Here is a 286,979-nt window from a genome sequence, read left to right as displayed (position 1 = left end):
ATAGGAGTTGTAGAAACAGAAATAAGGACTTAGAAATGAAATAGAAATCTGCTTTTAAAAACAAAAGGCTTGCTTATTGTTCCTGAAAGCATTGGGTATTTACAGGAAAAACCCTCGAGAATAAAGTCTGGAGAATGTGATATTGCATGCTTAGGGATTCAATTAGTCTCTGACTATGATTCCCACATGTGGAAAATGACAAGAAATAACTGTCATGCTGTTGAGCTCTGTCTATTCTTTCCAAGTTGCACACATCTTTGAAAACTGCTCTGAATAAACTTAATGGTGTCTCTGGATAGAACAGATCAGGAAAATAAGTGTAGAAGAGACCCCGGCGAGTAGTCTGGGCCTTTCACTCTATCAGATGCTTATGTCACTTGCTCAAGTGCATGCTGTGCTTCCACCCTGAAACTGGTAACTTTAAATGCTTACCTGCTAGTCTGGTAATGAAAATTATCCTGCTAACTCTTAGAAGTCATGCTGGGGCTGTAACACCTTGAGGGTCTTTTTTTCCCCCTTTTGCTCTTTTTGTTCTTTTTAAATTCAGTGATGGTGAGGTTCAAAAAGGCAAGCATCTTGTATTGTTCTGGCTACTTTACAGCAATAGTGAGAGAAATAATACGAAGAGGGTTCTAGAAGATATTCTATATATGCAACATACATGTGTATGCCCCTACATATGCACAACCAGAAGTGCATCTCTGTATGTATGTGGGAAAAATGGCTTTTAATCTCAGGTTGTGGTTTATGTATCTGCTGGCTGCACCTGCACACTTTGAATCCTTAGCAGGAAAAAGAGCTTTTCCATTTAAACACCCACTAGCACACACACGTGCCTGGGATGGCATCCCCCAGTTCCTGCCTCACCTTCACGTCGTTGATGTTCATCCTCGTCCCCTCCTTCCCGACAAAGATGTCGTCGATGTCAACCAGAATGTACCTCTCCAAGGAGAGCGTGAGCTTCTTTCCCGACAGGAAGGAGATGGCGTCGAGGAAGATGAGCTTGTGGAGCCAGAAGGTCAGGTTGTTCCCAAAGAGGACTCTCTGGATGCCGTCATGCAGGCCCAGGTCCTGGATGACGGTCGCGTGGAGCGCAGCCCTGGGCAGCGTGGCCGGGGTGGGCCTGGCGGGCTGCAGCTGGCTCAGGAGCACGGGCTGGTAGGTGGAATGGTTGAACTGGAACACCGTCCAGTCCTCGCCGGGCAGGGGGCCCTGCTCCACCCTGGGCGCTTTGGTGATGCGCAGCAGGGGCGACCGAGGGTTCACCACGCAGTCTCTGAGGGCCACGTTGTTGTAGAGCTGCAGCGGCAGCCCTTTCAGTCTGGTGCTCGGGGAGCTGTTCTCGTTGGCTTTATGAAAACCAATTATGCTAACACTGTATTCCACACAGTATTTTTCCAGAAGCTCTCTATTCCACGAGTCCATGGACACGTACTTTAAAATATTCTCGTATATAACAATCGTGTACTTCCCTCTCCCGTTGTCTGTGAGAGGGGGAATGTCCCCCTTGGCTGGTGCGATGACCATGTGGTACTGAAACTTGCTGGACTCAAGGATGGCTATGATGTCTTGCCCCAGCTGGGAATACTGGCTTTCCACGAACAGGAGCACGGTGGGGTCGGTCCTGGAGGGATCAATTGGCTTAGGTGTCCTCAGCTCCACGGACCTGTAGGGCAGAAGTTTGAGGTCCTCGCACTCCGCTCGCCCAGTCGTTTCCACGAGGGCCATTTCCTGCTTGTAGCCAGTGTAGAGGAAATAGGCAGAGATGACAATACTGGCCAAGCAGAAGGTGGCCAGGAGAACGATCAGCGTTCGGAAGCTTCTGCGGAGCTTCCCGACGAGATTCATCTTTCACGGGGCTTCCAGCTCCTGCTGGACTTGCCGCTTTGCCGGGTGCTCTTCCTAAAGTGCCATGGGAACAAGGAGTTGTGAAGGTTCCCCTTCCAAGATATTCATGTGACCATTGCAGTGCATTTATGAAGCGTTCGGGGAGGCTGTAAGGCTGTCGGAGCGGGAAGTCAAAGGATCCGCAAAGACAAACTGAAAGAGGTTTTCTCAGAAAGCAGCAGCTGCCAATAATCAATGAAGAGGGCTCTTAACATTATCTGCAACAAGAAGTAAAAGAAGAGTAAGTAAAACAAAATCCATAAAGCAATTAAAAACACACATTAATAAGGCTGATTGATAGTGGTAATGTGAGTAGAGAGGGAAGTTTCTGAGTAGTTCAAGGAGCACTCAGTGTCACTTGCTTTCTTGGTGCATTAAGATAAGCTGCATTAAACAGCTCCCCTTGTGTTCTTAGGATACAGAAATGAACTCTGGACATAACTTGTTGAGGATGTGCATCTGCTTATCCGCTTTTCTTATCTAAAATGCATTGTTGCTATTGCAGATGGGAACAATGAAAGATTATAGGCACAAAATTAGGACAAAGTGAATCTTTGCTAAATCTGGGACCATGTTCTATGTCAAATTCAAATTTCATAAGGGATAAATTCTGTGTTGGATTGGAAAACTAATATGACCCAAGTGAAAGACATGACAGGAGTTTGAGGAGAGATTTGTAGGGCTTTCTCTCCAGTTTCCGTTCTGCACTTGGAGCAAGTTCAAGATTCTGTGGGGATTTTCCAAGTGAATGGGCAGGCTGCTACTACTGCAGGGTGCAGCTGTGCATGGCTCTGCCTCCACCAGGGATCAGTGGGAGGTGCTGTGTAGCAGAAGTACCTCAAAGGGGCTATTGTAGTTCTAGGTGGGCAAGTAGGTGGTGTGTGTGCTGGTCCATGACAACTCTGGCTGAAGCCCTCGGCCTCTGGGCTGCCCCTGTACGGATGAAGTACAAGGTGCTTAAACCTCATTGCTCTGAAGCCCTTGTGCAATTCCTGGCAGTTCTGCCTAAATTCATGAGAAATTACCATTTGTAACAGTAAACCCTATGATTCAGAGGCAGTTAAAGCTAGCTAAATAAATAGCCCGTGCTGCTCTATGGATTTAAGTAGGAATTAACATCCTTGTGAATTATTTATATTGTTTGTCTAGTGGAACAATGTGAGACAAAAAACAATGAATTATTTTGGAACTGCAGGGGAGAAATGCTTTTTCCATGCAGATACTTCCCAGTTGACAAGTTCTCCTCCATTAACTCAGATTACACTTTCTCGACTTGTGTTCTGAAAACTCTTCATTCATCTTAAGGTTTGCACCTAAAAGTGGAAAATGCTTGTGAGAAGCGTTTAGAAAGGAGGAGTTGTTTTCTGAGACCATTTGTGACTTTGGCAGGTTCAAGCTCTTATCTGATTTACCTTCCTCAGTTGGAATCTTGCAAGGAGATATTGGTACCCCTGGATTGTGGGCTATTCCAGCAGTGACCCTACTGTGTCACACAACTGGCCAAGAGGGGAGTGAGGCAGGGACAGAAATAAGAAACCTCTTCTGCATTTATTCCTTTCTTTTGTGTGAGAGAACAAATGTAAGAGAAATCACAGCTACCTTTAGGAAATTGAAATAATCCTGATAATCTTAAGAGTATTTGCCCTGCTTTGGTGCTTCCCTTGTTTTACAACTGTCTGCTTGCTGGGATTTCACTTCTTATTAAACCTACAATTAAGATTTCTTCAAAAGATAACACTGGATCAAGCAAAGCATCCTCTGCAAGATGGTGTTGGAGTTTGGGTGACATTGGGGACTCAGCTGGTGTCCGAGGGTGACGTTATGGTGTTTGTATCTCCAATCGTGTGTTCTGTGTATGTTTGATATTATGTTCTGTGCTTTCAGAACCGACTCTGAAAGTGAAGGTTTGTTTTGTCTTGTTATCAGTCGGTTCACCTCCCCCATGATCTGCTGTCTAGAAGAGGCTGGTGCTGGCTGGCTTGCTTTGCTTTTGCCTTTGCTTCCTAGTTAGTTTAGCCAAGCAGTCCAACTCTTTCCCTGGACTGTTTCTTTTCCTTTCCTCTTCCTGAATACCATCCAACCTGCTCCGGACTGGGACTGGGAAACACCGAGGAACACCCAGAGCCTGTTGTCTGTGATCTGCAGCAGCCATCCCCAGTGCCCAGAGCAATCCCCAGCGCCCAGACCCGGGCGACCACTCCCAGGAAAGACTTTCTGGATTTGCTCATCTCTTCAGAGTGGTGAAAGAGTTTTGTTGTCATCTGGTGGTGTTAATTTATTTCGGTGCTGGGGAGTGCTTTGTTTGTTAACTAAACACGTTCTTTTCCACTTCTCTCAGAGAAACTTTTTTTTCCCGAACCAGGTGGGTGGGGAGGGGCCGTGGGGGGTTTGTTTTCTGGGGGGGCTCCTCCCAGAGGGTTTTCCCCAAATTTGCCCTAAACTAGGACAGCCCGACTCGGAGGGTTTATCAGCTCAGACCTCTTGCTGTCCGTGGGAGGGGCAGCCTCCGGGTCTGGGTGATGTCCCCCCAAAAAGCCACCAAAGCCTGTCCGGGCAGCAGGCGGGTCGCTCGGGCCGCGTCCCCTCGGCTTGCTCCGGGCTTTAGAGGGCAATCGCTTCTCGCTTGTGCTCCCGAGGAGGCTTCGGAAATCCCCAGGGCGCCCCGAGCGTTAAAACTCCGGCTTTTAAAACGAAATAAAAGCCGGGAGTTCTGCTCTAAGAAATGCGCCGCCGGATCCCCCTGGATGCCGCGCCGATGTTTCAGCCTCCGCCTGCGGCACGAGGGAATGGCTTGTGAGGTGAGCTAAACTGGCACGGGTTTCCTGCAGTGCTTGGCTCTCTGCTGGAAGCTGTCTAAACAATAAACTTCACGAATTTTGCAGCTTGTGTTGCTAAACCTGGAGAAGCCCCTGACTTCATACTAATTGAAACAAAACTATGGTCTTCATCCCTATTTCCTTCCAATGACACCGGTAAAATCTCATTGAGATAAAATACTAATAATCAGATTACATGTTAGCTACTATGTGTTGTATGTAGATGTTATAATTAAGTGCAAGTATTCCCACTTATTGAGATGTATCATTACATAAAATTGATAAAGAGTTTAAACTTGCATAAGGAAACCTGGCATTGGAGCACACCTTTTTTTAGTCTGCGCTTTGTTTTTGAACGGCTCTGTTGAACCGATTATACTGTTTAGTAAAAAAAAAGAATGGTGTGAAGTAATTAAAGGTTATGAAAATAAATCAGCTAAATTAGCCATTAGTGGAACTTTCTCCAAGGCATAATTGGAAGTTAAGTGCCATTTGCACCCTTTGAAATTCTCTCCCTTAAAGTTCAACAGCTTTACCTTCACTCCAGAATTCAACTATCTTTGGAGAGTTCCTGTGCTAGATTAATTTGAAAAACATGAAAATGGGCCATATTTCATAATTAGTGTTACTAATGGAGTTTCATTTTGGTAACTGGTGTTTGAGGTCCTGTGGTCACCGATGAGCATTCCTCATACCTCCTCTTCAGGGAGGTGAAGCCCAAAGCTGGGCACATGTGGTCGAGGAACCAAGGCTGCGTTGATGCAGAGTTGGTCCTTCAGTGGATCTTGTCCATTCAGTTGATTTCCTCAATGTGGGGCCTTTGCCCAGCAAGAGCAGAACGCTGCAGTACAACTCTGCTGTGATACCACAGACATCTGCGGGGAGTCTAATTTTTCTTTAATTCAGGCAGCTGAAGAAAAATGGAGGTTTAAAAATTGCTGCCTCTTTGCTAAATAACACTTCCTGCTTGCCCGCGAAAATGCGTTTGATGGATGACTAGAGCTTGCTGATTTTGAAGATGATTGATTGGGAGATTAGGACTTGACTATTTAAAACTGATAGCACGACAGCGAAGAGAAACAGCCCCTTGTTAATGGCATGTGTTAACTGAGCAGCAGGAATTAAAGCTGACTCCTCCTGGGCCAGCTCCCACGGGAACAGCTTCCCCCAGGGCTTGGTGCCTGAGCCAGCAGCCTTGGTGTGTGGGCTGGAGGAGCTCCTCTTACCTCTGATCATGGGGAGGCAGAGAATCTCTGAGCCACTTGAGCTTGTGGGAAGTAGAAATATTGATATTAAGCCATCAGCTGTGTTGGCTCACCCTGAGGATGGAGCTAAGGGACTGGATATCTGCAGCAGGTTCAGAGCGTGTCAGTGCTGACAGTGCCCAGCAGAGGAGCAGGACCCTCGTTGTTCCACGGCAGCGTGGCCATTCCCAACCTCCTGTCTGCACCAGAGTGCACTGCAGGGAGCAATTCACCTGGAGGCAGGCCAGAACTTTCCCTTCCTTATTCCAGTATAAATCAGAAGTCAGAATGTCTTTATTGTCTATATATAAAACTTCCCTTTAGGCTAAAAAACGAATGTAAAGCCTTTCCTCTTTTCTTTCCTTTCTAAGCTTGTATGACTCCTGTCATTTACTAGCAGCCCAATGAATCATGATTGCTGCCTTGCTGCTCCTTGCATGGGACTCCTCATTCATTACAGAAACAAGCAACCTGATTTGAGTGATAAATGACTCCTGGTGACCATTTGCAAAATATTCAGGGCTTCTGTTCACTGCAGAAGGAAAAAAGAGCATTTTTCTTTTCTTTCTCTCAGAAAAGTTTCCGGGAGATTTTTTGGCTGAGCTCACAAAACTTAAATCCTCCTTGAAAGTAACTTTTCTTTTTTTTTTTTAATGTAATGAAGCTGCAAGGTGTTTTGTGTTTGTAAATGTGGCTTTGCTTTAGAGGGGTGTTGGTATCAGCTTCTCATAGCTCATCACAAGGTATTGAAAGCTCTTTTTACCTAGGATAAGACCAGCCTCTCAGCTGATAAACGCTGTTACAGACCTCCTGACTTGTATTTTATCATTTCTGAGCGGAGAGGCTGCTCAGTACTTTTACCTCTTTTATTTCTTTTCAATGCATAATCATGTGTACGTTAAACCCCCAATTTTTCAGTATTTTCAGCCATTTGATCAAGTCTGTATTGCACATGTAATTGTCTGTGATTTCAGAAAGCTAAATGATGCCAGAGGGTGAAGTCAATAATCAATTTATATAAAGCAAAGTGTTTGACATCAACTTGTGCACTTGATGAAAGCTGGTGTGATTTCAGTGTGAAACAATTGGAAGGGAGCTTATTTGAACCTTCTGACTTCTATTTCTCTTTGGCTTTAAACTTTTCCAGATGATTTCAGAGAGTGGTGAAAAGGCTCTCTGGTGGAGCAGTGGCTGGAGGGTGACTTGGAGATGAGTTTTGCCCATAGGGATCTTCTCGCACGTGTGCACACCTATGCACATGCACATCCTTTGGTTCCCCAGCCCAAATGTGACATTTCATGTGGCTTAGCTCCTTGCAGAAATGTGTTTTAAGACTTAGCCAGACCACCCTTCTCGTGAGTGTTGCCTGATGCTCGACCTCACTGCTTCCTTCTTCTGACCCATTAACTTCCAACAGTCCCACAGTCATTTGGACCACCCAGAAAACCCCATAAATATCCCATCTGGGATGTTTCAGTGAGGCTTCCTCCAAATGGCACAATTTATGGGTCTCTAACGCGTTGGTACTTCTGAACTTAAAGAATAGTTGCAATATTTCCTCAGAAATTTCTGACTTGTGCTTTCTCTGGAACGTCAGGAGTGGAAGCTCCTAGAAATCAGTAATTTAGGTGTAGTCTGAGGAGAGCCATGGAGAGAACCTATCTATGTATTTCTTGTTTCTTGACAGAGTGGCTCTAGTGATCATAACAACAGATAAGTGTTAGTGACCACGCTCACCCTCTGAGAAGCTCCAGATGTTGTGTGGTGGTACCGAAATGATCACAATACACATAGTATTTTGATGTCACAGGAAAAATATCTTAACTCTGAGGCCAGACTTAAAACAATTTAATGATGACTTTAAATGTGCCTTCTCAATGCAGTTTCTAATAAATGTGTCTCCCTAGCATGAATGATGGTATCAAGATCTACTACTTCTCACCAGTAACTCACCAAAATTTCAAAAAGCTAAACAGCATTAAAGGGTACAAGCCTGGCTTTCCCAAGGTCCCTCAGACAGCTGTGACTGAGCTGGAAGCAGCAGCCCCTTGCCCTTGCATAAGGCCCTTCAGCAGCTGTTTCCAACCCTCATGATGTGTGTAGGTGTGAGAACTCTGGGCTTGGTTTGGGGTCTCATGTGGTGGTAAAGACTCTCTTTTAACTTGTGCTTCTAAAGAAAAACTCTGCAGCTTCTTGTTGTTTGGTTTTAAGGCAGTTCATTGTTAGTTATCTAAAAGATTGTCTTCTCAGGCTGCAGCTGTTTGATCAGCAGCCTAAGCAGAGACACACACACACCCTGACATCCTCTCTGTCTGCTGTCTTCTTCTTTTTCCCTGCTCAGGGCTGTTGCTATCTTTTATATGATATATTACGTATTACGTGTTTACAGTTTTCTCCTAATACTTACTACCTATGTTATAAGGTGCTTTTCTACTCTAAACCAATCTATAAGTGCCAACATCACCAAGAACATGGAGGCAAGGAAGAAGAAGGAGGAAGAACAGGATCAGCCCACTTTCCTCCATCTTACAACTTCTGACCCCCATGTACAAAGTAAAAACCCCTCTGTACAGGTGCTAAAACCTCCCTGTATAATACTAAAAAACTTTCCCCTCTACTTTGTAACTACTTCTACTATATTATCTAACTTTTTGTGACTGTTTATTCTACCTTTAAAGTTAGTAACTCATTCTATGGCTCAAACTCAAAATTACAGCTGTTTTTAGTTGCTTGCTAGAGTCTAAAATGCTTCTAACTAAGGCCTAGAACCTCTAAAAATGTCTGAGAGATATTTTGAGTTTCAACATGTAGGAAAGCAAAAGGCTGAGAAGGTGGTGTTGAGAGATGATCTGAAGGTCAGCAGCTTACTGCCAAAGGCACGATGACAGAGCCAAAATGTCAGGGCAGGGAGCTGGGCTTGTGATGGCACACAGAGATGGGTGTGCCCTGCAGGACTGGGTCCTTGCTTTGCTTTCCTGGTGGGATTAATGGAAAGTGCAGGTGGAATCACCATGCTGTCAGTGCCCCAGCCCAGGGGAATGGAGGTGGGAATAAATGCAGGCTTTGCACGGTGTTCTGAGGCAGCCCACAAAACATCCCCTGACTTGATGCAACAAATCTCCTGCTCTCGCTTGGTTAATGGCTCTTCATCACTTTTCAATTCATAGTTTAATGCTCCAATGGAAGCCAATTTGAATTCATTTAAGTCTTCAAATAAAACTTCTGTGAGATGCTGTATCAGATGTTTTATTACGGTCCATCTATTCTGGTACTGTTTTCCACTTTCATAAGGCTGTCAATTAGTGATCCAGTTCCAACAGAATGATTTGTGCTGTGAACTCAGCTGAGACACAGCATTTGTGCAGTAGAAAGGCTGCCTAACTAGGACTCCTAAAAGTCAATCAATGCAGTAGCCAAACTCTGTGCGTGTTGTTTGATTGGTTAGACAAGCTAAGCCATTTTAAAAAAAATTGCCAAAATCCTTTTTTATAGTTCTATTACAAACCAAGTAACTGCAGATCATCTGTATTTATTTTGAAAATTTACCAAGGATTTCAGATCTGTGGGTGACTACTAAAACTTTACTTTTTGGAGGTTTCTTGCACAAAAAAACCCAAAAAACAAAACTAAAAATAAAATAAAATAATAAAAAAAAAATAATAATAAAAAAAAGATAATAAATCCCAGGCTCTGGAACAGCCTCTTAGAAGCTAAAATATTTGGTCTTTATGATTTTAGTGGTTGTTTCCCACACTTTCTGTTGTCCTATTGCTTTTCTGGGATCTAAAAATGTTTGCCACCATGTGAGATAATTAAAACGTGTCCACTCTTATACCAATGCCAATGTATTTCACTGAATAACATGTTTTGTGGTGTCTGTATCCTGTCACAGGGACTATTTGTGAGCAAGTCAGATGTGGTCACATCTGTGCTAGGAATTAAAAGGAGGCCACTAACTTATTTCAGAGGGACTACTGCTGTCACATAGTAGTGATCTATTGCTACTGCAGAGGAAGTATATTTAAACCCAGATAACAAAGACTTTGTACTTAAATCTTTCATGCAGCACGTTTGCCACACGAAATTTAAACAGAGCTTTATTCTGAGTTTGCTCAAGCCTGGCTCCAGCCAGCCAGACACAGTTTCCAAGCTCTGTATACATTAATTCTTATTATAACAGCTTCCCTTTATTTATTCTTTGAGTAATTTCTGCTGGAATCCCCTATCCCTATCTTTGTGCTCTCTGACTGAAGGGTGTTGTTGTTGCTGAGAGGATTTGGTAGAAAAAGAGGGACAAGCCACAGAGTTTGGTCCCAGCAGTCTCTGATCAGAGCAGGTGCAAGGGCTGGAGCATCATCCAAGCCACCAGTCCTGGTGACAACCTGGCAGGGCTTGGCAAACAGTGGCTTTCAAGCAAAATGAAGCACAGGGAGGAAATGAAGCCAGAATGACCCTCCACGTGTGCCTCCTCTTTTGTGTGTGTGCTTCTTGGACTTCCAAACAGCTTCTAAAAGGGAAAATTCAGTCCTTTCCACCTTGCTCATAAATACTTGCATTTATCACTGCTTTTATTGCATGGCAGTTGGGAAGCAGCAAGTGAAGTTTATAATATCTCTCTTGTCTCTTCCTAGTCTTGCTTCTAGGCAGTCCTCCAAGAAAATTTTGAGTCTTAGTATCAGTTTTTTACAGGCAAGATGAGTTTTTTGTAGGGACCACTTAAGGCTGCACATATGACTGTTGTCAGTAAAACTCATCTAGACAGAGAAATTTGGTCGTGTAACAAAAATACTACAATATTCAAGAGACTTTGCTTTTAATGTACTTAAGTGTTGCAGACAAGACAGAGGAAGTTTGATGCAAGATGATTAGCACAAATTCAAGTCTTACCTTGAAATGACTGGAGGGGTACTGTTTGCCTATCAAGAGGAAAAGTGCTTTGTGGTGAAAAGATAAGGTAGGGAGTAGAACCTTTGATTTCTGTCTCTGCCACTATTGTGTTTTGCCCTCTAGAGGCCACTGATTTTTTTTCAGTATTTCATTTTCCCTGTCTTTGTTGAAGGAGTCTTTTCTACCTTTACATAGGCATTAGCTGTAAAATGCTCTAAGATAATTCAGGTTTGGTTCAGATGTTTATTGCATGCATATTGCAAAGTGTGCTTTTGGGAAAGCCAATGCAAAATTAATACTTTCATGTGCAGGCAAATGTGTTTCCTGTGCTTGCTTCCTATTTCTTTTTTGTTGTACCCTGGTTAAATTCCTTTGTGTTTATTCCTGCCACTGCTTTATGGGGTTTCTCTGAGAGAAGCCACTTTGTCAGCCAAATGAAAGATCTCTTCAGAGATTTCTGGTGTGTCATCTGTGACCTATAGATACTGTTTTGCTCTTGATTCAAAATATAAACAAATGTTTATTTTTGAAAGATCCAGTCTTTGTTCTCTCTAGGTAAAGTTTAATTTGGAAATGCCACTAGTAGGATAGGGGTCCTGCTTGGGAATTCAAGGGATTTTTTTGTTGAGTCACGCTGAGCTCAGAGACTGGAACTAGAACTAATACCATTAGAGCTCTGTGATGGAGTAGAGAGGTTTTGATTAACCTCTTGCTTTCGTGAAAAATCTCTGTTTATTGAACTACTGAGGCATGAACTGCTTGTTGAAGGAGGAGAGTGTGGAATAATAAAAAAAAATCCAAATGGTTGTCAGTCTTTCTGGCCATACTGCCCCTGAATGAGGCTGGGATTGTCTTTATGTTCCTGTCCTCTCCTGGGGGCTGAGTGCATAACTCCACTTCGTTTTCAATAACAATCTCCAGGATGTATCATGGATAAGGAAATCCAGCTTGGCTTTCTGGGTTCTGGAAGGGACTGACAAAATTATGTCTCATAATTTGCCATAATATCTTGTGATCCACAAAGCTCAGTTTTAGGTAACATATACATAAAGACTTTATTTTGTGCCTAAACACAAAGCCCTTTTAGGAGGTCCTGCAGTTAAAACTCTGAGTGTGCAGAGTGATTGCCTGTGGCTGATGCAGGCTATGTGGAGTTTGCACCAAGGCTGATGGAGAGTTAGTCTGATGGGAGCCTGTCTGGTGTTTCAAGGCATGCATGGCTCACTTTGCTTGCTGTGTGGACACTGCAGAATTCTCTTTATCTTGAACTGTGATTTTTGAGGTACGAATAATGGTACCATGCCCTTCTGCAGGTGATGAATTCACCAGGATTCTGATGCACAGTTCCACTCTAAAGAGCAGGACTCTATGGGGGTGGAGTGGTGAAGCCATTTAAAATTGCACCCCAAATATGGTTTACAGAGTAGTAATGAATAAAATGTCCTATAGTTATACCAGCTATTTAGGGGGGTAGAGTGCAGGCAGTCTGGAAAAATTATCAAGGCAGAGGCCCCTGCTTTTTTTGGTTTAAATTAAAAAACCCTGAGATGCCATGAGGGCTTTAAAATCAAATGTGATCAATAAGTCTAATTTCTGCATCTTACCTAGAAGCCTAGAAGAGTGCACTTTCCTCTCATTTCCAAACATTTCTCTGTGAATCACTGACCACCTGCCCTCCCTTCTGGTGGTTTAGGAGGTGACCTATACCCCAGTGAGAGAGATTAAATTCAAGAATACCCTGAGGGTCTAGAACTTGAGCACTGGCCTCCTCCTCCTTGCACAATATGGTCCCAGGGAAAGGGACAAGATGTTGGCTAAAACAGCCCCTGGAAGTAGAACACAGAGGAGGTGGGTGCATATTTCATGACAGACTGCTTTAACTTTCCAAACAGCCACCTCTTTTACGGCCAGAAGCTACTATTAATTATTTATCAGAACACTTATTTATACACTAAAAGCTAAATGCAATCCTTTCAGTGGAGCCTGGCAGAATGTAGGCTGGAATAAGTAGCTGTGGATAGTCCTTCAGGAGGGGAGGTTCCGTGCAGAGCTTTGCTCAGTGGAGAGCCTGTCCACAAGATTCTCTCTGCTGTTTGTGCCTGGTGCTGATATTTACATGTGGAAGATGGAAACCCAGCCATCAGTAAGAGTCTGTAGCTGTGGGGGCATCAGCCTGATCTTCCTTGGCCACGTTTAGTAAGCCAAGGACAGTTCTTATGCCACCAGCATCCAAGGCAGAAGAGGGAATACCTTCCTGTCCAGGCTTCTCCTTCTGTGCTTGCTCTGGCTCTGTAAAACCCATCCCTGCAGCAGAGGAGGGAGGATGAATTTGCTCCCTTTTCCTCCACTTAGGGAGAGCAGTTGTGACCCCTTCTGTAGCCAGAGGGAAGGAAATGGGTTTAAATGTGTCTCTGTTCTTTTCAGAATTGAGGTCAAATGGCCATCCATGATGGCACTTCTGGTGCCAGTGTGTTCTCCTTATCAAATACTGACATGGCTTCTACACTGGTGTGCTGTTGCCATGTAATTCTGGTGGCATTGCTGTTTAGATAAAATATTATTATTTTTCTATGGCTAGTTTCAGTAGGAATTCCCTATTCCATTGTAATTATTCCTGAAGTAGTTTTAATAAATGTTTGGGATTGACATGCATGATTTTCATTTTCTTCCAGCACCTGAGCTTTTAATGGCTCAATTTTTCTAATTTGAATGTTGACACAGGTGGAGAATTGATTATGGATTTCCATCTGGCACGCTTCTGGGTGGCTTACCTTGGTGAGGGGCATTGCTTTAACATCTCAATAGGAGAGAGAGACTTGTTGCTGGGAGCTGTGCCTTCTTCAGCCTCAAAATGGGAGACAGGACTCTTTGACATCACACCCAATTTCCAGCAGAGATCCTCCTTCTCCCTAGGAGTCCAGCCCTTCCACCTGCTCTAATGGTCCTCAGCTGCATCCCAGGCCTGAGGACAAGGGAGCTGATAAACTGCCACCTGCCACTGCACTCCTTAACACTTGCAAATGGCTTCAAGCCAGGCTTCCCTCCCCTTGGAAAGTGTGGAGAGCCCTTGGTTCACCCAAGCTCAATGCCCTGCTCCTGAAATGACTCCCCAGGCTGGGCCAAGTGCAGCTTTCTGCACAATTCCAAGGTAACCTTTCCTTCAGCCACCCAGGCCCCAGCTTGCAGTGCCTTGCTGCTCTCAGCCCAGGGGTTGCCTTGTTCAGAAAAGCCAATTTTGTGGGTATGGAAAACAGTTTCTTCTGCACCTATGGAGCTACAGAAATAGGGTTGGGATTAGATATTCTTTCAAGTCCCTCCCAACCCAACCCATTCTTAGATTCTGTGGTGATGAAATCTTTGCAAGGCAAACACTTGATGGAAGCAAACAGCAGAGTGTTCATGCAGCTGAAGCTCAGCCAGCCCTATGGTCATAGAGGTAATCAAAGTAAACATTTGGAACAGAAATGATACTTTTTTTTTTTTTTTAGAAGTTCATTATATGCGTTCCTTTACTGCTTGTAGAGAAATGATGAATCTTTTTCTGGGGACATAGAGTTAAATGCAATTTTTGTTCATCTAACTGAAAACTCATAGTCAGAACTAATAGTAACTCATCAGCATTTTCTATGCTCTGTATTGCTGGGCGTTTGCGATATATAGCCACATTTTCCTTAAAGTATCTCATGATACTGCTGGGATAATTCCTGTACTGCAACCCTAAAAATCCCATCTTTACTGTTAGCATATTTTGATCCTGCTCATAGTGAATAAGGTAGTTGAACTATAGAGCAGCTCATGATTCCTGCACGGTGCTAAGTCTGATCATGGCCATTACAGAGAGTGATGCAGCAGATATCACAGCCTCCAAAACAGCCATAAAGTTTTAATAGGACTTCCAGCACTTGATAGTGTGAGTTAATAGGGTGTTCAGGCTGAACAGGATTCAGGCTGAACAGGATTTATATGTAGGGGTGTGTGTGTGCACAAGTGGTCAGTCACTGAAGCATCCTGCTCTCTGCTGAAATGTAACCCTTTGAATTTGATTTACTCTGATAAAAGGCAAGATTGAGGAGCATTTCCCCAGACTTGCAGAAGAGAATGGTGTCAACAAGACATCAAGATACCCCTGCTTTCAATTCTGAGGCTTTCAGACATTAGGCATCTATTATGAATCAAAAACAATGGGCATGTTCTGAGGAAATGGCACAAAACCTAACAGACAGACATGAACTTGTGCACAGAGCAGTGGCATGAGGAACATCTAACCCAAATGAGCAGATCACTGGATCTGATTGATAAGATTCAGGAGAGAACTCAAAGCCAAGAATTTTCTTAGTTAAATGAGACTTAGCAGCTCACAGCCCACCCCCAGCCCCTCCTTTAGAGCAGCATTTCCAAAAGCAAGGCAGGCAGTGCAGCGTGGTGGAGGGGAAAAGGCGCATGGGAAAAGTGCACAGACAGGATGGGGCAGGACAGGGAGCACCTGGAAACGTTGCCAGCTATGGAAACTTTATGAACAAGGAGATCCTGCTATCCTTCCACAGGCTGAACATTCATGGCAGGAGGACCATGATTCAAAGTGCTGAAGAAATGGGGTGAAAATGAGTTACTTCTCTTTTAATCTTGTTCTCTGAGAGCATTCAAAGCTGGGAGAGGTGGAGTAACCTGCTACAGGGGGTGGGCCAGGTTCTGCAGCATTTATTACATGGAGGGAAGGAGGGAGGCTTCAAGCCATGTGAATGAGAGTGGCAGGAGTTAGTTAAAAACGACCTGGTAAATTCCCTGGGGAAAAGAGAGCTCCATGAGTGTGGGGTTTTGTAGCTATGTGTGATTACAACAGTGCAGTGCTTGTGGGAAGAGATTTGTTCGCCTCTAAGCATTTTCCTGTGGGTGCTCATTCCCAGCATCAGTGACTTGGAGCCCCTGTGCCAGCTGTGGGATAAAACCCTGGACTGCTGCTGGTCTGGGCTCTGGAGCATCTCAAGAAGCCCACAGTGATTTCCTCAGTTTACCTCTCACTACCACTAAGAATCCTTGCTTCCACTCCATAAGCGATCATGGTGTTTAAAAAAGAAATGTTGCTGACAGATGTAGTTCGCTATCAAACTGCTGGAAGGGAGCAGATCTGCAGGGTTTGGCTTCTTCACAGTACAATTACTCTTGCTTTGGTGCATATTTAATGTGTCTCCATTGAAAGCTTCTACCATGTCCTTTTAGTACAATAGTTCTGCTGAACTTTGCTAGATGGTAGCAAATAAAAGCAAAGGATGTGGAGAAGACTAAAGAAGCAAAGTATCCTCTCTCCCCCCTCAGATAAGTTCCCTCGCTTTCCCTTCCGTGCTCTTTCGTGTATTTAGGCAGACAGCTGTTTCCCTCGGAAACAACATCCCTTTGCATCCAGGGACACTTGCACGCAAACGTGGCAAAGACTGTCTCAAACTTCCAAATAATCCTTGGAATGCCAGGCTCCAGGCAGCTTTTGGAAGCACTTACTGTGCTGAGGTTCCAGGCAGATCACTGGACACACTCGGGGTATTTGTACCTGCTCTGAGTATAGGCACTGTGCGCTTTTCTATGTTTGTATACCCAGAAGAAGAGGTTGAGAAGCTGAGCAATGTCTTACCTAGAGAAGAATTTCTCTTCCTGGCGTGCAGCAAAGAGACACCTGCTATTCAAAGCTCTTCACGGGCTCCAGGTAAACCAGGCAGAGTTTGCAGCTGTCAGCGGCATCCCAGGAAGGCTCCTCTGCTCACTGAATTCCGCCGGCACAGTCACATCCCATTTGTACCCAGCCTGTCCTTGCGGAGCGAGCAGCCAGCTGGGGCGATGCAAACCTCTGCTGAGCACGCCGTTCCAAGCGCAGCTTCCTTCTCGGAGCCGGGGAATGACGGCGGGGAGCCGCCAGGCTCCGGCGGAAAGGCTGCGGAGCTCCGGAACGCCCCAGGAGCCGCCGCTCGCCGTGTCAGGAGTCAGCCTCCGCCTCCCGCGGATCCCGGGGCGGCTCCGCGGGGCTGCGCTCGGCAGCGGCGCCGATTCCTGCCGCTGCTAATCGGCCCGCGGACTTGCGAGGGCTCGGAGCCGCTCTGATGTCATTCCGGCCGGGGGGGGGATGCTGAGGAGCCGCGGCGGAGGCTGGTTCGGGATGAGCCGCGCTCCTCTCCCGCCGCCCCGCTCGGTTCCGCGCTCCGCGGGGATTTGCATCATCTGTCACCGCGCGGCCGGAGCGCCTCCCCTCCCGCCGCCCGAAACGCGGGAGGGACGCGCCTCTTCAGCTCCCGCTCCTACACCTGGAGCCTGCGGCGGGAAGCCCAGCGGAAAGGAGAAGTTGGCAGAATCGTGTTTCTGGCAGGAGGATGCTTGTGCCCCCAGCGCTCCCCGTCACCCCTCACCGTCTTCAGATGATAAAAAAAGAGGCGTAACAAAATCCCAGCACTGGAAGATTTTTGGTTCCTACTCTTGTTAGGTCGCTGATGAGATCACCTGGTACAATGAAAGGTGGGTTTTAGCACATGACCAAAATCAAGCAGGGGTCACCCAGCAAGTTGGTTACAAATGATCTCCCTGGCACCAGCAAATATTCGGTGCTCGGAGGTGACAAGTATTTTCTTGCTGTATGTGACACAAGTTCCACCTATTTGTTGCATAATTTCTTGTTAAAATCCTTTATTTCATCCAGCTGGAGACGAAACCTACCTCCACAGCCAAGAAACATGATTGCTATGCGACTTCAAATCGTATTACAAAGGCAAAACTAAACACTTGCTATATTAAAAGAATTAGATTTTATTCCAATCTAATTTTCAATTTTTGCCAGCTTGACATCTTTCACTCCAAAACTGTTCTTTGTGCAGTACACCTTGGAATTGAAATTCAGCCAATTCCATGCAGCAAATGTGAGGAGAAAATAGTTTTGTTCAAGGAGACTGGAACAAACCCATTCTGAGATGATGAATGATGCTGTAAACTCAGATTTGAATCATAGGAGGGTCAGCTCAACCTTTTGTGTTTCCAAAGCAGTGTAAATAAATGGTGTTCCCTGCAGTTCCCCATTTACATCCTTCAGCTGGGACCTTCTATGTGAAGAGCTGTTTGCTCTCTGTGAATATCTGAGTTTCAAAGATGGTAGAGATTCCAAACTGGAGATTCCAAACTGGGGACTAATTGATTCCCTCTGGCTAAATGAGAAACGGAGGGAAAATTAAGATTCAAACTACTTCTGAGTAATTTCCTGCAATTTCTAATTACAAAGCACTTGCTGGGAGAGCTTTTAAAAACACCTTGCACTTATGGCCTGGCTCTGGATTTGGGATTTGTTTTCCAAAGACTGTTGGGAATGCTGGGCTTGGGGCTTCCCCTGCAGCTGGGTGGTGAGCAGGTGCCTCCTTGCATCCTCTGTGCAAATCCGAGCTTTGGTCAGGCTATAAACTAAAACAGCCAAATTGAGTTACAAGTTGGGAAGAGTCTCTTCCCAACACAAGGAAATCTTCTTGTACAGTTTGTCCAAAACATGCCAGAGCTTCCATTGCTGATCTGATGGTGTGAAAGGAAAAGTCCAGGCGTTTGTTGCTCTTGGTACTGCTGTGCTTGGCCCCTGGCTGCCCTTGGAGCACTGCAGAGGTGCTGTGAGCGGGAGGGTTTGGCTGAGGGACAGCTGTGCTGCTCCAGATGTGGCGGGAGCGGCGCTCTGGCCCCTGGAAGCCACAGCCATGGATGTTCCCGGGTGGGCAGCAGCCAAGTGGTTGCACCAATGTTGAGAGTGTGTTTTCATTCAGATGCTCAAGTCACTCTTCAAACTGAGATCCTTGGCTTGAGCCCTGCTGTGCTGGGTGAATTCAACAGGAAGGAGCAGGGCTGTGGAGTCATGCTGCCCCCGGAGCTGTTTGCTCTGCTGGTGGTTCATTTCAAGTGCAGGACCAGGAGAATGACTGTGCCAGGGTCTGCCCTCATGAGAAACACGTGGGAATTTGTTGGCAGAATTGCTCCAACTCTCTGTGCCAGAAAGAGCACAGCAACCCTTGGGAGACAAGAGTACAGTTGGAATTTTCACTTCCCTCCCCTTTGGGTAGTGGAGAGAATTGAACTCTTTCAGCTCGGTCACAAATGCACTTGAGTTACATAGAATGTCCTTCTGGTCATGACATAATTCTCAAGCTCTGCTTGAGGGGGAAAAGAGAGAAGAAAGAATACAGGACAGCAAGAAACAGAAATGAAGTGTGGATGGAGAGAAGCAAGAAAATAAGATAAATCCTAGTAATAAAATACTGTATTAATGAGGCAGCACACTTATGCTGAGATCCTTGCCTCAGGGTATAAGTTTTCCTGGCTCTTAACCTGCAGCACAGATTTTGCATTGGGTGCTGTACATTATTCTGTACCTGCTATCCTCATGTGGTTTATTTCCTGTCTGTACAGGCAGGCAACCACAACAGCTTATTCTGCTTATTTTGGTATCACAAAACCTAGAGATGGAACCTACCACAGCTTTGTCCAAAACTTGCTGAAAAATGTGACTGGTTTCTGAGCTGTTGAATGCTAGAACCATCATTTTTAAGATGATGGAGTCCACTATTAACCCAGCACTGCCAAGGCTACCACTAAATCATGTTCCTAAATATGGTGCAGAGCAAATCCTCTCAGAAATGAGTGTGTAAACACATGGTATCTCCCTGGTTCACTCTTCCAGACTGTCTGAAAACTTTCACAGGAATATGTGGATTGATGTTCTGTTGCTCCTATGGTGAGTTTCTGTGGTCTGGCTGCTCCCAGTCTCCCCACCTGTTATTCCAGTGCTCTGAGGACACTGGAATAGGTACTCCCAACTTCTCCTGTCAAAAACCCCCTCGCAGCACCAAGGCCACGCTTCAAAGCTGACTGCAGTACACAGAACCTTTTATTTCAGCTAAAGGCACATTCATGGCCTTTACTGAAAGAAAGATGGCTTTTGACACTGAAGCTCATTATGAGTTTGAGAGAACAAAAAAATTACTCTGCCTGGCAGAACCAGCTTTTTCTTGAGCTGTGGAGATTCCTTCTGAACCTGCCTGTAAGGAACAGCAGCGTGTCTTATTAGACACACAGAGCAGTTCCTCAGATGGTATAAATTGTCAAAACCTCCCTTAATTTCAGAGGAACTATGACAACTTATAAGAGTTATAGATTAGTTTTAATTCTCCAGCAGCAGTTTGAGGTTTGCAGAACTTAATTACACTCACATCAAAAGTGCAAGAAACATAAAGGCACAACAGATTGTTTCTTTGGGTTTCTTTGAGTATTCATATATTTCATTAAGAACAGTCTATTTTGTTGTCTTGATGTCTCAATAAATGGTCAGGGCTTTTCATCTGAATATTTTGGCTCTGGCTCAAAATGTGTTAGAGGTTTTACAGAATCAGAAATATAGGGATGAAATGTGGATACACTTGGAGCTGAGTTTCATGCATTAGACCTCAGTGAAGTCACTCATGTCTTCTACTGGCAGTGCCTGCCTTGTCCTGGGTTATTCTTGTTTCCCAGATGTCAGGGGAGAGCAGGCTGCTCGTGGTCCACTTAAGCCTGAAGTGCTGATTTGCAACAACATGGACAGCAAAAATGCTGCTCAGTCCTCAAGTAAAACTAAAAAATGTAAGACACAGCTGTATTCCCTGACTGCTGGCTTTCCCCAGCTATACAGTCTCTTTTCCAGCTTCTATTATCCCCTCTTTATGTCTGGACACACTTGTACAGATGATAAAGGCCAATCAGTGCATACCAGTTCTGTAATGACCTTTATCTTATGCTTTTATTCCTCTGTAAGATAACTTTGATATCCTGGTGTGGCTTTGTTCCTGTATGGCTTTGGATGTATCAGTTTCAGAGAATGTGCTGGTAGAAACCGATGTGGAAATATCTGTTAAACCAACTTACATTCATTTACATCTGGCATTAGAGCTGCTCCACATATCTCTAATTACATTGCTGTTTTATGTCTTAGATGCTTACTCAGCCATGAGAAGATAAACTGCAGTGTTTTAAGTATTCTTATTGAGATACCATCAAAGCAAAAAATGAATTTGTGCTTAATCCACAGCCTGATCTTTGTCACCACTTCCCACATGACATTGAGCCAAGGGTTGGTGAGAGAGATGGATGTCTTTGTGTATCCATGGATGTCTTTGTGTACCCATGCAGCCTTCTAGGCTCTGCCCCACAGTTTCCTGACAGAGTCCTTCCCAGGTTCTGCTTTGGCCTGAAGCAGCAGACAGCTCCTGGGAAGTACAAGGGGGCAGGACTGGGGCTTAGGGAGAGAAGAGCTTTTCCCAGGCCACACCTCAATGTAGCAGGAGAGACTAAAGCAGCGAGCAGGCTGGAGCTCTGCTCAGCCCCCTTGGGTTTGTTTGTGCTGTCACATGTGAGACTGTGTAAGGTCTGTGTCCCCTTTGCTCTGTTCTCATGATGGCTCTTCTTGTGACCTCCCTGCTGCTGAGCAAGTCAGTCTAGTTTTGTAAATCCTTGCAAAAACAAGACTAAGATCAGGTGCAGGTGCCGTTCACCTGACTGCCTCACCCAGAAAAGCTGCTGCTGCCCCACTGCAGTGCCAAGTGGCACAAAACCAGATCTAGGAACTTTGGCAGTGCCCCCATTTCCCCTTTCTGTGAAGGCACAAGGGATCATTTGCTGTGTGCTGTGTTTGAGGTTGTGCTTCAGCAGAGACCACCGCAGGGTTTCTCTGGTGCCCAGTGCTGCAGACAGGAGTGGGCTCAGCCCCTTGTGCACCTCTCCCAGCCCCAGCTGAGGCTGGGCCAGGGCTGCTCTGGGTGCTAACACATTTTGTACAGCCCTGCTCACAGCACCTGCAAGGGCTCCTGACAGGGCTGGGCAGGGCTCTGCTGTTCCCTGCAGGAGCTGCAGCAGAGCCATTCCAGCTCCTGCTGATCCCCAGGCGAGCCAGCCCCAAAGTGCTGCCTGATGATTTCCATGGGTTGGGACAATTCTCTCTGTGTGACAGCAGCATTCTGCTGCCCTGTCTGAGCTGTGGTGAGCAGGGGAAAGGGGGCTGCTGAGAGAGAGCAATGCAGGCCAGCTGCTGGCAAAGCAATTCTCATGAAGAGTACAGTCTGTAAATGAAGTGATAGCTTACAAATCTCAAACCCAAGCATTTTGTCTTTGATTATTAAAAACAAAGGGGCTTGAACTCTCAGTTTGATGTATTAAGCGATTATTTTGTAAAGAAATGTTGAGTTAGTCAAACTGGAATGATTCATAAGGTAGCTTAATTAGACCAGAGCTCCAGTGGGAGTCCCCTTTAACATGTCTACAGAGACTCTGTTCATACTCTAATGCACCTCTGAATTAAAGGTGAAACCAGGAATGGTAGTTTCAAAGGAAGAACTACAAAGAGCATTTTTTTACTCTTTTTGCTCTTCTGTCCTTGCCATCTAGGTATCAAGCTTCCATTGCATTCTAAGGATGACTTTTTTCTGGGTTAGCTCACACAAGCAGCATACATAATTTAAAAGGTAAAAAACCCCCAAAGTGAGAAATCCATTACTAATATGTTCCCAAACTGGTGTTCTGGCACTGCTGTAAGAAATGGATCCTGTTGTGCAGTGTTTTATTTCACCTCCTAGAAATTTTTAGAAAATTTTAAGTCATCCTATTATAATTTGTTTTCCTTTATCTGGTGTTATAGAAGGAGGCCTCATGCTAATGCTCCAGTAGGGTGGGAAATCCTGAAATGGGAATTGGAAGTATGCCCTAAGGTCTATTTTTAGACTGGTGTGACTAGGCTGTGCTTCAAAATAAAATTTAAAAAAACCCCACACAGACCTGGGAGGCTAAAGACTTGGAAATGCTCTAGTCTGACAAGGGAAATCAAGGTCATGATGTTACATTTACTTTGAAGTGGCCCTCTTTGGAGATGTGAAATCTTTCTGCAACATCTGCTAGAACAGAGTTAATAAGCTAAAGAAATGCTTGTGATGTCTCACTGCTATTGATTCCCTTTGCTTGAGGTAGGAATTGCTTATGGACTTTGATCACTAACCCTAAAATATCAGAATGATGGCAGAAGGAATGGTTGGGATTTTTGGTTTGAATTTTCACTACAGTTCAGTGTGAACAATGCCCAGTGATCATTGCTCTGCAACAATCTTTTGACTGAGGTTTCTTTTTAAACTATATTTTTCTCATGGAAAGGAAACAAAGGTGATGTAATTAAAATGAACAAAGAAAAATATGGATGGAATAATCCAGAGAGCACTCCAAGTGAATAACAACTTGATACTTAACCATTGTACTTCTTTGTCATGCTCATTCCTGCTTTACTTGTGACACTAATGTTCAGCAGGCTATGTTTGAATATATTTGTAATGATGTTTTGGAGATGCATCTTTGCTCTCTGAAGACTTTGGAGCAGTTTAGAAATAATATTCCAAATGTTGTTTGCCTATTCATACCAGTGATGTGGCTGCTGCCTTGTGTGCACTTGGGTTTAAGTTTTGTTTATTTTTTGCTTTTAAGTGTGACAGAAATGCTGACACACTTGGAGCAGGGCTTCTGTGAACTGAAATGATCACATAAAAGCTGAATACCAGTAATGGAGATCTCTGTTACAATTGGAAGGGTAGGCTTGAAAGAAATAAATGAAATGATGAGAGGATAGTGAGTTGATTTCTCCCGGTGGCATAAAGCTTTTATATTGAAGAGAAGAGTTTTAGGAAAGTCGATCCTGTGCAAAAACAATTGCTAGGACCAAGGAGCAGCAGCGTGTTTCTGTTGTAAATCTGTTTCACCCTGGGCTCCCATAGATGGCAATGTTGTACAGCTGATGGCTTCAAGCCCTGTGCTCGGGGTCTGCCAATTCCTCTGTGCTGATGTGCCTTAAGGAAAATTGCTCTTACAGTAAATTTGATGGTGCATTTCCCTTCAGTCAGGCTCTGACTAATACACGCAATAATGCACTCCAAACCACATAACAGAGCCTTGTTAGACGTGAAGGAAATTAATTTTGTAGATTACCTAATTGTAGGTTGTAGGGGGGAAAGTCTTTTTAGCTTACAGAGTTCTGTTCAGTAACCAGATCAGAGCAAGTGTGAGCCCTCCTTTAATACAGGGGTTTGAACAAACCTGTGAGAAAAAGGACCCAGGTTTGTGGTGTCTGTGCTGGACACAGGGGTTGTAGAGATAAGTCTGGGGTGCATGAAATCTTCTGCATTTCTGATTGTATCCTGTGTTTCTTTCCTGGGGGACACATGGACACAGTTATCATCACGCTTTCCTTTCCTTTTGTGCTTTTCTGTTTTTTTTTTTTTGTGTTGTCAGCACAAAGCTCTGACTTCCATCTATCTCAAACCCCTGGGTAGTTGGAGCACTGAAAGATCCTTGCCCATTTAAAACAAGTTCATATCCTAAATTTCTCTCCTATACTTTTTAACTGCCTGATATCTCTCCTACGTTATCCTGCCTAAGCTGTGGAAATACAGACATGGTTAACTTGTTTTTATTACATCTCTATTCCAGTAGTGGCACTAAGGACCAGCCCCACTGTAAATGCTGTGCTCAGCCCTGGAGCTCAGTCAGTGAGGCTGAAATCCATGGCACTCCTTGTTTCACTGATTGTTTCTCAACAGAAGTGACCCAGGGAGCCTCACAGCAGCTTCTTGCTGCTGGCATCTTGGAATTCTTCACAGAATAGGAAAGAAAAGCAACCAACAGGAACAGAAACCAGAGATACAAAAAGGAGCAGGGTTCTTTCCTGTGTCCAGGATGTGAATATGGGCTATCAAGTAGTTTGGTGTATGAGTGAGTTTGGGGTTTTTTTTTTACACTGTAAATTAAATTTTCCATCCAGGTCTTGTACTTGAAGCCAGGTCTCCTCCTGGGAGTCCAGATGCATCCCTGGGGGCTCTCCTGTTGCTGATGTGGCAGTCTGTGCTGGCAGCCAGGGCCTCCTCTCTGGAGCCATATGTCTCATTTTCTGCTCTCTGCCACTTCAGGAATCTGGAAAGAGTGGGGAAGAGCAGGTTGTGGCTGGCTGCACTAGCCAGGGTCCCAAAACAGGTAGATGCCATGAAAGAGAAGAATTACAGGAAACTCCCAGTTACTGGAGGGGTCTGTGCTCTGTAAGTGACAATTGGCAGCTCTTAACTCATGTGGGTATTTGGCAGAGTGGGTTTCTCTGCACTTCTGTGGAGTTTACACCTCATTAATTTGCACATTCAAGGGTTATTTAAAAGTGAGTTAATGACACCTGATTGCATTTGTAGCCATCAATCTGTATGATCCTGATTTAACATGGAGCACTCTGGAGTGTTTCTCCAAAACCATTTCTTGGATTTCAGTATTTGTATGTTCTGAACAGACATATTGTTTAACAATGGTTAAAAATGTAAACATTTCCAGCTTCTATAAGCACAGCAGGGAAAATAAACACTTCCCAACACACCCCTGTAATAGTAAAAACAAGAGTGCATACATTAGACCCAACAGAACAGTTAAAAAGGAGCTCTGATAAATTTATTTGAGGCTTTCTACAATGACATGAACACTTGACATCTTTAATAACACATTTTTCAATGATCAATAACTATCCAACACAGCTGTTTTTTGTGTTGCTGTTATTTTGCTGCTAATAAGTCATTGGCAATGACATTCCAATGCAGAATGCTTATGGAAAATGGAGATGAGTCAGCAGCACATATTGAAAGCTGATGTCAGTCATAAATAGGAGTGCTGATTATGGCAGTGGATCTGTCTCCCATCCAGCAGGAATGAGGTGTGGAGTAAGGACAGGAGTGTGTTCTTCAGAGCTCTGCTCTGCATAACTACGGCAAATTTGCATAACCTCGGGGGTTTGGATAATCCCCTGTAACCTGGGTGTAAGAATTTTGGGGTTGTTGTAAATCTCTGTAATTTGAGAGGCTTTGCACGCGTTGGTGAGGAGAATTACAATACCACTTCTAGAACTATTGAAATGCTGCCAACAGAATTATTGTTGGAAGCGGGAAACTTAACGTTTGGGTTAGAAAAGGAAAACTCCGTAGTCAAGTGTGTCCTAGAAGTTTAGTCATGGAAAAGACTGAGTAGAGTTATAATTATGTTTGGAGGTTTTATGTCTAAGTGGTAGCAGCTTGCTGCTTCTCAGTGGTGGGGCTCCCTTCAAGAACTTCTCACTTCGACTTTTTGTGGAAAACTGGGTGTGGAACAAGCGGGAGAGGAAATCAGTATTTGCGTGCAGGGTGTAAGAGCAGGGAATGATTTTCATCGTGCACAAGCCTGGAGGTGGCAGCTGGTTTGAGGGCATCCAGGAGCTCTGCATCCCTGCCACGGGAGAGCCTCGAGCGCTGGGGCGCTGCTGGCCCGGGGCTGTGGCTGCGTGAGCGCCCCCGGCCCCAGCTGGGCCCAGGGCAGAGCTCCATCCCCGCAGCCTCCCTGTCCCACAGCCAGGGCAGGGCAGAGCTCCATCCCCGCAGCCTCCCTGTCCCACAGCCGGACAGAGCAGCGATTCCATCCCCGCAGCCTCCCTGTCCCACAGCCCGGGCAGGGCAGCACCTCCCTGTCCCACAGCCGGGACAGAGCTCCATCCCTGCAGCCTCCCTGTCCCACAGCCGGACAGAGCAGAGCTCCATCCCCGCAGCCTCCCTGTCCCACAGCCGGACAGAGCAGCGATTCCATCCCTGCAGCCTCCCTGTCCCACAGCCCGGGCAGGGCAGCGATTCCATCCCTGCAGCCTCCCTGTCCCACAGCCCGGGCAGGGAAGAGCTCCATCCCTGCAGCCTCCCTGTCCCACAGCCCGGGCAGGGCAGAGCTCCATCCCTGCATCCTCCCTGTCCCACAGCCGGACAGAGCAGCGATTCCATCCCTGCAGCCTCCCTGTCCCACAGCCGGACAGAGCAGCGATTCCATCCCTGCAGCCTCCCTGTCCCACAGCCGGACAGAGCAGCGATTCCATCCCCGCATCCTCCCTGTCCCACAGCCCGGGCAGGGCAGAGCTCCATCCCCGCAGCCTCCCTGTCCCACAGCCCGGGCAGGGCAGAGCTCCATCCCTGCATCCTCCCTGTCCCACAGCTGGACAGAGCAGCGATTCCATCCCCGCAGCCTCCCTGTCCCACAGCCCGGGCAGGGCAGAGCTCCATCCCCGCAGCCTCCCTGTCCCACAGCCGGACAGAGCAGCGATTCCATCCCCGCAGCCTCCCTGTCCCACAGCCAGGACAGAGCAGCGATTCCATCCCTGCAGCCTCCCTGTCCCACAGCCCGGGCAGGGCAGCGATTCCATCCCCGCAGCCTCCGTGTCCCACAGCCCGGGCAGAGCTCCACCCCTGCAGCCTCCCTGTCCCACAGCCGGACAGAGCAGAGCTCCATCCCCGCAGCCTCCCTGTCCCACAGCCGGGCCCGGCAGCCCTGCAGGACTCCCAGCAGAGCCAGCGTGCGAGCAGCCGGCTCTGCTCAGCCTTCTCCTGCCCTTCCATCCCACCCCTCCTTTCCCAGGCACCGCCCCGGACTCACAGGGATCCGGCTCCCCGGAGCGTCTCCGCCGCCTCTGGCATCCCGCCTTAACGAGGGTCACACCCAGCTGCGGGATGTGCTCTGGCTGTTTGGAGCCAATTTTGGCTGCTAGAGGTTTAGAGTCCTCCTGTGTGTCGGTGAGGCTGACTGCCCAGGAGGGAGACCAGGTGAAAATGCACTGACCAAAGATCCCCTGTCATTAGCTGCAGCGTGGGGACAGTGAGATTGCAGTGGGGTAAAATAATTTCATTTCTGGATAAATCCCAGCTGGAGGGTGTGAGATCCCTCCCATGAGATCTTCTGTGTGCCTTGCAGTTAATGCATCAGCAGGAATAATCACCCTCATTAAAAAAAAAAAAAAAATAAGGGAGAAGGCAAAAGGCTTCAAGACTAACAAAGATGCAAAATGAGACTTTAAGTGTTCATTGATTATTACCCACTGCTTTTCTGGCTATGTGCCTGCATGGGCATGCAGATGTTACCAGCTGGAGATGCTATTTAAATCAGCATGTCACATCCACTTCTCCAGGAACCGAGATCTTTTCAAACAAAGATGCAAATCCAAGACCAGTCACAGTTTTAAACTCAGTTCAGGTGAACAGAAAAAGTAACCAAGGTGCCAAAATACAGAACTCTTGGTCCCTCAGCTGTGCTGACAGAGTTCATGTTATTGTGCAGACAGGGCACATATATAACCTGAAAACTGATTTTTAAAATCACAGCAGTGAATGTTTGGATTTATTTGATTTTCTTGTGCCCACTCTGGGAACCAATTCTGCTTCATACAAAAAAAAAACAAAACAAAAAAAAAACCAAAAAAAAAACAAAAAAAACCAAACCTTCTTTTGTTTCAAGGAAATGCTAATTCAATTTAAAGAGTAAATTAATTCCTCACCATTCACAGTGCAGTTTTCTGTTTGTCCATGACCAAAGAATATTCACAGAATCCAGGTTCATTTAATTGCAGTTCAGTAATGCCATGCAGCTCTCTGTCCTGATAGAATGAAGCAAAATCAGGTGAGATAGAAACAGGTGTTTCAAACCCAGCAAGAAGATATGAATATGAAAGCTCTGCTATTAGAAAGCTAAAAGCTCATTTTCCCAGTGTTTAAACTCACTTTGTGGTGGTTGCTATGCTACCATCTCTGCACCTACTTTATGGAGCTTTGAACTATAGCAAAAGAAGTCTTTGAAAATGACAGACCTGAACTAAACTGAAATCCAACGTGAGACCATCCTGTAAAGTTTCTACAGTGGATAAAACTTTATATTGAGCAATATTTAAGTTGGTTACTCTGAGGATTCAGGTAGCTTTTTGTTCTGAGCCTACTGGACTTTTTTTTGTTTTTCCAGCACTTTTTACTATGTTTTGTCTTTTACTAAGCTTATACTACCAGCATTAACACGGTTTGTTTCAGGATATGTGTAAGCTGCAACTACTGATACCAGCAATAGCTGTTACACTCTTTAATGTACATGGAAATGGATCAAACTCTCAGTTAAAAATATATTTGCACAATGGGAAAAAGTAGCCTGCATCCAGGTGATCCATCAGAAGATGCTAGGTGAGCACTCTGGTGTTCAGGGGGCAGAAAGGTAATACCAAGTAAATGGTCTGAAGATATTCAAAAGCTGTAATAAGCAAATGGGTGAGAGAAGAAACATGGCAAAGAGAGTTTTCCCTTTGGAAAACCAGGAAATGCAGTCAGCTGTGAGTGTAAAACGTTGTGATAGATTTCTTTCAAGATCCCATCTGCAAAGCCCTTTTAGGGAAAACGCAGGTACCATTGAGCCAGGAGGAAGGAGGGCCACGTGTGGGTGATGAACTCCACCTAAGGGAAATGGTGTGGATAACTTGGGTGCTGCAGCTGGAGAAGATCTAGAGGGAAAGGGGCTGAAGCTGCTGCTGAGCACTGGCAGGTCTCTGGTCCTGCTGCAGCACTGAGGAAGCAGGGCATGGCTGAACCTCAGGTGCTAATGCAGGCAAGCAAGGGGAGCCTGTTGTTTAAGGCAGCCAAATGCAGGAAACATGAGGCATTATTCTGCAGAGCCTAATGGCAAAGAGATGGATGGGATCACCTCATGGGACTTATTTCACCTCCAGAGTGATTGTTTCTATTGAGTGGAAATGGATAAAATTGCATACCAAGAGATCCATCTGACTGCTCTGAAAGCACCTTAGGAGAACCATTCCTGGAGGAGGAATATTAGTCATGCAGCAAATTCCTCTCTCTGCCTCTGCCTTGGCACACCTGTGTGTACACACATGCTTGCACTGGGGATTGAGAATTCCTCATTGTGGCTCCAAAAGGCTCCCATGTGGTTCCTCTGGCTGTTTGTCACATGGCTGTCACTTCTGTGCCTCCACACTGGAGCAGAAAGGGAGGGATGTGTTTGTCTCTAAATACCTTAACTGTAGTGCCTGTAAAAATGCTAAGGAGTTATTGGGCATTTGAAAGATGTAATGGATGGAAACCAGAATAAAGCAACTTCTCTTTATGCTTTGGGAGAAAAAGGCCTTCTTGAGGGAAGGTCAGTCTGACAAAAACTTAGAGAAAGTTCACCGTGACTGTAGAGGCGATGATGTGAGTAGTTGATAATGTACATGAGAAAACAGAGAGGTATAGAAAAGTAAATAGTAAGTAGTTTGTTGTAGTAAATAGCTTGTAGAAAATGGTAATGCACTAATGAGCAGCTGGAAGGAAGAGCTCAGCATTCCTTCCCCATCCCTGTGCAGTTTAGGATTCTGCTCCAGTGACAGCAGCAGCTGTTCATGGCCAGGGGAAGGGAGGCACAACAGGATGATCTAGGAGGCCTCTCTCAGCTTTAACATCCCCAGGATTCATTCAGCTCCCTCTTGGCACAGGAGTGAACTCACCCTACTCTGATTTATATATCCAAAGTTTTCATTTTAATACCCTTGCATGGAGGGGAGCAATATTGCAGCCTGATAGGAACTTTAAAAAGTTACTTGCCATGGGAAGAAGTGCATTTTTGCTGTTGTCATTGGGGATTGCTCATTTTCTGTCCACTGGCCACAGGTGCATTAAAGGCTCAGCAATGGTAACACCAGCAATAAATAATTATCCTAAGCTGCAATATGTGCTGTGCAAAGACTTTCAGCCGTCGTAAAGATTCCTTTCTCTCCTGTCAGATTTCTGTACTGTGGAATTACAAGGATTTATTTTACTGAAAAGAAAAAGCTGTTTGTTGATAGGATCACATATCAAAAATATGCAAAAATGTTCCCCTTGCATTGGCTGAGGCAGGGACTGCATTCTTCTTTTGCATCCTAATTTGGAGACCCAAAAAGTGTAGTGCTAATATCGAGTGTCTCAGCATTGTTTTCCCTCTGTTCAGCCACCCAGCACCAACATCTCATTCTTCCATTGATACAGTACAGGGAGAAGGGGGGGGGCTGTTCTGTAGGACCAGAGTGCACTCCCTGTGAGGCTGGTGTGCAGTCCTGGGTCCTTGCTCCTCTCTGGAACATCAGGGAGGAATAGAACTCAGCCTCTTTTCTCACCCATGTGCACAGAGAGCCCAGTGCAGCAGGGAGGGAGGTGGAGAACACGTAGTGCATCCCTCTGCCTTTTCCTGAACAGCTGGAAGTTCCTGCTCTCACTCAGATTTCAGCAATATAAATGGAGTGGACAATTTCCTGGCTCTCCTCTTTTTAAGATTGACGTATCTGGGGAAAACTGAGCTTTGGTCACCAGGGGAGGGATCTCACCAGGTGTTCTAAGTGATCACAGCTTTGCTGAGTACACTTCATGAAAAGGAGAGGTATGCTCTGAGGATTATGATCTCCCCTGCTTTCCTGGCTTTCCCCTAGGATGGCAAACAGCAATTATTTGTCCAGTGCAGACAGATGCATCCAAGATGTTCAATTTCCACCAACTGCTAGGCAGCAGGTGGGGATAATTTTTTTTTCTGTTTGTTTCTTGATTTCAGTCTTTATTTTTCCCAGAAGAACTTTGATTGTGTGTTGATTTCCTCAGTGATAAACAACATTTTGGGAGCTTTAGCTGTACAAAACAGACCAGAATCTATCCCACTTTGCAACTTCAGTGTGCTTCTTTTCCCCTTTAGAACTCAGGTAGTCAAGAAAGCACACAATACAGAGTTTGCAAGGTCCTTGCACGGTGACTTTTATATCTTAACTCTTCATCCACCCCTCTCTAGTTTTCAAACTCTCTACTGATGAATTGCTTTACTCCGTGTTCCTTTCAAGCCTATGCAGGTTGCTCAGACTTCTTCCCAAGCATTCTGTAGAAAAGCACAGGCAAATCCACCTCAGTCTTAATTTCTTGCATCACTGACTATATTTGGGACTATTTCTTAATTTTTGGCTTTTTCCCCTGCTTTTGACCCCAGGTTTTAGGGCTGCTGCATTTCAGGTGACCTGACTGCCTTCTGAACTCCTAGTCCCCATCTTTCAACCTCCTCCTCCTCTTCCAAGGCCCTTAGATGGATTCAGGTGGGGATGCCACGACACCTGTACATAATTCACCCCGAGGTTTCTCTGGAAACAGGACTCCTGTGTGTTTGGTGCTCCTGATGACAGCACCTTCCTGCCTCGGGCCATGCCCAAGTGATGAATTTAGCAGCAGGCTGCTGCCAGGGAGGGATGCTGCTGTGCTGAGCTGAGGAGGTCACTCACAAGCGAGCTCCTTCTCTGTCAGTCCTGCTCCTGTCAGCTGATGTTTAAGGTTTGAGAAATGTAAGAGCTGCTCAGGAGAAATGGTGAAATAACTGAACCCCAGTGAGGGATGAATAAGGCAGAGGCCAGGTCTGGATTGCAAGAGGAGAAGCAGAGACACTGTCAGCCTTTGCAGTGAGGTGCACATTCAAAGGCATGGCAGGTTCACTGAATTGCTTTTGTAATCTGTTAATTTTACAAGTTTTGAAAAGTCTCGTTTTCTGAATTAGTAAAGTTTCAAATGGAGTATCAACACTCCCATTCCATGGCTTTTCCTATGAATTTGGTTCTGAGTCCAGGCCAGGGGAGAGCAGAGCTCGGCACTGCCAGGCTCCCTCTGCAAGGGCACTCGGGCTGCAGGGGCAGCACATTTCCCTCTTGGAAATGCACCGTGCCCAGGAGCCCACTGAGCCTCCGGGGGCTGTGTCAGGGACAGGGCTGAGCTTGGACAGGGGCTGTATCCAAGCTCTGCAGCTGCTTCCTCTCTTAATCCCGAGATTTACAGTCCAAAGGCACAGGGAGCTGGGCACACAGAGGTAGGTGGGAATAACCAGCATGGGAGTTGTCCCAGGAGTGAGGAGCAGCCTGGCACAGCCCGTGGCTCCCCTCTTTGCAGAGGCACCGAGCCCCTGCTGCAGGGCTGCTCTGGCAGGGCTGGCTCAGGGCAGATGAGGGCATCCCCCTCCCTCCGGCTGTGCCAGGATGTCCCAGCCACACCTCCAGGGAGCTGAAGGGAGAAGTGACAGCTCATTCCTACGTGTTCCTTAGCTGTAGTCACTCTAAGTAGGTGTGACTTGCCTACATTTTAAGGACGACTTTCTTGTTTTCACTGACATGGTAGTTAAGTTCTGATAGTTTTCTTAAACATGACAGTTTTGCATAAAAGACAAAAGGGCCATCAAGGGAGTGTGTAAATCAAATGCAGGGGCTCAGAGCCTCGGTGCCTCTGCAAAGAGGGAAGCCACGGGGTGTGCCAGCCTGTTTGAAAAATCCAGCTGCCCTCTATCACTCTTGTTCTTCTGTGCCACAGGGTCTGTCCTGAGAGCAATGGCCAAATTAAGTGAGCTGCATCCCAGTAAAGGTAACCTGTGCCTGATTTAATCCATCCCAGATGTTGTCAGGACTCTTCATTTCATACCAAGTTCCCCTAGCCTAGCATCTTGCTTGCAAGTTTGAATTCAGATCTGAAATGGGCTGATGCTTCTTTCAAGACATTTCTGCTGCTCACTCCTCAAAGCCCTTGCCAGCCTGCCTGCAGCAGTAACACGTGTGACAAGGGTATGATTTTTTATTCTTAGGCCCTACTTCACTTATTCCACCTTGTGTGAAAAAAATCCCAGGCCAAGCCCAGAGAGTCAGGAAAATCTTTCTGCATCTCTGGGCTTTGTTCCTATTTTTCATTGTAATACCTTTCAGTCAATTAGAACAAAATTGCCAAATGAAGTAAAAATTTTGTCTTCATTATAATGACCTCAGCAAGGAACAGCAAACAAAGAAGGAAAAATCTCCAGCACTGTGGGAGCATCCTGCACAACCTTTTGATAAACACAGAGAGAATGTGAAGTGCTAATGATAGATTGGACACAGAAAACAGGTGCCAGCAGGGGATTTTTTACCTGTGTTATTCCAGCAGTGCTTTTGAAAATAATTATGTCTTTTATACTATTTCAATAGGTCCTCATGCCTACTGTATTACAATTGCACAATTCAAACTATGAAATCACTAATTAAAATGTATTCACAGCAAGGTTATTTATTGAAGTGAAATAGTTGGGGTGGACACAGAACACTCTTGAGACTAAATTAGCCTTTCACCTATCAATAAAGCACAATGAAGAGAGAGGGGGGAAAAAGAAAATAAAAACTAAGGCTCTCTATTCCAAATACTTCTGCTTTACTTGCATGTTTGAAGAGTGACGGGTGGGAGAAGTGTGGTTGATTGCCATCCAGCAAAATTATTTAATGATATTCCACTTTTCATGGTATTCACTATTTCCAGTAGCCAACAGGAGTCCTGTTTGTACTGGAATTCTCAAAATGGAGGAAAAGTAGATGGAAAAATGGTGGGAACAGGGTTTAAAAACAAATAAGCAGAGAAGCTGCTGCTGTCCCAGCCATGAGACAGAGCAGCTTCCAGTGCAGAAGGACAGATGAGTTGGGCGCCTTCCCTGTCTGAGCAAAAGGTGCTCACATGTGGAACACAGAGTGAGAGGAAAGTGCAGGGAGTGCGCTGCAGGTGAGGTGAGCCTGTCCTTGGAGCTGTGGGATGGGAATTCCTGTGCCAGCCCTGGTACATGTGACCCTTGGGCTTTGGCTGTAGAAGCCTGTCATGAAAATTGATGGAGAGAGCTCTTTGTCCCTCATCCTCCATCACCAAGTTCTTCTGTATTGGAGCTGTGTTAGTTCATCTTGTGGGATGATGAGCATTAGCCAAACCAGAGCCTTTAAAGCAACAATTGCAGAACAGTTAGAGCAATTAAATTTGGAATTGTGAATGCAAATCATGGCTCTGATTTTCTAAGGACTTGCATACAATCAAGAAGCAACCTATATTGAGAGCACCAAATGTTCTATCAAAATGTTCTGCATGTTGAATGTTGGTTGCTTATGAATAATGAAGCCAAGAAATTAAAAGTTTTATCCAACAAATAAGGCAGAATATTAAACATCTAACTTTAAACTGAGCTGCTTGGTATTTCCTGCAAGGAGCCTGGAAATACTAGAGGTGCTGTGTTTTCTCAGAGTGTGACTTAGCACAACTTACACATGGAGTAAAGCAGGGTTTGGTTTTTAGCTGGTTTCTGTGTTCTACAGGCTCTCCAAAGCCAGGTTTTATACAATATAACAGGGGAAAAAATCCTTGTAAAGACTGGAAAAGCTTTGTGTTTGGCATTCACCATGACAAACCTGATGTTTTAAGACAGTTGTGGTTTTGGCTCCTCAACTTGGAGCATTTTCCAAGTAACTGGTTTTCAAGGGATGCGCACTCAGCACTTGGGAAAGGCTTCCACAGCATCAATACTTGTGGGGCTCGAAGCCATCCCTTGCTGCAGACAGTGCCAATTCCTGTGACATGAGCTGGAGCACGTCACAGCAGTGGGAAATGCTGAGTGTCAGTAAGGAGGGCTGTACTTTCACTGGCAGGGTCTCTGTGTTGGCCTTGGCATTCCTGAGGAAGCTTGTTCCCGGGCCAGTTGGCTGCAGTGGGATGCAGAAAGGTCTGTTGCTCTGCTCAGCCTGTAGGTGTCCTTGCCCTAAAGGTAATTTACTCATCCATTTTCCCCAGAGAAACAGGGACTAAAGTAAAACTCCTCTGGTGTAGGAGGAGCTCCAGCTTTAATTCCAGCTGAGGACACAGCTTCAACTCAGCCAATGCTGTTATTTTGGCTGGACCAGTATTTTAAACAACTTGAGGCACAGAGAGCTGGGTGTGAGGGGCTCCTGACAGCTCACAAATTAGCAAATGTTAATCCAAACCTTCAGTGTTTTCATTTGAAACCTGTTACAGCAGCCTGTTCTTCTGCTCATGCATTTTCTGGTGGCAGTGCCTGTCATAATTAGCCTCTTCTGAATAGGTCCCTAAAAGTGCATAAAAATTGCCTTGGTCATATTCATAATCTGTTATAGGGAATCCACTCAATTTTAACCTTCCTTTTCTTCTTGTTCTAGCTAATAAATTTTTGATGGTCGCTATGAAATGGTTTTGGAGACTGCAAAGGCATTTCAGGTGCCAATAATGTTTTTAAAGCACCCCTTCCTGGCTTTGGTGAGCAAAAGCAAGGAGTCTCTCTACGCTGGCTATTATCCTTTGCTGGTAGGTGTTTTGCCAGGCTCTCATAACAAAATGTCACTTCCCACCTCCAGATCTCATGTGAAACAAAGACTGAGATGAAATCCCTTGGATTACAGGGGTGGCTAAAATACAGCACGTCCTGCTTTTGGACAGCTTGTTCAAAAAAGTGTTGACATCAAATAGGATCAGATGGGGTTGTGCTTTCTTCCCACCACATTTTTCTATTTCCATGAACCAAATGCTGATAACCACATAACCCAGCAGTCTCATCCCATGGTAGCAAATCAAATCAAATACCTGTGAATACAAATACCTGTATGCATGAACAAAGCTTCAGAGCAAGTGTTCAAAGATAATTGAAAGAATACTTGTTTTCATAATTTCTGAGCAGTGGCTGTCTTGTTTACAATGACTGAGATGTTTTGGCTACCTGCAATAATTTTTTACACCAGAAATTTTGGTCCTTGACCTTAACAAAAGGAAAATTGTAGTCAGTGTCCCACATCTGTTCAGCCTTCTCAAGGCAACTGTGCTTCTGCCCAGCCACAGTGTGCTGTTAGAAAACATCACCTGAAATGACAGCTGCAAAGCTGCTCCTGGAGAATTTGTATCCACACTTAGGGCTGCACACATCCATTTAGCAGGTAAATGGGCATTTCCATGGATGCTTTAATACCCTATTATTCTGCAAAACCAGACACCACAGCACTTTTATGGGGGAGGCTTGGAGTGGCTCCTTAATTATTTTGCTAGATTCTTACATAGAGTCCTGTAAACTTCAAGAAATATATATATTGTTCAATCATGTGGCAGTAATCCTGGTGTTCTGCTGACAGAAAAGGCTATTGGTATCCATCTGGGAATGTAATTTTCAGCTTATTTACTGGCACAGAGCAAACTCTCTTCTCTCCTTTTCATTTTCTCTCAGTGTCTTTGTTTCTTCTTTATGGCTATCAATTTGCTCTTTGGTGCTTGAACCCTTGTTCTTTGTCCATCCTTCTACCACTCTTGCTTTAATTATGTTCTTAATTAGCATTCTTAAATGTGCATTTATAGGTGTGCCACGGTAGGTGGGGAGGACTGAGGGAAAAACAGCGCTGAAAAGGCATAGTTCTTTTCCAAGGAAAGAAAAGAAAAAGTGAAACTTCAAATTTTCTCACTTTCCATTAGGTTTTACCATTGATTTCTGCATTAGCTCATTCACAGTGATCCTGAGTTTAAAGTTAAATTATGTTGTCCATTATAAGTAGGGAGCTTTAGACCTCAGTTCAGCAAAGCAAGTCTACTTAAATGTTTACAGCTAAGCATGTGCTAAGTTTTGCATTCAGCTGGGACTTTAATAGGCTTACAGAAGTTCCACCTTCATTTCCAGCCCATCATGGCTTTCTCTGCCCTGGATCAGAGTGTCTTGTCTTACAAAAACTGAAGGAATCAGCAAACAGAACAATGTGCAGCCATGTCTCACTTTTGGAGCTGGTTTTGGAGTCTGTACATAATGGTGGATAACAATTGTGGCTGTGTCAGATGAGTGAGAGAACTTGGTTCCAGAAGAAGAGTAAATGGCAGCTGCCATGAAATGGAGCAGAAGCAGTGACAGCCTCTGGTGAAATGCAAGAACAGACCCAGAAGGCTGCAGGGGCTGTGTGGTACATATTGGCTCCCTGATGTCCTCACAGCAGGGTCTGAACATAACTGGGTGCCTGTAGGAAAAGAAGAAATCTGATCCCACAGTGTTCTTCAAAAAAGAACACAAAGCCAAAGCAAGAACTATGGCTAAAATCTGGAGTTCACAAAAGTCAAATGCAAATACACTTTTAAGACTCCAAGTTAGAGATATCTATTTTATTTTCTCACTTGGAGTGTGGGAAAACTGTGCTCCAGGACAGCTTGGATGAATGGAGATGAGAGATTTTTGAAGGCTGCTCTTAGAATATAAGGTTTATTATGGATGGTGGCCCAACATTGGAGAATGATGAAGTAACTCCCACACTAGTTCCTATGTCTGATTATTTTTGCCAAGGGACACTTGATTGAAGCTGTTGATCTCTGTGCCAAATGAACGTGTTTTGCAGGGGTTAATGCAATTTTGTTTGAAGGTTCCTGTTGCCTGTAGATCCATAAACAAGGCTGTACTCCAAAGGAAGGCACAGAGCATTTGTCAGTGATGAGGTGAGGTTGTTTCAGTACAAACTGGGACTGTTTGCCAGAAGAAAGTGCCCTGCCCATATGAAAATACCCCTTGAAATAAGTGCTGTGATGTTTTTGCTGTAGTTGTAATAATGGAAGATGAGAAAAATGCAACCTGTGAGACCTTCTGAGTAAAATTAGAAATAAGAATCACTCTGAAGCATGTGATTAATAACTTGGAGAGAAAAAAAATCTGTGTTTCTGTTTGTGTTGAGTTCAGTCTCACCTAGAAGCTCACAAACCCAGAGTATCTTTCCCTAAATAGGCTGTAAGGCAGAGCAGAGACTGCACAGACATCAGGGAATTGAGCCCTCAGCTGAAATTTTTGTCCTAAGCTCTCCAGTCAATACAACAGGAAAATCCCAGAAAACCCTGCTGAAACTCACATATCCATGTCTAAATTTCACAGGACATGGAAAAGAGTACCAAGGGCTTAGTGGCAGTACCACTAAGGCATTCTAAACTTGTAAAATGAGGGAAAATGAATGCAGCTTAAAGGAATACCAAAAAAGCACAGTATGCACCAAATTCTGATTTGGATTGTGGGAATTTGCTCTGACACTACAAAAAAGCAGAAAGATAGGAGTAAAAGTGTCTGTGGTTTACTGGCTGTCCTGCCTAAATATAAACTTAAGTTAATTTTTAATTTGATATTTGGAACAGAAATATTCTGAGCATTTCACTAAGTAAACCCTACAGGAATCCAGGTGGTAGCTGGATTTCAATATGGATGTGATGAAAGATGGATAAATTTAGAAGTCCAGAGTAGGCTGGAATGTGATGTCTCCTATACAGAAACATATTTAATGTGGGTGTTGACAGAAACACTAATACAATTGATGCTGCTAACTTACCTTCCAGCAAAAGCAGAAAAATCACAAGAAACAAACCTGCTGCTTTGACTCAGTGGAAGGAATGACTCTTATTATTACCCAGATATTAAGGCTAAGAGGAAAAAATAACAGATGTGTCTTATTTTATCTGTCTGGTCTAAAGCTCTTATTTAAACAACAGAACCTTCCACATGGATGTTTGAGAAAGAAATCCTTGGGTATTTAAGCTCTGGCATAGCAACAAGGCACAGTGCAGACACCCTCTTGTCCAGCTGCAAGTGTCGAGTTCCATTCACTTTAGAATCCCAGATGAGCCTTAAACAAGGCTTAAACAAGCAAGGCTTAAAATCAGAGTTAGGCTGAGCTGGGAAGTGTCATCACCCAGCACTTGGCATCACAGTCAGTCTATAGCCAGTTCTCAGGCAACAGGTTCCACAGTTTAGAGATCTGCAGCATTTAAGGTTATTGACACAGCCAGAAGTCTCTGGCTGGCCAACATGGACTATTAATACTCAAAACCTTGTCCTTTGAAATCTGGAGCTTTCTAGAGCAGCACTGTCTTTGTTCATGGGGAGATTGGGCAACACACAGAAATTCTCTGGTGGTTTCTATTCCAGTCAAAGAAACAATTCACAATCACTAAAATTAGATCAGGGCCTGGACTCCAAAAGCTGAATGCAGCCAGGAGTGAGAAATAATAAATCAAATTCTGTAGTTCATGGATTCCTTGTGAGAGCAAATTTAAAGACAAAAGAACACAAAGAAAGATCTATTGCAAACCTGTGGACTTTTAACTTTTCAGAAGGATTTAGAGCTCATCTTTCCAGTCATGTACATGCTGACAGTGCTGTGTGGATGTAATGGAAGGTAGAGCTCATTTCAGGGGACAAAAATTGCAGTGTTTAGAGAAGGTCAGATATTCTTTTCTCCTCCCTCATAATCTTATTTTTCAGCTCTTGACCAGGAAAACAAAACACATCTTGTTGCAAATACCCAAATGCCTGTAAGTCCTGAGGAGTACTAAAACAACTCCACCACCCCTGAAATCTTTAACTCATTATGAACAGCATGCATCAAATTTCCAGGAAGTCTGATCTTTCCTAACATTTTAAGGGCACATTCAAGGTTTAACTGCAGGAACACAGACAGAAAATTCAGGAGTGTGGGCTTACCTTGCATTAGGCACTGCCTGTGTGAGACTTCTTGCTCAGGGGTAAATATGAGGTTGTAGAGATCATTTTGGAGAACCTTATTGCCTATGAGATTAAAATTCTGGTATGAAAGCAAAATCATAAAATATTTATAAGACTTCTGTTAAAAGCATAACTTAAACCAAGATATTTCCAAACAGCTGTAATTACTTAATGATGAGAATTCATGAGAAAAAGGTCATGGAATAGTTTCTGTTTACCCATGTAAGTCCCTTGGGAAGGTCACAGAACCACAGAATGGTTTGGGTTGGAAGGGACCATTGAAGAGCAGCTAGAGCAGCTCCCTGCACTGAGCAGGGACATTGCAGCTGGATCAGGTGCTCAGAACTCTGCCTGGCCTGGAATGTCTCCAGGCTGGGACATCTGCCCCTTGCCAGGAAGCCTCTCAGGCAGGCAGGGCAAGAGGAGAGCACATCTATTTGTTCCAACAATCAGTAGGTCCCAAGCTGATCTAAGTACAACTTGTAGCTGTTTTGTTGGGAACTTTTGCTTGAGCTTTGGCTGACATATGGTTCATTTACACAATTCTACTGGGAAAAAAACATTGGACTTGTTTGATTTTCTGCAGACATTTCAGGGACCCCTCACATGTACTTTATGTCCCTAAATGATTCCCTAAATGAAGTGAGGAGTGTATGGACATGGGACAAGTTTGAACAAAGCACAACATTTGTGTCTTTGCAAAATAGGGTGGTTATTTTCTGGATCAATCTGTGAGGTCATGCAGTGCTCAAAATAAACTCTCCTTACAGCATTATTAATTGTTATGTGGCTGATAAAAGATCCTAATCAACATCTTATCTTGGGTTTATAGAGGTGTTGTTACAAACAGGCAGCTTTAACCTTCATTGATTTCAAGGACTCTGTCATTATCATTGTTCCAGGGTGAGGTCTCTAATTACTGAGAATTCTGGTGCTTAACTTTATGTGATAGGTCTGAAACTTGTGGGTAGATGGTCTCACATCATTCTGAGGGCAAAATCCTTTCTAGAGAAAGCACCTTTGAAAGAAATATCTATAGGTCATAGCTAAAACCACAAGTTTCACATGGCAAAATATCATTTAAGCAAGGCTTGCCTGCTATTAGGCCACCAAGAAGTTTCTTCTGTGTGACTTTTCTGGCACTGTGCTAAGACAGCTCCACCAAAGGAGGTGATTGTTTTCACCCTTTTAGCCAAACCTCTAAACACAAGGCACAGTGCACTGACAGGAGTTCATTATTCACTGAGGAGTTTTCTTTGTGCCCTTGGCTGTTTGCTTTGAAGAAAGCACGTGGGCTTTGATTTCAAAATGCCATTTTTCTCTGTAAGAGCACTGCACCTGCTAATGAAAGCTTCTCACCTGGCCACAGAATGAATACTTGGGGTTCTGCAACTCACATCAAACTTATTTCATACCTCTTCTTTTGCAATATTTTGCTATGATGTTTTAAGTATACAAACTGAGTGGCTTCCCCAGTCTGGAAAGATTAGGCAGGGGCAGATATCCCCACCTACAGCTGGGCTCTCAGTGGGGAGATGGGTAGGAAATAAGCCTTCATCTTAGTGAAAACACACACACAAACTCTCATTTTTTTCATAACCAAGAAGATCTTCCAAACATCTCTTTATTCCAAGTTCTACTCTGGAGCACATGCACAGCCAGAAAAGCACTCTGTCCAGATGGGGTTTATTAATTTATGAATGAGGTCATTCCCCTCCACCAGTGCCATTCCACAGGCAGGTGTCAGGTTCTTGGCTCAGGCACTACTTGTTACTCCCAAGCAGATTTCCACCAGTGAGAAGTAAAGCCAGATGAACAAGCAGCAAGACTTTTTTGTGGCACCTGTAAAACTCCTTTTCCTCATTGCCCTCTGCCTGTCAGCAGCTGTGTTTGCAGCAGCTGGTCAGCCTCAGCCTAAAGAGCCTTGGGGGCCATTTAAGTCTCTGCTTTTCATTCTCACCATTCAGTAAGAGGGCTCAGTTGCAAAATTGGAGATGGCAAATCAGAAGTAAGTTTCTGTTTTGACCTTTCTCCAAATGTCAGCCCTTAAAAAGCTTCACTCACACCTGGCCCACTCTGAGGTACCCTGTAACCAGGAGGGTGTCACTGGTCTCTGTCCCAGCCCAGCACCCCCCGTGTGACACTGCACATACAGAATCTGCAGTGCCACGATGTAACAGGGGGCAAAGGGAAAGAGGAGCATATGAGAAAATGTGAAAGAAACAGTTTTGACCTATGAATTATGCACTCAGTTGTGCATCAAGTTAACATAAAAATAATGGGGTCTTACAGGAAAATGCTCTGACAGTGCATCAGGCTAAGCAATCTTCTTGCCTAGGAGAATATCTTCTTAAATGGACTTTGATTCTGGAAGTCAGATGTATTCATCTGATATAATTTTTAATTCCACCTTTACAAAGATGCTTTCATAGTATATTGCAGTGTAACTGGGCAGGTTTCTCAGAACTAGAGGAAATCCAACCTCTTGTATCACATATAAAAGGATCTCTGATTCCAGAAGCTGCACTTGAGTGTTTAGGAACTCCTGGAAGACATACCAACACTTTACCTGCTAAAAAAAAAATGTGTTAGCTGGAAAAAGTCCATAGTATGACAGGTATAGATATCATTGAACTGTCTAGATGTCAAATCCACTTTGAATTCCTTTAGTAAAGACAATAATGCTCCCTTTCTGACAAGAAAAATCCTTGGATACCAGTGGTTTTTATCCTTTCCCTCTTGTTCTTGCATCATAGAGAGAACAGAAACTATTCTTAGATGCCACAAAGTGTTGTGGTTCTGTTCCTTCCCAGCTATCAATTGTTTCCAGGATTTAAATTTTTTTTCTATTAGTAGCGTAGAGCACAGACTTTATGTTCAAGATCAGATGTTTTGCTCCAGAGAGAGAGGGGGCTGTTATTTCCTGACAGCTAGCAGAGTTACTGCTCTAGCTTGAGGGGCTCAGAAAGAGATTCACTCCTCTGTGTCCCATGACATTCCAGGTGTCTGCACAGGATCCTGCCATTCCTTGCAGAAAGAAGCCTACTGTGGAAGTGCAAGTGTTGGGTCCTAAACGCTCAAAAAGAACTTGTCTAGTGAATGAGGTAATGCTGAGTGTGCTGATAGCAATCCCCCACTGGTGTCTGACCCGTGCCCACCGAGAACAGGAATGCTGGCAATGCATTGCTGTGTGAGCTGTTCCTTCAGGCAGCTGCAGCGTGTCCCTGCAGAGGTGCAGCTGCTGTCACAGAAATGCAACAGCAGCCACGGGCAGGGCCCTTGGCTCCCTCAGCAGGGGAGAGGGGAGGGCTGTGCATGGCAGGGCCTGGAGCATGGCTGGCTTTGTGCTGGCCACTGCTCTGTGCAGAGAACCTCACACAGGGCTCAGCTGCAGCGTGCCTGGCGCTGGGCAGTGGCCCTGGATCAGCGCTGGGAGCCACGCGGGTGTCCCGGCTTTCAGACGGGCGAGGTGACATCTCGGAGCTGTGCCCGGGCTGTGTCCCAGGCGGTGACAGCGGAGCTGTGCCCGGGCCAGGTGCCAGGCATCACCTGTGCCAGGTGATGCAGCAGAGCCCAGGCTGCCCGGGGCTGCTGCTGGAGGAGTCCAGCATGGGTAGAAGCCCTGGAATCAGGCTGGCCAGTGCACATCCCCAGGGCTGGCAGAGGCACAGCAGAGCTGAGCTCACTCCTCAGCCAAGTGCCACCTTCCCTTGGCTGAGCCTGGAGCCCCTCTCCAGAGGGCTGAGGTGGCTTCACCAGCTCTTGGCAAAGCATCTGCCAAAGGAAGGGGACACGTCACAGAACTCTGCCTCTGCCCTCAGATCTGCCATAGCTCAGGAACTAAATCACTCGCGCACAGAAAATGTTCAATTATTTTCATTTTCTGCTTTAGGCTTTTGAAACCTTCCTTGTTCCCCACACTCTAAGCACAAGGGGCTAGGGTCAGTGGGGGAAAAATGACCCAATACCTGGCCCCAGCTAGTTTTACTTCAAAATTATGATGCACATAACTGGGACAGAGGGACTCCATGGGCAATGTAGTGTTTAGTGGTTCTGGCAGAATTGTCGATGGACTGCAGGGCAGTTGGGTCAGAGCTCTTTTTATGGACTCTGTGTTCTAATAAGGACCTGTAGATTTAGAAGTACATCCATCCTTTTAAATTAGGAGATGCATTACTTCTGAAAATGTGTTATTCTGCTTACACACGTACAGCAAGCAAGTCCTGGCTCTGCATTTCAAGTCTGACTGAAGTGGTTCCTGTGTAAGATAGTTTTAAGAGACACATGTCAGCCTGCACAGGACAGCTGTTCAAGTGCTTGGGGATGTTTGAGAGGAGAGGCAGTAACCAATGTATTGCTGATAAACACTTTGTCTCCCCATGTCATTTGTTCCCTGCTGGTACTCCAGCCATGCCTTTCATTTCCCATTGTGATTAGAACGAGGTGGGTGTTTAGCTCCAAAAAGGTAGGGTGCTAATGCTCAGCACTGTTTGTCAAAACGTGCATTTAATTCCTGTAATGTGCCAGCCAGGGAGTGATCAGAGCTTCAGTCCTGAACTGCGGGCTCTGATCTTGATTAGTGGCACTGACACACTGAGGCAGAGACATTTCTTCTTGTGTGATCTACATTTCATCTCCATTTGGCATAAAGGTAAAATCATTTTCCATACATAAAAGTGGTAAATCAGATAAGAATTGATTGCATTTGTTGGTTTAATGAAGTAAGATAGTGGATATCTGACTAATGCATTGGAAAGTATTTATATAATAGAGAGTTCTGCTACCATAAATCACTTTGTGGCAAATGCAACAATTTCTTACTGGAGGTCACCAGAGTTAGCAGCAAAATCAATTCCAATCAAATCACAGAGCTGCTGTGTGCATCAGGAGACTGCAAAGGAATTAATGCACTCATGTATTTGCTCACGGGGCACGCTTAAATGAAATATAAGCAGTTAGCATGAGGATGAAGATGTCTGGCATGACAGCCAGTTCCCATGCTCTCGTGCCAGGCAGTCCAGGTACCTGCTCCATAGGGACTGGAGGAGTTTTCATTTAGAAAATCAGACCACGTCCTTTTGGCTAGAGAACACATGGATGGTGTTTTTCCACTCCTGTAGCGACCAGGAGCCGGTTTTGGAAATGTGAGGAATTGCTCCCACAGTTAAATTCCTTCTTTGGGCAAAAGAAGTTCAGCCCTGAACTTTTCAGCATTTTTTCACCTTGTCCAATTAATACCCACAGAGCAAAATTGCTGCAGTGGGTGTTGTCAAAGCCATTTCTGCTTCCTTTACAGCTCAAGTTCAGAGACTGCTATCTCATAATTCTGGTTAATGAGCAAATTCTAAAATACAAGGATATTTTCCTTCTTTAGTGGAACCAAAACCTGGCACAAGGATCAGTTGCACGGAGGCGTGGAATGATTGCTCTTAAGCTTCCTTTCCTCAGTAAAAACAGGATCAGTTCTCTGAAACTGAAAAGTCAAACATAGTTGGGAGGCAAAAGCTGAAAAAGCCTGTTTCTCCTGAGACCCTTTTTCCATTTGGGAAAAATAAATGGACATTTGCTACTCTGCCCATCCACGAACAAGGATCATCAGGTGTGGGCAGCACACACACCTCGGTGTGCCTGTGCTGCTGGAGGCAGTCAGGGCTTGCAGCACCTGTGCTACCAGCCCTGAATTGCTGTTCCTGCACCAGCAATGCTGCAGAGCTGCTGAGCTGCAGCCCTGCCTGGCAGGAAGGTCTCTGAGCAGGGACTGCTCTGAAGGGCCCTGCTCAAAGGAGAAGCTGCAAACTCAGTGACAGGAGTGATTAGAACATCAAACAGATGAACACCAAGTCGGTTCCTGGCCATACAACTGCAGGATGTCTTTAATGAGCCAGTGATCCAAATTTAAAAGCCAAAACTCTAGTCACAGGGACTAAATGTAAGTATTTTCCTGGGTTCTGCAATTACATGAATGTAATTAAAGAATGGAGCAGTTATTGTGGGAATCAAATAAGGCAGGAACTCAATCCACTTTTTCCTTTCTCTTACGAGTCAGGCTTCAAGTGCTGCATGAGGGACACTGGGAGCCAGATCTGCTCTTTATTTACCCCTGTGCAGCTCCATTTGGCCTTAAGCCTGAAATGCCAGGAGCAGAACAGAACCTCTTTTCCCTGAGCTGTGGCCCCTTGAGCACAGTAACACCATACAGGGGGAAGAAGCTACACAAAATTGGATGAAGAAAGCCTTAAACCAATTCCTGAGAGCCATGGACCTGGGTGAATTAAACAAAATCACTCTGAACCTTCCTTGCAATCCACATCACAGGGGGTACAGGCTGCCATCTACTCATTCCATAATAAGCTGAGTCAGAGTGGATCAGGCTATTCTAAGGCATTCCCAAATTTCAGGTAGGTACCTGGTAAAAATGTAAATGCACTGTTTGTTTCAGAAGCTAAAACTTGCTTATATCATTATGTAGTATGAATTATAAATGCATATACTTTATACACTTCTAAGTATAGGCATTAAGTACAGAGCTATAGATTATAAATTATATAGAGGCACACAAATAATGTTTCAACACTAATGGGTGATTAAAGTGAAACAAATCTACATTTAACAACTACAGGGGGTGAACCTTCTCCTCCAATTACTGTTAACCCCTCAAGTCCTGCTTTGGGTGCAAATTTGGATTGCTCTGAAGGCTGGCAGAAAGCTGTGCTTAGAAAGAGGCTGTTAGAAATTGTTTAACACAGGGACAAGGCAGAGGCCTCCTGGGAGCTGACTGATGGAATGTTTCCTTGCACCTCTCAACAGCCAGGGCAGCACAGGCTGAGTCTGCCCGTGGTACCTGGTACCAACAAAAAGCTGATTGCACTGCTGCAATTAACTGCACTTGTGTGAAACATCCCTGACCTGCAGCCTCCTGGACGGTGTTTTGCTGGAAAAACTGGGCCTGATGTCTTCTGCTGTAACACATTAAGCTCAGTGTGACTGAACTGGGTTCTGCAGAGTGGGTAGGCAGCTTTTCCTGTGCTAAATTTACCTCTGACAGAGAGGGTACTCAGACTCAGCCAGTGTAACTCTCATATGATGCATTATTCACAGTAATGGATTTATTCTTAATCCCATCAACTTTATCACCAAAGAAATGGGATGGGCCTTGTGAGGGAAGCTGATCTTCAAGATGTTCGCAAAAACTCTGCTGGTAATTGCCATGAAAAGCATCCATGTTGGGTTTGGTAAAGCTTTCCTTCAAAACTGGGCCTAATTTTTCTAATCTTCACAAAACACATTTCTCTCAGGTTTATTTTGACCTACATAATCCTGTTTAGTTTTTCCACCACTGATTTCCTAGATGGAAGTTCTGGAAACTGGTAGAAGAAGTTTTGCTCTTCTTCAATGTGCAAAGCGCTGCAAAATACAGAGTACAAAATGTACCAGGTTTAGCACCGGTGCAAAAACCCTTCCACATTCCCCAGACTTTCTCTGCTATGAGCCCTTTTGCTGCATGGAGACCTTTCGGATTTTAGTGGGTTATCAATTCTTTTGCAATCAGCTGCCACTTGGCAGACTTGAATTAGAGATTGCTGACACTTCCAGGTTACATGGGTGAGGTCACAGGTACTGAGATTCAGATTACTGTTATTACTAATTGCCACATGGTAGAACAGCCTAGGAAATACGGTTTTAAACATCTAGCTGGGGTTTAATAAAGCAGTTTGGGGGCATTTCCTGCGATGTACAGTTGGGATCTCGCAGCCCCGTGGCAGCCGCGGTCGGTGCCGGGGACAGCTCCTGGCAAGCGCTGACCCAGCGCTGCGGGGCTGCGCGGCTCCTCACAGGCACGGCCCGTCAGGAGCAGCTCGGCACAGCCGCAGCGGGGCCCGGCCCCGAGCTCCATCTCCGCTCCGCCATCGCTCCCGCACGGCTCCTCCGCCCGGCCCGCGGCGCTGCCCTGCGGGAGCAGAGCCGGGCCGGCCGCGGGGCCGCGGCTGAGGGGAGCCCCGGCAGCGGCGCCCGAGGGCCCTGAGGGAGGGAAGCGGCGGCGTCAATTCCAATTCCTGACTTGTGAGAGCCCCGAGGGAACGGCTGGGCACGGGCGGCTCGGGGCACGCAGTGCTGAGCTGCCCCGGTGCGCTCCGCCGGGCCCCGGCCAGCCCCGGCCCCTCAGGCGGCGGGGCGGAGCCCTCGGGGCGGCGCCGCCGCGGGACGGGGCTCTCCGAGCGGGGCCGGGAGCGGAGGCAGCGAGACACGGACGGACGGCACGTTCTGCGGGGCTGGGGGCGGCTGTGTTGGAGCCGCCGGTGGGCGGTTCTGTCCTGTCGGTGCTGAGGGCAGGAGCTGCCGGGGAGGCCGTGCGGACTCGGTGCCGAGGGCTCGGAGCCGCTCCCCGGGCAGAGCCCGCGGTACCGCAGGGCTCGGTGCTGAGGGCTCGGAGCCGCTCCCCGGGCAGAGCCCGCGGTGCCTCAGGGCTCAGGGCTCGGCGCCGAGGGCTCGGAGCCGCTCCCCGGGCAGAGCCCCGCGGTACCGCAGGGCTCAGGGCTCGGTGCCGGGGGCTCGGAGCCGCTCCCCGGGCAGAGCCCGCGGTGCCGCAGGGCTCAGGGCTCGGTGCCGGGGGCTCGGAGCCGCTCCCCGGGCAGAGCCCGCGGTGCCTCAGGGCTCAGGGCTCGGTGCCGAGGGCTCGGAGCCGCTCCCCGGGCAGAGCCCCGCGGTACCGCAGGGCTCAGGGCTCGGTAGAGCCCGCGGTGCCGCAGGGCTCAGGGCTCGGCACTGAGGGCTCGGAGCCGCTCCCCGGGCAGAGCCCGCGGTGCCGCAGGGCTCAGGGCTCGGCAGAGCCCCGCGGTACCGCAGGGCTCAGGGCTCGGTGCTGAGGGCTCGGAGCCGCTCCCCGGGCAGAGCCCGCGGTACCGCAGGGCTCAGGGCTCGGTGCTGCCGCGGGCGGGGACAGCACCTCGGTGCTCCTGGGGCCTCTGGGCTGATATGGCTTCTCTCCCCTTCCTGGGGGCTAAAGGGAGCTTTTTGGCTTTGTACCGAAATTTGGGTTCCCTATTCCCACTTTAACACGTCTTAACAGCAAAATAGCTGTGTCAGAAATGTGGCTGTGTGCGTATGAGATGTAAAATGTATTGTGAGGATGCCATTAATTCACGTGTTTGAACAGCCCGGTTGTTCTCCTTCCAGTTCCCATTTAACACAGGCACTGGTGTGTCTTGCAGCCATGGGGCAACCTGACATCTCCTATTCCAAAATATCTGTGCTCCCTGAACTACATGTTATCTGTGCTCCCTGAACTGCATGTGTTATGTGTCACTGTATGTGTTAAGTATATTTGAAGACAGTGACAGAAAGCATTTTTTATGATTTATTTGAAGTTTGCAGTACTATGTAAATTCTGGTACATATGTCCAAGTTGGGTGTCTTCAGCTTCAATATTCAGCTTCAGCTTGGGCTGCTGTGAAGGCCAGAGATGAAATGCCTTCGAGTGCCAGCTGGCTGTTTCAGGTGAACCTAAGATAAAACCAGGCCCATGTCTTCACCCAGGCTGCCATTCCAGCTGTAAGGGCACAGGGATAATTAGGAATTCCTTTTTCCTGGCTTCTTTATTACCATTGTCTTGGTTCTTATCAGGTAAACTTGCACCGTTGTATTGACATCTTCTCTTAGAGAGCCTTTAGTTCCCAAAGTAAAAACTAAAATGTTTTTGAGAGAGGCTTACTATGTAAAATAAATAATGACATTTTAGCTGTATTGCTTTTGAGCTCATACCACACTTTTAGTAATTCTGAAGCAGCTTTGGGCTGTTAGTTTTTCAGTTGACTTCATGGTTACTCTGTGTAAAATCCATGTTTGTTTTTTTCAGCACAAATTTACCAAATTGCATGTATCTTATCTGAGTTACATTTTTGCCTAGTCCTTACTCAGAGGTACAGACCTATCTCTAATGGAAGCAAATAACTTTAAGGTCTTTGGGGGGTTCTGTGTTTTCTGCAACCTGGCAAACATCTGCTTAGAAATACCTCAATTTTAGTGTTGCCTCAAGTAGAAGGGATAAGGATTAGGTCCTGTGCTGTAACCACAAAAAAGGAGGAGAAAAGGAAATGGAAGGTGTAAGCACAGCCAAAACTTGGGTGTTGGCAGCAGAAGACACAGTGTTTTCTGGGGTGGCTGTGAAACCGTGTCTCTTTCTGAAACAAGCTGTTGATGCAGTAGTTAAAGCACAGGGTAACTGCAGGGGGCTGAGTCACTGGAGTGTGCAAGGGAGGGAAAGAAATGAATGCAGAAATTTACTGCAACCTTTGAAAGCCTTTAAAGCTTTTTGTACCAGAAATTTTATTTTATGCCAGCCAGCCTCTGTCTTGGGCCCTTGAAATATTTGGGCCCTGGGTTTTGTGGCGCCATTTCACATCCCATAAAGGCTTATGACTGGCTGTGTAAATGCATGCTGGGGACTTGGCAAGTCAGACTTGTAAAGCAGTTCAGAGGATGCTGGGGAGAGCAAGCCTGTAAGAGTTTGGCTGCTCGGGCTCCCAGGCTCCCAGATCTGAGGTCCCTGTGGAAGCAGCCTGGCTTCCCTGCTCAGATCTGGGACAAACCCCTCTGTGCTGAGTCTCAGATCTGTGCACAGCAGGGATGAGGCCTCAGTCTGACACAGCAAATGGAACTTTATCTAAAGAGAGCACATTTCTCACTTTTGGGTACAGTTTAGAGAGCCAGAGCACAAAGTAGTGACTGAACCCAGCCAGTCTTGGGTGATGACAAAATGCTCCAAATCCCTGCCTGGGAAAGCTGCTAGAAGAAACCTGTGTGTGCTTTTGACCCTTTCCCCTCTCTCTCCTGGTGAAAGGAGGTGGTCCAAGCAGAGAGCAGCAGAAATACTCCTGTGGGAACTGACAGTTCTGTGACCACACTCCCTGAACAGTGCCCATAACTGAGAAAGGCCTGGCATGTAATTCTGAGCATTTCCCATCCTAAACAAGGCTGAAGCTAAGGGCTTTTCTTAATTGCCAAAATGACAATGGTTTCTGTTGTGCAGGGACATCCACTTCAGAAACTCTTACACTGCTGTTTGTCAGTGCCTGGATGTAAAAAAGGAATGCGCACAAGGCCACGCAGAAGGACTGTCATGAGAGTTCCCTCCTGTGACAAGGAGTCCAAAAGCTACAGGAGCTGAAAGTTTAATGTCCATTTTAGTGTGGAAGACTGGCTTTCAGTTAACCCAGCAGTAGCACTTAATGGAAGGTCTAAAGGGGGAGAGTTTTCTTCATGACTTTGCTGCAAGTGTGTGAGGGCTCCTGTGCAGTTCTGTTGCTGTGGGGACTCCTGTGCAGCTCTGTTGCTGTTCCCAGTTTGCTGCTCCAAGGAACTGTGGCTGCCCCATCCCTGGATGTGTTTGAGGCCAGGCTGGATGGAGCTTGGAGCAGCCTGGGCTAGCAGAAGGTGTCCCTGCCCCTGGCAGAGGGGTGCACTAGGTGGTCTTTAGGGTCCCTTCCAACCCAAACCTTTCTGTGGTTTCTCTTTGCATGCCACAAAGGAGAAATCCAGCACATTTTTTGGTGGAATACCAAGTGTCAGTTTGTCTTTTTTGCTTGTGGCAAGGTTTTAATGAAATTCTTCAGGTACTTTTCATTTGGTTCTCTGAGAAAACATAATAAAAACCTGCAATCGTTCTCCTAATTTATGCAGAAAAGCCTTCTTTCACAAGGGCAGTGTCTGCTTCAGACAGTGGGTGTGGAAGAAGCAAAACCCAGTGCAGTGAGGGAACTTCTGCACAGGCTGAACAGCAATCCTACAGGAAAACAGTGTTGCTGGCCATTTGCTTTTTGACTTGGCTCTCAACTTCTTCACCTTCAGGGATCCTGAAGTTCCTCCATAAATGGGCAGAGAGACACTAAGGCTGTATGGAGTCACCCCGTTCCCAGTGCAGAACGATAAGGTGTGTCTGCTCCTGGACTTGGATACAGCGTGGGAGGGTGAGATGAGCAGGGCTGTGAGGGCGGGCAGGGGGAGAGAGAAGAAGGAAAGGACAGAAAATAGAAACAAACAGTGAGCACCCACTGCTCTGCAGCATTGCACGGGCTGCAGCCAGGGCTGAGTTTTTCCAGGACTCACCAAGTCACAGGTGTTGACCTGAAACACTGACACAGATCTGGGTGGGAGCTGTGTGCTGATGTGTTACCTGTGCATTGTAAGTGCAGCTCTGCTTGATTCTGTTGGTCATGCAGAAGTTTTTTCTGCAAGACCCTCCCTCATTTCCTGGGAGACTCAAGTGCAAGTAATGATTGATTAACCTCAAGGTGTTGTATGTTAAATGCATGGGAATTTTTAAAAGACACTTACTGCTTTGTGAAATCAGTGACAGTAGACTTAAAACTTCGAATCAAGCAAAAAAAAAAAATCACTTGGCTTTTCTGTACAGAGGTGGATGCTTATAGCCATAAAAATGAGCTGAATGTGCAGCTGGATGACCTTTAGCATGCACCATCAAACCCCAGTGCCTTGAGCATTGGTATGGAAATCTGATGACAGCTCAATAAAAAAAGCCATGTTTCAGCATGGGTGAAACAAAGTCTTCCAGGGTGGGGAGAAGGCAAAGAAGGTGAAGAGGAAAATAGAATGTTTCTTGAGAATGACAGGCTTGAAGATGACAGGCTGCTCTAGCAGGAACTCCCAGCTGCAGTCCTGGCCCAAGGCACTTGCCGAGCAAGGACTGTGACACTCCAACCCCTTTGGCTTTGCAGAAGTGTCACCAGCAACCCTGGGCAGTGTCAGTCAGCACTGCCAGGGGAGCAGTGAGTGCTGCAGCTGAAACCCTGCACTTCATCCTGCTCTGCAGGGCTGGCACACAAACATTGCCCTGAAAGAGCTCCTCCAGGCACAGGGCAGGGTGGGAACGGACACACTGCCTGGCAGCCCTAAAGGCTGGGGCCATTAAATAAAAACTTTTTTATTATTGTTTTTTTTTATTACCTATTTTGCTGTCTTTGCTGTGAGGTTTCTTCTGGTTTTCCTGTTGATGTCCACAGTTCCACATCAGCATAGTGTTTGGAATGAGATTAACTGAGGAACATGGGACTAACTTTATCCCTTGTGCACGGCTGGTTCAGTGTGTAGTGTCTGCCTGATGACATGTATTCAAGTTTGTGTGCATATCATGTTTTCCTGTGTCATTTTTAGAAGGACAGAAAAGCTGTGATCCTGCTATAGAACCTTGGTTTTCCTGCTTCTGAAACAAAGTTAAACAGGTGGGAATCCTGTGGAGCTTTTTTTCACTGTGAAGTTCTGAAAGGTGAGTCTTGCTTGTTGAAGATTATCAATTTTCTCAATAATCTGAAAAGCATTTCAATGTTTTTGTGCTTGGCTTAGCATAAAAAAACCCTGAACATCACATCATCTTTGAGCACATTGTAACCTTCAGAATTTTTAACGAAGTATTCTTCAGGGCAAACACAATTCTGCACAATGGTACAAAAGCTTCCATGGGAGTCTCCTACTATTTCAGAGCTTCTCTGGTGGCATTTGGAAAACGTGAAGACAGTCTGGTTCCATGAATAGAAAAAAGGGGGAAATGTGAGAAAAGAGAACCTAGATAATTTGGAATAAATAATTCAAATCTGGGATAGTAGAAGGAAAATCAAATAAACAAAGAAAAACACACTAAAAAAACCCCAAACCAACTAAACAAATTTTCTAAAAAAATTCCACAAACTGATCACGGAAAGAAACAAAAAAGCCAAACCAAACAAACCCTAAACTTCCTTCCAAATCAACTTTTTCAAGTGCTTGAACAAGATTAGAGAGCAGCATAAAAGCAGGTATTTTATAGAAATGATGTATCAAAGAATGAAGAAGAATGAAGAAGAAAATGCTTTAAAGTTTAAGGAGAAACCTTTATTTCAGAAACCTGAGCATGTTTCTCCACCAGCGCAGAACTAGTGAGCATCTTCAGGCAGAGCACTGTGGGCAGATATGCACAGAGCATTCTTCAGTGCAGTGAAAATGGAGTATAGAGAGTATTCAAATGCTTGGCACAGTCACTTTCAGGGATTTATATAGCACTTTATATAGCACAGTCTGTCTTTATGAAATGACAGACTGATAAAAGTACTTCTGACTTAATGAGAGCTCTTAATGTACATTGGTAACTCTTGGGGATGTAATTGCAAGGGTGCAATCCTGTTTATTCTTGGGAAAATATCTGTTTTACTTGGAGGGAATAGGATTACATTTCCACAGAGCAAAGAGTAGCTGATGTGTACTACATGAATCTGCAACAGAGCAAAAGGGTGAAAGAAAATACTTCATAGAACATCAAAGAACTTCGAAGTTATGTTCAAGTTTTATTTGTTCCTACATCAGTTTCCAGTAGAAAAAAAATCACTTCTCTTCCCTCTGAATGCACTGTTAACTTTCTGCAAGTCTTGTGAATAAATAAAGTTTGTTTGCCTTGCAGTGTCTTTGCAAAGGAAGTTTTCATCCTGGCTTAGGGCCTGATGTTATCAGGGGAGGAGCAGCCTCCATTTTTCCCAGGTAAGAGTGTGCCTACTCAGACAGGCAGGAGCATTCAAGTTAAAACCCACAATGCTTGAGATCCAGCTGCTGTTAATGCTGAAGGAAACCTGAAGGGAGCTGTAAAGAAATGTGAAGGTGTTTGTATGTTTTCATATGTGTATATATATTTATATCCATATATATAAGTATATACGTATGCACATATATACACATATATGTATGTTTGTATGGTTTGTTTATATACACATATATACAAATATATACACATATATATTTATATGTGTATGTTTGTATGTTTTTATATATGAATAAGGGGTTCTGACTGGAGGGTGCTGTACAGCAGCTCTTGGCTGCAGTGGAATTAAAGCTCACCCAGGGGAGAATGAGAAGTTCAGGGGGTTATGTGAACTGTTTGCTGCTTTATTCTGCAGCAGTTTGAAAAACTACTGAGAGAAGCTTTGCTCATAGCAGAAATTGAAGCAACAGGAAAGCTCTACCTGAGGTGCTGCTCAGGCCCTTCCTTCCCCTCCCTTCCTCTCACCTCTCCTGGTTCTTAGGAGCAGTTATTCTTCTGTGCTCCCTTTGGCCTCCTGTACACCTGCCCATGCATTTTCACTGTTTTTTTTCTGTTTGTTCATTTGCCTCTCTGGCTGAGATTATCAAAATCAGAACAGGAATTACTGCAGCATTCAGCTTCCCCAGGAAATCAGCTGCAGGGGATGGAAAGGGGCTTAGGTGGTGTCCAGCAGGAGCTCTGCTGGGGAACTTGTAGGAGGGGCAGAGTGTGAAGATTTATGAGAGAGAGTTCAGGTGAAGAAAAAGGGGTTCAGTGCTGGGCAGTTTAGGGCAGGATCTTCCCTGGGACACTGCTCAGCTGTGCAGGCAGCAGCTCTGACACCACGGGAGACGGGCTTGGAGGTTTGATAGGCAAGGCACTGGGAAACTCTTTTGGAGCCCTGCTGATGTTCCTACCCAGCTCAGGAAATGTTCAGCAGCCAGAGCAGTGGGTGCTGATGTGCAGTGGAATTGGCTTCCAGAGCCCTGGTGACCGTGGGGATTTATGGCAAAGCTGAAGGAGCTGCTGTAATAAAAGTGACATTCAAGGTCAACCTTTTTGCCTTTGTTTCACTTAAAAGAGAAAAGTGTGAGCAATTCTTCTCCTTAAGTTATTCTAGTGGAAAAGCATTGCTGCTTTAGAGATAGAGCTCCTCACACTGGATATCCATGGATATTTTGCTACACAATCATTTTCCTTTGTAATGAGAGAAAGTTATTTAGCCATTATCAGTAAATAGTGCATCTTAGAAAACCTGATGCTTTTCCTGACACTTTAATCTCTTTTTATATCCCAGAAAGCAAATAGCATCATGATTTTCCCCAAAGTATTAGTGAGATTTATTTTAAACCCACACAACCAAGCCTTGTAAACAGGTGTTAAGTCCTTTGGTGATGACTCTAAAGTAATGTTAATTTTTTTTTTTCTGTCACATAGCTTTTCATCTTACACTAGGATTATATGACTTTCTGTACCTCATATAGGATTAAAGTTTCAGCTGTCAGAAAGTTTTTTGGAAATGATTTGCACTTTTTGTAGTCAGAGTCCACATGTGACTTGTTCATTAGCTAAAGACCATCTCCCTAACAACAGGCTGGTGCAGGACACATCTTTAACTGCAGATTTTGAAGTGCGACTATTGTAGCTTGGGAGTCTCTTAAGGCATGAAAATATTTAATAGCATTGGGCTTTTGACTTCATTTCAGTGTCTGTTCTATAAGCTTGCTGTGCATGAATTAATATACAAAATTACAGGAAAATTAACAGCTCTAGCAGTTAGTCAAATGATGGAAAAACAGCAGTTCAGTGAAAACGTTCAGTATTTTCCACGGCATCACAGCCTGGAAAGGCTGGTGCCCTTTGGTGCCCTGTGGAACAGCCAGACGCCTCCGAGTGCTGCTGCTGGGATGGAGACCCTCTGCCGGCCCTTTGCTGCTGTGTTGCATTAACTCTTACAAACCTCTTGCCTTCGATACCAGCAGGTGAAACCGGCACGGTGTCCCCCTCTGGGCCACAATCAGCTCCCGCTGGCAATAGCCCAGCGCTGGAGTTGACAAAAGACCGGGGCAGCGTTCCCGGTTCCTGCGGCTCCCGGATCCCGCGGCTCGGCTCCGAGCTGCTGCAGGGCCCCCTGCCTGCTCGGGCCAGCCTGGGCTGCCCGTGCTCGGGCACACGGCGCCAGGAGCAAACCCCACGGGGGCAGTGGTTTTTTTGGGTGCTCAGGGAGGTACAAGGTGCCATAAACTCAGTTTTACCTTCGGCACTGCGCGTGTGTGTGTGAGGCAGGGCTGAACCCAGCGGAGCACAGCACACCCAAACTTCTGTTTGCTTAGGAGCAGACTTTGAGATCTTGCTCAGAGCAGAACAGGACAGGAGCCTTCCAGGCAGCCTGGCACAGCAGCTCTCTGATGTGTTTGTTTGTTCTCCTCTAATGGTGGGAGTTGCACGTGGCACCATTAGTACTGATTGAGAAGTGATTCTGGTGACAAATCGTGATTAACCCTGCTCGAAGGAGTGACAGACCGTGTTCTCACAGTGTCCACCCCAGACAGATGTCTTATTTTACCCTCTAGAACTGATGCAGCTTGAATTATTTTCTAGCTAATGTTTTGGTTTGTTTTGTTGGTTTTATTTTTTGAAAAACTTGCTAAGACTCCAGCACCTCAGTACTTTTTCAGTCTAAGAATTTGATGCTCAAAGACAGCCTACTGAAAAGTCATCTGTAAATTCCAAAAAGAAAGCGATGTTTCCACGTATTTTTTGTCACATTTCTGTCATTTGAGTACAGGAGAGGTTGGTTTCCTTGAGCCTGTCTCTTGCTGTGGGAGACCTCAGCTATTGAGGTTTCAGAGCTGAAACAACCTTGTTTAAGAGGTGTTGCCACCATGTGTGTGGGGAGTTGTGCTGGTTTGGGCTGGACAGAGGGAATGTTCCTTGTGGCAGCCTGTATGGTGGCATGGTTTGCTGTGTCCAGGCCTAGGTGCCTGCCATGGTTAAATTGCACTGGGGCCATGCCCAGATCAGGAAAACTGCCTGGATCCTGGGAGCTAGGAGTTACTGATTTAATGCTGTCAGTCCTGAAGTTGTAGTTTGCAGAATTATACAAACATCTTCTGTGATTTATTGCACAGCTGCTTATCAGAAAAGGACAAATGTATTTCAGGCTTGCTAAGTAATGTATGCATACAGCAGGCTGCTCTGTCAATGTCACATTAATTACCCAATAATATTGGACTTAATTCTTGGTGTAAACTTAGACGTGCATTCCCTTGCATCATAATAAATCATGTACTAAGCCACACCTGTTACTGCAAAAATGTTTCTAGCAAAGTTTATCCCCCCAATTAGCTGAGAAATGAACAGGAAGAGATTTCCCCTGTCCTCTATTTATTTCCTCAGGTATTAGAAATTTATTTCAGTCACTTGGTGTGGGCAGACTTTGCTGTTTAATAAGCACCAGTGTAGGATGGTTTTGTTGCAACAGTAGCAGTCTAATTAGAAATTGCAGTTCTCTGTTTCTAGCCTAACTTCAGTCAAGAGGTGAGCTGTAATCATTGCATCCAATTTCCCTGATCTTTATCAGGATTCTCTGCAGCTAACCTTACAATAACAGTTTCTGTTTTGGAAACCTCTTTGTTCAAATGAATCCTTCAGATTTTAATTCTTGTTTAAAAAAAAACCCTGAACAACAAATCATAAAAACTAAATCCTGTCTTCTGGGTATTTAGGAACTGAGAGAAAGCATCATAAATTGCTGTTGCTGTGCTGGAACAAAGGGTGAAAATTATCTTAATCTAGTTTTGGTCTTTGTTTTATGTTTGTCAAATAAAAAAATAGAACAAAAAGAGAAAAGTTATAAGAAATGCTGACTGTTCTGGGATTTATTTCCTTTTGCAATTGAAAACTAGTAAACCTAGTTACCATGTGATTATCAAAAACCTGTAGCCTGTCAAAATATTATGGTACAAAATAAGATGGACAAGCCATTGCATCTGATGAATAGGAACAGGGAAAGGAAAACCAGGTTAGAGAAACAGAAGAGAAAAAAGGAGGAATCATTTGTTTCCTGGCAACTTTCTTGCAGTACCCTCCAGTCCAGGGATGCTTCTCTCTAAATTCATCGGATGTGACAGTGATGTGAAATTTTACAGCTTGTATCACAAGCTCTCCTTTTTGTTCAGACAGTCTAAAGCTCTGCTCTTGACAGCTGGGAAAGGAAACCCAGGAGGTGATAGGGCTTCACTTCTAATTGGTGATTTTGCATCTGTTGCTGGTGTTAGTGATGAATAGCCCAGAGCTGCTATTGTGGATGCTGGGGTGGCTTTTCTGCTGCACTTTCTCCTTCAGTCAGTAGGTACAGAGGGACCATTGGGGTTTTGTTTAAAGCCATCCAAATAGTTTCCTGCAGGTGCATTTCAGGAGTTTGCCAAATAACTTAAGCAAAGGCTATTGGGCAGTGCCTTCTGTCCACGTGGCTTTAGGTACAATATCTGAGTCGGGGAAGTCACAGCTCAGATTAGGGTTTGAAGAAAGACAAACAAAAAAAAGCAGCCAAAACACTACACCACCACCCAGAAATTAGACAGTGAGGCTTCAAATGTACACGGTGTTTGTTGTAGAATTCCTCTGTTTAAAAATGCTTTCTCATGACCTCTTGACTTAGTCTCTGCAGGAAGACCTGCCAGGAGTGCCCAGCTGGCAACCCTGATGCTGCTTTCCAGAGCAGAACTTCCTCCTTGAGCAGTGATGCCACAATGTCCTGTGTGCACCTGCTCCTTCTGAGGGAAGCCCACAGGAAAGGACAATGGCTGAGGGCTGTGTTGTGTCCCCACTGAAGTCCTGCTCCCAGGATCCTGGAAAATGGCTGATCAGGCTCAGGTGAGTTTTGCTGGCTTTCTCTAAGGTGATCTGTGGTGGGATGGTCATTGCACACTGAGCCCTGTGGGGCAGAGCTCTCAGGGCTGCCAACATCCTGTGTGCACCTTTCCTTCAGCTGGGGAAGCCACACAGCTGAGGAGCCCAGGTTGTCTGAGGTTGTGTGTGCATTATTGTCATGTGCTTCTCTTCTTTGTCATGGCTCTCACACAGAGTGAGACAGGAGGTGATTAATGAGCAGACAGATTTGTTTCAGGAGTAGCTGGGATAGTTCATGTCCCCTGTTGTGGTTCAAGGAAATCATCCCAGCAGATCTGGCAGGACATGCTTCATTCATCTCTTAAGGCTCATTATCTGAACAAGCTCACAGGAACGTGCCAGGGAATGCCTTGAGAACATGACAGCTCATTAATCATGTAGTCCTGCAATAAAAATAGACATCAAGTGCATTAATTACCCCTCAAACAGTTACATTTGTTGGGACTTTCTCTTAGCTGGTGTTGAAAGATGGTTAATTTTCCAGAAATAACACTCAGTTTGCCTCCTTGTTTCTAAATAATCAGTGAAGTTTTAACAGAAAAATATCTTGAGTAACAACATGTGTCAGTATAGATTAATGTGCTTGAAATTCTAAGTCAAATTCTGTGCTGAAATAATTATTCCTTTAAAATGGAGCTTGTTGGAGATTGTTTGCCTCCAATTTTATTACATGATACCGCTCTTAGAACTAAAGCAAAGTCATATGGAGTTAAAGATGCATAATTCAGAACACGAGGTGGAGAATGAGGAATACGTGCTGGGCCACTGGTTCCTCTTTTGAGATACGTTTATAAAAAACTCCTTCCATCTTTTCCTTGGATGCTGATTTCCCTCTAGGAACTCTCACAGGAAGAGTAAACAAGGTGTAAGAAAGGCAGGGATGGGGGCTTGTGCCCTTAAAGCACTGTGGGTTTTTTTCCCCTTGTCAATCAGCAAGCCTCATAACCAAGCCAAAGCTGGTCTCCTTCACTGGAGACACAGCCTTTAAGGTGGTAGCAGAGCACACTGGTGTGCACCAGAAGAAGTGTAAAAGCCCACATGTCAAGGAGAGAACATGCTGTGGGCTGATAAGCTTTGAACAGGTTTTTCCTAAACAGTTCAGGGATTTTGGTGAGTCACTGGGGGCAAAGCTTGGTTCAGTTTCTGCATAGGCTGAATTTTTTAGCTACACTTGAAAAATTGGAAAAAAAGAAAATCAGATGTGTATAGATAAATTTTGGAATTGATACAGAGAAAAGTAAATTAATATTAAATGGAGAAATGTATTAAGAATGTAGGCTTGAACACATTAGGCAGTCATCACTGTGCCTGTTGGATATAAATCCCTTGGCCAGCTCTTAATTGTCATTCCTTCTCTGTGCAGACATCATTTCACATCATGAAGTTTGTAATCCTTTTGCCTGTGGCTTGAATAAAAGGCAGGATTCATTCCTTTGGCTCTTGCTGCCTTTATGGCATTTCTTTCAGTAGCATATTCTATGTTTAATGAGGCTCTGAGGTGCAAAATTTAAAGTGACATCCTGTTTTCATGCAGATTGCTAGCAAAGGGCCAAAAGTACCAGGAATTTACCTTAACTTCTGAGAACCAGCCTGGAACACGAGAACAGGAGAGTGGTTTAGGCACAGGTTTGGGTTTCTGGGACTTATGGGTGACACTGGTGGCACCTCACCCCAAAAACCCTGGAGTCATCCATGCCACTGGAGCTACAAGTCTGGCTCGGCAGCCAAGCTGGCATTGCCTGCAAGAAAACAGGCCACTCAGGGGGAAGAAGCAAACTGTGTATCAGCCCTAGGCATGAGTAGGAGCAGATGCAGTCATCATAGTGCAATCAGGGCTAATAAATTACTGGCAGACTGCTGCAACTCATTTGTGATTGATTTGATACAAACTTGGCCATTTATGTTTTCTCTTATGAACCTAGAGAAACATTTCCCTTCATTTGCTGCTTTTGATGGTTTATCAGTTCTGTGTTTGAGTCCAGGTCTTTAGATAATAGGGAAAAAACTCTGGAATAGGTGATCCTGGCTCCTGTCTGATAAGAGAAGCTGTTTGTTAGTCTGCAGGACCAATATGTATGAGTTTAGTGAGGAAAAACAAAGGGAAGTGTGGATGCATTGATGTTTCCCTCTGGCTTTTTCTCCCATTTTCTTTGAAAGTAATATCTTCCAGTACCAGAGCTGTGAGCTGTGGAGGGGTCAAAAGGACTGGGGGAGTATCAGCCAGGAGAGCAAAGGATAAAGAAATAAAAATGAACCAGAGTGATTGAAAGAGTAATCGGATTTATTTCATTTTAAACCACTCAACCCTGATGCTGTAACATGAAAGGCCCAACAGAAAAACAGGAGCAAGAGCAATGTGCAGAGCACAGCAGCAGGAATTAGCCAAGGCATTGGGCCACGTTAGAGGGGGGTCTGTGTAAATCTGGATTTGGTGCTCCTGCCCAGGCTGTGGTCCCTTGGATTCACCACTGATGTCTGCTGGAGGAGGAGACTTGAGCTCTGTCCCTCTGAACACCTGCCATGAGCATTTGGATCTCTCATAGTTACAGGATTCTGTGCTGTGGACATTAAAGTTTATTTTATGAAATCATTCAGAGATCTAACAAGACAAGGGTTCAACATGCAAATCTTGCATAAATGTGTCTAGCAATGACTCCACACAGAATTGTTGCTGTGATGCTCCCTGTTTGCTTTAAGCAGCAGCACATAATGAATTCAGGCACAGAAAAATGACTGTATTAATGCACTAGGAACAAATTTAGATACTTCATGTGAAATCAGTGGAAACTGGAGATGTGTTCCCACCATACTGCCTTTACCAAATTCCTTTGTAAATAACCTGTTTTTTTAGTTTCTGGTGGTGTTGAACATGACCCAATTTAACTACATTGATTTTACTGTTTCATGATAGAAGCCTGGAGATTTGTTAGTATTTTCCTCTCACTCTAAAATAGTGTCATAATTTTGTATGATTCTGTACTGTAAATTGGTGTTTATTCCTCAGAAATGGATGCAGATACTCAGCACTTGGTAAGTCTGATCAATAGGATATGAAAGCACTGGATGATTCCTGGAGGTAAGGAATGTGTTTGATTTATGGGATGGTGATGTCTGTCACCTCCAGCCTATTGCAAGACTCTAACTCTGTGTTTCTACTTTCAAGCTCAGGTGAAAGTTTTCTGTACTTTGAAGTTGATTAATACCTCATTTTCATAGCCTGTGAATTCATAGTAATTTCATTTTGTAATAGGCTTCATGCAAGTTGAAGGAGACTGATTTATTTCTTTTATTATTTGTTTTCCTTGTGCAAAATGCAAAGAATTCTGAAAAGCAGAGATAATCACTGTACATTTGTATGTTAATGCTACTAGGTAATCATCTTGAAAGACTGGATATGATGAACACCTTGAATGATAAACTGGGGAAAATGCACAACACTTGACAGGGAGGGACAGGTCTGATACAGCGTGAAAACATCTGGTCAGGAAATTGCTTTTCAAACACTGAAAATTATAAGCAATTATCAAGTGTTTTACCTGACTGTACTCACAATTCTGTTTTAGTGACACTTGAGCTGATATTATGCTGCATTTCTCAGCAGTCTGATTTTTGGATAATCACCCTAGATCTGTGTTTTGCACTCTTCCCTCTTCCTGCTTGATGTGCACAGCAAGTGCTTCCCTGGTGCAGTTGAAGGGGCAATCAAGGCTGCAGATGAAATAAGGCACCGGTGACAATTGAGAAGAGCTTCATTGGCAATTCCCATCAGTGAGGGGTCTGACAGGATATCCAGGTGGATCAGCTCCATCTTGAGCTGAACTTCCAGGGAGGGGACCTGCATGTGCCACTTTTCTTAGCATGAGCTGGGTTCCTGTCAAGAACTTTCCTCGGGGTGAATGGATGGACTTTGGGGTGTGAGGAATTGCCAGAATGTGGTGGCAGAATATTGTACTGGCTTATAATAATAATTAAAGAGGACAATTGTCTGTGATACCCAGCTGCAAACCCTGCATGAAAAGAAAGGGCAGCTCCAGCCTTTCCATACCCATTAGTGCATTTTATTTTTATTGCAGGAGTGATAGGGACAGAGCCAAAGGATGCTGGGTTTCCTTTGACTCAGAACATTTACAGCCCATAAATCCTGATGCTGTTTCAGGCTTTGGAATATTGTTGTGAACCATTGGTGATTTTTATTGTGCTAAGAACCCTTTTCCAGTAGCTCGCCTTGGACACTCAGTAGAAAACTGCCTTTCCATCTCAGAAAAGGAGCTTCCTGTCTCAAATCATTCCAGGACACACCATAAAACTGACATCCCTGGTGGTTGTTTGCTCACCTCAGAGATGAAAGCTGCCGTAAGAAAAAATGGCACTCTGTCCCTCAGGAAGCAGGTTCAGAGTAGGTCAGGTCCTGACATTCTTACACAGCTCCAGGGAAAAAAAAAGATGTAAATCAGGTTGGTTTGTTAAGGAAATGAGGTGAAATTTCTCCTCAGGTGGTGACAGTGCTTCCCTGGCACCTGCCCTTAAGCTGTGTGAGATCTGCCCTCTAGCAGAGCTCCTCACAGGATTTTATCAAGTGCTGCTGTTTGGGTGAACCTCCTCACCTGACACAAGGTGAGGGCCATTGGGTACTGGAGATCACACAGGGACACAAAATGTTATTGGCTTTTATTTTAACCCCAGGCACCATGACCTCATAGGAGAGCTATACCTTCCTAGTCTGGTGCTTTCATCATGCTAGAAAACCCTGTAGGGTTTAGTTTGAAATTGTTTCTACACTGTTTCTTTGATTTTTAGCACGTTAAGGGAATATTCTTCCTTTTTCCCCATGATAATTTTCTTATTTCATGAGCTGGAAAAATAACAGGAGAATTATCAAGCAATTTAGTGGTTTCATTCTGAAATATAGTGAAAAATCAAAGTCTCAAAATATTTCAAGGAAAGGCTGAAATATTCGAATGAACTTTGGAAAACATTCTTTTTCACTGGAATTGAATAATTCATATTAATGCATACAGGAGGATTAAAGATAAATGGAACAAGGGAATTTCAAATGAGAAAAAGGAAAGCTTAAGATGAGATAAAAACAGTCTGAGTCCTTTATTTTGAGTTTTCCTCTGTTTAAAAAAAAAAAGAATTCGTTTCAATCAGCACATTCTGGTACTAATATAACAACATTTTCTGCAGATGACCTGCTGGGATTTGCAACTTTATGAAATATTTGAAATACACAGATTTCTGCTGGGATTCTGTCATATTGTTTGGCAATGGATTTCAGACCTTATTTTCCTTAGGTGATCCATATTTTCTCTGGGGCTTGCTTCTTTTAAACTGTCTCAGGAGTTCCATGGTCTCTGAGCCACAGGTAAATCTATTTTAGACCCCTTGTGTCACTTGAGGTGGCAACTGGGGGAGAGAAAGGGCAACACGATGGGAAATGGACTTGATGAGTATTGAAACCCTAAAGATCATCCAGTTCCAACCACCCTGATGTAGTGGTTAAATTGATAGAGGAGGCTGTAACCAGGCTAATTCATTAAGAGTTCTGTGTCCAAAGGAAAAAAAGTGCTAATCTAATTAAAAATTTGCAAATGAGAAGGCTGGTGTTAAATTCAAGCAGCAGTGAAAACTGCATGCTCTGAGGACTCAGCCTGCCTGTGCCTGGAGTGACATTTCCAGTCACATTTGAGAGGGTCAAGGTAAGCACAGGGAACTGGAAAGGTGGTGTGCTTCTGAATAGCCAAAACAAGCAGAAAACTGGAGGAATAAAGAGTATTGGTTTAAATGAAATCAAATGTTTTCAAGAGATGTTTAAGGGTATGCATCATTGTGCCTTGTTCAATTACAAACTTAATTTCTTCAGCTGAGTCTGTGCCTAACTGTGAGCACAAAAATTCACCTGCCATTTTTCCACCTCTAGGAGGTTAAAATCACTGCTTCATATTGCATGTTGGAAATGTTTTAGGTATTCCATTTAATTCACATGCTCCATTTAATCTGAAAGTTACATGAGTCATAGCTGACTCCTTTAAAGCCACAGACACACCTGAGGAACATCTGGTGTATGGAAAGGATTGCAAGTGGAGCAGCCCATGGGACCTCTGGAGATCTGATTTTGTTTTTGTGTGCCACTGACTGGGTGGCTCTGGAGAAGCCACATTGCTCTGCTACATCCTTGGTTTGCCTCTCAGGAGGGAAAAGATAATATCACTGACCTTTAGAAAGCACTTGAGAGCTAATTATTTATAGATTAGAGAGCATTACAGGACAGGTTTGTGGTTTCTTCAGTGTAAAAACTTGCTCTTTTTTTGACTAGGAATAGAGCTTTTCCCCTCAATTATTTATAGATGAAATCACAACTCAGTGGTCAGTGCAAAGCAAGTGGTGTTTTGAAGAAGAGGCTGAAGGCAAAAGATGACTCAGGCCATTGGAAGAGTACATTTCATTTGCAATAGGGTTAAACACAGTTGCATTTATTAAATGTAATGACCTAGTAATCAAGGAAAGTAAAAATCTCTGTTAGCTTTTCATGAATGACATTGTAAAAAGTAGCTCCAAAGACTCTTTGTGGTAGTGTCTTCAAGTGAATGTCTTCTACTCACATTCTACCTTCTCAAATACTTGAATATAGAGATTTCAGGAGTTTGGACATATTTCTAGCACTGAGCACTCTGAAGATATTTTGGACATATTTCTAGCACTGAGCACTCTGAAGAGATGAGTGGGTTATGCAGTTTCTCTTTTTCAGTAAGTCACAGTAAGCAGCATCTGTATTTTTGTACAGCACAGCCCTATTGCTCTTTTAAACAGTGTGCTGACAAAACAATTTCACTATAATTGAAACAGCTCACTGCCACTCCTCTAGAGAAAATAAAACTGAATTTGATGCCCTGGTTGTTACTGACAAGACATTTCATCATGAAAACAGTTAAAGTTCCATTTAAATCATTAGACTATGTTATAAACAGCAAAATACCGAATATCTGAGTTTCCTTCGTTTTTCTTGGTGTGAACTTTGTGTTGCACAGTGAATATTGATACAGACTAAAGAATTCTGCAGAACTCTGCAGCATTGGCTTTATTGAAAATCCTTGGCCAGAACATTCGTACTAATTGAGCCTCTCCTGTCCCCTGCCTGCTGTGTTGGTTGTAAACTGGAGAACATTGCTGCATAAAAGCAGAAATCCAAATATTTGGGTGTATCCAGCCAAACGAGGAATGTCTAGGTTAGCAGTCTGGCTGGTTCAGCAGTGGAAAGTATGAAAAGGAAATACAGAGCAAAAGAGAATAATTCTGGGTATTTTCTTGTACTCCTGAAGGCCCACCTATGTTATCCACAGTTCAGTCATTCCATGTGGATAAAGCCTGGCACAGAAAGCAACTTGGTCTGTGTGGGCTTCCTTGTGTTGAGTATTTGCACAGGAAACATGCTTAGATAATCTTGTCTGCGTGCTCAGCTGAAGCATTTACCTTGCTGAAAGCTGCATTTGAGTGCTCACTTACCTAACTAACTCACTTTGGAAAAATACAGACAACTCTTTGAAATTTCCTAAAAATCACTGCCTCAGACATGTGAATGTGAAGAAGTGGATTTAAAAAGAAAAGCAAATCTGAAACAATTTTAAAAACCCACACCAAAACCCAGCAGTCCCTCAAAGGGGAAAAAACCAACCATCAACCCAAGCCCAAGCACTGTAGGAATAATATTTCACCTGCAGATTTTGAGTACTTGTCTGCCTGGTGCTTGAGCAGAGATCAGAGCCTGCTGTAATCCTGCTGCCATCCAGTGATAAAACTGGAAGAAAATAAAAAGGGGAAAGGATGCTTCCAGCTGAGATGGGAACAAAATCTGGTGAGAAAGAATTTATGGGTGTTCTCAGGGAAAAAACAGGCTAAACATTGTGATGTGCTTTGTGGTTTTTTTAAACTTTGACACTGGGAAATACTCAAAGGGAATATTATTCCTGTGACTTGAGTAGTTTGTACCTGTGTGGTGTCATGCCTTGGTAGAAGGAGGATATGTGGGTTTCTGGTGCTTCTGTAAAGCAGTGATGTAAGTGTCTTTTAGATATTTGGAAATGGGCTTGAGCAGAGCATTCTCTTGGCTTCAAGCTTTGCCTAAAATCATCACAGATCTTCACGGTTAAAACCCAGGAAAGTTCTGATTTACAGGTGAGGTTTGTGCAATGGTTTCAGAGTACAGGAAATTAAAGAACAAACCAGATCACCATAATCAACACTGTGGTTATCAGGATGGCTTGAGCTCTTGAAAATGCATCCTTGAGACTCTTGAACTTGCTGAGTGAAGGGTATTTGTGCTGGTTTGGCATTCATGTGGAAACACAGCTTCTGAAGTCAACAGAAACCTTGCAAAACTTGTGCAAAATTTCAACTTTCAGGTGAAACTGCTGCCCTCTGCAGGGTGCTTGGTATTCACCGAATTTGAACAAGAAGAAGACCTGGTGCCATTGTGGGCTGTAGCTCTGGGGAGTGTATGTAATGCAGAGGGCCTAGGAATTGTATGTCCATGCCCTTCCTTGCTTGGTGCTGTTGTAGCAGAGGTGGATGAGGTGGGTGAGCCATCTGAAAAGCACATGCAGAACTCAGATCATTTCAGTGTCTCAGAGTAAGCTCTTTGGAAGGCAGGTGCTGCTGCCTGTGAGTGAAGTTGGAATCACAGCTCTGGGAAAACCTTGCTGTGAGCATGTGCACACAATTTCCTTCATGTGAGCACCCCTTGGATACAGCTCTCTTTGTGTTCTCTCTGAGCTCTCTGAGCTCACATCGCCATCTGCCTACCCCACTGCCTTTTAATCCCTCTGCCATTAGATCCAGCTCAGGATGAGTAGGACAGGTTGCTGTGTCTCTGCCCCTTCCTCTGAGAGACACTGGCACAGATTTCCTTCTCTCTGAATTCCATTACCAGGTGTTCTTGGGTTGCTTTACCTCAGTCTTTTCAGGTGCCTTCAACCATTACAGGTTCCTTCTCTGAAGCAATTTTAAGATGTTGCTTTGCTCTGTTGTTCCTTGAACAGACTTTCAAAGTTTAATGTCCTAAATTTGTAAGAAATTCACATATTATTGGAGAATACTGCCAAAAGATTGTGTACTGCTGGTGGTTCTGATGATTTTTAAATTGGCATTTTATTCCTCTGCAGGCTCCCAATTTTCCTTTGCATCAAACATTTTAACCCGACCTTCAGAGGACCTTGCTTCCCCTTCCTGTTCCCTCACTGTCATTTACCCATAGGTTGGATTCTGCCTGGGTCCATTTCCCTCAAATACACCTCTGTGTGCTTTTTAAGCATCTTGTCCCCACATTATATGTGACAAAGTTTCTAGAAACATCTGTGCTTCATCCTTTCATCACCTTTTTTAAACTCTGCTAATCCTGACAGTGACTGTCCTGCGTACGTGGCAGCTGTGCACCATGGTGATCCGTGTCCCTCTGTATTCCCACTGCCACTCCAGCTTGTCCCTGTGGATCAGCTCTGTCTGTTCTGCTTTTCCCTGCTGGCTGCTCTGCAGTGAGTCTGGAACCTGAGCTTGGCTGGCCCAGGGCTGCTGCAGTGACATTCTGGGCAGGGCTGTGGGCTGTGTGGAAAGGGGTTTGGATTCTGTTCCTGCTGGGAGCCCTTCACTTTAAAGGCTGACTGCTCAAAGTGAGAAATCTCTTCTCTACCTTTGTCCCAGGCAGCACAATTCACAAAAATATCCCTGTCCAGGATGGCATTGAGCTAACAGCTCGTGGTGGTTCATTTTCCATGAGCTATGTTTGGGATTATTTGGTGCTTTGAGAACACGATTTTGCCCATATAGTTGAACTTGCCTGATGTTTCAGTATTTGTGATTTATGTTCTATTTTTTGTACCTCATCTCATTTTACACCATGAGAGCTTAGACAAGGATTTGATGTTTCTTGACACTTCTAGCACTAACGTAAAAGAAAAATTGCTAATATGGCATTAGACAAATTGATCATACCCTGCACACTCTGAGGGGTCAAACTACCGTGTCACAGAGATGTTTTTCCATTTTGGCCAAACAGAGATGGAAAAATGTTTCCTGAAAATTTAAATGTTAAAAATAAAATTTTTGCTCTGCTCTTTTTATGGGCATTCTTAGAAAAATGTCTCAGTGGATTGCTAAAAATTAAACATATAATCCACAGATGATGTTAAGCACTGATTCACTTCCAGTGCTTTGAAACTGAATTCCAGAGTATATTGCTCCAGTATCATATCTAATTTTTAGTGCCTATTTTCCTGTTTTGTTTTTTAAAGTGCTCTTCCATAGTTGGTTTTTGTGTCCTTTAACAAATGTTATAGACTGTAAACAATGACAATGTTCTCTCAAATTTTTATCCCTATTCTTCAATTCCAGCCCTAATTAATTTAGCTGCTGTATTTCAGAGGATTAAGTGATTCTTGTGCATGAAGTCAGACAAACATTTTAAGCTCTTCTGGGATAAAAATTGCAGGTGATACATACAGCAGTTGGACTAGATGATTGTTGTGGGTCCCTTCCAACTGAAATATTTTCTTCTCTGAAATATTTTGTATTATTGACGAGTCTTGTGGACAAGTTCTACCTGTCTTGACACATTTCAGATGATCAAACAGTTTGCCTTTGGTCAGTGCCATTAATATCTTTTTTATGGCCTGTTGGGATGCAGATGTTCCTTTCCTTGCAGCATCAACTTTAACAAAGCCTGACCTGATCAAAAGATATTTTTTGAAATCTGTGTTTAACAGTTGCTGATGTTCTGTGGTAGAAGGATAAATTTAACTGTTTCTGATAACCCAAGGAAAGATAAGCCAGAAAAGAGTTACCATCCTGTATCAAGAATGTAAATTCAAATAAGTAACTTTTGTACTGCAGAAAAGTTGAAGGCAAGCTAAAACTGGAGCTTTCCAAAATATTTTAATGACCCTTACAGTATGCTGGTGGGGTATAAGAAATGCTACTTTTTAATTTAAAATAAATCCAACTTCTGCCTAATGTGCCTGGTGGGCAATTTGCAATTATGATCTTCATGATGAGATTCCTCCATGAAATGAGAAGTGTATTATAATTTAAATAGAGCTGTAGATCTGGTTGATTTTAATTTGTGACCTAGGGGTCAGCAGTGACTGGGTGTAATAACCCTGTGGTAATGTGACTCTTCAAGGCACATTTGTATAATGAGAAATCATAACTAGTTATAGGAAACATGATGATTTTTTTGCCTTTCCAATTCCAGAATGCTGCTCTCAGAGTCCCCATTTCATATGCTTAAACCTCCAGTTAGCATGGGGTTTTTCTTGCTATAAAAACCTCTGAAGCTGTTGGCAGCTTCTGGTTTGCAGGGGTTTACAGATGTCTGTTGTTTCAGCACACAGCCACAGTCCATGGTTTGCTGGAAATTCAGCCTCTCCTGTCAGTGGTGTTGCCAGTAGTTGAGATTTTGGTGCCCTTCAGTTTTTGCCACTGTTCCCGTTGCTGTGATTTGGGTGACTAGTGCATGGCAGTTTTATTACCTGAGATGAAAGGACAGAATTTATGTGTGTTTTTAACTACCAAGAGATAAAGAGCTAGCTGGTGTCTTCTCCTAAGCATTTAAATGTGTCTTGTACTAAGACATCAGAAGTGACTTCATTTTTCCTGTGGAGTGCTCCTGCATCTGTCAGGGGTGAGAGGGATAACAGCACTGCCTTTGTGCCCTTGTAGGTGTCACAGGAGTGCTGCTGTCTCCAGTTCTGCAGTGATAACTCTGTAAGACTTTACCAAGTGTGACCCTGGACTGAGTCCAGTGTGGGCATGTTGCCTTTCAGAGCAGATTTCTTCAGACCTGGAGAAGGAGGGAATACCCTGCTCACACTGCTGTGCTTTGACAGATCAGCTTGATGAAATAAGCAGTACCTGTTGGAAAATGAATGAGCCTGCCTCATTAGAGTTAATAGAGGAGACAGGAATGATTAACAAATGAAATTTTAGAATTACAAGATGCTTCATAGATGACATGCAGCTGATGTCTTGAGAATGCTAAGTTCAAAGTAGGCCAAGGATGTGTTTAGCCAGGCTTTCTGCAATGTCTTTATGAAGAAATATTCATGGAGTAAGCTCTGATAGTGGTGTTGGTTCTCATTTTACCTCAGTTTGTCACTTGGACACCTCACTCGGGCACATCAGGAATTTGTCCCTACCTCCTTCCCAGTGAGCACCTCCCCTCTCACCCGGGCAGTCCTGAGTGCCTTGCTCTGGGATCAGACAGTCCATAGGAACCGGTTCCAGTTTGAGAGGGCAGCTGAGAGCAGGAGCAGCCCAGCCTCCTCTCGTGCTGTGTGTGCAGAGAGTGAGCAGGGAGCTGAAATTCCCTCAAGGAAGAGCAGCACAAAGGCACACTTGGGTAGGATGGATGGTTTTCCCGTGTGCTGTTGGACTGGGTGCAGAGGAATGGGAATGGTGGCAGAGGAAAAACAAAACCTCCCTCACTTTTGATTTATAATGGTTTAACAAACATGTCTGGGGGCCATGGACAGGCAGAGAGGGAGTGCGAAAGCAAAATAATCCTGGATTTAGAGCATGACTGCAGAAACCAGAGAGGTCTCAGTAAACCTTGGGAGCTCACTGAAAAACCCTGATGTGCTGAAGAACTTCAAGAAACTGCCTGGGGAGAGACAAGCCTTGAAGGTCTAATTTTTGAACTTGGGCACCTCTGGGAAGAGCTACATGGCAATACATTGTCTCTCATTCTAATTCCAGAGAGTTCTCTGCACTGACATGAGAGCATTTGTAGCATTCTTAGAAATGGAATACAGCATTGCAAGCATCCATTCTCAGCATGTGCAGACCATAAATGCGATGTCTGAGCTCACCAGGCCAGGTTTTATATCTGTCTTCTTTGTCTGCATTTTCCTGCCAATAACAGGCACCTCGTTTTCCAGTTTAAGAGGATTTTTAAAGGAATTCTTGGGTTGCCCATGAGTAAAAAGAAACAGTAGAAGCAGTGTGCATTTACTGGGATTATTATGTTGTTATTAGACATATATATCAATACTCATTTATATTTGAGAAAGTGTTGCCAGCCTGCTCTGTATTGACACTTAGAACCTTTTTCTTAACCCTTATTTTCTTCATGAATTTGTCTAGGTAATGCAATAAAAGCAGAATTTTTATATATGAGAAAACCTTCACAGTGAAGTTTCTGGATTCATTTACTTCTTACTGTGTTAGAAGTTATTTATATGCATTTCCTATAATTCAAGTTGTGAGCTAAATCTGTTGATTTAATACAGATAGCACTGAAGTGGAGCTTTTTCACACCCAAGTCAGTGGTGGAAGGGGCTTGGGAATTCCTCAGGAGAGTGACTGATAATGCAGACTTAGCAATTCAGAGTAGCAAAGGGAGTAATTTGAAGGGGCTGCTTTAAATAACAGATATTTGTAATGTTTATTGCATTGTACACCTGTAAAAGGCACAGGGTTGAAGAGTCTTTAGAAAGCACTCTGGGACCAGGTGCCTGATCTGCTTCATTCAGTATTGGTTCCAGCTGTCTCTGGATGATGTAATGTCACTCTCAAAGGCATTTTCCATCCCACTTTGCCATGATGCCAGTGGCCAAATGATACTGTGTAACCCCATTTGGGATATCTAAAAGCACTGCCTGAAGTCAGTGACTGCTTTCAGTCCCCCAAACTGCTCAGCCTCCCTCTCCCTGGCAGTGGCTCCTTGCAGGTGTTGCTTGTCTTTGCTCAGGAGGGTGTGTTCTGGGATTCCTGTTCTGTCCTGTTCTCTGGGAGCCCTCCTTAGCACATCCTGGAGCTTCCCACCTGGCAGCAGCAGCAGCTCTTTGCTGCTCCTCCTTCTGCTTCCAGCTCTCACTGAGTGTGATCCATCCCCTGCTGGGCACCACCAGGTACTGGCACCAGAGATCCACGATATTGTCACTGAGGAATGGACAGAATCCTAAAATCCCCTGGATTTGTCTTATCCTTAACAAATTTCACATCTTGACTCCTGTGAGCGTGGTTGCTCTGATTTTTGTGCTAAATGCAGAATCAGCAGCTTAAGAAAGCTGTTCTTTGCTAAAGCTACTCACTGATTTCATTGCTAAATGGAGATCTTATTATGCCATTAGTTGTTTATTGTTTTGAAACCTCATTTCCAGCCATTTAGTCTGTTTGGTTACCCTCTGTTAATAGAAGCATCTTTTCAGTTAAATGTAGCAAAGGTCACTGTTCCTTTCTACACGACTCATTTCCTTGAGAAGTCCCACGCCTCAATAACCTGAAAGGTTTTTCTGTGTTGCTCATGACAAACTTCTCCAGCAATCAATAGCAAATATGTATTTATTGTCCTTGAAAATGTGAGCTCTAAATTATATCAATGTAGCTGCATTTTTCTGGGATGCATTCAGTCTCCTGATACATTTTGGGACTGAGAGTTCTCCTTTGCATTGATTCAGGGTTGGAACACTACAAAATTTGTTCACTTTAGAAAAGTGAAGGAAGAAAAAACCCATATGGTTCCTTGAACAAGAAAAACAATGAAATAATCCAAATGGATATTCCCCCACAATTTATTTAATTGTAAACATGCAAACTCTGCATTCTGCAGTCCCTCAAGAGCCCTTCTGAGAGTGAGGCTGCAGACAGGGACACATTCCTGCAGCTGAGCTGGTCAGCAGAGTCTCCTTTACCAAGGGAGCATTGGAATGTGTCCTAAGATAAATGGACCTTTTGCTTCCATGGAATTAAAGCTGAGGAAGTTACTTAAAACTTCCTTAAAATGCAATGATGGGGAAATTGCACCTCTAAAAAAAAGTGCTTTTTAAGAAATGATGTATTATTCCTTGATTAAGAGAAGAAAGCCTGAGCAAGGGATCTTAAATGAGATATCTGTTATGCCCCAGGCAAGCAGGCTTTCTAGGCAGAAGGAAGTATTGATCCCAAGTCTGGCTTTGTAGCACAGGAGCAGGGAGTGCAATCCATTATCCAGTGAAAGCAGAGCCATTGGCCTCCTGGAGCATTCAATTGGACTATTACTTTATCTGCCTTAATTGATGCTGCTAATAGGATCATATTTAATTGTTTCATAGAGGAGGAAAACAGGCTTGTTGGTGAGCCTGGGCTCGCTCACAGTGTGACATTTGAGCAGTAGCAGCAGAGCCTGGGGGTGGGTTCCTGATCAGCTGTGGCCTCTCCCCTCAGGGGTTTGTGTTCATTTCAGGTGAATTCAGTGCAGGGCACTCCGAGTTTGCTTTCAAAGAATGTCCTTTGAATTGTGGGAATTATTCAGGAAGTGGCTGCTAGTGCTGTTTTCTCACTCTTTTTTCTCAACTCTTGTGATAATAATTTCTTATAGCTATTGAGCCAGTGAAATCTTTCTGCTTATAACTTCATAATAGTGTCTATGTGTAATAATATATTAGAAATATGTTATGCATATATGCAAACATATATGTGCATTTGTGCATATGTAACATATAAATATACACATGTATCTATATATTTGTATCATGGCTAGGGGGAGATCTGTGGCTTGGATCCCATTTACAATTAAATATCTTCTTTCAAAACTGTCTCACCTTACATTTGTGCAGGGATGTATCCAACAAATTGAAACTGATCTCAAGTTTGGTAACAGACACCCATAGAAACTTGATTGGCCTAAAAGAAGACAATGGAGGCCCATGACAAAAAAACCCCAATGCAATGACAGCAATTGCAAACTCTTTTAGCCATTCTGGGTAAACATTTGGTTCACCTGTTCTGGCAGCCTGCTCTTCTTCTCCCTAAATATTTGCACATCTCTCTTGCCTGAATCCTGTTCTGAGATTTTGCCTTGGGACATCACATTTTTCTTTCAGCTAAAGAAAAGAAGCTGCACTAGAATGTTTAGATTGCTTATGATCTTATATCATGTATGGCTCATCTTTCTAGATTTTAAAAAGTGCATTAATGTTTTCTTCATACTGGAAGTTCCCTTGGAAACTGATGAAGGCTTTGTCAGCTTCCAAGTTCAGGTTGTTTTTTCTTGAGTAGCTGTTCCATGGAAGCTTCACAGCACAGCTCAGGTCTGGGTTACTTAGGGGAAGGGGGCAGCCACCAGGGATACCAATGCAGTGAGGGGACAGGGAAAGGAGAAACCAGGGGAAGTTACACAGGGGAGGTTGTGGCACAGAAGTCTATTTGGGAGTCTGTTTTCCCCCCAGGAGGACTGACTCTGTGATGAGGAATTGCTGTCATTGCCAGGGCGGAGGACTTGGGAATTGATCGAGGTAGGAGAGTTCATGGGATGCTGCACAGCTCAGGTGTGGGTTACTTAACAGGCCCTTACTGTTCCAGAAGCTTCTTACTGGTGTTGGGAAGAGGTTTTCATTTTTTTGACATGAAAGTCTGGCTTGTGCCAGACTTGGGTGTGAGGCTTTGCCCTTTCTAGCTGCAGTGGTGGAAATGCCATGAAGAATATCTGCCAGCTGCTCCCTGCCTGGGGAGGAGTGCAGCACCCCCAATCCCATGGATCTGACTGGGTGTGAATGGGTCCAGGAATAGACACCAAAATGTATTGCATTAACCTAATGGAGAATGAACATTTCAGCTGGGAATGGCTGAGGAACTGGGTGGGCAGACAAAGCCCAGAACACTTTAAATGGTCTTTTCCTAGTGCCAGGGTGCCACGAGTTCTCACATTGCAGCAATCTGCATTTGGCTCTCTGGGAAGGTGATGTGGTTAGGTTAAATTCCTACTGAAAATGAGAAGAACAGCTCACATTTTAAATTTTATATATATGTTTTCCCCCCTTTTTAATTGCCTGTATAGCTGGTGAGAGATTATGTTTCTTCTGATTATAGGACTGCATGTCTCCACAATGTATAGGAAAGTATTTATTTAAAATGAACCTGATAAAATGACAGTGTAGAATTTTACAGATTTTTTTATTAAAACAAACAAGCAGGAAAACTTCACACTAAAAACCTGCCTCCCTCCCAAAGAAAGCCCCAAGCCCAAATAACATCATCTTAGCATTTGTTAGCTTTTTTGGAAAGTTAAAAGTAAAGAATATGACACGATCCTTGTTAAAATGACTTGCTGCTGACGTTGAGAGAGCATCAGCTGTCCTTGGTGAGCATTCCTGGTGAGAATGAAACAAAAGAATTGATATATTTTTGTGAAATGGAGCTGTTGAAATGTCTGTTAGCAGTCTGAAAGGTCAAGTTTTCAATTTGAGTCTCTCAGTGAGGAGTAACCAGGAATGTTCACCTTGGACAGCTCCACGTTGGAAGCTTTGTCAAAACTGATGCATTTCTGAGGGTTCTGCTTTTGAAACAAAACCTTTCAGCAAAGGTGGATCTTTCACTGCCTGGAGATGTGTTTTGCTGTGTCTGTTTATCCATAATGAATACAGTGGATAACATTTAAAACTATTTATGATATAGTAATCCTTTTACCACAGATGGTGCTGACTACATCAGTGACACACAGTGTAGGCTTTGTGCTTATTTACAATTAAGTGAATGAAAATTAAGTCACAAATTTCCTTTATGTGTGGAATTGTTTTAACATGTGGACTTTTTTTATTTTTGTGTGCATGCTATTTCTTTCTCCACTTAAACCAATACCATTTTTACGAGTACACAAACACATGTAAATCTATAAACATACTGGTTTGTGACATAAAAGGCAGTTACAGGAAAATACTACAATAAAATGCATGAAGTTAGTAATTTACATTTTTAAAATTGTCAAAACAACTTTCTTTCAGAGGCCCACATTTTATCAAATATAATTGTCAATTTGTCCAGCTGAAAACTTGTGAACAGTCAACTGCTTTTTATTGACTAGAACTTTTAAAGTAGGATTATGTTACTCAACTGAAAAATAACTGAAGAACAAATTGGAAAAGTCTCTTTATTTTCCAGCTCAATAAGATCTTTAACTGTTACATAAATGCTAAACTACACAGCATGTAATGTTTGAAAAGCACTTTTGACTTGAGCACAAGATAAGTGTTTTTGTTCTTATATTGCTTCAGTTTTGAAAGTCTAAAGGACATTTGAAATAATCAAATGGCAGCACTAAACCATGAGAATGTAATTATCTTTCTACAGCTATTCTTAGCTTCACTCTGAACACTTTGATAATTGAATAAGTCTTCTAACAATTTAAAGGCAGAGATTCACAGTCTGCATCACTGTGTAATGGCCTTTGTGATTTCTTTCTCTGAGTTATTTTCTTTAGCATCTGGGCTTTTTTCCCCCCCATCTTCTTTCAAACCAATAAAAATCCCCAAAGCAATCCTCCAGTGATTGATTTAATTCAATTGCATTGCTGATTTTTTTACCTAGTTATTGCCAGGTGAACTAGCATTGCAACAACTTGTAACAACATAACATTTGAATAACAGAGCAGGAATTCTGCGCTTGGATAGTGGCTTCTATTGCACGGCCATTAAGCCCTCGCAGAAGGGACGTGGGACATCAAATGTCACAGCAGTGATGGAGTCTGGTTTAGAGCTGAATAATGGCACAGGGGTTCTGTTATTGCTGCAGGCAGCTCAGGATAAATGTCCCAGGCTTTCCATTGCCCCGAGTGCTGGTTGTTGGCAGCTTGTTCCTGTCCCTGGGGGCTCTGGTGAGAGGAGTTTGGGTGGAGAGGCCGCTCTGGCAGGGTGTGAGTGCCCGTCCTGCCTGGGGCTTCGCCCGGGGCTCTGTGCCCCGGCTGCCTCTGCAGGCAGGCTGAGCTGCTGCTGTGGTACAGCTGCTCCTCTGGGCAGCTCCACCAGCCCTGTGCAGCATCAGCTTTCCTCAGGGACCCTCTGTTCTTTCAGCTGTCTGGGAAAAGGGCTCAGTGTTTGCTGCAACGAGGTCTTTGCTCCTAAGGGGCCATCTAGAGCGGGCCAATATTATATTTATGACTTATCTTTGTCAGGTAGGGGTATGACTTGTGTTTTACACAGGAGTTAAAGTCATGTTTGGGTGATTGGGCTTCTCTGATAACAAACGCACATCAGAAAAAGCTGTGACTGCCCTGACCTGTCGTGCTGGTAAATGTCTACATTTGGCATGTGTCAGTCATAGCAATGCACTGCTCGTGCAGTGGCCTGTGCCTCATTTAGGGGTGTTAAACCGAGTTTTCAATTGCTAATTGTGGCGGTAGCTGAAGAACCCTTGGCTGAAGTCAGAAGTCACTTTGCCACTGGGATTGCCAGCTCATGGAGCCCAGGCTGCACTCAGCAATAGTTTTACACCTCCTGGCACCGTGTTCTGGGTGACAGGGAAACTGTGCCCATGGGCAGCTCCTTGGCTCACTCCTCTACTGCGTGTGCTCAAGTCAGTCACTGTGACTGAGCTCTTTGCTTCCAGTTACTGCTTCCCTCTTACACTGAGGGTGCTCATGGCAGTTTGTGCACTTGCTGAGTATTGTCTCAAATATTTCTGAAAGTATTCCTTTAGTTTCCTCATAGCACATGCACAGCTGTGTAGGTGCACAGTCTGTGGGAATTGGGAGTGGGGCTGGAGCCTCATCCCCAACGGGCTACAGCTGTGCCAAGCAGGTGAGCAGCATTGAAGGGAACGAGGCAGGGAGTGCCCAGGTGTGACTGACCAGGCACAAAGGGAACAGAGGGCACACAGGTGCTCTGCATGAACAGGAGGTGTGAAAGGCTGGGCTGAGGAGCAAGAGGAGCAGATGCTTGCAGCCTTCTGAGGTGACCCGATGTTGCTGTGTATGGGCAGGTGCCTGAAGCCTTCTGGTGAGGTGAGGTGTGGTGTTATTCTGTTTGGGGGAATGCTTGAAGCCTTCTGAAATTGTATGGGTATACCTTGTGTGTTGTGGCTGTCTCAAGTGTGACATGTGCTGCTGCACATACCTGGATATGTGTTACTTGCAGAACACCTTTCAGCTGTGGGGAAGGAATTGGTCTTTAGCCTAGGAATTGCCATGGTAGATAAAGAACCCAAACCAGCAGAGTCCTACGAAAATCAAATCCTCATCCTGTCAACTTCCCTGAAGACACAGGATTTATCTCCTCTTCCCAAGTGTTACCACATGTGTCTCTAGGGAGAAACTATTTACTCCTGGAAATAAAAAATAGAGGAGAAGATGTATTCAGCCTGCCTTCTACCTTATATGTCTTCTGTAGGAAGAGGTCAGGCTTTGAGTTTTCTGTAGCTTTTTTTGATGCCTTCATGACTGTTCTGCATCCCTTGCACTTGTTTTCCAAGTGATGGTGAGATTAATTAGGGCTTTCTTCAGGCTGGGCTCTGGAGGTGTGTGAATAATTTTGCAAGTAGTGCTCTCCACAGTCTGTGTTCTAACAGAAGTGAGCACAGGTGGTAATTAGGTACTGCCTAGTTTACACCGTGTGAAGGCCACAATGTCACCTAACAAATAGAAAAACTTTTGCTGCAGGTGTGGAGAACTCTTTCATTTTTGTCAGTAACCCCATTTTAATGTGTGCTCCATCTTGTGTATCTTGTGTTTGTAGTTGTTAATTTTTACATATGCAGTTACAGTTAGTTCTTTTTCGAGTAACTGACACTTTTATCAGTTTAGAATTTATTGTCAATGGCTTTGCTTGTCTAAAACAGTATCAAAGAGTGAATAATGACTGATGCAGTAAAGATCAAGCTGACTGGGAATCTTTCAGCTCGATGTGTTAGATATTGTTTTCTAAGGTATTTAATGTAAGGTTTCCACATAAAAATATTTAGAGTGTTCTCACTGTAGTGACATGTAATGACTGTTCCGTCTTGAAATGCCAGCATTTTTTTCTGTTCACTCTGCCTCTTTGTTCCACATGTACCTTTCCAGCTCTCTTCAGTGGTGTTGCTCCTGTCTGAAGCACTTTGATAGATTAACTGTTTCCAGGCTTTTCTAATTCTCCTTTTCAACATCACCTCTCCTGACTCTCTTGGAAGCAAAGGCATGATGTTGGTCTCCTAGGCAGCCCTGTACACACCTTGTTCAATCCTGGTCATGTTGATCTGAGTAGCATTTGGATGAAAGTATTCCACCACCCTCTTCTTTCTCTCCCTTTCCCTGTCACCATTCCCAGCTGCTTTCACTAACAACACCCTAATTTACATCACCAGTTGTTATTTGTCAGGAACAAATGTGTAATCCCTGTCTGTATCAGCCAAAATAAAGTTCATGACACTCTCTAACATAGGAAGTAGCAGTATAGAATGGTTTTTATTAAACTGATGGCATAAAAAAATCTTTCTGTTCCATTCCTTGGATTCTGGCAGTTTGCAGTAAGAGAGAACTTAGGAAGTAAGAAATGAAATGGTACCTTTCTATTTAGTGGTTAAACTGCCCTCTACTTAACTTCCACTTGTGCAGTGATTTGCACCAGAATATAATGAGCATTCTCCTAAAGATTTTGAAAACCTCATGTTCTGTGTATGTGGTTTGTAATATGGTTCTCACTTTGCTTTAATGGTATTGAAATACTGGAGACAGTTTTTCTCTTCTGCTGGCCAGCTGTGGCCTTGGGATGCAGCCTGAGAAAAAGTGACTCTAAATCCCTGTTTTCCAAAGCACTTAATGAAATGTTTTCCTGGCTGTGTGTGTTTGTGAGGTACGTGTTTAGTAGTGGTGAGAAGTTTTATCAGTAAGTGCCATCTTTCCTTGCTCCAGTATCAGATTCCCTGTAGTCATCTTTCCTAAAAGCACTCCTTTGCCCTGTCCTGCTGAGGGTGCAGAGTGATCAAAGTGTGTCCTGGTGTGGCTCACGTGTGTGACAGCTCCTGTTCTTGCACTCCCTGCAGTGCAGCCCTCCTTGGAAGTGCAAAGCAATTCTCTTATCAGCATCACAACATAGCCTGAAATCCTAAAAAGTGGTCTGGAGTCAGGTCCTTGCTCAGTTCAGCCCAGAATGTGTCTGCCCTTGTTCTGCCTGCCTTGCTCCTGAAGGAGAGGGGGACAAAGCAACTCCAGCCTCACGGGGCAGCCTTTGGCAACCAGGCACTCACTGCACCCCGATTCCTGAGTGCTGGGAGGGGTGTGAGTAGAGGCACTAAATAAAATAACGGGTCAGCAGCCTGTTATTTCTGGTTGTGACTGTTTGATGTTATTTTGGCATGCCAGAAAAGCACGGAGGGAATGTTTTCTGTGTTAGACATGGATTGCTAGGCAGTAACAAAAGGTGATGGGAAGTTCAAGCCTGGGGTCTCTTGGCAGAGGGGAGGCTGGGGGCTGATGTAGGAGGGCTGGAGCTCCGCAGGGAGAGGGATTCTGGCCCCTCCTCTTCCATGGCTGAAGAGATGCTGGGCAGACAAGGGAGTCACTGTCAGTGTTCATTGACTGAACAAAGGGTGTCAGGGTAAAGGGAGGCAGAGAGGAGGGCATGGCTGTGAAATTATTCCCAGTTTGTTGTAAGGAAAGATTTGAATCTGCTATACCTGTCAGCAGAGCCATAAAAGAAAAGATGAACTACCTTATTACAGATTATATAGCTCTCTGAGTTTTTATGCTTTCACTGACAGCCAAACACCAAATGAAGGGTTTTTTTCCTCTCCTCCAATGTACAGGAGATGGTTTATAGTCCAGCCTTCTTTCCCTCCCTTATGCTTTTATCTCTCCATGCTCGTTATGTCCTCCCCAAAGCTCTCCCTTTTTCCTCTCTGCTTCCATGTAAATCAATCAGCAACATTTTCTGCTAAATGTTCTTAATAATTTGCCTACTTTCTCTTTTTTTTTTTTTTAACAGAAAAGAAATATGGTGTTCTTTTGGAGTAGGTGTATGTAGGCTGGTGAGAGGTTTGAGCTGTATAACAGCTCTACCTGCCACTACAGCTTGTAGAAAAATAGAAACCAATCATTATTCCTTTGCTGCCACTGACCATGGGGCCTCATCTGTGTGCTCTCCTTATGGATGAGCTCTTTGGTAATAAATACATCACTTTGACAAGGTCATCTCACCCTAACAGGAACATTTTGCAGTTCCCCAGCAAAGGGATAAAGGAGGGAAGGGACTGTGCCTGCCAGAGCTTTGCCTCCTGCTGCCTTTCTGTCTTGAGACTCCCCAGCCTTAGCTGACAATTCCCACATGCTCCCATAGAACTTCCATCAGCCTTTCTTCCATGGAGATCTTGGTGGTGACTGGGGGTAAATAACTTGATCAAAGACAACATCTGCCCTCTCTGGCAGGAGAAGACACCCTGAGATCCCAGAGGTGATTCTCGGGGCTCCCAGGTGTCTGTGGCAGCCCTGCCCCCTCCATCCATGCTCCACCTCCTCCCAGGGGATGCTGATTGTCCCATGGCATAAGTGGGAGCAGAGGATCCTCAGCTGTGCTGTGCCCTTGGCAGCTGGCCACTGGGAGACATCTGTCCTGGAGCAGTGACAGGAATTGTCCCCAATGCCACCCCCGATCTGTGCCACTGATTGTGAGCTCCAGAAATGCCACTTGAAGTTCAGGGCCAGCTGCTGAGCTCTGCTGCTGGCCCTTGCTGAGTGTTCTGCTGCCATGGGCAGGAATGCTTCCCTTCTGGTGACAGATAGGCACTGGCTAAAATCAAAGTAACTAAAATAAATTGCTGAATGGTAGAATATTAGGAAGTTGTTATAGCAGGGCTACCCATCAAGTGGCTTACTACAAGTCAGTTTGGAATATGAATACTAATGGATTGGAAGCTGGGGCCTGTGTGCCTGAAGTCTGAGAATCCCTGAGTGGCCTGAAGCAAAACTCTTCAAATTTACTTGGGCCAGGAGAGTTAGTGCTTTTTAAAAAATGTTCCTGGGTGCTCTGATCATATGAGGACTAAGCATGGGAACCTAACTTCTATATCTTCAAAATCAGAATATTAATATGTTATAAATTCAAGTAAATTGGAGTTATTTAAGAAATTAAAAAAAAAAAAAAGCTGTGGAATATATTGAGAAGTAGCATTGAAATTGTTTCCAGGAGCATGGGTGAATATTGCATTCTGATTTATGTCAGCAGACAGGATTATCTTTGTGCAGATTTTGATACCAATCAATTCGGAAATGTACATTGAAAGCCTTTTCATCAGTGTTCGCATCTTAGAGATTTTAATTTTGTTTCTTGTTTTCCTCTGATTGCTGCTCCAGCTCTGTTCTCTTCTTTAATACATCAGCAGCAGTCAGGTCTGCTGAGGTCACAGTTAATAGAAAGAATTCCTGCACCTTTCTTTTCTTTTGGTCCAACACAGAGGATGCTGTGACAGACTCAACCAGCTGGTAGAGGTGATAAAACAGCAGGTTACAATTTGATAAATAATGTTAAAATATGTATATGTGGTATGTTATGTATGTATGTTGTGCTCTGCCAGATAAACTGACCCCCTTTGCAGTAGCCTCCATCTCCTTTCCTGGCTGGAAAAGCTGATGGATCCCTTCTCAAGCCTCTGTTTCAATGACAGCCCTTGCTGCAAAACCAATGCAGCTGCTTGTGTTTGGGGGAGAGAATAAGGTGTGTTGCAGTGTGTGGGCTGGCCAACAGCTCTGGGTTTGTTCAGGGAGGCCATGGTTAAAGAATACTCCCAAAATTGGCATCCTTGCCCCCCAGCCCCTCAGCAGACCCCCTCTCAGCCCCTGGCTGCCCCAGGGCCCCTCCTGAGGTCGGGGTGGGCCCTGCAGGGCTCAGCCACTGCCAGAGGCAGCCTTGCCCCCACCCGGACACTTCCCTCTGCATTGCCACTGGTCCTGGGGCTGTCCTGGCTGGAGTGCAGCCTGCCTGGAAAAGGGAGGAAGAGCACATCCAATGAAAACCTGGGGTGTTTGTGTGCTTCTTTTTGTTTTTCCTGTGTGAGCTGCTCAAATAATCTGCAGCTTAACTGAACTTTCCATTTGGGACAGAGTGACCAAGACCAAGCAGATCTTTTCTCCTCTTTTTGATCTTTTCTTCTCTGTTTCTTTGTTGTTATGCTGTGGGTATCCTGTTATTAGAAGGGAATGGACGAAACTTCTTTTCATCACCACAGGAGGAGCGTTGAGTACCACCAGCACAGCAAAGAATACTTAGTGACAAATAATGCATCAGTTGCATCTTATTTTCATTCCATCTATATCTAGGATGATGTGCTGTGTAAGAGAGTTGTGTTTGCAAACTAGAATTGTCACTCATGAAGTGCTAATTAAATGACAAAAATAGAGTTACTAATAGCAAATGGGCCTTGGGACCAAACTGCCTTTTGATCATGGAAAGGACCAGGGCTGTTAAGAGTAACCTTAGTGTTTTTTTTCTTAAGAAACATGTGTTAAGCATTCAAATGAGCGTGTCTTAACTGGCCAGTAATCAGGATAGGTACCTGCAATGTTCTCTCTGCACCTGCAGTGGTTAGATAATACCTGTTCTGTGTCAAGCTGCAAACATTTCTGTTGTCCTTGTCAAAACATCTGTCTCACTTCTCTGCTTCCAAAACTCCCTGTACAGCAGCTCCAGGTCCATAAAGTCATCTCCTGCACAGCAGTCAGGCATTTCATTTGCCTTTTTCTGCTTTTTGTTCTGTCCTTCTCTGTGTAGTTGAATCAGCCTCCTGCTCCAGAGGGGCTCTGTGACGCCATGTGTGAAACTGTTCCAGCTCTGATTCCCAGCCTGGGGTTACATCTGCCCTCTCATCCTCACTTCCCTCTGCTGACATCCCTGTTCCTGAGCACTGAGCTCCTCGGGGGGTTTCTTTAATGTTCATTGTAGCCTCACCAGTTTTAGAAACCAGCTCTGGCAGGGCTGCTTTGCTGGGGAATCCTGGAAATCCAGCGTGAGCTTTATGGGAAGGGAAGCACCTGCAACGTGCAGCTCTGAAAACAGCAGGGGAAATTAAGTTTGGAACCATAAAAATAAAACCTCCTGGGTTTATTAGAGTAATTAAATGGTGCATTTAGCAGCCAAGGAGCATGTTCTCCTGACTGCCTGGGACCTGCCACAGCCTCCTTAGCCTTTGCCTCTTGGCAAAAGCTACTTAGTGCTTGTTGTGGTCATGGCTCTTTACAGCTTGGGTTGTGGCAGCTGGAAATGTCCTGAGCCCACCCATCCGTTGCACTGAGGCCTGTGGGCATCCATCAAATGCTGACAATGTGTGCTGCAGGCTCTCATTTGTTCCTTTCATTGCTGTTTGTGGAGATGTTTGGATAGGGAAGGGCATGGACCTGGGCAGTCTCTACATGACAAACCACCTAATATTTTTTTAAATATTACAGCTATAACCTCTCCCTCAGGCAGTATTTGTGAGACAGAGTTGAATTGCCAAGAGTATCCATGCATATCAGAATCCTCAGTAAATGCTTAGTATGTGCTTTATTGAAAGTAACTTATTTCTGAGTAGTCAGGAGGTACCTGCTGGTGGGAAAGTAATTGATGATAGCCTCATCTCTCTGTTTATCTGGTGCCTGTGACTAGACTGTTCATGAACGTGACAAGGAAAATACAGATTTCCCACTTTTCCATGGGAGAAGGTGGGAGAAAGCCAACATGAGGTGAGACAGGTCATCATTTTAAACTTACCTTCGAGGCAAAGGAATATCTGAGGATGTTACCAAAAATCCTTATGTGAAACCACTGTTAGTTCTCACTGAAGTTCAGTGATGTATCTGCTCTTAATAATTAACCTCTGAATGAACACAGTGTCTTTGTGGATGTGGGGCTTTTTTTGCCTTTTTTAATAATTGGGTTTTTAAAATGAGCCATTTTCAGGACACCAGCATCCAGATCCATAAATCTTCATCCATCACTCTGCAAACAAACATTGCAGGATCTCCCTTATGGAAGATGATTGTGAACTCATGTCCTTAGGTGGTACAGCCCACTTTTGTTACTGATCCAAAGGTCTGAATCCCCCCAAAGGTCATTGTTTGTTGTGCTGATCCACAGAGGATCTGTGCAGTGGGGAGAGAACTGGGGGCTCCTTCCACTTAACAAAAGGTGCTTGAAGAGGCTGAATCTGCTCCCTTTGTCCTGCAAACACAGCTCTGTACCTGAGGGTGCCACTTGTGTGAACACCCAGGGATGTGCAGGAACAGCTTTGGACAACTGGCAGATTTCTGCCTGGAACTGAAACCCCACTGAGTGATCTGAATTTCCATTGCTGGGAATGTGCAGCACTCCTTACTCAGGGGTGACCTGTGGAGAGCTCAGCTCTGCAGCTCAGTGGGAAGCCTTTCCTGGGAGAGCTGAAAAGGAGCAAAGGCAAATGCAAAAAGTCTGGGTGCTGGTACTTGTGATTTAATTCCAAGTTTTCTGTTTTCCTGCCTGCAGCCAGGGGAGAGGAAGCTGCAGGTCATTTGCCAGATGAGCAGGGGAGGGCTGCTCCCAGTTCCATCACCTGCACTCCTCAGGAAGTGTCTGCTGAAAGAAGCCAGTGCAGATCTTGGGTGGGGAGATGATTCCTTATTCTAGCAAAGCACATTGAAATAATTAAGTTAAAAACTTCTAATTTTACTGTTTCATAATATGCTTCTACATGTGGAACACTTTGTTATCAACTCTCAAAGTAGAGAAATGCTGTTTTTTAGACCTTTATGAGAGTCTGAGTGAGGCCCAAGTGAGGCTCAGGACCTGCTGGCTGCATGGTACCTGTCCTGTAACATGACTAATATCGGATACTTGTCCTTCATTCACATCTTCTGGGATGCACATTTTAAAGGAATTCCAGCTGCACAGTTTGGTACAAGCCTAGCTCCTCCATGCGAAATTGCATATTTTTTATGGGGTTGCACTGAATCCTAGATCCAAGTGCAGGGAGGTTGGGAGGAAGTGAGTAAAGAATAGTAAACAAATTTTAAAAGGAATGAAATTGCCACTCCTTGATTTGTTCTTGTCTAATAATGTCTTTTAAAGTCTGTAAATGATGCAAGAAGACAGGGTATTTCATGCAGGAAGGTTGGGTTTGTAAAAAAGATCTTTCAATAATACGTTTCTGACAAGGTGTTAATGCAAATTTTAGGGGGGACTGGTAGGACTTGCAAGTACAGCTGACAAGGACTTTCCCAGTTTGCTGCCACCTCTGTCATTTTCTGTGTGACACAGTTCTGTATGTCTCTGCAGGCCCTTACAAATGGGAATTCAGTGGCAGAGAAGCCTGGGGAAGGAGGTGTCATGTCCATGTCTCTCTCTTTTTAAAAACAAGTTGAAAGCAGCCCAGAACTTCATTCTTGTGCTGACTCTTTAAAAAAAAATGCGAAAAGCTAATTTTTTTCTGTTGGGGATAAGTTGCTTAAATTATTTCAAAATATGTAAGCTGAGACTGAGAACAACAGGGAAAAATGTGATGGAGTGGGAGATTTGGGGAGTTTTAATCAACCCAATAAAGACACTTTATAGTGACAGTAAATCCCAGCAAAAACTGTCACTGTAATTCACCTGTAATGACTCTCCACAGAGAGAACTGTCAATGCCAATCAGTTTAATAACAGCCTCCTACCAAACAAGAGATGTTTGTGCTGAGGGTGTTTTATAGAGCAGGTGAATGGTTTTGTAATGCTTTGTGTAAATCTGTGTATTTCCATTGTTAGCTTGGGTTGTTCTTGAGGCCAGTGTCTCTCTCCAACTTGGGACTTTGAAGTCAAAAATGAATTGGCCTTTAAATTATTTCAGGTGAGGTTTTGTTTCTCCTGTGGTACCATGGCTTTGTACAAAAGCTGGGAGGCCACTCATGATTAGAGTAGCAGAAATTTTACTGTGCCACAGCTATTTGTTATTAGATTACTTCTTCAAGATGGAGCCTTGTAAACTCTATTCAATTTCTGTTAAGCCTGGGTGAAATATATTCAAGGGGAGCTGAAGCTGATATAATTCAATCCAAACAGGAACTGTTGTTTTGGAATAAACTTTCTAAGTGATATCTCAATGTTTTGATTTATTACAAGATAGAGGAATTAAATGATACACAAAATTTTGGGTATCTAATACCTGTGTTTATCATTTTTCATTTTCCTTGTAAATGTATTTGGGGCTCAAATTATGTGCCTGAGTACTCTCATAATCACTGTAGTTGATAAATCCCTTTTAGGTAACTCTTCTCTTCCTCCTTCTCCTCCTCTTTCCGAAGTTGATCTACTGTTGCAGGAAAGAGAAAAAAACCCAAGTATTTCCAGCAATCATCTGCTGATCTGCCATAGGGAATATTTATTGTGTAAGTGGCAAATGGAACATTTCAGACTCGGCCAGGGCTGAAATGACATCTGGCGTACGAAAAAGGGTGAGGGCTGCCTTATTCAGTGCTGGCAGGAAATGAAATGGAGTTCTGCATTTTATGGTAGTAAATGGTATTTGGTGGTACCCATTTTTATTATCATTAATAAGAAATTCCATATTTATCCTAAGATACTGTGGAGTTTTGCTCGCTTCAAGATCCTAAAAGCACTCCTTGACAAACCCAGAAGTACAGAATGGTTTGCAATTTAAAGAACCCCCCAATGTTTCACTGCAGTTCTGAGTTTAGGAGTTATTTGCTGTTTTGCCTGTAGAAAATCAAATCTGGCAGCAGCAAATTGTCCTAACTCCTGTTCACTGCTGGCCTTTGCTTGGGGTAATCACTGGAACATTTCCAGAAAGTAATCATAGGTTGCCAAATAATCCCAATGAAAGTGCAGGTAGAAGTATTAGGCTGTGCTTCTCAGTTGGCTCTGCCCAAAAGTTTCTATTTCTAAACCCCAAGTTGCGAATCAAACACCAGAACCCTGGTGGGGCTTGGAGGAGAGGAGCATGAGGTGTTGGTGGAGTCAGTCTGGATCAGGGTTTGGACAGAGCTCAAGGGCTTTGTGCCATTTATCACTGCTGATATCAGCCGTGCCCTTGGCTTGGGCCATTGACAGATGATTTTGTGTCCTGCACTGGCACTTTGGCAGCCCTTCAAAGGTCCTGAAGCACTGCCTTCATCAGTGTAATGAGAAATACTCTACATTTCATCCTGAGGAGGGCAGCCAGCTGAGAGCTGTGTCAGTGTAGCAGAAAGGTGCTCAAGTATTTAAAAAACCTCAGCATATGCAGGAAGCTACTTGTTCAAGCTGCAAATGTTGTTCAGTGTGTGTCCTAATGAATTTCAGGTGCTGTAGCTAAATGTACCTTTGGTACTGATAGTCTCGAAATGTGTCCTTGCTATATTATGGCAGAAACACATTTTCAATTTTTCTTTTTGGGTGAAATGATTCTTTGAATAACTTCTCAAGAGTATTTTAATAGGACTGAGAATTCTTGTTATTAAAAATAAATAAATATTTAGCCTGTTCTCAAGTGCCTTGAGTAGTAAAAATTGGAGAAGGTGCATTTCCAACAAATAGCCTTTATTTTGAAGGGCTGGAGCCAGCTGGATTTGGCAGCACATGTGTAGTGAACAGAGTCTTTGAAGTGAAATGATGGAGCTGAACTGAAGGCCTTTGACAATTAGGGAACAAATCCAGTGCTTGAAGTGAAGTGAGTCTTTCACTGACATCAGTGGAGGTGACTTAAGGCTGAAGATGATAAGAAAGGCTTACCAGATAGAGAGTGTCTGTCCTGGCTGTACTTCAGGCTGCATGGAAACCTGTGTAATAAACAAGAATAATGAATAAAGGAAAACCAGAAGAAGCAAGGTCTAAGCCTTTCACTGCTTGATGTATCAGTCGTGAGCTCAGCCAGTGTCAGGAATTAACACAACATCCCTTTAAGCTGAGTCTTTACCCTGGGTTTAGAAGGTTAGAGAAACACTGCCAGTTTAGGAACAAAGAGCAGTATTTTCTGTTTCAGGGCTGAGGCAGGAGTCTCAGAAATCTCAGGCAAACTGCTTCAGCTATTAAGAAAAAGAGAGAAAATATTGCAAGGAACCTCAGAGATGGCTCCTATTTCAGAAGCCCTGTGCAGTGCTTCATGGGTCACATAACATTTCCAAGCAGTGGCTCTGACTGATAAAGCATCCCACAGAGCTTTTAGCTGGAAGTGAATTCAGCAGCTTGGGCCCTAAGTGGTAAAGTTATAAAATCTGTGTTTGAGCTGCAGGACTTCAAAGTAGACTGTAATGTCAAGTGGGCAGTACTAGGACCACACCATTAGAAAGACAAAAATACCATACATTCGTATTTTTGTCCAGATTTATATCTCATCAGATTTGTCAAACATTATTTTTGATCAAGAACTGTACAAATGTATTCTTTTACTTCATTTGTGAGTACAGCCTTTTTACAGTGCAGCATTTCAAAAAATCCCAAATCAGTGAAACAATTGTGATATTTTTGCAGATTAAGCACAACTTTTGTGGCTCCTCGTCATGGCAATACTTGTGAAAAGATGAGCTCCATCATTCCTCAAGGCTCTATAAATTCAACAGACACTGCTCAGGCTGGGAATGATCAGTGATCCTGGGAAGTTATGCTAACTTGGAAACCAGAACGGAATTTGGGCAGAAGTCTCCCCAAGGCCCTGATTCCTAACTCTCCTCTGAGCAAATTGGAAACTGAGAGGGAACATGCCTTTCTTTTGCTTTATTTTTGCATTTTTTTCTCCTTTTTGTACATGTTTTTCTCTTACCCTTTGTCTCATGGTGGTGTAGGTCACCCTGATAGATCACAGGTGGTGTCCTGCTGGCTGTCAGGCCCCACAGAAATATGCAAATAATTCACTGACTGAGCAAATAATTCTCTGTGGTGGGGGTTTTCATTCTGAACTCCCAATTCTCAGAATTTATTGCAGGGTTTTGCACATTCAAGTACCCTTTTCCTAGCTAGAAAATTAAATTAAGAAAATGGGGCTATCATTGCAGTTTTGTACAGGAGTGCCAATAATATCAAATAGATAGTTCTTAGGGGGAAAATGCAAGTATAGGAGGTGATTAGAGTGGCATTACTGGCTGGCAGAGGAGAAGTCACTGTAAGCTGAACAGCAGGATGTAAGGATATTGTGGTGAATTATAAAAACATTTGGCACATTGCTGGAGTTCCTCTCTATGGTGTTGTGTTATCTCATTTCAAATGTTGTAATTAAAATTGAGCAAACTTTGAATTAATGTAGCTGAGACTTATCTTCCTAAATGTGCTCTTAAAATTTTCCTCTCTCCTTGTTTTGCATCGGAGTGGTTGGGAATAGAGAATTGTCCTAAGGTCCTGGAATCTCTGCAGGCTTAGCTCAGAATTAGTGCTGCTGCTCAGGCCTTTGTCAAATGCTTGCCAAACATAGTGGGGCTGGGAAAGAGATGGTGGGTTTGGTAATTTTGAGTATTTCTAAATAGATGAGAACTACACTTGATGGGGAAGCCTGGGGGGAGAACTGCAATGAAGCTGCATGCATACTCTATACTTTTCTGTGAAAGAAGCAGAACAGTGTCTGTAATACAGATCAAATTTGGTCAGCAGGTGCAGCTGTTTGAAACCTTGGCAGAGGTGAAATGAGAAGGAATTGCTGGCACCTGCTTGTTCAGACTGTTTCTGCTATGGGAGGCTTAGCTGAGGAAGCCCAGTTTGTCACTCTGGGAGGTGGTGGAGGGATGCTGTTCACATAAGGAGTCTCCCAAGTAAGCATCTGGAAATCCAAACCAGCACGACACTGCTTGGAAAGCTTCTCTTCCAGTTTTGTTCAAGCTTTTTCTGGCTGTGCAGGACCTGCAAAGCCAGGCATGAATCTGGTTCTCTGCAGTGCCCTCCATCCAGCTGATCTCCTGTTTATTTACTAAATGCACTCTTGAGCAGGTGCTGCTGGAGACCTGGACCCTTGGGAGCATCTCCAGTGGGTAACTGAGCCTCCCTGGCTCTGGGAAGGGCAGGTGGTGATTTCAGCTTCTCCCTGATCAAATGGAGTTCCCAAACTGTCCAGCATGGATGGGCAGAAAGCTGATTCCCCCAGGGCTGCTCTGACTGAATTGAGGGCACAGCTCTGACAAAGCAGAGTTTGTATTTGTGTTTAATTTATGCTTGTGTTGGTTTCCTTTCCTCCGTTGCCTTGGGACCACCCAAAACAGTTTTGTTAAACAGGGCCTGTGGAGGTTTCCCCCATCTGCTGCTTTTTTCATGTCTATTATTGATCCTCTCAAGGAAGGACAAAATCTTGAGTGAACATAGGCAGGAGTTGGCACTGCTAAGCATTCCATGTTGCTGATCCTTTTTCAGCGCTGAATGTTACTTCTCATATTTAGATTGTTCAGCTGTATCATCTGCTTCATTTCAAAAAGCAAGCATCCTGCAGATCAGCTGAAGACAATTACAGGATCTCTACAAATCCATTGATGCCTAGAGGTAGTCTGGTATTAATGGAGTGATATTTGAATTTTTTAACACTTAGAAAGCATTTTGATGGACTGGTTAGCAAAATAGGAGAACAAAGACATCTCTTGTTCACTTCTGCCTGAAACAATTTGGTATCAAAGCTTTGTGCCTATTCCAGGTTGTGTCTTTATAGCCTGAGATTAGGATTTCCCCCAGAATACTGGTTTCTTCGTTCCTGGTGAATAATTTTGGCTAGACAAAGATGTTCATATCTTTCCTGGGTTTCAGGTAGAATTTTAGAAAGGAGAGCATTCTTTCAGTTTTGTACTGAAATTCAGACTGTCAAGTATTTTCCCAAGACATTGTTGAGATTTGAGTGGATTACATAAAGTAGTTTTCTTGGTACCTGTTTCTCACAGCTTTTCCTGTGGTACTTCCCTTTTTATGAAAACACAGATAATGCAGAGCTACCAGCCCTTGAGAAAACAACACCTAATTTCATCATTTGGAATGGAGCTGCAACTATTGCAAAACATCTGATCTCACAGAAAGGGCTTTTTTTAGAGACAAGATCATCCCTAAGGTGCCTGGAATTGATTCCCCTTCCAGCAGCTCAGTGGTGGGCACAGTGCCCAGACCAAATGAGCTTTTGAGGTCCTGCACTTAGAGTGAGACATTTTCTCTTGGTTTTTTTCTTTATTAATACTTGATTTATTTGATTATATTTATCAAATTAACAGCAATTGATCAGAAGTCCTCCATTGCAGGGAACTGCCAGAAAAGTAGCTTTATTAGTGGGGAGGAAAAAATTGTAGTTGTTTAGTCAGAAAGGGATAAATAACTTTGTGACTGCCAAGAGAGAAGGGGGGAAGTCTGAATTTGCTCCTATTCAGATTGGCTGAGTATGTACTGAATTTGCTGAACCCCTAAACTGCTCCATTAGCCAAATTTAGCCAGGGACAAATTGGTTCAGCCACTGCAAGTACTCAGAGCTATTGAAGAAAACTCATTTCAGGCTGGTGCAGGGAGGGGACTGCTGCCCCTGAGAACAGGCAGCCCATTCAGGGAGGGAGGCTGAGGAAGCTGCTGGATGCCAGGGATCCACTTCCAAGGGACAGAGGAGCAGGGCTGTGTGCAGCTCACAGTGGGAGTGCAGCTCTCCCAGAGCCCTTTCTGCGCAGGCAGAGCTCCCTGGTTTCCAGCAGCTTGGTCCATCTGCAGTGCTGGGAGCCCTGTCCTGCTCCTGGGGTGAGGGAATGATGAGGGCATGGAAAGCAGCAAGGTGGGTCAAATCCTGTGCAAGGAGTGTAATGGAAAGAGGTGTCCATTTCCAGATAGCCTCCAGAGAGTGCTGCAGCCCAAAAACCTGGAGGATGCAATTGTCCTGGCCTTGCTGGAAAAGGACATGGTAACAGGAAAAAGAGAATTGTATGGTTGTCTGCAGTACAGGCCAGTTTTCACTCTTGAAACAGATTTTTCTCCCATATTTCTTAAATAGACTTTGGGTGTCTGCATTCAAAGAGAGAAGCATGCAAACAATGAAGTGATGAATTGGAATAACTGCCAGTGCACTGAGTATATAAAGCCATGTAGTAGTAACCTGGCCATGCTGATATTCAGGAGCTCTCTCTGGGCTGGGTTTCTTATGAAAACAATTTCCAATTTAGATAATTGTGAGCCTCTTCCATCTTTTATGTCCTGAATGGTCTGTGGCTGCTTTGGGCCTCTTGCAGAGCTGGGCTGTTTGGCTGCTGCACTTCACAGCTCTCACTCTGTCACTTTGTGACTCCCACCTGGTTCTCTCTGGCCCCTTTTGGTACCTCTGCGCTGCTCCATGGCTGGGATGTGCTGGCATCAGGCTTCTCCAGTGGAGTAAAATCCTGCATTAAGTCAAGCCTGTGAAAACCAGCACAGTGACCCTCATGTGCTTTACTCTTACTTGGAGACATATGTGATAAAGCACATTTAAGCTGCTGGATTTAGCAGAAAATTAGCAAATGAGGCTAGAATAGAAGAGGAAAAAAGTCATAAGAAGGTGCCTGTCACACTGAGATAGCCATCATAGTTGCTGCAAATAATTTCCTCTATTTCATGTCTAATCTTTTCTTTATTAGAGTTTTCTCCACTTACAGAGGCCAAGGCAAAAAAAGGTTGATTGTAAACTTTCAGAAAAATTATAAAACAATCTGTTGGGATATTAGAGAGCTTTCATGTAGCTGCTTTTTGGTTTTTAACTTCAGTTATTTCTTTGCTACCAACAGAAATGTCTTCAAACTCCAGATAAACCTACAAATGGGTGATATTTTTTTCTCTAATTTTGTAAGAATAGCTGACAATTCAGATAAATGGTATTGGAGGAGCATGGCAGTAAGCACTTTAATGAAAAAGAGTGATTCACCAAGAGTTTCTTGCATTTAGGTTTTAAAAATTGTATTTCCAGGTCAATAATGTGATTATTGATTATTGTTGTCATAATGAACATTTGACCCTCATTTTACTGATCAATACTGATCTAAGTATTGATGGCTGGGATGGGAAAGAGCACCAAGAGTTGGAGCCAGGTGAGGCAGGGCAGCTCCAGAGTTCTGGTTCTGTACTTCCCTCACTGCACAGAATTCTGGTTTTCCCCTCTCTGCTCCCGAGTGGCCACTGATGGCACAGATGGATGGGTTTGGGTGTGGTTCTGAAAGCAGGAGCTGGGTTTTGGATTGTGAAGGTTCTGTAGCTCTGGGGAGGAAAAGCAGGATTTTTCTCCTCTCTGTGCTGCACACGTGGCTGCTTCCTTCCTGGAGGTGTGTGAGATGCAGGAGGAGAAGGTGGGGGAGGCTCCAGGGCAGGAGAAGGTGAGGTGAGGTGCTTGGGCTAAGCTTTGCTTTAAATGTTTTGAAAAGCAGGAGAACATTCAGGTTTTTCATACAGCAAAAAGGCAGGAAATATGAAAAAAATATTTAATCCATGTAATTGCAATCCTAAGGAAGTCTTTCTAATTAAATATTTGACAAAACTTAGAGAACGCTAGAAAATTTTTTTTTTCTTTTTTTTTTTATTGTGCTGTAGCTGAAGATCTGGACTGTGATTTCCCCTCCTCCTTTACCATAGACTTGGAATCCAAATGCTTTAGAGTGGAGTTATTCTCAATCTAATTAATTTTTTCTTCATACACCTAACACGATCTTGAATTAATTTTGATGTAAATGGCAGGCCTGAGTCCTGGTACTGCCAATAACCTGCAGTTATTTATATATCCCTGGAATGGTGCTGTGTCAGTCAAACTGTCTGAGCCAGTGCAGTTCACATCAGCAGAGGGGCTGTGGGGAGCAACCAAAATTAGAATTAAAAAATGGGAACATCTGAGGCTGCAATTACCCTGACATCAGGACTGGGACATGCTGCCATTGATACTGGAATGGCTCAGATGGCACTGGAATGAGTCAGTGAAACAACTTCAAACCAGTGAATGAGGGATTTCAATGGCAACATATTGCTTGGCTCCAGAATGATAATATTTCAGGGGTGCTGACTGCACAGTTAGCATTAGAAATGCTCTAAAGCAGGGCTGCAGTGCATGGCTGCTGCTCCTCAGGGGTTGGACATTCTCAGTTCTTTCTTTTCATTCAACATGAATGAAGGAAAATTATTTTAAGGGTGGGCATGTAGTAAGTTTTCCATTTCTAATTCAAGTTCTTAACTCTGAAATGTTCTGACCCAGTGAAAGTGAGAGTATAATAACAGATTTTACCAGAATAATCTCATCCACCAGCTTGGATCTTCCGAAATTGTGCTGAGTCAGGGAAAGTCACACCTGTCCCCTAGAACAGCCTCGCCCAGCCGGTGTTTGGCAGTGAGGGTGCCAGGAACAGCACTTGGGGGGGGAAGGTGACAGTTCTGGTGTGACACCAGTGCACTCACTGCTGTTCAGTGCCTGCCAGCACAGTGGTGTCACCAAGGGCTCTTTGCCAGCCTGCCCAGGCTGCTGCATGGAGAGGAAACAGGTCAATAAAAAAGGGAGGACAGAGGTATCCCAAGGGTTATGTGCAGATGCATTCAAAAAGTAGCAGCAGGTTCTTGCATTTCATCAAGGTGCTGCTCAACTTCCCACCCCAAAGGAGCTGTGTTTCACATTTTTAAATTTAATGGAATTCATCTCGGGTTTCTAAGAAGCTGAGGGAAGTCTCCATCAGCGGGCATTAAATTTTAATGTGAGCTGTAACAAAGTAAAAGCTTAGAAACTCCAGAAATAAGAGTAAGTAGAACAGAACCAGCTGCTTATAGACTGGTTATGCTGCATTTATCCTTAACAGAAGAGTAAAAAGCCTCATGAGGAGCAGCATATAAAAAGACCTTAGGATAGCAGTGTAATCAATAACAGGAAATCTCTGAAATGATTCTGTACTTGCTTAATAAAGTTCCCTGCATGAAATAATAGAATTAAATTCCATAAAGATACTTTCAGGATCAGATGGCTTTTCACTAGTAAAAAAGTACAAAATAACTAAAGCTGATGTTAGATAAATGAAGAATAAACAGTTTGTCAGACTTGATGAAGTGCAAGTCAGTGGTACAGCATTCCTGAGTTCCAGAGGGGGAGGGATGATGCCTGGTGCTGCTCAGCATCCCATCCTCCATCTCCAGGTCCATTGTGTGATCTCAGATGGCATCAAGGGCTGGAGGGCAGAGCTGCAGAGCACAGGGAGGTGTCTGGGAAGGCTCTGGTTCTGGAGGAGATCTGGAACAGCCCCTGGGAATGGCAGCCCCAAGCTGGGGAAAGGGGGGCCTTTGTCACTGTCCCTGTGAGTGCTGATGTTCCTGTGGCCCTGCTCTGCTCCTGCTGCAGGAGGCCACTTCAAAAGGGTCTCCTGAAATCCCAGAGACAGAGCAGGAGGAAAGGCCTCAGGCCCAGCAGTCTGATCTCCTTAGCTGCAAAATTAGTGAATGGGGGTTGGCTGCCTCGGAGTGTCAAGGAGAAATAAAGGCAGGTAGCAGGTAACTCTTTAGCTGATACTACTCAAGAATCAATATTTGGGACTTGGAGCACACCTGCTCCAGATGGAGAAACACAGTTTGTTAAGACTGGTGCTTAATGCCTGAAATTGGGAGGGGGAAGAAAAACTTCCTGATAGAGCAGAAGTGTTCTGCCTTTGCTATCTTGACAAGTCTTGGGTTCCTTTCTGAGGCATTAATTATTTTAATAGGAGGTATTTGACTTAATTAAACTTTCTTGTGCTATTTAAGATGCTGTGATCTGTAGGAGGCCAGACAGCAAATAATCCAAAAATGCTGCCAGCTCTGCAAGTGCCTGAAGTGGTTATTGCACTCTGTCACCTGCAGATTAATTTCACATGTATTTAGGTATGGACACTGCTTGATCTACTGGAAAAAAGGGAGAAAACACTGGCATAGCTTGCCCGGTTGTGATACTTGCCTCCTGAGCTAAGGAGTTGGAATGTACCCATTCTTTATTCTGCACTGTTCTCTTTGTCCAGGATGTGGAAGTGTCATGTGAGGGGAATACTCTTCTGCCAGAAGGCTGAGGACAGCACCTGCTGCTTGCTCAGGTCAAGGCATAATTTTTGTCCAAAAGGAAACAATTTGTCCTTATTTTGTAGTCTTTGTGTGCCAGGTGCTTAGACATTTCTAGTTAGGTTTGTTGGAAATACACAAGAGCCGAGTGTCTGAGTGGGCCTGACAAATGTGCCTGGTTCAGACATTTCCTCAGCCATCCTCACCCTTCCCTGCCTCAGAGCTTCCCAAATTCCCAGCAAAGCCCAGGGAATGCCCTGATGTAATGCCCAGGGATTCTGTCCATGCTGCTGCACTGGATGTGCTCAGCACAGCCCAGTGCTGCTGTTTGCCAGCCAAACAGCTGAGCCATCCTGTCACAAAAACCAGCAGCAGCACAGGGTCACAAGCCTTACATTTCTCCTAATTCCAGGTTTCTGCTTAAATCTCAAGCCAAAATGTTTGCCATGCCAGAAATATCATACAAACCTGGATGCGCTTTGGCTTTCTACAGAAAATCCTGATTGTTCAGCTTAGTGAAAAGGCCAAATGATGCACGTGGAAGGAAAAAGTTTTCCTTTTGGAAACTGGACAGAATTTTCTGAAGAATTTATTTGAATGACACTGAGTGGATCAACATGATTAGAATTTCAACCATTCTATTTTGAAACTCTTTGCTCATTTGCAATTCTGTGCTTGATTTGCAATTATAATGGTTTGCAATTCTGAGCTTTTGGTGACAAGCTTAAGCTGTGCATACAACATAACTGTAAAATTATGACCCAGTGATGTTTTAATACTGTAATATCAAATGGATGGGTTTTAAAAAGGTTTTTTTCCATTCACCATATCATTGAGAGCAAACAGAGAAAAACCAAATGAAGTAGAAATTTACTGTAAGGAGAGCAGAGTGTTCATACTTAAGTAATGAAGAAACACACAAAAAGCATTGGCTTAAGATGTTAATGGCATCTGCAGCCAAGGCACAGTAAATATTTAAACTTCCTCAGCCAGCACGTGTGCAGTTCATGATCCTGCTGATCCCCAGCCTGAGGCACAGCCTCTGAGTTTCACAGGTGGGAATGGCTCAGAGTATCGGTGCTTCATCTCATAACTGCTGCACTCCTGGGCTTCTCTGATGTGTGGGATCAAACCAAGGGGTTAACACTGAGCTGAGCCATGGCCAGCTTCAGTTCTCCTCAGGCCTGTTAATCCCATTTTCACATGGAGCCATTCCATTGCACTTCTCTTGCACAGAACAACTCTTGAGACGGGTTGGAGGAAGCCACCTCTACCTCCTCTGGTCTTCTTTTCCTTTAGGAGGCAAGGACCAGAGGCAAGGAGAAGGGAAGTGCTAACCATGTGTTAGTTTGGCCAGTACATGGGAAAAGGATCTATAACTTCTCACATTGACCAGAAATCCACTCCTGTGGGCATTGCAGGAGCCCTTGAATCCTTCTGCCTTTGCTTCTGTGTGCTGCAGCTCATTGACTGGCAAGTGAGGCAGGAGAGGCTTTAATCAAACTCCTGTGATGCCTGTGCCTTAAATTAGTGCCAAATGGCTGGGCTCAGGGTGCTGTGTGCATTTCTTATCATGTCTAAATCTCTTCCTCAGGCCAAACCAAGGGCAGAAAAACATCAATCACAGTAAATATTGTACTCACCTTTTACAAATGGCCACTGCTGAGGAAGTCAGATATTCTCAGCACAGGCTCCCCCTCACTGTCTGACAGGGTGAGGATGTCTCACTCTGCAGGAGGTGAGTGTGTGCCAGGTTCACTTCTGCTTGGAAAATCACCAAGTCTGGAGCATCCTCTGATCTTTCCTTCTCCCCCTGTGGAAAGGATCAGACAGCAATTTCACCCCTCCAGAGTCACATTCAATTGGATCTGAGTCGGAGCTCAGGTTGTGAACTCACTGCTGCCAATGGCTTTGCCAGCCTTTCTAGGTAAATCCTGCTTGGTCTGACCTTCTTTTGCTTTCTCTTTTGTTTTGCACTGAACATAAGAACACAGTTTTCATTTGCTGCAAATGGAAGCAGATTCAAATGCAAGAGCAGGAATAATTTGTCCAACATAGAAACTATAGGTCAAATGGGATGAAACTGTTCCAGTTATTAGACTGTACTGTTGTCTTGAGTGTGGTCTATACTCTAAAAAAATTTAAACAAACTCCCCTCACTATGAATTCTTGACTAGTGAAGATTTCCAAGGATAGGAGAAACCCAAGTAAACTCTAGAGAACCATGTACAGAAGAATGGTTTTTTAAACAAGTGAAATTTGAAAGCAAGAATTTTACAGCTGAAAAATTTTCTGCCATTAGAATTTGAAAATACAAATTCAAGTTGCATTCTGAAATATGGAAGGGAACTGTACGTTTTCATCTCCCTGCTTTTGGTCATAATAAATTCTGTAGTGTTGAATAGTTTTCTTTAAGAGTATTTCAGATAAAGTGCCATTTCAGTGCAGAGTTTGTATTCTGACAATAAATATTGTTTTGATTTTTGTTTCCCCATAAAACTTGTGAGTATTTACAGACTTTTTTCAGTATTTGGTTCATCTCGAAACATTTTCCTATGTAAATAACTTGTTCCCACCATATGTTTAATAGTTTTTGTATTGAGAGTCTTTGATTCTTCCTCTCTGGTTTCATCCTGAAAGAGAAAGAAGAACTGGAACAGTTTGAACTGCTGAGTGATATTGTTCATTTTTGCAGTCAGGTTCAGAGATCTCCTCCTGTCCCTGCAGGGCCCTTTGTGTTGGTACTGCTACTGCAGAGTAAAAGCAGTGCAGGGAGCAGGGCAGCTGCACATCCCCCAGGAGAGAGGATCAAGGGCTCAGGGCAGGATCACCTGAGAAAAAGAGCAAGTCCAGGCTGCCAAGGAACAGGCAAAGCACCAGGCAAGGAATGGAATGAGGAATCCTGGAGTGGATGTGTTTCAGTTTTTGGTAGGACACGGTGCTAACATCAGGGAAAGGATGAGTTCAAAGTCAGCCTGGTGTAACTGTTCTTAGTGTTGGGTGTCATTGGAAAACAGGGATGAGAATTTATTTCAGTAGTTTTATATAGCAAATGAACTTTCCTCCTTCTTTACCTGACAGCTGAGCATGAAATTTGTGCTTTGGGTATTTCATAGAACAAAATTTTAAACTGTGGAGTGGAATGGACAGAACCAAGGCTTCATTTTTTTTTTTTTTCTTAATTTTAAAATGCATTTGCTTATCTATTTAGCTGTCTGTCTGGTATGGGTCTTCAGCAAATATTTTTCAAAGGACCACAAAAAGAAGGCAAATTCCCTGTATTAGGAACAGATGTCTCCAAGAAGCCTTATTTCTGTTGTGGCTGCTTTCTTTTCATTGTTTGCTCCTTTGGGTGTCACTTTACAATCTGACCTTCACACATATCAGCATCAGGCCCCTCTAGATGTTCTGGATTAACAAAAATAACTTGAATTTTACAGAACCTCCTCCTCCTTTCTGCTCTGGCCTGTGTCTCTCTGTACAGAGATCTCACTACAGAGCACATGCCACAGAGATCAGCTTGGTGCTCAGCTGATTGCATTATACTAATTTCTGACAATGTTGTTGTATTTTGATTCTGCCTCTCTAATCAAGGAAGAAGGTTTTAGTGAAAATAAATTGCTGATCTATACATAGAATTTACCCAAAATTCTGAAATAGAGGGGATTAGAAAATTTTGACAGGCATGTTCTTTTGGGAGATGCAAATGTTATCAAAACTGGAACATTTAATGAAGATGTTTTCTCTCAGAAATATCCACTTTGAAATGAAAAAAATCCCCATATATATACATTACTTCTATTCAATCTGTTTTAATTGTTTTAATTCAGCAATTCAGAGGACTGATAGAATTTTTTGGTTAGGAATAACTTCAGAGTCAAGTTTTTTCAACATCTCTTGAAATGAGAGTACAAATCAGCAGGGCTCAGATGAGCCTTTTCTTTCCATGCATGCCCTGTACTGGAGTGTTGGTTTATAATAAATTTGGGATTTATTGCAGCATCAGAAAGAATTAACCTATGGTAAATTGTCCTGGTTGATTCAGGTGTTAATGCATTGAAAGGAACTGACCTTAACCATGAGCTCCACTGTCAGAACCAAGGATGGAGGCTGATTTAAAGATGCTGAGCTTGCAAATGTCCCAAGTCAAAACTGACATGATTTACCTTGTGGCCACTGGGTGTAGTTTGCCATCGTTCCCACCATGCAGCTCCCTGGTATTCCCCCTCAAACAAAAAGTCTGTTATGCTAAAACTGTGGGGATGCAGTTCACATCCAGAAAAGCAGCTCTGGCCACAGCACCACGGGGAACTCCTAACTTGGAATGTTTCCAAGCTGGCCAAAGCCTGGCAGCTTTATTTCCTCGGTGCAGTCACCAGTCTGAATGAGGCAGGGGTGCTTCAGCTGCAGTTACAGCTTGAGTGCTCTCAGTTGTGGTTTCCAGACTTCCTGTAAGACTTTTCTTCTCAAATGCAGTGCTTTTTTCCTGCAGCAGCCGGGTTTTCTGTAACCCCAGGTGAGGTGAAGATTTTTTGGGTGCTCAGCACTGCATCAGCACGGTGTGAAGGATGTGATCCTGCTGGAGTCCATGTAAGGTGTTTTCCATGGAATTCCATGGAACTCAGACTCTGTCAATAGTGAGAGAGTGATGCAAAGCACTTGGGGTCTGAAAGGCCAGGGGTGGCAGAGGAAGAGGATAAGTGATGGGCACAGAACAGGAGCACAGCAGTGCCAGCCAGGCCTTGTGACTCAGTTCTTTCACATTTGGAGCCAGGGCCCCTCACTGCTGGGCCCTGCTGCCCTCCAAGGCTGCCAAAATGTGCACAGGTAGGGGACACCGAGTGCTTTGTGCAGCTGCATTGGAGTGGTGCTGCAGTTCTGCTCTCTCAGCCTTCCCTGTCACCTCTGGCCACAATGAGCAGGGCTGGGGTTGCTGACTGCAGCAGAGAGGGTGCAGGAAATGCTGCTGCTGCTGGGAATGACAGCACCTTGTCGGGGACTCTGCTGCTGAGCACATCAAAGGGCCAGCTTTTTGTTCTCAGTGCAAGGAGACAGGGAAAATGGAACAAAGTGGGTGATAACAATGGCTAGAGCACAGTGAGTCCATTTACTTTGTTTTGCATAATATTAAATGTGAAAAGGCCCTTGGGAATCATTCTTACACAACTTTCCAGTTCAGCTTTGTGCCTTGGTAATTACAGCTTGTCAAAACAGGCAAAGCCTTTCACAATTCATAAATTTATCATCATCCATCTGACACCACTGCTGATAAAATTTGCTATTATGTTGGAGCACAGGTCTACTGCAGCTGATGGAATTTTGGGGGATGTGGTGGGGTGAAGCTGTGGATAAAGCTCTGCACACCCACACTTGAACAGCTCCAACTTTCAACAGCTTTTCATTTCAGCCTGGTTCACATCCAAATTTGGGTTGTGGCCTCTTTGTAGTCACTGCTCGGGCACAGCTCAGACACTGAAAATCTCTTTTCACTTGTGACCTCTCCATTTTTCTATAAAATGTCATATCATGTTGTGGGGAATCTTGTGGTGGGGGTATCTGAGTACCTCTGTGAATGCTGTTTTTGTTAGTTCTTCCTCAGCAGGGCAGTTTTTTATATTACAGTGATAAAAGACTGGACTGGGTTCCCTGACAGGAGAGGGCATCTTGATGGATGGATTTTGCAGCAAAAGTCAATCAGTCGATTCATTTTGGAATTTTTTGTTCCTTGCAAGAGAGAACAAATGTCCACAAAGAAATGCACTATGTGAAAAATCAGTTGAAAATGGAATTAATTTTTAATTGAACCAAAATATGCAAATTTTAGCAAAGCATCCATTATTTTCAGAGTTGTTTTGGGAATTTTTTTGACTCTGAATGCTTTTGAGCTAGAAGAAATTAAAATTGGCACCTATAATTATCTGGAAAACCAGAAGCATCTTTGAATTAAGTTTTGTACTTTCTTCCTGGGTTTTTAATGGCTTTCTGAACTGGCTTTAGATGGCAATGTTCTTTTTTTTCTGCTATTGTAACTCCAAAATAATTTGCTAAAATATCTGAATGACTACAAGAAGCATTTTTTTTAATAATAGGAAGAAAAATAGCCAATGTTTCTTATTGGTCTTTTTCATGATGGTTGTGGACAGCATCCAAATTTGGTGTAGATGACAGCTGGAAACAGAATTGCCACCCAGGTGGGTGAAAGCCAAATTTGCTAAGGCTAGTGTTCAGGAACACTGAAAGCAACAAATTCCATTTAGTTCAGATTTACTGCAGCACAAACAGGAATAAATGTGAGGAAAATTCCAAGTGAAACCAGGGTTTGTGGGATCTTCAGTACCATTATTCCTACAGCTGCTTGTGACTAGCAGCAGCATATTAATCTGTTACTGTGGGTACTGGTGGTGGTGCATGTTGTGGGAATTCTGTGGTGCCTGAAATGGAATTGGTGGTTCCACAGTACCACAGAATTCCATCTGCCATTCTAAGCCACTGCCTGTTCTCTTTTTCAGAGAACTTGATAAATTGGCTTAATTTCTCAGAGGCTTTAATGGAGTTGTCATCTTTGAGGTTCATACCCTAAGTAAAAAGGTTCAGTGGTTCTTGAGATGATATTTAACAAGTAATGCGATGTAGTCAGGTTTCATTTTTACTGGGTTTGGGAGGGGAAAAGGGAGATATCCTCTCGTCTGCTGCCTTCTATCAGCTAAACCCCTCTGTAAACTTGAAATTATTCAAGTGTGTTGGCTGATAGTGAATTAGATTCTAGGAATTGTAAATGTAACATATTTCAGGATTGGGCTTCTATTCCTTAACAGCCTTTAGTTTATTTCAATTCTTTCCTGAAATACTGAGAAATTATTGCACAGAAATCTACCACGTACAAGAGTTGCATGAGTCTTGTATATTCTCGTTGAGCAAAACCTCCTGATTCCCAGTTATTTAAGCTGATGACTTTTTAAACTTGGAATGCTTAATTTTCATCTCCCTTGTTAACCTTACTGGAACCTTTATTCACCCGACAGCTTTAGTGTAACCTTAAATACAATTTTAGATGGTCAGGTTTTGATTTCCACAGTCAGAGCCACTCAGCTTTTGGAGAGCACTTTAGGAGTGGATGGGCAGGGTCACAGCTATGTTTTTATTTACTCCCAGTGAGGCACAAAGGTGTGCAGATGAGGATCCTCGCTGGTCTTGCCCTCTCTCCATGAGTCTCAGCTGAGTCCTTGCTGCCACCTCCTGGTGCTGGCTCCTTGCTGGGCACAGGCTGGGGAAGGGGGATGCCAAGGGATGTGCCCGAGTGTGCCTGCAGCATTCCCAGGCACAGCAGCTCCGGGGTGAAGGAGATCAGGTCCTGACTCAGTAAATGATTGCCAAAATGAAATGAACCCAACAGGCTTTGATAGCTCTTAGAGAGGAAAGGGTCCTCTTGGAGCTGCAGCCAAAACCACAGGAACAGCAATAAAATTATACCAGATACTATTGACTGGGATTTTCCAGTGACTTTTTATAGCTTTTCTGTATCTTGCTTGGAAGTACATAATGCAGGAATCCCTTTTTATTTCAGCAGTTTGTCTGTTTGATCCCTAAACGCCAATATAACAATCCTGCCCATTCCAAAAGCCAGTTTGTTCCTCAGTAGGTTTGAGGGGTATTTTTGTGGGTTTATTTGGGGTTTTTGTTATTGGGTTGGTTTTTTTTTAACCTTTCCAGACACAAGTAAGATGTTCTGAGATGAAATCTGCATCCACTGAGGTAATCAGCAAGCTGCCATTGCCTTGGGTAGGGTGCTGTTTGCTGCTTTAGCGCAGCTTTTGCACAGGCAGGAATTCTCCTTTCCTGCCCTGTGTGTTGTGGTGAGCAATGGAATGGGAAGGTGCCAGGCAGCAGCAGATGCCCCAGAGGGGCTGATCCATGCCACGGCAGCAGAGGGGATGGAGGCTTGGCAGATCCATGCCCTGGCAGCAGAGGGGTATGGAGGCTTGGCAGATCCATGCCCTGGCAGCAGAGGGGTATGGAGGCTTGGCAGATCCATGCCCGGGCAGCAGAGGGGATGGAGGCTTGGCTGATCCATGCCCTGGCAGCAGAGGGGATGGAGGCTTGGCAGATCCATGCCCTGGCAGCAGAGGGGATGGAGGCTTGGCTGATCCGTGCCCTGGCAGCAGAGGGGATGGAGGCTTGGCTGATCCGTGCCCTGGCAGCAGAGGGGATGGAGGCTTGGCTGATCCATGCCCTGGCAGCAGAGGGGATGGAGGCTTGGCCAGCCCAGCCAGGGCTCTCCAGGCTCTGCTGGGCCAGCGCAGGTGCGGCCCCGAGCACAGCCCCGGTTCCTTCCCAGGGCACAGAAGGGCCTCCCCTGCCTTGCTTCCCCTCTCCAGCACTGCCTGGAGCACCAGGCTGCAGTTTCTGCACCTGGTTTTGTTGGACAGGGAGCCTTGAACTCCCTCCAAAGGTGCAGCACACTTTGTGAGTTAAGGCAAGACAGCAGGAGGGCTCAGAGGCCGATGAACATGAGGAACTGTCACTGAAACGTGAATTAATTTATACCCACAGAAAATGCTACCTAGGATTAGGCCAGACTTTGAGTCAGGATTTTACTTCCTGCTGGTATTAGGCTGATTCTTTTCAGGCATTAAAGTTTTCATAATTCATACCTGTGCCAAGCCAGAGGAGCAGGGAGCAGGGGTCTCTGAAGAAATCAGTTCTTTACCAGTAGGACTTTAAGTATGAACCTCAGCAAATACTTGTGCAGAGCAAGCTTTTTGGGGAAAAAAGAAATGGAATGTAAATTTCAGGTGTGTATCTGTCACCCTACCTTACTCCTCTACAGCAAATGATTTGCTTATTTTTCAGGGGTTGGCTTGAATGTGAAGCATAAATGGATGTTTTGGTGGTCAGGTGCTTTAGTAACTGATTCTGAGTTTGTCACGAAGAGTGGAAAGCAAATGTTCCAATATTATGGTGTTGGAAACATCCAGTGCTGGGTCAAAGGTGAGTCTCACAGGGCACATGAAATGAGTGAGTGGCAGCTGTCCCTTGTTCTGCCCCTCTCAGGTGGGCACGGAGAGGGCTGTGAGGAGGCACAGACTCTGCACCTGGGTTTTAGAGCGCCCTGGGAGCAGGACAGGGAGCATTGATGTGTTGGAGCAGCATGCACAGGCATTCTCTGGCATGGAAGCCAATGGTTTCTCTGCTTTTCCTCAGGACCTCTCGGTAACAAGAAGGATGGTTAGGAGGTGATTGCAAAGTTCTTTGGCTCCTGCTTCCCAAAATTCATCTTCTGATGTTTTGCAGAGGAGCATGGCTTCCTCACACGTAGCCAGAAGTTCTCTGAGTTCTTTCGTCTTGTGGAGCACTTGCAGTGGGGTTGGGATTTCTTGGGAGTGACCTTGTCTGGCTGAACAAATAAACTTTCTGATGTCATGTCTCTGTTTTTCTTTGTCCTTTGTCACCCATTGTGTGGCAAATAGGAAAAACAAGATTTATCTTGTTCCTACATCATGATTCCTGAATTAATCTTTCTATTTCAACTGTGTTTATATGACTCTTAATGAAACAGGATCTCTTCTTGCATTATCTCAATGATTAATGGTTGTTGTTGAAAAAACAGATGTGACTTAATGTTAGAAGAGCAAATGATTTCCAGACTGCAATTTTGGTGAATTAGTTTAACCATTAATACCTTCCAAATTGAATTATGCTGTCTGTGAGGTCACCGGCAGTGGCTGTAGCTAATACCTGGCCATATGTGTCTGTCTGTTGTTTTAACCTACTCCTTGTTGTATCCAAAGACAAAATTGCTGTCACCAAATGGAGTTTGTTCTGCTTCATTAACTCCTGTTAATTACTGGGATCATGTAACTCCTGACTGCTCCATCCCTGTGGGTGCAGTGCTCAGGGCACCCTCCAAGGCTGGGAGCAGGCAGCTCAGACCCAGGGGTGGCTCTTTGCTTCATGGTCATGGATCCTGGGCTTTCTGTCCTAAAATTGGTCATTCCTTGGAACACACCTTCAGATCCTAGGATGTGATGCCAGCAAACAGAAACAAATCCCTAGTAAGGAAGTCAATTCCCTTGATTCACTTGTTCTTCATTTTTATTACTGCTGCTAATTATGAAGCACTTCAGGCAGGAAATTCCATGTAGTTGAACTTAATGGCTTATTTGAACCAGGTAGGCATATTCTACTGAAAATCTCTGTTCACTAAATGAAATGCGTTCATTAAAAGAAATATGCAATTTGTTACAATCTGTAGCATTTCATACTCTGAAATTTAAGTAATTTTGAAATGCTGGTGATAATGGTATTAGCTTATAAAATTTCTGGTTTGTATAAGAGCTTAAGGTAGTTTTAGAAAGTAAAGGCTCCATCTTAACCATCACACTGAAAAATGCAGCAGGCATACCTTTAAACGTGGGGGATTTTAATATTTTAGTATTTAGTATGGGAATATGTTGGTGTAAACAGAGCTGTGTCATAGAGCTCTGCACCACACAGGAACAATTTATGAATTTGTGTCTCTAGGCCTGGTTTTTGTCCTCCTTTAAGATGGAAAGTAGTAAGTAGCTTTGCCCCCCACATAACTGCTTTTGTTTTGTATGTCTACGGAGAAACTGTTATACTGTTTTCATTAACATTTGTGCTAATGTAAACAATTGGGAAAAACAAAATCTGCTTTACCTAGAGCAGCTCCAAGTTGTGTAAAGTGTACAAAGGGCTGTGAGTAAACAGACACCAAAAAGGCCTTGCCAGGGTGCTGCATTAATGTGCTTGGAAGAAAGACAGCAGCTAAAAATTTGCTTCAATAAGCATAATCAGGAAGGTGATGTTTGCACAAACAATTCCAAAACATCCCCACTGATTTCATCAATCTGCTTGGGGTGAACAAGGTTTGTCTGATCAACTCCTGAGGGAAACTTTCACCAGTGGATAGTAAAAGATAAACAGTCCAATTTAAAAACAGAACTGACTGGTTTAGAAACTTTCTCTTTTTAATTTCCACCGTGTGCTTTTTCTTTTTTGCTCTATTGCTTTGAAAGGCAAGGACTTACTGCCTTTATCCTTCCTAAAACATTTCAGGCCAGCAAGCCAGCATAAGAGAGATCTTTCTGCTTATGTGTGCACTCAGTGTTCAGGTCCGCATCAGTACAGGTGCAAAAGGAATAATAAATTATTGAATTACCTGACAGTAATTAGTGCTGCTCACAGAGAGCCCTGTGAATTGCAGTCTGTGGGCTGGGATGGTTTATTTACAGGTAGTGTGGGGTATTTTCCTTGGGATGTGTTCAAATTTTGTTTGGCTGTTGCAGCATAACTGAAACATCAGTGAAATGAAGTGAAGGATTGCCTGCAATGTCTAGAAGGCAGTTGTCAAAGATCCATGGGTTTTTGAGAATTAGATATAACTTAGCTTTGGGATGCAGGTTCCTAGCCTGCCAATTTAATGAATAATCCAGAGGAATTATTGTTTCACACCTAATGTTCCTGCTAGAAAGGCATTTACAGTTCAATTTTTATTTTGAATGGCTGTGCATGTCAAGAGAAAACAATTACTTCATTGTTACCTAGAGCATCCCTCACTCAGGTTTTAAAGGAAAAGTAATCCAGAAATAAATAAGAGTAGAAACTTCCTTCTGGTTCTCTTGTTGCTAATCTGGGGCTCTGAAAATGTGATTTCTGGCCTCCAAAGTGTTTGTGTGCAGAGTTCAACGGCCTTTTGTCACTGTCCCCATGGGAAGGAGCTGGAAAGGAGCAGCCTGGTTCAGAGCATGGCAGTGCCAGTAGAGCTGAGGGAGCAAAGGCTGCCCAGAAGGGGATGGCAAAGAGCATCTAGGGCCTGGTGGGAATGAGGGGTGATGACTTGGCAGGACCTGGGAATGCCAGCAGATTTCAGGAGCCTGTGCTTTTGGTCTGTGGATGTGCTCTGTGGCAGTGATGAGAGCCTGAGAGTGTTGGGTTATCCTTTAAATAAATGTCCTATTCCTGGATAGGGAAATGGAGCGGAGCCTGGCTGGGAAGGCAAAACCTGATTCCAATAGAAGCTCACAGCACAGTGGGAGTCACAGGAGATCTGTTTCCTGCTCAGGTGCATGTCTCCCATAGCCCTGGGTAAAGCCTTGATGGCACTGGAGATGCCCTGATCAGCCAGGAAAGAGATGTGTCACTGCCCCTGTGACAGAGCATTATGGAGATGGAGCCATCTGATCAGTCAGGGGTGGTGTGGTGCCAGGGGTGACATCATTTCTGGAGATGTAGAGTGTGGGGTGAGAATCCAACATGCTGGAAGCAGAGCAGATTGTTCAGTGGTCTCATGTGCTGGTTGTGACATGCAGACACCTGCAGACTGTTTGGAGATGAAGTAGGGAAGGACTGGCTGAGGAAATGAGCTGTTTGTGCTCTCAAGCACCATCAGTGCTGAGGGAGATCTCATAAAAGCACTGAGGACGTGTGGTGCAGGGCGCCCTGCAGTCAGTGCCTCAGGGCTGGAGCTGTTCTGGGTGTGCTGAGGCACCACTCACACAGGCAGGGCCAGAAGTGCCTCCTGCTCTGCTGCTGGCAGGAAATCCCATCATGTCCCAGTCCTCCAGCACGGCTCCTCTGAGCACAGGATGGATTTGCTGTGGCAGCACAACACGTGGCTGTAGCTGGCACCATTTCCTCCAAGACATCCCATATGCTTGCAGTCTGGAAGTTGTTTGCAAAGAGCTTCACTGACTCATCCCCAGTATGTCATCAGCTGGGAATAATAATAAAGAAGTGATCTAAATGTATTACAGGTTAGGTTTTTATTTCTGTGAGCTGAATTTCATCAGCTCAAAGTATCATTTTTCTAACAGAGGAAGAAGCAGGTGTGCTGAGTACCTGGGTGTCACAGCCAGGCAAGTCACAAAATTGACTGTCTGTCATATTCAGCAATGGTGATATTTGTTGGTGCAAAGTATTAAGCAGGTGTAAACATTTTTTGTACATTGAAAGGCATTTAGCAGACATTATTCAGTTTTTTTTAACCTCCCTGACTGGTGTGTTGGTGTTTTCCATCCCTAAGGAAGGGGCATACAGGAGCAATGAGTTCTCATTTCAGCAGTCAGTGCTAGAATCTGTTGGTGGTAACCTCAGCTTTCTCCCATGACCTGGGAGCAGGAGGGAAACACTTGTTTCTACACACTGGAAATAAATTTAAAAATAAATTACTGGGCCTTTAGAACCTTTTAGGAGTCCAGGGGTGAGGCCTTAACACAAAGGCTCTTGTCTTTTCACAGGCACAGCAAATTACTTGATCTCTTGAGATGGCAGTGGCATCCTAGTCAGGATCTATGGTGGAGTTTTGTAATGGAATGCTCTCAGGAATTTTGTGGTGTGGGGGTGAATAGATCTAATATTCAGATCAGCTGCAGGCAGTCTGTGGGGTTTTACTCTGTGAACACACTGTGCATTAGGGTGACAAATGATGGAGATAATTATGACAAAGAGGATTTGGAAATTCTGGCTCAGGCTGCAGTATTTCAATACAGCTTAAAAAGCACATCTTATATAAAGCAAGCTTGCTTCTAAAGCTTCTGTTCCTTGCCATTGATTTGCAGTCTGGGGGTGAGAAGGCCCTTTGCAGCCCAGGAGCTGGCAAGCAGGATTTGGGGGGCTGCTGGAGCAGGGCAGGGGTGCCGAGAGCCGCTCTGGAAAGTGCCAGCGCTTGCTGCCATCCCCGGCACAGGGATTTGGCTCCCACTGGCTGGAGCTCAGCTCTGCCCTGAGGGACAGGCATGGATTCAATGGCATGAGCAGCTTGGGAGCCTTTGGAGGCTGCAGCTTCTCTGCTACCATAATGCGGGGGGTTTGCTGGGAATGTGGCATTTTCCAGGTGCATTTGTGAGAAGAGCTAAATCCCAGCCACAACTCTGCACAAAAGGTGCAGCTACGTAATGCTGAGGGGTGCCCGGGCAAGCAGCAAAGGTTTCCATCAAACCAAACCACCCTGAGGAGTCTGGGATTTTCTCTCTCACATGAGTTTAGTGAAGCACAGACTGTGAACTCGAGCTGAACCTGGGATGTTTCCAGCAGCCCTTCAAAAGGGCCCATATTCCATGTCCAGCAGTGTAAAGATCCTAACAAACTGTTCATTGCAGAAAATGATGAGCACACCAGAAGGAAATCTTGGAATTCCTCAGCTCAGGGGCAGCAATGTACATTGCTGGGCTGGCACTGGAGAAAGTGCTCATGTTTTCCAGAGCTGGAGGTGATACCAGTGTATTAGATGCTGGCACCTATCTCCACATACATGGCTTTAAATGCAGAAAAACACATGTTCGTTGCCATAGTCTTGTTCTTTTTAGGGGCTTCCACCTGCAGTCTTTCTTGCAGTGGAACCTGACCATCTGTATGTTGTGTTGTGTGTAAGATGCAGTGATGTGGGGGTGGATTCTGGCTCTACAGTGAAGAGAAAGGGATAAACAGCCTCTGCTAAGGAAGTGCAAGGAGCTCATGAAGGCACTTGAAGTTGGAAAGGCCAGTTGTGGGGTTCAGAGCAAGTTATTAGAAATGGGCAAATGTGTAACTGGGTAATGTGGATGTGTTTGAGTCAAGATTTTCTCTTTGGAATAAAAACCTCCTTTGTGGAAGGCAGCAAGGAGTCCCAGCTGTCTTTGTGGTGTTCTTGCACTGCAGTTCTCTTGGAGGCCCAGAGCAGGGTGTACCTGCATGACATGCTGAGAATTGTGCTCACAAAACCTGGCATCTGACCTGACAGAAAAGAAAATCAATGCAGAACAAGCCCTGATGAGATTTCTTTTCGCCAACATTGCACTTTTTAAACTCCCGTCGATGTGCAAGGTGAAGCAGAGTGTGTGAGCTACGGGCTGATGGCTTTGCCCTGAGAGGATGAATAAATAAAGAATTTGCAATTCATTTTATCTTGCAAAGTCACATTTTACCTCCCCTCATGTAAATAGATTGTATTCATTTTGTCAGTGCTTGGAAGAGCATTTTGGCAAGTTCAATGTCTAGAAGAAAGGTTTAGATCCACATTTTGAGAAGTTCATGGATGAGGCAATAAGTTTTTGTTCTATTCCAAGGAAGAGCAGAGTTCAGCCTTTTCTCTTTACATACAGAGATGCTGCTCTGCCTTTTGGAAGCAGAATGTGAATGACTTGTTACTAAATCACATTTAGTCTGCTTGTTTTCCTGTCCAAAACAACAAGTAAATAATTTAGCTGCAAATGTTCATTCAGTTTGTTTTAAAGAACATGTTTTGTTTTTCCACGAAGGCCATAAGTGATGAACATATTAAAAATTCAGAACCTCTCAGAAAAGTTGTTGCTGGTATCTCAGACCTGCTTAATGCACTTAAACACTTGGGGGTTTTTGCTAATTAAGACTGCAGATAACTAGTTATGCTCCTGGGGGCTGCTGAGGACCATTTGGATTTGAAGTAGTTTCTGTAGCTGGCCTGAGATCCAGAGCTCCGTGGTTCCTGTTCAGCTGCTCCATGAGCTGCTCTTGTGGCACATCCCAGCCCTGCAGGTGTCACACAGAGCACGTGGAGCTGTGCTCAGGGGAGCAGCAGCAAGGAGGCAGTGGAGAAATGGTATTAAAGCTCTCATGGCATTATTGCAGAGTGAGGAAATGCTGGGGCTGGCCAGCTGAGCCAGTCAGTGCCTACAGCCAGGATTGTTTCCTACACCAAGGTGTGTAATTCCCTGTTTGACAGATGTGCAGCCTGCCTGAGCCCTCAGGGTACTTATAATAGTTATAATAACAGTTATAACCAGGACAGAAGCTACAGCCTGGTGCATTTAACTCCTCTAACAGCTTCACTTGCCTGTGAAGATGTGTGAGACTGACAAAGAAGAAAAGTGAAATGCAGCTATTTGGTGGAAGCAATGAAGTTCCACAAATTGTTCCTTTCAGCTTTTCAGGATGCTGGTGGTGAATGATGGCTTCCTTCCTGCACCTAGAAATGAGAAAGAAAATGTGTAAACCCACCCATTCCCTGCCTGTAATTGATATTCTGGGACCATGTAGTGTAAATAAGACTTATCTTTGCAGGAGTACTAATCAGTGTCAATCAGTAATACCAATCAGAAATGGCTTTCCATAAATCTCCCCAGGAGCAATTGGACCACTCCAGCTTGGGACCTGCTATAAAAAATTGCCTGGGCTATCTAATCTCTGTGCTAGACAGAGCTGAAAATGCTGGCTCAAATGAGTTTGTGATGGAGGCAGATAGCTCCATTTTGACATGCCTGAACTTGGAAAGATCTCCTTGAGCAGAAAATTGGGGAAGAGCTTAGTATGTCTTAATCCCAAAATTGAGATTCCATTTACAAAATTATAAGGAAGATTTCTATATTTATGTTTAATTTTATCTGAAGCTGCAGGAGCTCTATCATTGCTGAGCTGAGCTTTACTCTTCTCTCCTGCTATTATTCTGTTAAGGAGCACCTCAAACTTGACCAAAAAAAAGGAAGTCCAGGCTGGGCAATTCCCATTTCTCTGCTGTGCTGGTTTTTGTGTTGCCTGAGGACCCTGCATGGCCAGGGCTGCATCAGCCACGTGCTCTGTGTCCATCTGTGCCACTGGTGTTCTTCCAGCTGGATGTGCTGTCTTCAGGCCCTTGGAAAGTGACAGAACTTTCACATTTTCCCCTGTGAAACCCTTCTGTGCAGTTTCTCCTGATCTTGTGCTTACATTTTTCTTTGGGCTGCTGTCAGGTCATTGCTGTGGCACACAGCCCTTGTTTCCCTTGGCACTTGGTCTTGTTCTTCTCTTTACGTGGTTCCAGCCCACCTGAGCAGCTTCATTATTCTCATTCTTTCTGGCCTTTATCCATCCTCTGTGGGAGCCATCAGCTCCAAAGTGGTTTTTGGTTTTGTCTTGTTTGAGTCCTAAACCAGATGATTTTCTGCAGCTGAGATGTTGACAGGAGCATGTGGGGGGAAAATCTACCGGTCAGTGGCTCTGATATGAAATTGTGAGCCTGTGCACAACCCTCAACATTTAAAAGTCATGCAGAATTTTGAATATTAATTTTGGAGTTTGACTATTAATTTTGGTTCTCCAAACTGCTTTTAAAGCACCTCCCTTGAAGCTCAGGCATGGCTGGGTTTCCCTGTAATATTTGAGTGCATGGCCTCTCAAGGATGCTTCTGATACTCAGTTTTCTCCAGCTAGTGTAGGGTGACTCTCGCTGTGCTTATAATATCTGGTTTACAGTTCCTGTATAAAATATCTTGCTGCTCCTTGGGCTCTCTCTGTAAGGATCAAACTCTTGGAGGCTGCCTAATGCTGCTCTGGTACCTGATCTGTCCTTTCTAGAACTGATTCTTTTCTTTTCCCTAAGCTGTTTCAAGGAGTTGTTTATTCCCTGGAAACAAATCTCCTGGATTTTGACTTCACTGGGACATTTTGTTACTTCTTTATCTTAGTTTTTTTTGGTAACTTGTTCTCTGTCACCCTCAGAGTTCTGTCCAGGCCAACTCTTAATATTCATTTGTGGTTTTAGCCCAGGGTTTTTAAATGCCTTCCTCTGGTGAGGAGCTTTAATCTGTATTGTTTTACCTACAGCAGTAAGGAAAATGTAGAAGCCACTTTGTTGTTCTGTGGTTTAGGTATCCAAAAAGACTTTTCTGTATTCCTTGCCTGCTTCTCCCTAAATGTTCTACTGAAATGAGCTTCAGCTACTGGCACCTGTGTGACAGAGCACTTGTGTCACTGGTTCCTTTTTCCCAGTCAGGGCTGTTCACTGGGTTCACGTGTCAGTGGTTTCCAGTCCCACAGAAGGATGTTTCCCTGGAAAGGAAGGTAAAGGATGTTTTCTCTTTGCTGCCATGATGACAGCAAGAGTTATACAAGTGCCACCAAGGAAGAAATCCTGAACGGGAGCAGTTATAGCTGCTGCTGGGCCCTGCTCTGGGAGCAGTCAAAGCACAAATGAGCAATTGCAGAAGGGAAGCTGATCCCACACTCAGGGTGGGTCAGTGCCCCAGGCCCAGAGTGTGTTTTCACAGCCAGGCAATCACAGCTTTTGTGACCCCACACTTCAGAGTAAAATTAGGGAAAAACCCTCTTTGTTCCCGAGCAGAAACTGAGCAAGGCTGGAGGGCTGGGTGTGCAGTTTGACCTCCTGTATTTGGGAACCCAACCTGTAGAACGCGTGGCCTTTGTGGCAGAACAATTCTGAGTGCCTAGATGTGATTTACATGGGGGTGGCTTATGGGACACTGCTGTTACTGGGAGAGGGTTGTTGTGTGGTGATACAAGTGTGGTGTAGCTGCAGGCATTGTTTTCTGAACCTGCAATGGGAAATCTGTGGGTGCAGATGAAATCCTGGCTTGGGAAAGCTGGCAAGGCTGGAGACCAGCTTTGGTGTTTGGGGCCCTCCATGTGGTTTAACAGTGAGCAACTCAGCACTGCAGACCAGAAGCAGATAGTGTATTTTCAGTAATTGATGCTGAACAGAATACCTGGAAGATGAAGGTGTTTGGACTCTGGATCTGAGTGAGCAAACAGCTCTGAGTGCAGCCCAAGGGAGATGGGTCTGCAGACACTGCAATGTATACACAAGAGTGTGGTTATCAAGGGCCAGCAACTGTGGAAAAGGATTGTGTGCTTTGTGGAGGATAAGATGTGAAAGTGGTTGATGGTCACCCATTATCTACCCTAACAATGCCTTTTAGAGCTATGCAGTGTTTTCTTCTTATAGTTTTCTTCCCCGTGGCTGGTGAAAGGGAATTATCTAAATTTATTTCATGTCTCCTAGCTGCTTCCTTATCTGTCCTATGGACTTGGTTTGAGTTCTGCTAAATCTCTTGAACTCTGAGATCTTTTCCCTCTGATGAGATGTGTTTTGCTGGCTGTTTAGGAAGTGGCTTTAGCTGTCCTCCTGCCATGACTCCTGGCACCAAAGCCCCTCTGCCTCTGTGATGCCTGAGGAGCTGATCCCGAGAGCAGAAGGGGCAACCTTGGAGCTGCACAGAGCCAGGGAGCCCCCAGTGTCCCCCCCAGCAGAAGGGGATGGTCCCCACCCAGAGCAGGGCAGGGTCTGAGGGACAGGAGCTGGAGGCAGCTGCTGTGGGACGTGCCCTGCTGCCCTGCAGCCCCAGCAGCTGCCTGTGCCCAGCACTGGTGCCCAGCACAGCTGCACTGCTCAGTGCCAGGTACCTGCTGCTCCTGCTGGCCAGAGCAGTGGGGAGGAGGCTTCTGAGTCACAGCTCTCAACTTTGCTGCCCTCCTGTAGCTTTTGGTAGTTGGCTTTTTCCCCTCCACCCCCTGCTATGTGTAGTTTGAATGTGGCAAATGCTTTAGGCAGCAAAGGACTGAACTCTTGTGCCTGCTGAAGAAGCTGAAAGGACTGCCAGCTGTGCACAAGCACAGGTTACCCACAGACAGATGAAGGTGTCCTGCATTGCTGAGATTTGTGCAGAAAGAAACAAGGAGTTTCCAGCTGCTGAGCAGTAAATAGGGAAAAACCAGTCATCAACCCTGTTAGCTTTATTGCAGGAGAAATAACCTTTTGGGACTAAATGCCATTTCTGCAGGGTTTTTAGCTGAAATTCAAGCAGTGTTTGTGTTGGTTCCCTGCTTGCTATTAACAGGACTTTACTCTGTGTGTGTGATGCAGCTCAATGAGAACAGACTCTCCCTGTCCCTGAGAATGCTGAGGGAACAGTCAGAGCAGGAAAAAGTCAGGAGCTGGGCCGTGTAAAATTGCTGTGTGCCATGGAGCATCCTGCAATCTGCAAATCATGGTGTGACTAAGTGCAGGAAAAGGCTGAGGTGTGAACAGGGGAACAAGCAGGGATATTATGGCAGCTCCTACACCACAGTGCTCACAGCAAATGTTTTTCTGGATAGCTGTGAAACATGGAAAAATAGAATATTCAGCTCCATGGGAAATAGGCCTCAATAAAACTAAAACATCAACGTGTCATTTTACACCTTTTACTGGGGATGTAATTTTCGCTCTGATTCTGAAGCCAGAAGATTACCAGACAAAACAGAGTGTTAAAGCATCTTGGCTGCTGTGGCAGTGTGAAGTGGTAGAAATACTGAGAGTTTTTAATAGCCAGTGTGAATATTGAAGTGTTCAAACTGCACGTGATGGGGTTAAGTAATGTGGATTGACTTAGTGCTGTTCTTCTAAGGGTTCATACATAAATAATGGATTTCTGCTTAAGGATAAGCATCCTTTAAAATAAAGAAAATTCCAAACCATTAGAGAGTTTTTGATTGAACCAGAACAGGCAGTTGTAGAAGAGTTGTGTTGTCTTGCTAGCAGACAACACAAAATGGTCCTTCCACACATCTGTCCTCACTTCTCTTGACAGCTGTGGATTTTAGCAGGGAAGGAAATTTTACCCAATAAATTAAAAAGGAAAACAACAGGGTTTCTAAATCCTTCTAAAGCTTCAGAGAAAGACACTGCAGTAGTGGTTTGCAAAAGAAGGCAGAAGTTGCAGTGGTGAAACTATTTAACCTTCTGCCAGGGCTGTGTAAAATGAGTGAAGGGGAGACAGAGAAGATGCTGCTGGTTCAGGTCCTGGCCAGGGTGCCCTGCTGTGGCTCAGGAGAAAGAAGCAGCTGAGATCCCTCTCCCATATCTCCAAGGGTTACTTAAATCCCCAGGCTGTCTGCTCTCTGATGCCATCTCTCGTTTCTCTGTGTCCTTTTCCACAGCAAGGGCTCCCTGCCCCGTGAAGAAAAGGTTTCCCTTTTTTATTTTGGGGGGTTTCACTGGGGCAGGAGGGCTCCCTATGGAGATGAGCTGTTCTCTGTGAAGCAGCACCTCGCTCATCAGTTGTCAGCCCAGTCAGATCAGGCACATGTGGGCAGATAAAGGCTACTCTCCAAATCTGAGGCTGTGCCTTTTACAGTTTCCTTTTTATCTGAGTGTTCAGAGAGGCTCAAGAGGAGAAGTTCACCAGGGCAGGGAGCTGCAGGCTTTGAGCACTGCTGCACTTGTGAGCATTTGTACACAGCCAGCAGGGATTGTTCCCTTCCAGTCTCTCCCAGCACAGGTTTAGAAGCTTAAGATGCTGGGGCAGCTCTTTTCTCCCAAGAACCAGTGAAGGATGTGAGGAGTAGCAGAGCTTTTGCTGTTGTTGCTGCATTTACTTAGGTCTTATTTCACTTCTGGAGGCATCCTCAGCCATGGCAAGTAAACCTTAACAAGCAGGCTTTTTGTCTTTGTTTTTTACCTTATTTGAACAGGGAAAGGGTGACTGCACAATGAAGAAATTACACAGGGGAGAGTTTTAAGCTGCTTGTCAAAAGTAATAATGAAATAGGAGTATTCTTCCCCCTTTGCTATGTCTGCATTGCCTCAACAGCCTCTTAGAAATGGGGTGTAATTGCAGGGTGGGTTCTGTTTTGTCCCTAACCAGTGTTGCTCTAGTCCCCACTCTGTTCTCTTCCATGACATTCAAGTCTGAATCCTTTTTGGCAGTTTGAATGTGTTTCTGTGGTGCACAGAGACAGGCCCAGATTTTTAAGGCATTTTTTGGGTGGAAAGCTGGCTGAGGAAGCCATGAGAAGCTGTCCTGGGTTTGGGCTCTGTCACATGTGTCTCTGGCTGGCTGTGAAAGATTGTTATGCTTGCCCTGGAAGAAATCTGAGTTTGGCTTTCACATCCAGGCAGTTCTTTAATAAATTACAGTTTCTGAATCTCAGTCTGTATCCCTTAGTTCTCTTGCCTTTTCTCCCCACCATGATTTGTCAAAAAATAAATCTGGTCCTTTTGCTAATAATAAACCTCACTAAGATTTGCAATTGGACTTCACATCCAGCACAGACTCATCTGTTCTCTGCAGGCTGGGAAAAGCTCTCACCCACCTTCCCACACCTCCCCAAAATCTGGCTACAGCCCACTGTGTGCTCTATCCATATATAAATTACTTTGTTTTGTCACAGTGGATGTTTACAGCTTGTTAATGAGATAATACTGTTCTGCATCTAAGAATAAAGCAGAAACAAAAAAAAACGGTTGATGTAACAACTGAGTCCTTAAATCTGAGCAAACTGGGAAAGGAATGAGTGATGCCCTCAGTCAGTAACAGCACAGCACATTTCACTCAGACAAACTCTGGTTTGGGCTGACTGAAGTCACCCAGGAAATGAGTTTGTACCTTGAGCACTTTAATGTGGGGCTGTTTCCAGGCTTCTTCCCCCTTGGCTCCTGGCAGCAATCTCATAATTTGGTAAGCACGTGGTAATTGGGTGACAATCCAGGTCTGGGCATGGGCAGCATGGGGGTGAATCCCACAGGAAAACTCAGCACTGATTCTGGGACTCAACAGAAACTCTGAAGGTACAGAATAGCTAGACACTGCATCACTGGTGGAAATGAAAAGGTGGAAGGATTGGACTGAGTCACTTAACAAGTAAATAAACAGTAAATGAAGTGTGTAATTCACTGTGGCTCAGATGTGTTGCCTCAAAAGAGAGAAGCCCTGCTCAGCTGTACGGGGTGTGTGGTTCCAGCAGTGATGGGAAATGCCTTTTTCTGAGGCAGGAGACTGGGAGAGGAGCAGGCCATGAATGTAATAATGTAAGGCAGAAGCCAGACCTGACAATACTTGTGATCCCTGATTAATGATTTCCCTGGTATTTAGCTGTCTTATTGCCCTGTCAATGCTTCCCTAATCAGAAAATCAAAGTATCAAGTGATGAACATTGATGATGCCTGGAGCACTACTGGTGGTAACCTTGAGGGTGTAATATATGAAAAGTTCTACTTCAGGCTCTGGTAGTTTTAAAAGCGGGGCTGAAAAAGACAGTTTGCCTGCAAGCCCATAATTACCCTGGAAAAGGAAATTATGTTTGCCATTTGTGCTGTTCTTAAAGTGCAAAATTTGTGACACTTCTAACTGCCACCAAGAGATTTCAGTAATCAGCAGAGTCATGTCCCCATACAGGTGACAAAAGATTGGGAGGACCAGGAGAGAAGTCCAAAATACAGTGCTGGAGGCTTCCTGCTAGGCTCAGCTCAAATAATAATCTTCTTTTCCTGAGTCTCCTGCTGGAGTGCTGAGAGTGGAATTGGCTATCCAGAGAGCATTCCCACTCTGAAAGCTGATATCAATGTGGGTCCTGCTGTCAAACTGAGATCCTGTCCAAATGCCTGGGGCCTGATTGTCCACTGCACCACCCTGGAATAAAAATGCAGTTTTAAATGGAAATATATGCGTGGAAGTGATGTGGCAGAGGAGGGAGCTAATGGCATCCTGCTGGGGTTTGCCCTCACCTCAGGCATGTGTCCAACATCATCTCTGCAATCAGCTCTCTTGGAAGGACAGCTGTAATTATAGCAGCTCTCACAAGGAGAATTCCACATTACCATGGTACTCACTTAGAATGTATTATTTTTAACAATTTACCTCTTTCAGAGCAAATGGTACCCCAGAATAAAGTCATTTTGAGTTGGAAATTCTCCTTGAAATTCCTCTTAAAAGAATATGCAGCTTTTAAATGGAAGCCTTACAGAATAGTCCTGATTCAGGATGGAATGTATATGTGAAAATAGGCGTGGCTGCATGTCTTATGGATGGGGGATGTATAGCTAGGGCTAGGGTGAATTATCTGGGGTTTATCAAAGCTGAAATCCTCTAGCTTTTTGCTTCTTGCAGGGCAGGTTTTTCTGTGCCTTCCCTCAAGTCTCTTCGTTCACCACTGATTTTTCTGCAATGTGTGTGTCTACAGCAGAGAAACTCTGATCCAAGCAGTGGCTTTAGAGCCAGGTTTGTTTTAGAAGAACTTTTCTCAAGCCCACTTCTCCTCCCCAGTCTGTGTTTTCCACCTGTGCCATGAGAGGGACGTGGCTCTCTGAGGATATCTGTGTTTGCATTGCAGCTGGAAAATCCATCCTGGCAGAGAACAAATCCCAGCTGTGTTTGGTTGTACCAAGGAAAGCAGCACCAGTTTGTGCTAAGAAACAGCCTAACCTGACTGGAGCATATGTATTGACACTGTGCAGAAGAGCATTGGGAATTGTGAATTCCTTTATTTGGGCTCTGGGGAGGAAACAGGCTGTTCCTTTTCTTCATACACTGCTCCTGTGCAGCCCTTGAAGCTCTCTCCTTTCCCCCTGTGCAGAAAGATGAACAGGAACCTATGTCTGGGAGAGCTCAGGGTTTCCTGCTTGCACTCAGGTTCTTGGCAGCTGTCCTCTCTCTTTGCCTCTGTGCCTCTGATCTAAATAAACAAGGCTTTTTGGTGGGAGGAGTTGATGAGGAAAGCTTGTCCAGCCAAGGGGCAGTGAGCCTTGTCGTGGGAGGGGCTGTGGGGCAGCCTCAGAAATCGAATAGGAGAGAGGGGACAGTTTTCAAGCATCTGGCCATTTGATTTCTTTTGGCTTGATTAAGGGATTTAGTCTCAGCCTCCAACTCACTTAATTTTTTCATTGTATTTCCAAAGATCTATTTGGAACTGAGGAAACATGTTAGGCTCTATGCTAATTGTGTATGTGGGGATTAAAAATTCTACTTAATTCCTATGTGTTTAAAACATCTTCCCATGGGGTATGGATACTTGTGTTTCACTATCAGTGTGTCACACCAGGTTAGCATTGCCTGTGTGTCATTAAATTAACTGAGTGGGGCGGCTCTGTGAGCTCTTAATAAATGGGAACTGCAGTAACAGGAGGTTAAAAATGAGAGCAGTGGGATTTTTTAAAGCACTTTGTTTTAAGCTTAGAAACTGTTGTGCTGTGCTGTGAGCTGTTTAATTTCTTCTCAGGGAGGAAAACCACAGCATTATTTTTCTCCCAAGTGCCATCAGTGTCCTGTGTAAGGGCTTTCCTCCCTGCAGGCCAGTGTTGGCACAGAGGGCAAGGAAGGTGTGCTTGGTGGGAAGGAACTTCATAGCAGAGAAGCTGGGGTCTGGGGAGCCCAACCTCTGACCTGAGGGTGAAAGGTGCAGCTGAGGAAGTGGAACAAGTGCCATTAACACCACGAGAGGTGATGCCAGCACAGAGAGGTAAATAAACAAATAGATCTGCACACACACACATATACACTGAGAGTTTTGTGAAAATGCAGCTTTCTCAAACAGGTTTCTATTGCCTGCCAGTCCCTGCAAATCTCTCACCATGCATGGGCTGGCATGCCTTGCCCTTCTGGGGCTGTGTACAAAGAGTCAGTGCTGATGAGACACATTTATGGCAGGAAATACAAGAAATTAATTTCCTGCATTGATCAGTGGAAGGCGTCCAGGCTGATTTCACTAATGAAAAACAACCCTAGTTCACTTTCTGACAACACTGCCTGCAGCAATCCCAGCTTCTGGAACAATTTCATGCGGAATTATGTGAATAGGTTTTAAAAGTTCAACTACAAATCATCATTTCACTAGATAAGAGTAGTGGTGCAGGGGAGAAACATTTTACTGCACTAGTTCTCTGTGAGAATAATGCTCCATTTCATCTCTGCAGTAGCAACCTGGATGATAGGAAATATATCCCAGGAATCTGAGACCATTTTTCCTCCCTCTTTGGAAAGGCACTTCATCAGGTCCTGCACCAAACCAGGGTGTGAGATCTGACCTGGGCCTGGCAGCTGAAGCAGTCCTGAATTATTTTTCTGTTCCTTCACCTGACAGCAAATCCAATGGAACTGGGATCTCTTGGAAATCCTAAGAAGGAAATGTTTTTTATTTTGGCTGTAGAGGGTTTAGGTATTGGAGAGATGTTTAATGGCAGAGATTGTGTTTAGAAACTTGTTGTGACACAAATGCACTCGCTCTCCTCTGCCTCTCCTGGCATTGATGCTGTGCTGGTGGCTACCATTGCTACCCAGGCGTGCAAACAAAACTCCATTCAAAAACAAAACACCTTCAGTGCCATTTATCCCCCCCGGTATGATTTTGGGCACACCCTGTGCCTGAAGCTGTGCTGATGACCTTTGGGCTCTCTGGGCCATGCCCATCTCTCCAAACCCTACAAACACCCTGCAGTTTGCTGGGCAGGAGAAGGAGCTCCCAGCACAGCGGTGGGAGCAGTGCAGGTAAAAGCAGTCGCAGGCTGCAGCAACCTAAAGTTGGTCCATTCCCCATCGGATCCCCAGGGTGCTGGGAATGCTCTCTGAGCCTGGGCTGGTGAGGAGCCCAAGGGAATGTGGCACCTGAGCATGGAGGGGAGGAGGAATAAAGCTCCTCCTGAGCCCAGAGCGCGGTGCTGGCGCTGCCACGGGAGCCGAGGGCACTCGGCTCCTCGCCGGAGGGGCACAAAATCCTGAGTGGCATTTAGAGAAACAACAGCAGAGCCTCAGCCTGGGCATCTCCTGTTTCAAACCAGTGACTGAACACAAAATGCCTCTCGATGACCCACCAGGCATCCAGGAAGCAGGAGCTCTGATGGGTATTTTATTCTGAGCCCCTTTTTTATGATTCTGTATCTCACAGTTGCACTGCTGACTGTTTGTGTCTGTCAGCAGGATGGCAAAGCAGCCCAGGTGTCAGCAGCCTGTGCCATCTGCCCTGTTAGACTGTGCACTGGGCTGCTTAGAACTATGCTGTCATCTTCATTTTCCAGGTACCTTAATGAGATTCTCAGACTAATTAGATGTGCAACTTGCAAAGATCATTGGATGCCAGATTGTGGTGGCTGGGAAAAAGCTCCTAAAGCAGCTTTGTGATGGTAGAGGTGTATTTCAGATACAAAAATGGGGCACATTTGATTTTAGATTAAAGAAGTTAATAAGCATGTGGAAATGAATTTTCCTGAGCCTGCCTTCACAAATCTTCCTAGTTTACTTAGGAGCAAAGCTGGCAGTCACTGCATGAGGAGTATCTATGTAGGAAGTGGCAAGATTAAAGAGCTCTTGATTTAAGGTTTGTAAAGAAAAATGGACAAGTGTTTGTGATTGCCAAAGGCATTTGAACTGGCTGTTTTCTTCCTTAAATTTTTGGCTGTTGTTTTGGCTTGGATTTCTCATTTTGCTTTATCAGTCACATGAGAGGAAGGGGAAAGGGAAATAAGGGAAAAGTTGTCTTTTGACAGTAAGATCTGTAATGAATGTAGATGTGGCAGTTCCAACTGTTGCAGTGCAAACTGTAGCAAATGAGAGGAAAACTGATCTTATTTTGTGCTTTGGATCCTGGGTGGAGGAGTCAAACATTTCCCCAAGAAATGAGAGCCCTGGCCATAGCATTCCATGGGTTTGAAGGCAGTTCATCGAGACAAATGTCAACACACAATGGCTTTCATCTTAGTAGGATTTCAGTCGTCAGTATTTGATTCAGAAATTGATTTTGGTGTGTGTGGTTTTTACTTTGCTTAAATATTAATTCCTAGATGCTGCACAGCCAGTGTTCAGCTGGGTAGGCTAAGTTCCCACAATAGGAATTGGAAGACAACTTCCAGCAGGACTTGTAGTGCAACCCCCTGAGTAAGACATTCAGTCCAGGCTGGCAGAAGAGAGGCACAGCTGGCATTTCCCCCCTGGCTTTTGCCCTTCACTTTCCTCTCTCTGAGCCTGAGTTTACCTGGCAAGTTTTGACTTCGAGGTAAAGGAGCCATTTCTTTGTCCCCTCGTGCCAGAGATGTCACTCAGCTGGATTTGCTGTCCCTTTCCCAGGCTCCCAGGGCATTCCCACTGTCCTTAGGGAGCCCAGCAGTGGCACAGCACTGCCTGTGCCTCCCTGCACTGGCTCCCAGGGCTGGGCTGGCAGCTTGCTCTGGATGGGAATGGGCTCTTGGAGAGATCAGTTCATTTGTGGCCTCTCTGCAGTGAATGGAGCTGTTCTGGTTGCACAGGGAAGAGAGGAAAATGGGAACAATCTGCTGCTGAGATGCAGCCACTGTGGAGCCTCAGTTTCAGAGGGGCTTTGTGTGGATCCTGGCACCTTCCCCCAGGCTCTGGGCAGCTGCTGGGGCTGGGCAGAGCCTGCCCATGGGAACGGCAGCAGCAGCATCCTGCAGGACTCTGCTTTCCATTGACAGGTCATGCCTTAGAATTCACCTGCTCTTCTGAGCTGGAGAGAGGAGAGAAGGGAATTATTCCCTCAGTAGTGGAGCCACTGTGACACAGCAGAGGAGCCCACTGCACAGAGAGGGATGCTGACCTTTAGGGAATTCCTGGAGTTCATGGCAGTGAAGCCTGGCTTGCTTTGGGTGGCAGAATTAAACACAACCTGTGGGTTTGTGCTGCTGTGCAGAGTGGCTGTCCTTGTAATCCCCTGCAGCTCTTACAACTTCAGTGTCAAAACTGCTGCTGGGCAGGCAGCAAGAAACCTTGTAGCTCTAAATAGCAAATTCCTAATCCAATTAGAGGCTTTCAAATATCCCAGCTTTTCCTCATGAGGAAAGCACAGCCAAGAGCAGTGCCAGGCATGAGGAAATCAGGAGGGCAGGTTTTTCTGAAAGCAGATGGCAGATACCAAGGGCCAGTCTTGCTATCAGCATAACAAACTGGTGAGAAGTGCATCTGGGATTTCAGAGGAGCTTTTGGCTGATCAGTTTTGTTTGTTTTTAATCAAGTGTCATTGCATTACCATAAAAAAAAAAACAAAACAACAACAAAACCCCAAAGTACATATTGAGGGAAAGTACAGTGAAATGCTCCAACCTGGAAAAAGCCACAGGCAGCTTAACTGCTGATTCTTGTACAAGCAGAGAAAGAAAACATTCCCTGCAGATGTGTTTGATACAGGAGGGTTAATTGTGCAACTGCAGAATATATGGGAGAAAGGCAGAATGAATATTTACCTATCCACCATTCTCTGTCCATTAACATGTGAAATCACACAGCTCCTGCAAATGTTTTAGACCTGTGAGAGGCATTGTGCACATGGAATGAAGGCTTTCCTTTTATTCAGGGGGAGACAGGGCTGAATTTGCAAAGTGAAATGAATTACCTGTAGCTTAGCAGGCAAAAACAACATTCAGAGAACTATGGAGAGGTCAGTAGGTTTCCAGAATAAAAAGGTGTATAAAAAAAAGAGACTTTCAACTGAAAAATTTCCAAAGGCATTAGGAGCGTGAAACAATAACTGCATCACTGTTGTCATTCTAATTTTCTATTATTTTCTATTTCTATTATTCTTGCTATTAATTTTCTTTCACATTAATTTTCTTGCCTTTTTTCCCCCTAGTAAGGATTATTTTTTGGGTGTCTGAACTTTTTTCCTAACATGGTTTCAAAAAAAAGGTGTTGATTATATCTTGCTTTCCCCATGAAGGTCCTCCATCATTTACCAGATACTCAGTTCACTTAGCAAAAGGAAATCTCTTCTTAGAACTAATTTCCCCTGATTAAAGCCCAAATGTTTAAAAGTATGGGTAAATAATGTTTTTTCCTTGTCAGTCATGACACAGCTAAATACACACATTCAGGTATCTGCATAGTTCCTGTGAAGTTGTCAGAGCCAGCCTGTGGGTACTTGGTTTGTTTTATTGACAAATTACAATAAATCTCTCCTTTCCCAGCCTTATTGGCTTGGGATAAATGTCTCAATTCACTTTCAGCTCTTGCTGGTTCCCCAAAGTTTGTTTAAGGGTTAGGAGAAGGAACCTTTGTGGGATGGTCAATGCTTTGCGCAATGAGGCAACAGCCAAGCTCCACATCTGCTTTGATGTGTTACAGGGTCTGTCTGAGAGACCTCAGGATATTTGTGTGTCCTTAAAAGAAAGCTCCCCAAAGGGTTAGATAATAAATATCAGGATCTTCTGTGCTGTGGTTCATTCCTAATTCAGGCCCAGTGCAAACACCTTGTTTTCCTTGCCCCAAATAAATCCTGCCAGGTGTGCCAGAGGGAGCCCCTTCCCCAGCCTGCAGCTGCTTCTCAGCCCATTTATCCATTTCCAGAGTTGAAGCAGATGACAAATAACATGTCAGAAACAGAAGATTTATATGCAAGGTGGCTTTAATAATTAAGATAACATTTTCTGTGTTGATTTATACTGAAATTTCTTGATTGAATTCTCTGGAAAGGAGCACAGACATCTTGTCTTAATAAATCTAATTCTGACATGTAGTATCTGCAGTCCCTACAACACCAGTAACTTAGAGAATCTTGTAAATGAGCAACAATTGGCTCTCTCATTCAGAGTGGCTTATTCTGGTTATTTCTTGATGGAGCTTTATGTTCTTTCATGTAACCACAAGAAATAAGAAGGAATAACTCTTTTATTACCTGTGCTAACTCTTGCATTATTCTGTTGTACAGCCACATGCTGTATTCACATTTCAGATATTCTCTGTCTGGTTAATCAGTGGTGATGATATTTATGTGCATATTGGAAAGATGTAGAGAAAAAATCTCTGTCAATACAGCAAAACGACCCTCTCAATGAGGGCTGACCTGGATCTCTTACTGAAGGAGTTTTTAGGGGCATTGCTGTGTAAATGTGCTTTCAATTACCTACAAAAGAGAGTAAATATAAAAAGAACTCTTCTGGAAAACTTGGCCCATCAAAGATCTGGTCTTTGGTGGCAGAGCACCCCAGCTACAGCCTTTAATGCCAACTTGTCATTTGTTATTTCAGCAAGAGGGAGCCCAGCATGCATCAGCCCTGCCCCAGGCAGGCACAGGATGATTTCCCAGCTGGGAGGCAGGAGCAGGGAACAGCAGATTCTGCTGCTGCAGGGTCCGTGGGTCAGGCTGCTGCATTGCTGGGTGCACAGAGCCCCAGGCCTGTGCAGATGTTTGCTCTTGGCTGCATTTGCTGCGTTATTTCCATTCCAGCACAGCAAATGGGGAGAGCAGAGCTTGTGCCATCATCTGCCCTGAGAGCTTTTGTGGTGGGGCCCAGGTAAAGCTGTGCAGTGCCACTGCTCTGGAATAGACTGTGGAATGAGTTATTGCATCTTAGCTGCTCATAAGAGCTATAAATGAGGCATTGTTAAAAGGAAATGCTCATTCTAAGAATGACAAACTGTTAACCCATGTTGATATGTGGAAGAAAATTTGATATTAACTTCTCAATGCAGTTCAAGTGAGTATTTTAAAATTTTCAAAATGTTCAGAATTTTTCCAAGGGTGTTTTAAGCCTAACTCTCTGTTGTTGAAGTTGTAATTGTAAGAAACAAGTTTAGCTTTTAATGAATGAAAAGGCTCTTATTGTCTTAACAGGAATGATTTTGGAATTTTAGCTTTCACTTAAATTTTAAATTTTGCTCTTTTTCTTTTTAAAATTTTTCTATTGTGCTGTTATGCATTGAAAGGGAGCACAATATCTATAAAACTTTTTCTCCAACAGAAACAAACATGAACTCTTTCTGTGTGAAAAGTTAGTGATCCTGAGTAGAAAAAGAATTTGCAGAAAAACATGAATATTTGATTTGTAAAGATAAATTAGTGCTCCATTGCAGGAGGTCCCTGTGAGCAGAGCTTTGGCATCCAGCAGTGCCCCAGCACCTGGGGCCTTTGCTGTGAGATCCTCACCTTTATAAACCTTTTAAAAGCAGACCACTGCAGCTGCCCTGTTTTAAAAGGCAGCAGAACTTTTAAACTGGCATTTAGGAGTGCTGAAGTTAGCAGGCAAACACCTTGTGCAGGCCCTGTATTGCAGGTGCCTTTGGGCACCTTTCCCTGGGTAAATTGCTTTTCATGGCCCTGCCCTTTATCAGCTATTCCTGGGTTTTCTGTGTGCAGTTTCACTCCTGCAACTGATCTCAGTAGCTAAAATTAATTAGGACATAAACACACCTAGAAAGCCTGTAAAACTTCATTTATGCCTGCAGTATAAGCCAGAATATTTGGCAATGTTAATTGAAATGATAAAAAGCTCTGTAGGGCATCAAGAACTCCTCAAGTCAGTCCTCCCTACCTTGGTTTAATGACACAGTAAATGCTTGCTTTTCTGGATATGATTATGGTTTTAAACACTAAAGAGTGAGCAAATTTCATTATCTCGTGTCAGGAAGCCTCCAGAGAAAATAAAAAGGCAGTTAATAAACAAGATTACTTTCCAATGAAAATGGCTCCATAATAGAAAAGTCCATGTCTAACCTTCTCCTTTAGGATGCTGATCAGTTCATCAGCTCAGTCCCATGGGAGTTGCTGCCAGCAGTTTTCCTCCCTTTAGGAAAAAGTAAATGCAAGGTTTCTGCTGAGGTAAAGGAAGCAAATAGTACAAGTGCCTGCTTTAGTTTGGGAGTGATGGCTTTGGGCAATTCTGCACCTGCAGCACAGACCCCTTTGGCAAGCAGCATAAATAGACTGCAGTGGGTCTGCTGAGCCTTTTTTCCCTTTAAAAGAAGTTAAAATGCTGTATTTGTGTGTGTACAGCAAAGCAGGGAATACTGTCCATGTCCAGGGGCTGACAGGATTCCCACACCCCTCTGCCTTTGTCCAGGGGTCAGTCTGTGCCAGGCTCTGGGGCTGGCAGGCAGCAATCCCCCTGCAGCAATGCACATTCAGGGCAGCATTCAAAGGTCTCACTTCCCCTCCGTACAGAATCTTGTATTTCACTGCTAATTTACTATTTGATAATAAATGGAGTGTGGCTGTGCCATTTCCCCTAAGTCCCTGTTGTATACAGCCAGCATCATTTGGTCCTCAGAACATTTTGCTTTTTCTAGATGGACTCACCTCACAGTGAATATTCAGTGTGTATTGCTTTTCTCCCTAAAGGTTAGAATACTTTATTAAGGGTGATTTTGCTGTTGATAATACCATTCTTTACTTTTTATAATTATCATAGTGATATTTGCATACTTTGCTGCTTTGTAAAAGTGTATATTGAAAGTAACATTTCCCCTCATGATATCCAGAAATAAGTACTTGTGCCCTGTATTTATCTTTTTTTCTTCTTAGCTGTGGAATATTCCTGGATGTTCTGAAAGCAGGCTTGATCTGACACTGAAGCCCAGCAGTATGAGCATATCCCAGCCTTTTCTTTCACCCTTTGCCCAAGATTAAATGCCTTTAGGATAAGGGGGTTATTTATGGTAGCCCAAAACAAGTTACTTGGGAAAAACCCACCATGCTTCCACTGTGCCTGTAAGAGAAGCGATCAGTGAAATTAAATTCAGTATAAAGAACAAAATTTGCAGGCTGTCCAAGGAACTGGATGTTTTTGTGCATCAGGAATGCAGCTGGTGACTGTGCAATGTGTTCAGATGTCTGTTGGGTCTTTGAACTGGTGTCACCCTGCATCCTTTGCAAATAGCACAGAGCCAAGTTACACGTGGAGTTGATTAAAAGCAAGTCTGAAGGATCCCATCACCAATTACAGGGGCATTTCATTAACAGTGGGGAATTTCTGCAGTTTGGAGGAGATCTATCCAGGATGTCCTGGCAGAGGTTCTTGTGTTTGTGACTGCTTTGGAAGGCACTGACTGGGTGACACCTTTGCTTCTATTGCTTTTGAGAACTCCTTTCTCTTCAAAGACTGAGTTTTAGGGCTTAATTCACATATCTACTAAGAATGCAGTAATGCACAAAAGATTAATCTCTACAAGTGCAGTTGCAAAACATTCTGATTTATTATTTTGCCTGTGTGCTAATGATTGTATCAGACCATGGACAGATGGGCAGTTCTGGAACTTTGTTTTGAAGTGCACAGTCAGAAAACACATAATCCTGACTTCCTGGGTCTGTTAACCCTGCTCTTTGCTTGTTCTTCTGACTTCACAGCTGCACTCCACTGCACAGGGTGCAGGTAAAGGTGCTCTTCAGCCCTGCTGTTGGGAATGTTGTGCTCTGGTTTATTCCCATCAGTTTTAAAACTCACACTTTGATTTATTAATCCTCCTATGCTGAGGAAGCCAACACTGTTCTTTTGTGTTTCCATCCCACACATTGCTCCTGTTTGTACAAAACCACTTGGCTGGCACTGGACAAGCTCCTTGCAGTATTTGAAATCAAAGCTGCTGCTGACAGGCGTGCAGGGGCTCTGCAGAAAAGCCCTGTGCAGACTGAGAGCCAGCAGTATGTGGAGCTGCTCTCACCCAGCAGATGGTCCAGCCCACTCTGATGCTCTCATGCAGAGCATTTGTGTCGTGTTCTGAGGCTCTGAACACAAAAATCCCCCTAATCCAGAGGCTGCAGCTGCAGTGAGACTCTGCTTCCAGCCTGCCTGGGCTGCCTGAGGCTCAGCCTCTCCTGCAGAGGCAGGGATCTGGGAACAGGCTGCAGAGATGGCCACAGCTGGCTTCCAAGGGGTAAATCTGAGCCTGGAGGGCAAATCTTTCTGTACCACAGGCCCCAGTTGGTGCTGGGAGTCTCTGCATCCATTTTCCTGTTTGCCCTTTCCCTTGGGCACTGGAGGGCTTGCTTCAAACCACAGGCTGCTTTTTGTTCCTTACAAGGTGTTGAGGACAGAATGTGTCTGTGCTTCCCACAGTGTCCTCTCCCTCTGTTTTGTGGTGGTAGAAAGTATAAAAGCTCATGTGCAGCATTATTTTTAGTCTCATCAGCCTTTCTTAGAGCCTTTCTTCCTCAGGTGGTTTGGGTTGCCATCCTACTGTTCCTGAAGTTTTAGCTCCCTGGAATGAAGTCATTTCTGCTGTGTAGAGCTGAAGCTGAAAATGCCCCAAAGCAAGGTCAGTCATTTCCAGCCAGTGTTCAGTGCTGGGCTTGATAAAGCTTTGTGAGGCCCTCTACTAGCTGTGCGTGTTCTGGAGGCCAGAATGGCATCTCAGCAAGTGCTTGCAGTGCTTCCTGTGCTCTCAGCACACCTGGGCACATCTGCAGTGCACGGGAGGGTGTGGATAAAGCAGAAGGTGCATTTGTACAGATTCATTCACTCTGATGTTGCTTCTGCAGGACTAGGGGTGCAGAAATCAGCAAAAGCCTCTTGTGAGTGAGCAGACACCTCTCTGTAGTCAGCAGCAGAGCGTGGCTGTATTTAGGGTGTTCTTTCAAGTCCCAGCCCACTGCAGTGATGGATTTTAAACAAATGCTTTCAGTTAAGCCAGTGCCTTCTGCCTTCACCTCCCACTTTCCCGGAGTCAGAGTGATTTGTGTGACACATGTCACTATCACTGGCTTTAGCAGATCATAAAACAAGCACTCTCTCCCAGGAAAAGCTTTGCCTCCTCTCCACAGGTCCTTCAGTGCCCTGGAAACAAAATGGGCTCTTGGTCACATTGAAATCACTCTGCCTGAGGGATGTTAAAAAGCCCCAAATACTCCTGGAAGGTGGGTGATGAACTACCCCAAAATGAGGAATTCTTGTGAAGGTCTGAGCTCCTCTAAAGCTGTAGCCATATAAAGATTCTTATGCTGCACTTTGCTTTCTATTCCAATTTATATCAGCTTTTGTGAGCTAATTCCCAGATCAGTTAAGCATTCAGGCATAGAGACTAAAATGTAACTCCTGTTGTATGTAAGATCCAGCCAATTAGACAAAAATGTGAACAAAAGCAGCACAAGAACACAGAAGTGTTCAAGCATCCATTAGAAAGAGTTCCAATTTCCTTTCTAAATGTCAAGTACAAAATCTATATTTCACATGCAAATAACAGTGGAGTGTTGTTGCTAATATACTCCTGAAATTACATTTTCATAGCATGACCTTTCTTGCTAACAATAACTTACATTTTAATTAAATCTGTGGCCATTTTCCTTTCATGCCAAATATCCCCATGCTGTGTATTACTGAATTTTTGTGTCAGAGAAGAAAGTTTAAAGGTTGCAGTCCTGAATTCTTCCTGGAGTTAAACTTTTTTAATAACACACAGGAGAATTTACACGTGTGTGCTCTCCCTGCAGGTTTGCAGAAACACAAACCACTGTTGTTTCACTGAGCTCTGGGTGTCAGGGTGAGAGAGGAGGATTTGCCAGGTCTCACTTCAGTGCAATAACCTGGAGCACGAGGAGCAGAGATGGAGTTTGGGATGAAGTCCTGGCACTCAGCTTGGCTGCTGGAGCTGCAGGTTCCTTAAAGGCTCTCTGCCCCTCCAGGCTGTTCCTGCTGTGGGGCAGGAGCCTGGCCCTGCCTTGCTGTGCTCCCAGGGGCAGGAGCTCTGCTCTGAGCCTCCTGCCACTTGCCTTGTGCACTGAGACACTGCCAAGCTGGGGAATTCTCTGGGGTGTTTGCAGGGACTGGGGAGAAAAATACATTTAGTGCTGCCTCTGAGGAGCCACCAAATGGCACAGATCTACACTTGTGCTAGGTTGGTGACTGGGAAATGCTTTGGAAAGGATTTCTAGACACTGACCTGTGAGATCAGAGATTGAAGGGGAGAAAGGAATTAATTCCCGAAGGCAGAGGATCTCTGCCATAATTACTTCGTTGCTTATTGTCCTTTTAACAGTGCATTGACAGTGCTGGTTGTCTTGTACCAAGTGAAAATGCTGCCTGCTGGTAGCAGAGTGACAAATCAAGGAAGAGGCAGAAATCATCCATCTCATCCTGAAAGAATCAAAGTCTTCCTCGAGGTTTTAATGAGCGTGAAGCTTGGATGGAGCAGTTTTTGGATATGGAGTGAGTTTATTGCACAGCTGGATTTCACACCTCCTTGCAGGGTCTGGGGCTATTACAAGTGTAGTTTTATAAATACTTTATATCGGTGCTTCAGGGATGGTGCCTGGGGGTAGGGAACTTCCCATGGGATCTCCTGCTGTGTCTCCAGCAGGAAGATAAGCTGCATTTACAACTCATGCTCTCAGTTCTGGAGCAAATCCTTTTTGTGGAGAAAATGTCTTCCTTAAACATGAGTAATAGAAGCTGTTATAGTTTGCTGTTGTTTTGGCATGTCCAGAACTTTTTTTGAGACCTCACAAGGAATTCATTTGAGGAATTGATTGCTTGAAATATTATCTAAACAACAGCCACCTTGCCAAGTTTTCTTTACTTGTCAGACACCAAGCAGTGTAATGTGTGTGTGTGTTTGTTCCTGAGCTTTCAGGGTTTCAGGGGCTTTAGTTGTTGATGTCCTCTTTTGTCATAAATTACATGATGGTGACAAGAGATAGACAAAGAACAACAACAACAAAATAGTGACAGAACCACAGCCCTTCCTCCACTCATCATAGGGGAGTCATCAGCCAGAGAAAGGAGACAAGCAGTGGAACACAAGCACTGAGCTCTGCATAACCAGAAGCAATTTCTGATCAGACTAAGCCTTTGCTTCACATCAGTGCATCTGTAAACAAAACAAGAAACAACCCCATGGCACTGTGTTTATAAAAAGAAAAATATGGAGGGGGAAAAAGCAGCAACCCAGGAGCGTTATCCTGCAGTTGCAGGCAGTGATGTGAAGAGAAGCTCAGCAGTTTAATTCAGCTTGGTTTGGGCTCTCTTCGTTCTCAGGAGCTTTAGAGAAGGGCCCCCATGACTTGCTATTGGGGCCAGCTGGAAAATGCTCAAGAGAAGTTTGGCTTCTGGCACAGGACTCTGATCAATCTCCTCAAACATCTGTAGCAGCACACCAGGAGCAAGGCCTGCTGAGGAGGAAAATTGAGGATGGAAATTCCTGCAGTCACTGAAAGCTGGCAGTGAGCAGAGAGCTGCCAGGGAAGTAACATTTCCCTCAGAGCTGGCAGGACCAGGAGAGGGAGGTGACACAGCACTGCCTTGGGCAGCTCTGGTGCTCCCAGGTGAGGCAGCCAAGTCCCATGACATTTCTGGAGGAGAAATGGAGGTGCAGCAAGAGGATAAACTTCCTTCTTCTCTGCTGAAGTGCCAGCTGGAGAATAAATCAATGGAGCATCCTGGCTAGGCACTCATTCTAAAGAGCAGCACAAGCTTATTAAGGAATAATGTGTGTGAAATGCCTCCAGTGATGTAAAACCTTGGGGTGGCCTGCAGCCAGAACCCCATAAAACATTCCCTGGTGCCAGTGCAAATTTGCCTGGCAATAAATGGCTGTGCTAATGAGGTTTTGCAAGGGGCTGTCAACCTTTTCACCTGATCAGAAAATAGTGAGGCTCTGCAGCCCCAGCTTCACACTGTGGTGAACTCCACCACTTGTGCTGAGATGAACTGATGTGGCAGAACAGAGAAACAAGGGAGAAAATGTTGCCAAGGTATTTGGCAAAAAATTTGTCTTCCTGAAAATAGCAGGAGAATTTCTTGGTGTAGACACTTCATTCTCAACAGCACCATCTTCTGTGCTGCGCCTCCCCTTGGTGTGATGCTCAAGGAAGAAAAAGAGAGGAGTGAAGAGAACAAGGCTGCAGTTAACATCTGCAATGTAACCCAGAAAGGTGACTTCTGTGTCTTGTTAAGTGAGGGGAGCGGTGCGGAGGTGAAACCCCAGAAAGATGTTAGAAATGCAGCAGCTTTGACAGGAGCAGGGGAGAAAAGAATGTAATTGTCTGTTCATGTTATTCCTCTCCAGTGTGTGTGTGGTGATGCTGGGCTCTGCTGGCTCCTTTCACCTCAGGCTGAGGAGAGAGCCCCAAGCAGCTGCTCCTGGCAGTCCTCGTCTTCCTGACAGAGACAGCAAGGGAGATGTGGCTCTGAGAGCTGCCAGCTGCTGGGAAAAGGTAACTCACCATTTTTATACTCTCTGAGGTGCTGGAGCCATTAAGCAAGATCCTTCCAAATTACTGGAAGCGTTGTACTTTTATGTAAGTGAATGTTTGAGTGGTTTTTGGTATGGTTGTGGTTTGGGGCTTTTTGTTCTTCATTATTCTCTAGGGTTAGAACTGACTCCGAATAACCTAAAAGATGAGGCACTCCATTTTCCTAAGATGAAAAAGCTTTTTTTAAGGATTAGGTGGAAAGTCTTTGGGGCATCTTGCATATAAGCTACACATTTCCAGGGACTCCAGAGCTGAAAGATCTTAGCTTTAAATACATTTCTCACAAAACCAACATTTGTGTTGGATCTGGCCAGGCTACAAGGCACCATTTTTCCATGTTTCCTCAAAACCATAATTATTTTAATTATTTTTAAAAAAAATAAATACGTTTGCAAAACAATTCATTAGGTCCTCCAATCTGAAAAGTCACAATGGAACTGAAACTGTGCCTTAGATTACAGGCATGTCAAAACATGACATCCTTGTGTTTCCAAAGGTTCAGATTCTCCCAGTAATTCCAACCTCCTTGCTGGAGAGCAAGCCTGGCATTCAGCCAACCCAGGCAAAGTCTGAGACTTGGAAAATTTTGGCTCTTGGTGCAGCTGGACTGCCAGAAGTCCCTGGGCTTGTGAGGTTTAGGAAGCCCACAAAGCCAGACCTGCTGTGTGGTGCTGGAGCCCTTGTTTGGCATGAGGGGCTCCTGCTGTGATTCAATAATGGAAATTAAGAAAAGTAAGCAAGCAAACACCCAAAGAAACCCATGCATTGCTTTCCCTTCTCCCTACCATTTCATAACTGTGAGTATAGCCATCACAGTTCCATTAAAACCCAGCAGTTCATCTGCTGTTGTGTCCTTGCTCCAGCAGGAATTCCAGCCCAGTGTTCCCCAGGAAGGTGGAGAAAGCTGGTGTGGTATGGGGGAAGTGTGTCTTGTCTCTGATGCTGGTGGCTCCTTTAGCCTGGGGACCTTTTTCAGGCAGGAATGTCTGCAGGGGCCCTGGAGCAGAGGGAACATTTCTAGACCTCCAGAAATGCACAATAACCACAGCCAGTGCCCGTGGCCACGGGGCTGGAGAGACATTGGAGTGGAATCTGAGCCAGGGACTGTCTGGAGATAAAACTCCCCTTGCATGTGCACAGCCCTGCTGTCTGCACAAAACACCCTGCTGGAGTGGTTTTAGTATCCTTCAGATGCAGAAACAGGGCTAGAGTCACCTTTCCATGCAAATAACCATTCTGGCTGCCACAAAGCCCAGTGTAGGGAGAAGTAAGGACAGCTGCAGTTTTGTGCCATTAGGAGAAAGCCCAGCTCCAGGCATATTTAATCTCTTGGGAAGTGGGTCTGGTCTGCTAGATAAAGTTCAACATGTCACATTCTGTTAATGTGGTACTTGTGGTGTTTCTGGGTGTCTTTCAGGCCCATCACCAAGGTACTTCAGCACAAGCTTCATTTTAAATACAGGACTATCACTGGCTTCCACAGCATTGCTGCAGTGCTTCCAGTTGTGGAAATGCTGAAGCACCTGCCCAGACTGGAGTGTGAAATACTGATAAGAGAGGTATGATATTGTCTGAGGAGACATATCTTAGGCTGACAGCAACTGTGCTTTAATTGTCCCCACTTTCCACAGCATGTTTCTGTGGCAGGGTCATGTTCCAAGTCAGATGTGTTCTGCTAAGGAGCTGTAGCCTGACAATTATCCCTGCCCTAACAGCAGCAATGCTCCAGCAGTGCTGGTCTGGGAATGTAATCCTGAACCATAGCCAGCAGGGAGGCTCATGGCTGTCCCCTAAACTGGGCTGAAGGTGAGCAGAACCCAGAGCCTCCATTCCCACCCCTGTGCACATCTGCCATGGCAGGAACTGAATGAAGGGAACATGGATGTGCTGGAGCCATTCCTGCTGCAGTGATTAGCCTGCTCTGGTACAGGCAGGAGTGGGAAATGCTCCCAGATGTCCCTGAGGTGCAAGGACCCCTAAGTGCTGGCTGTAATTGCACAAGAGCTGTTTATAATTGCTGGGGTTGCCAGAAAGGCCTTTCAGAAGGACTCTGTGCAGCCAGGGGCTTGCTGCCTGCTCAGGTCAGTGTGAGATCAGTCCCAGAGCAGGGGCCAAGGAGCAGATTGAGCATTGCCCTGGCAGCAGCCCAGGCTGCAGGACTCGCATCAGGGGTGATCTGGGCAGGGCACAGCTCCCAAAGTTTGTGAATAACTTATCATCACCCCCTCTGCTTTTTGGTTTTCCTTCTTTTCTTCACTGCCTTTGAAACAAAGTCTTGCCATGACAGTCAGATTTCCATACATGAAACCCTTCCTTTAATAACAGAATATGTTCATCAGCAGCAGAATTGTTTTCAGCAGTTTGAATATAAATAAGGAAAACAACCAAACCCAGCACCTTCAGCTTATATCCAGACTGTCTTTTTCTCCTCTTTCTGCCAAAACAGACAAAATTCCTGCTGGTTAGTGGCAGTTTCTATGTGAAATATTTCTCCTGCACTGCTGAGCTCCAGTTTGTTTGCCAGGTTTCCAATAAGCTCTGCTGCCTGTCAGAGGCAGACTCCAGCTCTTCCCAACTCACTGAAGTGCAGTGTCTCTTTTAGCAGTGCATGAATTCAAGTGTGTGCAACAGAGAGGGAAAGAGAAGTCAGAGCATCAGGAACAGGATCTCACTGAGGAACCAGAGACAACTCAGAAATGAAGCCACTGGTTTAAAAAGTATATAAATTATGTTTTGCACTTAATTACTTAATAAATCCTGCAGATGCCCTGAAGATCCATCAGTCTTTAAAGCAAAATGAAAATAAGCCAAACTTAATTGCCAGAATTAGAACACCAAATTTTGTTCTTTTGCCTATGTTTAAGCATTTCCTAAATGTTCTGTTTTTGCTTGGACACAGCCATGTACATCCGGCATTTTCTATTTACTTGATGTTATGATTTAGTCAGGAAATTTTCTAAGATTTGAGGTTTTTAATTTTAGGCTTCTGTCCTTCTAAAAAGCCAAGACATTTGGAAGACCCAAATAGAATGAGTACTTTTTCAGGTTTCTTTGCAGAAGAAATACTTTATTTAAACCAAAATCTGAACTGAAGTTAATATTTCCTTTTGAAGAATTAATTAAAATTAATTATTTTTTTCTGCAAAGCAGCATGTGCATAAAATCTTGTTAATTTTTACCATCTTTGCTCATCCTGAATAATTCTTGGTGCACTTGTGGCATCAAGATGGAAAGGCTGATGGTGCTGCTGAGGGTACAGTTATGGGCTTCTCTCTCTTTTTGCTTGATCTGGAAAGAAGTGTTCAGTGCATTTGGCACTCTGTCATTTTGTCTGGCCTGTCACCCTGTGAGATTCACTCAAATCTATCACATTTATCTCTGCTCTCCACAGGTATCAGCCTCTCTCTGTTGCACTGCCACTGCAGGGGATGGGATCAGAAACCAGCAATTAGGGAAGGGTTAAAGAGACCTATGGATGCTAGTGAAGGTGACAGGAAAATTAATTTTGTTTTTCAGTTCTGATTTTGTCTGCTGAGATCTCGAGGAAATGTTGAAAATGTTATCTTAGCAATTTACACTTGTTTTTAATGTGATTTATCATTACCCATTTACAGCAGAGTTCCTGCTGCTCACTTTATAGTTTTGTTTCTCGTTGTTTTGGTGAGATGTGACATTAATTTGCCTTCACATCTTCTATTCATTTCAGCTATGCAAAAACTCCTTAATATGTATCACCATGGACTCTGGAAAATACAACATATGGTTTTAGTCAGGACTGGAGAAGTACATGCAGATATAGCATGAAGAAACACAGAATTCTCTCTTGGAAGAGGATGTGGCAATATCTGTGTGTTTGTAAGAGAACTCTAAAGCCTCTTACTGAAGGCAGCCAGTCCATTTCTGTAATTGCCCTGTGCTGTGAAACAAGCCCAGAGCAGCAGACAGGAATGGAGTTTATTTCCTGCTTCTTGCTCTGAGCTTGCACACGAGTGTAATTCTGTTTTACACTTTCCCAAACCAATAGAAAGCAGCTGAGCACAACCTTTTGTAAGTGTTTTTCTGCCATTCTATTTTCATGAACTTCAGAAGAAAGATGGGATTGCCCTGGCTCACAAATATTTGCTTGTTGGGAAAAGCAGTTCAGGTGTCAAGGTTTGTGGCAGGTGTAAATTGAGTGATTCGATTTAGGTTTATAAATGACTCAACCTCGGCATCAAATCCCAAGTTAGAAGGTTCAGAAAAATGCAGAACAACCTAATTTAGCATCCATCACTTGAGGAACCTCTCTCCCTTTTCACTAAGATGGATGAACAGAGGAGCCATGGCAGATCTGTCATATCCACGTGACTTTCTCTGGAAAGCTGTTAAACTGTTAAATCCTGGAAATCATCCTAGAGCCTCTCTTTGCTCACCAAGGAGAATGTCTGTGAGATGAGGGAAGCTTCAGGTGGCTTCTTCCAGGATCCAAAACCCATGGGAATGTTACAGCTATTTTGGGAAGTGATGATGTTGAGATTTGGTCAGGTTATTGCTAAATGCCATTGTGCAGTCTGCCAAGGCTGATTCTGAACAGTCAGCACCTAGATTTTGTTAATACTGAGAAGATTAGAAATTCTGAAATGGAAATCCTAAAAAAAAAAAAAAAGAAAGTAAAAGTAATGTTTAAAAGCCAATACATCAAAACATTCCAGCTGTCAAATTTCACAGTTCCACAAGGAATCTTCTATCTTGGCTTATTGTCTTGGGTTTGTAGTTTTTTTAATTAGACTTTGAATTTTAATAAGATGAATATATGTTTTCCTAATTTTTTTAACAGAAATTAGTTTTCAGGCCATTAGCATATTTATAAAAGTAATATTGAGAGCGACCCTTAGTTAAAAATTCACAGTAAATTAACTTTTCCCTTCATATACATGATATTTTAAAGCCACTTTAATTATCCATAATAGAACACAACATTAGTCTGACAGAAATTCTCCCAGGAAAAATATGATATATTTATATCAGTTAATTTAGCTGTGTCAATTTGATTTTAAAGGGACACTTAAGCCTGGAATTCAGTTCATCTGAAGTCTGAGCATTGAAGTCACACCAGGGGAATGGGAGAATATGAAAGAAAAGTGGAATATCTTTTCCCTGTATAGGCAGATGTTGAGATTTTATAAATGTTTCCAATATCTTCATGGTTAGATACATAAAGCTTTATTTTAATTAGGTAGACATATGTTAGGATACATTAGGAAACAAAATACAACCAGTGTATATTTTCAATAGGCTGTTCTGTGAGCACAGAGATAACAATTTGAAAAAATAATTTATTTCAACTACAAATGGTATATCATCATGTCAGAGAAATGAACACAAATGCTGACATTTCCAAGAATTAAGTAGGATTTCAGCTTTAGCTCTCCATCTCTCTCCCCACTAACCAAAATGAAAATGTAATGCCTCAAAGAAAGTAGTTTCATATTTGTAATCTTTGATACCAGCACGATTAAGAAAGGCATTAAGAAAGGTTGATTTGTACACAGTGCTGAAAAATCAGTTCTGCCTGGGAGAATGATAAATAGTGGAAGCTGCTTTTTAAATAGAAGTAATTGCTGATACATCTATGTATATGTTTTAGCACTGTTTTTAATTTGGGGTTTTTTATCTCATTGCACACCAAAAAAATTCCAGATGGAATTAGCATTGGGAAAATTTTAGAAGAGTAGCCGTTGAGAACAGTCATAGCTGGACCTAACTTGGGAATGTTTTTTGTATTAAAAAAAGAGTCCTTTTACATTCAGCCCTTTGCCTGCTGGCCTAGATTCTTGCTGAGATGGAGTTGTGGTGTGAGGAAAAACCATTCCATGTTCCTTGGGTGTGCATGGAACAGGACCATGGGTTGGAGGCACTTACTGGGTCCAGACCTGTGTGTCTGGGTTGCTTAAAGACTTGGCAAACTGTTTAATCTGGAATGGAGCATGTTATGGATTGTGCTTCCTTGTGTGCTAACAGGGATTAAATGCTACATGAGTCTCTTCTAAGGCCCAGGCACATCAACTTGTTTGGCCTTTGCAGGGAGGAGGAATAAAAGTGCAGCTGCAGGAATTCCAGGTGACAGAGAAGCAACATTTGGGAGGCATTTACATGTGTCAGCCTCGCTGTGTGTAGGTGATTTCCTCACTTGACAGGAAGATTTCATCTCTGCATAAATAGAAAAGAGGACAAGGAATTATTTTCCCAGGTAATATTCATTTTTGGAGGCATTAAAAGTTTCTCAACTTGTCTGAGGATGAAATGAAGCTTTTCTGAAGTTTATGCCCTGATAATTTGGGCACTGAATTGACCTAAGTTTGGTTCCTGGACCCTGACAGTTGCCCTGTCCTGAGCAGGGATAAACAAGTAACTAGAGGAGAGGAGGGGAGCAAGGACTGGATCAGCATTTAGGAGGAAAATGCAAAAAGTCTCATTTCAACTAAAGAAAAACTATGGAAAATATTAATTTGAGAAAGTGTTTTAAACATGTTTTGGATGAAAATGAAGTAGAATGAAGCAAATGCACAAATGAAGTAAAAAAAAAAAAAAAAAAGAGTTCCAAGATATTTGCTGCATGGTTAAAACCACTCATTCTTTAACTCAGATAAGTTAGGTTGTTGCTTAACAAACTCAAATAGGATGGCAGTGCCCCTGCACTGTTGTTAGCTTTAAGGCCAACTTGCTTAAGAATAGGAAACTTGGGCTTAATTCCTCCATCAGCCTGAGGGCATTTGAGTCCTGCCCAGGAACTTGCTCAAATCATGATGAAGTATCTAATTTAAAAAAATTGTATTTTTTCTATGAAACATTACTTATCAGCCTTTTTCTCATTGTGGAACATGGTGCAGGGAACCTATAATTTTTTCTAGTTCATGGAGGTTACCCTCTTCTTTTTGCAGGAGAAATCAGCATATTTTAATGTTAAACAAAACTCTTGAGTTAATCATTTCCCTGTGCATTGGGCTCATTAGGAAGCATCAGCCTCTGCAGTGCATTAATTGAATGTGAGCAGTGTCGCCTGCAGTGACGCTGCTGAATTTATTGCCCAAGAGAACATTGGGATAACGAGACCATTCCTGTACAAATGGCTTCTGAAACAAAAATCACTGCCCTTATAGCACCTAATTTAATTCATCTTTTAGATGAAGGCAGTAGTCAGTAGGGAGAATTTGATGTTTAGCTCCATTCTTATGAATATTAATATCTAATAAAGTTATTCTTTGGTTCATGAATACTATAAATGAACATTCAGAGCTCCAGCCCTAACAGTTACCAGAAGTTATTTCTGTAGCTGTGTTCTTGTCAACAAAGACTCTTGCTTTCCTGCATTTAATTTATACAAAATCTCAACAACAGAATTGTGGTAGAACTCTCATTTAAGGGAGAAAAGCATTAATGAGTGTGGGCCATGCCTGCCCTGAGCTGCACTTGGAGAACTCCACTGTGTGTCTGCATGTGTGATTTGAGAATTAACATTTACAGCACCTGACATTTGAAATGGTCTAATTATGCTAAGATACATAAATAGAAGCACAGCTTTTAGGTTCCTGTGTGAACAGAATCCAATTTCACTATCAAAATAATGTAAAAAGCCTTTTCCTCTAAAAGATCAGAATGAACCAACCTTTATCTTTTCATGCAGGCTGCATTAACAGGAGCAAATCATTAAATAAATAAATCTGTCTCCCACATTTCAGCCCTTCAGGGGCTCCCTTGTGACACACAGAATTCCTAAATCTGAGACAGCCTCAGCTCCCATGGGGGGCTGGACACTGAAGCTGGACCCAGCCTCTGCCCACACAAACCATTTGCCATTTCTGTGTGAGATTTACACCTTGGCATCTAGCAGGAATTACAGGAAATACAAAAGCAAAAAATGTGGTGCTTGTGCACTCTTAATAGTTTTTTAAAATTAATTAATTCTGTTCAAATCACCTTCATAAATACCAGAAAAAGATGGGGCACTCATGTGACCCTTATAAAAGGCAAATCCCTCAAGCAAGATTTCATTAGCTTTTTGAGACTTAATTCAGTGTTTCCTGGAAATGTGAAGAGATCAAGTATTCATTGACCAGCGTTTTCCTCCCTTCACTTGTAATGTACTTTGTAAAAAAATTAAAATCAGTTATTTTTATTTTGCTTCAAAGTGCCCTCAAAAGGCATGAAGGTATCTGAAGCTGGATTTGAAATGGTTCTCATAAGGAAAGGGAAAAGGTAGCTGAGAGAGTTTGCACTCAAATCTAAATGTTCACTGCAGTTTTGTGTTCTCTGTGCCATTCTCCAAGAGCAGCTTTTAGTTCAAAATTGCACATTGTCCTTCAAGAGGGATCCACTTGGTTGTGCTTGGTTGTACAAGAGTTCTACAGAAAAGTGAGATTCTGCTGGATTTCCACCTGTCTCCATGTGCTGCTGCATTTCAGCATTTGGCTGAGCATTTTTATTTTCTGTAATCATTCAGGTAAGTCATGCTTTAGACCAATTTCTGTTCTTTAGACTTCATTGTTGCAGTGGGATGAACAAAGGGAATTCACTTACTCTCTTTGCTAATTGTATCACAGCAAATTGACACCAAAGGCTTTGCAATCACTCCCTCAGTGACTCTGGAGTAGGAATAAAGGCAGGAAGTTGTCACTGGGGTAAGTGTGACTGTCACAGCACTGAACAACTGTTCCTGAGCCTCTGGAGATCATGGCTTCAAGTTCAAACAAGTACATGTCCTCCTCACTGTGCACAGTATCTTGGATGATTTTCTGCTTTGTTATGGATTAATTCCACCCCCCTGAGAAATGCTGTATAATATTGTGGCTACATATAGAATAATAAGGTATTTTTAGAGTAAAATGTATTTTGATCTGTTTATTTAGATAATTGATTATTGGAGGAGGCAGTGCCATTTTTTGCAGTACCCTGTTTACGTGTGAGAATTCTCTGAGACTGGCAAGTTGGTAATTGGTGCCAGCAGGCCTGTAACTGAGCTCTAACATTCCTAGAAGGATGCAAGTTTAAATGTTTGTGTCTGCCAGAAACACTTCTGCTCTTGTTACCATGACTGAGCTGGATGCAGCTTGTGAAGGAAAGATGGAGAAAGGGAGAGTCTGAGTTGGGATTTCTGAGGAATGAGAGGAGTGAAAATCAGTCCTACCTCTGTTTAAAATGGTGTGTCCTGTTACACTGTCATGGCAGAGAATGGTTGTACCCAAGTGTGGTTTCATTGCTCAGTTCCCTCTTTCAGGCCTGTGCAGAATCCCCCCAAGCCTGATGAGGGTGGGTTGCAGGAGGTGATTTTTAAATGCTGTTATACCTGCAGGGCCTGGGACACCTCTCCTGCTGCTGCCCAGGGCAGGCTGGATCTTTCCCCTGGATGGGCTGGAAGAGGGAACCCTTGTGCTGTGGTGTAGCAGGCACATGGGTCTGTGTTGCCAATTGATACAAAAAAAATGAGAGGCCTGACCTGGAACAATTCTGCAGCTTAATTCTGTGTTTGTGGAGATGATGGTTTTTATGTCTAGACACTGAGGCATTCATGTGACATGGGTTTTTTCCAAAAGCTGAGAAATAATGAAAAATTATTTTACTGATCTGTTACAGCAGTGCAGCAGCTGCTGATCTGCAGTTCGCTGAGAGATGAACAAAGCTGCTCTAGTCACCTGCAGAACACAGATGAAAATAAGTAAGAAAGTGGGAAATTAAATAATGCATGAACATCCAAAGGTGAGAAGGTGAAAGATGAAAATGCACTGTGCACATGTTTTCCAAGGATTCTGTCTCTGCTTGTGTTTTCTCACAAGGTGGGTCACTTGTGGCTTCCCATCTGAATTTTGTATCCTTAAAAGCAGTCCTTTATTTATCAATTGATAAAAGTGCAAGGCTTCTATTTCATAGATAAATAGTGTTTTATTTGGTGGTGGGTGATTATTAACACATAAAATAGCATTCTTTAAAGGGCCAATGTTTTATGACTGAAAAACTTTCCCATTAAATTCACTTTGAAGAAAGAACTGCACAAAGACTGGGTTTATTACTCAACAGATGCTTATCACATTGCTTAATGCTCTATTTCATGGTCCATATTCATCATCCTTTTTGATTCTTAAACCTGCACCAAATTCTTTTTGAACATCTGGTGTTCTTCTGTGCTTGTAACAGAATAATTTGTTTGGGCAAAGTGTTTCTTCTTGTAATGCTCTTAATCCCCGTGGGTGCTTGGATCATAGGCAGGAGAGCAGGACTTGTGTGATTAAATGGAAAGAGGTTTGCAAGATTGTTTCATTTTCTGATAAATATAAATTTGTTCCTTCCATGACTTCATCTGTTGGCAGCCTTTGACATAAATCTGCTGATGCTGAGAACTGTCCTTGCCCAGGAAATTGTTCTGTGAACCATTGATCTGTATACAGATTCCAAGGTAAATGGAAAACAAACAAAACAAAACCCCAAACAAAGACAGATTTCTTTAGAGTGGGCATTAAACTGAGGAGTATAGTTTTTTTGTAAATTTAAAAACTGTTCAGCCTATTTTTGCATTAAGTGTTTGCCATGTGCCAAAGCATATTGATTTGATTTTTGGTGAGCACATGGCAGTGTGGGCACAATGTCATCTGAAGAGCTCCTGCAGCAGCACTGGAAATAGAGCTTCCAATCTTGACATCTCAGGAGAAGACTGTAAAATCCTTTCTTCCTTTTTAAGTTGTAGGTATTTTCTGATCCTTTGGAATTATGCTGATATTTAACTTTTTTTACTGTCATATTTGATGAAGAATCAGAAGTCTGGGAATGGTGAAGTTCTCCTACAGCTTGTTGCCTTGCTGGCACCTCGGCAGCCTGAGACACACAGAGACTTCCATAGAGTTCCCAAGAGAGGCCATTGCTCAGACAATGCTGAAATAGTAGCTGGCATCTTTAATAAGAAAATGGAGCCAGGGAGCAGAATGAGTAAGTTTAAACAGCCATTAATTTGATTCTAGATTTGCTCCCTAAAAAAAGTCTAGACATGAACTGGTATTGAAAGAACTGCCACGATTATAGAATTAATCCTTGCCTGGAATCAGATATTTGAAATTGCTGATGATCAGCCAGCACAATCTCCAAGTTGCACAGCTAAATGTTGACATAAATAATAGGGAATTGAGAAGTGAATAAAATAGCTAAATGGGAGATGCACTGGTTTATGAAACAATTTCAGGGTACAGTTGTTTTCTCCTCTACAGAGAATGGGCAATCTTTTTTACATGTAAAATAAGACTTGGCTTTGAAGTATTTTTAATTTTTTTGGAGTTGATATTTTTATTTCCTTCTTAAATGGGTTCAGTTTAATAATTGCTTATTGATTGTTCATAAGCAGTGGCTCATATGCAATATTCATATTGTTTGATTGATTGTTTTTTTCTGCCTGGTTAGATTACTATGGATTTATTTCAAATTTTCTCCACTCTTGAGCTACCTGAAAAAATTTGGGTCATGTGTAAATTTTGTCTGTGTATTCATATAAAATATCTGAAAGAACTAATGCAAACAGCATTTATTCAGCTTGCTTGGCATTCTAGTTTTCACTTGTTAAACATCATCAGGGTTAAGTGGATTTAAAGTATCCATGTAGGCTTCATCTGTGTGACACAGGCCATCTTCCCAAGAAATTATGGTTTAAAATGGGAATATGTATTAGCAATTTGTAAATATTTCTGTGGTCTTGCTGTGCTCCTATTGCCTCTTGGTTGATCTGTGCCTAAAACAGGGAGGATGATGCAGCTTTTCCTCACAATTGTAAGGATTGTATGGACCTCCAGTGTGATTTCTGGAGGTCCAACTGCTAACCCTGGGTAGACACAATTGTCAAAATGTGGAAATGTCATTGAGGGGTTTTATTTCCCTCCAGGGTGAGTCTCCAACCCTTTGGTAAGAAGTAAATGAAGCCTTTTTTTGTGCAATTGGTTTCTGAAAGTTGGCAGGACAGAGGCTAAGGCTGAGACATGAATAACATGTGGAATGAGGGATGTCTAAAGGATGGCTTCAGTGCCAGCTGGACACAGGCATCCCCTGATTTCTGTGCCTCAGATCTCTGCACACTATCACACGAGTTTCTGGCAGAATTCTAGAAGCAGCCAGGGGTTTGGAACCACAGCCGCTGGATGCTGTAACTCACTGCATTTAGCTTTTAACTGGTGCCAGCTGAGTGAGTGTCTGACATTGTTTCTGAATGAAAAATGGAACCATAACTCAGCACATTCCCAAAAGATCACTGAGGGGCAGCATTTACACTACTGAGCAACTTCATTTAATTACAGCTTTTAATTCTGTTGAAGATTACTTTGCATTTTTAATCTCTGACGTCCTTGCTCTGATGCCTCTGTTCCTAAGGGCCTGGAGGCCCTGGCATTGCCAGCACAGGTAGGATTTTCAATTGATCTGTGACTCCTTTCACTGGTGTGGCCTTTGGGCACAGGTGACCTTGGTGTTGCTTAACTGTTCCATGTTCCACTGGATGCAAATGATGAAACCTCATATAGCCCTGAGAATATCAGTTTTGCTCAGAACATTGGACTCTGCTTTTCATTCCTTTTCTCCATTCTTTTTGGTGAAAATGTGTAGCCAAATTGAGGGTATGTCATTCAATACAGAATATTGAGAAATATCGTCACATAATTTAAACCAAAGCATTTCCTTGAGCTAAAGGTACTTAAATTAACCCAAATATGTGGGTGAGGGATCTGCTGGGATGCTTTGTATCAGATCCAGCCTGGCCCTGCTCTAAAACAGGAATCGTAAAGGTGAAACACAAGACTCATTAGGCATCAGGAATGAAATCTAACAGATGGAGGCTAAAATTTTTTAATGTTTACAGAAACATCGAAATTTATGAAATGTTCTTTCCGACGGCACAGCAGAAATATTGTTTAGAAGACATAATAAATTTTCTCTCCACCAAGTTTCAAATACTCAAGTCTTATATTAGCATATTTATCCCTTCCATCTAAAACTGCATCCCTGGTGAGACAGCTGTGAGACTTGGCTTTTTATTTCTGTTTATTGTGTGATACATTACAGTACAGTCTCATGGAATAGTTATAAACTAATTTCTACTACTGGTCGCCTGAATTATTCATTTGCTGTGTTGCTGCCATGATTCTGGGGCAAAGGTGATAATGCTTAGCCATATTTCTAGCAGTTCTTAAAAATAATTGGATTAGAAATCATGCACTGAGAACTACTTATTATTCTTAACGGTTCAAGACTTCTATAAGTGTTTTAATCAAGCAGCAAATGATGTACATCTCAGCCTGCTTTCTCTCCTGGCTTTTGAATTGCAATTTTGTACGCGCTTGGGCACAAGCCTTTTCGCGTGCAACAACAACCTCTGCTCGCGTTTTGCCTCTCATTGCTCACAGGAGGAAATCAACCCCAAGGCAAGGCACACTGTGCTGTGTGAACGAACACACAGAGTCGGCACATCGCCGAGCTCCTGGCCCACAATTAACCCGGTACGCTGCAGAATGGCTCTCCGAGCCTCCTCTAACGGATGGCTGCGTCTGTTTGTGGGGTTTGCCAATGGAGCTCCGCGTTTCAGCCAGGCGAAGGCCCGCCCCTGCCGCTCCCGGGCGCTGGCTGGAGCTGGCAGAGCCTTTCGGGGGCCGGGAGCCGAGCTCGGCTGGAATTGTGCTGGGAGCCAGCGCACGGAGAGCCGCTTGTGCAGCAGGGCAGCGAGCCGCGCCGCTCCGGGCTGCGGCGGGCGGAGCGCGGCCGAGCCTGCCCGGCTCGGCAGGAGCGGCCAAACGCCGGGAGACCACGGTCACTACTGGCTTTGAAATGAAAAGCGTTGTAAATGAGAATTTATTCAGACAGATTACAAATGACAAAAAAATTATTAGCGGTCAAATTCTATCTAGCCAGCCACGGAAAAAGACTGCCGAGCCCGGGAATCGGCCCTGGGTGTGCCACAAGGAGTCAGCCTCAGCAGAGGCCCACACACCTCCATCCTGGCACAAGCGGGTTTTATAGGGAAAATTCCGCCTGAGGCCAAGATTTCGGCAATCAGTCTTTTCTTCTATTCAGAGTCCATAGGTTAATAAGTTTTTGGGGTTTTTTTGGTTTTTTTTTGGTTTTTTTTTTTTTTTTTTGTTTTTGTTTTTTTTTTTTTTGTGGGTTTTTTTTTTTTTTTTTTGGTGATGAGGAGAAATAATTTGATGTCTGGAGTAGGTGAATCCCTGATGAGATTTATGGGAAGGCTGCATTCACATGGATCTGTCTGAGGATTTCCATGCTATCCATCTTGGACGGTTTATGTGATGATCAACACCTGGAGTCCCAATGGGAGTCCAGACATAGCCCATCTCCTGGCCGAGCCACATCCTTCTACTTGTAAATCAATTTCCAATAAACACCCAGTCTCGCCTGCAAAGGGGCGGGGGGGACTAATACAAACGGGCATAATCTGACAAGTATCCAATATTACATATTTCATACAAGGAATGACAGGAATTTTATTTACTACACATAACAAAAGGAACGGGAAAGGCAGCAACCGGGGCCTTCTGAAGTGAGGGAAGCGTTGTCAGCGGGAGAGTGATTTTCTCCTCAAGAATGACGTTACTGACTCTCGGCTATTCAACACTCCACAATTTCCAACCTCAAAACTCTGTTGTTAAACAACAGGGCCTTGTTTTCCAAAAATGTTCTTTAAAAAGCCTCCATGAGTTGCCAAGCAACTGGGTTTGGCCAAAAAGGCCAGAGCCTCAGTTCCTGTATTTCTGGGCGTGTGTTTGAATATAAGATCTCCCCCGTTCTTCATAGCTGGGGTCAGGGTGGTGTCCTCAGGCAGATTTGGTGTTGTGTACAGAGAATTCAGCTGATTAAAGGTTTTTACAGAGATGACAAACATCAAATCTTCTGTCAGTGCCAGTACGATAACAAAAATATCTCCTTGTGGAAATTGCAAGGGGTTTAAATTTTCCATCTCAAGCATCCCACTGGAATAAGTGTTTGAGATTTTTACCTTTTCATTTTTAAGTGTCTTAGTGTATAAACATTGCTGAAAGGCTTCATTAGAAGGGTGTGAATTCTTCTGGGAGAAGGAGCAGGGTGGGAAAAGGGCTCTTTTCCTCTTTTTCTGGTTTCTTTTTTTCTGGAAATATTCTTTTGACACCAAAGTATATTTGGGATCACTACTGAATAGATAGAATTTCTGCTATTGGACTTCCAGAAAAAGATGATTGTTTCAGAGAAATTTAGGATTTTCATAATTATATAAAATAATTTAAACCATTACAAAAGTATATAATTTATTAATATACTTTTATTCATAATTTATGATAAAAATGGAAATTGCTGTTTAGATTCCTGTATTTTAGAACAGTTTAGAAATTAAATGTATACAGTGAGGTCCTTGTATTCTTTTTTTTTTAATGTTTTTCATATTTTTTTTTCCCTAGAAAATACTTTTACAGCAAGAGCTTGGCTTACAGCTGTTTGGAAATGCCAAAAAGAAGAGCTCCCCAGACCTGGCAGCTCTAAACTGGGGGAAGAACTCTGTCAGTGGCCAGGATGAGAAAAGGTCTGCAGTCTTTTTCAGTATAAGAAGTATTTGTTGTTGGGTGAATTTCTCCTGGAAGCAATATGGGATAATGCACGGTGCTGATGGGTTAGAACTGCTTTGAGAAATGAGGGTACATGAGGGGAAAGGTGTTTGTGCTTGGGAAAACATGTATATTCGGAATATCAGCAGCTTGGTGTTGGCTCCCTAAGAGCTCTGCTCAGTCTGTTCTGTTGGTTGTCATTCTGTCCTGCTTCCATTAGGTCCTTGCAAGGGTCAAGCTTAAAAGGGAGCAAGAAGAGTGAGGTGAAGGCAAAGTAGAAACCAGTATCACCAGTTTAATGGAGATGTTCAGCTCATCTTCCAGAGACTACTGGTAGAGAAGCAACCTTCATTCTTCAAAAACCAAGTGAGGTATGTCCTTAACGTTTTGGGGTTATTTTGATAAATGATACTGGATATTTTCAGGGACTATTAGAGCTTTTGAAGCCTTGTGACGTGCATTTTAATGATCACTTACCATCCAGTGCCTTGAATGTTTTTAAGCCTGTTCAATGCATTAAAGCAGCAACTGTGTTAATAAATTCTTGTCACTGATTGATATTAAATGACATGTAGCAAAGAGTCCATCTGTCTCTGCTCTGTCATCCCATGTCTTCTTTCATGTTCCCATTGCAGCCTGTAATAAACAGTCTGATCATTTTGAGTGACAGTTGGGATCTGTATTGGACAAGACATTTCAAGTGCATCTGCCTTGTGAGTGGTTTATAGCTGACAGCTCTAACAACAGCTATTGCCTTCCAAAGGCTGCATTCAGCGTTCTCCATGTTCCCCTTCCTGATTTTCTCTGTTTTTCAGAGGGCCTGTTGCTGACATTTCTTGATTGTGTTTCTTAAATCCAGAAACTTCTTCTACGGTGATGGTGATGATTTTGTCACTGGTGTGCTGAGTCCAGCTGTATCTGCCTCTCACTCCAGAGTTAATCCTGGTCTTTTGTCTGATCCTGTTGCTGTCCTGCTTTAGCTTTATCACTTCTACCCCTTTCTGTCTCTGTAGGCGTGGCTCCCTCAGTGCTGCGATTTTAATCTCCTGTGGCACACAAAGTCCCTGGAAGCCCAGAGGAGAACAGCTAAACCTGCTGACTCAGCAGCAGTGTTGGGTGTGTCTGATCCTGAGCTGTTACTGGGGGCCACACCAGGCTCCAGTTGCTCTCATCTCAGCTTCCTGGGAAGTTTCTGTGTGATTGTTGTCACATCTGGTGGCTGCACTACAGAGGTAGCAGGAGGCTGTTTCTTCTTACCCACTCAGTTCACGTTAGGCAAGAAGTTGGAGCCAGAACCTCTCCTTCCCTCAGTTACCCTGCTTGCCATCCCCCTCCTGGATTTTAGTCACCCATTTTTTGGGTGGCCACAACAGTTGCCCTTGGCTGATCTCATCATTCCCTGGTGCTGAGAGGTGGCAACTTGTGAGGAGTCCTGCTGCTGAGATAAGCCTGACACAGAAAATTGTTTAAATTGATGATGATGATAATAATAATAATCCTTCCCCGTGTGCAAAGCAAGCCTTGGTGCTACTGCTGAGGCTGTGCTGGGCTCATTCCTCTCCCTGCAGGAGCAGAGGCAGCGGCTGTGCCCAGCAAAGCCGGGAAACGCCTCTGGCTGCACTGCTGGAACCGGAGCTCTGGGGCTGCTGCTGCTGCCGGGGCTGTGCCACGGGGACCAGGGTATCCTGAGCTGAGAGGGGATGGGTGCACTGACAGGGTATCCCTTGAAATCCCAGGAATGGCAGGATAAATACAACAGCACCTGGATATCTTCCTGAAGCATCCAGGCCTCCTTCTGTCCTTTCTTAACTTAATTTTGGAAGTTTCTCTGAGTCTGACTGAGCTTGGTTTCAACAATAAGCAGATTTTGCACTCAAAGTGAGCAGTAGCCATTAAAGCAACAGCCATTGTCACAGACAAATCAAACTTTAATTAAAATTAATTTTATTTTAGATATGTGGAAGTAAAAATAGAGTCCTTACCTGTTTCCCTTCTTTACATCAGCACATTTAGTTCACCAGTGCAGAGCAGTTCTTGCTGGTTACTAAACTGCATTGTGATATATTGTGTTCTGAGGCTGAACTTCTCTACTTTAATTATTAATATTTCATTATTGCAACACTTTATTTCCAGCTCTTGTGGAGAGTGCAGCATCACACATAGTTAGTTTTCCAGGCAAGCACGTTCCATTTGCACAGGAGTTGTAATGGCATGTTCCCTTGTTCCAGAGCAGCCCTGGGCGGGAGGATTGGGTGGCTCCAGGGGCCAAGCAGAGCTTTCCCCTTGATCCCAGCTGTGCTGAAGCCGTGGCTGCCTCAGCTGGGAAGAGCTGTGACTCCAGGGCAGTGGGAGCAAACCTGACATTTCCTGGTCTCTCCCCTCACACGCAGCTGTGCCTCCTGCACACTTGGCTGGGTGCAAAGGGACTTGCATGGCACCTCAGCATTTTGTAGCTGTTGCTGTGCTAAAACTGAACCATCTTCAGTCAGAGCAATGCATCTCCTTAAAAATGCAGCCATGGGCCACTGAGGTTTCTTAGAGTGGCTCACCACTTTATGGAGTAAACACGTCAGCAGAGTTGTCAGACTCCCACTGCATGGTGTAAGAGCCTTTGAATACCCTAAGTGGATGCAGGGATGGATCTCTGTGGAATTGTGAAAGCATTAAAGGAAAAATCAGGCCAGAATGTCTGGGGCCCACCTCGACCTGGATGACACCAAGTGCTGCGAGTTTTCAGCTTTAATCCTAACGTGTCCCTTTTACCCTCTCCCTCACAACACAGTCATGTGGTAAGAAATCAAAATACATGTCTAATGAAATAAAATATAAAATGGGGCTGAGTAAAGTTACAGCAAGGTCACATCATTTACTCAGTTTTAGCCATAAATCTCTGGATCAATAACAGAGGTTGAAGCCAATAAGAAATATTTAGCCTTTGGCAAATGTCTTTATCTGTTTTGTATAGACCTTGAAAACAGAAAATCCCAGCTCTGTGTGTTTGGAGTCACATATGCCTACAGGTTTTACCCGTGAAAGCAACAGTCATTATGTTTATGTCAGGCAAAATGTAAAAGATGGAATGAAGAGATATGCCAAAATACTCTGCTTCTCAAAATTTGCACTTTATTTGTGTGTTCTTACAGCTCACCAGGTATGATTTAAATATATATATATATATACAATGGGGTTTTTTTAAACAGAATTTCTCTACTTGAATTTTAAAGGAAATACAAAAAGAAAATAATCAGGATGGTTGTCATTGGAGAATTAAGGGTAACATAACATTTCTTTTGCTGCTGTTCAGTGCTCCTCAGAAGTGATTTCTCTGTGGCTGCTGAATTAAAAACTTAAGGTATTTTAATTGAGGATGACTGAGAGAGAGTTGTTTTAGATATTATTTTCAGTTACAATGAAGGAAGATAAAGCTTATTACTTTTTTCCTGGTTTTCTTTGGTTTTTGTTTCACTAAATTAAAACACAAACCTTCCCTAAAATTCTTTTACAATCTAGCATGTTACTGGTTTTGATCTGACTGAAATGTTCTACCAAACAAAACAGTTTAATAAATGAAATGGAAAACTTCCCAGAGTTTTGCAGGAACCAGCTGGTATTGCTGTTGCTCTTGAGGTGAGAGCTTCGGGTCACTGGTGTGTGTTCAGTGGATATTAAAGCTGGGCAGCAGAAGTAAAAGTGCTCTAGTTTGGTGCCTGAGAAGAGCCCAGGTCTGAGGGGGGACACTTGAGAGTCAGGTGGAAGAAGGATGGAAGGTGGAAATGCAGGCTGAGAGCTGCAGCTCAGGTTTTTGGTGGGTTTGGCATCGCAGAGCAGAATTGCAAGCAACAGCCACAGCATTCCAGTTTTTACCTCTGCTTTGGAAAGTTTTTCAAAACAGAAAGGATTGAGGAATTTGTCCTGAATTAGCAAATAGAGTGCTGTAATGATAGCTGCAAATAGGAACGACAATGAAGTTGCAGAGCAGCTCCACTTAAGGTGAAGAAAATGCTTGGGTGAGCAAATCAGAAAAATCAGCAAAAACCCAGAGGTGGAGATGGGAGGAGGGGGCACGACCCCCATGAGGACATGCTGTTAATTTCTGGCTTTGGCCCAAAATGTCTGGGCATGGCTCTGTCCCTGCAGGAGTGTTCAGTACTGCAGGAGGAGACCTTTCAGGCATCATATCCTGAAATTAAAACCCAGAACAGGGAAATTCAAACAAGAGAAGAACAGGACTGGGAAATCCAGAGGAAAGTTTACAAAGTAAGCTTGACCATCCCTTCCCAAAACTTCCAGGTGAAGAGAAAGGAAAGCAACATTATACCAGTCATAAACTCTTCTTTTTATTTGAATGAAAGTGTGGGAAATTGCAAGCCAGTCCTCTGTAGACTAACCCAAGAAGTGTGTTGTCTGTTCATGTGTGTCTCTCACCTTTTATGTCTTTGAGAATCTGGACATGAGAAATTCATTTTGGCATCTTCAGTGATAGTATTTTCAGGCCAGTAAAGCCTCACTGAGTTGAACTTGAGAACACTTGTGGTGAGGCACGAGTGAGAAAAGCACCTCCTCAGGATCTCAGTGTCCCAGTGAGGAAAGCAGTAAAGACTCTGCCTCTCATCTGGCAGATCCAAGCAGGCAGGACTCCCTCTGGGCACAGATGCCTGTTTATAGCCCTGGAAGTGGCACTGACTCAAGTGGAAAGTGGGCAGAATGTGGAGTTGCTGTCACTGCAAAGCCTTGACAGCACCGTGTAAATGTGCTGTTAGCTGTGTCCCGAGGGATGGCACCACGTCTGTGTGGCAGCAGCAGGACCACCACTCCCTCACACACCCCATTAATTGTTACTGTGGGAAGGCAATTCCCTGATTCAGCGGGGAAGCTGCAAAGTCATTTCCTGCAAGCAGCTTATTGCTTGGGAATTGGAACAAGAAAGGTCAGGAGTGCATTCCCTCACTGACCTCACCTTCACCCTCAGCAGGGCAGCATCTTCAGAGTCTCTCCAGGCTCTCCTGAGCATCAATGTGCAAGGCCCCGAGAGAGAGAGAGCTGATGAACTGCAAAAGAAACTGAATTAGAGAAAATGTTCATTCTTGGAACCAACTGGCTATCAGAAGAAACTCAATTTGAGCAATTGTTTGGGAAAAAAGCCCCTCTTCTAAAAATCAATTAGAAATTAAGCTGAGCTGTCTTTCACTATGATCACACAGGTATCTAAAGGGAAAAAGCCAGAACACATCAAGTGCAATTTGCTACATGTCGTGGGTACAGCTTGTTCTGCCATCCACTGCAATCAATAAAAACCTTTCACTGCTGTTAATGGCTCAGGACTGAGGCCTCAGAGTGACCAGCTGTATCCTGATGATGCAGTTGTGCGCTGTCTCTCCAAGCCTGGCAGATATTCTGAGGTGAAACCAAAAGGTACCAAACAACTGATTTGCAAAAGGTTAGAACAGCAGAAATCAATTTGGAAAGCTTTTTTTAGATTGTTATTTGATCATGGAAGATCAATTTGAAAATGTGTATTTCTCAAGTCTAAAAACTGTGTTTGTGATAAGTATGTTATGCCTTGAGTAATGCAGGGCTTTGTGGAGGTGGATTAGAATCAATACTTAAAGGAATTCAGGGACAGAAACCCATCTATTTGCCTTACAAAATTCTTGCAAACATTTATATTGGATAAAAAACGCCCATTTTTTTCTGACTAATCTTTAAACTTTTGACCTAAGTCCTTGATACAAACTCAGAACTCTCTCAAGCAAATAATAATAGTTTTTAAAAGTGGATAATGCCTTGTTTATTTAAATATCTCAAGAGGGATATGGACATGTTTGTGAAATATTCTTTCCCGTTATCTACAATTTCAGCTTTTTCTGTCATGTCCTGAGTTATTCAACTTGAGCACTCTCAAAATTGACATTCCAGTTAAGTTAATGTAAACAAAGATTTTTTGGAACTAGTTTTTTTACTTAGAGTCTTGTCTTATTTAGTGGGTTGTGCAATAAAGCAGCCTAACAGCCTCCAATTAAATAATGGATTATGATGGACCATATAATATGTTTTTAAAGATGCTTCAATTTCTATGTACTTGATTCAGAGTAAGAAGCCATTAATATTGATATTAATCCTAAAATCAGTGTCAAAAGCTGTGTCAGTCAAAATCCTGCATCCTTCATAAGAATTTCCAGTATGTATGTCAGTTTCTATTTTTTAAAAATAATTTTTATAGCAAAACTTTTGGTGTTGTACGCGTTTCACCAGCTGAAACACGTACAGGACTGTGAAGGGTAATCTTATGTGTTGTCTTTTCTGTGTGTGTGTGTGAAGAATATTTGCACTGATCCCTTTTTTGGCAGCAATCATTTGCAACTGCTCACAGAATATTTTAGATAGTGCTATGGTTTCTTTTGTTGTATCAGTAGCTTTTTGCTTTAAGTGGCTGGTAATTTATATGCTGACATTTGTGAAAACTGGAAAACTGGTGACTTTCATCTACTTTTTGTGAACTACTGATTGTTTGCCCAGATGTTATCCCTTGGAAAACAGTAATGTTAATATTAATCATAAAACACAAGCTAAACCAGAATGGTTTTAACCAATTTAAAGCTTTTGATGTAGAGCTGCTAGAATGGTTCTCCCTTGTGCAGTTATTGTAAAACATGGATAATATAAAAGTCTTAAAATTGACAATATAAAACTCTAAAACACTGATAAGGATTTAGGTACATCTGTATTTATACTCGTATAGTCTGTGCCCACAGTTTTTGCTTTACATTTAGTGAAATAACCACATTGTACAATATCACTGGCAAAATAAATGCTAAATACAGCCTGTAAAAATTATCTTGTTCATAAATTTGCCTGGTATTGTAGAAATGTGTGCTAGTAAAATGTTTTCACGCTGATGCTGTAATCTGTTCTCAGTGATTGCCTCAGTACCTCAAGGAATGAGTATCTTTATCACTGATGGTTCATTTTTTCACTGATTAGTGGAGACTTCATGTTCCCTTATCAAAATAACATCTTGGTGCTCTCTGTTACAAACATCCATATTTCAGAAATAGGAAATATTGAAAAGATTAAGGATTAAAAAGTGAGCAAACACTTTCTGTGCAGCTGGATAGGAGCTGAAATGCCTTTAGTATTCCTGGCTGTTCAACATCTCCTTGCAAATCCACCTCATGGTTGAAAGAACTTTTCACTGGAGCACTTTGTTGTTTCTTCCTTATGTTTATATCACTCCTTGGCAGTTGTGAAACTATTCATTGGCTTTCTACCATTCTTGTGTCTGGTGACTTCTTAGAATATTCTTATTCCTCTGTTGAGTCAGTCTTTAGCAGAGAAATGCAAATGGATTTGCATGAAAGAGTGTTTGGCAGAGAATTTGCAAATTAAATAGCAATATTGAAAATTGAGGTGGAAAAGCTTGCTTTTACAAAGCTCTCTTGATTTCTAGAATTTCCTGCCAAGCTGCTGCTGGGGCCAGAATTTTGCAGCTTGTGTTTGCCCTGTGGAAGCAGGCAGGAGTTCCCAGGCATGGTCTGACTCCATGCTGGAACAACATCAAGGTGGGGAAGTCATGTTCCCCTGAAACTGGAATGAAAAAAAAACCTGGTCTGAAGCTAAGGTAGGACCTGCTCAAATGGTCTTTTGTGTTGGCTCGTGAGCAACCTGGGAGGTAGCCATGGTCCTTTAAACTCTGCAAAGCACAGTGACATTCAGTGTGCAGGAAGAATCCCAGTCACTTTGGGGTAAATCAGTAAAGGAACTGTTTGCAGGGCTGCACTTTGGCTCTCCTCAGTCACTGTCCCGTGAGGGATCAGTTCCTGTGGTCACTGCAGCACTTCCATGCAGAAAACCCACATGTGAGAATATCTGAACCCTCTGACACATCCCAGTGCTTCACAAGTCTCTGTAGAATGTGGATTCTGGGATAACCCAGAGGAAGGAGAGTGATGAAGGTAGAAGGGATTGGGGCAGAGTAGGTAGATGGAAATGAGAAGAAGAAAGTCACAAAGAAAGCAGCAGCTCTGGGAGAAACTCCCTGTTAAAGCACAACTTGCTAGAGAGAACTTTGGGGTCTTTTAGGGTTAACTCTCTGTGTTTTGAGAACACAATTCTCCTAAGATGCTTAATGGTGAGGAGCCCTGTAATTTTGAATTCTCATGGAACATTTATAATACAGTCTATATTGTATCGTATCTACAGAGTATCATTATATGAAATTTCCTCCTGACTGGAAGAAATCTTGTGTGCTAGGGTGCCATTACTTTAATTTAGAAATATTGTACTTGCTTTTACTCAGTAGTAAATGGAGTAGCTGTCTGAGGATACATTCAGTGTCTGGATACACCATTTGCTTGGCTAGATCACTGGGAGAAGCAAAGATTGCATGCCTAAAGCACAGCCCATGGAGGTGATCTGGAAGTCACAAAATGTGCATTTGGCCTTTCTGGGTGTAAAAAGTTAGTTAAGCTTTAAGCTCTCCAGAAAGCTCATTTACAGGGCTGTGTGCATTAACACCCCAACAGGAGTTCAGCTGTCACAGCTCTAATTTAGTCTGTTCCACAATTTGTGGTCTGTGAATTCAGCAAAAGTGAGTGAATGCTTGTCAGAACATTTAATAGCACTTGATTTTTATGGAAATTTCTTTTTATGTGGGCTACCATAGACCAATTCATTTAAAATATCGGAGTACCTAACAGGTGACAGAGATGTGAAGAGTGTAAGCAGATGGATTTCTGAAGGCCTAATAATAAGTTTTGTTGTTTTTCACTGGTTTGTTTTGATTCTTTAATCAAAAATCAGACTGCAGGAGATGCTGCTGCTGCAGCTTTTTTTCCCCCTGGAAAAAAAAAAGGGAAAAGTGGAGAATTATGTTGTTTGGTGGAACTTATTTTGTTGATGCCATCAATTTGCTGTGCTGACAGTTCCAGAGGCAGCTGAACCAGGTTTTTGTGACAGAGGATTCACATACAAATTTCTGTGACATTAAACTGGGGCTATTTATTATTTTTTAAAATATAATGGGGTTTTGAAATAGGAGGCTGTAAGCTCTCAGGTGCCATCTGAGATGCTAACATTGTCATTATGTAATCCTGGTAGGCTTTAGACATGGAAAAAGCTGAAAATGGATCTGAGAGTGGTGGGAACAAGAGGAAAGGCACAGCGGTGCTCCCAGAGTAATTGGTCAGGGGAGAATGATTGCAAAGGCAGCTCCCTGATGGGAGTGAAGTGCACAGGAGGCAGAGCTGGATGGGAGCCCTGGAGGTGCCAGAGCCTGGGAGAGCAGGGGGAGCCCTGCCCATGCAGCCCAGGGCACTGCAGAGCCCCGAGGGATGGGATCACAGCCAGGCAGAGCCCGCTGGGCACCGCTGGGGCTGGACACGCCCTCCTGGCAGGTTCCTCAAGGGAGAGGGATGGGCACAGAATGCCCAAAGAGGGGGAAAAGCCCCAGGGAACGGGATCAAACTGTTAGAACAGTCATTTTTCCTTTTGGCAACAGTATTTTAAAACTTTCTGCTTGTATAATGCACTGAATTACGTATCTTGAAAGAAAAATACAAGAAATTCTGTTTTAGAAGTTCAGACTATATTCAGAGAGGAAACACGTAGGAATTTTCTCTTTTCTTATCTTTGACTATTTATTTTTCAGATTTTTTTTCCACTCAAAATACTTTAATCAAAAAATTATATTTTTAACCCAAGATGAATCTTTAAATGCATAAATATATGTATGAGTGTGTGTTATTTTTAATGTTTTTTTCTCTAACTGGTAAATTACTGATATGTTGTAATCAACAGTGACTCAGGAAGAAAGGGAGATTGACTCATGGGTCTGACTCAAGTGTTTGCCATACTTTTGGGAAGGAATTTATTTCATACAGCCTCACTGCAATCTTACCATTCATTTACTTACCCAGGCTTTGTGCTCAGTTTTCCTAGGGGGTTTCATCCCCCCTTCCTGCTCTGAAATGAGGCAGTGAGCTGCAGAAATGGATTCAGTGTGATGCAGTCTGGCTGTTGAGGCAGACTCAGTCACCTGGAGAAGTGTGAGCTCGTTCTGTCCAAGGAGGGGCTGTGTCCCACACCTGAAACCAGAAGCTCTTCCAAAGGCAGCAGTGCCAAGCTCACCCTTGTGACAAACACTGGAATGCAGCTGAATGTCACTGGGGAGCAAGGTGTTCTGTATCGGACCTACATGATGAATGCAAATTGTGGTTTTAGGATCCAAATGGGAAAGCATGAAAGGCTACAAACCCTTAATTTATGGTTTGTTCATTTAAAGCTTCAGACCACTAAGTGACCATTAAATCACTATTTTATATTCTGCTAAGTGCATCTCTATAATCAGAATAAAAAGATTGTTTTAACTCCCCCTGTATCAAATAAAACATTTTAATTGAGAGCCTTTGTGACAACAAATTGGCTGGAATTGGAAAGTAAATGAATGCTGAGCTCTGACAACAGAGCATCTTTGTGATTGGGCTTTTAGTGTCTGGTATGTGCATGAACAGTTACATTATACATCTGTTTATCTGTATTTAGATTTCAATTACAAAGCTTCTACCCCAGGTAAAACTTCCATTGCACTGATAGGGTTCTCCAGATTGAGGTCTGTCACGCTAACTTTTCCTGTGGAGCTCAAATTATGAGTTTTTAACCATTTTACCCTTAGCCTCACTGATAAAGGGCTTCCATTACTTTGGCTGTGTTCTAAAATGGGGAGTAGACAGAAGCAGATGAGAGAAAATTGCACATTTTCCTCCCCTTGGATATTTCAATGCTTGTTTTTATTTCCAGAGAGACAAAAATTTTAGCATCTGCCTTTGGCAAATGGAGATTTCCAAGAACATTGATATGGAAACATATTTTGACATATTTTGTTATGACATTTTGATTGCACTTAAGCACTGCACTCCTGCAAGGGGGAACTGGTTCCTTCTTTTCCTATCATTAGTATTGCCTGGCCTCCAATTTTCTTTGTGGGGCTGGGAAACACCTCTCCCATGATGAATAACTGGGATGTGTGTAACTAGGTAAAGGCATGCTCAGCTCTGCAGCAAGTTGAAGTTCTTGTGCTAAAAACATCTGAATTCCCAGATGGAAATATTCAAAGAAAATGCGATTGGCAATCATTGTTTTTAAAACAAAATATATTATCCTGTTTAATGTAATAAATGGTTCCATTGTGGTTAAAGCAGACCCCACTACTGTTTTCTGAAGAAAACTTTGGCATTAGGAAGATGCTTTGAGATGCCAGTTTTAGGTGAACCTGTGTGTTAATAGCTCAGAGATGGAATTCCTGTCAGTACATGCACCTGGCAAGGTCACCCCTGTCCCCCAGGAAGGCTGGCTGGCTCCTGCCATGGCTCTGTTCTCATCAGCAGGGGTTCCCAGCGTGGGCAGGAGAGGCTGAAGAGCAGAAGGGCTGAGGAGAGGACACCTGGAGCTCTGTGCAGCAGGAAAGACAAGGAGAGGGCAGCCCTGGAGCCTGGCTCCCACAGCTGATCCCAGGTGAGCAGTTCTGTACCTGGCCTCTCTGCCAGCCCCGCTGGCCTCGCCGTCCCTGGGCAGTTCTGTGTGTGCAGCTGCTCCCCTGCCCAGCCCCAGGGCCTCAGGTTCTGTCCTGCCCTGCCTTGGCACAGCCTCCAGGGATGGCTCAGGCAGCAGCTCACGAGATCCTGCCCGATCCTGCAGGGCAGGGCTGTTTTATGGGATCACTCGGGATGCTGGTAAAGTCTGCCTTCAGAATAGATTTACTTTTAATCTGCTTGAGAGACCCTCCTGCTTACCCACATGTCAATAATTCCCCCAACAGTTTTCAAATTCATGTTTTTCTGCCTAATTCAGAGTGTGAGGCCAATGGATGCTCTTGCTGGGAATTTAAAGAACAATTATGGTTCATAGTGTGAAAGGATATTTTCAGGGAAAAATTTGCTCATTCCATTAAGATACTGTATTGTTCTTTGTCTGAGGATTCCATTGATCTGCATTTGTCATTTATACAGACAGGGAATGACTCTGAAAGTGAAAGCTTTTATCTGGTTATTTATTGATGGAAAATCACCCAGCACAGCACTTCATTTTGCCTCAATGTTTTTATTGAGCTTGGAGATTCAGTTCATGAAACTATGTATTTTGGAAAGCAGAGAGAGGAATATTACTTTTAAAAATGATAAATTCTAGTTTAAATATTTTATATGTTTTCATAGTATCAAATAAAGGGATTTATTGATGGGTATTTAATTTTTTACACCAGGTTCTAAAATTTTAGTGGCTGAAAAACAGATCTACACATATTTTTTAAGTATCGTAGAAAAGACTTGACTCTGAGTTGAAGATTTTTCGTTTGGTTGGGGAGTTTGGATTTGTTTGGCTTTTTTCCCTTTAGCAGACCTCTTTTTTCTGCACATGGAAAATCAGTCTCATGTAATGCACTGGGAAACTCTCTCTCTTAAGACTCCCTGCCTTTCACTTTGGGTTATCCTCTGAGCCAAATCCTGCAAGATTATAATTGATTTTAAAAGTCAGCAGCAGAAGTATTTGGTCCTTAGGTGACAAACAGTCAAAGAGGAGTCTTCAGGATCAGTGTCAAACATCAATGAAGTCACATTCATGCTAGGATAGTCAAGTTACAAAAATTTAAATCCTGCTGTAATAGTGACAGTAATAAATGGAGATTCAGCAAAATGAAGCTATTAGTCAACAATGTGCAATGTCATAAACTTGAACAAATGATTGCAGAGAGCTCAGGCCTGAATTAAATCCAAGCAAGCTGAAACAAGCAATAGCATTGAGATGGATAAATGAATTTATCCAAGTGGATCTAATGACACATTAGAATAAAAACCAGCGTTTTAGCTGATGTGTTTAAAATCATCTGGAGATCATTGCTCCAAATGGACAACAGCACCTGCATGCCCTGCTGCTTGTACCAGAATTTTGGATGTTGGACCCTGTGCTGGGGTGTCTCTCCTCTTGTGGTGCTTTAAATAATCCATAGAGAGAGCTGTGGAGAGCTTCACAGTGTTCTCCCGAAAATGTGCAGCTGATTTAGTGTCAGGAGCAGCTCCAACAGAGCTGGTGTCAGAAGGGCAGGGTAGCCCCAGCCCAAAGCAAGGCTGGATGGAGCTGGCTGGCCCAAAGAGCAGAAAGCAGCCTGGGGGCTCTCGCTCATGGGAAGGGCTGCAGGACTCTGCAGCCTCTGCCACAGCCTCAGAGCAAGCAAGCAGAAAACTGCTTCCAGGGAGGCAGCCTTGCACTGCACCCACCTGCTTCCTGAGCCATGGGAAATGCAAATAATGAGAGAAAAAAAAGTGGTTTCTGGGAAAACAATTGCATAAATAGCAGAGCACACAGTGTTGTGTGGTACTCTTACATGCAGCTTGTTTCCAAACAATGCAAAGCAGTGTTGGGGGATTTTAATGGTAACTTTACTGATGCCATAGAGAACTGCCATTTCTGGTAAGGTCAAGTGTTCCAAATTACTCCTTGAACAGCATCAGCAAATGAAGCAGAGAGTATAATGCTGATTCTTCAGCAGCAAGAATGCTAAGTGAAAGTACTGGAATAGTCCATCTATAATATATAAATAGATTAAGAGATACTTGATGCTGAAACAAAAATTTCAAAGTATGCATAAGAATGAACGCTACCACTGAAGTCATATGAAGCTTTAGTATCTTTGCATATATGTTAGAAAATTCTGTGTTTTCTGCTTTCTTGAAGGTTTAGAACATCAGATGACTCCTAGCAGATGTGAAATGCTTCTAGAAGCCAAACAGTGGTTCTGTTCATGCCCTTTGGACCACTCTCTTGTAAGTTGCAAATCCTTGTTAAAACAGGGTATGTATTATTTTGTTGTAATCTGAGAGCCTCTGAATTATCTTGCTTTTCTAGTCTGCCTGTTTTTTTAAGTGGAAACATTGGCTGCTGAGTTTTATTTCTCGCCCAAGTTGTACTTAACCAGAAAAAACCATGTTTCAGTTTATTTCATTATTTTTTCCCTCTGGAAGTAGGAAATGGCATGCAGATCTTTCATCTAGGTCCACTTCTTTAAATCAGCAACTCTAGAAATAGAAATACAGGTATGAAACTCAATGTTGTGTGTTTGAAGTGTAGGTGTGTAATAGAGGAGTAGAAAGTCAAGTGTGGATTTAATTTCCATTCCAGGCCCAAATATTTAATCGTCTCAGAAGCAAAGGAGCCCCTCAATGCAGTCCATTGGTGCTTCCCTCAGTGGGGTCTGTGAGGTACTCAATCCCACCCTGGCTGTTGAAGGGCTCTGCCTTCCTCCACCAAGCAGCACCAGTCCAGTTCCAAGTCCTTGGTTATCAGTGCTTTTGGCAGTGTCAGGGAGCAGGGAATTACCTCTGAGAAGCCAAGAGTCATGACTCCAGCTTGCCTTATTCACATTCATGGAGAGCCTTCTGCTGGTGCTCACAAGGTGATTTTTAAATCTTTCATTGCTGCTCTGAAATCCAGGCCTGCTCAGCCCTCACCAAAGGCAGTGGAAGATGTTTTATTGACTCGGGGAGAGCTGGCTGAAATCAAGGGCTTGAAGGTCTGTCTACCCTCACTCACTCTTCTTTCCTTTCTTCCTTCCATCTTCATTTTTGTGGTGGCTTTCCCATCTGTGTCTCCAGGTGACACAAGGAGATTGGCACTCAACTCAGACACAAATGACAAGCCAAGATAAACTAAACAATTCCCATGCCCTTATCTGACATTTTCAAACTTGTGGGATGTTTTAGAGGGCATTTGGTGACTTGGAGCCAGCTGGTGCCCTTGCAGCACTCTGACTTGGCCGTGTTTTCACTCCTGTTTCCAAGGGCTTTCTGGTTTGATTTTTTCCCCTTGGTTGTGCTAAAAGCTGCTTGTTGCCTTGACAAATATTTGTTTCCAATTCTGTGTATGTAAACATTGAACACAAAATAGTCTCAGGATTCAGTATGCAGATGGCTGCTGCACTGCTGTTTACCAGAGTTCAAAGCCTGGGCAAACAGCAATTTGTTTGGGCTGAATAAGTAATACCTTACTTTGGAGGGCCCAAATAGCCATGTAATTATTTTGAATTAAGAAATTACCACATCATTTCAGCTCATTACATGGGTATTTATTCTCAGCAGATCGTGTGCAGGCTGTTACAATAGTAAGGAGTGTAATTTATGTTTGGAAGGAAACAGGGTAGGAATGAGAGGAGGAAGGGGCCTGTGGTGAGCCTGCAGTCTTTGGAAAGGAAATGGCACCCCAGAAGTGTGGAGCTCTGTTTTCAAGTGGAAAAGACCTATTGTTCCTGCATGCATTTTAGTGAAGATGCAACCAGCAACAAAGAACTATTTCTTTTTATTTATGTATTTCACACAAGGAAACCCAGGAGCTTGGGGAGCTTTGATTCAGGTGTTGACTCAAGGTCAAAGCACTGCAATAGTAGAAATAAAAACCAGGGTAAAAAGCTGGGTAACAATGCCTATGACTTGTGTATTTCTAGTAGGCAATAGGTGGTTGTAATTCCCTGAGGAACATCTTGACATCAGGTGGGATGTCCATGACTCCAGCACTCTCTAACAGAGCAGCTGACTGGCTTGTCAGTGCTAATTCCCTTCATTTTCTCAGTGTCCATCATGGCTGTGCCTCCCTGCATTGCAGTGGTCTTCTCACCCAGGAGAGCCTGGCCATGGCCAAGGGGACCAAGGAGCTCTGAGGAGCCGGTCCAGGGACACAGGGAGCCCTCAGGCCTCCGTCACCTTCCAGCCCCGACATCCCAGCCAGCACCTCAGACAGGAGTGAGAGTGCTCTGGTTTCCCTCCATGATTATAAATGCTTACTTGCTCTCTCTAATCTTCTTAGCACCAGCACACAAAAAGCTGAGAAATAGTTGTTGTGAGGTGGAAATTCACTTTGTTGTGGAACAATTGCTTCTCAAGTGTTATTCAGTCCTGGCATGGCTCTAATGGCATTTTGTTTAGGGGATCCTAACACAACAGACTTCCAAATTTCCCTGAGCACATTTTTTGTAGTATTGGGTTAGAAAGTATTGGTAATTTGAATAAATGAAATTAGTAACTGAAGATAGACTCTGCCTCTCCCCAGTATGCATCATTAAAAAAAAAAAAAACAAAACAAAAACTGTGTTGTTTAAGTCATTAGCAAGATGCTGACATAGTGCAGGAAGTGTGCAGTGGAAATTTTTGTATTTCAGCTGAAAACAAATTAATAAAGCAGATTTCTGTTTAGGCAATATAAGTTCATTTTCAGAAGGGAGAAATTCTTATTTTTGAAAGATCAAATGTAAAAGAGGCAGTGAGGAAGAAATGTTCATGAAAGTTGTTATTTGAGAAGGGGAAAGCCATAGCATTGGAAAAGCCCTTAGGTCTGTTATACAGCTGTCAGACCCTGGGACTCAGACTGGAGGAGATAAAGGCTGCTGCTTAGCACAAGGAAAAGCAAAAGAAGGATTGAGGGATGGCAGTATTTTGCTGGGATACACAACAGGAAATGACTAAATTCCACCTTGGCTGCTTCCCTGTTTTCTCCTCCACTCCCATGGACTCCCTCTGCCCAAGCTGCTTTCCTCAGCCCACAGTTTGCTCCCTGGCACGTAGGCAGGGCTTTGCTGGAGGTCACAGCTCACTTCTTATTCCGAGTCAATGCCTCTCCTGCTTTGGTCTCATCCCTTAAAAACTGGCTTCATTTCAATTAATTAGTTCAGGTCAGTGCCTTCCTTCCACAGATGGTTGGAAATCAGTTCTTGTCCAAAGGCTGGGATGATTTGCATGTCCAGTGAGGTTGGGCTGATGTTAAAGAGCTGAATGTTGACCAACTCATCTAAATATGAGCTAATGAGGAAAACACAGCTGCACATCTCAGACTGGTTTTCAGAGAAGTCAGTGACAGATCACCCCATACATGTGGATATTGACCTTCTTGTTGGAGACTTTACCTGTAAAATAAAACCTGTGTGTGCCTTTACCCCACCCTCAAACTCCTCCTGGTATTTTCTTCCTATTACAAATCCCTGCTTTTCCCTGCTGGGAAGGAGAAGCATTCTTTCAGTGTCCTTTTCTCACCCCTGATATTCTACAGTTCTCTTAGAAAAGGTGCAGGGAAGATGTGCACTTTGACAGTGAACCCTTCACAGTGTGTATCAATAGATGGCAGTAGCTGAATCTCCTTGGAAAGAGCATCCCTGGAAAAATGTCATAATTGGCTTTTTCCAAAAGACAAAAATGAATGCCCTCTTTATGGGTTAAAAAGAGTGCAAGTTATTTCATAAATCAGGGTCAAAGGACAATTTCCCTTTTTCATTCTGAAAAGTATTGATATCCAAAGTTGCTTAGAGCAGCACCAAGTTTGCTTGAAGCCATACATTGAAAGACTCCATGGTTCAAAACTGGGATCAGAAGCCAGGATCAGTTCAAGCTTATGAATCTTTCATTGGAACCTGGTTGGAGACTTGCTCCTGATGACCTGACAGTGATACTCACCTACAAACAGACTATCAAAATCTGCACTATAATTTAGAGTCAGGGAGTCCTGCATCCCTGCTTGGCCGGGGGTTTCCCAAGAAGTTTTCCTAATGCCAGTAATAATATTTTACTGCAGTCTTGTAAATACAATCTAATTTAATTTGATCATGTCTATTTTAATATCTCCAGCTCATATGGAAACAAAATTTCAGAATACTCTGTAATCACCATTGTTTGAATGCAGTAGGTTCAAAGAGCTGGTCCATGAAATCAGAAACTCAAGAATTTGGTTATTTCCTCTAGAAAGTGTTAAAATGAAGAAATTTGTAATTGGAAGCTATTTAAGGGATCATTTAATCCTTCAGTTTCCTTTCAGTGAGGCAGAATCAAGAAGTGCATATCTGATCCCCACATGCTGACCAAAAGCAATGATGCTGCCTGGCCAGTGGAGAAGGTCAGTATCTAACAACAGGGAAGGTTTTCCATGGCCCCAAGCCCCAGCCTCCTTTAGTGGCAATTTATTTTTCTCCTTTAATGGCTCCTTCTTATTTTCCTGTTGTTATTGTATTGCTGGAGATGTTTTGACAAAACCAAAATCTGTTTGTGTGCATGTATTATACATTTGAAGTGAAAACTCATTTTGAAACATCACATAGATTTTTAGATCACTTAGATTTTTCTCATCGGAAGCAAAATGTCACTGAAATTAGCATAAGCCAGTAAATTAAGGCATGTGGCTGCTGATGTATCAAAACTTCTTGAAGGGAAAACAGAGCCCTCTGGCAGAACATTTCTGAGCACTTTATCATCTGAATTCCTAGGTCTATGGAAATACTTTGTGCTTATTTGCAAGCACAGTTTTTAAAATGTTGATTGTGATTATTCAAATTCTTTTCTTTATAATTCGAAGTTTTCCTGCTTCTCCCTTTCTGCAAGTGTTTATGTGATGCTCCAGTGAGAAACAGAACTGATCTATTTTTGTGGCGGAGGTCTGTGAGCAGTCAGGGGAAATGCCCTGCCTGCTAATGGGCAAGCCAGTATTGTCACTTCTCTGGCTGAGTTCAGAGGATGGCAAATGCTGGAAGCTCTCACTCAGTATGATCAAAGTCCTGTGAGCCTTGAATTAGCAAAAGGGTGTTGCAGCCCCAGAGAGCCCATTTTCCCATGAGATTTCAAGTGCACTTTCCCTGGCTAGAAACGTGGCAGGGTCATTATTTCTGTGTGCTGTTGTGGAATGGCTGCCTTGCTGCTGTGTCCTCCTCCAATGGTCAGCTAAAAACGTGTTGGTGTTACTCATTCAGGCTCTGGAAGCAGGAGCACTCAGTTTGCCTGAGATAGATGTTTAATGAGGAAAAACCACCTTAAGTAGATGGGTGAAGAATGTTATCCATCGTTTTCCCCAAATCACCATCCATGATTTCCCTCAAACACCTGTCAGCCACACAGCAGTTCCTGTTCCTGAATCAGATGCTAGAGACAGCTAAAGAACAACAGCATTGCCCAAGGAAAATGAAGCACCCACTGGGCAAATAGTATTGCTATTTTCAGCAGCACAAAAGTCTGAAAATTCTCCAGCTGTTTCCAGAGGTGTGTCCCTGTGCCCCTCCTCTGCTCACAAGGTGGCACAGGCCATGGTTTGTATTCCCAGGTCAAAATGAGAGGTTTGAAGTGGGCACGTGTGTTTTTCTCAGTTCTTTGAAAGTCCAAAGCTCGGATATGATCTTTCCTGAAATCACATTCAACCTGCTCCAAAGTCCAAGGGCAGAAGTCAAAGGATTTAGCTTAATAAAATTCATCTTCATCTGCTTAAGGTATCTCTCTAGAGCAGAGCCCAAGTCTGTAAGCTGTGCCCAGAACTCCATTCCTGTTTTTAAGAGCAATGTAGGGTTGCTCTGTGCTCAGAGATCTGCTGTGAAGAATTAAGCAGGATTTTTCTTTCCACGGGCTTTTTATGTAAGTAAGAAAATCTGTCCTTACTTAATATGAAGAGAGGAAAGCTCCAAGCTGCTAGAGGAGACTGTGGATTTCTGAGGATTAAAAAACTTCATAATGGCTGAGCTTTAAAGAAAATTGTCTGATCCTTTTTTCCAAGATAACTTCTTTTCAGTAACAGGTTTTAGAAACCTTTTCCTATAGTAAGAAATTCTCATCCATAGTTGGGACCTTTCTCAAAGATGCATATTGTACTATCCTGGTCTAAATTTCTTCGTTACTGCCAGTAAAATCAGAGTTTCCTTTTCATCAGATGGACAGTATTAACTGTACAGACTAAGAGTTAAGGATGTAATGTTACATGCAGGTGCTCAGAAATAAAACACTGCCATTTTATTCCAAAATGCTTGTTATTTCACACCAGCAGGATAAGAAAGATGGCTTCTTTAAATGTAAATGCACTTGTTGGCAGTTCAGTGAGATGACTGTGGTGCTGGTGCAGACACAGCAACAATAATGTACCTTTTATAAACATTTCCTTTTAGCTGTGAAAAATCCCATCCAGAAAAATGACAATCTATACCTATCTTTTTTTTTTTTTCATTTTTTTTCCTAGAAAATTAAACAGAGAAAGGAAAGGGGGTAAACTCCTAATACCATGAGTTCTCTTTGCTTCCCATCCTTTATTTCCCATCCTGCTATTCCCTGATCTCCACAGCTACAGATGGTTGGCTCCTCTGTGGAGCTCCTGAAGGCACCGTGTAGGTTTGTGCACCAGACCATCAGAATCCCAGCTGCTGCCTAACCAGCAAGGCTTCATTTTACCTAAGCTGATTTTTTCCTTTTCCTAATTATTTTTCCTTCCACTAGAGTGGAGTCAAGTTTAAAAAAATAATTTAAAAGAGTATAAAAATATATAAGAAACAGATATTATTACTACCAACATTTTATTATTCTCCTTAATCTCCCAATCTGCAGAAGATTGACAACCTCTGTTTGGTGAAGATTATTGGGATGAAGAATAAATGCTGTAAAGTTTATTTCAGTCTTGCAGTTTTCTATCAAACTCATTTAGATTTGCAGACTTTCACTGTACTTTGGGTGCAGTGCTTGATATTTTTCTCAGATGCCTTTCCACAGCAGCACTATTTAAGTATTTCCTTAGACTCACTTGTGAGTGGTCATTAGGACAAAAACCTTAACAGGGTCTATTGAGTTTGGCCTGATCCACTTGCTGCATTATTTGGCTCCAACCAGAGGATGAAAAAGAGCCATCCTTGTACTCTCATTTCTGTTAAATCCTGACTTGATCTCCACCTCCCTTCTCAGGATGAAATGGCCCCCAGGACCTGTCCCAGCTCTCCCTGGGTACTTCTACACCAGCAAACTCCAGAGGCCCCTGAGCTCAGAGATGTGGAGTGCAGCCAGCTCTTTGTAAGGTGAGATCTCCTCTGCTCTCCCTTCCCAGGAGTCCTTGGAAAGGAGACAGCAAATCCATGTCTGCTTCACGCCTGGTGTGGGGAGAGGGTCCTGGAACACGTGGTGGGGGCTCTGCCAGTCAGGTGTTGGTGTCTCCCTTAGCTTCTCTAGAATAAATTAAACCTCTGGCTCAGAGGTGAATTCCATCAGTGCTTTAACCAATTTTAGCAGCACAGGTGATGGGAATATGGATTGTTTACTAATGCTTTCTCCAGCTCAGTGTTTTTGCCCTGTCCCCTGAATGACCTGCTGTCATGTTTGGTAACACCAACTCACTTATTTTGCCTTTTGAAAATACAATTTTATAACTACAAATTGCCAGAGGTCCTGTTTTAGTAGTAAGAGAGTTTTGCTGTAGTGCAAGTTGTGTGCTGGAGTTCCCAGAGGCTGTGGAAGCAATTCTAATATTATTGTTTCAATCCAAATAAATAAGGTAAAGACAGGGAGAAACCCATTAGCCAAGAACCTTGAGAACACATTCCTGTACATGCTTTCTGCTAGAGCCATGACACTGCAGCAAATCTAAAAAATCCTACCAAATGATAATTTTACACTGTGATTAGTTCAAATATCAGCAGAAACCTGTGGCTTTTCAGCCCTTAATTAAACCAGAGGTGCTTCTTTGTTTCCCCTCCTCCCTATGTTTGGCTTTTCTCCAGGATGGCAAGGCTGGAATGCTGCAGGGCTGTGCTGTGGCCTGGCCCTCTGGGGCTGATGGGAAGCAGGGCTTTGCTGGGAATGAGCTCAGGGCTCCTGCTGGGACTGGGAATCACAACCTGGAACTGAGGTGATTGACCATTCCTGGGTTTGGTCCTGTCAGCTTCAGGGAGCCTTCTGCAAAGTGCTGGCTTTTAGTGCACTTTGGAGGGCTCAAGGAGCACGAGGAGAATTCTGTTTCCACACAACACGCCTTGTACATTTTTTCAGGCAGGGAAAGGATCTGTCTTCTGTTTTAAAAATCTGATATGTAAGAGAGACTACAATTCTTTTCTCAGACTGCAGGAGTGAATAATGTACATTACATCTAACTACTGTTTATGCAGTTTCATGATTTTGCCTGATTCACTACCATATATAAAATATAAAAATAATTATTTCTGAGATTTTTTGTAAAAAAATGCATCTTGGAAGAATTTTTGGAGCACAAGTTCTCTCCCTTGTATTTCAGGCATGGACACTTCTGGAGCTTCCCCTCACATGGAATCTTCCCAGACTTGTGTTTGGTTTGTTGTGAATTTTGTTCATTCTTTTCCCTTATCTGTTGCAAACTCTTGTAAAGCCCAGGCTAATTTAGAGTGTAACATAACCAAGGATTTTGCTTATTCATAACAATTTCTTAAGCTGTGCAAAGATAGTGTTGTTTTAAAAGTTTTTAGGCAGTATCTGTTATCTTGTAGAAAAGCAGAAAATGCAAATGGCTCATACAATCAGCTGTATCCACCTAGACTTGCTAAACCATAAGGAACCATGGTACAAAACAACTCAGCAACACTCTAAATTTATGGAACAGTGATGTCAGATGCCAATGGAATTGCAAAGGAAGTGTTTAGTACATCAAGAATGAATACCTAGGGGGTCCATTTTTGTATGGTGATGATTATAGGTATCACTCTGTGTGTGAACATAATCTCCTCCAAACAGTAGTTTGCTACATGTGCTGGAGATTATTGAACCAAGTACAAGTTGAGGGCATGTTTGGGTTCTCACTGGGCAAATCAGGATCATTTTCCTCTCAATCCCAACTAAAACTGCAGAATTGCAGGAGGCACTGGGGTTCAGGGCACACCAATGGGAGGCTGATGCCTGTGCTCAGGCACTGCAGAGCTGTGCCAAGGAAAATCAGCAAGTCCTGATGTGCTTCTCTGAGCTGTGGAACAAGTGTGTCACTTGAGCTCAGAGCTGTTTGTTCAGCAGTGATCACTGACCAGCACCCAGGAGGTGGCAGTGCCACTGAGTGCCACTCAGGGATGGGCAGTGCAGCAGGGTGAGCTCACACTGACACTGGAGGGTGAGAAACAGAGGGGCATTTACAATATTCACTTCAAACAGAGGTTTCACAACCTCTGCTTTGGAACCCATTCGTTATATTACCTATCCATTTCATTTTAAGTACCAAATCAGTTATGAACATTTATTTTTAGCAGTGAATCACACTTCTGGGCACACTCAACCAGAGCTCATCTGTGGTGTGTCCAGTGATCTATGTGCAGCTCTTTGCATCAGATGAGAAATGTACAACCTAATCACTCGTAACTACAGCCGTATACCAGGAGGGCTGTTTGATCCTAAAGCTGAAGAAATCACACTGACTTTATTTGTGTATTATTTCCAACTTAACAGTCTCATGCAAAATGCAAGAGTTTATTTTAGCAGCACTCATAAAAATGACTTATTTGTTTCTAGACATAGTGTTTGCTAATTTGTGCCGCAGTAAATTTTTTTGAGTTAATTTTGTGTCTTCAGCTACAGCTCCTCATAAGCATTTCTACCAGAGCCAGACAAACAGCTGCTCGAACTGGAAAAGCAGCAGCAGAGTTGCTGGTGCTGTACAGTGGAGCTTGAGTTATTAGGCCATCACTTATTGTGGTTAAAGTGCAACTTACTCAAAGTGCAGGGGAAGTGTGGAGGGAGTCACTGACTCTTGTGTGTGTTCAGCTGTGAACTTCATCCCTCACTTCTGCCCTCTCTGATGTAGAATTTCTCCTGCCTGTGAAACTCGGGACAAAATGTAAATGCAGCCTAAGGACATGAATAAGACCAACCCCTCTAAGTTTTAAGGTTTGACTTTTCCCCAGCCTCCTGTTAATGATGTGACAGTTTTGGCTGCAGGAGAGAGAATCTGCATCTGTGGGAGCTGAAGGTCGGGTGCCCTGGGCTGCCTGGGCTGCTGTGCTCATCCCACGGGGGGAAGAGAGGGCTCCTGGTTTCTCAGGGTTAAGATTGGCCTCACAAAAGAGAAGAATTTGAAATAACAATAGTGTGAAGGAGCACGTTACTAACCCCCAGTTCTGATTTTAAAAACCACAAAACTCTCAAGCCCTTGAATACTTAGTGATGGCTGAACAAACCTGGAATGACCCGAGGAAGATGGAAAGTGACAGAAGTTAATGCTCCCAAAATGCAGCAGAGCTCAGTAGTCCTTAAAAGCAGTTCAAGAGCTTTTGCCATCTGTTAAGTAATTACCTATCATCATTAGTTATTAGAGGTAGGAAATGATGTAAAGGGCACAAACACGATAGAAAAAGAACAGCCAGCTTCTTGTGGGTTTCTTGGATGAGGTCATACAATCGTGGTTATTAACACTGAAGTAGAAAGGACAAACATTTACAGACCACCTTGTAGCTGCTCTGCTTCAAAAATAAAAGCATTACATTTTTCTAACAGTAAATATTTAGCTCAAGTCTTACACTTGTTACCAGTGTGAAATGAAATGTATTATAATATTCATCTCCAAAAAATAACATAAGATGAAGAAGATTTAAGGTTTCTAAATTCAATGCATCATAGCTCAGCTAAAACCAATTGTGGAAAACGCAATTTGAGGATCATAACTTGAAACAGATTAAAACCAGTAACCAAAGATCCCCAAAGGTGTGTGTGCTTTTAAGCTGCATGATTTTACATGCAAACATGTACACATTTTTACTTATATATCAGTATGGGCTTTCATGGCCCTAATGCTAATTTTTTTTCCCCACTTCTTAGTCAAAACAGGTTCCCTAAAATGCATTTATTTCAAGGTATTGGCTGCATCTCTTTAAACATCCTGCAGGAATTTCAGTCTGTAGGTCTGAGGTCACACAGGGATCCTTGGGTAGGTGCTTTGCTATTTTTTAGTCTTATTTCCTTCAGCAAGTGGATCCATCTCAGTGCAATTTCCTGGTACCCATTAGAGGCACATGCCCGACCTGCCCTGGCTGTGAGCTTGGGGACAGCAGTGGGAGAGGCTGCTGAGACCCAAACAGTGCCAGGCACGTGGCCACCAAGTGGCACAAACAGAGTGGAGACACAGGGAGCTGCAGGAACCACCCAGAAATCAAAGAGCAAGTCATGCCCAAGCTGTCCAGGCCAACGCTCACTTGTGGCTGCAATAACAAAATAACAGTGTGAGAAGTGGAGAAATCTTGTAAATAAAAAAATGAGGGCTCAGGCAGCTGCTGTGGCGGGTGATGGAGAAAATGTCCAATACCAAAAAGGGGGAATCAGGATGGCAAAACCAGGGCCACTGGGCAAGAGAACACAGGTAAGCTGTGTAATGGGGACACAAGGTAGCAAAAGGAATAAAAACTGGTGCTGTTCCTGGCTATGGTGGCAGTCCTTGGGGACAGCCCATGGTGGCAGTCCTTGGGGACAGCCCTCCCCCAGGTGCCCTTCAGGACCCTCTGGGTGAGGCTGGGGCTCTGTGGCTGCAGGCCCTGGGGCACTGCCATGTCTGCACGGGTATGTAAGCCCTGCTTTCTTTCTGGGGGTTCTTGGCAAAACCCAGTGAATAATATTGAAGTATTTTCTTTTATTTGAGTCACTTTTCCCATGTAATTTTTTTTTCTTTATATGAAAAGTGTGCTCTACATAAAACATGCCACATATTTAAAACAAAATTATTTTGGTTTTGCCTGCTGCAAGTCTAAACATTTAGGTAAAGAACAGAAGCATTGGGTTTGTGTTGCCAAAATCTTAGTCATAAGATACTTTATTCCTTTATTTTTTCCATCTGTTTTGTCTCTTAGAGATTATTGCAGCATCTTAAGATTTTCATTTATGGAGAGACAGAACTGCTTAAAACCTCAGTCTTAACTGCTGAAATATCTGTTTATGGAAATACTTTCTGAATTTATGTTCAAAATCCTCTGCCTGATTTGCTGAATGAGGAGGAAGAGAAAGCAGGAGAATTTTCTCTCAGCTCTCCACAAGTATGGCTGTGTTGAATATTTAAATGTGGCATTTGCAGTCAGTGCATATTGTGATATGCTTTTTTTGGGGGGAGCAACAATCTGTGAGAGATTATGATTGCCTTTTTATTAGAGTAAAAACAAAATTTCAAACAAGCACTGAAATATATTTTCATGTAAGTTGATGTTATTTTCTATTTTAATCAAAAGCTGTTTGTGAGAGCCCTCTGCCCTTTGCTGCTTTAGAGCCCAGCAGCAATTTGGGGAGGTGTGTGAGGGGCAGCTGCTGTGTGGGTGGTGGTGGTGGCCAAGGAGCTGCAACAAAGCACTGGCCAAAGTGAGCAGCTCTCAGTCAGTGCTCTGGCACCTGACTAAAAGCTGGGCTGCAGTCCCTGAGTGCCCAGGGCCTCTGCAGCAGCTCCATCCTGCAGCACTGCTGTGTCTGTGACAGCTCCATCCTGCAGCACTGCTGTGTCTGTGACAGCTCCATCCTGCAGCACTGCTGTGTCTGTGCACAGCTCCATCCTGCAGCACTGCTGTGTCTGTGACAGCTCCATCCTGCAGCACTGCTGTGTCTGGGCACAGCTCCATCCTGCAGCACTGCTGTGTCTGTGCACAGCTCCATCCTGCAGCACTGCTGTGTCTGTGACAGCTCCATCCTGCAGCACTGCTGTGTCTGGGCACAGCTCCATCCTGCAGCAGTGCTGTGTCTGTGACAGCTCCATCCTGCAGCACTGCTGTGTCTGTGCACAGCTCCATCCTGCAGCACTGCTGTGTCTGGGCACAGCTCCATCCTGCAGCACTGCTGTGTCTGTGCACAGCTCCATCCTGCAGCACTGCTGTGTCTGGGCACAGCTCCATCCTGCAGCAGTGCTGTGTCTGTGCACAGCTCCATCCTGCAGCACTGCTGTGTCTGTGCACAGCTCCATCCTGCAGCACTGCTGTGTCTGGGCACAGCTCCATCCTGCAGCAGTGCTGTGTCTGTGACAGCTCCATCCTGCAGCACTGCTGTGTCTGTGCACAGCTCCATCCTGCAGCACTGCTGTGTCTGGGCACAGCTCCATCCTGCAGCAGTGCTGTGTCTGGGCACAGCTCCATCCTGCAGCAGTGCTGTGTCTGGGCACAGCTCCATCCTGCAGCAGTGCTGTGTCTGGGCACAGCTCCATCCTGCAGCACTGCTGTGTCTGGGCACAGCTCCATCCTGCAGCACTGCTGTGTCTGTGCACAGCTCCATCCTGCAGCACTGCTGTGTCTGTGACAGCTCCATCCTGCAGCACTGCTGTGTCTGTGCACAGCTCCATCCTGCAGCACTGCTGTGTCTGGGCACAGCTCCATCCTGCAGCACTGCTGTGTCTGTGACAGCTCCATCCTGCAGCACTGCTGTGTCTGTGCACAGCTCCATCCTGCAGCACTGCTGTGTCTGGGCACAGCTCCATCCTGCAGCACTGCTGTGTCTGGGCACAGCTCCATTCTGCAGCACTGCTGTGTCTGGGCACAGCTGTCTCTGCTCTCAGACTGGCCCTGCACCTGAGCCGTGTCTGCAGCCCCTAAATCCCAGGGCCCTGCTGGCACAGAGCCTCAGGGCTGGGAGCTGATTTATGCACCTGCAGGAGAGCAGCCAGCCCTTGAGGCTGGAGCCTCTCCCCTCCATATTTCAGTACCAGGAGGGTGTAAGAGGGGTGGGGCTGAAATGCTGACTTCTCTCAGACTGCAGTATAGCACACAGATCAGTGCAATTGTTGGGTTGCAGCCAGGAAATCTGCTACTAGTGCATGCTTTACTAGGAAATAAGCAGAAATGCAGCATGCCTAAAATGGAAAGGGAGCTCAGGAGCCGTGTGCCACCAATTCTGTACACCCAAAGTCCCTTTGGTGTGAAAAAATGTGCAAAAATAATTAGGTTTTAGGTGTGGCTTGTTTGGGGTTTTATTCTAGAAAACCAGAGTCAGGATACCTGAGCAGTTGTTGAGGAGAGCACTGTAGCCAGGGCATGTCAATGGGACTTGAAGGTGAGAAAATGACTGTGTGGTGAGTGAATCTGTGTATCAGAACCAGCACCAAACCCCTTTATGGATTCTTAGTAAGTTAGAAATGTGAGGTCTCAGACTGCTGAAGCAGTGACAAAGAAGGTATGACAGTTAAAAAGCAAATATCAAAAATCAAGTAAAATAATTGTTGAACAAGCTGACCTCTAAATATTTAAAACCTGCAAAAAGTGCAAGTGAAGCAGAAATAATTGTTGGTGATAATATCCAAAAGCTATGAAATGCCTGCATGTGTCCAGGCACCATTTATTCCCCAAGATGTCAGGTTTCATATGGACAGAAAATTGTCACCCCAGACTGGTACTTCTGGAGCTGCTCCGTGTCTATTCAGTTTGTGGCAGCAGTTAACAGCTGCAAGCCTGGTGCCTGGAGATCAAATGGGAGTGCTCCTGCTTTGGCTGGGGCAGGATGGTGGTGGGAGGTGCCCAGCAGCTGCCCCTTCACCCACTGCAATGAGCTTTTACCACCCCTTGGGCTGTTCCCTTCTATCCCTGCTGGCAGGGTTTGGATGGGTCAGTGGGAACACAGCATTTTAACCCAGAGGCACAGCAGCCTTGAACTCTGTAAATCTGTAAATATTGCTACAAGCCTGCATTTGTAACATTGCTTTACGTTTTTGTGTTCTTTGGGAAAGCTTTTTTCTAAATATTGTAAAGCTGGAAGAAAGCCCTGGGCTAAGCTGATGGTGTAGCCAGCAGTGGGGATTTGTGGGGAGCGAGGCAGAGCAGCAGAGCTGTGTGACAGCAGAAGTGCCAGCACAGCAGGGAAGCACACAGGGAAGCAGTCCTGATCCAGCAGGAACAGCCTGGAACCAGCAGCTGCCCCTGCAGACTCCAGGGCTCCCACCCATGGAGGGAGAGCCCAGAGCCACGTGGGCTCAGCTGCGGAGGCTGAGCTGGGGCAGCGCTGCTGGGTTGGAGGGAGGAGAGGTGGGCAGGCAGGGCCTGAACTGCAGAGTTGCTGTGGCCGTGGGGCTTTCCTGTTGAGCCAGAGTTGAAGCAGCCCCAGCAGGATCAGGAAGAAGGCACAGACATCCCTGAGAGGGCATCCAGGGCCAAGGAGGACATGGCAGAGGTACAAAGAGTGGCCAGGGAATGGAGGAGCTTTGAGGCTGGTTTGTCCCAGCATGAGCAATTCCATCTGAGCCTGGTGGAGCAGAGGCTGCACTGGTGGCCTTGGAGCTGAGGCCTCAAGGTCCTGTGGGTGTCAGTGGCTTCAAGGCTGTCCACAGTGGGCAGGGCAGGCTCAGTTGGCATCTCCAGCTCCCATCCCAAATGGGATGGAGTCTGTGCAACTCCCAGCCACTGTTAGGGGAGGCCCAGTGGAGACACACAGTGGGTATGTGTGCCATGATGGCAGTGGCTGCTCTGGTAGCCGTGTGCTTCCCTGCCTGTTCATCCCTGCTCTCTTCAGTGTTGGTTTAAATCCCTTTCTGTGACACTGGGAGACTAATAGGGTGTGGCAGCCCAGAAGGAGCTGGGAAGGGTTGTGGGATGTGATCTGCACTAACCTGAGCCCATTCACTCTGGCAGCCACAGCTTCTGTGGCAAAAGATGGAGATGAGCAGCAGAAGCTGCTGAAGGAGCATGTTCAGCAGGCAGAGAGGGATTCACCCTGGCAGTGGTTCCTGTGTCTGCCCAGCGGGTGATGGGCACTGAGCCATGGAGCTGCTCCTTTGCACGGCGCTCAGAGGGAGCTGTGCCTGTGTGTCCCTGCCCAGGTGCTCCATTCCCAGCTCCAGGCTGATCCAGCCTGTGGGTGACAAACAGCTCGGTGGCACCACTCACCCCTAACACCTGAGTCACTGACCTGTGCAAGAGCCTTCCCTGCAGAAAGGGAAAGGCTGGCAATGCCACTGTCTCCTGAGAGCAGCACAGACATGTCCTGTCCCCTTCGTGACACCAGCAGCCTTTCCTGGAGTGTGGAGCTGAGCCCTTTCCTTGTACCCTTTTTGTCACCATCTGCAGGGAATGAGGGAGGCTTTTTTCCTGCCTCGCTGAGTGTGTTGCTTTAGTTCTTGTGTGTAGCTTAGCTAAGGCCAAGAGAGCTCCTTCCATTCACAACAGCACTCGAATTGTTGGGCTACTTGAGGAAAAGTATTTCTCAGTAACTCCTTTTCAATCTGCTGTATTTGACATAGGAGTGCTTAAACATGAGTGGAATGAGTGGGAGAGAATAAAGAGCTTTGATTTCTCAAGGGTGGTGATGGGAACTCTGGGCTAATTGTATCTCTTTTATTCCCCTTCCCTTTTTTTCTCTTTCTTTCATCCCACAGTTGAGCAAGCTGCTAAAGGAAGCTCAGGATTAAATATTGAACAGAATGGTTCCTGGGTGAGTGTCACAGATGATGCACCAGAGAGTTGTGCTTTTTCTTTTTACACTTGTAGTGTTGAGAGAATGCTCTTGACACATCTTTGCCTCTGGTGGCTGCAAACACAGAGCTTCAGCAATAGGACGAGGGATGGAGAGGCTCTGTGCCTGTGCCCCGAGCTGGCAGCCCTTTCTGGGCTGGACAGATCCACTCTGAGGAGAGAGGGAAGCTGCTGAGTTCCCTCTGCAGAGGGGATTCCCATGCCTGTGGAATTCACTACTTAAAGCTGACGTTCCACCAACAAAGACTAAAGAGGAAAAGAAACATAATAAGTAATCTGAAGAGACAGCCATGCTGTGCTGAAAAAAGCCTTTAGAAGTAATTACATTAAAAGTGTGAGCTTCTGTGCAGAGTTAGGGTCCCTGAATGGATTAATTAAAAACAACGATGCATTTTCTGTCAGAGATCTATTCCAAGTAAAACCAAAATTCAATCACATTCAGCTGTTAGGTGGAAACTGACTATGAACCAATAAGCATTTTTCCTTTTTTAACTTCACAGAATAACTAAAAGAAGGCAGATAACAAACACTGCCAGTTCCCCTCACTGTCATCAACACTGAAGTACTTTGCTGAAGCAAAATGTTAAGAAGCTGAGACTGGACATTTGAAGACTTAAAAGTTACTGAATTTTCTGCCCAACTGGATGGTGAGTAGCCATTCCCACATTCCCTGCAGAATGTGAAGTGTGTGAGCAGGGGAAGGAGCAGGAAGCTGAGGAGCTTCAGTCACAGCCTGCCTTGTTCAGCTATTGCCAGGGAAAGACGTTTGCTCATCAGAGTAGTTTGTATGTAAATCAAGAGAGGTTTTTGTGTTTCAGTGTTACTTGGAAGTCAAACAGCCCTTCTAGAAGGAAATTGTAGTCTAATCAACACATGCATTCCACCTTCCTCCCAGTGGGGAAGCAATTAGAACAGCAAGGAGAGTATTCCCAAGCAGCATTGCTTAACAAACAGGTTTGAAGGGTTTGCTTGTTTTTTTTTTAATCCAATGATAATACTGACTTGATGTCTCTTTTGTCTTTGTATTTCATTGCTTAGTGTTTTGAGCATAGACAATCGTGTGAATCTTCTGTTTTGTACCAGTTCATTAGAGTGTTGCTAGTACTTTTTTTTCTTGTTGCATAGTGGGAAAAGATGCAGAAGATAATGCTCATGTCTTACTTGTTCTCAAGAGCTCAATAAGAGATGAAAAAACTCCAGAAATACAAATCTAAAATGGTAAGCATTGCTTAGCAGGATCTTTCCTGGCTAATGTTCTGGCTGTTGGTAGGCAATCCAATCTGATTACACTGTCAAGGTGGGGGCTGGCAGTTATCCAGTCAGAAATGCTGGATTTTGTTAGTCAGACCACGTTCTGTATGGAGACAGCAATGCCTGGGTGAAATTCCATGGCTCATGTCATGGAGGAAGGCAGGAGAGCAGGTCTTAGGGGTTCACTAAGCTCTTGAGATGAATTTTTGGGGATTTGTCAGTCAGACTGGGAGTCAGGCTCCCAGAGGGTGAGAAGCACATAAATATTTGTCTTTTTTTTATTCTTTCTTCTCATAATGTGCAGTTGAGCATCATGTGAAAGCTCTGTTGCAGACCATGAATCTTATTCTCCAGGGCAGCTGTGATTGTCTCTCTTCAGTTTTCTCTTCTATACACTTGGGAGCTCTTTTGTGTACAAGGTGAGCACATTGAGCCACCAGTGTTTCTTAGGAAGGAAAGTAACTTCTATCCATGACTGATATTCCAGTGAAGTATCACCTGTGAGAAGAAGAGAAAGGAAGAGAGTAAAGGGAGCTTGCACTATGCACAGAAAGATACTCCACAGATCTAATGAAAGTATAAAAATATTGTCTGCCTTGCTCTTAGAGCTGGTTTGAGAAATTGCTGGCAAAGTCAAAAGAATCACGCCTGGAATTTCAGTTGAGATTTTCAGAGTAATTATTTTTTAATGTCTCCATATGATGTGGAATTATGGTGTGAGAATAAATGAGTTTATCATCATGTTAGCTACCATGGACGTGCTGTCCATCACTTCATCATCACCTTTTCCCTCCAGCTCCCCCTGAAATGCTGGAGCCTAATGCCCTCTTTTCTCATCCCTAGGGTGGAGAGGTTCAATGCCCAGCTCTGCAGTATTGCCTTGGAGGTGTCTCCTTCTGGCTTTTGTGCCTTGTTTCATGGGGAGCCTCTCAACAGAGTGGATTTAACGTGGTAAGTCTGGCTGTCACTGTTACTAACGTGCTCAAACTTGGGTAATTTCATTTCTGTCCTTTTGCAAAACCAAGTTTGTTTTTCAGACCTCTTCCCCTTTGAGACCACAATGGTGCAAATGCTAGCAAAGCTCTGTGTATTTATGCATACACGTGTGCCGGAGCCTAGAAGCACAATTTCCCATCAACATTCCCAAGCTGGGAACAAAAGCAGGTTTTCACATTAAAAGCACCTTTTTACCTTTGCATGAAAGCTTTGTGTGAGCTGGCTGTGCTCAGGCAAGTGCACTTCATTAGGTAATTCTGCTCTCAACTGTGTGGTCACAAACCATTCCTATTTAACCTCGGAGAAGGATGTGCCTGTGTGAAGTCAATGAGCCCTTGCAGCCCTGGGAGTGATCCTTTTGGAAGCTATTAACAGCTGCAATAATAATATTTTTCAAGCTGCTTCCTGAGGTTAGCAGCTGAAGGCCCTTGAGATCCCTGCTCCATTTTCCAGCGTACCGTGGTTAAAGCAGTGCAGTGGTGTCCAGCCCATGCAGAGACAGGTGCCAGCCACAGCACCCAGGGCTGCTCAGGCTGTCAGGGGCTGAGAGGCACCACAGGTACCCAGGGTAGCTCAGTTTGGGCTCAGAGCAGCACAGCAGGGACCAGCAGCAAAGTCCTTGTTCCTCCTCTCTTCCACAGGGGCAATTCTTGGAGCTTCCCTCCCAGCCTGGTGCTCCATGGAGTGGGTTGGGCTGAGGGATTTTGGCAAACAGCAGTGAGCTTCCAGAGCAAGGAGAGAAAGGCAGCAGGTGGGAGGTGAGTAACAGAGCATGGCTTTGGCTGGTGGCAGTGGAGCCAGTGTCACTGCTGGGTGGTGGCAGCCAGTGCCAGAGCCTCTGCTTTTGTCCTTCTGTTCTGGTGGCACTGAGACCCATTTGCAGTGCCAGTGATTTGCTTTGGTCTGTTTAAAAGATGGCTGAAGACCCAGGAACACCCAATTCCAGTGACTTTTGAAAACTGTAGGTATCTTTAGCCTGCTGAAAAAAAGTTCATTCTTTCAAAATTCAGAGCTGTTGTCTTCACACAGAACAAAAAGCATAAAAGCATAAAAAGTCCAACCCCATATTCCTCATCTTATCCTGTGGGAGCTATTGCAAGACCCCACACATTATTCCCATGGCTGCTTGTATCTGACAATCTCTTTTGCAATGTTACAAATCTCCTCTTTTTACCAGTGACCTGCTTTTATTCAGAAATAGTTGGGCTGCAGCAGCCTGGCCTATTTGAGATAACAAAGACTGTGCTTTTTAAAGCTGAACTGTTTGAATGCTTTTTAAGCCCTTCTTTTTAAAAGAGAAATCTGATATTCTCCAACACCTTGGGTTGTACATTTGCTATAACAAACCACATGCTGCTGATGTGCTGGGGTTTTTGACTTTTTTAATAAAATGTTTTCTAAATAAATGGCAAAATTCCCCATGGACACAAGTGTATCAGCAGTAGTGCTAAACATCTGGTTTGTCTCTGTGGACTGCACCACGTGGAACCCAGAATATCTGGTTCAGTGCTGTGCCTGTCTCCCAGTTCTATTCAAAACATCAGCTTTTCTTGGAGAACATTTGGTAAAAGCTCCCTTCATTGCTTTAAGCCAATTCCCGTGAGGATATTACTGCTTCAGTTCAATATGAAATTATTCAGATTAGAGAAAAACAAAGTTGTCAACATTTGTGTACGGAACAAAATACTGCATTGCAATTATAAGTGTGGGACAAGGCAAATTCCAACAGCAGGGAATACTTTGTCATTCAATTTTTCCCCCCAGCGTTTCCAGCTTTAACAGGGTATTCTCTGGTCTGGAAGACTGATTTCTTTTAGAAGAAACATCATTAATGTTGCAGAATTCAGTCACCAGTTCTGTCTTACCTAAGCAGGCCAATGCTTATCATGGAAGTACAAACCACGGCCGACACAAGATTTTGATTTTTGTCCCCATTTCAACAGCTGTGTGCCAATATGACACGGTAAAAAAGGGTGGGAGAACAGCCTTTGTTAAGGAGTTATTTAGGGAAAAAAAATCAAACCGAACAACTGCATTTATCTAATGTTTGCAAGTTTTATAGGAAAGGTGTCTGCTGTAAATTATAAACCAAACAGCCAGAGTTCTCTGCAGCAACAGGATCTTTCAAAATCTTCTGAGGCTCCCTGAATTACAAATTGTCTGCAGTTGCATTGTCTTCTGATTCAATTGCACAGATTAATGTAATTCATTCCTCTTATGTGCATCAGTTTTACTGCATTATATGTATGTCATGGGCATGGTTTGTGGTTGAAAAGGGAATTGTACTGCCACAGGATGAGAGTGAAAAAGCACAATTAAGAGACAAGTCATGAACATTCTTTATTATGGCCTAACAGCCATGCTAATAGTCTCCCTTCACGTTTATGTGTTAAAGGCACTTTAAGAGGCAGTGTCCCACAAAATAAAATTAATTTTGAGATGAGGATGCTGTTATAACATACACAGCCTGTAGATGCCGTGAAATGGGTGTCTGCCATACACCTCAACTGAGAGACACAAACACAGCCTTGACTGGGGGAAAGCAGCAAAAACCAGGGCTTTTAGTGCTGGGCTAACTTTTTGTACCCAGAGGAACAATATTTTTCCATCTAAGAGCTTCTGACCTTTGTTTGCAGTAGGGATATGATTAATATATAAATGGTGACAAGAGGTTTCCACCCAGATTATACATGTGCAGAAATCCATACATGAAGCTGGAACATCTGTCTCCTGGAAATGTGGCCTAGGAACGGGAGAGAACCTGTGTAGAAATGAATCTCACACCTGCACTGCAGAAAGGCACCTTCTACCTGTCCTTCCACCCATCTGTTCCTCAGCCCAGGAGTCCTTCTTTTGCTGTTTTCAGTGCCTGTGGAAACAGAAAAACTAAAGAAAGATTAATGACTTTGAGTGAAATTTCCTTCCAGGGAACTAAGTGCAAATTGCAGTGGTTGTTAATATTAGTATCTCAAGTATAATCAGGGAAAATTAGGAGCAGACATTTATTCTGCATCCTCCAATCTGTGTTTGGGCTAGAAAACAAGAACTCTCTTTCTCTTTTTGGTACTGATTATCATTTTCTTGATTTTGTTGTTTAAAGAAACTACTGGAGAAAGGAAATCCATCTGAGGAAAGAGAAAAGCCCCCTTGTCACCTGGGATGTGGAGAATGAAAGGTGAGTGCAGGGTGAGCAATGGGCAGAGGGAGCTCCCCTGCCCGAGATGGAGCCTCTTCAGGCTGGGATGTGGTGTGGGCTTTGCTGTCTCAGCTCTGGGGCTGGGAGCTCCCCTTGTGGGCAGAGCTTCTGGATGTTCAGTGCCAAACTGGCCAGCCTGTTCCATTTCTGCCTTAGTGTGGGAATTCCCTGTGCTTGAACTGTGCCTTTTGCCATTGATTCTAAAAGTGGGAGAAACTCAGTACAGTTTTGCAGTTATCCATTTCCCCATTCAAAGTGGTTTTGGGCAGCGGGGTTCAGTGCTTTCATTCAAGCAGCAGTTTTATGTTACACATGGAAAACAAAATGGTGGAAGTACAATTTCCTGCAGGATTCTGCTGAACTTTGAGCATGAATGAGAGGACAGATTGTGGTCATGTTATTGTTGCCAAATGTTGCCTTGCTCTGCACCATGAGATGCTCTTTAATGCCAGCAAAAGCTTCGTGCTCTGGCCCAGCACTGATTGGCAGGCTCTGTCTGAAAGTCAGATGGAGAAAACCTGTGTACATATCCTTCCATGAAATAATTAGCTGCCTTGTAATCAATAATATATTCCCTGTTGTTGTCTGCAGAACAGGGATATATTTTAAGTAGCTTTAGCTTTTATTTTGCTAAATTTGATACTTCCATCTTTCATACACCATTGTTATTGACTGAGCAAGATCAGCAGTGCAGATATTTAGCAAGCTTCCCTTCCAACAGTGTTTTATTTTTGTTTAGGAGTTTGTAGTTTGTAACCAGTCAGTCTGTAATTCTGATGAGCTGCATCAAAGGCTCCCAATGCCAGATCCTGTCTTTCTGACATTTTTGGAACTCCAGAAATAACAGTGAGGAGTTAAAAATGCCATCCAACAAGACATGGGACCAGGCAGCTACCTAGAGAGACTGCAGGAAGTAATAGTCTTTATTAAACTTGAGAAAACCTGGCAGCTGACTGTGCTTTGCCCAGTGCAAGTAATTATGTGTATCAGTGTGACAGAACAGCTCTGACAGGCCACTCAGACGGGTCAAACAGCCTCGTTGCACACAAATCTGACTCTGTTACATTGAGGGGCTCAGCTGATTTATTAGTGCAGTGCTGCCTTACACTTGGTTTATTCTCTGGACATGTTTCCAGAGGGTTTAGTTTCACAGTCTCCTGGACATCGCATTTTGTTGACTGGCCATCATCTAAACTTGGCCAGGAGCAATCAGATGAGCTTTGTGCCCTAGCTCCATGAGCTGCATCTGTTCTCAGTGACTGACAGTGCAGAAATCCTTCCCCAGAACCCCTCCTTGAGGCACGCTGTATCCTCACTTGCCCTGCACATCATCACTTAGCTGGCTCTGCACATCAGTCACCTGCCTTGTGTGCACTGTTCCAGCAGTGCTGGGGAACAGGAGATGTGGGCTGGGTGAAGGAGGTGGCATCACCAAAGCAGGAAAGGAAGGCTGAGTCTCAGGGAGCGTTTGACACCCTCTGACAGCACAGCCCAGGGCAGCTGCCCTGCTCTTCCTGTGAGAGTCAGGGCATTGGGATCCCAGCAGGTCCCATTTTCTGGCAGTGTTCGTGCCACTGCAGAGTTCCTGAAGGGGCATCAGCTGAAACTGCAGCAATTCAATCCCATTTTCTGTGTGTACAGCACGAGAATCCACCAAAGGAAAAGGAACTGGGTTACAGGAGAGCAGACAAGGCCATGGCTCTGTGTGAGCACTGCCCAGCAGCAATGAAAACATCCCCAAATTCTCAGCACTGTTTCCAGCCCAAATCCAGAACCCAGCCCCATAGCAGCTGCTGGGGAGGACTGGGGAGCTGCCCCAGCCCAAAGCAGCACACTGAGGTGTTTGCACTGTCTCCTTCTGCTTTCAGTAATGGATTTTTATGTGAGAGTGTGAGAGCTGAAAGCAACCTGCTGTGCTGGCTACAGACATTTGGAAATCTCTTCTTGAAACCTGTGCTCTGAGCTGTGTGCTGTTGTGTGTCCAAATGGATTTAGTGTATCATACTGCTCCTAGAAAAACAAAAGGGCAAAGAAGATGGGATTGCTAAGGGAGACATTAGATTTCATTTCACACTGGTAATAGTTTAGAGATGTGTGCTGGGCAAAATGGGATTCAATTCTGTGGTGCTTTTCTTTTTTATTGCTGCTAAGTGATTTCAGTATCCAGTCTAAAGTGATATTGAGAGTGTTCCATGGAACAGGGATGGAATCAGGGAGCACTGGAAGCTCAGAGGAGGCCACAAATCTGCACTTGGCTGGAGGGAGGCTTTGGGAGTCATCCCAGCTGAGCTCAGCAGGTGTTATTTACCTGGAGGCTGTGGTGAGCACCTGGCAGGGTCAGGTACTGCTGGCTGTCAGGGGGAGCGCCGTGCCCAGGCTGCATTTTGGACATCGGTCTATGCCATGTGCTTGTGGCTCTGGCCATGAACTTCCCACTCTCAGGAGCTTTCATGGCTAAAAGTTATTGCCCAGCTGGTGCTGCCTGACAGACCTGTCATAGGTGGGAAATGCTTTAAGCCCTGTGACCTTTCCATTCCTGGCTGTTGGGAGGCAATGAGGATTGCTGCACAAACAAGGAGCCTTACCTGCAGTCCACAGGGGATGGTCACAGATACTGTGCTGGGCAGGGGGGCACTTCTCTGAATGTGCATCCTGCTGCTGCTGACCCCACAGCCACAGAAGGTGAGTGTTGGCCTTTGGCTCTACACATCCTGTGTTGTCACTTCAGAGTCATTTCTCAGTTTCTTGAGTTTGAACTCAGATGTTCATCATGTGCTTTGTGTAACAGTGTGGGATCCTAAATCAGATGGTGGCAGGAGGAGCCTGAGGGGGCACAGGTGGAACTGTTGAGGATCTGTGTTTTGGCTTCTGCAGGTTTTGGGCAAAGAACTGAGGAAGTGTGAAATGAGGGCAACACATAAAAATACATCAGACAAAGGCAGTGGCTCAGTAGGCGCACACATTAGCGAGGGTTTCACAAATCTGTTTTTGTTTTCTGTGTAACAGGGTTACAATAGAAAAAACAAGTTTCTGTTCTGCAAGAAGAGGCTCAGGAGCTGCACTTTATTGTCCTCGCTATGCTTTTGGAATCCCTTTATATTTCTAGGCATCATCTCATTTTCTCTAACAAAACAAAACAAAACACTGAGTTGCTGATAAAGTGCTGTGAAATTTAAAAAAACAAAACCAAAACAACCAACCTTTGAGAGGATTTTAAATTCGCGTCATGCAGTTAAACAGCCTTGGCTTTTTTTCTGGAACCAAATGGCTCCTAACCTATGTCAGCATAGAACAGTCTGTACAGTTTCTGTGGAGCAGTTTGAGGGCAAACCTCTGGGTTTGCATCATATTTTTATGCAGCTAAGTTCCAAGCCAGCAGGGCCGTGCTTGGGTTTGAATGGCGCTGTTTTGTTTCTCCATGTGCGAGCAGATAATTTGCTTTGTGCCGAGACACTTTGCCTGTGTAATCATGGATTGGCCTCTAGAACATCCAGGGACCTTATTTGTGAAGATGCAGAATGCATTTGAGGAATGTGTGTTCCTGCTATTATTATTTTGAATTTTCTCTTGGCAAGTGAATTTTCTGCTGCAGAGAATAATGATAATTTCTTTAGTTTAAGAAATCACAATGGCGATTTACATGTGTTTCACCCTTACATGAAGATTTTCACGATTTACCATAACTGGATTAGATTCCATTTGTGTGCAGAACTGACTGGAAAATAAACTGGCATCCTGATTTGCATTCATTCTGCCCCAGTGGTTCCCCTGTCAGATTGGCTCAGTGTGGAAGATTTGGCCAAGAGCAGGGTTTGTGCATTACCTGTTACTGCAGGCTAAAGCTCCAAGTATGTGTTGGCCCAAGCCCCTGACATGTACAAGGAATGACATTCTGTTCCCAGGGAAGCAGAAGGCTGGAATTGCAATGCACTTAGTGCTCAGTGTAGAGAGGGCTGGGGAAGGTTTGTGCACAGGCAGGAGCTCTCATTGATAAGTGTGAAAAGAGCTGCTGTGCCGGGTGGTCACAGCCAGTGACTTCCAGGCAGCTTCCTGCTCCCATTCCTCCCTCCAGGGCAGAGGGGTCGGGTTTGGGGATGTGGTACCAGTCAGCAACAGGGCAGCTCTTAGCAGCATGTGGGTATGCTGACATCTCCTATTCCAGCTGGAGGCGTGTGATTTCAGGGGTAAATGTTAATTTATCTGTATTCTGACACTGTTTCCTCCTCACAGGTTTTGTTTATGGGTGTAGCTAACTGTGGACAATTGTAACAGTGAAAGTCAAGAAACATATGCTGCTGCTTGCTTATAAAATATGCACTAATACTGAAATGTTCTATGCTAAGAAAAGGTTCTTTCTGTACTTACTTTCCATCCTTATTTTTCCTTTGTCATGCAAAATTTCTCTTCTCAGGCCTAATGCTTTGCTCCCATTCTGGGGTGCCTTTTATTCTTTGCTGACTCCTGGGCAGAACCCAGTCCTGTTCACTACAGGCCGTGGATTTTCCTCATGTGCTGAGTTAAGTATTTGTTTCACCAGCCCCTGTTCACTCTGGTGCCAGACAAATTTTCAGTAGAGAAGTTTAAGTCACCCTTTACTCTGCTGTTCACTGTGGCCATCCCCAAGCTGTTGCAGTCACACCCCATGTCCTGATGCACAGGCCAACACTAAAATCTCACCAACAGATTGGTGTTGATATTATTGCAAATTTGTAATTGTGATTGTTCCTCTTTCCATCTGATAGAGAGAAGAAGGGGCTCAGAAGTGGATTTAGTTCAAAATATTTCAGCTTGAGCTAGGCAGATTTGTTAAAACCAGAATTAATAAAATTGGATATAAGGCTGTGCTGACACAAATAGGTTTGAAACCTTTACTACAGCAGTTGCCTCACTTTGCACATTGTGCTTCTTCATGTGCACATTCCCAGCCCTGAAGCTTGGCCTCCCTGCACAGAAGCAGAACTTTGAGCCATATCCTGATGTCCCAGTCCTGATCCTCTCCTGGTGCAGTCTGCTCGTTGGCAGTGAGCTGTGTAACTGCTGAGATCCTGCATGGGTGGGACTGGGCAGTGAATCCCTGGGAAATCAGGGTGGGAGAGGGAATGAACAGTCAGCTCTACCTGTGCCATGCTGCAGGTCCAGCCCCACACTCCTTTCCAAGGCCTCACACCAGGTCACAGCTGTGGCCTGTGTCCTGCTGCTGATGTGCAGCAGTAGCTCGATGGGTGCTGTTGTCACATTGCTCCAGCAATGTGCCTGTAGTGAACTCACTCATGGATTTGGGCTAAAGCTGCTTCTGTCAGTGCTCTGAGACACAGGACACACCTCGGGGCTGGTTCCAAATGACAGTTTGTCTCCATCTCTGCAGAGCCTTCACAGGCATTAGGGACACAGAGGTGCTCACTGAACTCCAGAGGTTGCCCAGGTTCTCACCTGTTCAGGTCCATCTGTCTTGTGTTCAGTACAAGGGGTTGAAAAATACTTAAATTGGTCATTCAGAGAGATCTTCCATCGAGAGGCACAACACATCTCAGCTGGCTTTAGAATTCAGCTTGTTGTGTTTCATCTCCTGGAAGCTGCCAGTGAACTGTTGTTTGCATTCAGCCCTGAGCAGCTGCACATCTCCTCACCACGGTGTTTAATTGTCTTGTGTCTAGGAGCTCTTGGGCCTCTCCATGCAGGTACAAAATGCTATTAATTGTGTAGGGAGTGCACAGGCACTGTGTGATACCATCAACACTAAAATGAACATGTCTCAGGGGCTGAACAGATTGGTAAAAACTGAAAAAACCAACCAAAACCCAAACTGATAAATATTATGGTAGTGGTGTTTTGATATGACCTGATGGCCAAGTGGCTACTTTCAGGGATCCCAAAGGTCTCAGTTGCTAATTGACAGTGACATCTTAGTGCTAATAAAATAATGATAATGCCAATGGAAAATGAAGTGATGGGGACACACAGAACCAGGCACATGCAAAAGGACACCAGGAAGGGCTTCTTTAAGTAGTAGGACACTTCAGTGAGTGGAAAAAATGCCTCTCATTGTTCTCATTTCTGCTCTTTGGTTTTGATTTTGTGTGGTTTTTAAATATATGATAATTCTTTTATCCCTTTTGTGTTTTATTTAATCTCACAGTATCATTGTTGCAGCTGCTTTAAACAGAGAACATTGCTGTGACCTGTTTCAGAGAGAAAGTGATTTAAATTTTCCAAGCCTTTCCCATTATAACTTTTCCTGTTAAATGCCCGACACACAGAGATAACCTGTACCCACTTCACTCTGCTATCAGGGCTCTTTGGTTGCTGCTGCTTTTATGCAGTAAGCTGTGCATGAGCAAAATTGTATTTAGCCACGCTGATCCTCCTAATATTTCCAGCACAGCAGAATATTGCAATGAAATAAAACTAAAAAATGGCAAATTTCACTAGCCTGTGCCTTTACTTGAGGGTAACTACCACATTATAACCTTGCTGGCTCTGTGCCACTGCCAGGAGGTAACAAATGGACCAAATAAAAGCTGTTGCAAAGGTGTGCTCATGGTCTGGAAGTCTGGTGTAGTTTTCTCTAGATACAACAGTTTGATATTTTTGTACTTATATTTCTGTCACATGTACAAAATCAATTCTGCAGACTGGAAATGACTTGCTGCCTTTGGTTCATCACATAGGGGCACATTTTAATCCTCCAGGAAGGTTAATAGCTCCATGCACTCATTGTTTAAGTAATTCCTTAAATCCTCAGTGCTTACATGAGACACTTTAGTGGCTTGTATTTTCTTTTATTGAAATAGATTGCAGGAAATACCTTAGAGCTACTTCATTGGGTTCCATTGTAAAATGCTGTGTGCCTCAGAAAGAAATACCCATCTGTAATACCTGCTCTCAAAGGGAGACCTCAGCTCTGTGCCTGAAAAGCTGGGAAGTCTCTCTCACTTCTGAGAGATGCCAATAGGTGCTCCCGTGCTGCTGCTGCAGGCAGTGAAAAAAAGTTCCCTTCCTCAGGGGTCAGTGTAATGCCAGGGTTAGAGTGAAGTGAGTTAAGGAAATGTTGATTCATTGCTATTTTCACCTCAGGTTGGGATAACGCTACTCACAGCTGGGTAAAACAAAAATCCCTTTCCCTCCAGGAATTAGAATTTCCTTCTTATTATTTTGAGTATGCAGAGATGGAAGTGCAGAGTGACAGAGCCGAGATCCAAGTGGGACTCCAAGGAGTGTGGAAGCTGTTTGTGCAAAGCTGTGCTGTTTGGAATGGCCCTGGGGGTTCATCAGGAGTGGAATTGCTTTCCCTGGTGGGGTTGGGTTTGATGCCTTTTGCTACAGCATTTGATGATGATGATGATACTGGGTGATGTGCCTCAGTGAAAATGTATTGATTTTCTGAAAAGTCCATTTTTTAAGATGTTCTTACACTGTGTTTTTACGTACATTTGCTTGTAACTTAATTGCTCTATCTACAAGCTGCTGCACATCCTGCTGATGTAGCTTAAAGAGCCACATAAAGCTGTGAAAAAGGTTCAAGAGATCTTTCTGGAGTAAAGAAGGAATTAAGGTTCTTCAAAAGTTAAATTCCTCGGGATTCATGTCAGCTTGTTGCCTATACACTGTTGACACCTCATCTAAAGTATCCCAGACTGTGGCACTGCCCAGTACCTCCCCTTGCACAGAGTTTATCTCAGTCCCATTATTGCTTTCACTTTTGAAAATGGGCTTTATATTACACTGCTTAAAAAAATGGAAGAGTGTAATAAAAATCTGGGGTGGAACAGCAGTGGCTTCCTCTGCTGGAGAAAGAGCTGTGGAACCTGGTATTGGACAAACCTCAGCAACAGGAGCAGGTAGATCAGTTTTTAAAAGGCAGGCAATGAACACTCCATATCACTAAATCTGGTCTTAATTATTTGCTGTAAGGCTTTATTTCAATTCTCAGGAAATAATATCTCACAGGATAATAAACAAGGCGTGTGCACATTGGTGCTCAACTCATCCTTGAGGATTAGGATTTAATCCACATGAAGTTATTTTGTTTATTTGTATTTTTAATCTGCCCTGGGTACTGCCGTTGGTACTCAGGTTTGTTTATTTTCTTTGTGGGTTTGTTTGTTTCTTTTCTAGTGCCTTCAATACACCCACTTGATGCATTGCTGAAGCCCTGCACAGTTCATCAGCCCAGCACAGCTTCAGAGGAGCTGGGATCAGCTTGCTGAGGCAGCTGGCAGAGGAAGAGAGGACTTGTGGCTGGCAGCAGCACAGAGTCACCTTGGCTCAAGGTGGGCATGACCCCACATTTGTCACTGATGTTTGTGCCCTGTGCTCTGCTGCTCCAGGAGACCCAGCAGGGCTGGATGTTGGAGCTTTTGTTGTAGGTGTCACTGTGTGTTTGGGGTCTCTGGGGAAGTGCAGGGCTTTATGCAGTGATCCCTGGAGATGTGCTGGCTCCAGGCAGGAGAAGGATTTCCCCCAGGAGGCTGTGCCCAGGTGCTCTGAGCACCCACTGCTCACTCATGGCCATGAGAGCAAAGGGAGGCCCTGGGACAAATGGGACAAATGTCCCTTTGCTGTCCCTTGGCAGGGCCCAGGCACCAGGCAGGGCACACACTCAGCGCTCAGGTGATGGGGAGGGTGGAAGTGGCTCTGCAGGAATTTTGTGGGCAGCAGGCAATGCTCAATCCCAAAGCAGCAAGGGCTCAGAGCAGGGGCAGGAGTGAAACACCAGGTGCAGCAGCAGGAGTGGCTCTGGCTGGCAACACAGAACGAGAAATCCCCCGTGAGCTTTGGGTCAGTGCTGTGCATCCCTGTCAGGCTGTGACACTCGGGCACACTGCACAGGTCAGGGCCATAGGGGGGTTTTTAGGCTTTTTTTCCTTAACCTTGCTGTTCAAGGCAAACTGTAGTGAAATGGGAAAACATTTTGATTGCTGTAATCAGACCTGCCACACTTCAATGTTCTGAAGTGGTTTTCATCTCCTGATTTCCAGCTACCAGTAGCATTTATGACCCACTTTTCTTCCTCTTGAAATCACAGCCTCTGAAACAGAGCACCCACTGCAGGAGGCTGTCAGCAGCTCTGCAGCTCTGAACTCCTCTTTCTCAGCACCTCAACAATATTTTCCTATCCCTGGATTCCAGGGATCTTTCCTGATTATACTGAAATTTCAAGGGTAACATTAAAAAAGCCCTAGAAACTATTGGTATGATTCCCTCCTTAGTTTAATGGGCTCTCACTACTAATTGCCTTTGAAAAAACCTAGCCTAAACTATTAATTTTTTAATAGCCTCATTTATTTCATCAACAAATGTAATTAAACTGACCACAAAAGAACCAAAAAATATGAGTACAAAAGTTGTTGAATTTTTGACAGATATGAATGTGCTAATTAGCTTTCATTCAGTACACATCTCTACTGATTTTTATTAAAAGTAAAGAATTAGAAAAGTACCACTTGTCAAAGAATAAATAATAAAGCTTTCAGTATATTGAGACAATATGGTAAATCTTACTGCTATGCTTTTTAAAAAAAATATATTGCTGAAATTCTAATGAGATTCTGCACTGTTGAATCTCCCTCTAGTTTTGAGGACAAGGCAGCTGATACTCCTTCCTAGAGCAATTGAAATGGTTTCTTTTTTGTTGTATGGTCTTGCACTACTGTTTCTTTTCAAGTTCTGCTTTCCTGGGCCTCCTTTCTCCCTGTTCCTTATTGGAGTGCTGAGGCTCATTGGAGTCAAACCCATTAACTTTGCCATGGTTTTCAATCAAGGCCTTTGCAAAATGTCCAGTCCCACAATGGCTTTAATGGAAAATATAGATTGCTTCATATTTGATTTAGACCTCACCCCTGTGCTTGTTTGCTTTTTTCCCCCTCAGGTTATCAAGCTTTGCATGATTCTTCTCAGTCTTTTCTTAGCATAAGCATGGGAGCTGAACAATTGCTCTGCCTCTAATTATTTCTGCCCTGCACTGAAAGTCATTAATGTTATTCCTGGTGACTGCAGCTGAAAATGAAAACATTCCGTGGAAAAATCGAGGGTCTGCTGGAGTTAAGGAAAAACTCCTTTTGAGTGAACATTTTCTCCTACCCATCTGAGCATGCAGGTCCAAATGTAATTAATAATTAGATCCTGGTTTGTCTCCAGCCCATCTTTACTGGAAATGCCAATAGCCTTTAATGGAAATAGTACCAGCAGTTAAAGCATGGAGGTGCATCACATGTGGCAAGGGACAGTCTGGTTGGGAGGGGCAGGATGGGCTTTTCCTGCACCAGAGGTGATTGCTGTGTGTGTCCCTTACAGGTGCCTCACTGCAGGGAGGAAGGAAGGAAGGACACCCAGGATGAAGAGGCAGGAGGTGCTTGTGCAGGTGGGATTGTTCCCAAAGAGATTTGGCTGTTCCTGAGGCTGCAGCTGAAGGAAGCTCTGCCTTTCTCCAGCCCCCAGAGAGCATCTGGAGGAGTGGAGGTAATGGGCTCGAGGTTTCTGCACAGGCTTGTGCAGAATGGGACAAACACACGAGGCTGCATCCCTGGCCTTTGTGAGAGCATGGGAGCAGTGACATTTGTGTCCAGCTCTGCTCCCACAGCCTCACTTCCCAGCAGCCCTGCTCAGGAATGGGCAGGGCTGGTGATGGGACTGATCCAGGGGTGTGTTCCACGTGCTGTGAGATTTGGGAATGCAGTTTTTGTGTGCCATTTATGGAAGTGTAGTTTTTACTCACTAAAAATGTGCCTCCCAGCTCCAGCAGCTCCAATGCACAGTTACACTTCTCAGCCTGCCTGCATCCAGACACGGAGCTGGCACTCTGTACAGGTGCAGAGGAAAGGGGAGAGGAAATATTGTCTGCCATAAGAGAATTGCAGAGGAAAAAAAGAGAAAAATAATCTAATGTGGCTCAGGGGTCCCTCATGTTTTACAGAAAGCTTCCATAGGCTCTCTTTGTCATTCTTTTGCTTCACTTTGGCCTCCTGTGTTTGCCAGTCACCTTTTAAATTTTGGCCTGAGTGCCCCCTCAGTGCAAAATGGATAATGCCATGCTCAGAAGGATGGGAACTGGAGACAGTCTCAGCAGGAAAGGCCTCCATCCATCACTTCCCAGTTTGTGCTGGATGGGGATTTTTATTATATTTCTCTGTTTGCTCATACCATATTTCAGAGACCTAGCCAGCTCAGCTTCTTGGGTTTTCAGCAATATGGGCTGTTGGTTTTGTTGGGTTTTTTCATATCCCTAGTGAATAATCTACTGTCACCAATGCACTCAGAGTGTAGAGAAACCTTGAGAGAAAAGAGCAGATTTGTTTATTGAAGAACATCCCCACGTTACTTCTGGTGGCAGGGAAAGTGTAAAGGCAGAAAATTATTCAAACCCCATGTGTCCTTCTGACTGCAAAATGAATTTGTAGGAATATAGGGCACAGTAAGCCACAGACTCACTAGACGCTTCTTTTCCTTATTTTGTTCTTTTTTTTTTTTTCTGGTTTATTTATTTATTTCCATTTAACCCTGTTCCCAAGGCACCAGTCTCCCCAGCTTCTCCAAAGTGAGCACGGGCAGCATATGGATGTCACAACTTTGTCTTAATAGCCAGCTGCTCTTTGTGTGCCAGTGGGGAATGGCTGCAGGGCTGCTGGAGTACCCTGGGTGAACCTGCTGCTTACACAGAAATGTTTCTGAGCAATGGTGCTCAGTGGCCAGTGAATTTGGGCAGCTGCTGATCCTTGGCACAGGCTGTTGAGAAGGTGGGATGGCAGAGAGAAAGCAGAGGGAATTAATGGAAGTATGGAAACTCTTCACAGGGGAGGAAAGCGAGTTCACTCCCTCTTCTCTGCCTCTAATGATGGAGGATTGGGGTCACAGAAGCTCCATGTGGTTTTAAGGTCCCTGAGAATGACAGGAGCAGAGGAATTGGGTGACTGGAACAGAGTGTGGGTGCAGCTCTTTGGTCACTGCCCTCGGTGAATGAAATTCTTTGCTTTCTGCATTCCAACCTGGCAAAGCCTTTTCCCTTCAGCTGGATGGTTTCACCTCTGTGCCAGGCAGCAGCCCCAGTGTGAGGCACAGTGAGGCACAGAAATTGGGGCAAATCACTGCAAACCCTCCTGAAAGCACTGCATTAAACAGGCACCAGCTCTAAAAGGGACAATTAGAAAGGCACCTCTTTTAGAAATGCTGTGGTAGTGAGCACAGCAACATGATTTCTTCAGGTTCCAGTGCAAAACGGGTGGCTACAAAGCATCTGCATGGGTTCCTGGAGACACAGTACAAGGGGGATGATAATAACAACCTTTTGCTGTCACCAAGAGTCTGCTCAAAGATTCCAGCAGCATTTTGCACAGTGTGATAAAAAATGTGTGGAATCCTCAGCATCAGTGGAGGTTCAAAGTGAAAGAGAATCAAGCAGAGTAAGGTACCCGTATAGAAAAGAATGATATTAAGGAAGCCAAGATAACTGAAAAAATAACAGCACAACTGTTTCTAGAGTCTGCTTCTGCTAGCAAAGGCAAGCTTTAGCACCCAGTGTCTCCATTCAGTCTGAAAAGAGTGGCATAACCAAAATAGGAAAAGTGTGGGTTTACAATGGTCATTTGAAACCTGAAGCCAAGGCACTTGAGCTGTGTCCTCTCCATGAAAAGAGAGGCTTCCTGTCTCTGCCAGCATCCCGTGCTGAAGGATGCCTGGCTGCCTGTGGCTCAGGGAGCAGCAGGACATGGGCTGGCTGTGGGAAGGCAGGAAGGGATTTCCTGGGAAGACTCCCCTTTAGGGAGCCTGGGATCCTGCAGCAGCTGGGCCTGGCCAGACTGGGTTTGTGGGACACTCCCATCCCTAAGGGACAAAAGGCTCAGGACCAAAGCCCTCCCAAAGCTGCTCGGTCCAAAGTGCAGTGGTGGATGAAGTCTGCCTTTGGCCTGAAATATCCACAGATCTCCAAAGTCAAACCCCAAAGGTTTTGTGTCCAACTCTTGCACCTCCAGAGGAACTATAGAGACTTCTTCCCATGGAAGTCTGTCTGTACCTGAGGCTGAAACCAGCTGAGACAAAAGTATTTCTTCTGGAGGGGTGCTTTTTGGTTTTTTACCATTTACAGCCACACATTTGCCTGCAAAAGCAGAGGTCAGAGCATTGTGCTCATTAGAAATATTTTTAAAATATTTATCTCATATTCAAAGTCCAGGATAATAATTGCAGAAAAGGAAGGTTAGGAAAGATGAGAAAAAAAAAAATCAATACATTTGTTTTCAGATTTGTTTCTATGGTCCACATCTCTTACATAGACCAAAGTTTTAAATCAAGCAAAGGAAACCTTAGCACAGTTCACCTCTGAGCACAGGGCAGAGGAGGAGAGGTGGCTCCAGAGGTGCCTGTGCTACTGCAGCAGCCAGCAAGAGCCAGTGTAATTTTGTTTAAATTCAGAACGTGTTCTGACAGCCCAGGACCATATGCTCAGAAAGGTGCAGCTCCTCTTCTGCTCTGATTGTTCTGCCCCTTCAGATGCCTCCAAGAACTTTTCAACTGCCCAAAAGTTTTCTAGCAGTGTGAGAAATTGGGCAATGAATGCAGGGGGGCAGAGAGGCAGATGACAACAAGAAGGGAAAAAGCCTCCTTGGCTTTTGGAGGATGGATGGATGGATGGATGGATGGATGGATGGATGGAAGGAAGGAAGGAAGGAAGGAAGGAAGGAAGGAAGGAAGGAAGGAAGGAAGGAAGGAAGGAAGGAAGGAAGGAAGGAAATGCCAGGATATTATTGAGCTGGGTGTGGAAAGGATAGTAGTGATAGGTAGTGATTATTTTATCAGTATGGATGTGGAGCCATGCAGATATTCTGATGGACCTTAAAAGGTTTTTGGCAGTTCTGTGGTGTTTGCATCTGCCATGAAAAAGCCCCACTTGTTCCCCACATCCATGTTCCAAAAGAGGAGGCAGTGTCCTTCACTTACCCTTGTGCTGTGCTGCTTGGAACTCCCACTCCAGCCTGATGAATTCATTGTGTCTCACAGTGCTGCAGCTTGGCTGCCCCAAACTGGCTGAGTGTCAAATATTTCAGTGCAGTAATTGCCACAGCTTTGTTCAAAGAGCTTTTTCTGCATAAGATATGATCTACGGGTGACCACAAGTAAAGAAGAAAAAAGAATATTAATACATTCTTTTAAGAAGGGAAAACACTAACGGGAAGCAGAGTAACAGTTCTGATCAATAATGGACAGAGAAAATGTGGGACAAGAAAATTCAGCAAAAAGTCATTTCTGGCACTTTAGAGAGGCAGAGACCACCGAGCAAAGGCCTTACAGACATTGACATGTGGGTGTTGAAAACTGAAGCAGTGAAGAAATAAAGAAGGGTAGGTGTAAATGTGCAGGTTTTGGATGTGGAGCAGTCAGGGTTTTGAGTTAAAGCTCAGTCTCACCATGGTACCTGGGCAGGAGTTGGTGTGCATGTGAGTTCAGCCTTCCATGGACAGAAATAGGAGAATAAAGAGACTCTGTCTCTTTGAAGCATTTGGGTGCTGGAGAATAAAAATAAGGAATTTCCAAGTATCATTATGATTAAATGAGTGGAAGCAGTACAGTAGGGTTTTAATTTAAGGCTGAATTTTAAAAATGTAACAACACATACAAAACTACAGAGGTGGGGAGGTTGTTTTGCAGGATTTTTGTTTGCTTTAGAAAGGGAATTTTCTTTCCCCCAGTTTGGGCTGCAGATGGGTCTCGTGGGATTTGCCTTCTGACATACGGGAGATATTCAGGCTTTCAGATTTCATTACCACTTTCTTCATTATTGTGCCTTGAGGAGCTATAAATAACACATGGCTAATTTGTGAATATGGCACATTCTGGGGGATGTGTGTATTTTAACCAGGGCACCTTCTGACATTTGGCAATTGCTTTACAGATTTGTTATATAATTTCATAAGCAATAAGTTGTAAGAGGAAAAAAATCTAAATTTATGTGATCCAAAATCTGCCCTCATTGCACCCCTACAGCAGCTGTGCTCCTTCCAGGTCTAACTGAGGACAGATTTTAAGTCAACAAGCACATCATCCTCGCTCTCATGCTAAATAGGTCCACGCCCTTCTGGGCATGCATGCTTTGCTGTGGTGGATCCACGGGGGTCTCTGGTGGTCTTCTGAGGCTGAAGTTCGTGGTCTTCCTCTGGGTTGAACTTCTGAACTTTTCCCCTCTGTGCATGCGCTTTTGGTCCTTTGGTGTCTTACCTGAGTGTGTCTGTTAGTCCTGATATGATTGGAGACAGAGGGGTCCCCTTATCTGGGTTCTTTGCATTCCCTGGTCTTCTCTGGAATTGTCTTTTATGCAGGAAGCTCCAAAGATTTACATTTCCCTATGCCCTTTGTACCATGGCAGAGGTTTCTTTCATGATACATTCATTTTGTTAGCTCAAGTGAACTCCGAAAATCTCTATTTCAGCCTCACCCAGTGGCCAGAATGGGCCCTGCCTTGGGGTGGCCGTGGCTCTGAACCCGTTTTGTGTTAGCCATGGGGCGCTCCCCCATTGTGTGTCAGGGCATGAGGAGGGGGCATTCCACCATTTTGTATCAAGGTGTGGGATTATGCCACCATTTTGTGTCAGGCTCTGGGATTACTCTGCCATTTTGAGTCAGGCCATTGTCACTCTGCCATTTTGTGTCAGGCCGTGAGTTACTCCATCATTTCTTGTGTGGACAGAGGCTGAATAAGGCTCGAGGGGTGAGGTGTTTCATAAGAGTGAGAAAATCCTAAAGCTGCTTCTCCTGCTTCCTTTGGCACACACCCCCCCTGTTTTTGCTTCCCAAGTGATAACATTATTTACAAGCGTGTGATTCTGACTTGAATCCTGGGATGGGAACAGAGAATGGCCTGGAAACTGAAGTGAGGTCCATAACCTGGGTACCTGCACAGGGAGGTTCTGGGGCACTGGGGACTTGTACCCTCCACGTTATGAGATGTGGATGATGGGTAAGGTCAGACAACTGGGGGGGTTAGGGCGGGAGGAAAGTAGATCAGCCTGGATCTGGAATTCTGAGGACTTCTATACCTCTGTTACGTTTTTCAAGTTCTTCTACTTAACCAATGCAGTGTTGGCATATCTAGAACTGATGCTAACTACGACAGAAGTATGGTACAAGTCATTAAAGCCTTGCAATTTCCTTTTTTTGATTTGAGTTTAGTTTTCTGCATCATGGATCCCATCATCCCAGGCTGGAGCTGTGAGTGCAAAGCTGAGATTTGCCTGCCTGGCCAAATGTCCCCGCTGTCCATGCGTGGCTCTGGCTCTGGTTGCCTGGAGAGCACAGCCACCTCTGCCTTGTTTTGACAATGAAAATGCCAAGCACCTGCCACAGGTGTTGCCATGTGTCACTGCAGCAGGGATTGGGGCAGCTTGGGCTGTAGGAGGCTGGCTCAGACCAGGCAAGGCACCAAAATTTTGCCTTTCCTTCCCAGAGCTTCACCTCTGCTGGCATGCTGAAAACCCTGAGAGGCTCCAGGCTGCATTTGCCTTCTGCAGAACGCTGCTGGGAGTGTAGGACATTGTACATCAGTGCCCCAGCACCGAGCCAGGAGCAGTGAGGAGGTGCCTGGAACACTCGTGGTGCTGTGGGGCAGGGACGCAGGAGGGGCTCTCTCATTCCCAAGGGAAGGTGAGTGACTGAGCTGCTGTGCAGTATTGCCCAGGAGAATTCACCAGTACTTTCCTGTTGCTTGCTGGAGATCCTTGAAGGTGTCAGGAGCCTGAGGCTTGGGAACAAAGGGTATTTTGGCAGGGAGTGATGGGGTCACAGTTCTCCTGCTGAGCCAAGCTCCTGGCCTCTCCTGCTGGATTCTGGAGCCAGCCCTGCTCCCATGAGCTGAAGGGGCTGCAGCCCTGCCAGCAGTGTGTGAGGCCACCAGCTCTGCCAGGTCCTGGTGCAGGGGGCTCGTGGGTCCCTTCCAGAGCTGCTTCTCCCATGCCAGGCAGGCAGGGCTCCCTCGGGCTCCCTGGGATGGGGTCTGGCTCAGGGAGGGCGTCTCCTGCAGAAGGTGCTTCACTGGGGGGCACACAGGCCTTTTTTGGGCACTCTGTGCTTACACTGGCTCTTGGCTCCTGCCCACAGCGTTGGGGTTGGCTTTTTAATGAGTCCAGAGAAATGCCATTAAAAAATCAGTCTGGGTTTTTTCTTGAGGAAGTGGCAGTGTGGATAACAATGCTTTGCAAACGGTTTTTGTCAGTTTTTGTGTTTTTTGAGGATGTCCAAGCAGTGACTGAAGGGTTACACTGGGCTGGCTTCAGCCATGCAATGCTGGAACTTGAAATACTGTGGGGTTTGGTGCTTTTTACTGCATATGGCCATAAAACAGAGACTTTCCCATAAGGTAGATTAGGGAGGCTCTTTGATACTTCCATTCAAAGAACAGCTCTTCCAGAGGGTGAGCATTAACAAGATGGCAGTGTCAGATTTTCATGACAGGGTTCTGACTGAGCAGATCATTAGGGAGAAAGGATCAAAGCCACTTCCTCATGTTCCATTGCAGGTGGATGTGAGTGTGGCGCTGGCACACAAGCTCAAGTAGCAAACTTCACAGGAGGGGAAGCTCACTCCTCCCACCCATCTAGCCTTGAAATTTCCTTCCAGTGAGCCACAAACTTGTGGAGTTTCAAAGGAGTTACATTTTAATCCAACTGCAAGGGCTGATACAGCTCTGATGAGAGACTTGGATATCAGAAGAGATGTTGGCTCTCCTTCATTGCTAGGGAGCAAGACCCAAATACTGTGTTAAACAATTAAGTGTTTAATTCTTAGTGGCTTTCCAGTAATCTCCTTGGTCTGGAATTGCTTTTGTTTTTTCCTAAGGGTGACTTACCTAACAAAAAAAAAGAAGAAATTGCCTAAACATTTTTAGCCAGTGCAGTAAGCCAGGAAATTTTACTTTGTAAATTTTATTAAGGTAGATTGGTAATTTATTTAATTCTAATTTATTAATGTAATTAAAAATTCCAAATGTTACCAAATTGAAAGCTGATTTAATCATTTAAATGATTTAATGTGTAAGCCTCCTGTGCTCTGTGTCTGCTGGTAGGACACTCAGTGCTTTCTTCCCTGGACACAGAATGTGTAACCTAGAGCCTGGAGGCATGGGGGCTCTCAGATCCTGGTCTCAGGGTGTTCTGCAGGCAGGAAAGGCCCTTCCCCTGCTCCATGGATCTGCTGAGCTTGCTGGATTGCATCACTCACACTGATCTCCGAGGGGAGCCAGCTCCTTGTGCAGCTCAAACACAGCCAGAGCTGCACCCAAGGTAAATGTCACACAGCAGGGTCGTAAGGCACGCACCCAAAGTGCTTCTCAAACTTTTCACAGACACTGCAGCACATCTGCAGCGTTTGACAGAAAAGAATAGGCAAGGGCACCAATGATTGATCCATGTTTTCAAGAAAAAAACTGAAGCCATATTTCCAGCAGGGGCTTCAGACAGACATTGATGTATTTATGGAGAAGGAGCCTGCGGGCGCCAGCCTCGGCATTGCTGAAAATGTTTCTGCTGCAAGGATTTACAGCTGGGGTGGGAGATTCATTGCTGCTCTCCTTATTTATTGGAAACATCTCTTGCAGCTGAGTAAAGCATAAATATGAAATTAAATCACCACAACTACTTTGAAGTAGTGCTAAGGATACTTTCTAAACCTGCGGGGCCAGGACAGCTTAAAGCTGGTGTTGAAACACAGTTGAGATGCACAGTATTTACTGATCCATTATTCCATCCCTTTATAGCTAACACGTAAAATCACACATTATTGGAGATTGCTGCTGTTTTCTTATATGAAATGCTCACCAGGAGGGCTCAAGGGCAGCATGTGAGATAAAGGTGCATCCATGAGTTTCTTTGTGATTTATAGCTTTCATGCCACTGTAAAATAATTTTTATTGTTTATTTTACCAGCGCGTGGCGTAAGAGAACTTTATATGCTCTTGGAAAACAGCTTCATAAACAACAGCAGCTGTGATAGGAGCTCTCTGAGGCACAGACAGAGGTGTGAATATTAGCCACTTTAGGTTCATGTTCTTTGTCCCTTTAGGTCACTGCAGGTATTTGAAGTGGCCTCAGTTCCATGGGCCAGGGAGCGTGGGAGAGCAGGGCAGGCAGGAGAAAGGGGGCCAAACACAGCCCATCCCCAGGAGCAATTAGTGCTGATGTGTTATTCTGGGTGATGATGATCCTTAGTTTCTACACAGCAAGTTTTCATCTCCACATCTTGTAGCTCCTTAGCTCAATTTTGCAGGTTGCAAAACTGATTAATTACACTAGCAGCAGTAGTATAATTAGTGCTGATTATTCCCCGAGCTTTTTCTTCTTTAATCATCTGTTTAATTGCAACTAAATCCCTGTTTATCAAATAGTGTAGGTTTTAGCATCTGAAGACAGTGGATTTTGTTTCAGTCTTTCACCTTGAACTCAGGCATTGTTATAAAAGCTTTGGGAATATACTGATTATACCTGGATCAGGAGTTGGCATTTTTTAGTATCTGGTCATTTGTCAAATGTTTTGATGTTATAGTTAGCACTTTCTTTAAAAATCTAGGAGAAAGAGATGAATAAACAGGCTGGAGACTCTTCTAAATGAGGTGCCATATTTACGCTGTTACTCCATAGCAGCATCCAGGTGAGATCATGAGGGAGAATACCTTGTGGGGCAACCTGGAGAAGTTGGAATTGTCTTTAATCAGGAGCTGTCAGAGTAAAAGAAAATACATGGAAGCAACGTGTGACTGTTTTTCAAACCATAAATGCTACAAAATCTGAAGAAATAAGGACTGTACCATACTGAGGTGCTCTTTGTATTATCACAGTGTGATTATGGACAGGACAGAAGAGAAAATCAGGGACACCTGGAGCAGTGGTGGAATGGCCTAAGAAAGGGAAGCAAGTCAGGCTTGCTCCACCTCAAATCCTTCAGTAGGGCAGGAGCTGATAGTTCTTCCCCTTCATCCAGCTTCTGCTGGGGCCCTCTGCTTCCCTCCCCTCTCCTGCCCCCACAAACTGCTGTGAGAACAGTTACTAATGATGATGAGCAGGGTTTTTTTCTATTTTAAAGTCCCTCAGTATGAAGATCTTTCTCCTTCTATCATTCTCTAACTACTTCAAAAGCCAATGTAGTTCTTTGTCATTCACAAAGAACTTTTTTTTGCCCAATAGGAGCTTTTCCCCTTCATCATTTTGGTAGCTGCAGCACATCTTGTCCAAGTGAAAGGAGCACAGGGAGAAAAGTCCCCTCTTGATCCCTTAGGAAGGGGACTGCTGCAGACCTTCACTGGTGGTTTGTCACACTGATGGGAACAGGAAGTATTTGGGCAGTGCCAGGAACATTTCTGTGCCTGTAACCCACAGTCTCCACAAGCCCCTGCAGGCAGGGAGGCTGTGCAGCCCCTCACACTCTCCCTGTGTGCAGGGTGACCCAGGCCCTTGGCAGGCAGCTCTTCACCCACTGGCCTTGGCCTGCTCAGCTGTGCACCTCAAATGTGTTGGGGCTGCATTTAAACTGGGTGGTCAAGGCATTCTCATGATTCTGCTGCTAAAGATGTGCTTAATCTTTCCTCTGTGTGGAGAAAAATAATCTTTTATTATGGTGACTTGTCTTGATTTAAAATTACCATATGCTGCTGATTGCTTATTAAAATTGCATTCGTGTAAAATGCTGAAGTTTGGTTTCAGTGACATTACTGAGTAGGGTTGGGGCATTATTTGTAATAGATGATGTGTAACTACACTCCCTGCAGATTTAGCAGGTATTACTTTTTCCTAGAGCAGAAATACTTGCCTGATGAACAAGTATATAGTGAGAAAGAAGAGCTCATGTTCTAGTCATGACCTTGTGCTCTTTTCCTTCTTCTTTCCCATGGCTGTAAAGCTTCATTCTTGGGCGTCACTGCAAACTGAAAACCCAAGCTGTGATTCTGGCCCAGTGCAATCCTGACTCTGAAGTCTGAGTTCCCTTTTCAGGCTGATGTCTCTCATCAGGTCACTGCAGAGAAAACAGGGAGCAGTGAGATGGGAAACAACAGGAGCTGGTTCACAGGTGGCCTTTTTTCTTCCTCCTGACCTTCCAAATCTGTGATGCTGCTGAGTTGTAAAGGACAAGCTGTGAGAGGTACCTCAAATTACATCATTAGATTCTATTAGCCTTTTAGATAATTCTTCTAATATTTCTAACCTTTCCAGCGGCAGTAAATTTACCTGGGCTTTGTTGTGCTTTGAGGTTTTTTTATTAGATTTCACACAAAACCCCATTAACTTCTTTAGTTCTGTTTGTCCCTGCTACAAACACCATCTCATGGCACCTGTTTTATTCCTTCCCACAGCTGGCAGTGTGTGAAACACAGGCAGTACCCAAAACTCCTCCATCCCTAGCAGTGGCTTCAGATGCTGGAGGAAATGAGCATCGTCTGCAGCAGAGTCCTTTGGTTTCTCCACAGCTGCTGGTACTTCCCCGTGTGAGTCTGGAAAGGCCCTTAGGTGTGGCAGTGAGGATGCTGGCAGGATGTGGGCCATGGCTGATGGGGCAGGAGTTTGTTCCTGCCATGTGTAAAAGGAGCCCAAGGCTGGGAAATGCAAAGCTGAGGCACCAAGCTGTGCCAGGGCTCTGGGTGGGCACTGGGTGCAGACTGTGGGGCACAGCTGGGGCAGGCATGGGGCATCCCTGCACTCACCCCTCTGCCTGGTGCCACCACCAAAGGGGAGCAAATTCCAAGGGAAACAGGGAAACTCCCTCAGCATCAGCTGGGGACTGGAAGCACAGGTGGAAGAAAAAAGTGTTATCAGTCTGTCAGCCTGGGAAAGGCAAAAGTAAGAAAACTATTGATTTTTTACCATCATTAGAGTCAGTAATGGATCGCTTCCTTGTGAGAAATGACCTGTTCTCCTCCTTTCTATTCCTGTTACTTTTGTAATCAGTTTTTATTAGTAACCTATTTTCTCTAAATTACAGCCCAGATTTCTCAACAGATATCAAACCATCTTCTCAGTAAGAATACCCATTTAATTTCTTATTTCTACTTGGAAAAAATGCACTTTGCAGTAAAGTAAGAGTTGTAAGGAAAGTGATATTTAAAACAGAATTATGGATATAAAAATGTTCTTTGCAAACCTTAGTTAGGTTGTCTTCTTTGTCGTACAAATTGTTCAACTTAAATCTCTTCTTAAATCTTTCCCATTGAGGACTGGATGGCAAGATCCATACTGGTGAGGTGGTAAAGGCACATTCCTGGGTCTGATTCTGCCTCTGAGGCTGATGGGCTTTAGCTGCCTGTGATGAAGTCTCTGAATTCCTTTGTATCTTCCTATGAGTTTACAGATTAAGTCACTGGATTTGTCATTGGGCTTGGGGGTGTTGCATTTAATACTTTTGGCTATTTTTGTTCTGCCTGGTCAAATACTTGACTGAACCTCTGTTTTCTAGTCCTTATTGGGTAGCCATGAGAGCACTGTGACCCATTCTGCTCAAAATTCCACCATTAACCATAACTGACAGAAGGACACCCTCTAAAAGAGTGACACCAGATGGATTGTTCTCAGCCTGCAGCTTTGAAACAGTTTTTACTGTTCTCCAAATAATTCTGTCATTACACATAAAAATGGTCAGATAAAAAGTATGCTGTGTCTTATCAGAGGTGCAGCATCTTTTTATTTTATTAATGTGCAGCTTAATGAGAGAGCCCTGCAGTAGGATCAGTCCCATTAATTTGTAGAGAACCCTGCAGTAGGATCAGTCCCATTAATGTGCAGAGCTGTGTTCTGTACATTGCTGGCTCTGGAAGAAAAGTAGATGTTTAGAGCTGATCTTTCACCTGCACACCAGACCCCTTAGGCTTCGTTCTGCTATAAATAACAAAAGGTTTGGGGGGTTTTAGCTGTTGTTTTCAGTCAACTATTTACTATGCCCTGATTACAAGGAATATTTGGAATTACACAGAAACCTTCTCTTCTCTCAATGCCTCACAGCTTGGTATTTCATTCTTTTAGTTGTTCTTATTGTATCTGTAAGGAGAACACAGGAATGGTGAGTTCAGCTTTGATCCAGGTTGGCTCTGGCATCAACATCTCCTTCCCTCAGTTCCCTGTTTCAGTTCAGACAACTGAAAAGATGTTTATTCCTTAGCAGGGCAGAGTAACCAAAGCACTCTGAGTCTCTGCAGGCACAGGTGGCTTTGTACCTCCGCCCTGGGCTCAGATATTTTGGGATGTGTTAATGTTTTATGGTGTTAAAGCAATTTCTTTATCTGATGGGATTCCTGTAGGATGTCCTGCAGGATAATAATCAGGCTGATAATTCCATCCAATCACTGCAAGGCTAAAGAAGAAGAAAAGAGGATGCAATTACTGAACAAGGCTGTCCATAATGGGCACTGCTTGTGGATGGTTCCAGGAGCATGGCAGGAGTCAAGGGTCCATGGTAGCAAGAAATGAAGCATGGCACTGAAATCTTATTCCAGGCTTCTGCAGGATTTTGGCACAGCTTTAATGTCTTTTATTGAAAGGAGACTGTAAGTGTGACACAGAGAATTGCTGCTGCTGGATTTTCATATTATCCAGAGGGTGCCAACCAGGGATATTGAACAGATGCAGTGTTCTCAGAGTAGGTGAACCAAGAGAGCAAAATTTTATTAATTGAAGGACCTAAAATATTTTGTATAACAAAGAGAGTTCTGTGCAGTTAGGAAGTCCCAGCCTCTAATCCCCACTACTCAGAACAGCAGACTCTCCATCCGAGAGAAATTCTTGGATTTGTGCATTTGCACCCTTCTCCTGTGGCCTCTCTTATCAGGTGTAGGAGCCATCACTGAAGGGGTTTGGTCCTGCTCTGTCCTCCCTGTCCTGCCTTTTCCTCCTCCCTGTCCTGTCCTGTGCTCCTCCCTGCAGCAGCTGTCACTGAAACGCTGCCCAGGTGGGTTTGGTCCTGGATCCTCCATGCCCAAGAGCCAGGGGGAGGCGAGTCCCAGGCTGGAATGGAGTCATGGGCAAACAACTGTGCAGGACTCTGCCATGATTTCAGGAGAAAACAGCATTGCTGGATGTGAACTTTCCAAAATGGACACGGGGGATCAAATTAAGGGGAAGCTGCCAAGGGCAGTGCAGCTCAGAGGATGACCCTGGCCATGGCTGAGGGGGGCGCAGCCAGCAGCTTCATGAGCAAGGGAAGGGGGGAGGACCTGATGTCAGGAGATGAGAAAGGTCAAAGGAATTCATGGCTGCCTGTGCTGACAGAGCAGTGCCTGGTCCCATGACCATGGATATTCAGAGCATGGATGTGCTGCAGCTCTTGGGAGAACCTGGCACTGACCTGGGGTTGCTCTGCCTCGCTGCAGGGCTGTCCTCACACGCCTCCCCAGGCTGGCTCCAAGCTGAGCATTGTCCCCTGCAGTCCCAGAGGGGAGGAACAGCAACAGTCCCATCTTGTACCTCCTGTGGGCAGTACCACTGATCCCCCAGCACAGGAGGGAGGACAGGCTCTGCTGCCAGCTCTGCCACTGGGAATTTTCCTGGAAGGCTCCAGTTACCTCAGGATTCTTCACTGGAGAGTGAATGCAGTGTAATGCAGCAGCTCTGCTGCTCTGTGGTTTTGGTTAGCACCACATGGTTTTATATCCCATCCTAACAAGTAAAAGAGGTATGAATGAGGAAAGAGAACAACACAGAGGGTTTTATGTAGCAGTTGTTAAAATTAGTTGCTTCTACTTCACAGGAATTTGTAACAAAAATTTTCAATGTGTTCCTTGTTACGCTTCTTTTTTCCCCTCTCTTTTGTAGGCCACAGAGCAACAAACACTCCCTCTCCTTCCTGCCATTTATCTTCTCCTTCCTTTTTCTTAAGGGATAGAAGAGCAAATGCAAAAAAGATGTATGAAAAGCAGAACATCCTTTGAACACAGTGCATTCCATTAAACCCAGCAGAAGAAATCTGAAATATTGTCAGTTCTGAGGCATCACCCCCATCTTCGCTTTTGAATTAAGATGTATCTGGATCTACTCTCTTCTCTTAGCAGAGCTGAAACTTGGGAGAATATGTCTGGAACTACTATGTCTCAGGGAAATCTACAGATTTCAAAGCCCTCATCTCTCAGGAGTTTGTGCCTGAACCCATCACACAATTTGGTCTTATTTTTGCAAAAGGACTTCAGAAATTTTAGATTGTAAACTTGATGGATTATATCCTGATATTTTTTTCTCTTGAAGCATCAATTGCTTCAAGTTTCTGAACCTGACAGAGAACTGAGTCATTTATTTTTCAACATTAATAGGGAGAAGCTGTTTTTTAGCATTTCTATTTTCTTCTCCAAAAGGCATGTGACAGGCATCAGCACATCTGTACAAATGCAAATAATTTACATGTGAGGACAAGCTGAAATTTGGCATTCTCAGGCAGATGCCATTTATCCATCAGCATTCACATCTTATCAACACATGTAGACACTTCTGGTTTTGAAAAACTTCACTTATCACTTGTTGAATGCTTGAAGCTGAACTGCTCTTTCTGAAAAATATTGTTTCTTAGATTGACGGATTCTGACGATAACTTAAAAAAAAGTTGTCAAAAACCCCGACCCACCGGCCTGTGCCTGCTGTGCCACACAGACACTGACAGGGGCCCAGAACCAGCAGAGTGGTGCCTTTCAAATATTCACAGTTTATACTGGTCAGTTACATATGAAGTTCATTAGAAATTAATACTGAAAGTTTCCTGTTTAGCAAAAATTGTGGTTACTTAACAGACACTTTTTTTTTCCTGTTGCTTTTACAATTAGCTGGTTTGTTCCTGAGAATAATTTCCTCTTATTTCTTTTCAGAAGTTCATATATCTTTTCTAATCAGCCAACCCACGTGTTTGTCTTACAGACAAATGCATTATGTGCTACATATTTCATCCCTGAGTGGCTGCCTGAAATGCATTTCCATATCTACTCCTCATGAATCAGCAGAACACCACGATAAATCTTCACTCCCTATAAAACCTTTTTTAATGGAGGTGTATCCTCATTCTGATGTTCTACACTCAGCTTTGTCAGAGGCACTGTGGGCCCTCTTTCCTTAAAATATTGGCTTACTAAAGATTTCAACCACTGTTTGTAAGTGTGAGAGAGAGAGAATCCACATCTTCTGTCTAGGATCACTGAAGGACAGATGAGCATTCATACCTGGGCAACTCTGGCAGAAGAAGGATTTCTTTGCAGCAGCCCATGTAATTAAAGAGAGGATGAGCATGGGTAAAAACAAGACTCCTGACTCTCCTCTCCTGCTCAGTGTAGGGGGTGAGCAGTGATCACAGCTTGCAAAGCTGTTCCCACCTGGCTGGGAACAGAGAGAGGTGGCCCAGCTGCAAGGAACCAGAGCCACGGGCTCAGACAGGCCCTGGGACACAGAGAGTCACAGCCAGCCCAGGAATGGGTGGGGATGGAGTAATCCCAGCCACTTCAATCCATGTGTGGGACAGCCAGAGGGAGGTGGGTAGGGTGGCACAGGCAGCACCCAAAGCTCTGGGGTGGCAGGAATGGCAGGGATTTTCTGGGGCCATTAACGTTTCTGTAATTCACCAGGGCACGGACACGAAGAGCGTTGGGGTGGCCACCGCTCCCTCCAGCAAGGAGCTAAACCAGTTTGGGAGCCACTGTTAAAACCAGTCTGATTGTTGTTTTCAGCAGGAGGTCATGCTGCCTGCTCCACAGTGGACGTGCCTGCAGGTGTCTGCTTTAAGTTACTCCACTTACTGGCATATGGAATAATAAAAGAAACACTCAATGGCTTAGGGCAAGAGCAGCATCCCAAATGGGCTTTAAATGATAAACAAATTGGAGCAGACACTTGTATCCACATGAGCCTGATGGTGCTTACCTCTGACAGTAAAAGCACAGAATTACATCTGGCTGGGAAATCCCTCTGGGCTGGAAGTAACTGGCAGGTGGAACAGGACTCAGAGGAGCACCACTGCTCTGTCCCACTTGGCTTTGGACGCCTGCTTGTGTCCCCAGCAGGAGAGAATGCTGGGATCTCAGAGCAGGTGTGGCAGCTGTGGTTTTTAGGTGCTTTTCAAGGCATGATATCATCTGTTACCTTGTGCCATTCTTCTCCTTGAGTCACTTCAGCAGCCATTCGGAAAGAACTGCAATTCCAGTTCTGGGCTAAATCAGGTAGAAGTGCCTTCAGTGTCTGCATTTGCCGTGCTCATTTCACCTCAGCTTTCTGTGGCTCTTTTCCAAGCATGTCCCACACTTCCCTGGCTCTGTTTAGTCTGGGAAAGGTGTAAGAAAATTAGCTGGAGGTCATATGGCTGCTATCCATGCACAGCTAATTCTTTGTGGGAACAGATGCGAGTTGCAAAGAAAGTGAATGCCTGACTTTCCAAAAGGACTGATGGACATCTGTCTGGGAACAGCCAGAGCTGAGGGCAGTATCTGCAGTGAATCTTTGCTTACCTCGCTGAGGACTGGTGGGAGTACCACGTGCCAGTGACATTATTCAAATCAACCTGGATTTAAAATCAAATGTCTGGGTGTGATCAGTCCTTTCTGTCTGGAACCTAAGGAGATGGATGCAAGTTCCTTTTGTCTAAAGCTGGCACAGCCCAAAACAGCCGGCCTGGGATTCTATTTCGGTGTAATAGAAACACAGTTTTCATAGGTGTGATGAATAGTGCTGACAATTTGCTTTAGTAAGCCTGAGGAGTTTAAAGCATGTAACGAATCCAAACTGATTTCTTTGGTGTACACGAACTACAGATGTCAGGTTGGGTGGTGACTGGGTGCTGTGGTGATGGGTCCTTCAGAATATAAAGTTGGGCTGAGCTGATGCATTTCATGTCATGAGCAGCTGGATGAGCCCTGAGCACCAAACCCAAGTGATTCATTTCTGAGTGGTGGTGAAAAGAGAGGGGGGTGCTTGAATAAATCAATGGTGATCTTAATAAACTGGGAGCTTCCCGGTACTAAATCTGTCTGCATCTGATCTGAGTGGCAATTACCTGTCAGAAATTAATCCATCATGGCAAGCTCCAGACAAACTTTCTGGCAGCAGATGTTTCAGGGAAGCTGTTTGCTGTGGGAAATTCATTGTTTGATGCAGCATGCCCAGAACAAAAGGCAAGGCAGAAAACATTTCCAGAGTAACAGCAATAACTTCTGTGTCACACCTAAGGCGAGTTTATTGGTGAATATAATCTGTAAATGTGGATTTCCAGCATAAATCAGCCAGTGAAGAAGCACTACTCGTAATTCAGCCCATCCCAAAGAGATGCAGTAATTCAGTATTTGTGTACTTGTGAAAGCCATGCTATTTCTAATAACTTTAAATTCAGCATTATTAAACCCCTTTCTGGGCTACAGCACTGGTGCCTGCCCAACAAACGTGGTGTGATCCAGCAGCCAGGCTGTTGGAGGGAGCTCCAAGAGATTGCCCAGAGAAATGTGTCACACTGCCTCAGGTCTGGATTCAGCAGCTCTGGGGCCACCTGTGCAACCCACACCTCACACCAAAACCCAGAAGAAATTGGGGAAAAATATTTGCCTGCCCATTGGGCATAGGTTCATTGACTTCCTGTCATAGGAGGAAGGGCTGAGTGTGGGCTGTGTGAAGGATTTCAGTTCAGGTACCTAAACTCTGGTTTTTCCCTGACACCCTCCCCACCCTCTGACACGTGGCTGGGCCCTTCTGTGGCAAGAACATTGCTTTGCAGCCACCAGAAAATTGTCACACAGCACTGCTATTTTCTCATCTGAACGGGCACCTTGAAAGTGGCCTCTGGGGACAGGCTGGACTTTTGATGAGAAGATTGCTGTCTCAGCCAAATTATACCCCAAAAGCTGCTCCACTGTCTCCTCTATCCAAACCCTCTGTTCCCTTTGCAATTAGAACAGCAGAATCCATCGCTCCTTTCAATTTTCATTGTATCAGGAATTTCCTTTGCACATTTTCCCCCTCTCTGTAGTACTTCAAATCCGTGTTTCATTAAAAGCTGTTCCTAGCATAACTGGGAGCAATTCCCTCGTAAAGTCACTGCTGACAGATGGATCCATTTATATCTGAGGCTGTGCTGGGCTCCTTTCCTTGTCCCCTGGGCCTGGTGTTTGAGGATTCCTCTTTTGTGTGGGTGGCTCAGACAGCCCCGGCCTCAGGAGCTGTACCCAGGGTGTCATTCTGAGCTCTGGACAGCTGATGGCTGCCAAAGGTTTGGAAAAAACCTCCTGGTCTGCCCTACCTCTCTCATTCATCAGTGCACAGTGCACTGGGGTAGCATTTCTGCAGATATCAGGAAATATTTCATATTGCTTGTCCACTCTTCTCCTTCTTTCCCTGTTATTTATTTCCCTCTGTTATTTAGCTTGGAAGGGCTGTGGGTCCTTTGTGCACATCACTGCTCAGGCCTGTGACAGGAGATTGTGTCCCCTCCAAGGGGTTACTGCCTGAGCAGTGCCTCCAGGGTCATCTGTCCATTCCCCTGTGCCAAGGGCATGGAGGAGAGCCAAAGGACAGGAAATAAATGGTCACTGCTGTCCCAGGACACTGCAGGGGTGCAGGGTCCTTCCCTGGATCCTGCATGGGAGGGAATGGGTGGGCAGTGAATGCCAAGGAACCTTTCAAGTGAGGATAAATAACTTTTACCTAACGCAGCAGAGAAGCTGGAGCTGGCAGAGGGAAAAGAGCAGAAGTGACTGGCATGGAAATGGTGCTGGCAGGACACTCCACAAGGAGCAGAGGGAAGGATCCTTTACATCACAGCCTGGGCACAGCAGGCACAGCAAGTGGAGGCTGTGAGCCTCAGCCCGGCCCTTTCCTCTCTTTGCCTGGAGGAGAGGCTGCAGCTCAGGGCTCCGGCAAGGAGAACTCCGAGCAGCCTCAGAAGCAGCTGGAGGAGCAGTCACAGCCCCTCCACCTCCTTAAACTCTGTATTGATATCTGCAGAAAGCAATTTCATCCCTCTTTCCTTCCCACCCCACACAAGGAAAAGACAAAAATCGCAGTTTGAATTACATTAGCCTTCAGGTCTTCCTCAGGATAAATAATGTTGCCTGCAGGTTTACATTGGGGATTGAGTGTCTGCATTCTGAATAACTCTGGAAATAAATTAAAGGAAGGGAGGCCCAGCCTTTAGCTCTTTTTCTGGGGCTTTGTTTTACACTGTGATTTTTACACAGCACTTTTGCTTCACCTATGTTTGAGGACAAAATATAAAATGTTTTTAGCAATGTCTTCCCTTGCCCTTCCCTTTTCCATTTTCTTAATCTAAACATGAACTTTGTTTTTTCCAGCTCCCTCAGAATGGTGAGGCTGCCAAGTGGCATTCCACATGGAACTGGCTGCTTTGTGGCTCACCCTGGGACTCTCAGCTCTCCACAGATCCATCACTTCTTCTGTGCTGAGGCTCCTGATTCGGGCAGCGCTTGGTGCCTGACAGCTGCAGCCCAGGATGTCCCCTCCTACCTCGGGAAAAATTCCACAGGTGAGTTGGCAGTTCTGTGTTCAAGGTATGAATGTCCATTTCTAAGGGCAAGAGGTCTGGAGATCCAACCAACATATTCCCATTTTTCTTACACAAAAGAATGAATGGATACTGGCAAAGAGAAGCTGTATTTATTTTTAGGACAGTAGTGGGGTTCTGCTTTCAGAGCCCTCTGGACCAGCAGATCACTGTGTGCTCTTTCCAGAGCTCCAGACTTTACCAGTGGAAAGGAGGGCACACTGTGAAGCAAGGAAATGTTTTCTTCCACAGTGTTTAACTAGAGCAGGCAGCTGTTTGGTTACATATGGTGTATTTTCACCCTTGTGTTTTTGTGTTCTCTCCTAAAATCAGCAAGACTGAGGACTGATTCCAAATATTTCACTCCCTGTTGACTTTGACGTGTCTTTTTTTTTTTCCCTCCCCTCTGACTTTCCTTGGGTTTAGATGTTTGGTTTGAATTATCCCTGTTTTGCTTCACATTATGACTAAGCAGGCTTTTAATGCAAACACCTGAGCACAAAAAATCAATATTAAGAAGCTGTTCTGGTTGAATTAAAGCATCATGGTTCCTGAAGTGGGATACTTGAGGTCTGGGATACCTCAGCTGTAGAAATCAGATTCTGCTAATTACAAATCCTATAGGAAATTTGAAAATTAATTGTGTTTCTTCTCAGCAAGGGCTGTGTAGTGTTTGACTGCCTGTTTCATTGAGCTGAGGCTGCTCTTGGGGCCCATGACTCATATGAAAAAGGGAAAGGAGCTAAAAAACACTAAAAACATACTTTGTGTGATTTTCCAGCCTGCTCGAAAACAGCAAGCAGAATTCTGTTTAGCTTTATGGCAGGGGAAGAGAGTTGGTTTTGGTCTTTGAAAATACATGTAGCTCTGAATTAGCATTCAAGGTAATAGGCTGCTGCTCTGCTGCTGCTGCTCTGCTGCTGCTCTGCTGCTGCTCTGCTGCTGCTGCTCTGCTGCTGCTGCTGCTGCTGCTCCTGGGCTGTCACAGGGATTCCAGACGGTGCCATGGGCTCGGTTTCCAGCCTGCATGGAAAAGGGGCTGTGCTGTGGGCTCAGGGGGAGCATCTCCTGAGACTTGTCCCTTCAGGTTTGACAGTGACAGCTCCCTTCTGTGCTAAGGGAGAGCAGAAGGACTAGGTAATGCAGAAATCACTTTGGCACATCTGGGAAAACACCTCCGAGTTTCTTCCCCTAAATGCTGCAAACAGGTGGGAACTGCAGCTGTCTGAAAAACCTCATCTTATTTCTATAAAGAATTTTGATTGTTTTTTTTAGATAATCCCCACAGTGAGATTTTTCAGTTCTGAGGTGGTTCTGATTTGCAACAAATGCTGTTTAAAAGACAAAGGGAGACAGACACTGCAAAGGGTAAAAAACTCCATGCAAGCAGAATTTGCTAAATCTCCAGAATTAGGATGGGAGTGTGCCCTGACAGAGAAGCCTTCCAGCAGCACTTCCCAACATCTCCCTTGGCCCATGTGCCACAGGAACTGGAAGTCATCACATCCACTGAGACTTCCACCCTGTACTTGGAAGGCCACAGTACCTTCAGTGCTCGTGGTTTATGGGATCAGGAGGGGACTGTCACCTGTCACCCCTGTCACAGGTGGTGACATGTCTTGGGGCTGAAGCTACGTGAGGATCTCTGCTCTGTCCTTGTAACCACAAACTGTGGATTAACATTGAGGTAAGTCTTAAAGTTCTGAGGGCAATGCAGCCTTATGGAGATAAATGACTTTAAATGCACCTTGAAGCAATTGTGGGAATTTCTATGCTAGGAACTTATTTGTATGAAATTGTTATTCATATGAAATTGTGATAAAGCTCTGAACATAAACTGGAATTTGAAAACCTTGGCTTTTGGCTGCCTTTCAGGAAAGGCATTTTATTTTCACGCTGTGCTTGGTACTCCAGAGTGAAGATCTAAGTGAGATGGAAGGGTAACTGCCATGGGCCGTGTTGCACTGACTGTGGAAGTTATTTCACACAGCTCTGGGAATTCTGGCACAAGCTGCCATCACCTTTTTATGCTCTCATGTATAAAATCTTGCCCAGTAAGGCAGCTGTGGGTAGACACTGAGAGCAATGCCTGAGGCAGCTGCTCAGCTTGTTCTGGCAGGGGCACAGGCTGGATGGGCAGGGCTGGTGCAGAGCTCCTGTCCTCAGTGGGTTTGCCTCTTCTCCCTCACTTCTGCCTTCATCCCCTCTCCTTAACTGTCTAACTTGGAAGTCTCTGCTTTGCTGCCTGTCCAAAGAGCAGGCTGCAGACTGACAGGGAGAAATAACCACAGGAATTCATTGCTTGATCAGTCACCTCGTAGTTCTTGGCCTCAGGGCTGACTCTGCTGGCTTGTGCACAGCCATCCCCGCAGCTGGCACTGGAAATGATTCCCTGTGAGCCTGCAGGGAGGTGCCACACGTGGGCCACCTCTTCAGCATGCCTGTCCCTTGTGTGCTGTGTGCCCCTGCCAACTAAAACTGATATTAACATCAGAGATAAGCAAAGTGCAGGCAGGTGCTGGGGGAAAACCTCCCCTTTTCATGTTCCTGTGGTGTGCAAGTGAGATTTTGTCTTTGAGTTTCCTGGGCTGAGGATAAATGGATGATTCTCTTCTTTCCTTGTTTTTCCTCCAAACAGCAAAAAAAAAAAAAATACTGCTTCCTTGAATTCCAGTTCAAATTAATGCAAGTCTGGGGGAGAAGAAACAGACAAACAAATGAGGAAGTGTTTTATATTTGGGATTTTCTTTCCATCTCGTGGCAGATGGGTTTGGTGTGTTTTACAGCTGCCTTCTGAAGTCAGTCTGTTACTTTGCCATTCCTCTGTAGCAGAGTGGCAGTGCTGAATCTTTATCATATTGATCGTTCCCCAGGCTTTCATCTGGGGCCCAGGATAATACACAGCGTTGTTGTTGCCTTGTTATTTTTCATTTGTATCTATTGATTTGCTGCCAGGAACTTACAGGCCAATTTGCAAAAAGATAGGCTGTGATTTATTTTTTTCTAGAAGATGATGTCACGATGGGAACGCTTTTCCAAGGCTGCCAGGCCTTTAGGTTTGATTTCCTCCTCTCAGGAGTGCAGCACAGGCACAGATGGGGGGCAGGGTTCCCCCTGGATGTGCACCTGCAGTATCCGTGACTCTCTGCAGCTCCTGTGGATACGTGGCCGTGCAGGAGCCCACACCTGAACTGGAATTGTTCTCCTGGGAATGGCTCTGCTCTCACTCCCCTCTGTGCAGCTCAGAAATAACAAAGTCAGGGCACCGACAGGGATGTGGCAGAGAGGGCAGGAGGGGAGGAGGCACTTTCTGGGTGTGACCACAACGAGCCACCGAGGTTCAGCATCCCTGGCTGGCAGGTGCTAAAAACAGACATGAAAAGTTATTTTTGGTGCATATTTTTTGTTTGCTCAGGTAACATCAGTTCCCTACCAAGCAGCAGCAGCCCAGCTCCCAGCAACTCTGTACACAGAAGGCCTACCTTGGAAACAAAACAAGGACTCAAATTCTCCTCATCTTCCTTTGACTCAGTGGTGTTAGGTTGCAGCAACTGGGAAAGCAAGGACTATAAAAGTCGGTGAAATTGTGCTTTAATTCCTTCAGTAGAAAACTCCTGCTGCACAATTTACCAGGGGTTCGTTTTTAATCACTCCATGCAAGAAGTGCTGAGTGCAGCAGGCTGATGTATCCATGCACTGTGCTGTGTACTGTTATTTTTCCCTGGAACCCATCTAGGTAAATCAAACCCTCAGTGAGGAAGTCCCAGTTCATGCTCTCCTTACACTGTGTTGAGTTTTCCTGGCATCCTTCCAGCAGGAGCCATTTGACAGGGAATTTTCTGTAGCACAGAACACCTTTTCCTGCCAGTGGAGATTTTCAGGTGTGGGATTGGTGTGATGTGGCATCCTGGTTTGTGGCGCAGAATTGGACACTGATGTTAAGCCACTCTCACCAGCACAGGTCACTGGAATCCCCTTCCCAGTCTCGGGGGGTTTTGTTCTAAATCACGGATCTCTCATGGAGCTCCAGGTAAGGCACAGCCCAGATCAATCCTCAGCCAGGGCACGGTACCTGTCCAGTACTGAGCTGCTGCCCTCACCCTGCAGGAGTGTTCCAGAGAATATTTCCATTTGTTCTCCTCTCCCGCTTGTTCAAGTTTTCCTTCACATTCTGACACTATTTGGATACAACTGTGTTAGACAGGAGTGAGGTCAGGTGAGATTTCCTGCTTTAAGTGGAGGTGTGAAGTCACAAAATGTGCTGTGTCTGGCTGTGAAATGCCTGTGAAAGCTGGCACAGCAGCATATAGACACACATATATACATACAAATACTTCCGTGTGTATTTATTTTAATAGCTGAGGGAAAAAAGATTACTATGTTCCAAGACTGCTGGAAACTGTCTTCAGCACTGTTGTGCACTAAAGTGCTATTTACAGACACCAAAAAACATTCCTTCTGGATAGTAATCATTACATTTTGAGTTGAGATTTTTTTTTTTAATTGGAGAATTAATTAAAAATACCAAATCCTTTCTGTAGTTATTAAGGAATCTTTGATTTTTACATGTTTTTATATAAAATGTTTCTGAATATTAGACGTAGAACATCTAAGTTGTCATTTCAAGATCTCTCCTCCTTTAGAAGCATCAAAGGTGTTACAAAATGGTCAGTCTTCTGTTTCAGTAGGGCTCAGTCAGAGTTTTTCCATCTGACAGCTCAACAAACACAAGGAGTTTCGTGTTCTGCTTTAATATTAAATGTTGCTTTATAAATCACAGTAACTGCTTTCACCAAACCTGACTTCTGCTTTATTTCAGAGACCTGCCAAAGGAAAGCCTTGCACCTGTCAGTAACTTGTGAAAAGCGATTCCTCATTTCTGAGATCCCTGCCAGGAATGGGAGATTTAGCAAGTTTCCAAGTTCCTCAGACAATTGGAAAATGCCCCAAGCCCCTTCTGCAGTCGTGAGTATAGATATTTGTTTCTCGACTTGGATTTACTGATTGACTGGGACATTCTGACTGCTCCAGGGACACTGAGAAGCTGGGGTGTCTGTGGGGAATCAGTGAGCAGAAGCCTGAAGTGAGCTCAGAGCCAAAGCACAGCCTGCAGTCAGTGAGCAAACCCTGCACAAACCCAGCCTTTCGGGGCTGCTCTTCACATCTGGCAGCTACAGCAGATTCAATTTGCCTCACTCCCTGTGAGAAAGGAGAACAGCAGTGAAATATGAGTTAGGTTAGTGTCTGTCTGTACAAATCCTTCTTGGGTGATCAGTAATTAATGCATTAATTGCTGTTTTTCCCAGCCCTGTTACATGGTGCTGAGCTGGGAGGTGGTTCCTGCCACAGCTCCTGACCTGTTCTGGGCAGGGCTCTGTCTGAGGCAGCGTTTGTGGCTTGGTGGAGCCCTGGCCAGGGTCAGGGGTTCAGCTCCTCTTGGGGCTCTGCAGCCTTGCCCAGCCAGCAGGTCCCTGAAGGGTCACTGAGGCACCACGTGCTGCCTTGGCTCTGGGAATGGGAATGATCCATGGCAGGAGCCCAGAGGATGAACGAGGCTCAGCCCTGGCTGGGACAAACCCATTCCATGGAGCTTCAGCACAGCTACTCCGTGTTGGCTCCCACAGTAAGGAGCCCTTTGGGGCACTCTGTCTGTGGAGCTCTCCTTCCTCTCTGCTCACTCATGGAAGCACATTCCAGAGCTCTGGCAAGCCCCCACCTCTTGCACAGAGCTGTTCCAGAAGAACTGCCCAGGCACATCCAGCTCCCGTCTGTCCCTGGAGCCTCGGGGATGCGGGCTGTGCTCCACAGGCAGCAGCAAACAGCAAACACAACCTCCTGTCACAACAGCCTCTCCTCTCACCTGAGGTGCTGCTGCAGAACAGGGCAACACCTGCACCTGCAAAGGGCTTGGCTGCTGCAGAGGCCAAAATTCCACACCAGACCAAATCTAGTGGATTAAATGTCAACAGCCATGACCTTCCAGTGAGACTTGGAAATGCAGGCACTGGATTCTGCTGGGCCAATCTAATTCTTCATCAATCTCTTCTCTGTCTTTTGATATCAGTAAGGAATGTATACGATAATAAATTATTCTGTGATAATACAAATATTTTTAAAGTACCCCAAATTAATATTTTTAATATAATCTCTATTAGGAAGCAAATATTCCTTAATATGAAAATATTTCTTAATATGAAAATCCATAGTCACAACCTGGAAGTGGTGAATGGATGCATTCCTAAGAGAAGGAGTTAAAAAGGCGAATCCTGACTGTTGGGTTGAGTTTGAGCTCACACTGAAATTCAGCAGCCTCGGGGCACCTGTGCAGCCTCACAGAGGAGCAGCTGGCTGTACCAATTGCTCTCTTTTGATACTTCACCTTCCAAAACTGTTGCTCTTCCACATTGGTCTGAAATATATTTACAAAATATGTGTATAAGGCATGTGCAGTTCACATGGCAAGGGTTGGGGGTTTTTCCTTAGCAAAATACAAACTCTGTCAGAAGTCTGTGTGAAGAGCTTTTCTCTGCACAGAAGATGTTATCCAGCAAATTCAGCTGCTGCAGTTGCAGCTGAACTTGGTGGCCAAGTCCATTCTGACAGTGCCTGGAATGCACAATCTGCTTTTTTCCCCCCAGAACATTCCCTACTCTCTTAGTATTACTCCTTTTATATGATCATGCTTTTCTTAAAACTTAAGAGTAGGCATTCATAGAAATCCCTTTTCCTTTTCTCTCTCTTTGGGCAGGATGTCCTCCCGAGGATGATGTGTCACCATGTGAAGACTGATCTCAGGAAGGACAAAGCAATTCTGAAGTGAGTCCTGGCGTTTCCTTTTAACAATCAGCATTCCTGGTTCCCAGGACTCGTCCTTTTCTGTAAGGCCTGAACACTCAAGTCATTCCTGCGTGTTCCCTGCAGTGTTTTACTGTCTCAGACAAAGGGATCTTCAGAACTTTCTGAATTGATTCAGCAGGAGGTAACAATGCACATTTTATCCCAAAACAGCACTCTGAATGCAGTGTCTGATTGCCCATTTGTGAGGGGCTCCAGAGCAGGGCTTGGTGCCTTGCTGCATCCATCGGACACGAGGTCCCTGGCTGGGCTCCAGGGCCACACGCTGGGGTTGCTGACCATGTGTCATACAGGGGCTGAGCCTAAACCATCTGATGGGCCCAGAACATTCTTACTCTGCACAATCCCTGGGACCTTTTCCTGGACCACTCATCTGCCTGCACTCGGAAGAGGCTGGCACTGGCTGGTTTTATGGATGTGTGCTGCACGTCCTGGGATCAGCCCAATGTGCTGGATTCTTCCTGCAGTGGTTAAAGCCCTGCTGGAGACCTCAGTCCTGGGCTTCACACGGCCCCTGGGGGGTTTTACAGAGGCCCCTGGGGGGTTTTACAGAGGCCATTACCCTGTTGCTCTGTCTCAAACTGCTCAGCAAGCACGAGGCAGCAATTACAGGAAGGGCTATTTGGCATCCAGCCCGTGCACAGGGAGGTGGGGAGAGAGATTTCAGACACCATCCACCCATCCACAGAGCACAATAAAACACCTTCTTTATTTCTCATTTTATTGGCTCTGTCTGCTCTCATCTGGTGCCTGAGCATTTTATCTGTTCACGCTGCTTTTTTCTATGCAATAAAAAGAGCAGACAGGCTTTTGCCCTTTATTTAAAATATTTTGCCACACTTAGAGGTAAATCACAGCCACTTTTCTGTGTTGTATATTTTCAGACTCATCGGAGAGGGAAATGTTTTGATACGAGCGCGCTCTGCGGGGTCCAGCCACGGTCGGACAGGAGGAGTCTCCTCCTTCTCCCACCTTCCTTTTCTTTGCTCTGACACAAACCTGTCCCTGTCTCCCCATCTCTGAGAGTCAGGCACCCACATTCCTTCGTGCACAGGGAAGGAAAGAAGGAGAGGCCCAATCCCTCCACAGAAGAGTTTGAGTCATTTACATGAGGAATTCAGCGAGCAGAGATCTTCACTTTGATCAGATCTGTCTTTTCAGAAACAAGCTGCCACTCTGGGCACCAAAACAGATCATCACAGGAACTACAACAAAGAGCAGTGTTCTGCCAAAGCTGCAGGCAGGAGTCTGTCAGGGAGAATGATGGAGCAAGAAGAGCGGAGTTCTAACAGACAGAGGGGGAAGGAAAGAAAGAGAAAAAAGTGTAAGAAACTGGAAGAGACTTCAAGGGACACAACGCTGCCTAATGGGGCAGAAACTGAGAGACAAGTGAGCTGCAGTGCAGGGTGATTTGCATTCCTCCAAGATGATTTGTAAAAGGGGAAAAGTTGTAGATGAAATGCTTTGATTCGCCTTTCTCTCACTCTGCCCGTGCACTTGTGTAATTCATTTAGTGTAGTAACCTCTACTGATCAGTCAGAGGCTGCAGCATCATTTTGTGCCCTGAAATTAAAGCAAAAAGCTGCAGTTCTGGAATTTGGAGCTCATAATACCTAACTGGCTGAAGGGCAAAATAAAGAAGTAAAGATCAATGACAACTTTTTGTGTCACATGAAAAGTCAAGGCTTATGCATCAGGGAGCTTCAAAACAATGAGATTCATTTAAGTTCAGCCTATGTCTCAGTCCTAAAATTGCATTAAAATTACACTCCCTGTTTCTAATTCTCATTCAGTGGAGCTTAGATGAACCTCAGATTTTAGGTGTTCCCACAATGGGAGTTATGGGAATTGATTTCTGTGCAACGTGAAGTGCCAAAAATGGGAAATAGTGGCAGTTTTGGGGTCTCTTTATGCTTTCTTTCCTTTTTATTCCTGTCTATCCAGCATGGCAGAAATGCAATCTAATTGAGTAGCAGGAAGGCGACCTCCATTAAGTTGGCAAGCGAGGGGAAAAAGTTCATCTTTCAGGCTTTGAAGGAGCCAATACCAGGAGAAAAACTGCCTGCAATACAAAGCCAGAAGTTATCAACTGCCCTGAGAGATGTTTTCACAAATCATCAAAGAACACAAGGCAGAAAAACCAGAGCATTGCTCTGGTCTGTGTCCCTCAGAGGAGAGACTGAAAAGCTGGGAGTGCAGAGCAGGTAGGAGGTGGGTGTCAGTGCAGTGTTGGCTTCCAGCAGACCAGGAATGACTCAGAAGTCTCGGGATGAGTTCCTGCTGCCTGGCACGCTGTGCAGTGTTTCAGGCAAAGCCCAGAAGGGGCAGAGTTTGCAGCCAGCCCCAGAGCACCACGTCAGGCCGTGCAGAAAGAGGATTGCAGCAGAAATGGGGCCTCACCAGATCTGTCTGAGACGTAGAACTGACCCTAGATGAGGCTCAACTTGAATAATTGTCTTAGTTCCTTCTTTTGTCCTTCCACCCCAAATATGTTTAGCCTGTATTTTGCTCCTGCATGCTTCTATAAATCCTCAGAGGGTCCATCTGGGAAGCACTTCCAGGATGGAAATGCTCTGACCTTTAGATGTTTCCAGGTGAGGTGCATACCCTCATGTTCTGTATTATTGACAGTAATGGCAGTGCTTCTTTTTTTTTTTTTTTTTTTTTTTTTGTGAACAGTGTAATTTTTACATGTTTGTATGACTTTAGGACACAGTTACCCCCTATAAAATAGAATGTATACGCAGTGCTGTTATTGCAGGGATGTAGGTGCAGTACCACACACTGATGAGCACCCTGCAGCATTTGAGGCAGTGCCTGCCATGTCACCATGACAAATGAGAGGTGCACAGCTCTGCAGCCTGAGGCCATCAGTGCACCCACAGGGGCAGAGGCACCCACGGCAGCACTGGTACTGCAGCTCCTGTCTCCTGTGCTCAGAGGAGCCTCCTCTTCCAGAGCAGCTGTGCTGGACCTTGCCTCTGCAGCTGCTGTGGCCGGTGCCACCTGATGTGTGGCAGCTCTCGAGGGGAGTCTCCTCTGATGGGGACTGCACAGCAGCAGCACTCATCTCACTCAGCACTGACAAATGTAGGGCTGAACTGCAGAGTAGGAACCAGTTCTTTGTTATTTCATCCTCTGAAACCTTTTCCTTGGAGTGTGTTTGGGGAAGGATGGGAGAGAGACCTTTTTACCTTTCTGCTTTTGTCTCTTTCCGTGGAACATAATATCCAATCCTTCCATAGCTGAACGAGTGGGTCTGTGCTTTCTGAGAGGAATTCAGCAGAAATCTTTTTCAATCTTTTGTCCCCCTAGAAGCTGCACCAGTTTTTGGAGCAATCTCTCTGAAAACATTTCTGTGAAATTTTCCTTTTAGTTATTGTAGCTGCTCAGACACGAGGCTGACACAAAACCCCCTAAGTAACATCCCCAGCCTCGGTGGAAGGGCTGCACTCTCTGCACTGCAGCCCTGCACTGTCACACCATAATTACAGCACAATTATAGAGATAATTATGGCAGGTTCTAGACCACTGGCTCTGACTCCTCCTGCTCAGGGCTGAGCGTGGCATTTGTCTGTGCTTTCCTGTCACTGGGGCTGATCACTCCATGCTCCCTAAGGGACCAAGGCTCGCTCTCCACAGCTCCATGGAGCTGAGGGTGCTGCCCACACTGAGATGGGGGAGTGGGACTGTGTCATGTCTCCAGGGGCAGATACGCTGCTGGGATGGAAATTTCTGTTCCAGCACACCTCCATACAGGGAGAAATACAGAGAAAAAAAGGAAAAGGAGTTTATAGCCAGAAGGCAGCATTTAAATGCCAGTGTGGCAACCAAAGAGGTGAGGGAATGAAACCCGACAGAGGCAGCAGAGGAAGGTCACTGCTGCCAGGGACAGCAACAGCAGATGGCCACAAGCACAAATCAAGAATTCTGCAGACAGGAGTTTTACTCTCGCCCTTTGAATTTTTAGCACAATTTGCATTGCAGTTTATCTTCATGGCTACTGGAAGGTTGGCAAGGGCCAGATGGCCCTAAGGGAGGACAGTTTAATGTGTCCAAGTGGCTGGTCAGAGGTGCTGCCAGCATTAAACCTGCTCAGATCAGTTCTCTCTGCTGGATGACAGCAGCAATCAAAGAGCCACCTGAGGATCTCCTCCACCTGAGATGCAAATACCCTCTCCCTTTCCCTGTGCAATCCTAAAGCTGGCACAGACATTTCCTGCATGGGGCTTGGACACTGCTTACACTTGGATTTCATCACATTTCCGTGCTGGGTCGAAACTCCAGAGGCCAGGTGAGAACATTTTGGCTTTAGGTAAGAAGAGGCATTTCCTAGTACCTGTGAGGAGCTGCTTCAGACACAAAACAAACACTGACTGCACCTACCTGGCAAAAATAAAAGAGCTGAGCTTAGTGGTGCTTAACAGGGAATGTGCCCAGGTTTACACCTGAAACACCTGCACTGCCAGCCCCTCTTGCCTCCCTAGGAAAAGCTGATGTTGCACAAGGAGCACTCGAGCAAACTGCTGCTCCTGTTCATGTCAGTTCTGTAGAACTGAACCACCAATATACCACATTCTGTTTAACTTCCCACTTTTGGAGGTTTTCTTGTGCTGCACTGCGTTTATTTTCTGGACAGACTCAATTTTTCTGGCACAGGACATTAAAATAATAAAAGAAAGCTTATGACAGCAGAGCAGGAAACAAATGATACTTGTGCATTTGTCATTGATCCTTGAAAAAGCAGGTGAGCCTCAGACTTACTTTTGGATTTATCTCTGCAGGTTGTACTCATGGGTCAGGGTGTTCCCAAAGAACCCTAAAGAAAGGAATTCTCTGGTTTGCCTCCTATTCGTGGAACACAGAAACCAGAGCTGTCACACACCCTGCAGCCAACAGCTCCCAGAATTATGAAAACCCTTTCTGGTTCAGTTTGTGGCAAATGCTGCCCTGGGGCAGAAAAGGTGACTCTGCCCCTCTTTAGTCCTTTTTCCTTGGACTGAAGTTTGGTTTTGCCCTGTGTGGTCCCGCTGCAGAGCAGTGGAGAGCAGTGCCAGGGCTTCCTTCATCCTGGAACCATCCAGGCTCGTTCCTTGGGCACAGAGCAATCCTAACCCCAGGCACAGCCTCCTGTCAGCCGCAGGGGCCGGAGCAACCGGCCCTGCCCTGAGCCTCGCTGGGTTCTTGGCTGGTGCAAAGCCTCCTCCCACGTGCTGATGTGAAGAACTGAAGATGCCACACGGTGGTCACTGTCCCCTCCTCCCCCATAAGTGTCCCCCACGGTGGCCTGCAGCTCACAGGGTAACATTTCTGGAATCGGGCATCTCCCAGAGTGGTGCTAACATCCCAGCGCTTCTTGTCACTTTTTACTGAGTGCAAGCATGAAAATTTCTGAGATGGAAAATGGAAAGCAGTACAGAAAATCCGAGACAATGATCATAAATGGCCCTGCTGAGAAAGCAGATCCCGTGTAATTGGATGGAGGAGGAAGGTCATTCCCAACAGATTAAATAAAACAGCCAAGGCAGATCCTGATCTCACCGTGATACTGAGATGGAAAAATCACATGCTTGAGATTATTTCAAAGGAAAATAAGGGGCAGGAGGACAGGTGGGCCGGTGTGTTGGTAACTCGGTTGAACACAGTTAAAGAAGCCCCAAAACACAGCAGGTATTGGGAATATGTTTGAGGAGAGAGAGCCACAGATGTCTGCAGAACAATTACCGAGTGCTTGACAAGTGGAAAGCTGAATCTTTTCAGTGAGTGCCAACTTGGGTGCTGTGCACCCAGACCTGGAGCACCAGGGTGATCCATCTCCCTCAGGAGTCCTGCTGTCATCCTTGGAGTGTGCATCCTTTCATCCTGGAGTATGCATATTCCTTGGAAAACAGCCGGAAGAGAACCGCAGCAGGGCCTAGGCTGGGGGCTGCCCCTTCCAGGGGGGCAGGTCTGTTAGAATTGCTAATTATTGAGGCACCTAATTGGCTCTGAGGAGTTCAGCAGTGTGCCTTCTCTCACTCTCACTGCTTTCCTGTCTTATTTTAGTTTTTCTTTCTTACCCATTTTTTCCTCTCCTGACCAGCAGCAGCTGGGGTGGCTGCACAGTTGGGGCCACTCTGTCTGGGGCTGGGGCAGGGGAGCTGACTGGTCTGCGGGCTCTGCTCCTTCCTAAGTTTGGGGCTTGGGGCTCTCTGGCATCATGTTTTATGGAATAAAGGTTGCGTGCCACTCCTGAGTTTGATGGTGGTGTTTTATGGAATGGGCCAAGCCCAGATTCCCCAGGAAGCAGCAGCACGGGTTTCCCTGTGCCGAGGACAGCCCCAGAGCCGCGCAGCACAGAGAAAAGCCGTTCCTAAGCCACTTCCGATGGAATAACCAAATTGCAACTGGAAGAAATGAGAAGTCGCGACTGAAGCTGACATAACAGCAAGTTCTGATTGGTTTTCAGATCCTCCTCCTTGGTACCCTCTGCCTCAGGAGCCAGGAAATCGGCTCTGATGCCCCGCCCGGCCCTGCTGCTGGCGCGGAGCTGCCGGCTGGGCTCAGCCACCCCGGGTCAGCTCTGGGGCTCACAGAGAGACCCAGCGCTGCCTTTGGGGGCTCGGAACTGAGACCGAGCCCTGCTGCTTCGGGCTCACACAGACGCTGGGCTGTATTTTGGGAGCTCGGAACCAGACTCCCTGGATCGGTTCTCGGGCGTCACCAAGAGAGGCAGAGGGCCGCGTTTGGAGGGCTCCAGTCCAGCCCCGATCCCGCCTCGGTGTGCACAGGGCTCATCCGGCCCAGCGTCAGTCGCAGCCGCTCGGCCCCGGGGCTGCCTTGGGCACAGCCCGGCAGTGCGGGGCTCGCCCGGGGGAGCTCAGAAGCAGCGACTCGGAGCTGCCTCCGGGGCCGGCGGCGGAGCCGCGGTGCCGCCTCTTGGGGCTCGGCCCGGGACGGGTTCGGGGCTCAGAGCCGAGCCCGGACCCCGCGTCTGGGGCCACAGGCAGAGCCCGGCCCCGCGGTGGGGCTCAGCACGGGGCCCGGGGGCTGCCCCGGCTCCGGCTCCCCGCGGCCGGAGCGGGAGCGGCAGCGCCGGACTCGGCTCCAGCGCCCGCCCGAAGCAGCTCCTCCTGCACGCCGCGGTGCCGGTGCCGATCCAACCCCGACCTGTTCTCTGTCCTCCGGTCTCGGACCCGCGCCCGCCCGCCGGGGAGAGGCGGCACCGCCCGGGAGCGCGGCCGACACCGGCAGGAGCCGGGCGCGAATCTCCGGCTCCCGGCCCGGCCCCGCCACAGCGCCTCGGGCTCGGAGCGCTCCCGCCGAGAGCGGCCCCCGCGGGCCGGGGTCGCGCAGCGCAAAGCGGCCGGGAGACGGCGCCGGGACAGCGCGGCCGGGACGGGACAGCGACGGGACAAGGGCGGGGCGGGATGGCACAAGGGTGGGACAAGGGAGGGGCAAGGGCGGGACAAGGGAGGGGCAAGGGCGGGACAAGGGTGGCACAAGGGAGGGGCAAGGGTGGGACAAGGGAGGGGCAAGGGCGGGACAAGGGTGGCACAAGGGTGGGACAAGGGCGGGGCGCGAATCGGACAAGGGCGGGGCCGGCTCAGGTGCTGGCGATGGGGCGGGGCGGGGCCGGGCAGGTGCGCGGGCCGGGCTCAGGTGCGGGCCGGGCTCAGGGGTGCGGGCCGGGCTCAGGTGCGCGGGCCGGGCTCAGGTGCGGGGCGGGCTCAGGTGCGCGGGGCGGGCTCAGGTGCGAGGAGGGCTCAGGTGCGAGGAGGGCTCAGGTGCGCGGGGCGGGCTCAGGTGCGAGGAGGGCTCAGGTGCGGGGCGGGCTCAGGTGCGCGGGGCGGGCTCAGGTGCGCGGGGCGGGGCGGGCTCAGGTGCGCGGGGCCCCAGGGCGGCTGCGCGGGGCGGGCCCGAGGTGATTTAAACGCCGGGAGCGGCGCCCGGCGCCATTCGCTCCCTCAGTGCGCGGTGGGGCGGCAGCGGCCGGGCCGGGCTCCCCGGGGGGCCCGGGTGAGGTCTCCCCCTCTTGTCCCTCTTTTCTCCCCCTCCCAGCCCTCACGCCGCTCCCTCTCCGCTCCTGAACACCCCTTCCGTCCTGTCCTTGCCCCCCTACACACCCTGACCCCCCACTCTGCCCCTTCTTCCTCCCCTCCTACGCCTTACCCGGCTCTGTCTCCCCTCCTGAATCTCTCCTTTCCTCCCTTCCACTACTCCTTTCCGTCCTCTCCCTGCACACCCCGACCCTCCACTCTACCGCTCCTTCTTCCTCCTCCTTACCGCGCTCCCTCTCCCCTCCTGAACTACTGCCCTCTCTGTTCCCCCGTTCCGTCTCTGTCCCCTCCTGACCTCTCCTCTCGCTGCCCTCTGCCTCCCTCTGCCTTCTCTATTCCCCCATTCCAATGTGTGTCCCCTCCTGATCTCTCCTCTCGTCTCCCTCTCCATTCTCCCATTCCGTCTCTATCCCTGTGTCCCCTCCTGACCTCTCCTCTTGTCTCCCTGTCCCCTCTCCATTCTCCCATTCCGTCTCTGTCCCTGTGTCCCCTCCTGACCTCTCCTCTCGTCTCCCTCTCCATTCTCCCATTCCGTCTCTATCCCTGTGTCCCCTCCCGACCTCTCCTCTCGTCTCCCTCTCCCCTCTCCATTCTCCCATTCCGTCTCTGTCCCTGTGTCCCCTCCTGACCTCTCCTCTTGTCTCCCTGTCCCCTCTCCATTCTCCCATTCCGTCTCTGTCCCTGTGTCCCCTCCTGACCTCTCCTCTCGCTGCCCTCTGCCTCCCTGCACTCTCTCTGTCCCTCTGTCCCCTGTTCCCCTCCGCGTGTCCCGCAGCCGCGGGGTTCGGGGCGCCGCACAATAAAGCCCCGAGGGCCGGAGCCGGCGCCCCTGGCTGGGTTGCAAAGGGTCGGGATCCGCTCTGGGTCCCCCCTGCAGATGCCAACAGTGCCCCACAGTGCCGGGTCCGGCTGTCCCTGCATCACACTGGGGTCAGGGCGGGCCCGCAGGAGGGTCCTGGGCTGGGCTGGGGTGGGCCCTCATTGGGAGGGGTCCGGGGGGGTTGGGGGGTGGGAGGGCGGGGGGCTGGGGGTGGGAGGGAGGAGGGGCCCCCTCCGGAGGAGGGGGTCCGGGGGAGGGGGTTGGGGCGGGCCCCCTCCGGAGGAGGGGGTCCGGGGTGGGAGGGGCTGGGGGGGGTCAGCCCCCCTTAGCCCCTCCCAGCCCGGACCCTCCCCTCCGGACGGGGTCTGGCCCGGCCCCTCCTCGGGACCCCCTCCTCCGGACAGGGGCCCTGGGGGGAGGGGGGGGCGGGGGGGGGGGCGGGCGGGGGGGCGGGTGGGGGGGGGGGGCGGGGGGGGCGGGGGGGGGGGGGGCGGGTGGGGGGGGGTAGCAGAGGGGGTCACGTCACTCTGAACGGCGATTGCACATTTGTGTCCAGCAGCAGCATCTCCCCCTTCCGGACCCCCCCCCCCCCCACCCACCCCACCCCCACCCACCCCCCCCCACCCTCCCCCCACCCCCCCCACCCACCCACCCCACCCCCCCCCACCCACTCCCCCCCTACCCCCCCCCAGGGCCCCTGTCCGGAGGAGGGGGTCCCGAGGAGGGGCCGGGCCAGACCCCGTCCGGAGGGGAGGGTCCGGGCTGGGAGGGGCTAAGGGGGCTGACCCCCCCAGCCCCTCCCACCCCGGACCCCCTCCTCCGGAGGGGGCCCGCCCCAACCCCCTCCCCCGGACCCCCTCCTCCGGAGGGGGCCCCCCAGCCCCCCGCCCTCCCTCCCCCAGCCCCCCCGGACCCCTCCCAATGAGGGCCCACCCCAGCCCAGCCCAGGACCCTCCTGCGGGCCCGCCCTGACCCCAGTGTGATGCAGGGACAGCCGGACCCGGCACTGTGGGGCACTGTTGGCATCTGCAGGGGGGACCCAGAGCGGATCCCGACCCTTTGCAACCCAGCCAGGGGCGCCGGCTCCGGCCCTCGGGGCTTTATTGTGCGGCGCCCCGAACCCCGCGGCTGCGGGACACGCGGAGGGGAACAGGGGACAGAGGGACAGAGAGAGTGCAGGGAGGCAGAGGGCAGCGAGAGGAGAGGTCAGGAGGGGACACAGGGACAGAGACGGAATGGGAGAATGGAGAGGGGACAGGGAGACAAGAGGAGAGGTCAGGAGGGGACACAGGGACAGAGACGGAATGGGAGAATGGAGAGGGAGACGAGAGGAGAGATCAGGAGGGGACACACATTGGAATGGGGGAATAGAGAAGGCAGAGGGAGGCAGAGGGCAGCGAGGAGAGGTCAAGAGGGGACACAGGGATAGAGACGGAATGGGAGTATGGAGAGGGGAGAGGGAGACGAGAGGAGAGGTCAGGAGGGGACACAGAGATTGGAATGGGGGAAATAGAGAAGGCAGAGGGAGGCAGAGGTCAGGAGACTGAGTCAGGAGAGGCAGAGAAGGAGGAAGGAGGATGAGAAGGATGAACAGAAGCGGGGTCGGCGTTTGCCGGAAAGCGGAGGAGGGAGGTGCAGGTAGGAAAGGCAGAGGGGGAATGGGGGCGGCCGGGCTGGGTGCCCGGGGGGAGAGGAGAGGAAGGAGGGCTGGGATGGGCTCGGGGTACGTAGGATGGACAGGGAGAGGAGGGAAAGGAGTGTTCAGAAGGAGAAAGAGAGTGGGGTAAGGAGGAGGAAGGAGGAGAGATTGGGCGGAGGATCGAGGTGTGCAGGGAGGGGAGGGACAGGGGAAGACCAGGTGTGCGGGGGAGGAAGAGGAGAGCAAGGGGGGAGAGCAATGGGGGCTTTGCGGGCGGCAGGGAGGGGAGAGAGGTAAGGCGGAGAGAGGAAGGGAGAAAACAAGGGGAAGAGAGAAGCAGGGGGAAAAGCCGAGGCTCCCGCGCCTCACCCGGGCCCGCCGGGGAGCCCGGCCCGGCCGCTGCCGCCCCACCGCGCACTGAGGGAGCGAATGGCGCCGGGCGCCGCTCCCGGCGTTTAAATCACCTCGGGCCCGCCCCGCGCAGCCGCCCTGGGGCCCCGCGCACCTGAGCCCGGCCCGCGCACCTGAGCCCGGCCCGCACCTGAGCCCGGCCCGCGCACCTGAGCCCGGCCCGCACCTGAGCCCGCCCCGCCCCGCGCACCTGAGCCCGCCCCGCCCCGCGCACCTGAGCCCGCCCCGCCGCACCTGCCCGGCCCGCCCCGCCCCACCCGGGGCCGCCACTCAGGACCCTCGGCCCGGGGCTCTGTCGTGCCCCGCCCCCGTGTCACCCTCCGTGTCCCGGTGTCACCCTCCCTGTCCCGGTGTCACCCTCCGTGTCTCGGTGTCACCCTCCCCGTCCCGGTGTCACCCTCCCCGTCCCGGTGTCACACTCCGTGTCTCGCTGTCACCCTCCCCGTCCCGGTGTCACCATCCGTGTCTCGGTGTCACACTCCGTGTCCCGGTGTCACCCTCCCTGTCCCGGTGTCACACTCCGTGTCCCGGTGTCACCATCCGTGTCCCGGCGCCGCGGGCGGTAGAAGCGGGCCGGGAGCGGGAGCCGGCGACCCCGGCCCCGCGTTCCCGTCCCGCTCCGTCGGGCCCGGGGTCGCCGAACGGGCTGGAAAGGCCCGGCCGGGGCCGCCCCCGCGCCGTGCCCGGGCCCGCGGTGCCCGCACCGGGGTCCCCGAGCCCCGGCCGGGACCCGCCCGGCCCGGAGCAGACCCCGCGGCTCCCGCACCGCCCCCGGCCCCGGCACCTCCCTGCCCGCCCCGGAACGGCCCCGGCGCCTCCAGCACCGGAGCCCGCGGCGGGGCCGGGTCCCGGCCCCCAGCGCCGGCCCCACGAGCCCCGCAGCGCCGCTCCCGGCTCGTCACCCGCCCCATCGGCACCGGGGAGAGGCCCCGCGAGTGTCCCGGCTCCGGGACGAGCCTCGGCCGCAGCTGCGGCTCCGCCGCGGAGCCCCACGAGGGAGCGCCTGAGCGCCGCTCTCAGCCCCGGAGCCGCCCCCGGGAGCCGGGCCCGGCCAGCGCCGGGCCAGCGCTCCGTGCTCCGGGCAATCGCACACGGGGCTTGGGCTCGGTCCCCGGGCCCCAGAATGCAGCGCCGGGCTCTGCGCTGGAGGCCTGGGCGAGCTTCCTTCCGCGCTCCCGCAGCGCAGCGCTGAAGCCCCGGGTTCACAGCCCTAGGCCTCCTCACACTCACCACCACCAAAAAAACCCCACAGGACTTAAGACTCAAGATTCCGAGACCAGAAAAGTGCCCCATTTATTAGTCTCACTTCGTAGGATCGTGGAATTGACTGTGGACATCCCCACAGATGGTGACAGGGAATGACCTCTCACACATTTCATTCTGTTGTGAGAACTGCTTCAGACTAGCAAAAAAACACGGAGGAGAAGAAGGCAGGAAGCCTCCCCTGAAACGAAGCCATAAACCGCAGCCTATCTGCGATACCTTGCTGTCCCCGGTGTGATGTCCGGCTATCCCCAGCCGGGCTGGTTGTGCCGCCTCCCGCTCACTGAGCGGTGCCGCTCCCGGCCCCGGATCCGCCCGGCCCCGCGGGACCAAAGCGCTGCCGGGTGCCCGGGCCGCGGCGGCAGCCGCCGGTGACGAGCCGGGCGTTCCTCCGCAGGGCTGAGCTCGGGGCGAGGCAGCTCCCGGCTGCCGCTGCCGGGAAGGAGCAGCTCCCGAGGACGAGCTCCCGTGCCGCGGCAGCTGCCCCGCCTCTCTCGGGGCCAGCGGGGCTTTGCCGAGGAACCGGAGCCGCGGCGGTCGGGGCTCGGCAGCAGCAGCGAGCCCCCGGCACGGAGCAGGAGCAGAGGGACGGGCCCGAGCCCGGACTCCCTTCCCGCTCCGGGACTCGGGGACGGGTCCTGCTCTCCTTGCCAGGAGGAGGAGACGGATGGGAGTGCCCGGCTGCAGCCTGGCACTGGCAGCCGACAGGGCCGGTCCTGAGCGGAGAATTTGCTCTGTGTTCCTTGAGCGGGATTAAGGGATGGCCAGAAGCTTTCATATTCATTTATAGACTATCCCACATCAGCTGATACCAAAGTGCATTTTGCAAAACAGCCACAATGTCTGCAGGCTTCAAAGCCAAGACAAACAGCGCTGCTTTCCTTTCCTTCTTTTATGCAATTACATGTGGTAAGATTAATAACACCTGATGCCATTCTCTTTTTAAAACTCCGGCCAGTGCCATGCCACTGACTAGGTTCCAAAAGCAAAAAAAATGACAGTCATAAATTAAACCCGATGCCCGATCTTTGCAGATTTAGCTTTCCACTACAGAAATCCCTGGATGGATCCACATGCTCCTCTGCTCCTATTACCTCAGATTTTGCCTCACTCTAATCTCATTGGGATGCCCTAAATCCAACCTGTTCTGCTCCTCAGACCAAAGCCTGCTGCCATCTCTGCTCATGACATTTGCATGGCACGCACTGTTATCACACAGATAATGGCAAAACAAATTGCATCTTGTTCTTTCTGCAATAAATAGCACAGCTTTTGGGGAGCTGGAGCTATGAAGTGCATGAGCAGCTCTCAACATGATCTAAACACGGAGCTGATTTTTTTTCAAGTCTTCCCCTGTAGAAAATATACATTGCTGTAAAATGTCACCAAAGCAGGTATTACTGCTGAAGCTCTCTCAACACACAAGGGAAGAGCCATTAATGGGGCTAAAAGTGTCTTATTCCCACTTTTCACTGCTCTTGAATCAGCCTACATGTTAGTCTTGATAAGTCTTGATCTTTTGTGGTGGAATCAAAGCAAAGCTAAAATCACCTGACTCTGAGGACTGGCCTGGTCTCTCCCAGACTACAGTTCCCTTTTTATTGGGAATTTACTGGGCCACAGCAGAAAATGCTGTTTAGCAAGTATTTACTTCTTTTTCTCCCCTGCCCATGAACGCCTGATTGATTTGTTCTTTGAATTCCTGAGAGCTTCCTGCATCAGCAACACTCCGTGGTGCGTTCAGGGGGTTAAGGATCTCTCGTTTTTCAAACTGTCACATGATAACTTCAGCTGCTGACCCAAGTCCTTGAACTGAGGGAAACAGGGAACCATTCTTCCTGGAGATGCTCCTCATCAAGAGTTGTGGGCCATTTATTCTTCCTGTTCCTTATCCCAATCAACCCTGTTCTCAGTCTTTGTATCCACGTTAGTTTTATTGTGCCAAGCTCTCCAGCTAAATCTGCAGTGCCACTGTGGACATACATGGAATAAACTGAGTTGGTTCAGGGTTTTTTCCAATAATTTTAAAATTCCTTTGTCTATTTTTCAGCTCCAGAAACACAGATTAGAACAACACAAAGTACCTCTTTTGGAGCTCTTTTGACAGCGAGGTCCTGCAAATCTTGTTCTGTCTGGAGGGCACCTGTGCAGACTTAGTTATGCAGTCAGGTTCACTGACAGAGCAATCCTAAGTGACTGGGAAAACTTGGCATCTGCCTTGATCCCCCAATATTTCTCAGCGGTGACATCGATCACTTTCAGTCTGTCTCAGCAGAGGCTCAGGCTGAGCTTTTGACAGGCTCAGAAGTGCTCATGTGAATCTCCCCAGCCACTTTCCAAGAGCTCCCTCTCAGGCTCAGTTGATAAAGAGCAGATTAACCCATCACACATTCTCCTTTGTCAGATGTCGCTGGCAAGGAGCAGCTCTGACCTTTAAGGCAGGAATGTGTCAGGTGCTGTCAAAATGAATCAGAAACTCAAAACAGAAGTGACGCAGCGTTTCCAAGACCAGAGAGAGAGTTCACTCCTCATGCCCCCCAGAAGACCCCGTTCTCTAGAAACAGCAGTGGCAAACACCAAGAAATCCCTGCTTCACTCAAATATCTTTGAACTTGACTGTGCTTGCGAGGAGAGGTGACAATAAAACAATGAGTGGTGCAGACAAAGCTCTGTCCCCTGGCACAGGGACCTGACCTTGTGCAGCGCTGGCACCTCAGCCCTGGAAGATTCCAGCCTTGGCATTGAGGATTGCTGTGTGCCTTGGGGAGTTTGTAGGGTGAGTTACAGGAACTGGCACGGAAGAGCTCTGCTTGCTCAGCTACCACCGAGTTCCACACACCCTCAGGTTCCTGTGGACAGAATCTGTTTCTCCTGGAACTAAAAGACTGAGCCTCTCCTTTCATACAGGAAGCAGCACTCACCACTACCCCGTTACGTGGTGCTTGGGAAGGGCATAGATTTGAAAACTCCCTTACAGAGTATTTCTAGAAAAGAATCTATGAGAGACTGGAATACCAGTGGTGAGGTTTAATTTCATATCATCACCCATCATGATCAAATGAAATTACGAAAGTCCTGGCTGTGTCTATCTGACTAATTGCACTCATTTTCCAAATTTGCTGAATGATCATTTACTGTTTCCTATTTTGGATGATCAAGCATTTTATTGATAAAGCTCATACAGCACTGGCTCAGAATCACAGAGAAATTCAATGTCAAATCTGAAAATTGTATAGGTGTCCCACAGACACCAATCACACACCTCCTCATCCAACCCAACCATGCCCCCAAGACAATCCTCTACCCAGGAATAAAATAGGAGCTCCAGTCCTGGAGAGGGTCAGCCCTCAGCCCAGGGCCAGCTGTGAAGTCCTGTAATGGAACACAAAACCACAGGGACTGATTTTCACCCACACCCAAATCCATAGCTCTTGGGAAGGCCTGAGCTCCTGACAAAGAGTTTCAACTTCTGGTACTGATTCTGGCTCTTGGGGAACACTGTATCCCAAACCTGCAGGACCACCCCCATTTCTCTGCCTGCAGGCTCTGCTCTGACTCTGGGCCAGGCACAGAAGATGCAGGATGGAGTTTTCTGAGCAGGAAAGGCCCATCCCTGCATCCTCAGTGTGTCACAGAGGTGAGATGGAGATCACCACTGCAGCACTGAGGCACTCACTCAGAGACAGGTCACCTCTGCCTGCTCAGACTGCCACAGTCACAGCACCACTTCCACCCCGGTCTGCTCCAAGCCTGGCACCAACAGCTGGAAGAGCAACCTGCCCATTTCCATCTACCTGGATCCGTCCCAGGAATCACTGCAGCAGCAGGGTCCTAAGCCCGTGCTTTTTTCATCTTTGCTAATTGCAGCTTTTTCAAAAATAAATCAGAACACAGATTATTCTCTTTCCTGCCCTGCCCTGCCCGCAGGCACGGCTGGCACAGCCCCTGGGCTCTGGGATCCTGCCCTGCCCGCGGGCACGGCTGGCACAGCCCCTGGGCTCCGGGATCCTGCCCTGCCCGCGGGCACGGCTGGCACAGCCCCTGGGCTCCCCCTGCCCTGCCGGGCTCCCTCTCCCACGCCGGGTTTGCCGCTGCCCCGGTCCGGTGCCGCCGGGGCTGCCCACAGCGAAGCCGCTCGGCCCGGCCGTGCCAGGCACAAATCAAACCCCGAGAGCTCCGGCTCCTCTCCTCCGTGCCACAGCAGTTCTGTTCGTGGAACCACGCGAGCCCCAAAGCCATCGCACCCCTGTCTGTTCACCTCTTCATCACTCGGGCAGAGAAAGAACACTCGTGATCGCAGTTCTCAAATAAGTTTCCTTCTTCAAGTTATTTCCTCAGATCTGGCACAAACTCCCCCAATATAATAAATGATTCTAATTGGCTTACTAACAGAGGATTTAGCTGTACTTTTCCTAATAAATCCAAACAGTTTCGGTAGAACATGTTCACAGCCATTTTTCTTTTCTTTTCCTCCCTTGCATCATTACTTGCCTCTTCACTTTATTATACTCAATTTTATATTTCAGATTTTAGCTGAAGAAAAATCCCTCTATCTGAAGAAGATTTGCCCATCAAGTGAGCCATATATATTTTTAATAGGGCTATCAAACCCAGCCTGACGGAACAAACACCTTGAGACACCTTCTGGACATGAATGTCTCTTAAAAAATATTAAAGCTCTAAAGGTTGACTTGTTTGCAGGTTTAACTGAATTGAAAGAATAAGAGATGCTGCAATAGGACAAAATGATGACTCTCTAGGACATAATCAATTTTACAGGATTTCTCCAGCAGCCCTCCTCCATAGGGGTTTGCACTCCTGTTCACCCACTTAACAGAGAAAATAGGTACATTTTAAAAAGGGTTACCAAAATGCAATGCCCTTTCATTAATCTATTAACAAAAGCTAAATTAGATACTTGGGAAAATCCTAATGCAAAGAAACATTCTGAGTGTAGCATTTTACTATTGAATAAGCCCTTATTCTCTTAACTAGATTACTGGGGTGGAGTCTGGCCTTTAATTGATATTTTTAACACCAATATTGTGTTATGGGACGAGAGGACCTTTATTTCCAGCTGCCTGTGCTGGTTTCTGTTGACCCTATATTGACAGCAAATAAACACGCTGCTGGGTTTACATATAAATTAATGCAGCATAAAGATACCTGTTATTTCTTCAGAAAGAGTCCCCTACAACAACATAAAATGTCTTTGCAATCCAAGGGAAGTTTATTTCCCCTCTGGTAATCTTACTGTGTGGAAATACAGAACTGTGAAAAGGCTCATTTTAGCAGGGATAACAGCTCACAGAAGTTATTCTGAGGACTGGGCTGGGATGAATCCCATTCCCACGTGTGTGTGCTGGCTGGCAGCAATCAATGCTTCCTCCTAGCAAGGGCACTCTGGGGGATGGAGAACTGAGAGCTGTGAAAAGCCAGCAAACCCTGCCTGGCAGCTGCTCCAGGCACAACACCCCGCCGGGCCCTGGGAGCACGCTGGGATGTTGGGCCCTGCACTGCTGGGAGCAGCCATTCCACAGGGGCTCCCTCGGGATCCCTGGGGATCCTGAACCCGCTGCCCTCCCCGGGCCAGGCACCGAGTGGGCTGGGAGCTGGGGAGCAGTGCAGATGTTGGGTGGCACAGCTGGGGAGCAGTGCAGATGTTGGGGTGGCAGAGGGCTGGGGAGCAGTGCAGATGTTGGGTGGCACAGCTGGGGAGCAGTGCGAATGTTGGGGTGGCAGAGGGCTGGGGAGCAGTGCAGATGTTGGGGTGGGAGTCCAGAGGAGGATGAGGTTCAGGTGCTGCACAGACAGGCTGGCACTGTCCAACACAAACCCGAAAATGGGGAGACCAATAAGGAAAGTGAATTTGAAGGGAAGAAAAGCAAAGCCTGGTGCTCCAAGAGGAACAAACCCTACTCACTGATGCTCCATCCCATTCAGATTTCTCCCTGTGGCCCAGTCCAGCCCCGTTGATGCCAGAGCTGCTGCAGGCACTCCCTGGAGTGTCCCCTCCAGGTGCAGGTGGAATGTGTGCAGGCTGAGGCAGCCCAGTGAGTGCTGGGGGTGTTTAATGGGCCCTTTCCAAACACCCCCACTCACCGAGCCCAGCCCTGCCCTGCTGAACAACAATCCTGCCCAAGTGCTGAATATTCCCATAGGCCCAAGCCACAGCCCGTGGCCAGCCTTCAACAGCCCCTGGGGAGCAGGGCAGAATTCCTGTTTCTGTCTGGGAAATGCTCTCTCCTGGAAGGGGAAAAGCAGCATTTCCTTGCCCATCACCAACAGCAGCCCTGCCCCTCTGCCCCCAGCACTGACAGGCGCTGCTGTGGCTCGGGGGAGCAGAGGAGAGGACGGAAGGTGCTGCTCCAGTGTGGAGCCACAGCTCCTGCTCTGCCTCCGGCCTGTCCGGAGAAGTGACGGGATCTGAGTTCAGTGCCTGAGGCAGCCCTGCCCGACCTCCCGGGCCTGGAGCTCACCGAGCCAACGGAGGGGAAATCGCTGCAGCGGCTGCCAGGCTGATACCAGCAGGAAGGAAAGAACTGAATGGGACTGAAAAATGACACATTTATCTGGCAGCTGGATGGCAACACCAAATTCTGTCTGGGGCATTTATTACCTGAGTCAAGCTGCTGATCTGAGTGGAGGGAGGGGTTTCCAAACCACAGACAGCACAGAAAGGATCCCTCCCACCAGCAGCCTGTCTGCTTCTGTGTGCTGACCAGCTCCTCAGTATTTATTTTAAAAGAAAAGTCCTTCTCCCTGTTGCTAAATGCAGCTTGACACACTCAGTGACCCTGCTGGCCCAGCTCAGTCTCTGCAAACATCCCTCAGGAACGCTGCAGACAAATTCCAGCCAGCAGAGGCAGCTTTGATCCACGGCCAGGATGATGGAGATGAATGAATGGAGCCAGAGTGGTGCCGTCCCTGGCCAGTACCAGAGAGTGGCACCAGCAGTTCTCAAAAGGAATCAGAAATAAGCCTGAAGAAAACACTAGGCATCTTTGCTCCTTGTGGGTTTGTGCTACAGAAATTGGCATTATTATTGTTCATTGACCATCATGCTGAGGAGTGCCTCCAAACTGCACATGGAATTTCCACCAGGATCTCCATGGCTCAGCTTTGCTCTCTATCCCATGCTCAAGGCTCCACTGGATCCACCAAGAGGCTGGGAAGGAAGGAGGAGGCCCTGGAGCTTCCTTCCTTCTGCAGAAGGAGCCTGGAGGCTCAAGAGGGACTTTGAGCAGAGGGAAAAGGGACTTTGTTGGAGCACTGTGTGGGATGCATGGGGCATTAAGGCACTGTTGCACTTGGGGTCAGGCAAGGAAAGGCCAGAGAGCTCTTCAGAAATTACAACATTGTAACAAAGACACAAATAAATCTCTTGGAAGTACAGAAAGAGACAGACCTTAAACACATCATGGCTTAACCCCAGCCAGCAACAAAACCTCACACAGCCCCTCCTTCATCCCCCTCAGTGCGATGGGGGAAAGAATTGGGAAAGTGAGGGTGAGTGCGCTGCTCAGGAGTAACAAAGTCACTGAATCATCAGCTCTGTTCAGCACAGATCTGAACCACAGCCCTGTGCCAGCTGCTGTGAGGAAAGTGAGCTCCTTCCCAGCCCACACCAGCACACCTGTCAAAGCATCTGCACCCAGAGAAGTGGGTTCGGTGAGTCCAGACCAAGTGTTTTGATTTTATGTTGGCTTACAGAAAAATACGGCCCAAGAAATCTTTGGCTTCATAAACATCCTTTCCCTCATCTCCCCACAAAGGGAAATGTATTAGATGTGAATTTAGCTATAAATATTTCAGTTGTTAAGATTTCAGTTCCTACTACAGCTCTTGCTGTAATGCCACCTTTAGCATAATCCTCCAGCTTCACTAGGTTTTTAAAACACAGGAAGGCTTAACACAAGGCTTAATACAAGGAGTGACTTTTGGATTATCTGTACACTTTTCAAATTCTCGTCAAAATTCAAATTGCCTGATGAAATACGTGTTCCTGCCCCTGGAATGCCTACATGGAATGGTGAGGGGGAAATCAATTACTACACCACACTTAGTACCACATACATGAAACACACTGGAATCATGACATACAAAGGACAAGAAAAAATCTGGGCAACTCCTACAAGTTACTGCAAGCCTCAGAAATCTTGCTGCATTTCAATAACTTCTTGATGAAGGATGTGCACACATCCCAGCAGGGTTTTCCATCTCTGGGTCACTGACTGCGGGTAAGCAAGGATCAGCTTTCTCAATACCTTTCCTGGCTTCTTCTGTGCCTTCAAACCACAAACACAGTGTCCAAAATGTTCCATATCTGACAAATCCTGAGGGTGATGCAGGGTGCTGTTAATTTTTCTGTGTATTCAGCTCACAGGGCATAAGGCACACCCTGGCTGTGCTTCACAGTTTCTGTCCAAAAGCTAATCAGCCCTTCCTCATAAACAAAACAAACAAAAAACTCAAACATGCCATAGTCTTTGTCTTTCTCACAAATGCCTCAATTTCCCACTTTTATCCACAATTTCTTCTCCTCATTTTACAGTTTATGTAGCCTGGATTCAAATCCTCTTCCAGAAAACATGAAAAAACGAGTAACAGCTATTTCAGAATAAACATTGACTGTCACATCTCTTCAAAACCTTTTCTGAATTTCTGTCCCATCCTGCCCCATGCCACCAACACCTGCAGAATTCCTTGCAGACTTTCCAAGTGTGATCCTTTTCTAGCCTCTCTGGCCAGTATCCCATTCAACTGCTGTGGTCCCACCACCCAGAGGGGACTGACAGCATCTCTGGCCGCACTCAAGCCACATCCAGCCATTTCTGTATGCATGGCCAAGCTGCAGAGGAATAATTCACAAGGACGAAAATATTCTCTCTTGCAAACGCCACAGACGCACCAGCCCGGCTGCCTTGCATTCTGCCTTTCCCAGGGAAGCACTCGCAAAGAAGAGGAGGCAGCTGTGACACGCTGCCCTCGCTGTGCCTTTCCCGGGCACATTCCCGCTCCGCTTCCCCTCCCGGCCGGAGCCAGCCCCGAGCGCTGCCGGTCACAGCGCTGCCTCGGCGCCGGCCTGAGGAATCGCCTTTCCCACTCTGCTCCGGGACAGACAGCGGCTGGCACCCACCCCAGGGACACGGCAACGCCTCCCTCGTGCCACTCCTCAGTGCCACATCTTCATTTAAAGAGGAAAATCCCACCAGCTCATCCCCCAGAATGCTACATCCAGACGTCTTCCAAACACCCCAAACCACTGCACCTTCCTCTGAGAAGTCCATGGCTGTAACTGCTGGAAATACTTTCTAACTTTCCAGCTTTGATGCCCACCGGGATTTCTTTGGGAAGGAGGAGCTACTCTCCCTTTCTTAGCCCATCTCTGTGCACGGGGCCTTCTCACCTTCCCAGCCACCCTGCTGAGCTGGAAATGTCCCTGCTGCTGCCCCTGGCAGAGCTGCCTTTGGCAACAAAACCAGCTCAGGATTGCCTTTCATCAAAATCCCATCGAGTGGCTTCAAGTGTGTAAGAAGAAGCTTCTGTCAGTCAGTTTTGTATCCAAAATATTCAGCTGATGACATATTTAAGAAGATGACATGAGGAAAGGGTGCAGTCAGAAGCAATCACCATTTGTGTTTCAGAGCTCCCAGGTTCTCCACCACTTTCCATCACTTTGGTAAATGCCGTTCCTCACCGCCTGTCAAGCACTTGGCATTTTCTGAAAACCAGGCAAATTATTAAGGAGCCTTAACAGGTCTTCAGGACGTACCTGTCAGTCTCTTTTTTTTCTTTTGAATATCAGCAGCTGTTTTAATTCACTGCATTTTCCATGTAGGGGGCACTTTTTCTCTCAGCTACACCAGGCAAAATCCCTAACTTCCCTGAAGTGCAGGGCAAATTGTGTGAAAAGTGCCTCAGCACCACATATAGTAAAGATATGTGAAGGTGAGAGTGTGAGGCTTTTGAAAAAAATACAGACACTGAGATTTGCTTCAATCACTGCAGTGTAACTGGAAACTCTCATGTTTAGAAAAACCTACATCTGGATTTTCCAGTTAGCTTTCAAGTCATTAAAAATAATTAAAAAAAAAAAAGCAGCTTGATGCTCTAATAATCCCAAACATATGGAAAGTTTTCCAGCTGGACAGACCTTCAGGACAAACTGCAAGCACTTGGGCAGTAGCTTTCCTCATCCTTTTGAGGAATTTTAATTAAAGACATTTCTTGGAGCACAGCTGAAAGGAAGGCCCCTTTCAGAAGCTGGATCCCTCATGCCACAGCAAGGCTGCTGAAGGCCTGCTGCGTGCACAGGAGCCGCTTTTGGGCTCTCCTGGAACAAAGTTCTCCTCAGTTACACATTTAAATCATCTGAGGAAACAAAGTACGAGACCTAAACACCCTTGGAGAAAAACCTTCAGAACCTGCTGCTGCCTTTGCAGCTCACACAACAGGAGTACAAATGAGCATCAATGAATGCAAGTATTTTTTGCTGCAGATCTGTAACTCCCTTCCCCGGGACAACATCTCACAGGTTAAGGGTGCTCCTACACCTAAGAAACACTCGGGATTTCTTAAACATGAAAAAGTGCATGAAGGAAAGTTGATGGATACAAATTAATAAGCCAGAAGAACCTGGTGAAAAACCCAATATTTGCATTGTGGGTAAAAATAACATTCCTTCAAAGGCAGCAGAACAAATTCTAAGGGATAATGCAGCAATACATCTTGCTCTGACAGGCATCCCCTTGCCCTGATAATATGCACATATGGCAAAAGAAACAGAACTCACAATCCTTAAAAATTTACAATACTGAAACACTGATTGCACTAAAAAATGTATTACAAACTGCACCTGCCTCATTCTATTAATTAATGTTTAATGCTCAACAGAATGTAGTTTTGGAAGTGATAGACTGCTGGACTGTTATCTCCCTTAATTTCTTTTCAATAAATGAAACCCCACCAATCTGCTAGGGACACCCTTACAGGTCTAAGGCATTTGATTGATAATGTTTCTGAATAATGGCACTGGGATGAATTACCACTTCCCAAGACAAGGAGATTCTTAGGTTGTGGGCTCTGTTTCCTACTTCTGTAGTTCTGTTTCTTCACTTCTAAAGCTATGATTCCAAGAAGAAAGTCCTTTAGATGTTGCTGATTTTACAAGAAAGGTGATGTGGAGTGATACTGAAAATCGTGGTTCTCTCTTTCTAGGCATGGGCAAAGCAGGAGTATTTTGGCAGCCTGCAGGGAAACCTTGGGAGAAACAATGCCAGGCAGAGGATGAAGGACATCCTCAATCCAGACCCATGCACTGAATTTATGGCAAGGCAGGGCTGGATTTTAACATGAGGATGGTGCAGGAAGACAAGGAAGGAGAGAGGATGCACAGATGTGGGCCACTGACATTCATTTCCAAAAACCCACTGAAGAAGTTTGGATGTGCAGAGATGTCTGGGCATTTATGCATGAGGAGGAATTAGGTGGAAAGGACCAAAACCACCAGCCTGGGTGCTCATCTTTACAAACCTCATCCACTGCCATCGTTTGATCCTGTTTGTTCAGTAACAGAGATCTCAAAGCTCCTCTAAGCAGACACTGCAGTGCCTGTGTGCAAAGCATGTGCTAACACAAAGATGGTATCTTCAAGTTTGCTGGAAAGAAGTACTTCAAATCTGGAGTCTGCTATTTAAAACTGCTCTGTTAAAAGAGTAGGAAATTAAAAGACTGAATGCCACTTGTCAAACTGCCAGTACTCTTCAGAAATGAATTTTTAATATCTCTAATGGCCTGTTTTCCTATGGATTACTGAAACTATAGCCAAGGGGAACCATTATTATCAACGTGAGTCCAGGCCATCAGACAGCTAATTAACAGCAGATCACTCTTCTCCCAGTTCCATGTTTTTTCCAATGTGAGGCTCTCCATAACTGAATGCCATACAAAATATTATGCAAAGCATCCAGCTTTTTCCCAGGATCAGCAGGAGCTGAGTGCCATTGAGAGGATGTGCCAGCACAGAGCTGGAGGAGCTCTGATGTTCACTCATTGAAAGGCTACAGATGCAAATCACAGTAAGACTCAGAATGGAGCCTGGGGGAATGTGAGAATAACTCAAGCCCAGCTGGAATGAAAAATCCTCTGGAGCAACAAATTCAATATGCCAGGAAAAAAAAAAAAAAAAAAAGTCTGAATCGAATAAAGTCTTGCAAGCAGACTGGCAAACACAGCAGCAAAAGTTATGCTAAGAGATGGAAACCAAAATAAAAATGGGAGGGGTTACCACAGTGGGAATGGATACCCAAAACACATTAATTAATTGCATTCTCCCAAATTAAAACAAGGACACTGCCATCCCTAAACTCCTGCATGGAAGCAAGTGCCTCATCCTTCTGCTGTCCATGCACAACCAAGCTTTCTCTGTGTCTTCCTAATGAAATATGTGCAATATCCAATTACCAATCACTGCCAATTAAAACACTGTTTCCCAATAATATGATCCTGCAAACTGAATTTCCACGCAGCCTTGGCAGCCTGGTCTGTGAGCAGCTCTGTCATCCAGCAGTTCTTGTGCTCTCAGTCCAGGGATGTGCCCAGCAGATGGATGTGCCAAGGATGCTGCCTGAATGCCAACTGCTGCTTTCCACACAGGCAGAGGTGGAGGGGGTGGGAACAAACATTCCCACGTGGAACACAATTAAAACTGACCCACGAGGTGTCACTGTTGCTCCAGAGAAATTCAGCAGCCAGGGGCTTTTTCTGGGCACAAGCTGAGACTGGGAGTGGGGGACTGACTCCAATGGGGATGCACCAACAGGAGCTCTGGTTACTTCTCCTCCCTTTCCCAAACTCCACAGGTGCCCACACCTGCAAAGAGAAATCCAGCAGCGCCACCTACCCAAATGCCACCAGCTGCTCCTTCCTTCTGCCCCTGGCTCCCTGCCTGCTGTCCTGCTGCCTCTGGCCAAACCCCCATGTGGGATGGGCTCGGGCTCTGCCACTGCTGCAGCTCTGGAGATGCCAAGGGAAGGCAGTGGGTCCCAGCTGCTTTCATACCCCACCTTCAGCTGCCTCAGGAACCAGAGAGCAAAGCCAGCAGGGAACAAATCCTGCTGCTCACAGCACACGCCATGGGCTTCCTTGGGCCTGGCTGCTTCATCCCAATGGAATATTTACAGCAAAAATAAATACTCATGTAAAACCTTCCAGAACTTGCAATTCAGAGCAGTTACCCCTGTATTCAAGCCTACACATTCCAGATTTTAACCAAAAAATGGATTCATAGCATTTACCCTGTATGGAAACACACCTACTGCAAACATCCCAATGTTTGTAGGAGCAAAGACTCAGACTAAGCAAGAGCCCAGCCCCACAGTGTCAGTGTCAGGCCTCCCTAACAGCTGTCCATGGATTAATTGTGCCAGTTTGTTTTTCCCAGGCTCTGAGAGAAGAGAGGCCAGTAGCTCCTCTGTGTGATTGATGATTCCATTGGAACTTCCCAGCACTGCTGCTGTAGGTGGATGTCCAGCTATGTCCATCAGTGCTGCACATGTGTGATGAAAGGAGAATTAACTGCTCCTTGGGAACACTGAGCTTCCCTTGGGATGAAGACACTGGCAGCATTCTTAAAAAGAAAAATTCTTGATTTTCATGTTAACCAATCTCAAAAGAAACCCCATTTGGACCATTTTGCATCTCTCCCATCTTTGCCCCTTCAGGACCCCTCAGGATAATGTGCTTGTTGGAAACAGAAGTGCCAGGGCTCTGTGATTCCCAACACTCCAAGAACCAGCCACACTCTCTTTTGCTACAGAAACGATCCCTCGCTACAGAACTGCCAAGGGTTTTGGAGAGCTGGGAACAGTGAGCAGAAAGCTGCTCTTTCTGCTGAGGCCCCTTGGGATACTGGCTGTACCTCTGCTGCTTGGGGATGGAGAGGAGGGCCCGAGCCCCTCCCTGTTAAGGGCTCCCATTAAAGGGGCGTTGCTGCTGCGTGGCTGAAGGGATCAGACCCAGCTTTGGTGCCCCCAGAAGGAACCCAAATTTCTACTCCAGAGCTCTCCCAGCTGCTCTTTCTTTGAGCAAGACCTTCACAGAGCTAATCCTGACAACCACAACCTGCAGGAATGCTGGGGTTTGGGCCATGTGCTACAGAGGCACCCCTGGGTTTGCTGTAAGCCCCAAATCACCCCAGAACTGCAGAATAAAAGGACAGTGCTGTGCAAGGTGGAGCAGTCTCAGTGTGCCCCGACCTCTCACTCTCTTTTCATCTGAATGCACCAAAAACTCTCCAGAACCAAGCCAGTGACTGTGCCCAGATATTTGTGCATTTATGGGGCACGTGAGGCTTCCACTAAACAAACTCTGGGATCTCTCCTGGGCTCACAAGTTCCTTCAGCTCCTGCCCACAGTGCCAATGGATCACAGCTCCATCGAGCAGGGATTGGAGCCCAGACTGCCAGGACCTCCTTTACTGAGTGGGGACATGAAGATAAAGCTGCCCCTGGTCCCTGTCAAGTGTCCCAGTCATGCCCTACACCAGGAATTGTTTCCCTACAGCAGTTACAGCTTCCTTCCATTGTCCCCTTCCAGCCATCGTCCCCTGTGCCTGCAGAAGTGGCCTGAGGCTGCAGGTGCTGTGCTCAGCCAGGCCTTGAGCCCCTCTGCCACTTTGGACAGACCAGGACAGGAGGAGGAGAGGAGCCAGTGCCAGAGTTATGTCTGGAGCTTGCCTGGATAGAGGGATTCGTGCCTGCTCCATGTCCAGCTCCAGTTCCCTGAGCTGTTAACAGCTCCCAGTGTCAGCCACAGAAATCCTGCTCAGAAGAAGGGGCCATTTCCTTGGCTGAGCTGGGAAGAACAGCCCCTCTACACTGGGAACACCTTTCTCCTGTCTGATTGTCCCAGCACAGTAAACACAGCTTTGGAACATACCTCTGGCCTCTGAACTGAATAGTTACATACCTAATGCTAATTCATTTTACTTTAGAGACTACCCAACTATTGCTCTACATTTGTCAGCACTTCCTATAAATACTCCTAGTACTAGATTATTATGGAAAATGTTTAAAATTGGGTTGCTCCTCTTGAACATGCTAGGTTATCTTTTCTGCAGACCTAAGACCCACTGAACAGTGAGCTTTCCTGGAAGCTGCTGTATTAAAAACCACAGAGGCCACTCGAGTTACCTCAAAGACATGGGAACTTCTCTTTTCTAAAAGGAAGAATGACCCATGGACACTGCAGCAGGAATTGCTCTTCTCCTGCTCATTAGCCAGGGGAGGTCATTCCCTGCCACGTTACAGAAACATTCCATTCTCTTTCAGAGCTCACCTTCCCCCAGCTGCTCTCCAGGGTGCCCGATGTGAATTATCTGTGGTAGGTAACATTTACTGAACAGCACTGTAATACCCCTGCCAGCCATGGGGAAAGGGAGCCAGTACCTCAGGCAAACACAAAGGGGTTTTCCTGTGGAAAACCAGCTGTGCAATGTGTGGAGCACTGATTTCAGCAAGGGCTGGCTGCTCCACACCAGCCCTGACCCAGGCACGGCTGCCTGTGGGGATCTGAACGGAGCAAAAGCCATCACCTCCCTCAGGCTGGGCTGAGATGTGACACAAGGAGCCAGCACAAATCTGTCACACTCTGGCTCTGCCTCCTCCTGTGACCCTCCAGGTGTTAAAGAGGCCACAAATCTTCTCAAATCCTAAATATATTTATTATGTGCAACTTAGCAATGTAACTGAAACACATCTCTGAGTCAAGCCTTCCCTGACAGCAGTGATGTCCTCCTGCACAAATGATTAAAAATCAGGAAATAGAAAGCTCTCTTTTCTCAGAACCCCCCACATTTACTCATTTTTCACTCAAGCTTTTTCCAGCCCCTTACATTCTCCTGGGATCACTGCTGTAGATTTGAGAGGGGCTTGGACACCGAAGAAGCTCAGCTCTTGCTCCTGTGAGCTGAGGAAAGGCTACCCTAGATCACAGCACAAACCTGCCCAGGACACTGCCTCTGGGAGCAGCCACAGCCAGGTGTAAGGGACATGGAGCAACCAGAGCCAGATTGCTTTTCTGTGCCCCAGCTCCCAGCAGCCAAGAGACTTCACAGGGCAGAGACTGATCTTTGAACCCAGGAGATGAGGAATGGGCATTCCCTTCCTGCATTTGTGTGACCTCTCTGCCACCCTTAGGAAACCCCAGAGGGAAACAGAGTGGGCCTGAGCCTCCACTGCAGCAGCAGGAAGAGCCAGAGTCCTGGGGCAGGGTCCTGGGCCAGGCACTGAGTGGGGCCAGGAGCCCTGCAGGAGCCAGGGATGGAGGAAATGGGTGTCAGCTCCAAGCCAGCACCTCATCTGTCACTTTTTCATTCTACTGGTGGGAGGCAGAATGAACCAAAGTTCATCACCCCAGTGGTACAGGTTAAAAAGAGCAACGGACTGCTGTTTACAGCCAACCACTTCAGCTGAGCCACGCTTGCTGATACCAATTTTAAAAAATATTATAATTACTTGATTTCTAAGTTGTTCCTCTTGGCCCACAGTGTCCTTATGTGAGAGCACTTGCTATTCACAGTGCAAGCAGAGTTTAATCCCAGGTGTGAAATGATAACTGATGAGCAAGTAAATCCTCAGGGTATAAAATCACAATTTATCCTGGATTAATCATCATAGACTACCTGAGAACAGTAACTGCCATGTATTTCAAAGACACGTTACCCTTTGAATTTGGTTTACTGCACTTTTATGAATTGAAAAACTCACTCCCTTGTCATCCTGCCAGTCACCTCCAATATTTAAGTACCTGAAAAATAAGTTACCTAAACTTAAGTAACTTCAATTTAATTACATACATATCTCCTTTCACAATAAATATACTTTCTAAAATGCTATAACACTGCTAGCATTTCACGTGGAATTTCATTGTCATTCCCTTCAGTCAGCAGGGAGCTGTTATTGAGTGCAGCCCCAGTTGTTTTGTGCTTTCCCAGGAATCAAATCCTCTGTCTTGATTTGATTTCTGGACCCATGCAGGTTTGGTGCGATGGCGTTTATCTTGCTTAAACACTGAGCAAATGCAGCTCAGAAATGAAAGTGTCTCAAATTATTCACAAATAACTGTAGGAGGGTCACTGCAGAAGGATCTCAATAATGAATTAAAACAGCATCACCATTCCCAGTTCTTTCTATGTGGTACCCACAAACACATTACAAAATCCTGACCATCAGCAGGAACTCAGGATTCCCAATGAGTTTTTCTGCCCAGAAATCTTAAAAACAGAAACTCTTAAAGACAAACAAGTGGGAGTTAAGTGTTGGTAGCACAGACATTGCTCATTACTTGGTTTGAAACACACACACATACAAATAGACCAAAAAAACCCCAAACCTGTCACTAAGACAGTTCTGAGTTGTCCCAGCTGATTAAAAGGCTCATCCCAGCTGTCACACATCCAGGTTTTCTACTTGGTGCCATAATTGTCATGAAAGGCCACCCAGGGAAAGTGGGTTTGCTGCATTTCCCACAAAGGTTCCTGTGAACAGAGTTTAGCCACATCCTTTGAGCTGGAGCAGCAGAGATCCTGCAGGTCTCTCTAACCTGGAACTGGGTTTAAATTGGGGCTGCTCGAACCAATCTAAACCCAGGAAGTGCCAGGAAAGTCCAAAGCCACCAAAATTCCAGCCTTAGTCTGGGACAGAAGCAACAAGGGCCCTGCCTCTCATCTCCCTACAATTTCAGAGCTCCAGCACTTGCTAAGTGTCTTACCTGGGATGCACCTAAACAATCTGAATCCTAAATAACACCATTACCTGGGCAATAAAATGGAACTTCTGCAGATTGTTTAGGATCTCCAGAGAGTACACGGCAGGGGAGGGAGAGTGAAGCCTTGTGAATGGAAATTCAAAGTGAAATTGGAGCTGAGGCATTTTGGGAACATTGCTGAGATGAATGACAGTTCAAAGAACCCTCACTAAGTGATGGATAAAAGCTCCAAAACAGCTTTATTTTAGGCTTGGCTGCACAGAGAAGTGTGTGCTAATAAACTGAATCATCAAAATTAAAATGTTTCCATGTTCATTTCTTTAGAATTAATACCTGTAAGCACGGTTTCACCACATTCACTAAAGCTTGTGCTCTGATGTTGCACAGGACAAGGTTTGAGGAACTGTATTCTCTTTGGAGAATTGAGTACTTGCTTTTGTACAGGGAAAGTTCTCCTCTCCCAGAACAGCAGTTACCCAAAATGATGGGTTTTACTTGGGGACAACTTCATGTAAGTGCTCAGCTGCAGGGGAAAAATTCTGAGAGGAGACTGAGGAATCCAGGCACATATTGCCATTAGCTGAAATATTGAAGGACATTGCTGAATTCCTTTAAAATAACCCAAAATTTACTGTCTAATGGTACTTGCACCTCGGTACCTGTTAGAGGATCCAGCTAAGCCCAAGGTCTGTTTGAGCAGCCCTTGTAGAGCAGAGGAGAGGGGAGAAGTGAACATCGCAAACTGAAGCTACTTCAGCCCCAGCTGTGTGCACAACCTGGAGCTGAGAGCCACTGCCCCCAGGAAAGAGGAATGGGAGGAAGGCACCTTCCTCTTCCTCCCCGTGCACAGCCCTGACCCTGCCCCAGCCCTCTGTGCCAGGCCCCTCAGGACTCACCCTGCCATGGAAACTGGGAGAGGCAGGACTGGCAAAGCCGCCTCGGCTCTGTGGCTCCATCGGCTCCAGCCCACAGAACCCAAACCACTGGGACACAGCAACAACCTGCCAGAGCCATATATAGATTTATTTTTGGTCAAGCACAGTTCTAAGCATCTTTCAGATGGAATTTCACAGCATATTAAACAAGAGATAGCATTAAAAATGCTCCTTTAAAACCTGGCACAAACAGAAACAAACATCCCACGCCTCAGGCTGGAATGCTGCCCATCCAACCCCATCCCTGAGACCCAGGCCCGCGCCGGGAATGCTGCTGAGGGAACAAACTCCCCACATGGGCAGAAATGGTGCCATGGGGCAGGGCAAAGTCAGACTTGCTGCACTGGAACAAAGCCCTCACTGCCCTGCTGGGATCAGTCTCTGCCTTGCACTGCTGCAGTTTCCAGAGGGCTGGGTTAAGGGGCTGGTTTGGATGCAAACACAGAACTGACCCGTGAGAAAAGAGGAATGGATGTGGCCAGTGCAGCCTTTCAGTGCACTACAAACAGATGGCAGCACAGGGAAATGCCACCAGTCACAACTCATCATTTTGCCATTCTCCTTCAAATGAAAAAAAAAAAAAAAAATCAAAAACAGAAAAAAAAACCAAAAACAAAACCAAAAAACCAAACAAAGAGGAGATTTGCATTTTTGCATACAGAGTTTATACAATTATCCAACATATGTGAGGACTTCTTGAATAGCCTTCAAAATTTTCAAATGGGTAATTTTAAGTGTACCCATAAAGTCATGATCTCTATTGGCTGGGATGTGAAAAAAGTGTAATGAACATTTAGCCAGAAGCCCTTTTCTGAACAGCAATAAACAAAAAGATTATTGGAGTAATACTTCAGTTTGTTGTCACTTTCTAGAGAGTGGGGATAAAAACTAAACAGAGAGCTGGAATTTTTTGAACTCCTGAGCTTTGATTTCTGGAGCACTCAAAGGACATGAAAGTTTACATGGAGTGTACACATCAAACACCTGGGACACCTCTCCTTTATTTACTGCAGTTTCCCTCTGTATTGACTTGAACCAGCAGCAACTGGCGTGTCCTTGGTGCATTTCATCCTCACACTTCCCTGTGCCCAGCACCTCTGGGAGAGGGTAAGTGAGGGCATCTCATCACCCTCACCCTAAAGGGGGAGAAACTGCAAAGTGAGCTGAGCAGGTATCAATTGTTTGCCTCGAGTGAAAGAGGTTTCAGGATTGGGTCAAGCTTCAGCTAAGATAAACCAATGTCATGTGGGCAGCTTAAAAATATGTAATGTCCTTAACTATTTACCTCTGTGTACTGCAGGGCCTGGAAGGGAATAAAAACTGCCACAAGAAGTGCAAGTGAGGAGTTAAGAAACAAAAGAAAACAGAATCTCTCACGTTTCATTACGAGTGCACCTTGCAAAGGGAAGTCCCCAGCCTGTTCCTGTGAGCAAACTGACTGATTAATTTGGTTGGTGCACAGACAAATAACAAAGCAAATACAGTGACTGAAATGGCATCTGCCCTGCATCCTAGAATTGCTGATGAAGGATGAGTGACACTCTCTGAAAGGTAAGAATATTAATAGTGTTGCCTTAATTTGCTCTGGAGCACTGGGAGTCTGCTGATTTCCCTGTATGCACTGATCTGCTCTTCAGGATAACACCACACAGATTTGCACTGTTCTGTTCTCAAACTCAAATAACTCCTGAAACCACAAACCAGACAATTGTGGGGTACATTTACATGAGCTTGGCCAAGAGGCATGAAAAATGTACACTCAAGCCAGTGCATGATGCTGCTCAGTTTGTGCTGGTGCCATTTCCAGCTCTGCTGCTACAAGCCTCACCTTCAGCATCACTTGACCCATTTCCTTTACATTCTGACAAATAAATCTCTTAAACCACCATCCTTTTAGGTCTCTGTCTAACCAAAACACAACCAGATTAAAAAAAAAAAAAAAAAAAAAAAAAAAAAAAAAAATTGACATTTGGTGCTGAAAGCAAAAAGCCCACAAAACTCAGACTCTGCAATTATTAACCAATAATTGAGGCATTCTGAAAGTCTCAAGCCCTTTGTGGCAATCCCAGCCAGAAAGAGAATCACAGGACCAATGCCAAACCCCAAAACCACATCAGTGCCGTCACAGCAGGAAAGGACAGGAAAAGCCTTTTTGCACTATGAAGTGGCTCCTTCAGAGCCATGCCAGAAAACCTTCAGGCCATTTAGAAACTAAATTATGGCCACTGAAGAGTTGTAACTCTTCAACTGAACAAAAAGCACAGCTCTCCAGATGTATTCATTACACATTTTAAAAAAGGCTACAGAGATAGAAGCATTTTTGAAAAAAGGTCTCATCTGAAATTTCATAAAGACATGTGAGTTACAGAAACGTGGTAAAAGGACAGTAGGAGTCTTCATGCCTCCCAAGACAGCAGCAATGGTGATGCATGCTTTGAATATCTCTATTTCTGTCCATACTTCAAAAAGTAGTGAAGAGATGTGAGCTGGCAAGACAGAAAAAAAAAAAAAATCAAGCTTATGACAAAAGATATTTTTCCCATATTGGACTGCCTGAAGAGTTCTGGCATCTCTAGAACTGAAATGCAGAAACAATTCCCTTCTGAAGAGCTAGAAAAGATACTCAAAGTTCATCAAGTCCAGTGAACTCCTGGCCTCCAAGGAGGACACAGTGAGTGTCAGCAGATAATTCACTTACCAGACCCTTAAAACCTGCCCTGTCCCATGAGTTCCAGTTTCCAGAAACAACTTTTGCCAGCTGGACTCAGCTACTGATGTGCAGCTCAAGTGTCCAGACAGCCAAGGCTGCTCCTGTGAGCAGCCACTGCCAATGAGCTCCCTCAACACCCTCGGTGCTGGGAGGGGCACAGCGGGGCAGGAACAGGGCCTCTCCTAACTCAGCTGGAAGGAGTGCATCAGTGTTTTCTACTGCACAGCAAAGTGAAGTATTCATTGAAGTGGGAGCTGGAATCCAGATCTCTCCCTTGTCTCAGTAGATCTCTTTGACCACAGGCATTCATTCCCACTCTCCTAATAAATATTCACAGATTTACACAACCTGGGGTGCACTCACTGCAAACAGCCAAACAACCCTTTGAAAACCTATCTACACATTTCTGACACAGCTTCCCATCTGCAAAGGTGTGAGGAGCAACAGGGTGAGGGCAAAAGACACAACTGTGCACCCACAGCCTGACAGAAAGCTCTAACTGTAACCTTTGGAGCTCCAAAAGTGCCATTATTACCTGCTGACAGCAATGTGGCAGCAAAGGCTTCCTTGATTTTCCATAAGAAAACCCTCAGGCATTAAAAAAGCTGATTAATGTTCTGGGGTTTGTGACTGTGCAATATTCAGGTTGATTTCACCAATCAATAATCAAACCAGCCTGGAGAGTCAGTAGTTACTGATGATCTCCCAGCTTGCAAATGAATTCCTGAGACAACACGGAGCTGTGAAGAGCAACGGGGCCCTAATGTGGTAGGAGGGCACAGAAAAGATGGGACCAAATCAAACTGATATTGTTTGGATGACACAGAGTGCCTGAAATCCTGCTGCCCAAAGAAAGGAACCAGCAAAATCGTAAGTAAAGGGGCTCTTAAGTGGCTCAGTTAACCAGCCATTTAAAAAGAAATCCAGCTTGATGGACCTAGTGTTGACATTTCAAGCCAGAGCCTTTTGTTACTGTTGATTGTCATGATTAATACAACTCTACCCAGGTCTCCCAGGCCATTTATTAAACTGAGCAAGGGGAATGCAAATTACAGAGGTAAGAGCCCTTTACAGCACAAAGCTCTGCAGACAGAGGTCAGCTCCCCACCCTTCATGCAACATCCAACAGCAGTGGCAATACACCAGCTGCACTCCCAGCAGCAATGAAAAATACAGACACCCCAAACAATTGCACTGCCTTGAGCTGAGCTACGAGAAACCCAATTCAAACAGCCAGGAGATGAGAAGATCTGAAACTCCAATAGTTTCACTCTGGGGTTTAACTCAGCCTGAAAGATCTGCAGGAATGCCTTGTCACCATCTGCCCCCAGTTATGTGGTGCCAGGACACAGCACAAGGACTGGACTGCATTTTCTGCTCTCTTCATGTGGGGCTGGTGCCCGAATGCACAGACTGGATGCCCCTTTCCTTCTCTTTACACAGAGGCTTCTTTGCTCACTTTCTTCACTTTTTTCTCCTTTTGCCAAGAAAATTGTGCTGTGTGCACAGTGACAGCTTTCCAAAGGCAAATAACCCAGCTGCTGGGCCTGATTTTTGTTCCACAAAGGGCATCAGCCAGTGATTAATTATAAAATAAAACAGTGAGGGACAACCCAAGGTGTCTGGCTTTGGAAAAGCTGTTATGGCACAGGCAAAGTGTCCCTGCTCCCACGGAGAACTGTGCTCAGCAGACACAAAGTGGGGACTACATCTGCAAAGGAACACGTGCTTGAGGTCATGGCTGACTCCCCTGGTCCCCCAGATCCTCCCCATATCCTCCACTTAAACCTCTGGAAGCTGCAACTCCATGAACCCCTGGAGTTTTCTGAAGCTGTAGCTTCTTTTTTAATGAATGCAAAGACTTTTGGCACTATCACAAGTTTTAGGTACACAAAATGTGTCTTCTCCAGTCTGGGTTCCAGAACTGAGCTTCCCAGCAATTCAGCACCCACAGAGCCACAAACCTCCTCTGCCCCCTGCCCTGTCTCTCTGCCCCCCCCTGCCAGCCTTTAAGTGAGGATGGGACTTTTCCCTGGTAAAATCCCAAAAATCCACACTGAGTTTTGACAGACCTTTTCCAATGGCTCCGGTCAATTCCCCTCTCCCCTCAGGTGGCTTCCCACCCTAAGAGTGGGGTGACATCCTGGACAATATCCGAGGTGATATTCCAGACAAAGGGGGGGAAATCTGGGATTTGTGGTGGCCCCACAGATCCCTGACAGAAGAGGAAACAGGAGGAAAGGTGGGAGGAAGGAACAGGGAGTGATATGCACGTTCTGGCATGGCTTGGAAGGGGGAAAGGGCACAGGGACCCTGGAGCTGAGCAAACATGAAAGCACAGAGAGCTTTAAACATGGATGAGAGGAGACAACCTGAGAGGAGAAAAAGCAACAGCTCAGACACAGCCCCGGGCAGCCCTGGCTCCAGCAGCACCAGGGTGTGCTTCTGGGGATCAGGGACACACAGCTGCCCTGTCCCATAGCTCAGTGTCACTGAGGCTGTGACACCACCAGGCACCACTCACAGGCCTGCAGAGTTCTGCTTTGGGCCCCTCAGCAGAGCAGAGCTCTCTCACGGCAAATACAAACATTTTACCCACTCCCACCAGTTTGCCAAGTGCCCTACAAAATGAGCAAGCCCTGTCTCCTTCTCCAAATTCAGCCGTCAGAAAGTTGAACATCATGTGCCACATCGGTGGGGTCCCCATTTCTTAATTTAAAAAACAGAATAAAAATTATGGGTAGCCAGCACAAGCCTTGGAGGTACTCCCAAGGTTTTCCTGCCGTGGCTACCATGCTGAAGATAGCTGCAATTGATATTCATTATTTCCTTATTTAACCTGAGAACTAATTAGCTATCATATGTTCTTCCATGGACACATCCAGAATGGAGTCATAATGTAGTCCATAAATAAACACAGCAATAGCTCACCAGCATGACAGTTTGACATTCCCCAAATGAAGAAAAAAGGACAAACAACCTAAAAAGGCTGTGTGATTACTTTTAACCTATAATTAATTACATGTGTAAATAGATTAGCAACAGCAACAGCTCTGGACAAGCAATTAGACAGCTAATTACAGGAAAACACAACTGAAGGCTCCAGCAGATGACCACCCCTCTGTTCCCCAGCCCAGGTGCTCAAGAATTCTCAGGTCTGTTTCTTTAGTTAAAAAAAAACAAACCTGTTCCTGTAGCTCGGAAACAGCCACAAAGTGCAATGCACAGAAGTGAAAGAGAAGCTCAGCTCTCCCACAAACAGTTCCCTTCTCCTCTGTCCCACCACTGCTGCCAGCCCAAGGGACAGTCCTTGCACCCACCCAAGCAGAGAAACTGACACCTGAGTTATGCTCCCCTTCTCCCACTATAAAACCACTTTCCTGTTGGAAAAAAAAATGGCATGATCCTTTACAGGGAACATGGCAGTTTTTTTCCTGGATTACTGCAATTCTTTTGAGATCTGCTGGTTTTCCTCACTAAATACAATATTTGAGAAGGGATGTTCTTCAGTAATTTATCCCCTTGAGAGAAGTTTACAGCAACTAAACTAATGAGGCATGAGTCTAAGTAAACATGAAAATGCTGATGTACTTCCAAGTGCCTGCACCTACTTCATTAGGTTTTGGTTCATATTTATCTCTCAGCCTGTACCAAAGCCTCCCATGTGACAGGAGCACTTCATTCCCTTCCCATGTTCGATGCCCCCTCACCTTCCACAGCTCCTGTCTCAGTCGGGAGGGGAGAGGTTGCCCCAGGCTGTGCCCCAGCAAACACAGAGAGGATGTGGACTGAGAAGCGTCAAACAGTGGCTGAGCAGCTGCTCCCAGCCCGGCTCTGCCTAAATCATTCCAGCAGCTCAGACACTCCCAATACCGGGGGTTATCCAACACAGCTCAGCTCAGCACGGCCGGCCTGCGGGGAGGCTCCAAACGCAGCCACGCTGACAGGTCTGAGAGGCGGGGATTGCAGGGAAGGGCTGCGAACAGCCGAGGATGAGGTGTGGAGCAGCAGGACCCCTTCACCGCAGGCACGGAATCCGAAATGGGCACCGGGCAGCGGCGGGACCGCGCTCTCCCAGCCTCACATCCCAGGAGAGGCACAGCCAGCATCGCTGTGGCTGCGGAGCCCGCGGTGAGCACCAGCCCTGCCGGCCGCTTCTCCCGGCCGCGTTTCCCTGCCAGCCCGCAGAGCCGGGGCGGGGACAGCGCTGCGGGGACAGGGACAAACCCGGGTGACAGCGGCGGGGGCTCTGCAGCCGCTCCCGCTGCCGGGACACGCCCCGCGGTCGGCTGGCACTGAGGAACATCCGGAACCAGCTTTGCTCCAGAGCGGCTCCAGGGAGCTTCCCAAGGCACCTCGGCCGGCCTAAGGCCTGCGGTCAGTCAGGAGGCAAAAGCACGGCCGGGATGCTGGGAAGCAGCAGCCCCTGCACGCGTGCAGCGGGGCAGGGCTGGTAAAAGCTTTTCCAGCGTGACCAGGAATATTCTTCCCTGCCGCTGCTGGGCCAGCTCAGCGCCTCTGCCCAGGGCCCTCCGTCCTCCCTCAGCTGTAGGAACTTCCCAGCTGCTCCAGGGCCGCGAAACGCCTCACGGAGCCCTGGAGAACTCCTCTCTCCCCATCCCTTTCCCTCCTTCTCCCAGCAGCTCCTGCCAGCCCAGCGCCCAGGCAATGCCAGAGCCCGGGGCACCGGGGCTCCTGCGGACACTTCCAAACCTGGCTGTGTCCCACGGCTCCGGTAACAGCACCCGGAGCCACGGCCCCAGCTCTTCTTGTGTTTTCATTCTCAGAAAATGCCACAAAGTTCTCATATCAACAAGTGAAACTGGAATTCTGTAACTCAGAAATCCCAGCTCTGCTACTTCACATTTGTCACAGTCTTACAGACAAACAGAAAAGCATCACTTAGCTGAATACCTCTAAATATCTCTTTTGTAAAGGTATGTAACACAAAGTCAAGAAATGCAGCACCAAAAGAAAATAAAAACAAATATTTTTGCTAGTTCTTTTCCTTTCAACTGTATTAAAAAACCCACAAAGGTGCCCGAGGACACTAAAACATTGCATTTCTTACCTAAAAGATGTGCAGAGTCATGAATCCGGTGCTTTCCTCCTTTTCAAAGTCTTCCTCACACTTGGATTCTTTGACAGGTTTCCAGTCAATTTCAAATATAACTACTTACCTGTGTTCTCCTCTTTTTGCCAACTATTAGCTGGCACCAATACTAATACACTTTACACACCCCACTGTATATAACCTTAAATCCCAAAGGGTAAGAGTACACTCTGCTATAAATTCTTCAGGGAAAAATTATCTCTCCCTTTTTCTACCTTCTTATCATGCTCCCACCTAAATACCAATTATTTCCATAAGTGAATAAACTATTTTTCCAGCCTGTGACTCTCAGCCTTGCCAGGAGAGATGGTGGCTCACAACCAGTGGCTCTCAGCAGGGATCACTGTTTGCAAAACAGTGACATACTAAGGGCAGAGCAAGAATTTGCACAATAAAGCTTAATTTGAAATCTTCCCTTCTTAAAATATAAATATTATATGGAAACAGTTGGTTTAAAGATAATTTAATTCTAGAAGAAAAAAAAACTCTTGATACTTTCAAAATGAGAATGTTATTTCTTAGGCTTGTTTAAATTACAGTTTACAATGGCTGTTTGTTGGAGATTTAGGGATGGGAGACAATTTGGAAATTAAAGCCTGAGATATTTTCTAGTTACCTGAAGTTCACATTCCATGAACGAGAAAAAACCCTGGCACTTAGAGGAAGAGCTGCTGAGAGCACCTGATGGCTGCAAGTTACCATCAGCTTCAGCCCCCTCCAACCCTCCCGCACCGAATGGAGACACAATTCTGAAACACTTCCATGAAAGCTTTTCTCCTACTGCAAAACAGTTATATAGATCACACAAAACCACCAAAATTATTACAGACCGGAATAATTCCAAGGAACTTGCGAAGTTTGTGCGTGTTTACAATGGCTGCCTTTCTCAGCTGCTGCCCATCTGTAGTTAGCAGCTGTAAAACCCGAGTCTCTGTAAAACCTGCGGCAGTGCCCGGCCGGAGCAGTGGGTGAGGAGCTGCTGTGGGGCAGCATCGGTGCTTTGGCCCTTCAGCCTCGTGTCTATCCAAAGCATTTTTATCAGTGTTCCAGTCACGTTTCAGTGGCAAATACAATTATATTGACAAAACTGCAAAGTCACTGGGATTTCAGGAACAGCCCTGGCTGGGGCTCCTGCCTTCCCCTCACACACTCATTGTGCGTCTTTAATGCTCGCTGATGATTCCGGCAGAAATCATTGAGTCCACTCACATGTAATGACTTCTTCAAGGGTAGTTTTACCACGTTTCCAGCTGTAAGCTCAGTTAAACGTGTTTTTCTCCACCCTTAGCGAGGCAATTCCCGCTCGGAGCGGGCCGGCGGCTCCACCGCAGCTGCCGCGGCGATGGGGCAGGGCCGGGCGGGCTCAGCGCGCTCCCACCGCAGCCGGGTTTTCATGGATCCTGGCATTCCCGCACCCACAGCAATGCGGCTCCCAGGGAGCAGAAGCACGGACGGCACCTCCCACACCTCGATCCATTTCCATGCGGACACGGGAGGGGCAAAACGGGCTGAGGGGTCCCGGTCCCGGGGTTCGGCTCCTCCCGGCCGGGGCGGCTCCTGCCCGGCCCCAGGGCTCGGCTCTTCCAGCCGCACCAGCTCCCACCGCCTGAGAATCCAGCTTGCAGCAACCAGCGCTGCAGTCTGCTGGGGTTTGTAAACTTCCTCCACGGAGACTGCCAAGTTTAGGTGGGAAACACGAGATTCTGAGAGTGTCACAGAGCCGCCGCTCTGCCCGCTGGCGCTGCCCATCGGGTCTGGGAGCCACCCAGCCCCCCCAGCAGCACAAACTGCTCCTTCTGTGCCCCTGGAACAAGGCTTTAAAAGTTCTTTTTCTCCAAAACTTGGCATTTTATCTTCCTGATCATCCCAGAGTCTGAAGTAGAAGGCAGTATGTGTAGGCCTCCCATATACCAGCATTTGCTCACTGTGTTTGGACTGACACTTTCAGTATTATATTTTTTTTCTGAAAAAATCCCAGCTGAAAGTCCCACAGAGAAGCTGTCACGTTAAATTTATGACAAAGCTAGCTGTTTCTGCAGGTCGGATTTCAAATCCATGGCTTGAAACGTGACTGACAGAGTGACACACAGTGACAAGAAAAGAGCTCCTTTGGAAGAGCTTCTGAAAATCAGAGTTTTTATAATTGATCTGAAGTTCAGGAAATGAGAAGACAAAGACGCTTTGCTGGTTTTCCATGCATTTAGAGGCCGTGTTCCAGAAAATTAGTTCCTCAGGAAAATGTCTCTAAGGGCAGCATTTAAGGATTCCTTTAAGTCCCATAGAGATTCCAGCAACACTGAAGGCTGAGTAGAGATGTAAAAGCTGCTAAAAGGGCTGAATTTTCTGACAGGCTTTCAGAATCCACTCTGATGGGAATATGCTTTTAAAAAGGGCCTCATACCCCTAAGCTGTGCCAGTGTTGCCAGTAATAATAAAGTGCTGAACCACAGTCATTTCTGAACCACAAAGTTCCAACATTTCTCCTTAGCTGAGATTTGCTCCTTTTTTTTGGGTCTGAAATCTTCTTTCCAATACTCACTTTAACTGAAGATAGTGGATTAGCATATTTTATCAACTGCTGGAGTTCCACCTTTGACTGTAATTAAGTTTAGGTCAGGTCCTGGAAAAAAAAGGACAGGCTATTTCAATAAATGAGTTTTAAAACTCTTCATGTCTTAAAAGTAATATGTAACAGTCCTTTAAATGTATATTCAAACACCTTTTTATATAATTATTCTAAACAGAAAGTCTGGTTTTCCTTGTTTTCAAAAGAAATCACTAAGTGTGAAGAATTTCCTTAAAGAAATTAAAATTGCCCTTAAAACAATGCCTTTGTATTTCAGGATTGTTTTATTGTCTTCCTTTTTTCTTCTGCATTTCTTTAAACACTGACCAAAAACCCACTTCTACTTCCAAAACTTTTATTTTCAAGAGTTTCCTTAACTTCAAACAACACATATGTTTTCTCCAGAGCCTTTCATAAAACTCCATAACAATCAGAACTTTAATTCAAAATGAAGAAAATGCAAAACAGGTAGGTATAAAAGCGAAGGGCAGCCAGAAGAAGAAACTAAGCCCTGACAAAATGCAGGTTCTTTCAGCTGTTCCTTTAACGTGGCAAACAAGTTTTCTCTTTTCCCAGTGCCCAGGAAAGGTTCCAGGAGTGCTGGATGCTCAGGCACAGCCTGGTGCTGCTGGAGAATTGTTTTTACACCCCAGTCTGTTGCTGGAGGGTCAGAGCAGGACCACAGCCTTGCTGAATGTGTTCAAGCCTTGTGGCTGTTCCAGATGCAGCAGAGGTGCTCACTGCACTCTTTGAAGGAGCACCAGAGGGGAATTCCACAGGAATGGTGCCTACAGAAGGTGACATCCTTGTACCTGGTACCAGGAGCATGTCAGAGCCTATGGATCACTGACAGGGGTGACCACCTTGGCCTTGGGGGCAAGAGGCTGTGCTCATTTGGGAGCTTTCCCAAATAGAAACAATTACCTCTTTTCTCCAAGACAAAATGCCTTGTTGCATCACCTGGAATGGTGGAAAATTCCAGGTACCTGGACAAGTGTGAAAGAGAAATACAGATTAAAAAGTAGAGCTATTCTAATCCCCAACTATTAACAGTAAATCTTTCTGTTTATTATACATAGGATGTATCTCCAGGATATATTTATGGGCCTGTAAATGATGAACATAACTGAAATTAGATGTAAGGACATAAAACCACGAGGGCTGTGTTTGTAGATAAAGCCTCAGTCAAATGTAAGCCACTGATGGTGTGACTATGTTGCAGCAGAGTAAGGTGAAAAGCAGAGATCCAGGTTTCCACTCCAGTGCTGTGCTTCCTCCCAGAAGGGCCCAGAGAAATCCATTTATTTATCAGAGCAAAAAATAGCTGAAATGTTACTGTTTCCTTCCTACTGATCCCTGCTCACTGATGAACTTTGTGGGCCCTGATTTACATCCCACTCAGTTAATGGCACCAGTTCATTTATGGCCTTCACCCAGAGCAGCTCATGGCCTCACACATGGACGGTGACAGCAGCACTGACAAAATGAGGTGTTCATGGAGCTCAGGGACCAATCATTGGAGACTGGGCTGCCTGAAAGGTGCCTTTTATCTGCACAGCATTGCAGACAGACAGGTCTCATCTGCTAAGCTTCGAAACTCCAGCCAGGGGTTCCAATCACAAACCAAGTCTGCTTTTCCCACACCAAAAAAAGGGAAAAAAAAAATACAGGTAGATGAAGGCCTGTTGTTCCTAAGCAGTAAGAAGCTCCTTTGGATGCTGCAATGGGCTGCTTTGTTTATTTAAGAATTCCTCCTTCCTTCGTGACTTCTGCCAAGAAACTGCTGTTGAGGCAGATCCTTTGGTTGGAATGCTCAAGCTAATCCCAGCTCCATTTTGTCCTATCTTTGTCATGAAATAAACACCATTGGTATCTGAAACAGAGCCACGAACAGCTGTGCTAATTATACTAAACCAGCACCTTTATTTATGCACCTATTTTTGCATTATTAACTAAGTAGTAAATTGAGTATTTATACAACATACTAAAAAAATGCAGATTACACATAACTCACCTGTCTGGAAACCATTACAACCTATGAACTGTGTAGCTGATAAAAAAAATGCAGTTAAGGCAGCCTGCTGGTGTAAGTGCCTGCCAAATGTTCCCTCTCAAAATGGCCAAGAGTTACATGAAGCCAGAGGGATTTGCAGAGTTCCTGACAGAGGCTGCTATCAACCTGTAACCCTCCAAACCAGGAACACAGAAGGTGCACACAGCACAGAAACGTGGCCATGAGCTATGGCTTGTATCCATGGATATCAGCACCAGGAGGAATGGGTCACTGGGAACCAGCACAGAGCAGCAGCACCAGAAAACAAAACAAAAAAAAAGGCAAAACAAATCAGCCTCAGCAAACAAGGACAAGTTTGTCCTGTTTTTCCCTAAATGTAAATGTTCTGACAGTCATGAATGTAAATCTGTGCTCTGCACAGACCATCCATGTCCAAGTTCTACTCCTCATTAACAAGATCTTTAATATCTCATTGATATTTTTATCTCATTTACAGGAGTGGAATATTTTAATCTTGGAAGTATTGAATTGGATGTTGAATATCCTACATTTATTCTAAGAGAGGCTTTATCAGAACAGAAGTTTTAGAGTAAATTTGGCTTATTCTATCAAAACATGCATGCTACTGAAGAAATTCCTCCTCCAGTACTCCAAAAAAGGCTGATAACTCTGTATCTCCATGTCTTTGGCACACCTTCTGTAAAAAGGGGTAAAAATGCTTCCCAGGGACTGTTCTGTTACAGCTAATCAGATTCAGGAGGCACATTTACAGAAGTGGTTTCCAAGATGTGATGATAATAAGGGAAATCATGGATTAGAATGCATTTCATTTCACCATTGTTCATTTTATTGAGCCCCATTTAATGGATTTATTTCTCTTCACAGTGTTATCTCAGTGTTTCACAATACACTATGAACTCTGGATTTAATTAATAATTTAATGAATATTCCCTTTGCCTTTTCACTGGATTGTTAACAAAAATATAAATACAAGATCTAGGAGTTATCATGAGGTACCAGAACAAGGCCACTTCCTGAGTAAAGTGCTCCTCCTTGTTGCTTTTGTGTCATTCTTTTGCTCACTTAATTGGTTTCATTCCCTTTTGTGCATTGCAACCTACTGTAAAATTACTGTACACTTAGGATATTTTCTACAGAATAAATGAATATTGCCAAAATCCAAGTGGGAATAAATTAAGTATGCCCTCAAACTGCTAATAACAGCTATTTCCTAATTTTTGAGGCACTGACTACTGATATGGGTTTAATTGAATCCATCTGGATAATATGTATATTTCTTGTACATAGATATGCTTTTCTGAATTATCTTAATATGTGTTATACCAACTATGACTATGTCTACAGGGAAAATGTATTACTAAAGTTGTTATTTAATAATTAATCAGATATTAATCACAGTTTTTTGTGTTTCCAGCCAGCTCAGGCTTTAATGTTTTTTCAATATTTACCAAGAAGTGACATTTTTATATAGAAATAATATTTTCCAGTAGATAGAAGTGTTCAAAATGTATACAGACAAACGCCCTCCATTTCTCACCATTTTACTCACTAATTCTCTCTTCATTTTTGCATTGCATAAAATCTCTTGGTTTAATGAGCACTTTCAAGAATATATAGATAAATATATATATGGCTTAGAACATGCAACTCTCATCAAAATCTGGGTTTTAATTTCAGAGTACAATTCACAGTTGCCATTTTAAATGACAGCTCCTGTTTTTAGGCCTCCAATCAGCTTTAAATCCCTTTAACCCCACTACCTCAGAACCTCTCACATGGTTCTGGGGTTTTTTCTGCCTTCTTCTTCCCTTCATCATAAGTTTCAGAATTTCTTTGGTTTCACCAGACACAGCTGCAGTGGATGCTGACTTGATTATCCTGGTGCTGTGCCTGGCTGAAAATTGGCAGATTTAGGGAAGTGGAACAGGAGGAGATCAATAAAACACCTCTGTGCTGTCAGCCAAGCACCTCATATGCTGTGCTTGTGTGCTGCACAAAAATCAGCACTGTAAAAGCTGGAAATAACCTTCCAATTGTCTCAAACAGACATTAATCACTGTTTAATGTCATTATTTGTACTTGATACAGGACCAGCCAAGACCCAGTGCACAGCCAAGAAACAGAGAAAGATGGATGCACATTATAAATATTAACTAACACATTTCAGGCTGTAAACTCACCTTGTATCCCTCCCTTCCTGAAGGATTTATTCTCCAGCTTAATAACTGTATACATCCTGTCCCATCATGGCTCTCCTTTCAGACACCTGTTTTCTCACCTCATGGCACCTCTTCCCAAGCTTCTCCCTGAATCTCATCCAGAACAATGCTATGCGCCCATAATGGCAACAGTATTTCAGAATATTTTTGGAAATCCACTGAAACAGCTAATTCATCACATAATGTTTTCCTAATGAAATGAATGTTTTCCTCATTATGTTTTCATAATGAACATTTCAGCAGCATACAGAATTATGTGGTGAACTAGGGATCACAGTGAAAACAGATGCCATGTCTGGAGCTGACCTTTTTGGTAAATAAATTACAAGGAAACAGCCATCCTGGCAAGGCTGGTGGCATTACCCTGCTGTTCCCATGTGCCCCTGTGTACTAAGCTTTTTGCACAGTGCAAATGAAAAAGAACAAGGATATATAGGATTTTTTTTTTACAACAGAACTTTTCACTACATAGGATTTTTCAACCTGAGATTTAATTTTGCTTTGCCTCTTTCTGTTTACTTCTTTCTTTCTGTATTTGGAATTGTCACATTTTAGCTTGTACCTGAATTCTCCAAAGGCTTTCCAGAGGATACCAAGAAAATCAAAACTCAATTCTCTTTCTCTAAATGACAGAAGAGTCTTAATGATTTCTGTTCCCAAACCTTAGCACCAGTGGAGAACAATTTTGTTCATAAACAACAGAACCTTTTCTTCCTAAATACGTGGGATCAATCACAACTGTGTTACTTTGTCTATATGTTGCCTTCATTGCTGCTCAGCACAACATCAAGTAAATTTTCCTCAGTCTTGTAATTAGAGCATTTAATAGAATTTAATAGAATTCTGCATGGAAAAGTTGTAAAGGAGCACATTGATTCACGAATCTCACAGGATTTCTGTCTCCCTGGATCCTTTGTACACAAGAAGTATGAACACTATATAATACAAGTATGCATTATACAGTGTATGAACACTACATACAAGCATGTACAAGTGTGAGCCCCAGAAACTGAGAAACAGCCTTCCCTTTACACTTAACAAATGGCACCTAATGCTTTTTAGGTTCCTAAATGGGAAACTTGGTTTGGAGTTTCTCAGTAAGGTGGAATACACGTCTCTGCCATGTCCAGACTTCAGGCAGACAGGAGATTTTCTCGTTTGGAATTTTCTCATCACATTTGGAAGCATATGCTTTGCTGAAAATGAATGAGTTTTAAGATCCCAAGCCAGTTCTAGTTTGAAGGTCACTGCCCACATTCATCACCTCTCACAGGCCTTCCCAGAATCCATAAAAGAAAAGCTTTTCTGGATGTCATCTGAGTAGAACAGAGTAAATTAAAACTTGGTACAAGTCAGCAGCTTCCCAGATGGCTTATGATAATATTTAAATCATTGCAGCAAGCCTCTCTTTCCCCTCAGAAGGGAAAACAGTTGAATGGAATAGGATGAAGAATCTAAGTATACAATGAAAATGCTTTTTTAGGTGAGATTTTACTAAGAAACAAACATTTAACTTGACTCATAACTGGGGACCTCGCTGAAGTGTGCTATTCCTCATCTCCTGGTAAGATTGCTTTCCTGAAGTACTGCCTCAGGACCACAAATCCCTTGGACAAAACACTGGAAGTGCAAAAGAACTACTCCAAATGGATCATTCAAATAAATACCCAGCTTGAGAGCTAAATTTGAAAGCTCACTTCTATCCTGTAAACATATTCATTTTCAAATGTAACAGAGGTGTCTTTTCAACCAAGAGGTGTGTGCATAAAGCAATAACTACGGAGCACAGCACTCCAACGTGCTTTGTGAAGCCAAAGCTAACAAGTTATTGAGAGACTGAAAGTTCCTTTTGTCTACCCCCTGAGCCCAGAGGAATAAATGCATTCAGTTTGCTTTATTAACAAAGGATATTAAACCATCCCTCCAGGAACTAGGACTTCTATGAATCAAAACCAAGCACTGCTCCTGCATGTTGCAACAGCCTGAATATCCTTTAAATCAACTTTCAAATCACAGAAGTACCATGTCTTGAATCTGATCTCCAGAACACAGCTGTATGAAAAACTCCAAAGTAGCTTTTAAGTAAAACTTGCACAAAAGTTAAAATAAATAGTAACCAACTGTGTTTTGACACAGGCCACTTTCTCTCCATCAAGTTTGCTCAGAAGAATCAGTGGAACACAAAAGGATGCATCACAAACTCCCGGCACACTGACAGACTGGAAACTGCATTTGCAAAGACTGGCCACTATATCCACTAAACTCTTCTTACTCCTACCTGGATTTCTTTAATTTCCTTAGGGTTTATTTTGGAAGAATGACAGTCTTCAGAGAGAGCAGACTACAGAGGTTTGGGAAAGGAGCAGGACTACAATAAATCCTGAGGAGAACTTTCTGTGGAAGAGCACTCAGCACTAGGATATGGAAGGCCAGCAGCTTCTCAGATGCTGCACAAAGCTGGAATTATTTCGACCAGACACAACACTCACAAAAATGGATTAGATGAGAAGTAAGAAAGTCAGAGATGACACATGCAAGAACATGGTTACCAAGCCTCCTTCACTCTGGATCACTGGCAAAGAACACCTTGTTTGTGTATCCTGGGTTGGACTTCTCCTGAGCCACTTCCCATTCATTAACTGAGAAATCTCTCAGGTGTTCCCAGGAGCAGGAAATGTGCTGAGCCACTTCCCATTCCTTAACTGAGAAATCTCTCAAGGTTCCCAGGAGCAGGAAATGTGCCTCTCCCTGTGCCAGGGACACCCTGTGACCCAGCCAAGCTGTGCTGAGGGGCTCCTCACCCGGGTTTGCCTCCCTGGGAGGCTGGGCTCTGTGCTGGAGCTCACTGAGCTGTTGCTGTGGTGTCCTGGGACAGCCACTCTGAGCTCCTCAGCGGGAGCACTGACAGAGCTTTGCCAGGGCTCCCCAGTGTAAATCCCCTTCCCCAGGAGCTGCATGGCTGGGATGTACCATCCCTCACACTCCCAGCACTTTTCCAAGGCAGTGCAGCTCTGCACCGTCCCACTGGCAGAGCTCATCTGAGCCTCGTGCTGCTGCAGCCTCAAGCCCACTGATCACAAACCTATTTACCTCAGGAACGTGCTTTTTAAAAACAAATCCTACTTCAGCACAGGAAAAAAAATCTGTTTAATAAGTTTTAACCTAAATAAAATGGCCAGTTTGAGAAAAATTAAGTAATATGTCTAATAAAATCATGACATACCATTTTAAGCTACGGTGAGCTGAGTAAAATGTGGCATAGGAGCCTGCATTTTCTATTAGAGTTCATTCATCTTGTTAATGACTTATTGAATATCATTGTAAACATTGATCCCAGTGGCTGCATCGTTGCCTGCTTTAGCAACCTCTTCCAAGAGCCACGCTGAACTGACAGAGTGTTTCTGCAGTGCATTCTCTGCAGCTCTGCAGGGAACACTGCAGCACACGTGCTTTATGGCTGGCCATGGCTTAAAAGGTCTCACATGGCTCTGAACTGAGCAGGAACATCTATTTTTCCCTCTTTACATGGATAAGAGGAGTGTATGTACAGCCAGAGTAAGTTACCTGTGAATGCAAACCATCAGCTTGGCTTTCTCTAGTTTGCTGTCCTGGGTTAGGCTGAAATTCTACTTTTAATGTAGAATATTTCAATACACCTGACATATAACAAGTGAATTTCTGTCCCAGGCAGAAGAAGTGTGAGCACACACCCTGTGTGAGGAAGGCATTCCAGCAAGACACACCCAATGAATCTGATTTTAAATGAAGAAGAAAAAGCTGGCTTAGGACACTTCCTGGTAATGCTTTTGCTGCCCAACTTGTCATACACATATTTGTTTCTTTGCAAGGAATTTACTCAATAGCAAAAGTGAACACACCCCCTCATTTATAATTCCCTGCTTAAATGAAATTTTGACATATTTAGGAATAACCTGGATACAGCTAAACACAAACAAAACTTCATAGTGCACATGAATTACTTCAGGTCTCCTTTCTAAGTAAAGCAGAAGCACTTGACAGTATCATTAAATATTATCAATACTACCTATTATTAACTCACAATTTTAGGAAAAACAAAAAAGGAGAACAATTTTTTTTCCCTAGAAAGGGACAGACTTGTAATAAAGACAAAACCAAACTACTTCAGGTAATTTATCACTACAGGAAATAACACTATTAATTTTATCTTAATTCATTTAACTCCAGTAATGACTAGATTAGCAGCACTGTTGCTTTATATTAAACAAAATCTGTTTATTAAAACTGGAATCTATGTTACAAGAAATGGGATTCAGCAAGGCTTTGGTCTTTTTAGCTTTGTCATACCAACTATGAAGTTGCTTTTTAGGCCAAGTCTTTGAATTTCTCTGAATTCTCCAAGCTGGTTCCCACTACCTCACTGGGCCAAAGTCTTCTCTGAATTCGTGGACTTTTCCCAGACACATTTTGGGGGAAAATGAAGCAAGAAATCACCTCCATCTAATCTCTCTCACAAACCCTTTTATCATTCATGCTCTCATTCATCATTTTCCATGAGCACCCAAGACTGAAATAACAATAGATGGCAATTAATAATTGAAACATCCAGTCACATTTAATAGGAAATTAACTCCCATTTTATCTCAGAGTTTTCTACCTCCCTGCTGCAGTTTTTGTATTTCCCAGTTTCCCCCTTGCTCTTTTTACTTATGGAAGTCAAGAATCCTGATAAAATGCTGAAGTCAGTGATATGCCTGCTAAAGCATTCCCTGGAAAGCATGCCATGCCAACTGATTTGCAGAAATAAATACACTAATTTATTTTAGAGATGTAAGAATAAATCAAATGTCTGCCAGAGGAGCCTAAGCAGATATGATGGAAACAAGCAAAAGCTGCACACCTGTTGCAATTGTTTGAGAGGGAGGATTCGCATTTCACTAAAATAGCACATTTTATGTTCTTGAGATTAATCCTGTTATCCTTTGGCTGGAATCCTGATGCTGCTCCCATTTAGTGGACAGCACATTTAATCACATTTTTATACAGTTCATAAAGCAGATGAAGTCTCTTCTGTTCATGTCACCAAGTGCTGTGCTGCCACAGCTCCTGTACTGGGGATGGAAGGTGCTGTTTTGGAGTCACAGCATTTTCCACGTGGCCAAAAGGTTCAGGTGTGGCATGTGACAAATCCTGCTCTCCTCTGGGCTCCCAGCAGGAATGATCCCAGTGCTGGAAGAGGTTTGCTGTGCATTATGGCACTGTGTAACCCCTCACACCAGTTATTGGCTCATCTGTGGCATGTCAGTGGCATGATCCGTCTCCCCAGAGGAGATGGGAATGCTGCAGTGCTGCACCCTTCACTTCTCACTGGCACACTCCAGGCTGTCACTAGGGCTCAGCAGCACTGTCACTCAGGGGATGTGCCCTTTGTTTTCCAGAACTTTCTCTGCTGAACATGGAAAGCACAATGGATATTCACAAAATGAAGAAGCTCTGAAAACTTTAGAAATGTATTTACATATATTTTCTTTTCTCTACAGTTAGCTTTGCTTCCAGTTGGATACCTTTTTACTGGAAGTACATGACCTCTTATTTACTCTCTCCTCGCCTTTCCACATTAAATTCTGCATTATCCTCCAAATTTGTACATAGTGCCACCTGTGTTTCTGGCATGTCCAGCCAGATCTCATCACCTCACCTGACACCTCAAGTCATTGCAAGCTTCCCTTTAGTACCATGATTAACTAATGCCACTAAGCATTCTTCATTTTCCGAAAGAACAGAAAGCTCCTAAAAATATTTTGCTACTGTTGGAAAGCAAGTTTCCTGACAGATGAAGGAAAATCACTGCAGCTCCAGTGAGTGAATGGGATCTACTCACCTCTGACTCACTGCCAGCACGGGCACTCCTCTCTGTACTCATCTCCCCTGCACCATTTTCTGTGCAGCTTCCCCGGGACAGGGGGGATGAAGAGGATGCAGACAGCCCCAACTCCATTCCAGCCAGAGAGAGCAGGAACTGGCCTGCCCTGACACTGGTGCTGCAGATCCCCTCCCACTCAGTGCAGGGCTGTGACAGTCTGACTGCTGGGACAGCCTGCACCTCACAGGAGCAATTCAGCTCTGCAGCACTGCCAGAGGGTGCAGGAAATGCTCCTCTGCCCCAGGGGACTGCGCTGGGTCTCTGCAGGAACCACTGCCAAAGCAGGTGAGACATGGAACTGTCACAGCCCCGCTGTGTCCCTGAGTCACCCCAGAGAGGGAAACATTTCCACAGCTTTAACAACAGAACAGGGGGAAAGGGGGCAGGGGGAAGACTCAAATGGAGGCTCTAAAAGCCCCCCTAGAAAAAACACCAATAGATTTCATACAATGGCAGCTGCAGGAAATCAGTTTATAACCAAAGGGAAAAGCAGCATAAACCCCTCACACACATATAACAAGACACCCAAAGCCACTGACTCGCCAAAAGGTGAGGAGCCCTTGCTCAGAGCTCTGGTCCTGAGCCAAGGGCCTTTGTTTGTATCAGTAACAGAATAGAAGCTGTTCATTGTGGCTGCTCAGGGTGATAACTGAGCTCACTTCTGTCCATATGTCAGGAACAGAACTTGATTTTCCATGTCTGCCTGAGCTTTTTTCTGCTTCACTTATGCTGCTACATCAGGCTGTGGGCACATCGTTGTCAAAACAAAGATAACAGAGATGGAGAATAAATTGATTAGGGCAGACCTGCAAGAGACTGGCACAGGAAGAACCAGCTGGGAGAGGACTGGGATATTTCAAGAGATGAACTACAAGAAAGAATGCAAATTTAAATGAGTGTTTGCTTTCCACAGTGCTTTGTGTCTGCAGGCAATTACTACCAACACTCAGCAACACTTCCAAAAGCAGCATTCAAGGGAAGGAAAGCACCAGCTCCAGTGGGTTGCAGACAGCTGCAGGCAATCCCATTCCCTGTGTGACAAGGTGCTAATTATTGGCTGGGCTGGGAAGGAAATTCAGCCTCTTTTTCCTGAACTCTGCATGTTTGTGTTCAACAGGCCAGGGACCAGAGATGTTTTATTCCCTCTCTTCTGAAATGGCAGAGGGCTGCCCTCAGCTGGGTGAACTGCACTCCTGCCGTGTTTCTCAGGCACTGGGAATGGACCTGGCCTGGTTTGGGCCAGGGCTCCTCTGCTGAAGAAAGATCATTCCTGGCCCTGCTTCTGCAAGAATGCCCAGTTTGGTTCCTTCATCAGGAACTTCCCAGCACAGCTCAGCTGAACTGCAGACCAGCCTCCAGAACCTCATTTCCCCACCTTCACTAGGGGCTCATCTAGAATGAATTCAGTACTTCCACAGCCATGCAAAAGAAGCACATTGTTCTTAATAAATATAAGATTCGTAAATTTTAAAAGTAAGTTTCTGAATTACAATTTAGGTCAGATTTTCCATTTAAAAATAGCTATAAAAACAAAGACAAGATTTATCCCACTACAGTACAGTCTCTCAAACCATTCTAATCCATAAGTGTTTTAATCAAGATTCATCTACCAGACCTTATTCCACTGGATGATTCCATCATTGATTTGATACATGAAGCAATTTACATTAATAACCACAATATTACACCAATTAGTTTCTTTCATAATCAAAGCAGAAAAATAGCAAAACCTTGCCAGAAACTGCACATATTTGGTAATGCGAATCCAGTGGTTTCAGAGGAATTCTCAGATTATGAAAAGTAAGCCAGGATTTAGGAAATCTAATAATAAAGCATTCTTTCCTCCCTGCATCATTAGATATTGCAAGGATACTTCTCTGAGGTGCTAGGGAGAAAATATAAAAAGAAAAGAACATACGCCGTCACTTTCTTCTGCATCATTTTTATGTCAAAGCTGATGTACAGCTTCATGGACCATATTCATGGGCTCTGTTAAAATCTAGTTCCTGTGTACAAGTACTCTGTGAAAACAGTGGATCCAGAAGGGAAACTTGCAAGGTAAGGAGAACAACTAAAGCACAGGATAAAAAATAAATAAATAAAAAAAACAACAAGGAAGCAAAAATAGAATGAAGTCATTAACGTTCTAAGGATTAATTTAGCCACAGAACATCTGTTTTTACATGTCCCTCTGATGAGATCCAGCATGAGGGCTTGTGCTGGTTGGTTTGAAGCTGTATTTTATTATCTAAGAGGAGGTTCTGTGTACAGACTGTGATAGGGATTATGGATATCTTAGTCACAGAGGGACCCCCTGGGCCCCTCCTAACTACTCTTAGTTCCTTTCTTTCTACTTGACTTGTATCCATACAGCATTCTCTATTTCTGGTGGAAAAATTCTCCACTGGGCACACTTACAGCTTATATTCTATTTTAATAACATTGAATGTTCCATCCCTCATCTGCTTTCCCACAAAACAGGGCATTTTAATTCTTCTTTCCTGTAAATTCTGCTACACAGCCAGCCAGTTACCTAAAAATCAGACAAAGCCCTTACCCATTTCTTTAATTCCTCTGCACTTGCTATTCCCCTAATTTAAGAGCTTGTTTTCTAATACCATCTTTCCAATCATGTTCATATAGGGCCAGATAAGATCCCAGAGTTCTAACAATAAAGAAACCATCTGCAGCACTGTAAGAAATATTTTTTTTAATCTGGAAAGTTTCTAAGTGCCCTGCTTGCCCTCCTGATTACAAAAACAAAATAGAAACTATTTTAAAATCCAGACAAATGTTCCTGGGGGATCAATCTGTGGACAAGGCTGAGGGATTTCTATCAAAGAATACCCATGCAGAAATTTAAGTCTTTTAATACAACAAATCCGATAAATCCCCATTGACCATGGTAATTAAACAATTCAGACTCAGAGATCAGCAGAAATAATTCATGCACACACAGAGCTGTCCTTGTAAATCAAGACTCAGGCAGTTTGCTGGGCTCTCAGCAATGGTGGCACTGATGTTTTTTAACTGCACCCATTCCATGTGGAACAGATTTCTCAGGCTTTCAGCACTGGCCTACCCAGACCTCTCTATGAATAAAGAGTTCTTTTCATTAATGAACTGAACTAATCCCACCACAATTAGCAAGTGGCTCATTTTCCTAACTGCAGGTAACACAAACTTGCAGGTCATTAACTCCTCTCCCACTAATAATGTCCTTAACACATGCAATAATGATGTTTGCCATTGCCCTGTGTTACTGCATGAGCATCACAACTAAAGATAAAGCACTGAACTGACAGCAAAGTCATTCCAACTCACCCAACCCCCTGCTAAACATTCATCAGTCTCTAACTTGGTCATCACATCCAAATCATTTCCCAGGAAAAAACCACTCACTTTGTTGACTGCTGAACAAATTGAAGCAGGAAAGAGCTTTTTGTATTTTTCAAGGAATAATTGATTCTGTGGCTCTGTGGCTGCTGGTCAATACAACAGTAATTGCAATCATCCTGACTAATGCACAGAGCATTTTACAGGCCTTTCTTATTAGCATGAGCATTCCTCGGCTCCCCTCTGTGCTGGGCCAGGACGTTGCCCCCCTTCTTGGGAGAATCAGTTGTTAAGCTACACGTGCAGATCTTATTAGGCAGAGCAAAAAAAATCACATGTATGCTTTAGTTTATTAAAAGCATAATTTAACTTGCTATTCAGGTACTGTTCTGAGTGAGTCTGCCTAATTACATGGGCCCACATAGTGAAACACAAAAACCCTTCTGTTCCATCTTGTGCGATTATCAGCCTTGATTGCCATTTGTATATCAAAAAAGAAGGATTTTCAAAATACTTACCACCTCTTTCTTACTCCTCTTTTGGAAGTGTCAGCTTGGAGCTCTGGCATCTCACTGCTCACTTTTGGAGAGCCTGAAAATAGAGGCCAGTGTACTCTGTCCTTGTCAGACGTGGACATTTTCCCACCCCCTGCATAAATCCCGTGCTCCTGCATCTTCTGAAAGGTTTTTATATATTTATTAGCAGACAAATAATCTGTTCCTCAAAAACTTTAATGCATTCCCTTGCCCTCGACTTGTACCTGCACAGCAATTGTGATTCCAGCTGTGTCACTGTTAAATTTGCCATTAATTACTGCAGGAAGGCATCAGACCATACTCAGAACAGACTGTAAACATTTTATGTCATTAGGTAATGCACCGAGGCTGTTTTTAATGCCACAACAGCTCTATTTATATACTGTACTGCATAATTATCTACTAATGAGGCTCTAACTTTCACTGCTGTAAGGCCTAGATAGTTGTTCCTCTTTCAATGAATTCATTTTTGCTGTCTCATTAACACACTAAAAAACCTGCAAATTGCACTTTAATTAAAAGCTAAACTACCTCTGTCTGGAGACTCTAATGAACAGACACACTCCAAGGGAGATGCAAGAACGTTGCCAGTCAAGAGGAGAAATACCTTGCCAGAAGAGCAACAAAAAAGATAACACAACTCACTCTCTCATTTTCAAGGGCAGGCTCTTCTCTACTCTCTCCCTTTTTTCCCCTTAATTTTCTCCTTTTGTACCTTCAGCAAGGCTGCCTACCCTCAGATTAACAAATTGCAAGCTAGACCCTAAGAAACAGCAAGACTCTCTTAAAATCATGAGGTCTGTGTATTTTGAGTTTTCCTGATGCTTGCTATTTCATCAGTCTTCTGTGTCACATTTCCTGGCTTTTTCCTGTGGCTGCAAGGGCTGAAAACACAGCAGCCAAACTCATCTACCTCCATGGCTTCACCACCATTGCAATAAAATCATGAACACTGATCATAATGCTTCATTCCCTGACTTCTGAGGGCACTTCATGCAGTTCATCAAGGAACATTGTCAAATGCATCAAGTCACCAGGTAGAAACAGGGATTGAAATGCACTGGGGAAGGAAGAGCATCCCACTGATCTGAGCAACACCCACACAAAGGAATTGATTGTGCAGTGTTCCAGTGCTGGAAACAGACACTCAGTTTTTTTAAAAAGACCTCTTAAGGCAACATAAAAGTGACATGGAAAATGACATTCAGAACTGATGTTCCACACTGTATTAGAGCACTGTGAAAACATCCATCTGCAAGGAAATAACCCAGGAGCAGGACAGAATAAATAACAGCACAGGAGAGAAGGAAGCAGCACCTGGAAACAACATAGACAGTTTCAGGAATAGCCAGGAAGAAGTTCCCCACAGATCCTATAATCAGTGCCAAGGAAGGGACTGCATTGTTCCCACTGGAAATGCTGACAGGAGCTGTATCAGAGAAACACAGTGGAGGGAAGATCACCTTGTAAAGGTTTCTGGATTAAATGCCTGCTTCCCCTGCAAACACAGGACCCTGAGCTTGCTGCTCTGCCTCACTTCATGGATAATTGGGAGCTCATCACTTCTTGGGATGACTGGAAGCTCACCTCATGGATGACACCAGACCCCTCTACACTGCCAGGAGTTCTGGTTTTCAGTCTTAAATTCAGGTACTTCATTCCCATCTCCTTCATGTGAAGAGTTCCTTAATCTCTCATGAAGGGTTTTCCTAATATTCAACTAAGTGGCAGATATTAGGAATGCTTAGCAGCCTGTTCTCCCTAAAGATGAAAATCCAAAGTGAGCCAACTTAATTAAGAATTAATTCCCTTTAAATCACAGCCCAATTTCTCTCACTGATCAATTATTTGAGGCATGAAATTATTTACAGGACACAGGGACAGATTAATTTAGGTGCCAAAAGTGATTTCAACTCTCATCAGAAATTTTCCATTTTGTTTTTTAAAAATTCACCTTTGAAAGGTAAGTTCTGGCCTGCTTACAAGGCCCTGTGTTTTGATTTTGATATTGCTTCACACAGAGCCCCAGTGCCATTTTCATTCTAAACAATCCCTTCTCTCTTCCTGCTTGAAGGGATAATTCTGAAAACTCTGCTTTAAAAGAATCTGTCTCCTCCTTGAAATCTCTAAAAGTCTTCCAAGGCTGCTGGAAAAGCACTGGCTCCTTCCAAGCACTTCACACCAGGACTCTGAATATCAGTAAAGCTGCAATGTATTAACAACAGTTGTTGCCCTCACAACCCAAATGTTGGGTTTTTTTCTGGTGAATGGAAGATTGTGCTGTTTAAGCAGTGAGCACACAAAGATGGCCACACAGTTATTTGAGAACATTTGAACTTCTGGATACTACTTTTTAAATCTCTTTGAGCTTCTGGATCCTGCAGTCAGAGGTAGTAGCAGCTATTACCTTACTTTTTTTTAAGAAATAAGTCTTTCTGACAAAAAAGCTAATAATAAAAGCAAAACATTTTTTCTCATGATCAACTGTGAAGGCTGATCAAATAGGATTAGAGCAGCAAACTGGTTTTTAGCAAAAAAAACTTCCAAAAGTATTTTAATGTATTCCAGGTATCATTAGAGAAGGATATGAGGCATCTTCAGCCCAGACTTATGGAGAAGAAAGAGTCATTTAAGAGGATCTATAGCTTTACTCTTCAAATATTCTCTTGAATTATGTACCACATTGCACAAATCTGATCTATTACAAAAGCAACAAGATTGCTTTAGGAAGCATTTCCCTCTCTCTTGTTGATGAGGATTATCTGTTTACAAATTACAGGATGAGCAGCTGACATATTTTATCGAGTGCTTCCCATAAATCCCAAGAAATCCTATTCAATACACTGCCAGGTGAGGATTTTTAAATGCCCAGGAGAGTTTTCATTTCAAACATTCACACAAATAGTGATGCAAGCAGGATGCTGTGTGTGAGGAAGAGCAGTTCAAAGAGCAACAGCTGCATGAAAGCATGGCTAGAAGAACTGAAAACATTTGAAATATGGAATAAAATATGCAATAAAGGCTAGGGCTCTGCATCCACATGTAGGTCATCAGTAAGTTTGCCCAGTGTTGATAAAGGAACACAAGTGGTTTGAAATCAGCTGCAATGCAGCAGTTAAACCACTCTTTTCCAGTCTGTGTTCCAGAGACCCTCTGATGTTCATGGATTGCTCTGGAGTCCCAGGAAAGGCTTTGCTCATAAAAACAAGCATTATTTGTCAAGAGCCTAAAACTGAACCACACAATTCCTCAAGCAAACTGGTAGGAGATGGTTGGAATTTCCCAATGTCTGCTGTGCAGCACCGAAAACTGAACAGCAAATTGCATGAAAAGAACCATTACCAGCAAATACTTTAACAAAGAAGGATAGAGTTGGTATTTTTCACATGAGTAATTTTTATAGTTGTCCCAACGTCATCTGATTGTGCTTGAAAAATGTCATTAATCAATGGGACTTCTTGTGTGAGTAAGGAGAACTCTCCTGAGGAGCTGACGAATTAATTCCCTGATAGCTAATTCTCATATACAATGGGAGCATTTTAAATGGCCTATTTACACAATTTTAATCTGAATAAAATAGGAAATGTCACCTCAACGCTAATACAACATTCCTGTAAATTATGCACATTTTTAAAGCTAATGAAGCTGTCATTATCTCATTAAAATTTGGCACGGCAGTTATTTTTAAGTTATCATTGTGACTCTCAGAATATTTTGCAGTTAAATTACTTTAATTCATTTGTATTACTTGTAGGCTTGTATGAAAACTATGGTTTTTTAATCATGCCTATTAGGATGAATGAGAGCACTGTACTTTATTACACATGTTCAATCCCATTCAAAAATGTGGCTGCCTTCATTTCCCACACCAAAATGGGTTCTTTCAATCCTGTTCTCAGGGAGAGCAGAAACTAAATTTCAGTTGATTTCACTGGAAGCAGGTCTAAGTAATGAATTTAGTAATAAGGATCAGAGATTACATGTAACACTATTTTTCAATAATTTACTATGTATGGAACAAAAAGATGACGAATACACTGCTTTTGGTTTAATTTAACTGGGTAAACGTAGGTCAGGCCTTAACTGGTGCAAAGAGACATTTGTTCATTTGGAGACTTGATCTTTGCCTCTGTTCAGTGCACACACATCTTTCCCTTTATTCCTGTGTCTGCAGGCACAGTCAGGAGCCCACAAACACAGTTTCAGTGTGTATTGCTGCTGGGGCCATAATGAAAGCAGTAAAACAGAACCACCTGGGAAACTCTGCTAATGATAATTCCACTCACTCCCACAATTGCCCTTTTCCCTGCACATCCCTGCAATGCACTCCTGCTCCTGTGCCCCAGCACAGACACACCTGGAATGTGCCCATCCAGGAGGCAGGTGAGCCTTTCCCATGACACAAACATCACCTTCAGATGGCTGAAGGGACACTGACAATGTCACATTCTGCCCCAGCAAGACCCCACAGCCACATTCCCATCCTGCTTCCAGCAGCTACATCAGCACTGACTGCACACTTCAGTCCTGGCAGTGCAGGGAGTCACAACAAAACTCCTCCCCCTGAGACTTTGCACACAAATTCCTTCTTCTGGAGAAAATCTGGGGAAATATTGTATTCCTCTCACAGGCAAGTGATGGGTTAGGCAGCCCCAAAGGATGTTCTGGCTCTGTCCTGAGGCTGTTGTACCGTTTGCTTTTGGATTTAGGCAGCTGCTTAGCAAAGACCTATGAGTGCCATTTGTGCTACCAACACAGAGAGCTGGTAAAGTCCCCTGGATAATGGAGAAGCTTTCAGTTCCCAAAGATTGAGGCAGCAATTCAAGTTTAATGTGCAACTAAGGAAGAAAAAGGCTTGCAATTAATCAGATGCTTCAGTAATGCCTAAACACTTTTTCTTTGATTCTGCTTTCCTCAAGAATATGCAAATAAGACTTTAAAAATACAGTTAATAACTTTTTCTTTGTAATGAAGATAAAGATTCTGCTGCTAAAATGGGAGACACTCTTTTAAGGAAATGAAAATGCAGCTGGAAGGTGTGGTGGCATTTGCTGCCTGCTGTGTCACCATGGATTCATTAAGGTGGCAGCTGCCTCTCATCAGAGGAAGAAAGATTAATAAAAAACATCTGTTGATTTCATCACTCATTTAATACTTTGATAAGAACTCAGCTAAATCACTGCCCAGTAACTGCTTATAAAACAAGACTTATGGAGAGCCTTATGGGAATAACACTGGATTAGAAAAGCTCTTTGCAGGCTTTGTTAAACAAGACACAGGGTAGGGCACTGCACATACAACACATTATTTCACAAGAAGAGAGAGGCTGCAGAACTGGACATTTCCTCCAAGACAGTATAAAAGCATAAATGGAAACATGAACTTGCCAAATTAGGACCTGGAACATGCTAAACTGACAGATGTAAATTCAAGCATTCACAGATGTTACAGATGGTGAAAATGGTGTTTGTTCTCCAACACCAGCAAAGGTTCTGACAGAAAGAATCCCTGAGACAAAGCCCATCAAGGGACAAATGCCAGCTGCTAATTTGCCTTTGAGGATTTCAAACAGGACCTGCCACATCATCCCAAAACGCCCATGGCTTTGTGTTATGCCCCGGAAGAGCAGCAAAGCCCCAGGCTCCAGAACAGTGGGAACAGAGACCTCACCTGAAGTAGCTCTTCTGGCCCTCACCTGAACCAGGTTTTAGTGGCAAAGGCCATTTTAGTACACAAGTCGTCATAAACAACCTTGCTAAGGATTACAGAGCCAAGGATTTGCTCTCTGCCAGGTGTGTTTGCCAGCCCAGCAGTGCATTCCTGCCTGTGGACAAGTGGACAAGCTTGTCCCATTCCCACTGCTCTGATGGAACTCAACAGCTCTGTCAGTGGCTCCATCTATGGATCACTCCCATCAGGGAACTGCATTTTGTTGTGCCAGCAGTGCAAACACCTTCCAGACAGCTCCAGAAAATCCCTTGGTGCACACACAGCAACCTGGACTGGCATCAAGCACCTCTCACCAAGGGCAAGTGTCACTTTAAACCCTCAGAGGAGCTGAGCAAATGCCCACACCCCAGCAAGGAACTCCTTTAGTAAAGATCTAGGAAAAGAAGCACATTTTGTCATTTTCTTCCAAAAACATGGAATAAACTGCACCTGTTTGCCAGGGGGTTAGGATTCCTGCAGGCTGCCCCTCCCCAAAAAAACCCTATCCCTCCATGTAGTATGAAATATTTGGATTCTCTAGTGGGACATAACATGTAGAACATTTCTGCAGATAAACAAGTGAAAGTACTTCACAGGTTAGGGAAAAAAGAGGCACTCATTTCTGCAGGTGATACAGACTCTCAGAGTGACAAAGACAATTACTTTTTACAGAGTTTTTCTCTGCAGTTTCAGAATTAGAACAGAAAGAATTTTCCACAGGAGTATGAGTATCTTATAATATCATTATCTCAAGCTTATTTCTTCATTTGGAAAAGTTACTTTTCTATTGCAGGCTCTTCAAAAATGGAATTAAGATGAGCAAATATATATTATGAAATCAATTGTAGTCTTAATGATGTTTTCAATGGCAGACCAGAGAACAGCATTATTTTATTTAGCTTGTCTGTTATACTAACTGATT

The 286,979-nt window shown here is 45.1% G+C and overlaps 3 protein-coding genes across 5 annotated transcripts in view; 2 read left to right on the top strand and 1 right to left on the bottom strand.

Moving 5' to 3' along the window:
• Window positions 1-17,008, bottom strand: part of NDST4 (N-deacetylase and N-sulfotransferase 4) — a 69,451-nt gene extending 52,443 nt beyond the window's left edge. Inside the window, exons 1-2 of the mRNA XM_021531489.4 lie at window positions 16,458-17,008; window positions 868-2,105 (exon numbers count right to left, since the gene is read on the bottom strand). Of these exons, the coding sequence (XP_021387164.3) occupies window positions 868-1,848 (981 nt within the window). The 5' untranslated portion in view covers window positions 1,849-2,105; window positions 16,458-17,008. The remainder of the gene's footprint in view (window positions 1-867; window positions 2,106-16,457) is intronic.
• A 31,915-nt stretch (window positions 17,009-48,923) lies between these two features.
• LOC110484350 (uncharacterized) lies at window positions 48,924-231,283 on the top strand. 3 transcript variants are annotated; one of them, XM_085578332.1, is made up of 27 exons: window positions 48,924-53,303; window positions 54,468-54,544; window positions 59,245-59,459; window positions 136,344-136,491; window positions 137,948-138,089; window positions 142,594-146,339; window positions 146,871-147,483; window positions 151,974-152,095; window positions 152,338-152,488; window positions 163,499-163,625; window positions 165,840-165,928; window positions 172,841-172,950; window positions 174,159-174,213; window positions 182,199-182,254; window positions 182,796-182,942; window positions 183,421-183,513; window positions 183,851-183,965; window positions 184,390-184,497; window positions 185,184-185,300; window positions 187,643-187,717; window positions 195,854-196,008; window positions 198,032-198,196; window positions 204,168-204,364; window positions 217,992-218,182; window positions 223,020-223,165; window positions 224,949-225,016; window positions 225,940-231,283. In XM_085578332.1, exons 17-21 carry the CDS (start codon window positions 183,883-183,885, stop codon window positions 195,873-195,875), a joined length of 405 nt encoding a protein of 134 aa, XP_085434458.1. In that variant the 5' UTR covers window positions 48,924-53,303; window positions 54,468-54,544; window positions 59,245-59,459; window positions 136,344-136,491; window positions 137,948-138,089; window positions 142,594-146,339; window positions 146,871-147,483; window positions 151,974-152,095; window positions 152,338-152,488; window positions 163,499-163,625; window positions 165,840-165,928; window positions 172,841-172,950; window positions 174,159-174,213; window positions 182,199-182,254; window positions 182,796-182,942; window positions 183,421-183,513; window positions 183,851-183,882; the 3' UTR covers window positions 195,876-196,008; window positions 198,032-198,196; window positions 204,168-204,364; window positions 217,992-218,182; window positions 223,020-223,165; window positions 224,949-225,016; window positions 225,940-231,283. The 3 variants fall into 3 exon arrangements, 2 of the variants coding, with proteins under 2 accessions (XP_085434458.1, XP_085434459.1); XR_014954942.1 differs by lacking the exons at window positions 48,924-53,303; window positions 54,468-54,544; window positions 59,245-59,459; ... (6 more) ...; window positions 163,499-163,625; window positions 165,840-165,928 and adding an exon at window positions 165,945-170,033; XM_085578333.1 differs by lacking the exons at window positions 48,924-53,303; window positions 54,468-54,544; window positions 59,245-59,459; ... (11 more) ...; window positions 182,796-182,942; window positions 183,421-183,513 and having other exon boundaries at window positions 183,537-183,965.
• A 1,370-nt stretch (window positions 231,284-232,653) lies between these two features.
• Window positions 232,654-234,839, top strand: LOC146767708 (uncharacterized). The gene is made up of 4 exons (XM_085579558.1): window positions 232,654-232,696; window positions 232,752-233,461; window positions 233,524-234,124; window positions 234,817-234,839. The coding sequence occupies exons 1-4, from the start codon at window positions 232,654-232,656 to the stop codon at window positions 234,837-234,839; spliced, it is 1,377 nt and encodes a 458-aa protein (XP_085435684.1).
• Window positions 234,840-286,979: the final 52,140 nt, after the last annotated feature.

This window comes from Lonchura striata, chromosome 4 (assembly GCF_050655825.1).
Source record: "Lonchura striata isolate lonStrDom1 chromosome 4, ASM5065582v1, whole genome shotgun sequence".
Taxonomy (NCBI): Eukaryota; Metazoa; Chordata; class Aves; order Passeriformes; family Estrildidae; genus Lonchura; species Lonchura striata.
The sequence above is the reverse complement of the archived record's forward strand: the minus strand, read 5'-3'. Positions and strand labels throughout refer to the sequence as shown.

Bases quoted from the DNA above. Each gene is read 5' to 3' on its own strand.
- LOC146767708 (XM_085579558.1), top strand. From the start codon at position 232,654: ATGGGGCGGGGCGGGGCCGGGCAGGTGCGCGGGCCGGGCTCAG. The intron at 232,697-232,751 runs GTGCGGGCCGGG...GGCCGGGCTCAG, and splicing joins GGTGCGCGGGCCGGGCTCAG to GTGCGGGGCGGGCTCAGGTG. The intron at 234,125-234,816 runs GTGGGAGGGAGG...TCCCTCCCCCAG, and splicing joins GGGAGGGCGGGGGGCTGGGG to CCCCCCCGGACCCCTCCCAA.
- LOC110484350 (XM_085578332.1), top strand. From the start codon at position 183,883: ATGAATCTTATTCTCCAGGGCAGCTGTGATTGTCTCTCTTCAGTTTTC. The intron at 183,966-184,389 runs GTGAGCACATTG...TCTCATCCCTAG, and splicing joins GGAGCTCTTTTGTGTACAAG to GGTGGAGAGGTTCAATGCCC. The intron at 184,498-185,183 runs GTAAGTCTGGCT...TCTCTTCCACAG, and splicing joins AACAGAGTGGATTTAACGTG to GGGCAATTCTTGGAGCTTCC.